Consider the following 288,358-nt stretch of genomic DNA (forward strand, 5'->3'; position numbering starts at 1 on the left):
GGTGATGGGAGACTTCAACTTCCCCAATATTGACTGGGACTCACTTAGTGCCAGGGGCTTAGACGGGGCGGAGTTTGTAAGGAGCATCCAGGAGGGCTTCTTAAAACAATATGTAGACAGTCCAACTAGGGAAGGGGCGGTACTGGACCTGGTATTGGGGAATGAGCCCGGCCAGGTGGTAGATGTTTCAGTAGGGGAGCATTTCGGTAACAGTGACCACAATTCAGTAAGTTTTAAAGTACTGGTGGACAAGGATAAGAGTGGTCCGAGGATGAATGTGCTAAATTGGGGGAAGGCTAATTATAACAATATTAGGCGGGAACTGAAGAACATAGATTGGGGGCGGATGTTTGAGGGCAAATCAACATCTGACATGTGGGAGGCTTTCAAGTGGCAGTTGAAAGGAATACAGCACCGGCATGTTCCTGTGAGGAAGAAAGATAAATACGGCAATTTTCGGGAACCTTGGATGACGAGTGATATTGTAGGCTTCGTCAAAAAGAAAAAGGAGGCATTTGTCAGGGCTAAAAGGCTGGGAACAGACGAAGCCTGCGTGGAATATAAGGAAAGTAGGAAGGAACTTAAGCAAGGAGCCAGGAGGGCTAGAAGGGGTCACGAAAAGTCATTGGCAAATAGGGTTAAGGAAAATCCCAAGGCTTTTTACACGTACATAAAAAGCAAGAGGGTAGCCAGGGAAAGGGTTGGCCCACTGAAGGATAGGCAAGGGAATCTATGTGTGGAGCCAGAGGAAATGGGCGAGGTACTAAATGAATACTTTGCCTCAGTATTCACCAAAGAGAAGGAATTGGTAGATGTTGAGTCTGGAGAAGGGGGTGTAGATAGTCTGGGTCACATTGTGATCCAAAAAGATGAGGTGTTGGGTGTCTTAAAAAATATTAAAGTAGTTAAGTCCCCAGGGCCTGATGGGATCTACCCCAGAATACTGAAGGAGGCTGGAGAGGAAATTGCTGAGGCCTTGACAGAAATCTTTGGATCCTCGCTGTCTTCAGGGAATGTCCCGGAGGACTGGAGAATAGCCAATGTTGTTCCTCTGTTTAAGAAGGGTAGCAAGGATAATCCCGGGAACTACAGGCCGGTGAGCCTTACTTCAGTGGTAGGGAAATTACTGGAGAGAATTCTTCGAGACAGGATCTACTACCATTTGGAAGCAAATGGACGTATTAGTGAGAGGCAGCACGGTTTTGTGAAGGGGAGGTCGTGTCTCACTAACTTGATAGAGTTTTTCGAGGAGGTCACTAAGATGATTGATGCAGGTAGGGCAGTAGATGTTGTCTATATGGACTTCAGTAAAGCCTTTGACAAGGTCCCTCATGGTAGACTATTACAAAAGGTGAAGTCACACGGGATCAGGGGTGAGCTGGCAAGGTGGATACAGAACTGGCTAGGCCATAGAAGGCAGAGAGTAGCAATGGAGGGATGCTTTTCTAATTGGAGGGCTGTGACCAGTGGTGTTCCACAGGGATCAGTGCTGGGACCTTTGCTCTTTGTAGTATATATAAATGATTTGGAGGAAAATGTAACTGGTCTGATTAGTAAGTTTGCAGACGACACAAAGGTTGGTGGAATTGCGGATAACGATGAGGACTGTCGGAGGATACAGCAGGATTTAGATTGTCTGGAGACTTGGGCGGAGAGATGGCAGATGGAGTTTAATCCGGACAAATGTGAGGTAATGCATTTTGGAAGGTCTAATGCAGGTAGGGAATATACAGTGAATGGTAGAACCCTCAAGAGTATTGAAAGTCAAAGAGGTCTAGGAGTACAGGTCCACAGGTCATTGAAAGGGGCAACACAGGTGGAGAAGGTAGTCAAGAAGGCATACGGCATGCTTACCTTCATTGGCAGGGCATTGAGTATAAGAATTGGCAAGTCATGTTGCAGCTGTATAGAACCTTAGTTAGGCCACACTTGGAGTATAGTGTTCAATTCTGGTCGCCACACTACCAGAAGGATGTGGAGGCTTTAGAGAGGCTGCAGAAGAGATTTACCCGAATGTTGCCTGGTATGGAGGGCATTAGCTATGAGGAGCGGTTGAATAAACTCGGTTTGTTCTCACTGGAACGAAGGAGGTTGAGGGGAGACCTGATAGAGGTATACAAAATTATGAGGGGCATAGACAGAGTGAATAGTCAGAGACTTTTCCCCAGGGTAGAGGGGTCAATTACTAGGGGGCACAGGTTTAAGGTGAGAGGGGCAAGGTTTAGAGTAGATGTATGAGGCAAGTTTTTTACGCAGAGGGTAGTGGGTGCCTGGAACTCGCTACCGGAGGAGGTAGTGGAAGCAGGGACGATAGGGACATTTAAGGGGCATCTTGACAAATATATGAATAGGATGGGAATAGAAGGATACGGACCCAGGAAGTGTAGAAGATTGTAGTTTAGTCGGGCAGCATGGTCGGCACGGGCTTGGAGGGCCGAAGGGCCTGTTCCTGTGCTGTACATTTCTTTGTTCTTTGTTCTTTGCTTCAATTTCATCATTAAAACATTTGATGAGCATTGTACACCGAAAAAGAATGAAACTTTTGAGTGATACATATTTAGAATGTGTATGCTGAAGACGGGTGAGTCCTTTAATAACTTTCTTACTGACCTCAAGTTAAAAGCACAAACGTGTGACTTTGCAACGTTAAAATCCTCGCTGATTCAGGATCAAACTGTCTTGGAATAAATGCTGATAAGGTGCATGAACATCTTTTATGAGAGAATGAGCTTCAGTTAGAAGACACAATTAAGATTTACCACGCTAGTGAACTAGCTGCGCAACATATAAGTACATTGAATGCACAAAGTTTTGGCGTGAAAATTGGGAGCGATGCCAACGCCATAGATGTTGTGACGCACTCAAAAATAAAATATGATCTCAGCAGCAGTGGCCATTTTAAACGTTTGCCAGAAGCAGCCATTACATGCAAAAGATGTGGAAACAGGCACCTACCAAGGTAATGTAAATAAGGCAAAATTTGCACAGATTGTAAAGGAAAAAATCATTTTGTGAAACAATGTTTCAAAACCAAAAAATTTAATATAGGGAAGTCAATCAATACAATTGAGGACATTAACTTGGAAGGCACATTTTTTATTGATGCAGACTCGGATGAAGACAGGACAAACACAGCCAAAAAGAATAAAATGTCGGCAACAGAAACAAAAAGTGATAATGCAACAGTGACAGAGGAAAATGGACAGTTTCTTTGTTAATAAATAAATTGCTTATAACTGTTAAGTTCGACACAGGAGCAAGATCAAACCTTACAAGCATCAGTGATATCAAGGCCATGCAATTAAAACCGAGAATATTGAACAAATCAGTCTTCTTGAAGGACTATAATGGTCAAAAAATTGACTCATTGAGAATGTGTGAACTGGATGTCCAAGTAAAAGATAAAAGAGATTGGAGATCACAAGAGAAATGTATGGTGCGAAATATTTCAGCAAACTTCTTGCTTCACAAGAATTCTGGCAGCTCAAGCTAGTTGAAGAAAGTACCAAGTGTTGTACGTTCAATACTCCATTTGGTAGATATTGGGCGGGATTCTCTCACCCCGGGGCAGGGCCAGAGAATCGCCAGGACCGGCGTGAATCGCACCACAACGCCCTGACGCCGGTCTGCCGATTCGCGGCCCGGGATGGGCCGAGCGGCCACGCTAAGAAAGCCGAGTCTCGCCAGCGCCGTCCACATCTGCTCTTACCCAGCGGGGCCTCAGCGTGGATGCATCAGGGGTGGCCTGGTGGGGGGGTGGGAGGTTCGACCCCGGGAGGGGCCTCCGCTGTGGTCTGGCCCGCGATCGAGGCCTACCGATTGACTGGCCGGCCTCTCGGGATGGAGGCCTCTTTAGTTCCGTGCCGGCCCCTGTAGCCCTATGCCATGTTACATCGGGGCCGGCGCGGAGAAGGGAGCCACTGCGCATGCGCGCATTGGCGCCGGTCCCACTGTGCATGCGCAGACCCGCGGCACCCATCTGATGCCGGGGATCGGCAGCTGGAGTGGCGTGGGTCGCTCCAGTGCCATGCTGGCCCCTTGTAGGGATCAAAATTGCTGCTCCTTAGGCCATGTTGACGCCATTGTGAAACGCAATGGCGTTTACGACGGCGTCAACACTTAGCTTCAGGATCAGAGAATCCCGCCCATTGCTTTCTTCATATGCCCTTTGGCATAATCTTAGCATCAGAAATATTCCACAGAGCAATGGAACACATTGTTGAAGGCATTCAGAGTGTTCGAGTATACATTGATGACATCATATTTTGGGGTTCCACCCAAGAAGAACACAATGGCAGGCTAATTTGGTTATTACAACATGTCAGAAAAAGTGAGCTACTACTCAACAAGGCCAAATGTCAGTTTGGTGTAAAGAAAATAACGTTCCTAAGAGACAGATTACCTATTCAAGGAATAGTACTGGTTTCCAAGCACTACCATTTTCCTGTTGAGCAATACTGCACCTAGACCATTCTTCGATGCATCTGTTCAAATCTTGGTATTTCATGCATATGTTCATTGTTGAGACATATCATAGACCATTGGTTGCAATAGTGAAGAAGAATTTCAATGAAATGTCGCCACGCAATCAATGTCTAATGATGAAACTTCAGAGAAATGAATTTGAATTAATCTATACACCTGGCAAACACATTGTAGTAGTGGATGCTTTGTCCAGAGCTATAACAGCGCAAGATGGCAATTCCATGGGAGAGCATGTGCAGGTTCATGTAGACATGATGACTGAAACACTACCAATGTGGGATGTAAAGTCAAAACTGATTGTTGAAGAAACAGAGAAAGGTGAAGTACTACAAATTGTAATCTCAACAATCAATGGCCAAAAGGTTCATGTTCTAAGTACCATCACATACGATCAGAGCTAAGTGTAGCACATGGTTTATTATTGAGGCAAGAGAAAATCGTAATTCCACTGTCTCTGCGCAAGGAGTTACTGCAAAAGATTCATGAGGGTCACCTTGGAATCTAAAAATGCAAGCAAAGAGTTTGAGGTACTGCATATTGGCTGGGAATAAACACAGACATACAGAACATGGTGGAAGAGTGTCCCACTTGTCAATTATATCTATACCGACAAGTTAAGGAACCGATGGAAATAGGTGAAATTGTGTCAGTTCCTTGGCAAAAGGTTGGGATAGGCTTATTCTACCTTGAAGGTAAAAATTATTTGCTAGTAGTGGACTATTATTCAAATTATCCAGAAGTAGCACACTTATCTAGCTCGTCAGCAAATTGTGTAATCATGCACACAAAAACAATGTTGCACAACACGGAATACCTGAGGTAGCAATGAATGACAATCAACCATGCTTCAGCAGGAAAGAATGGAAGGAATTTGCACAGCAATATGATTTTAAACATGTAACGTCAAGTCCATTATACCTGCAATCAAATGGCAAAGCAGAAAAAGGAGTTCTAATAGTCAAGCAGTTACTGAAGAAGGCTAAGGATGGTAAAGATGATCCATATTTAGCACTGCTAAGTTATCGAACATCTCCATTAAGTTATGGTTTATTGCCAGCAGAAATGTTGATGAATCGGAAACTACAAACAACTCTGCCAAGCCATACCAAGCAAAGCTGAATGAGAAGATGAGAGATCAAATGCAATCTCAGAAGAAGAAACAAAAGGAATGTTATGACAAGTCTACCAGGAGTCTGTAACCTTTGCAACCAAATGACATGGTGAGAGTGGAGGATCCTGATGGCTGTTCAAAATGAGCTAAGATACTGCAGAAAACAGGTCCAAGGTCCTATTTTGTGATAACTGAGCAGAAATCCCATGCAAGAGCTTTCAGAAAATAGTCTGCAACACTCAACATTCTGCCTATTGTAATACCCCGCACGGGGTGGGAATGTTTTTGTTCCCCCTGCCCCTGGTGGAGTACATGCCCCCCCGCTGGGGGCTGGATATCTCAATTAACCTATGTGTATAAGGTTGGCCAGTAAGGCACTGACAGAGCTGGAACCCGGTAGGGCTCTCCCATGTAGCGTACATATCATTTGTGTGAATAAAACTTTGTTTCTTTCTTACATTACTCAGTGTGGACTCCCCATGTCCTTATTAAACTGATAAGAGGTAGGAGCTGGTTTACCTCAATTGGCGGGACAGCTGGTTTATGATGCAGAGGAAGGCCAACAGCATGGGTTCAATTCCCGTACCAGTTTAGATTATTTATGAAGGCCCCACTTTCTCAACCTTTCCCATTGTCTGAGGTGTGGTGGTCCTCAGGTTAAATCACCACCTGTCAGCTCTCCCCCTCAAAGGGTCATCTTGGACCAAGGTAACTTAACTTTATACTTTGTAACATAAAAACATGTCGCAGGGCATCTCTTGAAATGGTAAACTGCATAAATCCAGTCCTTGCAATAATTCAAATTAGTACCACTGGCAAACTTGGATCCCGGGGGGGGGGGGCCCCTACGGTGGCCTGGCCTGCGATCGAGGCCGACCTATCGGTGGGGAGGCTGGTTCCGTGGGGGCCTACTTTACTCCACGCCAGGCCCCTGTAGGGCTCTGCCATATTGCCGGGGGGCTGGCACGGAGAAAGGAACCCCCACGCATATGCGGAAATACGCCGGCCATTCCGCGTATTCGCGAGACCACGCCAGCCGTTCCGCGCTTGCACGGACTAGCACGGTCCATTCCCCGCCGGCTGGAGCTGCGGGGACGACTCCAACGGCAACCTATTCGCTAGAAAGGTGAGAATTCTTCACTTTCATGGGCCATTGACGCCAGAGTCATTGGCGCCGGTTTTCCCACCGGCGTGGGGACATAGCCCCATTTTTAGAGAATCCCGCCCCATGGTGTCAGGAGTTGTCAGTATTGCACAACGACTTGCTACATCGACCCATTTATGTTCAAGAAATCATTGGTGACAATTGGGCCCCAAAAGGTGTAGTGTATATATTTCTGGATTATAGGACAAATCAAAAAAGGTACAAGCTTACACCTTACTGAATTTAGCAGGCCCCGAGGTCATCAAGAAGTTTGAATAATTTGTCTTTCAAATGGAGGAGGAGAAAGAGGACCCCAAAATAATCTTCAAAAGGTTTGAAAACATTCAGGGCAGCATGGTAGTGCAGTGGTTTGCACTGCTGCCTCATGGCACCGAGGCCCTGGGTTAGATCCTGGCACCAGGTCACTGTTCGTGTGGAGTTTGCACATTCTCCCCATGTCTGCAAGGGTCTGACCTCCACAACTCTAAAAGATGTGCAGGGTAGGTGAATTGGTTTGATTCCTGGCTTGAGTCACTATCTGTGCGGAGTCTGCACATTCATCCTGTGTCTGCACGGGTTTCCTCCAGATGCTCCGGTTTCCTCCCACACGTCCCGAAAGATTAGGGGCGAAATTCTCCGTTATCGGCGGAAAGTCCGCCGAATGGCGCAAAAAACGGCACAAATCCGACTTGCGTCACGTCAGAAAATTGGGTCGATAGTCTCCGGCCCGAAATGGGCTAGCAGCGACGTAACGGGATCCGCGCTTGCGCAGTGGTTACGCCGTGCAGCGTCATACGATGTCATACAGCGTCACCGCAACACCCGACTGGATGGCTGGCCGTCGCTCAGCCCCGAGGTTCGAGTCACGCGATGTGGAGGCGCTCCTGGACGCGGTGGAGCAGAGGAGGGACGCCCTGTATCCCGGGCACGGCCGCAGAGTTGCCCCACGCCACAGCCGGCGCCTGTGGAGGGAAGTGGCAGAGGCCGTCACCGCTGTGGCCCTGACACCACGGACAGGCATCCAGTGCCACAAGAAGGTGAACGACCTCGTCAGAGCAGGCAGGGTGAGCCTCCCCCATATCCCCCCTCCCCATATCCCCCTCCCCCATATCCCCCCTCCTCCATATCCCCCCTCCCCCATATCCCCCCTCCCCCATATCCCCCCTCCCCCATATCCCCCCTCCCCCATATCCCCCTCCTCCATATCCCCCATATCCCCCCTCCCCCATATCCCCCCTCCGCCATATCCCCCCCGCCACCATATCCCCCTCCACATATCCCCGTTTCCCCATATCCCATACCCCCCCTCGCCCATATCCCCCATAGCCCCCCTCCCCATATCCCCCATATGCCCCTCCCCCATATCCCCCTCCCCCATATCCCCCCTCCCCCATATCCCCCCTCCCCATATCCCCCCTCCCCCATATCCCCCATATCCCCCCTCCCCCATATCCCCCATATCTCCCCTCCCCCATATCCCCCCTCCCCCAAATCCCCGCCTCCCCCATATCCCCCCTCCCTCATATCCCCCCTCCCCCATATCCCCCCTCCCCCATATCCCCCTCCCCCATATCCCCCATATCCCCCCTCCCCATATCCCCCTCCCCCATATCCCCCTCCCCCAAATCCCCATATCCCCCCTCCCCATATTCCCCCTCCCCCATATCCCCCCTCCCCCATATCCTCCTCCCCCATATCCCCCATATCCCCCTTCCCCATATCCCCCCCTGCCCCATATCCCCCCTCCCCATATCCCCCCTCGCCATATCCCCCTCCCCCATATCCCCCTCCCCCATATCCCCCATATCCCCCCTCCCTCATATCCCCCATATCCTACATATCCCCCCTCCCCATATCCCCCCCTATATCCCCCATATCCCCCTCCCCATATCCCCCCTCCCCCATATCCCCCCTCCCCCATATCCCCCATATCCCCCATATCCCCCCTCCCCATATCCCCCCTCTCCCATATCCCCCATATCCCCCCTCCCCCATATCCCCCCTCCCCCATATCCCCCCTCCCCCATATCCCCCCTCCCCATATCCCCCCTCCCCCATATCCCCCCTCCCCGATATCCCCCATACCCCCCTCCCCCATATCCCCCATATCCCCCTCCCCCATATCCCCCCTCCCCCATATCACCCCTCCCCAAAACCCCCCTCCTCCATATCCCCCATATCCCCCCTCCCCCATATCCCCCATTTCCCCCAGATCCCCCCTCCCCATATCCCCCCTCCCCCATATCCCCCATATCCCCCCTCCCCATATCTCCCTCCACCATATCCCCCATAACCCCCCTCCCCATATCCCCCCTCCCCCATATCCCCCATATCCCCCCTCCCCCATATCCCCCTCCCCCATATCCCCCTCCCCCATATCCCCCATATCCCCCCTCCCCCATATCCCCCCTCCCCATATCCCCCATATCCCCCCTCCCCCATATCCCCCCTCCCCATATCCCCCATATCCCCCCTCCCCCATATCCCCCCTCCCCCATATCCCCCCTCCCCCATATCCCCCCACCCCCATATCCCCATATCCCCCATATCCCCCCTCCCCCATATCCCCCCTCCCCCATATCCCCCCTCCCCCATATCCCCCTCCCCCATATCCCCCCTCCCCCATATCCCCCCTCCCCCATATCCCCCATATCCCCCATATGCCCCCTCCCCCATATCCCCCCTCCCCCATATCCCCCATATCCCCCATATCCCCCCTCCCCCATATCCCCCATATCCCCCCTATCCCCCCTCCCCCATACCCCCCCTCCCCCATATCCCCCCTCCCCCATATCCCCATATCCCCAAGTGAATCCAGCCCTAACCTTAACCTCTGCAATGCACGCGCAACCGATGGCGTGCATTCATATACCTGCCTAACACTGTTGCCTTTTACCCCGCCCCCCCCCCCCACAGGAGAAGCGCGCACACAACAATAGGGAGCATGTGAGGACTGGAGGAGGGCCCGCTGATGAGAGGCCACTGACCATACACGAGGAAAGGGCCCTGGAACTGGCTGGCGGACCTGAGGACCGGGAGGTTGCTGATGCAGAGGTCGGGGGCATACTAGCGAGTGAGCCACCGACAGCCCGTCCCCATATCCCCCCTCCCCTATATCCCCCTCCCCCGTATCACCTGATCACTGCCTGATGTCTAACCATGCATGCTCCATTGTGTATCGCAGGACCAAACGTCCAGGCACCCATCCCCGCAGATGCAGACCGCCCGCAGGATGCCCCTCGGAGACCACAGGAGACGGAGAGACCCGCACCCTCCAGCATGCGACGCCCGCAGGATGCCCCTCGGAGACCACAGGAGACGGAGAGACCCGGACCCTCCAGCATGCGACGCCCGCAGGATGCCCCTCGGAGACCACGGGAGACGGAGAGACCCGCATCCTCCAGCATGCGACGCCCGCAGGATGCCCCTCGGAGACCACAGGAGACGGAGAGACCCGCACCCTCCAGCATGCGACAACAGGAGACGGAGAGACCTGGAGCAACAGGGAGATGACACCCCCGTCACGTGCGGGAGCGGCCACCCAGCGACGAGGGGGGCAGCCACAGGCCCCCGTCACATCCGAGCCAGGACACCACTACCCAGGACACCACTACCCAGGACCCCACTACCCAGGACACCACTACCCAGGACACCCCTACCCGGGACAGCACTACCCAGGACACCCCTACCCGGGACAGCACTACCCAGGAAGACGAAATACCGGACAGTGACTCAGATGGGTGGAGACGAACCCCCACCCCAAAGTGCCATGGACTCAGAGTGGGACGAAGAGCACGATACAACGCCACTGCTGTCACCAACACCCTCCACCATCGCAGAAACACTCACCACGGTTGGGCACTTTAGTGATGAGGCGTCTGGTACACTCACTGGTGCGCACAACACAGCCGTCCCGGTACAGCAGGTGGAGGTAGGAGCAGCAGAGGGACCGGGCGGTCGGAGGGCAGCCCAGGCCAAGCGAACATCTGCCGCCCAGATGGATCCCGGGTTCCTGCAGTTACCACACCCACACATAGATCCGATGCAACCACCGACACGGAGACGAGCGAAGAGGGTGACTGGCGGCTTGCGGCGGCTGCGGTCGCAGGTGGAGGAGTCCACCCGCGTCCAGGAGATGGGAGTGGTGCCAGTCATGCGTGCCACACAGGCTGACACCGCACGGGTAGCGTCCGCGGTGGAGGCAATGGGTGCGACGGTGTCAGACATGGGGAACGGTTTGCGAGGCCTGGGGCCTTCCGTGCAGGCGACGTCTGTGGCCCAGGAAATGGCTGCCCTCTCACAGGAGGCCATGAGCCAGTGCCAGCGCCAGATGGCAGAGGCGCTCAACGCCATAGCCCAGTCTCTGCAGGCCATGGCCCAGTCTCAGCAGGCCATGGCCCAGTCTCTGCAGGCCATCGCTGAGGGCATCGGCGCCAGTGGCCATGTGCGAGCCGGCGTTGCACTGTCACAGACAGGGTTTACCAACCCCCTGGGCTCCATGGCTGCAAACCTGCAGACCCCTGTCGATACCAGCACGGGCCTCCAGGACTGGCAGCGCCAGATGTCGGGGGGACGTCGGATGGCCAGTCCGTTCGCATCCCCCACCCATGTAGAGGCCTGGGGGCCATCGGGCACCCCGAGGGAGGAGGAGGTGGTGTGGTCCGTCCCGGCTCCCTCTGTAGGGGAGGTCCCGGTACACCGCGACACCTCGGACTCCCCCCCTTCCGTCCCAGGTGCATCGGGTGGGCAACGGGCAGGACAGGCTGGCAGCTCGCCATCCCAGTCGCCCGGGCCGCAGCCTGGCCCATCTAGGCCAGGACGCCCCAGGAAACGGCCGCCAAAGGGATCCCGTGTCAGAGGGCAGGAATCACAGGAGTCCACCTCCAGTTCTGCTGTACCGTCTGGGGAACCACGTAGACGTAGTCAAAGGGCCCGTAAGGCCAAACAATTAGACACTGAGTAAGTTGGCACGGGTGCAGGGCACAGATGAGCTTTAGGGGCTAGGGCACGTGCATGAACTCCTTTGGTTATTAAAGTCAATGTTACACCTACCGAAGCTGCCTTTGTGCTCTGTCCAAAGTGTGCGGGGGTGTCATGTATGTTGAGCGCAAGTGTGTGTGTGAGGGGTGGTCTTACCTCAGCCCCAGGTGAGTCTGCCCCCTTCCCCCTGGGCCGCCATCAACATCCCCCGGGCAGAGGACGGGACCGTGCGCTGCAGTGTCACAGCCGCATGCAGGGATGGTCCGGGTGGATGGTGGTACTGTTGCCATGGGTCAGACATAGTCCAACGATGTAGAGCCACGAGCTCATCGCAGGGCGGGTTGTCATCATCCTCCATGGCCTGCGATAGACACGCGTCCACCCGCAACTGTGTGAGCCCGGCCCGTTGTGCCGCAGGTGGATCGTCAATGGGGGGGGGGGGTTGGTGTGCATGCGGGTGCGGTGGGTGGGGTTGGGGAGGGGGGTGAGGGTGCTGGGTGGGTGGATGGGTGGGGGGTGTGGGTGGTCGGCTGTTGCCATGGTGTGCGGCCTGTGGCCATACTACCCGATTCCCACGCCCATCTAGTCAGTGAAGCGGGCGTCTATCAGTCTGTCCCATGCCCGCTGGGCCAGCCGGTAACGGTGGATAGCCACCCGCCTGTGTCTACCCCGTCTGCCCTGACCATTGCCCCCATCCCCCTCATCTGGGGAGGACTGGGCCTCTTCCTGCTGCTCCTCCACTCCGCCCTCCTCTGCCTGCGGCACATCGCCCCTCTGCTGGGCTATGTTGTGCAGGACGCAGCACACCACAATGATGCGGCCGACCCTATCTGACCGATACTGGAGGGCGCCCCCAGAGAGGTCCAGGCACCTGAAACGCATCTTCAGCACGCCAAAGCACCTCTCGATCACTCCCCTTGTCGCTACATGGGCATCATTGTAGCGGTTCTCCGCCTCATTGCGTGGCCTCCGTATAGGCGTCATCAGCCACGATTGCAATGGGTAGCCCCTGTCGCCCAGCAACCAGCCCCTCAGCCGGGGATGGCGTCCCTCGTACATGCCGGGGATGGATGACCGCGACAACACGAATGAGTCGTGTACACTGCCTGGGTGACGGGCGCAGACGTGCAGGATCATCATGCGGTGGTCGCAGACCACCTGTACGTTCATCGAATAGGTCCCCTTCCTATTAGTGAACACGGCCCTGTTATCTGCAGGTGGCCGCACGGCGACGTGCATCCCATCGATCGCGCCCTGGACCATGGGGAACCCGGCCACGGCAGAGAAGCCCACGGCCCGGGCATCTTGGCTGGCCCGGTCCACGGGGAAGCGGATGTAGCGGTGCGCCATGGCATATAGGGCATCTGTCACTGCCCGGATGCACCGGTGCACCGATGTCTGCAATACGCCGGACAGGTCCCCACTCGGTGCCTGGAATGACCCCGTTGCATAAAAGTTCAGGGCCACCGTAACCTTGACGGACACGGGGAGAGGGTGTCCCCCGCCAGTGCCACGCGGTGACAGGTGTGCCAGCAGGTGGCTGATGTGTGCCACGGTTTCCCGGCTCATCCGGAGTCTCCTCCTGCATTCCCGGTCCGTGAGGTCCTGGTATGACTGCCGGGGCCGGTACACACGGGGCGCCCTCGGGTGCCTCCGTTGCCGTGGGGCCGCGACGTCCTCCTCCCCCTCCTCGTCCTGTCGGTCAGGTGTCCCTCCAGCCTGGGCGGCTGCCGCCTGCCCCTCTGCGGCAGCCTGCGCCGCCTCTCTGGCACGCTCCTCCTCCTCCTCCTCCTCCTCATCCAGGGCAACATAGACATGAGCGGCTGCCACCACGGCGGCCAACATCGCTGGATGATCTGAAAACATGACGGCCTGGTGGGGGGGAGGGGAACGACGACATGTCATCATTGCCCCTATCCCCTCCTCCCCCCAGCCAGGTGGCATGGACCGCATGGGTCCAACTGTTGGAGGCTGGCACCTGGCCAGGTGGACCAACTCACTTGCCCTCCCATCCCCCTCCTCGGCACGGACCCCCCCCCCAACCCCCAACCTCCACCCCGGCACGGCACGGACCCCCCCCCAACCTCCACCCCAGCACAGGCCCCACCCCCAACCTCCACCCCAGCACGGACCACCCCCCAACCCCCAACCTCCACCCCAGCACGGACCCGCCCCCAACCTCCACCCCAGCACGGACCCCCCCCAACCTCCACCCCAGCACGGATCCCCCCAACCCCCAACCTCCACCCCGGCACGGCACGGACCCCACCCAACCTCCACCCCGGCACGGCACGGACCCCCCCCCCCCAACCTCCACCCCAGCACGGACCCCCCCCAACCCCCAACCTCCACCCCGGCACGGCACGGACCCCCCCCAACCTCCACCCCAGCACGGACCCCCCCCCCAACCCCCAACGTCCACCCCAGCACGGACCCCCCACCCAACCTCCACCCCAGCACGGACACCCCCCCCCAACCTCCACCCCAGCACGGACCCCACCCAACCCCCAACCTCCACCCCAGCACAGACCCCCCCAACTTCCACCCCAGCACGGACCCCCCCCAACTTCCACCCCAGCACGGACCCCCCCAACCCCCAACCTCCACCCCAGCACGGCACGGACCCCCCCAACCCCCAACCTCCACCCCCGCACGGCACGGACCCCCCCCAACCTCCACCCCAGCACGGACCCCCCCCAAACCTCCACCCCAGCACAGACCCCCCCAACTTCCACCCCAGCACGGACCCCCCCCAACCTCCACCCCAGCACGGACCCCCCCAACCCCCAACCTCCACCCCAGCACGGCACGGACCCCCCCAACCCCCAACCTCCACCCCCGCACGGCACGGACCCCCCCCAACCTCCACCCCAGCACGGACCCCCCCTAAACCCCCACCCCAGCACGGACCCCCCCCCAACCTCCACCCCAGCACGGACCCCCCCCCCAACCTTCACCCCAGCACGGACCCCCCCCCCAACCCCCAACCTCCACCCCAGCACGGACCCCCCCCAACCTCCACCCCAGCACGGACCCCCCCCAACCTCCACCCCAGCACGGACCCCCCCCAACCCCCAACCTCCACCCCAGCACGGACCCCCCCCCCAACCTCCACCCCAGCACGGACCCCCCCCAACCTCCACCCCAGCACGGACCCCCCCCAACCCCCAACCTCCACCCCGGCACGGCACGGACCCCCCCCCAACCCCCAACCTCCACACCGGCACGGCACGGACCCCCCCCCCAACCTCCACCCCAGCACGGACCCCCCCCCCCCCAACCTCCACCCCAGCTGGAAGCAACTACATACAGGGCCAAGGAATCACTATACTGGCCCTCTGTGTATTCTGGCGTGGAGAATGAAGTCCCCAGACGTGCACCATGCAATGAACTCAAACCGCATCAAACAAAAGAATCACTACACCTACATGAGGTCCCAGACCTTCATGACAGCTGATATTTTTGAATGGAATGGTAAACAACATTTGGCCTTAGTTGACATGTATTCCATGTAGTTTGAACGTTATCTGTCAAACATGATGAGTTCCACATGATCTTAAAGCTTAAGAGACACTGAGCTCACACGGCTCAGAGATTCATGACAGACAAAGTTCGCCAATTTGTCACTGAATTTCAAAACTTTGCACACACATGAGACTTTGAGCACATCACGAGCAGCCCCTATACCCACAAGACAATGGCCTGGCGGGACAGCGTTATGCTCAGCTAAGCGTATTCTGGAGAGATATGCCCAGGATTTCACAAATTACTATGCTGCACTCACAAATTACTATACTGGCAGATGTTAAAACTGTTGCAACAGGGTCTGCCCTCATTAGCACAGCAGCTATTCTCCAGATGCGCCAGGACCACAATTCCTATTGCTAACACTCTTTTGCAGCCCAAACTGGAAACTAAGGCAATCGCTGCCCTCACAGAATGCCAATTAAGAGGGAAAATGGACTTTGATCCCAATGCTCTAGATTCGGCCCTCTAATACCAGATCAAACAGTCAGGACCTAGACCATACAAGGCCATAACAAGTTCATGGTGAATTAAAAAACAATAATGTAGGGCAGCATGGTGGCACAGTGGTTAGCACTGCTGCCATCACGCCGCCGAGGTCCCAGGTTCAATCCCGGCTCTGGGTCACTGTCCATGTGGAGTTTGCACATTCTCCCCATGTTTGCATGGGATTTGCCCCCACAATCCAAAGATATGCAGGGTAGGTGGATTGGCCACGCTAAATTGCCCCTTAATTGGAAAAGATGAATTGGGCACTCTAAATTTATTTTTAAAAAAGGAACAATATTGTGCTGAAATGTGGGGTAATTCAGGATGAATGAGTTACAATAGGCCAAATGGCCATACCAGGAAAACGTCTTGGAAGTACTGATTTGGAGAGCTCTTGACTTGAAGACAATTAAGATAAAGCTGAGTTTCTCAGGATATGTTCACCAGGTGACTTGCTTTTTAAAGTTTTATTAGTTGATGGATGGGTAATGCAATGTACCGTAGAGACCATAGATTTGTTATCATTTCCTTTTTCTCCGGATAGTGACTTTTCAGCATGAAGAACGATGTGTGATTTATTTCTACCTAGTTCATGAAAAGGAAAATTGACTTTGGTGTCATTGCCGACTAACAAGCTTTTAGGTCTGATGATAGATCATTGAAGGTTTATTTATCCAGACTTTCTTGAAAAATTTGATCCTTGCAATCAAAATGTTCTTGCAACAAGGAATTCACCTTTGTTAGGTACAATGATTTTTAAAAAATTTAGAGTACCCAATTCATTTTTCCAATTCAGGGGCAATTTAGCATGGCCAATCCACCGACCCTGCACATCTTTGGGTTGTGGGGGCGAAACCCATGCAAACACGGGGAGAATGTGCAAACTCCACACGGACAGTGACCCAGAGCCGGGATCAAACCTGGGACCCCGGCACCGTGAGGCTGCAGTGTTACCCATGCACCACCGTGCTGCCCTGTTAGATACTATGATAAGTAGTGACTGATGGACTATGTACTTGTTAGAGTCCTTTGTTGGTATCTAGGTTTATGTACAGTGTAATTGGTGAAAACCAACTGAGGCCCATGTAGACTTCTGCCGGTCGCCAACAGTCTAATTCACTATTGTTTCAGAATATAAATGCTATCTTTTGACTGGAATTGTATTGCTCAGACAAAGGTTGAGCTTCAGAGAAAGTAGTTTTGTTGCAGTGCAGTGTATGGAAAGCAGTTTTCACATATAATGAAGATTCTACATGTCACAGAGTAAGTGATCCATTAAAAGATACAAGGCAACAATACAATAAGACAAGAAATTCCATAATATTCTGCCAAATTTTCCTGTTTTAATTGAGTGAATTATATCACTTTTCATTTGGATAGCTGCTAAATGCAATATTTACAGAAATCTCTGAAAATTCTTGACCGATGATAATAATTCTGAGCAAAATCGGAAAAAATCGGTCTACTAATGTGCAAAGTTAGAGACAAAAACAGAAAATACTGGCCAATCTCAGCAGATCTGACAGCATCTGTGGAGAGAAAAGCGAGCTAATGTTTCGAGTCTGGATGACTCTTTGTTAAAGTAGGCACATGTAAGCCAGACCAGATAACTCTTATTACCCTCAGATGATGATGTGACTTTCCTGGAACTGCTGTAATCACTGTGGAGACAATGCTCTCATAATTATATTAAACAGAAATTCCGGAATATTCATTCAGCAGCATTTGGGTGGTGTGGTGGGACGTCACTTGAAGGAGAACTTTGAAGTGACGCCATTCCTCTGTTGAACTTGTCACTCTCCACAGCTGTGTGTTACCTTAGTGGATCATGTCGATCATGCTGTCGCAGAATGCATTTTTAAAATTCATTCATGGGCTGTGGGCTGACTGGGCCAGCATTTATTGCCCATCAAAGGGCCAACCGCAATGCTGTGGATTTGGAGCACATGTAGGACAATAGATTTCCTTCCCTAAAGGGCATTAGTGAACCAGATTGGTTTTATGACACACATCATTAGAGTTTTCATTATTTTTATCAAATTCAAAATGTCACCATCTGGTGTGGTGGGATTTGAATGCTGTCGCCATTACATTACTCGGGGCTCTGGATTACTAGTCCAGTGACAATGCCACTATATCACTGCCTTCCCTGGTGATAAATCAAGTGTATACATAGTTTTATTTAAAATAAAGGACTGAACAAAGGAATTTCAACAGAATAAGTTGGTGCATTTATCTGTTAGTGCATCTGTAATTTGTTAAATTGCTGTAAATGTCACAGTGACTTTGAAGTCCATAATGTCTGTCACAGTAGCATTCTGAAGATATATGAGAGTACACAGGAGCGATAGCAGAGAGGTAATGTTACTGCACTAGTGATCCAGAGGCCGAGACTAATGCTGTGGAGACATGAGTTGAAATCAAATTTAAATTCAATGAATTAAATAAGTCTGGAATATAAAATCTAATCTCAGCAATGATGATCGTGAAACTACCAGGTTGTCACAAAAATCCATCTGGATGTCCACTGGAGGAAGAAATTTGCCATCATTACCCTCTCTGGAAGAGAGTCCATGCCTACAGCAATGTGGTACTTCCCTCTTAAATGGCCTAGTGAGTCACTCAGTCATTTCAAACCACTATGGAAAAATTGGACATGAAAAAAAACAGATGGACCACCCAACATCAACCTTGGCAATAAAAAGAAAACGCATCCCAGTTGACTTTGCAAGTACACCTTCACTGATTGTTGGGGACAAAAAACAAATTTGGAGAGCTGTCCCACAGACTAATCAAGCAACAACCTGCCACAGTCATTCTTATCATTGAATCATAGAATCCACAGTGCAGAAGGAGACCATTCGGCACATCGGGTCTGCACCAGGCGTTGGAAAGAGCACCCTACCCAAGCCCACACCTCCATCCTATCCCGTAACTCAGTAACCCCACCCAACCCAACCCTTTTGGACACTAAGGAAAATTTGGCAATTTATCAAATAATACAATACAACAAATGTCCCAGCCCCCCGCCACCCCCCCCCCCCCCCCCCCCCCACCACCATTGTTATGCCTGTCCCATGTTATATCACATTGACTGGACAGACTAAATTGAGGTGGTGGCACAGTGGTGTACAGTGGTATAAAGTTCAGCAATGGCAATATCCGTGACCATCAAGGGAAGGCGATTACCTTCACTCTTGTTGGACATCTGCTGTTGTGTGTCAGAGCTGGTGTAGTGGTGTTGTGGCTGGGCTAGTAATCCTGTCAACCATGGTAATGACCCAGGGACTTGGGTTCGGATTTGGTGGAATTTAGAATCATAGAATCCCTGCTGTGCAGAAGGAGGCCATTCTGCCCATCAAGTCTGCACCAACCCTCTCTGAAAGAGTACCCTACCTAGGCCTACTCTCCTGCCCTATACCCGTAACCCCACCTAACCTGCACAGCTTTTGACACTAGGAGGAAATTTAGCATGGCAATCCACCTAGCCTGCACATCTTTGGATTCAGTAAATAACAATAAATAATTTGAATTCAATATTAAAAATCTGGATAACAATTGTTGCGTAAGTCAATCTGGTTCACATTTAGGGAAGAAAATCAGCCTTCCTTACTTACTCTGGCCTATATGTGACTCCAGATCTACAGCAATATAGTTGACTCTTAAATGCTCTCTGAGACGGCCTAGCAACTCAGTTATATCAAACTGCTTAAAAGTCTTAATGGACTTTAAGGGAAAGATGGGCAAAATTGTGCAGTGAGGCATGATGGTAAAAAAGGCCAACATATTTTTGTGTGTGTGGAAACTGCAGCTTAAGCAGAATGACTTCTGTGAGAATCAGATGACAACATCTCGCATCACAGTGGTAACCACTGCTGCCTCACAGCGCCAAGGACCCGTGTTCAATTTCGATCTTGGGTGGCTGTCTGTGTGGAGTTTCTACATTCTCCCCATTCCCCATGTCTGTGGGTTTCCGCCGGGTGCTCCAGTTTCCTCCCACAGTTCAGGGATGTACAGGTTAGGTGAGGGTATGGGGAAGGGGTGCGTGGAGTGGGTCTAGGTAGGGTGCTTTTTCAGTGGGTTGGTGCAGACTCAATGGGCTGAATGGCCTCCTTCTGAACTGTAGACTTTCAATGATTCTATGGGATGGGATTCTCCGACCCCCCACCGGGTCGGAGAATCGCCAGGGGGCGGCATGAATCCTGTCCGGCCGCTCAGACGCAGGCCGCCATATTCTCCGGCAGTCAAGAAATCGCGCCAACAGGAGTCGCACCGCGTGACTCGCAGAATGGCGAGAATCGTCATGACGCAATGGGCCCCGGGGTAGCTCCAAATCTCTGACCCGGATGAGCTGTGGTCCCGCTGACGTGACCACAGGTCATGCTGGCGTAAATCAAACAACCTTTTTAACGGCGTCAACCAGTCGTGCTGGCTAACATCGGCGAGCGTGGAGGTAGGGGTCGGCATGTGGCGGCCGCCGTAGAGGAGACGGCATGGCCGTAGGTTGGGGGGAGGGGGAGTCGCGGGTGCCAGTGGAGGGTGCTCCCCAGGCCTGAGGGTGCTTGCCGGTGATCGTGGTCGGTGCTGGGGGTGGGGTGGGGGCTCGGGGTGGGGAGGGGATGGGGGGTGCCGTGGCTCGGGGTTGCTGGTGATGGGAGTGCTGGGGGTGGGTATGCCGGGGATGGGAATGCCGGGGAGGGGGGTGCTGGGGTGGGTGTGCCGGAGAGGGGGGGTGCCGGGGAGGGGAGTGCTGGGGCGGGGGGGGGGCTGAGGGTGGGTGTGCCGGGGAAGGGGTGCCGGGGAGGGGAATGCTGGGGAGGGGAGGGAGCTGAGGATGGGTGTGCCGGGGAGAGGGGGGGGCTGCCGGGGAGGGGAGTGCCGGAGAGGTGGGGGGCTGTGGATGGGAGTGCTGGGGAGGGGGGGGGGGCGGTGCCGGGCATGGGAGTGCCGGGGAGTGGAGGGGCTGGGGTTGGGAGTGCCGGGGAGGGGGGTGCCAGTGAGGGGAGTGCCGGGAGGGGGGGTGCCGGGGAGGGGAGTGCCGTGGCTCGGGATTGCTGGGGATGGGAGTGCCGGTGATGGGAGTGCCAGGGAGGGAGGGGAGCTGGGGATAGGGGGAAGAAGGGAAGGGGGAATTGGGGGTTGGGGGAATGGGGGAGGGGGGGAAAGGGGGCAGGCAGTGGGGGGTCTCACTTGGTGGTGCACCCCCGACCTCTGCATCTGTAACTTCCCGGTCCTCGGGACCGCCTGCAACATCCAAGGCCGCCCCCTTCATGAACGGTGAGGGGGCGCAATTCAAGTGGACCCCAGCTGGCCCTCTCACGCTCCCGGTTGTTATGAGCGCGCTTCTCCTGTGGGGGGGGGGGGGGGGGGGTGACAGGGATAAAGGGCAACAGTGTTAGGCTTGCGGACCAGCAGTTGTGCGTATGTTGGCAAAAGTTCATACCCCATCCTGCCAATGCAGCCTGCTTGGGTGGGTGCAGCCATGTCGGTTGCAGCTAGGCTGTGCCGCCCATCCGGGAGGGGGTGGGGGGGGAGATTGGGGGGGAGGGGGGACTCACCTTGGCTGCCCTGACTAGGTCGTTGACCTTCGTGTGGTACTGGATGCCTGTCCTGGCTGTTACGGCCACGGCGCTGGCGGTCTCTGCCACCTCCCTCCACAGGCGGCGGGTGAGGTGTGATGCGACCCTGTGGCCGTGTCCGGGGTACAGGGCCTACCTCCTCTGCTCCACTGCGTCCAGGAGCGCCTAGGTGTCCTGCTCCTGGAACCTCAGCGCCACGCGGCAGGCGGCCATTTTGCCGGGTCTCCGGCGGTGGCGTCTTTTGCGCTACGACGCCACGCGGTTTCCGATGTTCTGGGTGGCCCGATGCCGGAGTGGTTCGCGCCATTCTTGGCACCGGCATTGGGCCAATCTGCCAAATGCGAGAGAATCCCGCCCATGATCTTGCAACTGGGCTTTTCACTGATAAGACTTTCTTCTGGAACATTGAGAGAAAGGCGCCCTCAAGGTCGACTGATATCTATATACCATTGGATTGTTCAACTTAAACCGAATAAAAAGCAGCTTCTTTAAGTTTTCAGCAACAATAATACTGGGATCAACATTCACAAGACAAACCCTGAGTTTGGAATCTCACAGCTCACACACTCCAGAGCTAGCCTAGCCAAGTTGTCCCTAACGGGTAGTATTTTTGTTCAAGTTGTGAATCTTGAAACTTATATAACTGTTTAAGTCAGCCCATAGCTAAAGTCTGAGCTAAACTATAAAAGCTGTATAAATCAAACTTGTAGTGAGTATCAATATTTGTCTGTGTCATCAGTTGATGCCAGGAGAGGGCAGCAATAAAATGAATCTGGATGGCCCACTCAGCATTGACCTAGGAACTGGACTACAGCAAAATGAGCCCTGTCACCCTGCAATATCCTCCTTACTAACATCTAGGGGCTTGTGCCAAAATTGGGATAGCTGTCTCACAGACAAGGCAAGCTACAGCCTGACATAATCCTACCTTACAGATAATTCCCCAGACACCACCATCACCATCGTCATCCCTTGATATGCCTTGTCCCACCAGCAGGACAGACCAAGCTGAGATGGCGGCACAGTGCATACAGTTGGGAGGAGGTTCCCATGGGAGTTCTCAACATTGACTCTGGACCCCATGAAGCCTCATGGTATCAAGTAAAATATGGGCAAGGAAATCTCTTGCTAATTACCAGATAATGCCCCTCATAAGCTGATGAACCAAAGCTCCTTCATGTTGAACATCACGTGAAGGAAGTTATGAGAGTGGCAAGGGCATGGAATGTTCTCAGGATGTGGGACTTCAATGTCCATCATCAAGAGTGGCTTGGGAGCACCACCGCCGATCTAGCTGGTCGAGTCTGAAAGACAGCTAACAGACTAGGTCCGTGGCAATTGGTGAGGAAACCAACAATTATCCTCATCAACCTGCCTGCTGCAGATCCATCTGTCCATGACAGTATCGGTAGGAGTGACCACTGTACAGTCATCTGGAGATGAAACCCCATCTAAATATTGCAGATACCCTCCATTGTGTTGTGTGGCACTACCACCATGCTAAATGGGGTAGATTTTGAGCAGTTTGAGGTATACAAGATCATAAAAAGTATGCATAAAGTAGACGTGGAGCGGACACTTCCTCTTGTGGGGCAAACTAGAACGACAGATCAAGGATAAAAGGTAGTAAATCTTAAAACAGAGTTGAGGAGAAACTTATGTTTTGTAAAGGGTTGTGAATCTGTGGAATTCGCTACCCCAGAGTATGGCGGATGCTGGGACAGTGAGTAAATTTAAGGAGGAGTTAGACAGATTTTTAATTGGTAATGGGCTGAAGTGTTATGGAGGACAGGCAGGAGTGTGGAGTTAAGGCCAAGAGGATATTAGCCATGGTCAAGTGGCAGAGTGGTCTCGATGGGCCGAGTGGCCTGATTCTGCTCCTATATCTTATCTTATAAGATCTAGCAACTCAAGGCTGGGAAATCATAATATGCAATCATCAGCAGCTGCGCAATTGTACTCAATGATAATGTGTAATTTCATGTCTTAGCATATACCCCACTCTGCAACCTAACCAGGGATCAACCTTTGTTCAATGAAGAGTGGACAAGGGCATACCAGGAGCAGCACCAGCAATACCCCAAAATGAGGTATCAACCCGGTGAAGCTACACCACAGGACTACTTAATAGTGTAAGCAGCAAGTGATAGACCACTAAGCGATTCCACAGCCAATGGATCAGATGTAAGCTCTGCAGTCTTGTCACATCCAGCCGTGAATGGTGGAGGACAAATAAAAACTCACTGGAAGAATCTCCACAAATATCCCCATCCTCAATGATGGGGGGTGCTGCACATCAGTGCAGAAGATAAGGCTGAAGTCTTTGCAACAATATTCAGCTAAAAGTGCCGAGTGGATGATCCATCTCGACCTCGTCCAGACCCCCCCCCAGCATCACAGATGTCAGCCTACAGCCAATTAAATTCACTCCATGTGATATCAAGAAATGGCTGAAGGCTTGGACAGCACAGTGGTTAGCACTGCTGCCTCATGGTGCTGAGGACCCAGATTCGATCCCGGCCCCAGGTCACTGTCCATGTGGAGTTTGCGCATTCTCTCCATGTCTGCGTGGGTCTCGACCCTACAACCCAAAGATGTGCAGGGTAGGAAAATTGGCCACGCTAAGTTGCCCGTCAATTGGAAAAAAAGAATTGAGTACTTTAAAAAATTTTTTTTAACCGACTGAAGGTACTCAATACTGCACGGCTATGGACCCTGATAATATTCCCGCAATAGTGCTGAAGACATGCGCTCCAGAATTTGCCGTACCCAAGTTGTATTGCCGTTCCAATACAGCTACAACACTGGCATCTGCCCAGAAATGTGGAACATTTCCCACGTATATCCTGTACCAAAGTAGGACAAATCCAACCCAGCCTATTACCATCTCATCAGTCAACTCTTGATCATCAGGGGGCAGCACAGTGGCGCAGTGGGTTAGCCCTGCAGCCTCACGGAGCTGAGGTCCCAGGTTCGATCCCAGCTCTGGGTCACTGTCCATGTGGAGTTTGCACATTCTCCCCGTGTTTGCGTGGGTTTCGCCCCCACAACCCAAAGATGTGCCGGTGATCCATCCCTCCCACTGACCACATGTCCATTCTCCCGCAGGACCTGCTGCCGCCGGCGCTGGTCCATCAGGGGTGCCAGTCCCCTTTACCTCCCAAGAGAACACCTCAGAGGAAAGCTCCGAGGATGCCACCATTATCACAGCACAGCTGCCATCCCCACCCTCCACCAGTGTAGAGACACACCCCTCCGTGGGCGACAGTCATGGTTAGGCTTCTGGGGCACATTCTGATGAGCATCACAGAGCTGCTGATGCACATCAGGTGGAGGCAGGAACAACCAGTCGGAGGTCTGCTGGATTCCAGGACTCAGCTGAGCCTCTGGAACAGGTTTACCCGCAGCTGATGCAGGCAATAGGGTACAGCCATGGGATTCGGATAGGGATGTCAGCGACACTCCAACAGGTCCATAGCCGATTACAGGATTCCCAGAGGCTACAGGCGCAGGAGATGGCACCAGCAATGTGTGGTACCGAGGCCAACACTGCTAGGGTAGTGACCGCAGTTCATGGTAGCACGAATGAGAGGTGTCTAAGGCATGGTTCAGTTGGTGATGGCCATTGCTGAGCACCTCAACAGCATGTCCCAGGCACTGAGACATCACCCAGTACCATGTGGCACTTCCAGTGATGTCTGACTGCCCCAAGATGTAGCTGTCGTGTGTGCTTCCTGGGAAGCACGTACAGCAGTCTGGTACGTGCAAGGTGACATGTGTGCCATCTATTAGCCTCTGGCCTCGGGGAATCCCGCCAATGAATCCTGCTGCCCATGCATCTGCCCTGGTCCATGTCAAAGTTTATATAGTTCTTTGCCCGGCAAACAGGACATCCGTGACTTCAAGGGTGCACTTGTGGGCTGTAGCTTGTGAGATGCTGCACAAATCCCTGGAATGATCATGAGGTGTAGAGGTTCAGGGCTGCGGTGACCTTTACGGCCACCAGGGGTAGGTATCTTCCTCATCCACATGATGCCACTTCTGTGAGGACATGGCACAGGTACCACACCGTTCCCTTGTTGAGGCGGAGCCTCCTGTGGCACGTGCCGTCCGTCATCTGCTAAGAAGATCAGCACCTCTTGTACATCTTGCTCCGTCCCAGGCCCCCCTCTCTGGGGCCCTCCCTGGCCGGATGGGTGGCCAGGTCCTCAGGGTGTGGCAGGGTCCTGCACATGGGCCGCCGCCTTGAGCCTCTGTCTACGCTGCTGATGCTGCCTCTTCCAGCATCTGGCCACCTGGCCTGCCAGCAGCACCGCTAGGGCAGGTTCCGCAGGCTCCAAGATATTATCCATCTCGTGCATTACTGTAAGGAACTGGTGAGGGTATGAGACTGAAAATCAGCAGTGTCTTCCACCCAGGTACCCTCCAGTCTTCCCATTGGTAATCCCCCCAGCCCATCCGACATGCCCTGTCCATGCACCCTGGGTCTGAGCGGGGGTCCATGGTTAGATTTTTTGTTGTTGGAGATGGTCATTGCCGGGCACTTGTGTGGCACAAATGTTACTTGCTACTGTAAGAATCCTCCTGTTTAAACGCTGTTTGTTCCCTGTTTTTCCTTTTCTGTTACTTTACATTTTGCTCAGGGGCAGCAAGGTGGTGTAGTGGTTAGCACTGTTACTTCACGGCACCGAGGACCTAGGTTCAATCCCAGTCCCGGGCCACTGTCCATGTGGAGTTTGCACATTCTCCCCGTGTCTGTATGGGTCTCACCCCACAACCCAAAGATGTGCAGGGTAGGTGGATTGGCCACACTAAATTGCCCCTTAATTGGAAAAAAAGAATTGGGTAATTGAAATTTATTATAAAATGTATTTTTGCTATTAACACCTTGGGCATGATTTATTGGCCTCATTACAATTAAGCGAGATTGCGACAAAGCCATTCAATTGTGGGAGAGGCCAAAATCGAGAACCGCGCCATGTGCCGATCTGTTTGTGATCTAACCGGCCTGCTCCCATTGGTGAAATCAGGATCCCACCAGAGCGTGGTGAGAAACCAATAATCACCACTTAAGCTCAATCTCTATATAATTAATGGGAGTGACCCCCCATCTAACAACCCCCCCCCCCCCCCGGTGATCTAACTACATCCCCAGCAAATGGACACGCTGGCGCCGATTAGTACTCCTTTTTAAAAATGTGAACCTGGCGGAAGGGCTGCTGTGGGGAGCTGAGGAGGTGAGTAGCCATCTTTGCTCACAGGCAAAGAGCCCAGGGGCACTGAAGTTGCTATCTGACTACACAGTACACTGTAGCCCTGTTCCGGGGGCAACACCAGACCCTGGCCGCCTGCCCCACCAACCAGCCACAACCAGCCAACAGCCCCAGACACCTGCATATAACATTAGCTGATTCCCTCCCCGGTGAACACCCTCCCGCTCTGGTCACAGAGATATCCCCCGTGCTGGGGCCCAGTCCCTGAGTGTTTAGATGTTGGCCACTGCGTCCTAGGTGTCACCTGTCGTAGCATTTAGACACAGTGTCCAGGCATCATGGTTTGATTGGGATGCTAGGCAATAACTCCCACATGCTACATGGCACACCTACCCACGGGGATCCACTTGGGATGTGTGAAGTGCTCAATTAACTACGATTGACAATTCTCAATTAGCAGTAGTCTTCAGCCGCTCAGCCAGATGCAACCGCGGTCAGTGAGAGTTGTGGCTGGTTGGTGGGGCAGGCGGCCAGGGTCTGGTGTTGCCCCCGGAACAGGGCTACACTGTACTGTGTAGTCAGATAACAACTTCAGTGCCCCTGGGCTCTTTGCCTGTGAGCAAAGATGGCTACTCACCTCCTCAGCTCCCCACAGCAGCCCTTCCGCCAGGTTCACATTTTTAAAAAGGAGTACTAATCGGCGCCAGCGTGTCCATTTGCTGGGGATGTAGTTAGATCACCGGGGGGGGGGGGGGGGGGGGTTGTTAGATGGGGGGTCACTCCCATTAATTATATAGAGATTGAGCTTAAGTGGTGATTATTGGTTTCTCACCACGCTCTGGTGGGATCCTGATTTCACCAATGGGAGCAGGCCGGTTAGATCACAAACAGATCGGCACATGGCGCGGTTCTCGATTTTGGCCTCTCCCACAATTGAATGGCTTTGTCGCAATCTCGCTTAATTGTAATGAGGCCAATAAATCATGCCCAAGGTGTTAATAGCAAAAATACATTTTATAATAAATTTCAATTACCCAATTCTTTTTTTCCAATTAAGGGGCAATTTAGCGTGGCCAATCCACCTACCCTGCACATCTTTGGGTTGTGGGGTGAGACCCATACAGACACGGGGAGAATGTGCAAACTCCACATGGACAGTGGCCCGGGACTGGGATTGAACCTAGGTCCTCGGTGCCGTGAAGTAACAGTGCTAACCACTACACCACCTTGCTGCCCCTGAGCAAAAAGTAAAGTAACAGAAAAGGAAAAACAGGGAACAAACAGCGTTTAAACAGGAGGATTCTTACAGTAGCAAGTAACATTTGTGCCACACAAGTGCCCGGCAATGACCATCTCCAACAACAAAAAATCTAACCATCGCCTCTTGGCATTCAATGTCATTACCATTGTTGAATCCCCTACTGTCAACATCCTGGGAGTTAACATTGATCAGAAACTGAGCTGGACTTGCCATATTAATACTGTGGCTACAAGATCAGGTCAGATGGTAGGAATGCTGCTGCGAGTAGCTCACCTTTTGACTTGTCAAAGCCTGTCCACCTTCTATAAGTCAGGAGTGTCATGTGAGAGTACATTTAAGAAATGGGTGTTTAAGAAATGTACCTTTACGAAATGGGTGTTTATCAGTGAAGTCAGAGTGTGGGTTGAGCTGGGCTGACTGTCAGCTTTATACTTTTGTTTTAGGCTGTTTGCTGAAGGGTGTGTTTTAGTTTCGTTTTCAGAGCTGGATAGCTGCAGTCACAGCCAGAAGGTGTATGAGTCTCTCTCTCTCTGTAATCTAGAAACTGTAAATCGATCATTTGGTGATTTAAACTGCTCTCAGTAGTGACTTTAACCTGATGTGCTTCTGTTAAAAGTTATTTTTTAAGTCTTATGGATGTTAAAAGGGCAGCTTAAGGATTACTTAGTGTTGTATTCTTTGGGGTTGTATTCGAATCAATGATTGCTAAGATGTCCACTGTATGTTTTAAAAAGGTTAACTTGAGTTCATAGAATAAACATTGTTTTGCTTTAAAAAATACTTTTCCATTTCTGTTGTACCACACCTGTAGAGTGGGCGGTGTGCTCCCCATACCACAATCTATTAAAAGTTGTGGGTCAGATGAACTCCATGATACACTTTGGGGTTCTCTAAACCCTGCCCATAACAAGAGTGTGATGGACTCTCCACTTGCCTGGATCACTCAAAACACTCATGAAGCTTAACACCATCCAGGACAAAGCAGCCAGTTTGAGTGGCCCCTCAACCACCACCTCAACATTCATTGCCTCCATTACCGGTGCACAATGGCAGCAGAATGTATCATCTACCTTCCACCTTTACAAGGACATCTACGGATCGGGAACAAATGTTGGCCTTGCGAGCAACAGTCGCACCCCATGAAAGAATAAGAAAACACTGTGCAACACAACTCACAAGGAACCCTTTGACAGCACTTTCCCAACCTTTAATTTCTACTCCTGAAAAGAACAAGGGCAACATGCAAATGATAACATCACCACCTGCATTATCCACTCCAAGACACGCACACCATCTTGAATTAAAATCCTGGAATCCCTCCCTCACAGTAGCATGGGTCTAAGACTGCAGTGGTTCAATTAAACAGCTCGACACCATCGGCTCGAAGGCAATCTCACAAACAAATAAAGAAAAAGATAGTATTGACTATTTGGTCAAGTGACAGAATAAAATGTTCACTGACAGAAACGTTTAGGGTTGCAGAATTGGTTTTGTTGTGATGATATTAGGAATTAATATTAATTATGAATAAAAACTGAACATTCTTGAAATCCGAATTACGATCACTCTAAAGGTATTGTTAATTGCAGAGAACAAAAAAACTATTATATTAGTTGTGTCTGGTCCTGATATCACTTCCAGTGAATCATTTGCATTTAGACATGACTTTGGTTTTTCATACATTTATCTCACTGTATTTTAAGTAAGACAGAAAATAAAGCACTTCATTTGAAATAAATACTCAGCAATTACGTATTCAACCATTATAGTACTTAAGTGCTTTTCTGAATGTTGCATAGTGCTGTGCATGCTGTTTTGTATGCCATTGTAAGAGAATGAGCCCAGGATGTACAATTTCCTCAAAACAAGCTGAATACAGACATGATTAGATCATTCACAATCTGTCATTACCAGGGAATATAGACTGAATTGACAACTGGAGGGATGACATCCTTGAATCTACTATAATGCAGCATTGATACGGTGAGAAAGGTTGTTCATCAGTACTGAATATGTGCTGAAAAGTTCATGAATACATTTGTGCAGGAATGAAGCAGTAACAACTATGTTAACAGACAGCAAGTGTCAGTTTAACATTGCCCTATTTTACATTTCTTTGCCTCAACGTCGGTCAGTTAATGGGGTCTGCATTCCCATTTAGTATTGTCAGTTTAAATTTAATGATGTTTCACATCAGTCTGACTTAGCTCTGCGCGAACCAACTAGCACCATTTTGGAGCTGTCTCTCCCGCTTCCTGGCTCTTTCTCTCGCTGCTGACCCTCCGGCTGGTGGCCACAAAAGAGTCTGCAAGACAGAGGGTCAGCAGCAAGAGGGCGGGTTAGGGAACGGAGGAGGCTGCAAACTGGAGGTCAGCAAGAGAAAGGGTTTATAGCAACCAGGAGAGGGTCAGGGATGGGGATAAGTGGTGTGCTGAAGTTCAGGAAGCAGGGTAAGCAGTGAGCAGGAGGTAAGTAGAAAGTTCCCATGCCGAATTTACATACAAACAAGGAACCATTTAGCCATACAATTTAGAGCTGTCCTTATAGGGACAGAGATGAGAAGTTTTAACTCTCAGAGGGTCCTGCGACTTTGGAACTCTCTGCCTCAGAAGGCGGTGGAAACAAGGTCACTGAATATTTTAAAAAAAATTAAATTTAGAGTACCCAATTGATTTTTTTTCCAATTAAGGGGCAATTTAGTGTGGCCAATGCACCTACCCTGCACATCTTTGGGTTGTGGAAGCGAAACCCACGCAAACACGGGGAGAATGTGCAAACTCCACACGGACAGTGACCCAGAGCTGGAATCGAACCTGGAACCTCGGCGCCATGAGGCAGCAGTGCTAACCACTGCACCACCGTGCTGCCCGTCACTGAATATTTTTAAGGCTGAGGTAGATAGGTTCTTCTTCGGCAAGGGAATCAAAGGTGATCGGGATGGATGAGTAATGTCTTTAATAATCGTTATTGTCACAAGTAGGCTTACATTAACACTGCAATGAAGTTACTGTGAAAAGCCCCCAGTCGCCACATTCCGGCGCCTGTTCGGGTACACAGAGGGAGAATTCAGAATGTCCAAATTACCCAGTAGCACGTCTTTTGGGGCTTGTGGGAAGAAACCGAAGCACCCGGAGGAAATCCATGCAGACTCGGGGAGAACGTGCAGACTCCACACAGACAGTGACCCAAGCCGGGAATCGAACCTGGGATCCTGGCCCTGTAAAGCCATAGTGCTAACCACTATGCTACCATGCTACCCATAATGTGGATCTTTGATGAGCTGACCAGGTATGATCTTATTGAATGACGGAACAGACTCGAGGAGTCGAATGACCTACTTCTGCTCTTAATTCATATCGTTGTATGCAACTCATGGGAATTATGTCTTCTGTGAGCGAAGCTCATTTCTTGTTGGTTGGTAAAATGACGGATTCTCTTATTATCAATAGTGCAGTTAGACTTAAGTTCACATAATTTTAAATAAAATTAGATTTGTGATCTTAGAATAACAATTTTTGATTGACAGCTTGTCTATTTACTACAAACTTTGTAGCTTATTCATAGGAACATCAGTGTATTTTTCTCCAAGTTTCAAGAATTAATAAAGACCAACTTCAGAAAAGGTAATTCAACCTCTCATATCAGCCCATTTTACCTAGCTGACCTATTTATTTCAATATCTGCTCTCAAATTAAATACAACTGATTCATCAACACTCTTCATATGGAGAGTCTGGAGGTATATGGAATATGAAGTTATAAAGCCAGCATTTATGTGTAGGAATGAAATATTGTTATAGAATCACAGAAACACAGAATGGTTACAGCACATTCAGCCCATCGTGTCTGGACCAGCTCTCTGAATGAGCCTTGGCGCCAGTCTTCCCTTTTTCCCCCTGACCCTCCACATTCTCCCTTTTTAGATAACTATCTAATTCACTTCTGAATGTTTAAATTGAACCTGCCTCTAACACACTCTCAAGCAGTGCACTCTAGGACTTAATGACTCGCCTCTAGAATCATAGAAAAGTTACAGCACATCTTGTCCAAGGACACCCAGGTGGCCTTCCTAATCCCATCTTCCTGCACCCGGTCCACAGCCCTGTAGCTTAGAGCACTTAAGGCGCAGATCCTGGTACTTTTTTTAAGAGTTTCGGGTCTCTGCCTCCACCACCAACTCAGGCAGCGAATTCCAGACTCCCACCACCCTCTGCACAAAAAAGTTCTTCCTCATGTCCCCTCTATACCTTCTGCCTCTTATCTTGAATCTATGTCCCTGGTTCTAGAATTCGCCACCAAGGAAAACAAGTTTATCCTGTCTGCTTCATCTATTACCCTCATAATTTTGTACACCTCAATTAAGCCACCCCTCCGCCTTCTTTGTTCCAAGGAAAATAGCCCCAACCTATCTAATCTCTCCTCATAGCTACACTTTTCTAGCCCTGGCAACATTCTTGTAAACCTCCTCTGCACTCTCTCTCTCGAGCAATAATGTCCTTCCTGTAATGTGGTGACCAGAACTGCACACAATACTCCAGCTGTGGCCTCACCAGTGTCTTATACAATTCCAACATTATATTCTAACCTCTGCAATGAAGGAAAGCATTCCATATACCTCCTTTACAATCGTGTTTACTTGAACTGCTGTCTTTAGGGACCTATGTACTTGTACACCAAGATCTCTCACGTCATCTACCCCTCTTAGTATATTCCCATTTATTATGTACTCCCTATAACTGTTTGACCTCCCTAAATGTATGACCTCACATTTCTCTGTGCGAAATTCCATCTGCCACTTTATCGTCCAATCCATCTATATCATTCTAGAGATTGTAGATATCCTCTACAATGTCCACCATTCGGCCAACCTGTGTATCATCTGAAAATTGCCCAGTCGTGCTCCCTACATTCACATCCAAATCTTTAATATCTGACACAAACAGTAAAGGTCCCAACACCGACCCCTAGCAACACCACTTGAAACAGCTTTCCAATTGCAAGGGCAGCCATCAACCATTACCCTTTGTTTCTTTTACCAATTAAATCTATGCTCTCTCGTTCTTGATCCTTTCACGTTTTAAAATTGAAATCTTGCCTTGTGACCTTTCCAGTCAGTCATTGGAAATTCAAATATATTTTAAAAAGATGTCAGCCTCTACAGGAATCGGAACAAATTGTGGGCATCGCAAGGGCAGAAAAGCAGGGTGCAATGCTGCTAAGATAATTGGGTAGCCATTATTTCAGAAGGTTCCAGTTGGCAATGGGAGTATAACTGCCAGATTTTAGACCCAAGGTGATGGGGGGGGGAAAACTCTTCACAGGGCATCAGGAAAGTATAGGGGCATCAGGAAAGTACAGGAGAGAAAACACAAGATTGACTGCTAAAGACAGAGCTACCTGAGTATGACTGAAATCCTGTGTCACAGCTGACTGCAAGTCTCTCAGCAGATTGTCATCGACATCCATGCCCTCTTTGCCAAAAACCTCCCAACTTGCTTCATTAGTCAACCTGCCCTGCCAATGGTTCTCAAGCTCACTGTGGTCTTCAACATCTTCACTTCTGGTTCCTTCCATAGCTCAGCTGTGGATCTTAGTGGCATCTCATAAATGGCTCTGATGAACCCTTTGCCAGAGCTGGATAGTACATTAATTTAACAACAGGCATGCCTTGAAGGGACAGATGGTTTTAATATTCCAAAATTCCCTGCATGAGGGAAAGGTTTCAGTGGATTGGAAAATTTCTAATGTAATGAATGCCCTTATTGAAGTAGGGAGGCAGAAAGTAGGAAACTATAGATCAGTTAGTTTAACAACTGCCGTTGGGAAATTGGTAGAATCCATCATTAACATCACAAAGAAAGATATGTATAATGTACTAGAAGTTCTGCGAAACACATGTTTTAGAGAGGAGCTGAAGGAAATTATTATTGGTAAAGGAATGGTTTGGGGGAAATTAATGGGATCGAAGGCAAACAAATCGCCAGGGCCTGATAATCTTCATCCCAGAGTACTTAAGGAAGTGGCCCTGGAAATAGTAATAATAATAATCTTTATTTGTGTCACATGTAGGGCTTACATTAACACTGCAATGAAGTACTGTGAAAATCCCCTAGTCGCCACACTTCGGCGCCTGTTTGGGTACACTGAGGGAGAATTCAGAATGCCCGATTCACCTAACAAGCATGTCTTTTGGGACTTTGTGGGAGGAATCCGGAGCACCCGGAGGAAACCCACGCTGACACGAGGAGAACTTACCGACTCCGCACAGACAGTGACCCAAGCCGGGAATTGAACCCAGGTCCCTGATGCTGTGAAGCAACAGTGCTAACCACTGTGCTACCGCCTCTCTATTGGTGGTCATTTTCCAAAATATTTTGGACTCTGGAATGGTTCCAACAGATTGGAGAGTAGCTAATATGACCCTCTATTAAAAAAGGGCGGTAGAAAGAAAACAGAAAACTATAGACCAGTGAGCCTAACCTCGTTAGGGAAGTTGTTAGAGTCCATTAACAAGGATTTCACACCACAGCATTTGGGAAGCAGGGGTGTAATCAGACAAAGTCAGATTTCAAAAAGAAAATCATGCTTGACAAATCTACCAGAATAGAATTCTTTGAAGATGTAACCAGTAGAGTTGACCAGGGAGAACCGGTGGATGTGGTTTATTTAGACTTTCAGAAGGCTTTCAACAAAGTCTCACATATGGGGGAAAGGCAGGATGAGTGTAATGAACTTGATGATCAGCCATGATCATAATGAATGACAGAGCAGGCTCGAAGGGCCAAATGGCCTCCTCCTGCTTCTATTTTCTACGTATGTTTCTATGTATGACATTTAGAAAGTCAAAACGCATTCTATCAGAGCCAGTATGGTTTTATGAAGGGTTAACCATGTTTGACTAGTTTCCTAAAGTTCTCCAAAGATGTAACAAGCCAAGTGGATGATGGGCATTCTGTAGACGTAGTATATCTGGACTTCCAGAAGGCATTGATAAAGTGCTGCACAAAAGGTAAAACACAAGGTAAGATCACATGGGATTCGGGGTAATTTATTAGCTTGGAAAGAAGACTGGCTAACTTACAGAAGGCAGAGTCAGAATAAATGGGTCTTTTTCTGGTTGGCAAGATGTAATTAGTGGGTGCCACAGAGTTCAGTCCTCGGCCCCAACTATTTAAAATTTATATTAACGACTTGGATACAGGGATAGAATGTCTTATAGCCAAATTTGCAGGCGGCACTAAAATAGATGGGACAGTAAGTTTCAATGAGGAAAAAAGAAACGTATAAATGGACATGGATAGGTTGCATTAGATATTTTTAATACATATTCTTATTAAAGTTAGATATCTTGGGCGAAATTCTCCGGAAACTGCGCGATGTCCGTCGACTGGCGCCCAAAACGGCGCAAATCAGACGGGCATAGCGCCGCCCCAAAGGTGCGGAATCCTCCGCATCTTTGGGGGCTGAGCCCCAACCTTGAGGGGCTAGGTCGGCGCCGGACGAATTTCCGCCCCGCCAGCTGCGGGAAAGGCCTTTGGTGCCCCGCCAGCTGGCGCGGAAATGACATCTCTGTGCGGCGCATGCGCGGGACCGCCAGTGGCCGCTGACGGCATTCCCGTGCATGCGCATTGGAGTGAGTCTCTTCTGCCTCCGCCATGGTGGAGACGGTGGCGGAGGCGGAAGGGAAAGAGTGCCCCCACGGCACAGGCCCGCCTGCAGATCGGTGGGCCCCAATCGCGGGCCAGGCCACCGTGGGGGCACCACCCGGGGCCAGAACACCCCACGCCCCCCCCCCAGGACCCCGGAGCCCGCCAGCGCTGCCTTGTCCCGCCGGTAAGGTAGGTGGTTTAATTTACACCGGCAGGACAGGCATTTTAGCGGCGGGACTTCGGCCCATCCGGGCCGGAGAATCGAGCCGGGGAGCCCGCCAACCGGCGCGCCGCGATTCCCGCCCCCGCCGAATATCGGGTGCCGGAGACTTCGGCAACCGGCGGGGGCGGGATTCACGCCAGCCCCCGGCGATTCTCCGACCTGGCGGGGGGGTCGGAGAATCTCGCCCCTTTTCTTTCTTCTGTTGTTATTATTTATTATGTGTAATCTTTTAATGTACAAGCCATTACCTGAAATAAAGTTTCCTCTGGACAACAAAGAGACTTTCCACACATTAAATAATGACTTACTGACAAGCTGCCTGACAAGTTAGGACCAGCCTACTTTGAGAGTGGGAATGATGTCCATCAGAAGATCAAAGACTGGCCTGGATGACTGAGCAGATTGAAATTGTTTATGTTGTTTATGCACCTGTCCTATTGGAGTTGCCAGGACGATGGCAACATCACAGTATTTCGAGAAGGGGCCTGATAAAGACATTGTGTATAGTGATGAGAACGTTTGATCTTGCATAATCTTGAAATTTAACTTTCTGAATAACATCGTACTGAATCACACAATCACAATGCAGTATTCAGAGTCATTTACTGGCAGAGTGGTAGAGCCATTTCCCTGGCGTTTCAAGTTAATTCTCAACAACATCTTTGGTAGGGCCTGTAAGCAGAGGCATCTAATTTATAATTATCTAGCAGTCCCTGCTGGCTGGGTAGTGCTTTACTGTTTGAACACATTACTGAAAATTCGTATTTATATTTTGTCTTACATTTATTCTTGTACATATTAATGTTTTCACATCTAACTCTTCCATCTTTCAAATAATCTAATTTTAAAATATAAAAGTTATAATTCCATTGTATTAATTAGATTATCAGATTATTATGCGTGAAAAAATGTTAATCCAATTATTGTAATCCATTAGGTTTTCTATTTTGAATTACCAAATAAAAAATTACTTCACATACCCACAATGGCCTTGTAATAATAATAATCCTAATGGAAAATGTCAATGTTACTAGGACATGTGAATGTGTTGTTCCCAATTAGCACCATGACGGTAAACAAATCCAGTCACGAAGTTGGAAGATAAAAATTGCCTTAAATTAAAATGCAATCAAGTGTCATTATTATTTGATGAGTTAAAGTTATTTTATCATTTATCATTAAGTATAATTACCTACATTTCCAAATATATGAATCAGAAATATGATATCAAGATTTAAGATGGCTGCTCCTGGAATATAAAGTAAATTGTAGAAAAGCAATATTTTCATTATGTTTATTCTCCTAACATGTGCTATGCTGCTTCAGATAACACAGGCTGCTACTTGATGCAGTCTTAACTAAAGGATGCTCCAGACTCGGAAATGAGTTCAACGTGTTTATTGAACTATTAACACAGTTCTCAAATGAGTTCAACTCTCTGCTAATCTAACTGGAGTAACTCAGTCTAACTGTACCAGCTTGCGCTAAGCCATGTGCTGGGGTGTGATGCTGCTGATCAACCCTGTCTAACTTTTGATGCACGATCAATTGCACAGAGACGAGAGTTGAATACAACTGAGGCTTTATTACTCTAGGATGTCTGGCCTCCTACAGCAGCTGGCGAAATGGCTGCTGTATAGGACCACATTCACCCCCTGTTAAAATTGCGTCCAGTGGGGGTGGTGGAGAACTATATACAGAGCAGGTTTAATATACAGAAGCGAAAAAAATATTTCTTTCTGAAGTCCAGTGCAAGATGGTTTGATAGTCCCAAACCAATTAGATTTAGCTGGTCCGGGGCCTTGATGTGGTGTTGGGAGCGATGCAGAGGTGGCGGCGATTCCGGTGTTGGTCTGGACCTCGGTGCCTCTGGGAGCGTGCCGAAATCCTCTTCATCCTCGGGCGTGAGCAGGGGGAGGATGGATGGTCCTGGGGGGTTGCTGGGGGAGGGGGCTGGAGCCGGACCAGAGGGGTGTGTGTGTGTGAAACCTGCTGGTGCCAGGTCCCTGAGGGAGACAGTATCCTGGCGGCTGGCGGGGTATGCTACGTAGGCGTACTGGGGGTTAGCGTGGAGTAACTGCACCCTTTCAACCAACGGGTCCGCCTTGTGAAGTCGGACGTGCCTACGGGGGAGTACGGGTCCTGGACATGCGAGCCAAGTCGGGAGCGACACCCCGGATGTGGACTTCCTGGGAAGGCAAAGAGATGTTCATGGGGTGTGTAGTTAGTGGCGGTGCATAGACGCGACCTAATGGAGTGCAGTGCATCAGGGAGGATCCCCTGCCAGCGGGAGGCCGGGAGATTTCTGGACCCTAGGGCCAGTTGGACAGCTCTGCAGACCGTCCCTTTTTCCCTCTCCACCTTCCTGTTTCCCCGGGGGGTTATAGCTGGTCGTCCTGCTGGAAGCGATACCCCTGCTGAGCAGGAACTGACGCAGCTCATCGCTCATGAATGGATGTAGGCGGGGATGCTGAACAGAGCGAAGATGGTGTTGAGGGCTTTGATGACGATGCCAGACGTCATATCGGGGCATGGAATGACGAAGGGGAATCTGGAGTATTCATCGACCACACTGAGGAATACATGTTACGGTCGGTGGAGGGGAGGGGCCCTTTGAAATCCATGCTGAGGCGTTCAAAGGGGCGGGAGGCCTTCACCAGGCGCGCGCGCTCTGGCTGGTAGAAGTGCGGTTTACACTCTGCACAGACCTGGCAGTCTCTGGTGATTGCACTGACTTCCTCGATGGAGTAAGGCAGATTGCGGGCATTGATGAAATGGTACAACCGTGTGACTCCCGGGTGACAAAGGTTATCATGCAGGGTCCGGAGTCGGGCCACCTGTGCGCTGGCACATGTACCTGGGGATAGGGCATCTGGGGGCTCGTTGAGCTTGCCGGGGCTCTACAGAATTTCGTAGTTGTAGGTGGAGAGCTCGATCCTCCACCTCAAGATTTTATCATTTTTGATTTTACCCCGTTGTATGTTATTGAACATGAAGGCTACCGACCGTTGGTCAGTGAGGAGAGTGAATCTCCTGCCGGCCAGGTAATGCCTCCAATGCCGCACAGCTTCAACGATGGCTTGGGCCTCACTTTTCGACGGAGAAGTGCCGAATTTTGGAGGCATGAAGGGTGCGGGAAAAGAATGCCACGAGCCTGCCTGCCTGATTGAGTGTGGAGGCTAGGGCGAAGTCTGATGCGTCATTCTGCACTTGAAAGGGCAGCGTCTCGTCAACAGCATGCATCGCAGCCTTGACGATATCGGCTCTAATACGGTTGAAGGCATGTTGAGCCTCGGCCATCAGGGGGAAAATGGTGGACTGGATGAGTGGGCGGGCCTTGTCCATGTAGTTTGGGACCCACTGGGCGTAATATGAAAAAAAAAAACAGGCAGCGTTTGAGGGCCTTGGGGCAGTGGGGGAGGGGGAGCTCCATGAGGGGGCGCATGCTGTCGGGATCGGGCCCCAGAACACCGTTCTGGACCACATAGCCGAGGATGGCTAAGCGGTTCGTGCTGAATACGCACTTCTCCTTGTTATAGGTGAGGTTTAGGAGAGTGGCGGTGGAGAAATTTGGCAAGGTTGGCATTGTGGTCCTGATGATCGTGGCCGCAGATGGTGACATTGTCTAGGTACGGGAAGGTGGCCCGCAATCTGTACCGGTTGACCATTTGGTCCATCTCCCTTTGGAAGACCGAGACCCTGTTGGTGACGCCGAAGGGAACCCTGAGAAAATGGTAGAGGCAGCCATCTGCCTCGAAGGCAGTGTATGGGTGGTCCGCCTTACGGATGGGGAGCTGGTGGTAGGCAGATTTCAGGTCTACAGTTGAGAAGACCCGGTATTGTGCAATCTGATTGATTCATATCAGATATGTGTGGGATGGGGTACGCATCGAGCTGCATGTACCTATTTATGGTCTGGCTGGCGACGGGTTTGCAATCCGGGGTTAGGTTTGCGAATAGGGAAGGTGGGTCGACCTTCAGGGTCGCGAGGCCGCACTCAGTAAGGGGTGGTAGGGGCCCGCCGAATTTCAAGGTTAGGCTCTGGAGGTTACACTGGAAGTCCAGGCCGAGTAGCAGGGCAGCACAGAGGTTGGGGAGGACGTAGAGGCAGAAGCCGCTGAATTCTACGCCCTGGACCGGGAGTGTGACTATACAGTACCCCCGGATTGCCATGGCATGGGATCCGGAGGCCAAGGAGATTCTTTGATTGGCGGGGTGTACCGCAAGGGAGCAGCGCCTTACCGTATCTGGATGAATGAAGCTTTCGGTGCTCCCGGAGTCCAGCAGGCAAGAGGTCTTGTGTCCATCGATCTTCACGCTTGTCGAGGTGGTGGCTAGATTGTGCGGGCGAGACTGGTCGTTCGTGACCAAGGCGAGTCGTGGCTGGTCGTCGCTGGTGTCGAACAATGGGGTGTCCGGGGGGCATGGGTCCTGGAACAATGGTGGTGCCCATGTGCCGTGGGGAAGACAAGATGGCAGCGCCTGATGATCTTGGGGTGGACAAGATGGCGGCGCCCATGGGCCTCACGTGGTCCGAGAAGGGGAAGATGGCAGCGCCCACTGGCCGCACGTGGTCTGAGCGCGAGAAGGTGGCGGAGCCCACTGGCCGCGCATGGTCTCGGGGAGGTGAAGATGGCGGCGTCCATTGTCCGTACGCAAGGGGGGTCGGGGCAATAGCGGCGACTGGGCTGGCCTGGCACACCGCAGCGAAGTGCCCCTTCTTGCCAAAGGCCTTGCAAAGGGCGGTGCGGACCGGGCAGTGTTGGTGGGGGTGTTTCTGTTGCCCGCAGAAGTAACATCGGGAGCCCCTGGGATTGCCTGGCTGGCGCGTGGCACAGGCGCATTGACTGGGTGAGGCCCCCGGTGAGGCGATCATCTGCGGAGTCCACGATGTGAAGGAGGGGGGGGCCGCGCGGCTGGGGGTGTAGGCCTGAATATTGTGCGAGACTATCGTCATCGATAGCGCCAGTTTTTTTTGTTGCTGCGAGGTCGAGCGTGGCCCCCTCTAAAAGTCGCTGGCATATGAGGTCTGACCCTATCCCCGTAACGAAGGCGACCCGCATGAGGAGGTTCGAATGTTCCGTGGCCGAGATGGCCTGACAGTCACAGTCTCTGACCAGAGGAATTAAAGTATGCCAGAAATCTTCTACGGACTCACCAGGGAGTTGACTGCGAGTAGAGAGTACGTGTCTGGCGAAGAGCGTGTTCGGCTGCTGAGCGTAATTCTCTGTCAGTAGCGCCATGGCTTCGTCGTTGTTCGGCGCGTCCTGGATAAGAGGAAAGACGTTGGAGCTCAGCCGCGTGTAGAGGATCTGGATCTTCTGAGCTTCCGGGATTGGGTCTGGTGCAGACTGATGTAAGCTAGCCAGTGTTGAAAGTCCTTTTTGGCGTCGCTTGATTGCAGATCCAGCTGCAGGCAATCGGGCTTGATGCGGAGGTCCATCTTCTGACAATCTTAGAGTAATAAATTGATGCACGATCAATTGCACAGAGACGAGAGTTGAATACAACTGAGGCTTTATTACTCTAAGATGTGTGGCCTCCTACAGCAGCTGGCGAAATGGCTGCTGTATAGGGAGCACACATATTTATACTCTGCCTACTGGGTGGAGCCAGCAGGCAGGGACTACCCCTGTACCTGTAGTACAGGGCCTTACCACACATCTCCCAATATATACAACAGTGGTGCTTACCACAACTCTCTCGATGTCTGTCTGTGGAACGAGGCAGGGTGTGAGTGCCTCATCCCTTTTATAGTGTTTATGTCATGCCCCCTTGTGGTGATGCCACCTCTGAGTGTCCTGACTGCCAATTGGTTGTGTCCTATTCTGAGTGTTCATTGGCTGCATGTTTGCATGTCATGACATCTCCCCGTTTTTTTTCAGATGTATATACATGTGAATGTGTCTGTCTCATGTGACTGACTGAGGAATACAGAACAGAACAAACAAAACAAATGCTCATAAGTCCAGTCTCTGGGGCTTGCGTCTGATCCTTGTCGACCGCCGGAGAGGTGGTGGAGGGGATGAGGGTCTTGACAGGCAAGTGGGTTCGAGGTGCCTGGAGGTGGCAATTCGACATGTGGAAATGGAGGAGAAAGTGGTTGTGGGCAAGCAACTTTTCGCAGAGCCCTTCGATTCCTTTGCACAATGGAGCCATCAGCCATACGTATGACATAGGATCTGGGAGCGGCCTGTCGAACAGCGACAGCCGGAGCAGACCACCCACCATCCGGTATCTTGATCCTGACCGTGTCTGCCGGGGATAGCACGTCCAGATCGGTGGCATGTGCGTCATAGCCCTGCTTCTGGCTGTCGCGAAGCTGTTGCATCTTCTACAGCACCGGGAGGTGATCAAGGTTGGGCAGGTGTATGGCTGGAAGCGTCGTCCGCAGGTCCCTGTTCATCAGGAGTTGAGCTGGCGACATGCCAGTGGACAAGGGAATCGCCCGGTACGCATGTCGGAAGCGGAGGCCGAGGCCTTGCGGATGAGCTGCTTAACGATGTGCACCCCTTTTTCGACTTTGCCATTGGATAGTGCGAATAATTGTAGCTCTTGGCAAACGTGGACCATTCTCGACTGTGGAAGCACGGGCCATTGTCGCTCATGACAGTGATCGGGATGCCATGCCGTGAGAATGTCTCTTTACACGCTGTCAGACATCACCTCTTTGATGAAGGTCTGCGAGGTGAGGTCTGGCAGCTTCAGCACCTCAGGATAGTTCGAAAAGTAATTGATGATTGAGATATAGTCACGGCCATTCGCATGGAATAAGTCAATGCCAACCTTGGACCACGGAGAGGTCTCTAGGTCATGTGGTTGAAGCGTCTCCTAGCTGTGCATTGGTTGGAATCTCTGACAGGTTTCGCAGTACAAGACCTTGGGCGTCATTCTCCGACCCCCAGAGGGTCGGAGAATGGCCTTTGGCCGCCGTGAATCCCGCCCCCGCCGGTTGCCGCAGCCTCCGAAGGGAGAAAAGTCGGCGGGGCGTTAATGTCGCCGCTGCCGCGGAGAATGTCATGGGTCTGCGCAAGGCAGCCGATTTTCGGCCTGCCGATATTCTCCCTTCCGGATGGGCTGAAGTCCCGTCGACGTGATGACCGTTTACGTCAACGTAAATTAAACCTCCTTTTCATCGGCGTGACCCGGTGCTCCAGGCTCACGCCGACCAGCGTGGAGGTGAGTGACGGCCTGGGGGGTTGGCTCTGGGCAGGCAATGGCGTGGCCGCAGTCTGAATGCGTGAGGAGAGGTGTGTCTCGGCTTGTGTGTGTGTGTGTGCGGCGGGGGGGGTGGGGGGGGTGGTTAGAGCAGGCTGGGCTCCGGGGGAGTGCCGGGAGGGGGTCCGTGCCGGGGAGGTGGATGGGGGTTCCGTGCCGGGGTGGAGGTTGGGCGGGGTCCGTGCCGGGTGGAGGTTGGGGGGGGGGGGTCCGTGCCGGGGTGGAGGTTGGGGGGGGTCCGTTCCGGGGTGGAGGTTGGGGGGGGGTCCGTGCCGGGGTGGAGGTTGGGGGGGGTCCGTGCCGGGGTGGAGGTTGGGGGGGGGTCCGTGCCGGGGTGGAGGTTGGGGGGGGGTCCGTGCCGGGTGGAGGTTGGGGGGGGGGTCCGTGCCGGGGTGGAGGTTGGGGAGGGTCCGTGCCGGGATGGAGGTTGGGGGGGATCCGTGCCGGGGTGGAGGTTGGGGGAGGTCCGTGCCGGGGTGGAGGTTGGGGGGGGTCCGTGCCGGGGTGGAGGTTGGGAGGGGGTCCGTGCCGGGGTGGAGGTTGGGGGGGGGTCCGTGCCGGGGTGGAGGTTGGGGGGGGTCCGTGCCGGGGTGGAGGTTGGGGGGGGGGGGTCCGTGCCGGGGTGGAGGTTGGGGGGGGGTCCGTGCAGGGGTGGAGGTTGGGGGGGGGGTCCGTGCTGGGGTGGAGGTTGGGGGGGTGGGTCCGTGCCAGGGTGGAGGTTGGGGGGTGGGTCCGTGCCGGGGTGGAGGTTGGGGGGGGGTCCGTGCCGGGGTGGAGGTTGGGGGGGGGTCCGTTCTGGGGTGGATGTTGGGGGGGGGCCCGTGCCGGGGTGGAGGTTGGGGGGGTCCGTGCTGGGATGGAGGTTGGGGGGGGGGGGGGTCCGTGCCGGGGTGGAGGTTGGGGGGGGGGCCCGTGCCGGGGTGGAGGTTGGGGGGGGTTGGTGCCAGGGTGGAGGTTGGGGGAGGGTCCGTGCCGGGGTGGAGGTTGGGGGTGGGGGTCCGTGCCGGGTGGAGGTTGGGGGGGGGTGTCCGTGCCGTGGTGGAGGTTGGGGGGGGTCCGTGCCGGGGTGGAGGTTGGGGGGGCGGTCGGTGGCGGTGTGGAGGTTGGGGGGGGTCCGTGCCGGGGAGGAGGTTGGGGGGGTGGGTCCGTGCCGGGGTGGAGGTTGGGGGGGGTCCGTGCCGGGGTGGAGGTTGAGGGGGGTCCGTGCCGGGGTGGAGGTTGGGGGGGGGGTCCGTGCCGGGGTGGAGGTTGGGGGGGGGTCCGTGCCGGGGTGGAGGTTGGGGGGGTCCGAGCCGGGGTGGAGGTTGGGGGGGGGGTCCGTGCTGGGGTGGAGGTTGGGGGGGGTCTGTGCTGGGGTGGAGGTTGGGGGGGGGTCCGTGCCGGGGTGGAGGTTGGGGGGGGGTCCATGTTGGGGTGGAGGTTGGGGGAGGGGGTCCGTGCCGGGGTGGAGGTAGGGGGGGGGGGGGGGGTCCGTGCCGGGGTGGAGGTTGGGGGGGGGGGGGGTCCGTGCTGGGGTGGAGGTTGGGGGGGGGTCCGTGCCGAGGAGGGGGATGGGAGGGCAAGTGAGTTGGTCCACCTGGCCAGGTGCCAGCCTCCAACAGTTGGACCCATGCGGTCCATGCCATCTGGCTGGGGGGAGGAGGGGATATGGGCATTGATGACATGTCGTCGATCCTCTCCCCCCCACCAGGCCGTCATGTTTTCAGTTCATCCAGCGATGTTGGCCGCCGTGGTGGCAGCCGCTCATGTCTATGTTGCCCTGGATGAGGAGGAGGAGGAGCGTGCCAGAGTGGCGGCGAAGGCTGCCGCAGAGGGGCAGGCGGCAGCCGCCCATGCTGGAGGGACACCTGACCGACAGGACGAGGAGGGGGAGGAGGACGTCGCGGACCCACGGCAACGGAGGAACCCGAGGGCGCCCCGCGTGTACCGGCCCCGGCAGTCATACCAGGACCTCACGGACCGGGAATGCAGGAGGAGACTCCGGATGAGCCGGGAAACCGTAGCACACATCTGCCACCTGCTGGAACACCTGCCACCGCGTGGCACTGGCAGGGGACACCCTCTCCCCGTGTCCGTCAAGGTTACGGTGGCCCTGAACTTTTATGCAACGGGGTCATTCCAGGCACCGAGTGGGGACCTGTCCGACATATCGCAGACATCGGTGCACCGGTGCATCCGGGCAGTGACAGATGCCCTATATGCCATGGCGCACCGCTATATCCGCTTCCCCGTGGACCGGGGCCAGCCAGGATGCCCGGGCCGTGGGCTTCTCTGCCGTGGCCGGGTTCCCCATGGTCCAGGGCGCGATCGATGAGATGCACGTCGCCGTGCAGCCACCTGCAGATAACAGGGCCGTGTTCACTAATAGGAAGGGGACCTATTCGATGAACATACAGGTGGTCTGCGACCACCGCATGATGATCCTGCACGTCTGCGCCCGTCACCCAGGCAGTGTACACGACTCATTCGTGGTGTCGCGGTCATCCATCCCCGGCATGTACGAGGGACGCCATCCCCGGCTGAGGGGCTGGTTGCTGGGCGACAGGGGCTACCCATTGCGATCGTGGCTGATGACGCCTATACGGAGGCCACGCAATGAGGGCGGAGAGAACCGCTACAATGATGCCCATGTAGCGACAAGGGGAGTGATAGAGAGGTGCTTTGGCATGCTGAAGATGCGTTTCAGGTGCCTGGACCTCTCTGGGGGCGCCCTCCAGTATCGGTCAGATAGGGTCGGCCGCATCATTGTGGTGTGCTGCGTCCTGCACAACATAGCCCAGCAGAGGGGCGATGTGCCGCAGGCAGAGGAGGGCGGAGTGGAGGAGCAGCAGGAAGAGCAGCAAGTCCTCCCCAGATGAGGGGGGATGGGGGGCAATGGTCAGGGCAGACGGGGGTAGACACAGGCGGGTGGCTGTCCACCCATTACCGGCTGGCCCAGCGGGCACGGGACAGACTGATAGACGCCCGCTTCACTGACTAGATGGCCGTGGGAATCGGGTAGTATGGCCACAGACCGAACACCATGGCAACAGCCGACCACCCACACCCCCCACCCATCCACCCACCCCAGCACCCTCACCCCCCTCCCCAACCCCACCCACCCCACCCGCATGCACACCACTCCCCCCCCCCCCATTGCCGATCGACCTGCGGCACAATGGGCCGGGCGCACACAGTTTGCGGGTGGACGCGTGTCTATCGCAGGCCATGGAGGATGATGACAACCCGCCCTGCGATGAGCTCGTGGCTCTACATCGTTGGACTATGTCTGACCCATGGCCACAGTACCACCATCCACCCGGACCATCCCTGCATGCGGCTGTGACACTGCAGTGCACGGTCCCGTCCTCTGCCCGGGGGATGTTGATGGCGGCCCAGGGGGAAGAGGGCAGACTCACCTGGGGCTGAGGTAAGACAACCCCTCACACACACACTTGCGCTCAACGTACATGACACCCCCGCACACTTTGGACAGAGCACAAAGGCAGCTTCGGTAGGTGTAACATTGACTTTAATAAGCAAAGGAGTTCATGCAACGTGCCCTCGCCCCTTAAAACTCATCTGTGCCCTGCACCCGTGCCAACTTACTCAGTGTCTAATTGTTTGGCCTTACGGGCCCTTTGACTACGTCTACGTGGTTCCCCAGACGGTACAGCAGAACTGGAGGTGGACTCCTGTGATTCCTGCCCCTCTGACACTGGATCCCTTTGGCGGCCGTTTCCTGGGGCGTCCTGGCCTAGATGGGCCAGGCTGCGGCCCGGGCGACTGGGATGGCGAGCTGCCAGCCTGTCCCTGCCCGTTGCCCACCCAATGCACCTGGGACGGAAGGGGGGGAGTCCGAGGGTGTCGCGGTGTACCAGGACCTCCCCTACAGAGGGAGCCGGGACGGACCACGCCACCTCCTCCTCCCTCGGGGGTGCCCGATGGCCCCCCAGGCCTCTACATGGGTGGGGGGATGCGAACGGACTGGCCATCCGACGCCCCCCCGACATCTGGCGCTGCCAGTCCTGGAGGCCCGTGCTGGTATCGACAGGGGTCTGCAGGTTTGCAGCCATGGAGCCCCAGGGGGTTGGCAAACCCTGTCTGTGACAGTGCGACGCCGGCTCGCACATGGCCACTGGCGCCGATGCCCTCAGCGATGGCCTGCAGAGACTGGGCCATGGCCTGCAGAGGACTGGGCCATGGCCTGCTGAGACTGGGCTATGGCGGTTGAGCGCCTCTGCCATCTGGCGCTGGCACTGGCTCATGGCCTCCTGTGAGAGGGCAGCCATTTCCTGGGCCACAGACGCCGCCTGCACGGAAGGCCCCAGGCCTCGCAAACCGTTCCCCATGTCTGACACCGTCGCACCCATTGCCTCCACCGCGGAAGCCACCCATGCGGTGTCGGCCTGGGTGGCACTTATGACCGGCACCACTCCCAGCTCCTGGACGCGGGGTGGACTCCTCCACCTGCGACCGCAGCCGCCGCAAGCCGCCCGTCACCCTCTTCGCTCGTCTCCGGGTCGGTGGTTGCATCGGATCTATGTGTGGGTGTGGTAACTCCAGGAACCCGGGATCCATCTGGGGCGGCAGATGTTCGCTTGGGCTGGGCTGCCCTCCGACCGCCCGGTCCCTCTGCTGCTCCTACCTCCACCTGCTGTACCGGGACGGCTGTGTTGTGCGCACCAGTGAGTGTACCAGACTCCTCATCACTAAAGTGCCCAACCGTGGTGAGCGTTTCTGCGATGGTGGAGGGGTGTTGGTGACAGCAGTGGCGTTGTGTCGTGCTCTTCGTCCCACTCTGAGTCCACGGCACTTTGTGGTAGGGATTCGTCTCCACCCATCCACTCTGACTGACTGTCCGGTATTTCGTCTTCCTGGGTAGTGCTGTCCCGGGTAGGGGTGTCCTGGGTAGTGGTGTCCTGGGTAGTGGTGTCCTGGGTAGTGGTGTCCTGGGTAGTGGTGTCCTGGCTCGAATGTGACGGGGGCCTGTGGCTGCCCCCCTCGTCGCTGGGTGGTCGCTCCCGCACGTGACGGGGGGTGTCGTCTCCCTGTTGCTCCAGGTCTCTCCGTCTCCCGTGGTGTGCGAGGGGCATCCTGCGGGCGTCGCATGCTGGAGGGTCCGGGTCTCTCCGTCTCCCGTGGTGTGCGAGGGGCATCCTGCGGGCGTCGCATGCTGGAGGGTCCGGGTCTCTCCGTCTCCCGTGGTGTGCGAGGGGCATCCTGCGGGGCGTCGCATGCTGGAGTGTCGGGTCTCTCCGTCTCCCGTGGTCTCCGAGGGGCATCCTGCGGGCGTCGCATGCTGGAGCGTGCGGGTCTCTCCGTCTCCTGTGGTCTCCGAGGGGCATCCTGCGGGCGTCGCATGCTGGAGGGTGCGGGTCTCTCCGTCTCCTGTGGTCTCCAGAGGGGCATCCTGCGGGCGGTCTGCATCTGCGGGGATGAGTGCCTGGACGTTTTGTCCTGCGATACACAATGAAACATGCATGGTTAGACATCAGGCAGTGATCAGGTGATACGGGGGAGGGGGATATAGGGGAGGGGGGATATGGCGACGGGCTGTCGGTGGCTCACTTGCTAGTACGCCCCCGACCTCTGCATCAGCAACCTCCCGGTCCTCAGGTCCGGCAGCCAGTTCCAGGGCCCTTTCCTGGTGTTCGGTCAGTGGCCTATCATCAGCAGGCCCCTCCTCCAGTCCTCACATGCTCCCTATTGTTGTGTGCGCGCTTCTCCTGTGGGGGGGGGTGGGGGCAGGGGTAAAGGCAACAGTGTTGGGCAGGTATATGAATGCACGCCATCGGTTGCGCGTGCATTGGCAGAGGTTAAGGTTAGGGCTGGATTCACTTGGGGATATGGGGGATATGGGGGAGGGGGGATATGGGGGATATGGGGGGAGGGGGGGATATGGGGGAGGGGGGGATATGGGGGAGGGGGGGATATGGGGGAGGGGGGATATGGGGGAGGGGGGATATGGGGGAGGGGGGGATATGGGGAGGGGGGGGATATGGGGGATATGGGAGATATGGGGGAGGGGGGGATATGGGGGAGGGGGATATGGGGGGATATGGGGGAGGGGGAATATGGTGGAGGGGGGATATGGGGAGGGGGGGATATGGGGGAGGGGGGATATGGGGGATATGGGGGAGGGGGGGGGATATGTTGGAGGGGGGATATGGGGAGGGGTATATGGGGAGGGGGGGATATGGGGAGGGGGGATATGGGGGAGGGGATATGGGGGGGGATATGGGGGAGGGGGGATATAGGGGAGGGAGGGAATATGGGGGGAGGGGGGGATATGGGGAGGGGGGATATGTGGAGGCTCACCCTGCCTGCTCTGACGAGGTCGTTCACCTTCTTGTGGCACTGGGGTGCCTGTCCGTGGTGTCAGGGCCACAGCGGTGATGGCCTCTGCCACTTCCCTCCACAGACGCCGGCTGTGGCGTGGGGCAACTCTGCGACCGTGCCCGGGATACAGGGCATCCCTCCTCTGCTCCACCGCGTCCAGGAGCGCCTCCACATCGCGTGACTCGAACCTCGGGGCTGAGCGACGGCCAGCCATCCAGTCGGGTGTTGCGGTCGGGTGTTCTGGTCGGGTGGGGGGGAGCAGCGCGGCCTTATGAGCCGTCACGCCGTGCAGCGCGTATGACGCTGCACGGCGTGAACCACTGCGCAAGCGCGGATCCCGTTACGTCGCTGCTAGCCTATTTCGGGCCGGAGACTATCGACCCATTTTTCCGACGTGACGCAAGACGGATTTGTGCCGTATTTTGCGCCGATCGGCGGACTTTCCGCCGATAACGGATAATTTCGCCCCATCTCCGTGATGTCCTGGTTGATGCCGGGCCAGTAGACAGCTTGCCAGGCCCTGCGTCTGCACTTTACTACGCCCAGGTGTCCCTCATGAATCTGCCGCAGCACCGTGCTCTGGAGACGTAGCAGGATGACTATCCTGTCCAGCTTGAGCAGGATGCCGTCGATCAGCATCAGGCCGTCCTTGACGTTGTCGAATTGAGGGCATTGCCCTTTCTGCCAGCCATTGCTGAGGTTGTGGATGACTCGTTCTTCTCATTTGTTGCCGGGAGAGTGCTTGCACACAACTGTACCTGCAATTCAATGTGCTGGATGATCTCCAGTGGTTCACTGGATGAGTTGACAGAGCGGGACAATGCATCGGCGATGATGAGCTCCTTGACAGGTGTTGTACAACAAATTGAAATCATGGGTGAGATTCTCCGTCCGCCCGCCGGGTCGGAGAATCGCCGGGGGCTGGCGTGATTCCGCCCCCGCCGGTTGCCGAATTCTCCGGCATCGGAGATTCGGCGGGGGCGGGGAATCGCGCCGCGCCGGTTGGCGGCCCCCCCCCCCCCCCCCCCCCGCGATTCTCCGGCCCGGATGGCCCGAAGTCCCGCTGCTAGAATGCCTGTCCCGCTGGTGTAGATTAAATCACCTACCTTACCGGCGGGACAAGGCGGCGCGGGCGGGCTCCGGGGTCCTGGGGGGGGCGTGGGGCGATCTGACCCCGGGGGATGCCCCAATGGTGGCCTGGCCCGCGAGCGGGGCCCACCGATTCGCGGGCGGGACTGTGTCGTGGGGGGCACTCTTTTCCTTCTGCCTTCGCCACTGTCTCCACCATGGCAGAGGCAGAAGAGACTCCCTCCACAGCGCCATGCGCGGGGATGCCGTGAGCAGCCGCTTACGCTCTTGCGCATGTGCCGCCCGGAGATGTCATTTCTGCGCCAGCTGGCGGGGCACCAAACGCCTTTTCCGCCAGATGGCGGGGCGGAAATTAGTCCGGCGCGGGCCTAGCCCCTTAAGGTTGGGGCTTGGCCCCCCAAGATGGCGGAGGATTCTGCATGTTTGGGGCGGCGCGATGCCCGACTGATTTGCACCGTTTTGGGCGCCGGTCGGCGGACATCACGCCGATAGCAGAGAATTTTGCCCTAGATCTCCGGAGTTTGAGCAGAATTCTCTGCAAACGAGGTGTCATGTCATTCAGGTCCTTTTGGATGATGTAGACCAGAGGCCTGTGATCCGTCTCAACAGTAAATGTTGGCAAGCCATAGACATAATCATGAAATTTGAGGATGCCAGTGAGAAGACCTAAGCACTCCTTCTCAATCTGCACATATCTGGTCTCAGTGGGTGTCGTAACCGTGACACGTATGGTACTGGTACCCAGGATGCCTTCCCCTGGAAGTCCACCTCCGGGGTATCGCTCCCAAAATGGCTGACAGTTCCTGGACCCGTCCTCCTTCGCAAGCATGTGCGGAGCCATAAGTCGGACCCCTTGGTCAAAAGAGTCCACCTCCTACACGCAAATCTGCAGTACGCCTACGTGGCACACCCCGACGGGCACGAGGACAGTCTCCCTCTGGGACCCAGCACCCGCTGGATCCCCAGCCATGGCCCCCTACCTGACCACCCCCCCACCCCCCCCCCCCCCCCCCGGCTGCCTCATTCACCCCTGCGCCACTCACCCTCCCTCCAGCGAACCTCACCGCTGCCCCCGCCCCAGGAGGATCCGTCCTCCCACTGGTTCCACGCAGGGATGACAAAGACGAGGACAACACGCTCCCAGAGTCACAGGTGACCAAGTCGGCGCCCACATCACCACCAGGACTGAGGCAATCACAGAGGAGGGTCAAGGCCCCCGACAGACTGAACTTGTAATGTTTTTCCACCACCGCCGCCGGTCTCTTTTTTTAACAGGGGTGAATGTGGTAGTCACCACTAAGTAGTATTACATGTATTACTGTAAGGCCGTATATTAGAGGTACATGGGTAAATCCCTGCCGGCTCCGCCCAGTATGCGGCGTATAAATGTGTATGCTGGCCGGGGGCTGCAGCCATTCTGGTAGCAGCTACAGGAGGCACAACATCTTTGCTCAATAAAACCGCGATTATTCCACTATTCTCGTCTTTGTGGTAATTGATAGTGCATCACTTTATTTTACAGATTGGTTTGTTTTGTCCTTCATTTGACTAACTACGTACATTGTTCTGCCCTCTGTATCGGTCTATGATATCTCCCCTTCGTCCCCCCCCCCCCCCCCCCCCCCCCCCCATTGGTTTCAGCACCCGTCCTCTTCTCTTGTGGTTTCCCCAGTTTTCTCCCAACCCCCTCCCCCCACTCCCGGGTTGCGCAGTCCTTCGGTCATCTTTTTTTTTCCCTGGCTTACTCCTCGAACAGGTTTTGGAAGAGGCTGACGAACTGCCCCCAAGTATCCAGGAAGCCTTCCTCTGGCCCTCGGATGGTGTACTTAATCTTCTCCAGGTGGAGAAATTCCGAGAGGTCAGCGAGCCAGTCTGCAGCTGTGGGTGGTGCTGCCGATCGGCAGCCGAGCAGGATTCTCCGGCATGCGATTAGGGAAGTGAAAGCAAGGGCGTTGGCCCCCTTCCCCACTTGTAGGTCTGGCTGCTCCGATACCACGAAGATTGCCACTATTGGGCATGGCTTCACCCTCACCCCCACAACCTTGGATATTGCCTCGGAGAAGACTGTCCAGAACCCAGCAAGCCTGGGGCAAGCCCAAAACACGTGGGTGTGGTTGGCCGGGCCCCTCAGGCACCGCTCACATTTGTCCTCCACCTCCGGGAAGAACCTGCTCATTCGGGTTCTGGTCAGGTGCGCTCTGTGCACCACTTTGAGCTGCATTAGGCTTAGCATTGCGCAGGAGGAGGTGGAGTTCGCCCTGCTCAGTGCTTTGCTCCAGAGTCCCCATCCTACCTCTGTCCCCAGTTCATCCTCCCATTTTTGCCTGGTCCTGTCCAGTGGTGTTCGAGCTCTGTCCAGTAGCTGTCCGTATATTTTCCCACATAGCCCCTCCTTCTTGCTGTTTGTGCCTATCAGGTCCTCTAGTAGTGTGGTTTCTGGGGCCCCGGGGTACCCTGCTGTCTCTTTGCGGAGGAAATGTTTATTTGAAGGTGTCTCAATTCCTGTCCTCTTGCTGGTTTCCACTTCCTCATCAGTTCATCCAGTGTCGCCAGTCTGCGCCCTACGTAGAAGTCCCCGGCCGTCAATGTGCCCCCGTCCCGCCTCCATCTTTTGAAGATGGTATCTAGCATGGCTGGGGGGAATCTGTGATTGCCGGAGATGGGGCCCATAAGGGATATTTAGGTTATCCTGAAGTGCTGTCTCAAGTGGGTCCACGTTCTCAGCGTGGCCGCTACCACTGGGCTCGTTGTGTACCTTGTTGAGGAGGATGGGAGTGCTGTTGTGGCCAGGGCCCGGAGGGTCGTTCCTTTACAGGATGCCTCCTCCATTTGTACCCAATCCGTGTCGTGTTCTTGTACCCATCCCCTCACTTTTTCTGCCGTTGCTGCCCAGTGGTAGTATTGTAGGTCCGGTAGAGCCAGGCCCCCCCGACTTTCCCTCTTTGCAGTGTTGGTTTGGGAATTCTCGGGTTCTTGCCCCCCCCCCACACAAACGCCATGATTAGCCTGTCTATAATTTGGAAAAAGACCTTGGGGATCAAGATCGGGATGGATCTAAACAGGAAGAGAAACCTTGACAGTACGTTCATCTTGATTGTCTGCACTCTCCCCGCCAGGGAGAGTGGGAGTGAGCCCCACCGTTGAAGGTCCTTTCTTACTTCCTCCACCAGGCTGGTCAGGTTCCACTTGTGGATCTGTGTCCAGTCTCTGGCTATTTCGATCCCCAGGTCACGGAATCTGTTCTGGGCCATTTTGAACAGGAGCCCCTTCAGCTCTGTCCCTCCCGCTTTTGGGTTCACTGGGAATGTCTCGCTTTTGCCCAGGTTAAGTTTGTAGCCCGAGAAGGTTCCAAACTCTTTCAGTATTTGCAGCATTGCCTTCACTCCCTCCTGTGGATTCGAGACATAGAGGAGCAGGTCATCTGCACAGAGTGAGACTCTGTGCTCTGTCTCCTCTCCGGATTCCCTTCCAGCTTTTCAAGTCCCGCCAGGGGTTCGATCGCTAGCGCGAACAAGAGTGGAGACAGGGGGCAGCCCTGTCTTGTTCCACTCTATAGCTGGAAGTATTCAGAGCTGGTGGTGTTAGGTCGGACACTTGCTTTGGGAGCCTCACCCAGCGGTGAATCCCGCTCCTAGCCCAAACCGTTCCAGTACCTCGAAGAGGTAGCTCCATTCGACTCTGTCAAAGGCCTTTACTGCGTCCAGGGATACGATCACCTCTGGTGTTCTCTCCCCAGGGTGGAGGGGGAGGGGGGGGGTCATCATTACGTTCAGCAGCCACCTGATGTTCGCTGTGAGCTGCCTACCCTTGATGAAGCCCGTTTGGTCCTTTGCGACCACCTCTGGTACGCACCCTCCAACCTTTTGGCCTGGAACTTTGTGAGTATTTTCGCATCCACGTTCAGCAGTGAAATGGGTCTGTATGATCCACATTCCATCAGGTCTTTATCTTTTTTGGGTAATCGTGAGATTGTGGCCTGCGCTAGCGTTGGCGGCAGGGTGCCATCTGCCAGTGAGGGATCCTCGACTTTCTGACCTACAGATCGCAATCAGGAAGAAATAACAACAACACTTCCTCCACAATAGTCCTCAATACTGGAGCCTCGCAAGGCTGCATACTTAGCCCCCTACTATACTCCCTGCACACACATGACTGCGTGGCAAAATTTGGTTCCAACTCCATCTACAAGTTTGCTGACGATACGATCATAGTGGGCCGGATCTCGATTAACGACGAGTCAGAATACAGGAGGGAGATAGAGAACCTAGTGGAGTGGTGTAGCGACAACAATCTCTCCCTCAATCCCAGCAAAACTGAAGAGCTGGTCATTGACTTCAGAAAGCAAAGTGCTGTACACACCCCTGTCAGCATCAACAGGGCCGAGGTGGAGATGGTTAGCAGTTTCAAATTCCTAGAGGTGCATATCACCAAATATCTGTCCTGGACCACCCACGTTGATGCTACCACCAAGAAAGCACAACAGCGCCTATACTTCCTCGGGAAACTATGGAATTTTGGCATGTCCACATTAACCCTTACCAACTTTTACAGATGCACCATAGAAAGCATCCTAACTGGCTGCATCACAGCCTGGTATGGCAACTGCTCGGCCCAGGACCACAAGAAACTTCAGAGAGTTGTGAACATAGCCCAGTCCATCACACGAACCTGCCTCCCATCCATTGACTCCATCGACACCTCCCGCTGCCCTGGGGAAAGCGGGCAACATAATCAAAGACCCTTCCCACCCGGCTTACTCACTCTTCCAACTTCTTCCATCGGGCAGGAGATACAAAAGTCTGAGAACACGCACAAACAGATTCAAAAACAGCTTCTTCCCCATTGTTACCAGACTCCTAAATGACCCTCTTGTGGACTGACCTCATTAACCCTCCACCCCGTATGCTTCATCCGATGCCGGTGTTTATGTAGTTTCATTGTATACCTTGTGTTGCTCTATTATGTATTTATTTTTTCATGTACTTAAAGATCTGTTGAGCTGCTCACAGAAAACTACTTTTCATTGTACCTCGGTACACGTGACAATAAACAAAATCCAAATATATATCGTACATTTTTTTTGTGAATTTATTGAGATGGGGTACACTATCTTTAAATATTTTTTAAATTTAGAGTACCCAATTAATTTTTTTCCAATTATGGGGCAATTCAGCGTGTCCAATCTACCTGGCCTGCACATCTTTGGGTTGTGGGGGTGAGACCCATGCAAACATGGGGAGAATGTGCAAACTCCACACACAGTGGCCTGGGGCCGGGATTGAACTCTGGTCCTCAGCACCATGAGACAGCAGTGCTAACCACTGTGCCACCGTGCCGCCTGTCTTTAAGTAGTTTAAAAAAAATTTCATTGGATTAACATCAAATACTCCTAGCCCCAACATAACATTACCAGACTTCAAGGTTATTTGCCTCAATCATATGCTTTAACCCCAGCTTTAATGGCATCCCAAATGAAAGTAGTCTGAATTGATTGTAATTTAATAGACACTTCGGGCGGGATTCTCCGTCCCGCCGCAACCGTTTTCTGGTGTGACGCGTCCCCGTCGGCAGCGGGTTTCTCCGCCCCGGCAGCTGGCAAATGGGGTTTCCCATTTTGGGTACCCCGAGGCCATCGGGAAATCCATGGGCGTGAGTGCGCTATTGGCAAAACGGAGGATCCCGTCGACGGAGAATCCAGCCCATAATCTTTGTAGTGAGTGTAAGTTTGGATTTATTTGTTGTATGATATATATAATGCCAAATATATAATGCCATCTGGGGCTGGTTTAGCACAGGGCTAAATAGCTGGCTTTTAAAGCAGACCATGGCCGGCCAGCAGCACGGTTCAATTCCCGTACCAGCCTCCCCGAACAGGCGCCGGAATGTGGCGACTAGGGGCTTTTCACAGTAACTTCATTTGAAGCCTACTTGTGACGATAAGCGATCTTCATTTTCATTTTTCATTTTCAAATATATATCAATGCTTCATTAATCATATCAACCAAATGAAAATAATCCCAACCTCAGTATTCCTATTAGGTGATGGATGATAATCCATTGAGGTGGATTTGAATCTTGCACTGTGCCTTATCTTTCAATTTTTAAATATTCATAAACCCCTTTAATAATAGTTTACATGACATTTACTTGTACAATGCCCAAATTCTGACAAGTGCAGTGCATCAGTGGTCCTAAACAATACATCTATAAAGCAGATGAGTGGGGTTAAAATAAAAGATTTAAGGTGCGATCTTCCGACCTTGTTACACTCATTCTCAAGCGTGACGAGGCCGGTGAATGGGGGAGAGGGCAAAAACAGGAACAGCGCCAGGCGCCAAACAGTTTGCGATGCAACCGGCCTGCTCCCGAAGGCGAATTCGGAATCTCACCATAGCGTGGCGAGAAACCAATTATCACCACTGAAGCCCCATTTCCATACAATTAACAAGAGCCACCCGTCATCCCATGGCCTCCTGCCATTCAGTGGCCTCCAGAGGAGGTGAGTAGCTATCTTTGCTCACAGACAAAGCTGGCCCTGTGCTCGGTGGGGATGGAGGACCCTCGGTGGGGGTGGATGGGCCCTCGGGTGGGTGGGCCCTCCGCAGCGGTGGGCCGCATTGGATGGGGGGGAAACTGGGGGACAATCGCTCTCTGCACCACCACGGCAATCCCTGGATCATGCATTTCCCTTCCGGGGGCAATCCTTGCCCCTGCCCGTCTGCCCCCGGACCACCCTTAACCACCACCGGCTGCTGTGACCTTTAGACCTGTGGCCGAAGGCTATTGCCAATACGGAATTGGCAATCGTGGTTAAGTGAGCACATCGCACAACCCAAGTGTATTCCCGTGGGTGGGTGGGCCATGTAGCATGCAGGAGTCATTGCTTGGCATCCCAAACAGACCGTGATGCCTGGACAGTATACCTGAACACTGCTCCAGCGACATGTCCACGGCCAGAGGGTGGGTGAGTGCTATGGGGAGGGGGCCAGCCCTGGTCCAGGTGGTGTTGTGAGCAGGTGTCCAGGGTACAGAGTCTGGGGCCTAGAGAGGAGAGCCCCCTGTGGCCGGGGGTACGTAGGCAGGGCATTCCGGGTTGGGGGGGGGGGGGTGGATCAGTGGGGGAATTGAGGTCCCAGGGTGGGAGCAACCTCTGTTCGTCGGTCTAACACCCTCTCCCAATGCCTCACAAATATTGAACGCTATGGCAGGGATGTTGGACGCAGGTGTTTCCCTCCTGATGCTGGTGCTACGCGATGCGGCCAGATGGCGGAGAAGGTGGCAGCAGCCGCATCAGCAGATGCTCGAGGCAGCGGTCCATGTGCCGGACCCCGCCCCATACCCTGAGGACCCGGCGGAGCATCAGGCCAGGGGAGGACCCAGAGCGGGAGTCCCGCGACGGCCCAGGCTGTCCAGGCGCTGTCATGATATACATGTGGTGATGTGCATCAATGTAAATGCATGTAGGCTAGCTAGACACTAGCGGGAGCATCGGAGACATCACACACACACACTCAACCAATAAATCACAGTAGCCTTGTGGATAGCACAATTGCTTCACATCTCCAGGGTCCCAGGTTCGATTGCGGCTTGGGTCACTGTCTGTGTGGAGTCTGCACGTCCTCCGCGTGTGTGCGTGGGTTTCCTCCGGGTGCTCCGGTTTCCTCCCACAGTCCAAAGATGTGCAGGTTAGGCGGATTGGCCATGATAAATTGCCCTTAGTGTCCAAAATTGCCCTTAGTGTCCAAAATTGCCCTTAGTGTCCAAAATTGCCCTTAGTGTTGGGTGGGGTTACTGGGTTATGGGGATAGGGTAGAGGTGTGGACCTCGGATAAGGTGCTCTTTCCAAGAGCCGGTGCAGACTCGATGGGCTGAATGGCCTCCTTCTGCACTGTAAATTCTATGAAAAATCAGTTAGATAGGACATGACCAATGGACATTCACGATACACACAGAGGTGACACGACCACAAGAGGGCATTACACCAACCCATATATAAAGGACACCACACACATGATCTGCCTCTTTCCAGTGGAGACAGTCAGTGAGTAGAGACACAGGGTTTGATTCAATATTACACCCACCACGTGGATTGCAGCAACTGGTTAGTCAGTCTGGGTAGCTATAGTAGGATTAGCAGTAGTGTCGAACCCGAGTAATAGAAGTGTAAATAGTTTAATAAACGTGTTGAAGTTATCTCCACGTCTGAACCTTCCTTTGTCAAGTGCACCGTAAGGAAGCCGCTTATGTTACACCAAGAACATAACAAATCATGGTACCCCAGAACTGAACTGTTTCAATCCATATAGACATAGCTCAGCATACAGTGACAACCAGCAACGATACCCAGGCAAGTTGTTCGAGATCTGGGTTCCGCAGCAGCTCCAGTGGCAAGGCGATCTCCGCGAAAACTGGCGGGTATTCTGACAAATGTTTGAAATCTTCCTGGTGGCAGCCGAACTAGAAGACGTGGCCGATGCTGAAAAGACAGAGCTTCTCCTCACCATCACCGGTGCCAGAGCAGAAGAAATCTTTTAAAAATTCAAGTTCTCCAAGGGGCAAAACAGGAGCGACTTCTTGGCAGTCCTGGACAAATTCGGCAAATACTGTGAGGAAAACACACTCCAACCAGCAAGAAAAGGTAAGAGAAGCGCCAGTACTCACCACAGGGCCGAGATCCCGGAGCAGAGAACAATTTTGATCGGCGGCCATCTTTCTAAAGGGACTGCACTTGCGCAGTTGCGAGACGCCGCGCATGCGCACTCACGAAAACGACCGCCGGTACAGGAACAGCGATTTGCGCATGCACACACGCTTCCGACATATGACATCACATGTGTCATGACGTCAGAGGTCCCGGACCACGCCCATTTAAAGGGGAAACGTCCCAAATCAAAGAAAAAATATTTTAAAGCCGTAAAACAACCTTCCTTCACCTGGGATGACAGCACAATGCCTCAAATTAAACCAGAAAATGAAATTAACCTCTGAAAAACCCTGCAACAAGCAGTTACCTATGCCCAAACCAATGATTCCGACCTTGAATACTTTGAAACCGACCTTTACATTTTCTCTGGACCTCGCGAGCCCAATGCCAGCTCCGACGCAAACAGTGATGATATGATCCTAGAAGACAATGACTCAGATGAACCTTTCACCTTGGGAGGCTACCCCAGTACCAAATCCGAACCGCAACTAGACGTGTTGCACATTGACGACCCTGACGACGAATTCTTCGGGTTGGAGGATCTTCAGCCCAGCAGATATGACATCCCAACTCGTGAGTGCAGGATGATGCTGCAGACTGAAACCAAGAGACAGAGAGCGGTACAAGCCCACAGAGGGCGGCCTGCTGCCACACAGAGCGTGGTCCACGCACCGCTCAGGGTTCCCTATTCTACGAAAGAAGACACGCAAGACTCCACACCGCAGTCCTTGCACGAACAAGGAGTGACTCCAGTGTCACAAGCCTCCATAGCGAGCTCGTGGACAGACTCCACGATAGAAGAAATGCAAGAGTCCAGAGCGGAATCCTTGCACACACAAGACGTGACTCCAGTGTCACAAGCCTCCGCAGCGAGCTCGTGGACAGCCTCCATGATAGAAGCAACGCAAGACTCCGACGCGCAGTCGTTGCAGGAGCAAGACCATGAGGGTCTAGCAACCTCCTCTGACCAACTAGTTGCAGACGATGCAAGTCTGCCATGCTCAAGTAAATAGCAAGAAGACTATGACAGTCTACCACGCTCCAATGCACAGCAGGACGACCATGACGGTCAATCATGCGACAGTGAGGAACAAAGCGACGATGACAGTCCAAGCCCAAATGAAGGACAACAGCAAGACAATGACAGTCCACCCACATTGTTTGCACCACCAGATGAAGACTCTGACAATTTACCCAACCCAAGTGAACAACAAGCAGCTACTGAGGATCCACCCACGGCATGTGAGACGAGTGACGACAGCATCCCACTTCCCATGCAAGATGTGCAAAGTGACAGACCTCAGCTAGTGTGTACAGAGGTACACGACGATCACTGTGAGACCACTGGTGACTCTGGTGACACCATGATGCTTCCACCCTCACTCGCTCGAACCTCTCCACAAGTCAATGCATTCCTGCATGTTCCGACTCCAGATGTGCAGCTTCACGAAATCTCAGCTGACTCCAGTGAACCTGGAGACTCTGGACGGGGAGCATCAACAAACCAACACTGACTCAGTTAAAACAGACCATACTCCAGATGGGGAGCAACCAAATGCCGATTCTGATTCACGTAAGCCGGACTTTACTCCAGACAGGGAGTGCCACAACCTCAGTGATGGCATGCTCAGGGTGATAGCAGGAGACTATCCTGCTAATAACAGGCAGCAGCTACAGTCCAAGAGGAATACACCAATATTCACCACAGCTATATCCACACATTTTTTCCACACCAGCAGTGCAGCCAATGACAGCTCATGCTGGACAAACCCAGTATTCAGGCATGCAGCAGCCAGCAGTCTATGCAGCATATTCTCAAACAGGCCAGCACTACGCATTGCCCACTAATGGAATCAAGACCGAAGGAGGACTACCGCAAGTGCAATCTGCACTACAGACTGGATGCCTTAGTTACAGCCCAGGATTTGCTGCACCCCAGCCTGGCCAGACGGCATATTCCTATCAGATGCAAGGTTCTAGTTTCACACCATCACCAGGTATTTATGCGAGCAGCAATTCTGTTTCCAATTCGACAAGCTTCAACGGTTCTCAGCAGGATCATCCTTCCAGCACAGCACGTGGCCAGAACCAGTCTGGACAGTCTTATCCAACTTCAACAAATGGCACATCCATGACCTCGAATGATACTGTTGATGGTACCTCTTCAACGTCAACACCTTATCAGCTACAAGATGCCATCCGACAGCACCATCATAAACATCGAAAAAAGAAAGGGACTCCAAATCAGACAGCAAAGTGATTTGACCATTTCTTGGTTCCTGTGGCACAGGGACGTTGATGCCATTCAGAATCAAGAGAGACATTTGACCATGATGATTGATGGTTTTTGGATTCACACGAATGATTTGGTCTTATTGTTTAATCACTGTTCCCATGACTTGTATATACCTTACCTTATCTACCTGTTCTTTATTCAATTTTCTTAAAGTGTACAGAAAATAAGGAACATATAAAAAAGGGGGGATGTGGTGATGTGCATCAATGTAAATGCATGTAGGCTAGCTAGACACTAGAGGGAGCACCGGAGACATCACACACACACACACTCAACCAATAGATCAGTTAGATAGGACATGACCAATGGACATTCACGATACACACAGAGGTGACACGACCACAAGAGGGCATTACACCAACCCATATATAAAGGACACCACACACATGATCTGCCTCTTTCCAGTGGAGATAATCTGTGAGTAGAGACACAGGGTTGATTCAATATTACACCCACCATGTGGATTGCAGCAACTGGTTAGTCAGTCTGGGTAGCTATAGTAGGATTAGCAGTAGTATTGAACCCGAGTAATAGAAGTGTAAATAGTTTAATAAACGTGTTGAAGTTATCTCCATGTCTGAACCTTCCTTTGACAAGTGCACCATAAGGAAGCCGTTTATGTTACACCTAGAACATAAATCAATACAGACACACACATAATAATATACAGACAAGCAGCTAATGGACACAGAGAACAGGATATGACCAATAAGCAGGCAGGACACTCAGGGGTGGTATCTGACTATAAAAGACATGAGGCACTCACACTCCGCCTCTTTCCACTGATGAACATCTAGAGAGTCAGTCAAGAGTGTTATTACAATCTCACACCCCCACCACGTGGCTAAGAGCTAGTCTGGTTCAGTCAGACAGAGTAGCCACACTTAAGTTGGCAGAGAGTCGAACTCACAGAGAACTGTGCTAACTGTGCTATTAGTTCAATAAACCTGATTGAACTAACTTCAAGGTCTGGAGTATCTTTCTGATCTAAGCTGCATCCAGTTGCAGCCAGTGTTAGACCAGTGTACCTAACACTACATGGAAAGAGGCGGAGTGTGAGTGCCTTGTGTCTTTTATAGTCAGATCCCACCCCTGAGTGTCCTGCCTGCTTATTGGTCATGTCCTGTTCTCAGTGTCCATCAGCTGTTTGTCTGTATATCATTATGTGTGTGTCTGTATGTCATGATAGGCGCCACTGGTCATTTGAACAAATGACAGATAGCATGACCCGAAGGAAGCTCCGCCTCAACAAGGAGACGGTGCAACACCTGTGCCATACACTCATGGCCTTGGCACCACGTGGAGAAGGAGGACACCTGCTCCCGGTGGCCGTCGAGGTCACTGTAGCCCTAAACTTTTATGCCATGGGATCATTCCAGGGCTCGAGTGGGGAGCTGTGTGACATCTCACAGGCCACAGTCCACAGGTGCATCCGACAGGTCATGAATGCCCTGTATGGCCAGGAGGAAGACTACATTGATTTTAACAAGGACCTGGTCCGAAAGGATGCCTGGGCAGTAGGTTTCTGACAGTCATACTAGGGGCTGGCTGCCCCACTAGTTTGGTGTGCGATTGTCTCCTTCTCAAAGGTGTTCTTCACCCCTTTTCCTTAGATATGTATCTCATACATGCCTGGACCTGTTTGGAGAACCCTGGGCGGGATTTTCCGTTCCCAACGCCGATTTCATAATTGCCGATCGGGCAGAAAATCCCCTTTTACGACCGAATCGGGGGCGACGCCTGTTTTCAGATACTCCGCCCCCTCCAAAATGGTGTCATCGGGGAGTATGCCGACGTTGGGACGTCCTCAGGACGTGACGTGAAGGCCCATTACCGATGCTCTGCCACCAATGGGTTGAGTTCCCGATGGCGCGGGACACATATTCTCTCAGTTTTCGTGAACCTGGTGTGAGGGCTGCAGACTGTCCAGCGCCGCCACAGTAGGGGTGGGGCTGTGCTGCTGGTTGGGGGTGGCTTCGGCGAGGGCTGGGGGCGACTGGTAGGGGTTTGATCCAGGGGTGGAGAGGGGGTGTCCATGGGGGCACTGTCTGGCAGATCGGGTGCGCACGCGGCCAGCACCATTTGTACGGCGCAACCGCTGCAGATCGTCGCCGTGCGCATGCGTGGCCATGGACCCAGCAATTCTACGCCCGTTTATTTCACAAAGGTCATGTGTTTTACGTGGCACAGCTGCTATCCCCTCACCTGTCGGAGGGTCGGTGCTGGGGCCTCGCCGATTTTTTTTACCACAAATCTAGACACTTTCTCCGGACATAGCCTCAAAATTGGAGAATCCAGCCCCATGTATTTGACTCGAGATATTATGATGTCTTTTGGGGTCCAAAACCTGACCTGTCGCGCCAACACTGGCAACATGTCAAGAATGTTTGACACAAGAGCGAATCCCTGTGGTACTGGCGTATGTGGTATACTTTGGAGAGGGACGACGGCTTGAAGCATTCGCATTTGAAATGTGTGTGCCTGGCCTATGTTGAAACGTTTACTCGTAGGCTGCCAACAGTAGAGCCCAGTGTTCAACTCCATCTGAAGCTATGGGTGGGGAAACTGCCTGATCCTCCCTAAATAAGCCCAACAGGGGTTTGTAGTCGTTAACTACTATGAAATGTTGTCCATAAATGTATTGATGGAACTTTCTCACTCCGGAGATTACAGCGAGTCCCTTTTTTTCGATTTGCGAGTCCTCAGGGCATAGGTGATTGACCTTTTTGCACCATCTTCCACCTTGTGCACTAAAATCACTCTGAATCTGTAAGGAGACAGATCGCTGGTACAAATGATCGCTTTGAGGGGTCAAAATGAACCACGAGACTGGGTGACTGCTAATTTGACCTGTTCATAAAGCTTCTTTCGGATGCTCTCTCCAATGCTACTTCTTGTGCTTCTTGAGAAATATGTGTAGGGGCGCCAACATTGTAGAAAGGTCAGGAATAAATCTGCCATAATAATTCACCATTCCTCAAAAAGGATTTAAATTCTGATGTATTTTTGCTTTTATTTTCTACTCCATAGGGTGCAGCCCTTTGGCGTCTACCCTAAATCCTAAGTACATCGCTTCATGAGCTTGGAATGTACATTTTTCTCTTTTCAGCTTTATTCCAGCCTTCTTAAATCTTTTAAAAACTTCTTTGAGATTTGCTTGGTGCTCCTCTTCGGACACTCCTGTTATCAGTCCATCATCGAGAAAGACAACCACCTTAGGTAGGTCCTGTAGTAAGCTTTCTATTATGTGCTGGAAAATTGTACGCACCAATGAGACTCCGAAGGGTGCCGCGTATACTGTTGTAGGCTTTTGTTGGTATTTATAATAACAAATTCTCGATAAACCTCAATTAATTTTAATTGCTAGTATGCCTAGCTCATATCAAGTTTAGTGTAATTCAAACCTCCTGCTAATTTAGCGAATATACCTGCAATTTTTGGTATTGGGTATCTGTCCAATTTTGCCCCCTGATTCAAGGTTAGTTCGTAGTCCCTGCATACCCTAATTGTTCCATCTGACTTAACCACTGGCACGATGGGAGCTTCCTACTCCGAAAGCCTCCATTCTACTGACTTGATGATGCCCAATTCTTCTTGCCGCTTGAGATCAGACTCAACCTTCTCATGTAACAGATAGGGGAACGGGTCGATATCTGTGAAACATGGATGTGGCCTCAAGACCCACATAAATCTTTGCTTTTCGGCCTTAACTCCTCTTTGAAAATCTTCTGATTTTTTTTAACACATCATAAATGATTCTTTCATTAATTTTGAAGATTTTTCACCAATTTAATCTAACTTGACAAAGCCAAACTCTGCCTATCAGACTTTGCCCTTGGCCACCCCCCACTACTATTAGAGACAGTTGAGCTGACTAGTGCCGGTAGCTCACAGCTATTGTGGTTATTCTCAAGATCCTTGAAGCTTCCCCAGTCTACGTGGCTAGCCTGGCCAGCCTGCATCATAATTTCAGGGACTAGACCCTACTTTGTAAATAACAATGCGTTTGCTCACCTACAACCGTAGTGGAGGCCCCCGTGCCCACCTCCATTCTAAGCGGTTGACCATTTGCCATTGATACAATTGTAATTGGGGGTGTCTTGTTGTTTAAACATATTCAGTGTTATTCTCAACATTGTGTACTGGAGTCCGAGATTTTTTTTTGTTGGCCCCCGCTTTGGCTGTGCCTAGCGTGGCTCTTCCTCCTAATGTTCCCCCTCCTATTGCAGGCATAACAAGTAGCTTCCCTAAATTTACATCTCTCCTGGGGGTGATATCCCCCATACCTGTAGCATTCTTCATAGCTCTTGTTCTGTGGACCAAATTCCCAGTACAGCTACATTCTCTTTTGCTCTGAACCTCTTTGCTCGTTAATTTGTGCACCTCCATCCCTGGCCACAACTGCCAGCAGCTTCCCACCAAACCTGGTGGACCTCATCTGCTTGCACGATTTACAGTTCTGTCGCCCTCTCCCATTTTGCACTTTCCATGGCCTGGGGAACTTCCAATGCCTCATTTAAGATATCTGCCTCTGCTAACAATGGGCTGGATTCTCCGATTTTCAGACAAAGTGCTCACGCCAGCGTAGAAACAGTGGTGTTTTACAGCATCAGGCTGGGACCCAGCTAGGTCCTGGAATCCAGCAGCCCTCCGACTGCTGTCTCGCCTGCAGGTTCCTGCCTCTACCTGTTGTACATCAGCAGCAGTGTGGTGCTCACCAGATTGTGCCCCAGAAGCCTGACCACTAACATTTCCCACCGAGGTTCGTGTATCCACATTGGTGGAGGGTGGGGATGACACTGTGATGCAGTGATACGATTGTGTCTTCCTCGGAGCTCTCCTCCGAGGTGGTCTCCGAGGAGGCTTGAGAGGGGGGTCACCCGGGATGGGCCTGTGCCATTGGCTGGAGGATTTGCAGGAGAATGGATAAGCAGTCTGTGGGAGGGATGGATCAGTCAGTAAGGCAATAACAACTCACATCTGACAGGTCCTCCAGGTGGGGCCCGGTGGTTCCTCACCTCTGTGGCTTACGCCAAGCTCCACATTGGTGACCGTCTTGTCATCGGCCACTACAGTCAGCTCCCAGCGCCCGCTCCTCGAAGGAGGTTGAAGATTCTGGCCCCCCGCCACCAGTCTGTGTCCTCTCCCAACAGTTGTGCGAGACCTTATCCTAAGGAGACACAGAGAGGGCATCATTAGCCACACTTATGTTTCACAGTGGTGGGAGGGGTATGTGAAGGGAGGGTCGGTGGGGGATTAAAGAGAGAGGGGGGTTGAAAGGATGTTTGGGGGCCACATGGAGAGTTGGGGGGGTGTGGATGCTCGCTCGGGGGTGGAAAGTTCTCAGGGGCAGCGGGGAGGAGGGGTTGGCATTGGTGTCTATTCACCCGCACTGCATAGTGTAGGTTGTTGATCTTTTTACAGCACTGGTGGCCAATCCTCCAGGTCACGCTTCCAGAGTTTCCAGCCAACACCAGCTCATCCCAGGCAGCATTAGCTGCCCTGTGGCTCACCCTCCAGGACCTTTGCGGTAACAGAACATCCCTCCCAGCCTCCATCGCATCTAGGAGCCTCCCCAGGTCTGCCACCCCGAATCTTGGGGTCAGTCTTCTTGCCTCCATTGTTGTGAGCTGGCTGGGGTTGGCTGAGCAAGTGTTGTTTAAGTGCTGTTCGACCGTTTTAGCGGGGGGCTGCCGAATGTGGTGCCGCCGAATCGGCTCGCGATCCTTCATTTGCGGCAAGAAGCACGTGGGGTCTCGTTAAGTGGGCCACTTAACATTGAATAACATTGCCGGCCTAGCTGGGTCACGCTTGCTACCACACTTAGAAACCATTCATGTGAATCGCGCCCAAAGGCTATGGTACTCCACAACTCCAAACTCCTGATTAACAGTAAAACCCGACTCAGTCCCGTGATTCACACGCTTCACATGAGCCTCCGGAAACTCGCCCTCTTTAAGGGGAACGCTACAACGTAGTCCATATGAGTCGAACAGTGCATCAGTGTAGGTAACTCCTAACTGATCTCTGAAGTTGCTGAGCATAACAACGTAAGAGCATAAGAACTAGGAGCAGGAGTAGGCCATCTGGCCCCTCGAGCCTGCTCCACCATTCAATGAGATCATGGCTGATCTTTTGTGGACTCAACTCCACTTTCCGGCCCGAACACCATAACTCTTAATCCCTTTATTCTTCAAAAAACTATCTATCTTTATCTTAAAAACATTTAATGAAGGAGCCTCTACTGCTTCACTGGGCAAGGAATTCCATAGATTCACAACCCTTTGGGTGAAGAAGTGTCTCCTAAACTCAGTCCTAAATCTACTTCCCCTTATTTTGAGGCTATGCCCCATAGTTCTGCTTTCACCCGCCAGTGGGAACAACCTGCCCGCATCTATCCTGTCTATTCCCTTCATAATCTTATATGTTTCTATAAGATCCCCCCTCATCCTTCTAAATTCCAACGAGTACAGTCCCAGTCTACTCAACGTCTCCTCGTAATCCAACCCCTTCAGCTCTGGGATTAACCTAGTGAATCTCCTCTGCACACCCTCCAGTGCCAGTACGTCCTTTCTCAAGTAAGGAGACCAAAACGGAACACAATACTCCAGGTGTGGCCTCACTAACACCTTATACAATTGCAGCAGAACCTCCCTATTCTTAAACTCCATCCCTCTAGCAATGAAGGACAAAATTCAATTTGCCTTCTTAATCACCTGTTGCACCTGCAAACCAACGTTTTGCGACTCATGCACTAGCACACCCAGGTCTCCCTGCACAGCAGCATGTTTTAATATTTTATCATTTAAATAATAATCCCTTTTGCTGTTATTCCTACCAAAATGGATAACCTCACCTTTGTCAACATTGTATTCCATCTGCCAGACCCTAGCCCATTCACTTAGCCTATCCAAATCCCTCTGCAGACTTCCAGTATCCTTGGCACTTTTTTCTTTACCACTTATCTTAGTGTCGTCTGCAAACTTGGACACATTGCCCTTGGTCCCCAATTCCAAATCATCTATGTAAATTGTGAACAGTTGTGGGCCCAACACTGCTCCCTGAGGGACACCACTAGCTATTGATTGCCAACCAGAGAAACACCCATTAATCCCCACTCTTTGTTTTCTATTAATTAACCAATCGTCTATCCATGCTACTATTTTCCCTTAATGCCATGCATCTTTATCTTATGCAGCAACCTTTTGTGTGGCACCTTGTCAAAGGATTTCTGGAAACCAAGATATACCACATCCATTGGCTCCCCGTTATCTACCGCACTGTTAATGTCCTCAAAAAATTCCACTAAATTAGTTAGGCATGACCTGCCCTTTATGAACTCATGCTGCGTCTGCCCAATGGGACAATTTCCATCCAGATGCCTCGCTATTTCTTCCTTGATAATAGATTCCAGCATCTTCCCTACTACCGAAGTTAAGCTCACTGGCCTATAATTACCCGCTTTCTGCCTACCTCCTTTCTTAAACAGTGGTGTCACGTTTGCTAATTTCCAATCCGCCGGGAACACCCCAGAGTCTAGTGAATTTTGGTAAATTATCACTAGTGCATTTGCAATTTCCCTAGCCATCTCTTTTAGCACTCTGGGATGCATTCCATCAGGTCCAGGAGACTTGTCTACCTTTAGCCCCATTAGCTTGCCCATCACTACTTCCTTGGTGATAACAATCCTCTCAAGGTCCTCACCTGTCATAGCCTCATCTCCATCAGTCACTGGCATGTTATTTGTGTCTTCCACTGTGAAGACCGACCCAAAAACCCTGTTCAGTTCCTCAGCCATTTCCTCATCTCCCATTATTAAATCTCCCCTCTCATCCTCTAAAGGACCAATATTTACCTTAGCCACTCTTTTTTGTTTTATGTATTTGTAGAAACTTTTACTATCTGTTTTTATATTCTGAGCAAGTTTACTCTCATAATCTATCTTACTCTTCTTTATAGCTTTTTTAGTAGCTTTCTGTTGCCCCCTAAAGATTTCCCAGTCCTCTAGTCTCCCACTGATCTTTGCTACTTTGTATGTTTTTTCCTTCAATTTGATACTCTCCCTTATTTCCTTAGATATCCATGGTCGATTTTCCCTCTTTTTACAGTCTTTCCTTTTTGTTGGTATAAACTTTTGCTGAGCACTGTGAAAAATCACTTGGAAGGTTCTCCACTGTTCCTCAACTGTTTCACCATAAAGTCTTTGCTCCCAGTCTACCTTAGCTAGTTCTTCTCTCATCGCATTGTAATCTCCTTTATAGAAGCACAAAACACTAGTGTTTGATTTTACCTTCTCACCCTCCATCTGTATTTTAAATTCCACCGTATTGTGATCGCTCCTTCCGAGAGGATCCCTAACTATGAGATCCTGAATCAATCCTACAAGCTGAATTTAGGGAGCTAGGAGTTAAACTAAAAAGTAGGACCTCAAAGGTAGTAATCTCAGGATTGCTACCAGTGCCACGGGCTAGTCAGTGTAGAAATGTCAGGATAGAGAGGATGAATGTGTGGCTTGAGAGATGGTGCAAGAGGGAGGGATTCAAATTCCTGGGACATTGGAACCGGTTCTGGGGGAGGTGGGACCAGTACAAACCGGACGGTCTGCACCTGGGCAGGACTGGAACCGATGTCCTAGGGGGGGTGTTTGCTAGAGCTGTTGGGGAGAGTTTAAACTAATGTGGCAGGGGGATGGGAACCAATGCAGGAAGTTGGAAGGTAGTAAAACAGGGACAGAAATAAAAGGCAGTAAGGGGGAAAGTGTAAGGCAGAGAAGCCACAGTCAAAAATCAAAAAGGGCGACAGTACAAGGTACAGTGACTGAGAGGAGCTCAGTGAATAGGACCAGGAATACTAAAAGAAATAAAACGGGAAGTGAAAACATTAACGGTAAGCGATGCAGCAGGTTGTTACAGGAAGATATGGGTTCGACGACAAGGAAAATTAGGAGAAAGGTTAAGAGGAAATATAACTTAGGAGAGGTTACTGATCGAGGTGTTAAGATTAAGAACAGAGGTCAAAAAGCTAAAAAAGTGTACTTTACCTGAATGCTCGTAGTATTCGGAATAAGGTAAATGAGTTGATGGCGCAAATCATCGTGAATGATTATGATTTAGTGGCCATTACTGAAACATGGTTAAAGGATGGTCACGACTGGGAGTTAAATATCCGAGGGTATCAAACTTTTCGGAAGGACAGAGTGGATGGTAAGGGAGGTGGTGTGGCTCTGTTATTTAAGCATGACATCCGGGAAACAGTAAGGGATGACATCGGTGCTATGGAGGATGAGGTTGAATCCATTTGGGTGGAAATCAGGAATAGTAAGGCGATAAAGTCACTGATAGGAGTAATCTATAGGCCACCAAATAGTAACATTATGGTGGGGCAGGCAATAAACAAAGAAATAACAGATGCATGTAGAAATGGTACAGCAGTTATCATGGGGGATTTTAATCTACATGTTGATTGGTTTAACCAGGTCGGTCAAGGCAGCCTTGAGGAGGAGTTTATAGAATGTATCCGCGATAGTTTCCTCGAACAGTATGTAATGGAACCTACGAGGGAACAAGCGGTCCTAGATCTGGTCCTGTGTAATGAGACAGGATTGATTCAGGATCTCATAGTTAGGGATCCTCTCGGAAGGAGCGATCACAATATGGTGGAATTTAAAATACAGATGGAGGGTGAGAAGGTAAAATCAAGCACGAGTGTTTTGTGGTTAAACAAAGGAGATTACAATGGGATGAGAGAAGAACTAGCTAAGGTAGACTGGGAGCAAAGACTTTACGGTGAAACAGTTGAGGAACAGTGGAGAACCTTCCAAGTGATTTTTCACAGTGCCCAGCAAAGGTTCATACCAACAAAAAGGAAAGACGGTAAAAAGAGGGAAAATCGACCGTGGATATCTAAGGAAATAAGGGAGAGTATCAAATTGAAGGAAAAAACATACAAAGTAGCAAAGATCAGTGGGAGACTAGAGGACTGGGAAATCTTTAGGGGGCAACAGAAAGCTACTAAAAAAGCTATAAAGAAGAGTAAGATAGATTATGAGAGTAAACTTGCTCAGAATATAAAAACAGATAGTAAAACTTTCTACAAATACATAAAACAAAAAAGAGTGGCTAAGGTAAATACTGGTCCTTTAGAGGATGAGAAGGGAGATTTAATAATGGGAGATGAGGAAATGGCTGAGGAACTGAACAGGTTTTTTGGGTCGGTCTTCACAGTGGAAGACACAAATAACATGCCAGTGACTGATGGAAATGAGGCTATGACAGGTGAGGACCTTGAGAGGATTGATATCACCAAGGAGGTAGTGATGGGCAAGCTAATGGGCCTAAAGGTAGACAAGTCTCCTGGCCCTGATGGAATGCATCCCAGAGTGCTAAAAGAGATGGCTAGGGAAATTGCAAATGCACTAGTGATAATTTACCAAAATTCACTAGACTCTGGGGTGGTCCCTGCGGATTGGAAATTAGCACACGTGACACCACTGTTTAAAAAAGGAGGTAAGCAGAAAGTGGGTAATTATAGGCCAGTGAGCTTAACTTCGGTAGTAGGGAAGATGCTGGAATCTGTCATCAAGGAAGAAATAGCGAGGCATCTGGATGGAAATTGTCCCATTGGACAGACGCAGCATGGGTTCATAAAGGGCAGGTCGTGCCTAACTAATTTAGTGGAATTTTTTGAGGACATTAACAGTGCGGTAGATAACGGGGAGCCAATGGATGTGGTATATCTGGATTTCCAGAAAGCCTTTGACAAGGTGCCACACAAAAGGTTGTTGCATAAGATAAAGATGCATGGCATTAAGGGGAAAGTAGTAGCATGGATGGAGGATTGGTTAATTAATAGAAAGCAAAGAGTGGGGATTAATGGGTGTTTCTCTGGTTGGCAATCAGTAGCTAGTGATGTCCCTCAGGGATCAGCGTTGGGCCCACAACTGTTCACAATTTACATAGATGATTTGGAGTTGGGGACCAAGGGCAATGTGTCCAAGTTTGCAGACGACACTAAGATAAGTGGTAAAGCAAAAAGTGCAGACGATACTGGAAGTCTGCAGAGGGATTTGGATAGGCTAAGTGAATGGGCTAGGGTCTGGCAGATGGAATACAATGTTGACAAATGTGAGGTTATCCATTTTGGTAGGAATAACAGCAAAAGGGATTATTATTTAAATGATAAAATATTAAAACATGCTGCTGTGCAGAGAGACCTGGGTGTGCTAGTGCATGAGTCGCAGAAAGTTGGTTTTCAGGTGCAACAGGTGATTAAGAAGGCAAATGGAATTTTGTCCTTCATTGCTAGAGGGATGGAGTTTAAGGCTAGGGAGGTTATGCTGCAATTGTATAAGGTGTTAGTGAGGCCACACCTGGAGTATTGTGTTCAGTTTTGGTCTCCTTACTTGAGAAAGGACGTACTGGCACTGGAGGGTGTGCAGAGGAGATTCACTAGGTTAATCCCAGAGCTGAAGGGGTTGGATTACGAGGAGAGGTTGAGTAGACTGGGACTGTACTCGTTGGAATTTAGAAGGATGAGGGGGGATCTTATAGAAACATATAAGATTATGAAGGGAATAGATAGGATAGATGCGGGCAGGTTGTTTCCACTGGCGGGTAAAAGCAGAACTAGGGGGCATAGCCTCAAAATAAGGGGAAGTAGATTTAGGACTGAGTTTAGGAGGAACTTCTTCACCCAAAGGGTTGTGAATCTATGGAATTCCTTGCCCAGTGAAGCAGTAGAGGCTCCTTCATTAAATGTTTTTAAGATAAAGATAGATAGTTTTTTGAAGAATAAAGGGATTAAGGGTTATGGTGTTCGGGCCGGAACGTGGAGCTGAGTCCACAAAAGATCAGCCATGATCTCATTGTATGGTGGAGCAGGCTCGAGGGGCCAGATGGCCTACTCCTGCTCCTAGTTCTTATGTTCTTATGTTCTGCTCGAGGCAATGCCTTTGCTGAGCAGATACTGACGCAGTTCATCGCTCATGAACGATGTACCCCGGTCGCTGTGGATATAAGCGGGGAAACCGAACAGAGTGAAGATGCTGTGCAGTGCCTTAATCACGGTGGCTGAGGTCATGTCGGGGCACGGAATGGCGAATGGGAAACGGGAGAACGCATCGATAACGGTGAGGAAATAGGCATAACGATTGGTGGACGGGAGGGGCCCCTTGAAGTCCATGCTCAGTCACTCAAAGGGACCCGAGGCCTTCACGAGCCGAACCTTGTCTGGCCAGTAGAAGTGCGGTTTGCACACCGCACAGATCTGGCAGGCCCTGACCGTGGCCTTGACCTCCTTGGTTGAGTAAGGTAGGTTGAGGGACTTGATAAAATGGACGAGCCGGGTAACCCCCGGGTGGCAGAGGTCATTGTGGATTGCTTGCAGGCGGTCGTCCTGCGCGTTGGCACATGTGCCGCGGGACAGGGCATCAGGGGGCTCGTTGAGCTCCCCTGGACGATACTTGATATCGTACGTGTAGGTGGAGAGTTCGATCCTCCACCTCAAAATGTTATCATTTTTTATTTTGCCCCGTTGCGTGTTATCGAACATATAGGCGACTGACCGTTGGTCGGTGTCGAGGGTAAACCTACTGGTGAGGTAGTGTCTCCAGCGCCGCACAGCCTCCACAATCGCTTGTGCCTCCTTTTCGACTGCAGAGTGTCGAACCTCGGAGGCTGTGAGGGTTCGGGCGAAGAACGCTACTGGTCTGCCTGCCTGATTGAGGGTAGCAGCCAGGGCGATGTCTGATGCATCGCTCTCTACCTGGAAAGGAATGGTTTCGTCCACCGCGTGCATAGCTGCCTTGGTGATGTCGGCCTTGTTGCGGTTGAAGGCCAATTGAGCCTCAGCCGAGAGGGGAAAAATGGTGGTCTTTACGAGTGGGCGGGCTTTGTCCGCATACTTGGGGACCCACTGGGCGTAATAAGAGAAAAGCCCCAAGCACCGTTTGAGGACCTTGAGGCTGCGGGGGAGAGGGAGTTCCTTAAGGGGGCGCATGCGGTCGGGGTCGGGACCTAGGACCCCGTCTTCCACGACATAGCCGAGGATGGCTGGCCAGGTGGTGTGGAAAACGCATTTTTCCTCATTATAGGTCAGGTTAAGGGCTCGGGCGGTCTGGAGGAACTTTTCGAGGTTAGCGTCATGGTCCTGCTGGTCATGGCCGCAGATGGTGAAATTGTCTAAGTACGGGTATGTAGCCCGCAAACCGTACTGGTCCACCATTTGGTCCATCGCCCTTTGAAAGACGGAGACCCCATTTGTGACACCGAAGGGGACCCTGAGGAAGTGGAAGAGCCGGCCGGCTGCTTTGAAGGCAGTATAGGGGCGGTCTTTTGGTCGGCTGGGGAGCTGGTGGTAGGCAGATTTGAGGTTGACCGTGGAAAAGACTCGGTATTGGCAATCCGATTTACCATTTCCGCGATGCGAGGAAGGAGGTACGCATCAAGCTGCGTGAATCGGTTTATGGTCTGGCTATTCTCCACGACCATCCGTTTTTTCTCCCCGGACCGGACTACCTCCACTTGCGCTCCCCAAGGGCTGTAGCTAGCCTCGATGACCCCCTCTCCCAGTAAACGCTGGACCTCTGACTTGATAAAAGTCATATCTTGGGCACTGTAGCGCCGGCTCCTAGTGGCGAGTGGCTTACAGTCGGGAGTGAGGTTTGCGAATAGCGAGGGGGTTGTGACTTTCAGTGTCGCAAGGCAGCATACCGTGAGGGGGGGCAAGGATCGGCCGAACTTCAGTGTCAGGCTTCGGTGGCTGCACTGGAAATCCAGTCCGAGCAGCAGCGGTGTACAGAGGTGAGGGAGGATATAAAATTTGAAACGGGTGTATTTGGCGCCCTGGATCGAGAGATCCGCAATACAGTACCCCGTGATTTGTACCGAGTGGGACCCAGATGCGAGGGCTATGGTTTGGGATGCAGGATGGGTGCGTAGGGAGCAGCGCCTTACCATTTCAGGATGGATAAAGCTCTCCGTGCTCCCGGAGTTGAAGCGGCATGCAGTGTCACGCCCGTGACCTGGACCTGCATCATAGAGTTCTGCAGGTGTTTTGGCCGAGTTTGGTCGAGGGTGATTGCACCCACTCACGGGTAGTCCGATTCCTCAGCCGAGTCGGACTCGTAAAATGGCCGCCGCCGTCGGTCATACGTGTCGGGTCGAGAAGATGGCCACCGACAAGATGGCCGCTCCCATGATTCGCACGAGGCTGATGACGCGTCAGAAGGGGGCGAGTCGGGTCGGTGCGCAGCCGCATTGCGAGGCCTGCGGGCCTGAGAGCCTGATTTTCGGGCCGGCTGTTCTTTGTTTTTCTGGCCCCTGGGTCTGGCCAGGCAGACCCTCGCAAAATGCCCCTTCTTCCCGCAGTCGCTGCAGATCGCGGAGCGGGCTGGGCAGCATGGGCGTGGATGCTGGCCCTGCCCGCAGAAGTAGCACGGTGTGCCCCCATGGTGAGCGGGTCACCGCGTGGCGCAGGCCTGTAATACAGCTGAGTCTGAGGAAGTCTGGGGGGGGCTCGCAGAGTCCGGGGGGTACGTACCCAAGTTATGTCGGGCCACCTCCAGCGAGGAGGCGAGCTTTAGCGTGTCCTGGAGGTCTTTTGCCCCGTTTTCGAGCAGCCGCTGCCGGATGTAGGTCGAGCAGATGCCGGACACGAAAGCATCTCTGATGTGCAGGTTCATATGGACTTCCCCTGTGACATCCTGATGGTCACAGTCCCTAGCAAGCGCGGTGAGTTTCTCAACGAATTCGTCTAGCGATTGCCCCGAGCGCTGCCGGCAGGTAGAGAGCAGATGCCTGGCATGTACCTCGTTGATGGGTTTGACAAACCGCTTGCGGAGTAACTCAACCGCCTGTTCATAAGTCGTCGCCTTTTCGAGCGTGGCGGAGATTCTGTGACTCACCCGGGCGTGGAGTAGGCTCAGCTTCCGTGGCCCCAGGATGGGAATCTCTGCGGAGTCCAGGTAGGCCTCGAAGCACCGCAGCCAGTATTTAAAATTTCCTTTGCCTCCGGTGTCCGTGCTTCCAGATTGAGCTTCTCTGGTTTTAGGCCTGCGTCCATCCTGATCTAGTTTAGTCTATTAAATTGAGGTACCCTCAATAACGACGCTTAGAGTGTAAACGGTAAAGAAGGCTTTAATAGACTAAGAACTATGCTAGAGCCGAAACATGTGCTAACGGCTGCACAGCCCACAAGGCAGCCCCTTATATATGGCTCACAGATGGGCGGAGCCAGAGGCGGAGTCCCCAGGGCTCCAAGCCCGGTCTTAAAGGGGACATCACCTTACATGATGAAAAGGCAGTAACCGTTCATCACACTGTGCTTTATAGTGCAAAGTAGAAAATATGCACAGATGATTACACAGTTAAACTCCTTGGTTCCTGATTTAAAATGAGTTGTATTTCTTTTTTCAGACCACTCTTTAAAATACAGATAATTTGGGATACCAGGGGAATTTTCAGTTTTACATCAGATGGGTAATGATTAATATTATGACAATGGCAGAGCTATCAAGCTGTCAGACAGTGTTTAAGCTCACTATATCTCTGATCCAGCTTCTTATTTGTCTCATGTTGGATTGTGCGCCATTGGTACATGTTTGGTGAAAAATTGGAAAAAGTGACTCAAAACCTTTGTGGATGTAGCTTGGTGAAAAATCTCAGACATAGTTACCTTTTCTGGTCTCACTACATTTAAACCAAATGGTTTGCCACATTACAGTTACGTTTTATGAGCAAATCAGTCTTTTCTCACTTCGACAATTAGCACATGAAATCAAGCAGCAATTATTGTAAGTCAAACCGAATATGTTTCTCAACCATAGGTAATATTAAAAACCTACTCACAGATAAATTGGCAATTTCATTGTCTTAAGCAATTACCTCCTGACGCCTTAATGCACGAATAAAGCAGGAAAAGAAGTGCAAGTTACATGTTATTTTCATCTAATTAGTTAATTGATTCTCCAGTAAGAAGTCCCGGAATATTTTCCAAGGCATTGAGGATTCTGAAATGATTCTAAAACTCAGATGTATATTACACATGAGTACATTCCAAGTGGAAATTCTCACAGAAATTGGTTTTCAATCTATTTTTATAAACAATTGGCCTGGAGGTGCATGCATAGATGGGGGTGCGGAGGGTGTGTGTGTGTGTGTGGGGGGGGGGGGGGTGCTCAGCACTCCCGGTGAAGTTCCAAAGGCAGAATGGGAACAGCTTCCAGGGATTTCCCGAACAATCGAGGTAAAGTACAAATTTCCGGGACACAAGCACGGATGAAAAGAGTAAAAGCTGGGCTGAGACAAACCAGAAACTTGTGTTTAGGTGATACTAAGTGAGTTTTCAAAGCCGAGAGACTGTAGCGAAATACTAAAAATTAAAAGGTGTGATAAATTTGTATCTGTCGTGCCGCTGGAGCTACTAAAGAACTGAAATGGCGATACCATGGCAACACGCAGCCCTTTTCCAGCTGATGAGCTGCCCATTTTGTACATTTGGACCAGCCTGGCCCATTCAGTGAATTTACACGTCACTCACCGAAGATCAAACATCAGCTGCAGCATTGGACAAGCACTAGAGTTATGTAAAGGGCCATGCAGCACCCAACCTGCAGGGGACGTCTTTGTAAAGGCCCCCTTCGAATGAAAAATCTCAGGTAATGCTGTGGTCAGTTTCTAGGGTTGTTGAGGTGAGTTCCTGGGAAGGCAATGAAGGCAGAGGAATTGGTGGGCAGAGGTGTTGGTGAGCAGAGGTGTTGGTGGGCAGATGAGTTGGTGGGCAGAGGGATTGGTGGGTAGAGGTGTTGGTGGGCAGAGGAATTGATGGGCAATAAAGGTTGGTGTGCAGAGGGGTTGGTGGGCAGAGGAGTTGGTGGGCAGAGGTGTTGGTGAGCAGAGGTCTTGGTGGGCAGAAGTGTTGGTGGGCAGAGGAGTCGGTGGGCAGAGGTGTTGGTGGGCAGTGGGGTTGGTGGGCAGAGGAGTTGGTGCACTCTCCTAACTGTCACAAATGCATAATTATACTATTACAGATTTTAAGGACAATTGTTCTAAAGGAACATTTCTGTTTTCAAAACTAAATTGAGTTTAATATCCTTTTTTAAAATGGGCGTATGGACAACATGGCACCTATCTGTGTTTGTTCAAACTTTGTCTAACTTATATCTCTCGAGCTGGCTACGAAGAGTCATTAAAATGCACAGACTCCTCTAGGGATTTCCATTCAATCTTCTAAAAGGTGCAAAAACCCTGGCAGCACGATGGTACACTGGTTAGCACTGCTGCCTCATGGCGTTGAGGACCCGGGTTCAATCCTGGGCCCGGATCACTGTCCATGCGGAGTTTGTACATTCTCCCCGTGTCTGTGTGTGCCTCACCCCCACAACCCAAAGATGTGCAGGGTAGGTGGATTGGTCACACTAAAATTGTCCCTTAAATGGAAATAAAAAACAATTGGGTACTCTAAATTTACATTTTTAAAAAGTGCAAAAACCCTATGGTTTCTAATGGAGCAGGAGACAGGAAGGGACTTCAAAGGAACTCAACATAATTAACTTACTTGCCTGTTTGAAACAATTACTTATTAAAATTAACAGAGCAACCATCTTTGTGTTTTGAATTGTACAATATAGCCTAAGACTCTCTGGCAGTGTGTAGAGAAACCAGAAGACCTCAGGAGGTCAGTTCCAGCCCATAGCCCTCAACTGAACTAATTGTGAACAGTATGTGAGATTTGTGTTTCTCTCAGCCACTGGAACTTACAGTGTAAGGCAACCAGAAAAAATACTGCAGTTTCCAGTCAGGAAAGGAGCGTAACCTCTCTTCCAGCATTTGTTCTACCTTTAGAGTCCAACTATGAAGGAAAACTGTGACTCTACAACTTCACAAGCCATTCCCTACTAAACGAAAGTTCAAGTTTCAATCACTTCACTTTAGAAAGAAGCAATATAAAATATGGACCCATAACATGGAGACTGATTTGAAATCCCATTTATTTTCCTTTATTTGTTGTTTAATCTTTGTACCTGTATTTTAGGTAATAACTATCACTTTTACTTAACTAACTTCCAGCAGTAGTTTTGTAATAAACTAATCTTGCTAAAAGAATAAAGCTGATTGCTGTTTTCTTTTAATCAACTCGCAAAGTAATAGGGGGTCTACATATACAAACAAGTTCTTACCTTATGGGTCCCTTTGACGAAATGCCTTTTATGTGGCCATTGTCATGATATACATCAGCATATCATGGTGCAATCACACACACATTGACACACTGATGGACATGCAGTGGGACCAATCAGCATACGCAACATCGCAGCCAATCACCAGTGAGAGCACACACACTATAAAGACAGGGACACCAGAGTTCCCGCTCATTCTAGCAGCAGCCAGCTCAGAGCACAGAGCTCACAGCCTGCCTCTCAGACATTCACCATGTGCTGAGTGCCTCACCTAGATAGTGATAGGACAGGGTCCACAGATAAGCTGGTAATGCACGTACCCAAGCTTACAGTATGTTATTACAGTTGAGTTGTTAATAAAATAGAGTTACACCATCTCCAGCCGTGTTGACCTGTTTGTAGACCAGAACACCCAACACGACATGGTTCCAGGAGTGGACGTAAACTACCCACTGTGAGACCTACCTGCACCTTATCAGCAATCTGCCATCCTGCAGCACGGAGAACATCAACCCGCCGCCACCGCTCCGCATCGCTGGCAATCTCGGGGTGAATTGGAAGCTTTTTAAACAGCGCTTCCAGCTCTTCCTAGAGGCCACAGACAGGGAGAATGCATCGGACACCAGGAAGATTGCCCTTTTCTCCACGGCAGGGCAACACGCCATCCACATCTTTAACTCCCTTACATTCGCGGACGGCGAGGACAAAACCAAATACAAGACGGTATTCCTAAAATTAAAATTCCTAAAACGTCAGCGTTGAAGTTAACGAAAGCTTCGAAAGGTACCAGATCCAGCAGCGCCTGTAGGGTAAGGACGAGCCTTCCCAGTCTTATTTAATGCACCTCCGCATTCTCGCGCAGTCCTGCAGCTATGGGCCCACCTCTGACTCCATGATATGCGACCAGATAGTTTTTGGGGTCATGTCGGACACCCTGCGCCAGCAGCTCCTTAAAATCAAGCAACTCACCCTAGCGACGGCCATCGAGACCTGCGTCCTGCATGAGAACGCCACCAGCCGGTACTCACACATCCAGGCGGCTGAAACTGTGCGGCAGGGGCCCCACGAGGTGGAGCGGGTCCAGATGATCGAGTACCTCCCGGCCCGTGGCCCGGAGGAGGGCGGCCGTTTCGCGCGCTGTCTGAGGCCTCCCACGCTTGTACGCACCAAAAGAGGGAACGTTGACGCGGAGGAATGCGATGCGCAGGTGCGCATTAAGCAAGACTGCACCGTGCATGCGTGGTGGCGCAACGAACGCACTGAAGTCATGACGTGCGGCAACTGTGGCTCTGCCCATTTAAAGCGGCAATGTCCGGCCAAAGCGCGACAATCCCTACGCTGTGGCAGGCTTGGCCACTATGCTGCCTGCTGTCGAGCACCTCAGCCTGCCGACTCGCAACAGTTTAACCAGCCTCGCAGAAATGTTCGGGCAATTCTACCCACGTTCATCGAGTCCGATCCTGACATCATGCAGACCAGTGACACTGAGGCCAGGGAGCCTTTCCGCATTGCTGTCATCAACAAGAACAAGCTGTCCCCGAGTCGAACACATCAGCCGCTGTCGGTGCACAGCATTGATCCGGACGACGAGTGGTGTGTCACCCTGACGGTCAACCGATCCCAGATCACATTCCGCCTGGACACGGATGCTTCCGCAAATCTCCTCGCATGGTCAGCACTTCAAACCCTGAGGGTCAAGCCAACAATTCTTCCATCCATCTGTCAACTGGTCGACTATAATGGCAAAGTCATCCCCGCCATGGGGTCGTGCCAACTCGAAGTGACGCACAACTCGCGTAAAGCTATCCTACCCTTCGAGATCGTGGGCTCTTCAAAGGACTCTTTGCTAGGCGCGCAGATGTGTAAATTCCTCCACCTCGTGCAGCGAGTACACTCTCTCTCTCCAGAAGGCACATCTGACTTCCAAGATGCGGAATTCAGGGTGCAACTAAACTCAATCCTCTCTCACAACCAGGACCCTTTCGAGAGCATGGGTACATTGCCCTACACATACAAAGTCCTTCTCAAACAGGATGCCATCCCGGTAGTTCATGCACCTTTCAGAGTCCCAGCACACCTCCAGGACCGCCTCAAGCAGCAGCTGCAGGACCTTCAGGACCAAGGAGTGCTTTCCCGGGTGACGGAGCCAACTGCATGGGTCAGCTCCATGGTGTGCGTCAAGAAGCCTTCCGGTGAGCTCCGGATCTGTATTGACCCGAAAGACTTAAATCGCAATATAATGAGGGAACATTACCCTATACCCAAACGTGAGGAGCTCACGTGCGAGATGGCTCGGGCAAAGATATTCAGCAAGCTTGATGCCTCAAAGGGCTTCTGGCAGATTCAATTGGATCAGTCCAGCAGGAAGCTGTGTACCTTCAACACTCCATTTGGCAGATACTGCTACAATGGGATGCCATTTGGAATCATATCGGCCTCTGAAGTTTTCCATGACATCATGGAACAGATGATGGAGGGCATCGAAGGCGTGCACATCTTTGTGGACGATATCATTATTTGGTCTACCACACCGCAGGAGCATTTCAGTCGCCTCCAACGTGTCTTTCAACGGATACAGGACCAGGGCCTGCGCCTTAACAGAGCCAAATGTTCTTTTGGCCAAACCGAGCTCAAGTTCTTGGGGGACCACATCTCCCGGTTGGGTGTGCGGCCGGATGCCGATAAGGTGGCAGCCATCACGGCTATGCAGAAGCTGACAGACAAGAAGGCGGTGCTACGCTTCCTAGGAATGGTCAACTTCCTGGGAAAATTCATCCCTAACCTTGCTTCCCATACCACAGCTCTCCGGCACCTTGTCAGGAAGACAACTGAATTCCAATGGCTTCCCACCCACCAGCGCGAATGGGAGAGCTCAAGGTCAAGCTTACCACCGCCCTGGTACTGGCATTCTTCGATCCTGCAAGGGAGACAAAGATCTCAACTGACGCCAGCCAATCCGGCATTGGGGCGGTCCTCCTGCAATGAGATGACACCTCATCATGGGCCCCTGTCGCCTATGCATCACGTGCCATGACGCCCACAGAGCAGCGCTATGCGCAAATTGAGACGGAGTGCCTAGGCCTGTTGACTGGCGTTGACAAGTTCCACGACTATGTGTATGGCCTTCCCCAGTTCACTGTGGAGACCGACCATCGGCCATTGGTTCGCATCATCGAAAAGGACCTTAATGACATGACCCCTCGCCCCAGCGCATTCTGCTCAAACTCCGGAGGTACGACTTCCAACTTGTCTACACCTCGGGTAAGGACCTGATCATAGCAGACGCTCTGTCCAGGGCAGTCGACATTCCGTCCGACCCAGAGGGGTTCGTTGGCCAAGTCGACGCACATGTAGCCTTCACTTCTGCCAATCTGCCAGCCACTGACGAACGCCTTGCCCACATTCGCCGTGAGACTGCGGCTGACCCCCCTCTGCAACGTGTGATGAGCCACATGACGAACGGGTGGCTCAAGGGACAATGCCCACAGTTTTACAACATTTGGGATGACTTGGCAGTCGTGGATGGTGTCCTCCTGAAGCTGGACCGCATTGTGATCCCACACAGCATGCACCGGCTTGTCTTAGAACAGCTGCACGAAGGCCATCTCGGCATTGGGAAGTGCCGACGGAGAGCTCGAGAGGCTGTATACTGGCCGGGAATAAATGAGGACATTGCCAACACTGTGCTCAATTGCCCCACCTGTCAGCGGTTCCAGCCGGCACAACCACGTGAGACCCTTCAGCCCCATGAGTTGGTCACGTCCCCCTGGTCGAAGGTGGGCGTGGATCTGTTCCATGCGCTCGGTAGGGACTACATCATCATCATCTACTACTTTTCCAGCTATCCTGAGGTCATACGCCTGCACGACACCACGTCATCGGCTGTTATCCGGGCCTGTAAGGAGACCTTTGCTCGCCACGGCATTCCCCTCACCGTGATGTCAGACAATGGCCCCTGCTTCGCGACTCAGGAATGGTCTTCCTTCGCTAGTGCTTTGCACACGTGACATCCAGTCCCCTGCACCCTCAGTCAAATTGCAAAGCAGAGAAGGGCGTCCACATTGTAAAAAGGCTCCTCTGCAAGGCTGCTGATGCAGGATTTGACTTCTCGCCTTGCTGGCCTATCACTCGGCCCCACTGAACACGGGCCTATCGCCGGCCCAGCTGCTTATGGGTCACACCCTCAAGACCACTGTGCCGTCCATTCATGTCCCAGACCTCGACCATGCTCCAGTACTCGGCGAATGCAACAAGAGCGTGAGCAACACAAGGCAGCTCATGATGCTCGGGCGACTGATCTTCCTGCCCTGGTGTCTGGAGATCATGTCCGCATACATCTTCCGGAGGGTGGCTGGTCGGAAACCGCTGAGGTTCTTAGACAGGTGGCTCCCCGCTCGTTTCTGGTTCGTTTGCCTTATCGCTCCATTCGCCGCCGCAATCGGCGTGCCCTTCGTCTGGTTCCACGCTCGCTACGAAATTCTGCATCGGTGCCACGCCCTCCTGTTGTCCCTGACATGGACTTTGTTGAGCTTCCGGATACCCTGCCTCCTCCTCACTCGACCGTGACCCGGCCCATTCCTCAGCCGGTGGATCCTGAATGACCCTTGAGGCGGTCAACCCGAATTCGTCGCCCACCCCAAAGACTTGATTTATAAACCTTGCACTATTGGACTCACTGACTTGTTCTGCCGTACTGTTTAAGAGTTTTTCATCGTTTCTTAATAGCATTTATTTTGTTCTTGGTGTAACATAGTTTTCCTCTGCACCTGGCACCTTCCCGTGTATATAGCATAGCCACATGTACATATTGATGTAAATAATGCACACGCATGATCCGACACACTCACTACACTTTATTTATTCTCATGTAGGCACATATTCTTTGCGAAAAGGGGGGATGTCATGATATACATCAGCATATCATGGTGCAATCACACACACACTGACACACTGATGGACATACAGTAGGACCAACCAGCATACACAACATCGCAGCCAATCACCAGTGAGAGCACACACACTATAAAGACAGGGACACCAGAGTTCCCGCTCATTCTAGCAGCAGCCAGCTCAGAGCACAGAGCTCACAGCCTGCCTCTCAGACATTCACCATGTGCTGAGTGCCTCACCTAGATAGTGATAGGACAGGGTCCACAGATAAGCTGGTAATGCACGTACCCAAGCTTACAGTATGTTATTACAGTTGAGTTGTTAATAAAGTAGAGTTACACCATCTCCAGCCGTGTTGACCTGTTTGTAGACCAGAACACCCAACACGACAGCCGTGACACAGACAATGACTGTAAAACAGGGTGAAAGAGTAGAACGCTGCCCTCGGCAATGTTGGAGGCATATTGCACCATGCTCCTTGACAGTGACAAGAGGTTGTCTAGTCTAGCAGGCCAACCTGCCCAGTAATGCCCGCCAGTATACCACCCCATTGAAGTCCTCATCTGAGTCCCCTGTAGCAAAACTTGCCTGTAAATGTGAGCTGTCATATGAACTATCCTTCATCCTTGTGTGGCTGCAGCCCACTCATGCCCAGTGTCTCATCATGTGCTGATCCTAACTCTGCCCCAGACTCTAAGGTTTGTGCAGTGACAGTATCTGACCTGGTGGCTACAAGTCAGATCAAGTGATGCGGCCTCTTCATCAGTGCTGTGGTATTTCTCTCCCTCCTCCTCCTCGAGCTGCCATGTCTTGGCAGGGGGGAGTGTCAGGGGGGCTACTTGAAAGCAGAAAATGAGAAGAGGAATATCAGTGTGAGGGAAGTGGAAGGTGGAGTGAAAGAAAGAGGTCCAGTGTGACACCACCTGCAGCTTGTGCTTCATGCTAGATAACAGGAAGAAGGTGTACTGGCAGGCAAGCAGGGGCACTGAGAATGACTGGGTGCCACAGAATCTGTTGCAGACTGGCCATGGCGCTGGGAACAATCTCCTCCCTAGGCTCATGAGATGCAGGTGTCCTTGTCCCCCGTCGTCTCTGCTATGCCCCCTTCTACTGTGCGGCACTTTGCCTTACAAGGGAGTGGGAAGAATATCAGTCATTGTGCGATTGTGTGTTTGGGTGACATGTCTGCTATAGCTGAATGGTTAGAGGCATGTTATGAGGCGGGCAGCATTGCTAGTGTGAGGGTGAACTGGAATATCTGGGTGCTACGCATGAAACCTGAATGCCAGAGATGGGTACTGGGTGAGTGATAGGAGTGTGGTACATTGAGCAGTTTTAGAGGTTGGGCTAGGGTGGGAGGAAATCATCTCAGAATCCCTACGGACCCATTGAGTGCGCACCGGCCCTTGCAAAAAGCAGCCCACTTAACAGGCATCAAAGAGATGACAGACTAGTTGAACAAATATATTTGGCGGGATCTCCGTATGCCGAATCCGAAATCATGAAACACAATTGGGCGGAGAATAGGTTCTGACGCAAAATCGTGGCAGGTGCCGATTTGATGCCAAATCACGATTCTCCGTCACCTCGACAACGGCGTCAATGCGTACCAGAACGCGCGTACAGTAGACACCATTTTCATATCATTAGCGGGCCCGACCTGGTATTCTCCACGGCCTCTGCGATTCTCCTCCTCCGATAGGCCGAGTTCCCAGCAGCCCGGTTGTGGTGGTATGTATTAGGGGTAATACGGTACACCACGTGTCGACAGGCTATTGGTGGAGGGATGCCAAGTCCTGATAGGATCTGCCACCTACTGGACTCCTCCCAGAAATGCCGGTAGAAGAACCCAGCTTTTCCCTCCATTTCCCTCCTCAGCTGCATTCTGTAACCACGCTGCTGGGGATAAGGTTCTGCTTAATAAAGCCTTCAATTGACATTACCTCAACCTGCCTCGCATCATATTGACGGTGCTACATCGGTTCACTGGTGTTTTTAAAAATCATGAACCTGGCGTGGTGGCTGATGATGGGGAGAGAGAGGAGGTAGGACTGTGGGCTGCCGGGCCTGACTGAGAGGAGCGACTGTGGGCTGCCGGGCCGGACACTGGCAAGGCTGGCTGGGGTGGGGTGGCACCTGCCAGGTCTGGGGGAGGGAGGGGGGTGAATGAGGAACAGGTCGTGTGGCCGGGGTGACCCTCATGAGACTTGGGCGGACCATCCATCCAGTCCTCGGTGTGCAGGTGCACCCGCGTGTCACAAAGGCCCTAAATTCCCAGGCGGCTCAATACATCCATTTCAATGTGGACCGAGCCCACCAGGATGCCCGGGCAGCGGGCTGCGCCGCCATCGCCGGGATTCCCCGTGACCAGAGGTGATCGACAGGATGTATACCATCCAGGCATGGACCACCATAACCGCGGCCATCTTGCGGTGCACCCACCGATGACCTACCTGGTTCTGCAGAGTGACACTAGCTATATGGGTGCCCCCCGCATTCCCCCAGCCCCGCACCCCACCCTCCTCCACACATCCCCTCCCACCCGGGCGCCATCCGCCAGCGACCCACCCAGGAAAACGCCCACAGTAGCCCCTATGGGGGCCGCAGTGCATACCCCAGTATCCAACAGTATCCCTGGCATCTGGTTACAGGTGCCAGGGCCGGAGGCCCCCACAGTGCCGGTCACCGACGGGACAGGGGTGCAGGAATTGGGGGGGGGGGGGCACGCAGGGATAGAGCCTGTGGTGCCAATCGGGGCCACCATGTAGCCCGTTGGACATGGTTGGGCACAGGGGTACGCACCATGTTAAAATTTCAGCCTTTGCCCCCTTGCCAACAATGGACATTGGAATTCAGCAAGCAATGGTGACCTTCCTGCTCATCGCCATAGCCCTGGGGGACGCCCTGCGGTTTTATGAGCTGTAGCTGCTCAAGGAGGAGGAAGCTGCAGCAGTGGAGTGTGCAGCAGCGGAACGTGTCGCAGCGGAACAGATGGCAGCCACCCAGGCTGGAGGGCGAGCTGCCCAACAGGACGAGGAGGAGGAGGTGCCAAGGAGGCGCCCCATGAGGCCTCCTGTGTACCGGCACAACCTGTCATTCGAAGACCTGCTGGTACGGGTATGTCGACGAAGACACCGGCTGAACAGAGAGGCAGTGAGATATATCTGCCGGATGATGGCATACCTGGCACCGCAGGGGTATGGGAGAGGGCAACCCCTCCCGGTGGCCATCAAGGTGATGGTCACTCTGAACATTTACGCCACGGGGTCCTTCCAGGTGCCGAGCTGGGACCTGCCCGGGATCTCACAGTCCTCGGTGCGCAGGTGCATCCGCGCTGTCACGAAGGCCCTAAATGTCCAGGCGGCTCAATACATCCATTTCAAAGTGGACCGAGCCCACCAGGATGCCCGGGCAGCGGGCTTCGCCGCCATTGCCGGGATTCCCCGTGTCTAGGGGTGATCGACAGGATGCATATCCCCCGATGAGCACCTGCTGATGACAGGCTGCTCTACACAATCCGAAAGGGGTTCTACTCGTGCAGTTGATATGTGATCATCGGCTATGCATTATTCACCTCTGTGCCTGATGCCCGGGCAGTGCGCACAACACCTTTATCCTGGCACACTCAACAATTCCTGACATGTTCGCAATGTCCCCCTAGCAGGGGGACTGGCTCCTGGGCGACAGGGGCTACCCACTGCGGCTGTGGCTGGTGACACCTATTAGGAGGTCACAGGCATATGTGGAGACCTGCTACAATGATGCCCATACAGCGACCAGGAGCGTGATTAAGTGGTGCTTCAGCCTCCTGAAGGTGCGGTTCAGGTACCTGGACCGCTTTGGCGGGACCCTCCAGTATGACGCGGGGAAAGTCGGCCGCATCGTGGCAGCCTGCTGCGCCACCCATCACATCGCCCAGCAGAGGTGCAATGTGTTGGAGAAGAAGGATGAACACCAGGCCTCGTCCAATGAGGAGGATGTGGGGGAGGGAGAGGATGGGCATGACATGGGGCCCAGAGAGGCCGCACAACATGTGCACTAGGGCCAACACTCACAGACGCTCTGATCGCCTCCAGGTTCACCGACTTGGGGGGGGGGGGGGTGGAGTGAGGGACTGGCCAGGGGGACGGACACTGCATCCCAACTGCACCACCCCCCTCACTCCCCAGCACCTCCCGCCTGAAACTCCCTCGGTGATACAAAACTGCCGCACTACGGGGTGCGGGCCCTGGGTCGGCAGTAACACCGGGTCTGGTCCATGGGATGGAGGATGATGACTACCCGCTCTGCAATGAGCTCTGGTGCTTCACATCGTTTGACAATGTCTGACTCCTGCCCACCGTAGCACTTCCCACCATCCACCTGGGTGATCCCTGCATGTGAGCTTGCCATTCCATCACACAGTCCCATTGGGGTGGGGGTGGTGGGGCGGTCAGGGCTGGGGAGCCCAGCCCACCCAAACATCACAACATTCACCCATTCCCCCCACCCCGCACCATCTCCCTGGCCAGTCCAGACCAGTCCACTCCTCACACCCATCAGACAGAGCACCGAGACAGGTTGTAACAGTGGTAACAGGTGTTTAATGTGAACAAATATTTATAGGTTTGTGGCCTGTCCCAAATGACTAAACTGTGCACTGCACCCATGCCAACTTAACTAGTGTCTAACTTTCGGGCCTTATGGGCCCTAACATTACACCTAGGTGGTTCCCCAGACAGTTCAGCAGGAGTGAAGGCGGCCTGCAATGATTTCTGCCCTGCGATCTGGAGACCCGTCGGCGCGGGTCTCCTGGGGCGACCCGGCCTAGATGGGGCTGGATGCTGCTCAATGTCCCAGGTGGTGTGGTGCTGCCCCGTTCTGCTTGCTGCCCGCCAGATGCACCAGGGACAGGAGGTGGGGAGTCTGAGGTGCTGCGGTGTACTGGCACCTCCCCTGTCACCGGCACGGACCTATCACCTCCTCTTTCCTCAGGGTACCCGATGGCCCCCGGGCTATTCCATTGGATGGGGGTGTGAGTGGAGTTATCCCCTAAAGCTCCCCACCACCTCGCGCTGCCAGTTCTGGAGGCCCGCTCTGGACTCAACCAGGATCAATACGCTCACGGCCATGGAGCACAGGGAATGGACTTTCTCCATCTGGGACTGCGCCAGATCACACTGCCACTGTGCCACTACCTTCTAGGTTTGTGTCACATCAGCCAGTGACTGCACTCTCTGGAACTGGGCCACCTCCCTCTGTGACTGCACTATGTTTGCCAGCGCCTGGACAATGCCACTGACATTCCCAGCCACGGTCCACTGCGACTGGGCCACACCCAGGTGCGCCTCTGAAATGTCCAGGTGGCTCTGGGACATGGTTGCCTGTGAGGCGGCAACCCTGTCCTGGGCCTCGGCCAGCGCCCGCACAGAATGCCCCAGGCCTTGGACATGCTGATCCATAGCCGATAGCATCGCCCCCAATGTCTCCACCACAGATGCCACCCATATGGTGTTGGCCTGGGTGGCACACATTGTTGGCACCACCTCCTGCTGCTGCTCGCAGTTGGACTCCTCAGGTACTGGATGCTCGCTGACATCCTCTCATGTAGTCCCTGGCTCTGCGACTGCATTTCCATAATTGATGGGACTGTCCGTTCCAGAAGCCTGAAACCCGTCTGGACGACAGCTAGTTCATGGGATCGGCCCGCCCATCAACCACCCACCCCCTCGGGTGTTCCTACCTCCACCACAGAGTGCCCAGGAGCCTCTTCACTAAAGTGCACAACGGAGGTGAGTGTCTCTGGGATCATAGAGGGTGTAGGAGACAGCTGTGACAGAAAATCACTGTCATCTTCTGACCCGAGCTTCGGGGTGTCCTGAGTCTCGGGTGGAGGGCTGGTGTCCGAGCTGCTCACCATGTCGGTGCTCGGCTCACGGGGGGGAGGGGGGGGCACAGGCTGTGGCACTGGCTGGGGTGGGGTACACCAAATGGGCCCGCCCCATCGTCAGCAGGTCCTGCAAGACACAAGGCAAGAGGCATGATTAGACCACGGGCCATGGGGGAGTGGGGGGGGGCCGTGTGGGTGGGGTGGGGCATATTGAGGTGGTGGTGAGGGTGGTGTGAGGGTGGTGTTGGGGAGGGTGAGAGTGGTGTGGGGTGAGGTTGGTGTGAGGGTGGTGTAAGGTGGTGTTGGGGGGATTGACACATGACATGGGGAACTGCAACGAAGCAGGGTCTCACTTCCTTGCCTGCGGCCAAACTCCACCTCGGCAGCTTCCCTTTCCTCTGGTCAGCCGACCACTTCCAAGGATCTCTGCTCTGCCACAGTGAGGGGCCGCAGTTCCGGCTGTCCCCTCCTGTCTTCTCCCGCTCCCGGCGGTTATGTGCGGCCTTCGCCTGGGGGGAGTGGGGCGGCAGGGAAAATAGAAAACTACAGCTTGAGACAGTCCGACGCATGAAGCCCAGGGAGTGGGTAGTTGGTGACCTCAGTGGCCAGGGCACCCGGTCATGGCGGCCGGTATGGATGCTGACATATGGTGCAGAGTGGGGGTACAGCCACCCTCAGACTGGGAGGGGGGAGGTCGGGTTACGGGGTGTCATGTGAGAGTACCTTTAAGAAATGGGTGTTTGTAAATGGGTGTGTATATAAATATCTGTAGTGAGAGTAAGTTTAAGAAATGGGTATTTATTACTGCAGTGATGTCAGAGAGTGGGTGGAGCTGGGCTGTCTGTCAGCTTTTTACTTTCATTTTAGGCTGTTTGCTGCAGGGTGTGTTGTGGTTTCATTTTCAGAGCTGGATAGCTGCAGTCACAGCCAGAAGGTGTATGAATCTCTCTCTGTAATCTAAAGACTGTAAATCGATCCTGGTGATTTAAAACTAATAACAGCAGTGACTTCATCTGATGTGCTTATGGTGAAAGGTGTTTTAAGTCTTATGGATGTTAGAAGGAAAGCTTAAAGGATTACTGAGTGTTGTATTCTTTGGGCGTAGTATTTGAATTAATGGTTGCTAAGATGTTCACTGTATGTTTTAAAAAGGTTAACTTGAGTTCATAGAATAAACATTGTTTTGCTTTAAAAAATACTTTTCCATTTCTGCTGTACCACAGCTGTAGAGTGGGCCGTGTGCTCCCCATACCACAATCTATTAAAAGTTGTGGGTCAGGTGAACTCCATGATACACTTTGGGGTTCACGAAACCCTGGCCCATAAGAAATTGGGGGCTCCAGGGGGATAAAAGTCTATCTATTGGATTGGCTTAGTGAACTTAAAGACAGTGAGGGGTGAGCATATTGTGGTTGCTTTTCAGGTGTGGTATTCTAGTTTAAGTAGGGAGTGTGTTGTGGACAATGGCTCTTTCAGAGGCTTAGAAGTTTTTGGGGGTGGAGGCGGTCACACACAGTACCTTACGGACAGAGACTCAAAGCAGACTGTTAGATTTGGCAAAAGCATTGCAGTTAGCATTACCTGACAAAATGCGAAAAGATGAGGTCATTATGGCGGTGGCTAAGCATTTAAAGTTGCCCAAGAAACAGTTTGACTCATTGGAAATAGGAAAAATTCAGTTGCAAATTAAACAAATGGAACATGTGAAAGATTTAAAGCAGCTTGAATACGAAAGAGAGAGAGAGGAAAAAGAAAGAGAAAGAGAACGAGAGAGAGAGGAAAAAGAGAGAGAAGAAAGGATAGCCCCAGCAGAACAAAAAGAAAGAGAAAGGGAGATACAGATCAGGGAAAAAGATAAAAAGAGAGAGTTTTAACTTCAGAAAATGGCCATGAAACACGACAGTCAGTTAAAATTGGCAGACGTGAAGGGAAACGTACAGTTGGTGGATAGTGATGAGGATAGTGAGAAAGAGCGTCAAAGTCGACGGCTTGGTGGGAATCTATTTAAATATGTCCAAGCATTGGACAGAATGCTGCTCAGCTACTCCTGATTCCGAGGCAGCCAAAGGTGTGGCAGACACTTGTCTCCACACCACGATCATGTACATGAGGTGACAGCACCAAATTTATATACTGCACACTTCCATTGGAACCAACAAGGGCAGGTCACTAACCAGCATCCCTGTGGCCAAATAATGATGCAAAACCATTTTTAGCCCAAGCAAATCTACCTGTTCACTGCTCCTGGGGTGATAAACTATGTCCATACACAATGGAGAAATAGATAGGAGAAGAGCATGAATGTATATAAGGAGCTTCATGGACCAAAAGGCCTTTTCTATGTTGTAAAACTCTATGGGCGCGATTTAACGGAAACAGTTCTAAGTGTAGTACCTGGGCCGATTGGCTGGGTATTTCCTGATGGCCGCCTTGGTGGAATCGTGGCCCATATTTAACAGCACTTAATGCCAAAAAGAAGCCCCCATCAGCTTCACGCCATTATTGGCTCCGTTAGCATCTGATTCGCCAGATTCGCACCTCGGCATCTCTTCGCCAATAAAGGTGAGCTGCTTTTAAAATCTCCCTCTTTTGCAGCCAGCACGCAAGCATGGCACCACACAGAACTGCTCCCCACTTTGGTGATGCTGACCTGGGCAGGCTTCTGGGCACAGTGCATGTGAAACGGAGGTCAGAGAACCAGCAACAGGGCCGCCAATACTGCCTGAGAGGCAGTGACAGCGGCCATCAGTTCTGGCAGTGTGACCAGGAGGACCACAGTTACAGTGCAGGAAAAATACCAACCACTTCCACTGAGCTGCAAAAGTAAATTAACACCAACACCTGGCATCAATTCCATCTGCCAACACCCAGATCTCCAAACCCCCGCTGCCAACACGTCAGCGGATGTCACCTCACACTCGCCCCCACCCACACACATCCAATCACCAATCACTTCTTGTTCTTGTGACACAGCGCACCCTGGCACCCACCAGCACAACCCTTCCATGTCCAGGTGCGGTGCTCATAGGCCCCCCCACCCCCATCCCCGTTGCACCAAGCACGTGGCTCACAATGCCCCCTCTCTGTCTCCGCAGGAGAAGTTAGCCTATAATAGGCATGAAACGGCCCAGGCGGGCAGTGGAGTTCCAGACATTGGAATCCTCATCTCCTATGAGAAGCGGGCTCTGGAGAGGTGGGGTGGTCTGAAAAGAGAGCAGTCACCAACAGCAAGGTTGGAATGCACCGCAGAGGTGAAGATCCATTACCCCTTCACCCTGATGACCTGCCTAAAGTGAGACATTCATGTCAGGCAGAATGATGCCTCCCTCTCAATGACCACAAAATAATAATAATAATCTTTGTTGTCACAAATAGGCTCACATTAACACTGCAATGGAGCCATTGTGAAATGTCCCTTCTCTTGCAGGATTTCCATCTGATGAAACCAGGCGTTGGTGTCCTCCTCCTCCTCCATGGGTGCCAAGTCCATGAGGGCATGGCACAGGTGCTGCACTGTGTCTTTGCTGCAACAGAGTCTCCTGTGGCACATGCCCATCTCCTCGAACAACCAACGCCGCCTGTACACCTTCTGAGTCCCCTCTGGGTTTCTCTTCGACCTGATGGGTGACAGGGTCTTCAGGATGTGCAGTGGCTCCCTGCACATGGAGTGCTACCTCCAGCCTGCGCTGATGCTGCTGCCTTGTCCAGTGTCTGGCTGCCAGGGCTGCCACCAGCATCGTGAGGGTAGCTGCTGCGGAGTCGACAACGGCATCTATTGTGGTATCTGTAAGGAATTGGAGAAAGTGTGTGACCAACATTCAGTCATGGCTTCCACCCCGGGAGCATCAAATCCCTCAAGTCTGCCCCACCCTTGCATGTCCAGCCTTCTCTCAGAATGCGATACACCTTGCTCTGCACACTCAGCCCCAGCCACAGCAGGAGCTCCCTGCTGACCCCACACCCTGCCGTGAACATTAGGCAGACCATGCTCAGATGCCCCCGCCGATCCACGCAATCACCCTTTAGTCGCGATGATATCCACAGTACTGAAAATTAGCTCTTGGGCCAGGGCTTAGAAACTCCAAAGTATATTATGAAATCCACCTGACCTATAACCTTTATGTTGAATTTGGCTGGGATGAGCACAAGAGCCTTCCCTTCAGGTGTGATTCATCAGTCTTCCCAAACATTTTAATCAAAACAAGCTTTATTCTAAGAACGTATTTAACATTTATATAAACACACAGAATTTCTATCAATTACAAACATAAAGACATCCCAGAGCTACAGTAATCAATGTATAACACTTAATGAATTCCCCCTTAACTGTTCCAATTCAAAAACAAATTCCCATAAACCAAAAACTCCTTTTTAAGGGCGTGGCCCAGCACCCTGCATTCTCACTTGAATAAGACCTGGCTTTTCCTGTGATTGTGACTCTGCCTCACCAGCAGATTTAAATCCTTCCAGAAAGCAAACTATATCTAAAGCCACCACCAAAGGTGATTTTTACTGGAGCAGATATTTAAAATGAAAATAGAGATAGACAGGCCAAAACACTTCTGTTCTCAGTCTGAGTCCACAGCAGCCAAATCTGAAAGCAAAAGCAAAAACAAACCTCACAGCGACAGCTCAGCTCCTCCCACAAATTTACATCGCTGAAGCCATGTGATAAGACAAAAATCTGTCTTAAAGGGACACTCACATGACAGATGTTTGATTGTTGGCAGCTGCTTCTGTGCTGCTGATGCCACCAAGGTTCAGGCAAAGTGTCCAGGCCTCACAGTTTGATTGGAATGCTCAGCAATAACACTTGTCTGAGACATGGCATGTGTACGCACTGTGTTGTTCACTGCTTTACTTTACCTGGATGACTTGGATGTGTAGTGCTGAACAAAGAACAAGCTTTGTTAACAAACAAAACTATACATTTATTTACATTACCTACTATGATTTGTTCACATTCCTAAAGTAGAAGGTTTCTATATTAACTATGCTATCTCTAACTGCAGAACTCGCAAGTACACACTGCTCTCTCTGTCATGTCTCACTATCTTCTGTCTGTCAGTTCTTCTTCTTCATCATCATCTGACCCACAAGGCTTAGCCCCATTCCTTATATACTTATGGGACTAGCTCATGCTTCTCTGTATACATTTCATTAACTCTTGCATTGCCTTCATTTATGATAATACCACACCCACGAGAATGCACTTGGGAGTTGTGAAATGCTCACATAACTAACAATGCTGATTCCTTATTCACAATAGCTATCAGCTGTGAAGTTGGAGGCTGCTCACAGTCAAAGGGAGTTAGGGCGGCTCGGTAGTACGGTGGTTAGCACTATTGCTTCACAGCGCCAGGGACCCAGTTTCAATTCCCGACTTGGGTCACTATCTGTGCAGAAGCTGCACATTCTTCCCGCACCTGCATAGGTTTCCTCCGGGTGCTCCGGTTTTCTTCCACAAGTCCCAAAAGACGTGCCTGTCAGGTGAATTGGACATTCTGAATTCTCCCTCAGTGTACCACTTGATCTCTTGCTGAGGAACTGGTTAGTTCCTGGGAGGTCGTTACTTTGGACTTCCATCTCGCTAATGAGATGGAGATTGGTGCTAATTTGGTTCAATGATCTTCTCGCCACATTTGGGCAAGATCCGGAACCCGCCACTGAGAGCAGGCCAGTTAGATGGCGAACCGATTCGTGCCCAGCGCAGATCCTGATTTTGGCCTCTCCTGCTATTTAACCGGTATTCCCAGATCCACGGCAGGTGCAAAGTGCCCCATGGCTCTATAAGAAGGAAGTTCAGAAGATCAATAATCATAGCATCATTACCAAAACAAAGTTAAAGAAAAAGAGAGAATCTAGAGGACATAGCCTTTCTGCTGACAAGTTTTCTCTGCCCTCTCCACGAATATGAGCAAAATGTTTTATGCCCAAGTGAAGAAGCAACTTTGATAAATTTGGGTTTTATACGGAGCTCCTTCAAAGAACAGTTTTCCAGAAGTATGGAACCTTGATCCGCAAAAATGGGAGCCATTGGAAATTGTAAATCAGAGACACATCGCATTTTTGGAGAATTGAAATACAGTTGAAAAGATCCTTTTTCAGTTTATGAGGGAGCAACGTTATTATTTCTGCATCAGAATGCAGACAAAATCGAAAAGAGCCTGGCAGTGTCTTTCACGTTGTAAGATTGCCAAGTTGACACTAAATTAACTCCGATTGAAAAGAGGCCTGAGAGTGATGAACTGTTCTGCTGCTTTGTACGTGAAAGTCATAGGGAATTGCTGAGGAGAAAGGGATATGACCAACAGTACATAGCTTCAGTGTTCAATTGTTCAATATGTGAGATTGAAGTAAGACTAAATCCTCGCATGCCCTCCAAAAATAACAGCTGTCCAAAGGGAAAATGACCTAAATTAGGAAAGGTGGTGTTCTTTTTTAAATAGTCACCCTTGGGACAGATACAAATTTAGCAAGGCTATTATTTATTACCCAGCTCTTGTTGCCCCCTGAAGTTGTGGGGGACCTACTTATCTTTTGTGCAATTCAAAAAGAAAACTGAGACAGACTATTGTGGCTGCCTGTAGCTGGATGATGAGGTGACTCATGTTTGGAGTATATCCTCAGAGGCCCATGTCAAAGGATTCAAAAGCTGAAAGTATAAAGAAGCCACCAAAGTAAATTAATGTGTATTTAAGCATGTGATTACACAGAGGGAGCATAAGATTTTTCTACATAATAATTCAGTAGAAAAATGTTCTGCTAAGTAGATTTCTACTGAGAAATTGATTTGAGCTTTTGCAATGAGTCAGGGATAATAGAGTTCCTCAGCTTTAGTCTATATTGGGGTTGTTCAAACTTAGCGTCATAACCCATGGGTGGGTCATGTGCGGGTGTCGGGAGCGTCACGGAGCGATCAGTCGCGGCGTTCCCATTTGCGGGAGAAGCGCCCAAATGCCACGACCGGCTTTTAAGTTGAGAATATCAGCTGCAACCGGCCTTTAAATACAAACTATGGAGTCTTCCAACCAGAAGTGGCGGCAGAGAGCAGATCACGCACCCAGCACGTACACTGATGTCATGCATCCCATAAGTCTGTGCTTTGGGTGCAAAATCACAGAGGAGAGATACCTTCAATTTGTAGCTGCCAGCAAGCAAGCAACAGGACTGTGTGAAGAATTTCCTTATTTTGTAATAAGGAAGAGAGGGTCAGAGACACAAACAGGCCAGGATTTCACAACTGAATCTGCTGGAGAAAGCTTCTCAGGAGAGTCCACGGCAGAACAAAGCAGTGCTGGGGTGAGCTGTATGTAGAGCACCAGGGCCTCTAGTGAACAGTCAACAAATAAAAAACTGAAATCAGGAACAAAGCAGGATAAAAATTATTCCTTGAGGTGTAGCTTTGTTAATTGTACCAATGCAAACCAGAATGCAAAGCCCATGTGTGTTATATGCTGGCAAGTACTGACAAATGAAAGTTTAAAACCCTCAAAACATCAAAGGCATTTGAACACTAAGCATGGCTAGTTCGAGGACAAACCTTTTGATTATTTTTGAAAGCATGCATTGGGAATGTAAATCATCAGCTGAAGTCCTTCGCAGAAATATAACATTGAGTGACAACGCAAGTGAGATCGTGAGGCCCAAGCAGGCTCACCTGTCACCTTAAAGGTACAAGATATTGGTCAGTCGCAAACGTCGGCCGGCATGGATCATGAAGGTCGGCTGGCGTGGATCACAAAGGTCGGCCGGCACGGGTCATGAAGGTCAGCCGATGTGGGTTGCAAAGGTCAGCTGGTGTGGGTCACGAAGGTCAGCCATGGGTCCCGAAGGTTGGCCAGTTGATAAAAGTGGCTACTGGGAAATAAATGTTTGAAAAACACTGGTCTCGATGACGGACTACTAAAATGCACTGCAGGCTCTGGTGCTCTATTACATAGTTTGTTCTGTTTTGTATGTCATATAGCTGACAGTTAATAGTAACTTGTAGATAACATTTGAAAAATGACAATATATGTGTTCATTTAGAATTTAGTTTCACATTTTGTAAAATATATGTGAGCGTTTGTTACAGAGGGGGAAATCGATTTGCCGTAACTTTGTTTTCCCACCCTCTTCTCTGCTCCTGGTAGTTTTCCTCCCAAAAGCTCACAGGCATGCCATGCCACATGTGTGAGACCTGCCCGGGAGGCCCTGATACTTACTATGGTGGCCTTCATAAGCTTTGGTCAGCATCTGGAAGTTCTGGTTTTCCTGCGCACTGCAATATTTATGACAGAGCATTGTTCTCGGTTTTCAAACAAGTTCTCTGCTTAGATGCCAACTTGACTGGCATGCTTGGCTCACTGCCAGGAGTGTATGGAGAGATGCTCTGGAGGAGGCTGCAAGTGCTGGAACTGATAAGGGGCATACAGCTGGGTTAGAGGGAGCTTGAGGTTTGTGGTAGGGGCAGCATTTGTTGATGATTGAACGCGCAGCAAGGGCGGTGGGGATGTATGATCACTTGCTGGGAGTGTTAGTTTCTCTCTAACTTCTGTTTGTTGTGTGCAGCAAACTTGTTACACTGGAACAAACCTTTAGGACTGATGCGCAGCTACACATACAGGCATCATAAAAGGATCTTTGCTTATGTATAGCTTGTTTGACCCCTGCACAGCGCATTCACGATTGGCCTCACATTCATAAAGCTGAGGGTGTGTCTTTGGATCAAGGAATGCTTCTGATGTTGGGCAGGAATGAGGGCAAACTTGGAGGTTGGTGCTGGACTAGAAGCAATCCTGCTCCTGCTGGACCACAAGCAATGCTAGAAAGCAATGCATGCCTCCCTTTAGCTTCAGGGTTAAACCTGGAGATGTGTTAAATCTGAGGCAACAAGATTTAAATGATCAGCCCAGCTCCTGGTACTGGGTTGGTTGCTCACCAACCCCTATCCCCAAAACATGAGCTCCTTCTGGTAAAACTGAAAGTGGGCGTGTTAGAGCTCAGTTGGATGCAGTTGGAGATTTTTAAGATTTTCACATCTCATCCAACCTAAACCCAATTGCTTTTGGGGATTAAAGTTCTTTCCTCAGTGTCAGCACACAATTTTACTATCTGAGCAGTATCGCAAAGTTCCAGCACATGTGCAGTCCCGACGTGGCTTTCTAGATAGTTATTCAAAGCAGAACCTTGGCTGATTTTTTGGACTGTGGTAAACCACTGTTGAACCTGTATTAGGTATTGTACGGTAGGACCTGTACTACAGGTTCGCCGGTAATCCCTGCCTACTGGCTCCGCCCAGGAGGCAGGGTATAAATATGCGTGGCCTCCAGCTAGCAGCCATTTCGCCAGCTGCTGTGGGAGGCCACACATCTAATAGCAATAAAGCTTCAGTTGGATTCAACTATCGTCTTTGTCCAATTGATCGTGCCTCAATTTATTGCTAGCAGTTTTTAAGGACGGACCTCCGTATTAAACCGGATCGCCTGCAGCTGGATCCGCACTCAAGCGATGCCAGAAAGGACTTCCAGCACTGGCTAGCTTGCTTCGAAACGTATATCAACGCGGCACCAACCCCTGTTCTGGAGGCTCAGAAGATTCAGATTTTATATTCCAGGTTGAGCTCCAAAGTCTTTCCGTTAATCCAGGACGCGCCGAACTACGCCGACGCCATGACTCTACTCAAGGACAACTACGCACACAAAACAAACACACTCTTCACCAGGCACGCACTCACCACTCGCTCTCAACTCCCTGGTGAGTCCATAGAAGACTTCCGGCGGGCCCTAATCCCACTACTCCGGGACTGTGACTGTCAGGCCGTTACGACCAAGGAACACTCAAACCTCCTTATGCGGGATGCTTTTGTGACTGGTATTGGGTCAGATCTCATATGCCAGCGACTCCTAGAAGGGGCCACACGCGACCTCGCAGAGATTACAATGCTAGCGCTCTCCATGACGGTCACCCTGCACAATGTCCAGTCCTACACCCCCAACCGTGCGGCCCACCCCTCCTATGCTTCGTGGACCCCACAGACAGCCGCCCCAGCGGGGGCACTGGCCACCCAATACACCTGCGCTGCAAGCCAGCCAGCGAACCCCAGGGGGCCCCGATGCTATTTTTGCGGCCAACAGAAGAACCCCCACCAACGCTGCCCAGCCCGCGCTGCCCTTTGTAAAGCTTGCGGGAAGAAGAGCCACTTCGCCGCGGTGTGCCAGGCCCTCTCAGTAGCCGCTATCGCCCCCACCCACCTCGGTCACAGACAAGGCGTGCCGCTGTCCCCCCCCTCAGACCACATGTGACCAGTGGGCACCGTCATCTTCCCCTCTGCGCAACACGTGCGTTTCATGGGCGCCGCCATCTTGTTCCACCCCGCAAAGTGCGTTCCATGGGCGCCGCTATTTTGTAACCCTCAAGATCTTCGGGTGCTGCCGTCTTGTCTACCCCTCAGCACATGGGCACCACCAGCGTTCCAGGACCCGGGCTCACCAGCCGCCCCATTAACCGATGACCAACCAAGACTCTCCTCCATGTTAATCGACCAGTCTCGTCTGCATAACCTGACCAACGCATCCACCAGCGTGAAAGTCGACGGACATGTAACCTCCTGCCTGCTGGACTCCGGGAGCACCGAAAGCTTCATACACCTGGATACGGTAAGGTGCTGCTCCCTCACGATACACCCCGCCAAGCAAAAAATCTCACTGGCCTCTGGATCCCATTGTGTAGCGATCTGGGGGTACTGTCCGGTCACACTCACGGTCCAGGGCGTAGAATTCATCGGCTTCCGCCTCTACGTCCTCCCTAACCTCCGCGCTGTACTAATCCTCAGCCTGGACTTCCAGTGTAACCTCCAGAGCCTAACTCTGAAATTCAGCGGGCCCTTACCACCCCTTACTGTGAGCGGCCTCACGACCCTAAAGGTCGACCCACCTTCCCTCTTTGCCAATCTACCTCCAGATTGCAAACTCGTCGTCACCAGGAGCAGACGGTACAGCACCCTGGACAAGACCTTCATCAGGTCCAAAGTCCAGCGGCTGCTTCGGGAAGGCATCATCGAGGCCAGCAACAGCCCCTGGAGAGCTCAAGTGGTGGTGGTTAAAACTTGGGAGAAACACCAAATGGTCGTGGACTACAGCAAGACCATCAACCGGTACATGCAACTCGATGCGTACCACCTCCCATGCATATTTGACATGGTTAACCAGATTGCGCAGTACCGGGTCTTCTCAACGGTAGACCTGAAATCCACCTACCACCAGCTCCCCATCCGTAAATCGGACCGTCCATACACCGCCTTTGAGGTAGACGGCCGCCTATACCACTTCCTTCGGGTCCCCTTCGGCGTCACAAACAGGGTCTCAGTCTTCCAAAGGGAGATGGACTGAATGGTCGACTGGTACGGGTTGCGGGCCACCTTTCCGTACCTAGACAACGTCACCATCTGCGGCCATGATCAGCAGGACCATGACGCCAACCTTGCTAAATTTCTCCACACCGCTACTCTCCTAAACCTCACTTACAACAAGGAGAAGTGCGTGTTCAGCACGAACCGCTTAGCCATCCTCAGCCATGTGGTCCAGAACGGAGTTCTGGGGCCCGATCCCAACCGCATGCGCCCTCTCATGGAGCTCCCTCTCCCCCACTGCCCCATGGCCCTAAAACGCTGCCTGGGGTTCTTTTCGTACTACGCTCAGTGGGTCCCAAACTATGCGGACAAGGCCCGCCCACTCATGCAGTCCACCCAGTTTCCCCTGACGGCCGAGGCCCAACAGGTCTTCGCCCGGATCAGAGCTGATATTGCCAAAGCCACAATGCACGTTGTAGATGAGACACTGCCCTTCCAAGTAGAAAGCGACGCATCAGACGTCGCCCTTGCCGCCACACTCAGTCAGGCAGGCCCATGGCATTCTTCTCCCGCACCCTTCATGCCTCAGAAATTCGGCACTCATCCGTCGAAAAGGAGGCCCAAGCTATCATTGAAGCTGTGCAGCATTGGAGGCATTACCTGGCCAGCAGGAGATTCAGTCTCCTCACTGACCAACAGTAGGTAGCCTTCAACACACAGCTGGGCAAGATGAAAAATGATAAAATCTTGCAGTGGAGAATCAAGCTCTCCACCTATAATTATGAGATTATGTATCGTCTCGGCAAACTCAACGAACCTCCAGACGCCCTATCACGAGGTATATGTGCCAGTGCACAGGTAGACCGACTCCAGGCCCTGCACGACAACCTTTGTCACCCAGGAGTCACATGGTTGTACCACTTCATTAAGGCACAAAATCTGCCCTACTCCGTCGAGGAAGTACGGACAATCACCGGGGACTGCCAGGTCTGTGCGGAGTGCAAGCCGCACTTCTATCGGCCGGACTGCCCGCGCCTGGCGAAGGCCTCCTGCCCCTTTGAACACCTCAGCATGGACTTCAAAGGCCCCCTCCCTTCCACCGACCATCACACATTTCCTCAGTGTGATCGACGAATACTCCAGGTTCCCCTTTGCCATCCCATGGCCCGACATGACGTCTGCCACCGTCATTAAAGCCCTCAACATAATCTTCGCCTGTTCGGTTTCCCCGCCTACATCCTTAGTGACAGGGGATCCTCCTTTATGAGTAATGAGCTGCGTCAGTTCCTGCTCAGCAGGGGTATCGCCTCCAGCAGAACGACAAGCTACAACCCCCGGGGAAACGGACAGATAGAAAGGGAGAATGGGATGGTATGAAGGACCGTCCAGCTGGCCCTACGGTCCAGAAACCTCCCAGCCTCCCGCTGGCAGGAGGTCCTCCCTGATGCACTCCACTCCATTTGCTCATTACTCTGAACTGCCACTAACAATATACCCCATGAATGTCTTTTTCCCATCCCCAGGAAGTCCACATCTGGGGCGTCCCTCCCGACTTGGCTCACAGCTCCGGGAACCGTGCTTCTCCGTAAGCACGTCCGACCCCACAAGGTGGACCCGTTGGTGGAGAGGGTGCACTTGCTCCACGCAAACCCCCAGTACGCCTACGTGGCGTTCCCCGACGGCTGCGAGGATACTGTCTCCCTCAGGGACCTGGCACCAGCAGGTTCCACCCCCACACCACCCCCTTCACCAACGGCGCCACCCTCCCCTCCCCGTCGCTCACAACAGCACCCCCCCACCCCAGGACCGTCCGTCCCCCCTCGGCCCACGCCCGACGATGAAGAGGATTTTGGCACGCTCCCGGAGTTACCTTCGACCAGATCAGCACCAACATCGCCGACATCACTGCATCGCTCCCAGAGGAACATCAAGGCCCGGGACCGGCTAAACCTCTGACCGGTCCACCGGACGTCAATGGACATTTGTTTGCTCAAATCCTGTAAATATTAACTCATTGTTGTATATAGTTATCCACCACTCCCGCTGGACTCAATTTTTAATAGGGGGTGAATGTGGTAAACACTGTTGAACCTGTATTAGGTATTGTACGGTAGGACCTGTACTACAGGTTCGCAGGTAGTCCCTGCCTGCAGGCTCCGCCCAGGAGGCGGGGTACAAATATGTATGGCCTTCAGCTAACAGCCATTTCGCCAGCTGCTGTGGGAGGCCACACATCTGATAGCAATAAAGCCTCAGTTGGATTCAACTATCGTCTTTGTCCAATTGATCGTGCCTCATGAACCAAAGGGTGTTGAGATGAAATGAAACCTTTGTACTACCTCCCTAACTGTGATTGGCTAACTCAGCACAGAGCAGGAATTGAGCCTGGAACATGTCTGGTTCATATGGTTCAGCTACTTAACTGCTTCAATCAGCTGATCCTTCAACGGAGATTATATATGACTGCAGATTAGACAATAATTGGAAACATTTTTGTACAATAGCAGGCTTAACTTTCCCAGTGAATGTACTTTACATCCAGATGTAGCTAGGCAATCTGAGGCTGACCATTTTCAGGATAAGAGAGAGCATTCTTTCTTTTAATAGATTGCAAATGTAAATGCCCCTGATGCAACTGCTCCCAGACATCTGCTTTGGCAGTGTTTTCAAGAGAATGACAATAAGCTTTTCTTTGTTTCATGTTCCATTCCTTTGTTTTAGAATAGGTCTAATCTCAATTTCTGCTCAGGGAGGTTTTGAGCAACTTACGAGGGGAGAGTAACTGAAGTGGTTTTCCATTGTCATCCTCGTGATTACATCTTCAGAGTACTTTGCCCTAAGTGGACTACAACCCTGGCTAAACAGCTCCATGAACCACGTAGACTGGTAGAGTGGAGGTCGGCATTAATCAATCAGACATAGGTATCCAGGCTGCATGCCAATTCAATATTCAGAATGGACTTTCCAGTCTCGATTTGCCAGCATTTTCTGGGATGGGGCCTGAACCTAATTCTTTTGACTCTGACGTGGGAATACCACCACTGAATCAATTACCAATCTGTCCAAATGCAAGGATATAATTAGATGTCAACCCAATATTCAGGGACCACATTGTAATCTCAACTCCCCAAGAATATGTTGAGTGGGGCTCAAGTCCTTCTGACTCAGAGGGAGGAAGGCTACCATGAAGCCAATGCAGTGTGCAATCTGAGTACAGCATTAGGCTTGGACTTTTCTATTTAAATTCCTGTGCCTGAATTCAGTGAAGGTGCGAAGCAAAACTCGATGGTTAACCCCGACCGCAGAAATCATAGCCTTTCACCCACACTGTTCCCTCTCGGTGGGATTTTCTGGCCAGTGATGGGCTCTGGTTTGTGAGGGTGCCAAGCCTGCCCATATCAGCAGCTCACTCGCCAAAAAAGGCCCAAAGCCAGCAGAGCCATTGAAGGAAAACCCTCCATAGAAGTATTAATGGCCGGGGCTGTAGTCTTTCATCCCCACAGCTTTGTCAATTGTGCATAGAGCCTCCAGCTCTGATAGCCCTTTGCCCTGCTGGGATGCCAGCTTGATTGAACCAGCAGCCTGTGCCTATGACGTGGATCAAATCTGAGGTGGTAAAATATTGGCACCAGCACAAACTGGTGAGGCCTTAATTGCAGTAATTATCTGCCCACCTTCTGGAAGTGGACAGTTGACCCAGTTCCCAGCCTGCTGTCCCTGCAAATATCCCCTAGAAGTGGGAATGCATCAGGGAGTCATCCCGACATGACTTCTACCTATTTTCCTGGTCTCCTGCATCCAATGCTGTCCCACTACTCTGGGAATATTTAGCTAAAAGCCTCCGCTCAGTATCTGCCTAGATCTAATAGAGTGAGGGATCTAAGTCTTTTATACTCTGATAAGCTGGGTCTCAACATCATTTATATTTTTAAAATAAATTTAGAGTGCCCAATTTATTTTTCCAATTAAGGGACAATTTAGCGAGGCCAATCCACCAACCTGCACATCTTTTGGATTGTGGGGACAAAACCCACGCAAACACGGGGAGAATTGGCAAACTCTGCATGGACAGTGACCCAAAGCCAGGATTGAACCTGGGATCCCAGTGCCGTGAGGCAGCAGTGCTAACCACTGTGCCACCGAGCTGCCCCCTCCACATCATATGTAACGATGACCTCTAAGATCTGCTTCATTTCATTCCTTATTTTCAGTTTCTCACTGAGCCATTGTGAATGGCTGATTAATAATCTACTGAGACTATTTGCTGAGACATCATTGTTGTGAAGATGTTCCATTCTATTTCTATATTGTAATTTCTCTCTTGATCCAATGTCATTATTAAAGACTTATGCCTAGTCTGTGAACTGTTATCATCTATTTTCTGAAAATGTGAGAAGTAAAAAAAAATATATTACTTGTAAAGTTACTTGGTGATGACTTGCATTATCAAATCTCTTATGGATGCTCCAAGAACCGATTTAATAATATATTTATGACATGTCTTCTGCACCGAGACACTTGGGAAATAAATTTTGTTTGTAAATGTCAAAAAGTTTCTATGTTCAATCTTTTTTTAAAAATGCCAGTCTCTTTACTGAGCACAATGTTACAAACCTCTGAATCACCTTATACAATTGCCCGAAGACAAACATCTACAAAGGATTTAGTTGTTCTTTATCTAGTCAATGAACAAAGAGCAAAGAAAAGTACAGCACAGGTACAGACCCTTCGGCCCTCCAAGCCTGTGCCGACCATGCTGCCCATCTAAACTAAAATCTTCTGCACTTCCGGAGTCCGTATCCCTCTATTCCCATCCTATTCATGTATTTGTCAAGATGCCCCTGCTTCCACCACCTTCTCCAGCAGCGAGTTTCAGGCACCCGCTACCCTCTGTGTAAAAAACCTGCCTCGTACATCTCCTCTAAACCTTGCCCCTCGCACCTTCAACCTATGCTCCCTAGTAATTGACCCCTCTACACTGGGAAAAAGCCTCTGACGATAGGCTCTGTCTATGCCCCTCATAATTTTGTAGACCTCTATCAGGTCGCCCAAAGAACAAAAGTCAGTGAATGTATGTATTTTCCTCTGCCTTCACCAAGTTGAAAGTTAGCACATAATGTTCAAAGATCGAACACATTAAACCTTCATTTTTCAATATTACTTGTAGCTCTCTTCCATTGTTCAATCAGACCCAAACATTTGGCATTTGGCTTCCGTGTCAAAGTGTTATACTGTCAAATCAGTGTTTCCACACAATCAGAACTGCAGATGATTATGGCTACATGGCTGGTGCCACAGGAAAAGATTCACATTCCCGAGGAGAATGGAATGATTTCTGGAACAGTGGAAAACTGTCATTCTTCCAAATCATAATGACATCCATTTCCAAATGGTAGCGGCAAGAGTTTAAAGTAATGTGTTAAGGAGGTGGAAAAAATTTAAGTTTGAGATGAAACGGAGAGTAAGATTCATTGAATAGTTGAAATGGTGGAAGAATACTGCTTGAAAATGCATAGTGAGAAAACACCATTAAAGGAAAAAGGTAGAATACAAAATAGTAAGAGATGAAAATACTGTTGTGGAAAGGCAAGTGAAACTAAAGTGAAGACAAAACAGGTAAAAGGAAAAGCTTCTGACAAATTGGAACCAGCATTTGCACATGTATGCTGAAGGTTATGCATTTGAATGTACAAAGTGTTCAAATCCCATTGAGAGTTAGGAGCATTAATAACTAAGAAGAGATGTGAGTAGGAAGCAAGACTGAGATGTGACTAAGTTCTGGCAGGGTTAGGAAGCAAAATAATATAGGTGCTGCAAATCTGAAATCATTCTCGCCACTCACTGAGTAAAGACATTTTATCAAATACTCAATTTGATTTCTTGGTGGCTAACTTAAACTGGTGGCCTGTAGCTTTGATCTTTCCCACAAACAGAAATATTAGCGAGAATTTGACATTGCTTCGGCGGGTGCATGCCCAACCCAAAAGGACTTGAAATTGCACGAGAAGATGTCAGGTGGAAGTCCCGATGTCATTGCGCATTCACGCGATATTTCGGTCAGAAGCATCCCAGCCGACAATCAAGCAGACAATTTAACTCGTTAAGGGGCTATTTGAAACCAATTTTTATGTGACCCATCTACTTTTGGCAGATGGGCCAATTGTCCAGGTGGACCAGGTGGTTTTAGCTGCAACCTCAATCAAGGTCAGGTTGAAATGTCAGGGCTAAAATAAAATCTAAAAAGGTGTCTGGGGAGTGAGACTTATGTTTGAATCTGCTGCTCGAACACTGCAGCACTTTTCCATCATGATTTTCCTTGTACAGGTCTGGAGCTCACTGAGGTAGATCCGCAGTACCTATCAGCTTGAGAGGGTCTATTAGATGGCGCCTTCCCACATCCTCTCTTTTCTCAGCACGAGCTCTCTTCCCTCCCCCTGAGGCAGCGCTGAGCTTTTCCTAACACGCATTTCATGCTGGCTGCCCTTTAATTGGCCGACCAGTGTGACATCACGTTCCAAGGGCGATTAGGGCCGGAAACGCATTTCACGCCCATTTCCGGGCGCACCAAGTGTGCACACTCAAAGGATGTACATTTATAGCCATTGGGCGGAATTTTCCAGCCTTCCTGTCAGCAGGATCTTTTGGAACCACTAAAGTTGGCCCCACCATAGGTTCCCTGGCGACATTATGGGCAAGTCATGTAAATTGTCCACTGGAACCGGAAGATCCCGCTGATGGCTTAAAAGCCTGCTGTGAGGTGGAGCTGGAAATTTCCGGTCATTCCTCCTGTGTCTACTCTATCAAAATCTTTCAGAACTTTAAAGATCTCTGCCTTTCAATTATTGCTCAAAATATAAACTACCATGCATGGTTTACTTCTTTTATGACGGTATTAAACTGTTTCACTACTTTTAGTGAATCTGAAAAAAGGATAATAAAGACTACCTATATTCTTCATGCTTCTTTCAATAAGCAGGTTGTTGCTTTTCCCCTGTCCTCTACACCAAGAGCAGCAATGTTCTGGGTTGAGGTTGCTCAGTGCTGGCAGGCCTCCAGTATCTTAATAATTGGTCTTCCTCACACATGAGCCTGATTGGTGAGTTACAGTGTATTAAATTGTGTCATTCTCTCATAGATTCATAGAATTTACAGTGCAGAAGGAGGCCATTTGGCCCATCGATTCTGCACCGGCTCTTGGAAAGAGCACCCTACCCAAGGTCCACACCTCCACCCTATCCCCATAACCCAGTAACCCCACCCAACACTAAGGGCAATTTTGGACACTAAGGGCAATTTATCATGGCCAATCCACCTAACCTGCACATCTTTGGACTGTGGAAGGAAACCAGAGAACCCGGAGGAAACCCACGCACACACGGGGAGGATGTGCAGACTCCGCACAGACAGTGACCCAAGCCGGAATCGAACCTGGGACCCTGGAGCAGTGAAGCAATTGTGCTATCCACAATGCTACCATGCTGCCTCATGTATAGTGGACTGGATAAGACTATAAACCTTACAATACACCTGTGGTTTGATTTAAAAGAAAGGAATTCCACTTCAGAAATATATAAATTGTGAATGATACACTATCATGACCCTTGTCCAGACCCCCAGGATTTTGGTAAGTTTCGGCTTCGAACATAGAACATAGAATAGTACAGCGCAGTACAGGCCCTTTGGCCCACAATGTTGTGCCGGCCATTTATCCTAATCTAAGATCAACCTAACCTACATCCCTTCAATTTACTGCTGTTCATGTGCCTGTCCAAGAGTCGCTTAAATGTCCCTAATGACTCTGACTCCACCACCTCTGCTGGCAGTGCATTCCACACACCCACCACTCTCTGTGTAAAGAGCCTACCTCTGACCTTCCTCCAATCACCTTAAAATGATGTCCCCTCGTGACAGCCATTTCCGCCCTGGGGAAAGGTCACTGGCTATCCACTCTATCCATGCCTCTCATCACCTTGTACACCTCTATCAAGTCACCTCTCTTCCTTCTTCGCTCCAGTGAGAAAAGCTCTAGCTTCCTCAATCTTTCTTCATAAGACATGCCCTCCAGTCCAGGCAGCATCCTGGTAAATCTGGCTTGGGACCAGTAACTTTTTGTTTAATGCGGACAAATTTTGGGATTCAAGTCACTTGCTCAGTGAATAAAGCCATATGTTATCCACAGATTTTGAACAAACAAAACTAAACTTTACTGTACAAAGTCAGAAAGATAAAACAATTTACAATATCTACCTATATTCTAACATTCAGGGTTGATATGAGATTATTGTGAATTAAAAAGCCAGCTGTGGTTGAACACTTCGCACTACACAATAATTGACAGATGCGACCAAGGCAGAGTCCATGGGTGGGATTCTACGTTAGTTGACACCAAAATCGGTAAATGCGATTGGGCGGAGACAGCTTCCACCGCCAAAATCGCGGTTGGTGCCAATGTGACGCCAAATCACGATTCTTCATCACCGCGAAAATAGCATCAATGTGTTTCACTCTGCACGTAGAGTGGGCACAGTTTGCATATCATTAGCGGGCCCGACCCAGTCCCCTCCAGGGCCTCCGCAATTCTCTGCCTCCGATGGGCCGAGTTCCCGACGATGTGGTTCACTTATGCATTTAAAAATCGTGATACCAGCATGGCGGCTGCTGAGGGAGAGAGAGAGGGTAAGGAAGGTGTCCAACATCGCCATAGTTTTGAGACAGTTGTGCCGCTGGCCGGGGGGCGTCTGCCAGGCCTTAGGGGAATAGTGGGAGGTGGCCAGGAGGTGGGCTGTGGGATGGACGGGCACAGACACCATTGCCGCCGTCAGCAAGGCAGCCATGCAGCTACGCACACCGCGAACAGCCCACTTCGAACCTGGTGTCACAGGTCATATAGGTGTCCCCTCAGGGCATCCCTCTGGGCGCTTTCTGGCCCCAGATGACCCATCAGCTGTATGGGCACGCTCCAGCACAACCAATGCCATCTTTTTGGCTAAGTGTGAGTAGGGAGTGTAATGTCTACATGTGGCTGCAACTTGTCAGCCTCCCGGGTGTCAATCACGGACCCGGCGAATCCCGCACCATCTTTCCATGCGGCACTAGTGTTAGCACCTCAACGGTGGTGGAATCAGTCCAGGTGCAGTGCCTGTTTTTCTGCATAAAAGTCCATGGGTTCTGCATTGCCATCAACACTTAGTCTCAGAAACAGAGAATCCGGGGCAGCATGGTGGTGCAGTGGTTAGCACTGCTGCCTCACGACGCTGAGGTGCAATGTTCGATACCAGCTCTGGGTCACTGTCCGTGTGGAGTTTGTACATTCTCCCCGTGTTCCCATGGGTTTCGCCCCCACAACCCAAAGATGTGCAGGTAGGTGGATTGGCCACACTAAAATTGCCCCTTAATTGGAAAAAATTAATTGGGTACTCTAAATTTATTTTAAAAACAGAGAATCCCGCCCCATGCATTTCTCAAAAGCCCACCCAGACATTAGTAAACACTATGAGTCAATCAATCTCCCTGAAACTCTGTATCTCTCGCTGAAGGATGCTAGTCTTCACCTTCAAGGATCTCGCATTGGAATTATCTCCAAAAGTACCTCCAACTCCGATGGCTTCAACAATGGTCTACTTCGCAGAGGTTTCAATTTCACCTTCCATGATTCAGTCCCCCTGGATTCCCAAGTATACAGCCAAGCAGCAACTCCTAAGGGCAACTTCAGATCTTTGGCCGCACTGAGGAGAATACTACTGCTCCAAATGAATACCTTTGTCCAATAGCCTGCAGCATTGAGTGACCAATCTTTTGCTGCCTTCTTGGACCCTCAAGTCTTCTTCTGAGCACTAACTAGGGCTTTTTAGTGTAATACACTTAAAGTGTATTACACGCAGCCCTGTCTCAAATGTTGAGCCTATTTCACTGCTCTCTTTTTGACTGAATTGGGACACTTTTCTATCCCTGTCCCCTCTCTAGGACTCTTCTTTTGACATCTCGCTGTCCCCTCCCCCTGTCCTGGGATACTTGCCTGCAATGGTGCCCACTCCCAGTCATCTGACCTGAGATTTTGTCCCTAATACAATCCACTTCTGATTTGCACATGCACAAAAGTTCCGAGGCCCATCGGAAGTTGAAGTTCCTGACCTCCATACTCTCCAATGAAATCAATTTGGCTTTCATAACATGCATATAATAAGACTGAAAATCAAGTAAAATGTGGGAAATGATTGGTCGTGGTCTGAACTGGAGTTCCTTTTTAAAGTATATAAGATCAGTTCAGATCAGTACCAGTCATTTCCCACATTTTACTAGTTTCTGCTCTGCATAGTGCCAATTTTCTAGGAGACAGGAATAAAGAATTCATCCTGAAAAGTGTTTGCACACTGAACATGTTTGAGTGAGAAACATATATTTAAATGCATAACTCGGTCAATTAAATCATAGCTCGTAACATTGGTCTTGGCACACAAATTGTGGGTATATGGCATTATAATTAAGGCCATTAAACCACAAATTTAGCCTTGGACTGTAAATTTTAATTAAAACTGAAATAACTCGTACATCTGGTGATTTCTTCAGTATGATTCCCAAATGTCTGTTAAGTTCTTTGTTGTTTATTGTATATTGCACTGCAAAGTGAATACATTGGCTGTACATCTATAACATCTGAGAAACTTTTCATCACATTGGCAAAATTATTCTGCTGTCTGCAAGGCTTCTTGAATTATAGATAACAATTGGAATTGAAACATTTGCTCTGTGCAATTCAGTCTGTTGATGACAAATGTTTCTACTGCAGATATTTCCTCACAGTGGTCTGCAGTGCTTTCTGTATCTTCAATGTGGATCTTTCCCTCACAGTGTGCATGGTGGCCTCAACACTGATGAAATAAGTTTGAAGCTCGAATACTTGAGTTGAACATGTCCCTCGTTGACAACCAGCTACCTGCCATCTTCATTGGATCTCAGGTCAAGATATTTGGAATTTTTCACTGATTTCTCCAGAATGTATTCCATGTCTGGTAAGTATTCATATGTTGGTAATTTAATTATTTCTAAAGGTTTTACTCAACAATCCATTCAATAATAATAATAATCTTTATTGTCATAAGTAGACTTACATTAACACTGCAATGAAGTTGCTGTGAAAAGCCCCTAGTCGCCTCACTCTGGCGTCAGTTCGGGTACACTGAGCGGGAATTCAGAATGTCCAATTCACCTAACAGCACGTCTTTTGTGACTTGAAGGAGGAAACCGGAGCACCCGGAGAAAACCCACGCAGACACAGGGAGAACGTGTAGACTCCACACAGACAGTGACCCACGCAAACCTGGGACGCTGGCGCTGTGAAGCAACAGTGCTACCCACTGTGCTACCGTGCTGCCCATTCAATTTTTTCAATTTTAAATTTTGTATAAACTGTTGTTCACTTCTCAACTTTTTATTAAAATATATAACTTCTAGCATTGTAGTTAGCTTCTTTTCAGGAACTTATGAAAGTAGCCTTGGTGTTTCAGCAATTAGCAGCCTTAACACAGTTCGTCAGTTGCAGAAAACTGCATTCCTGGAGTGTTGCTGCTGGAGATAGAATCATAACATTTCCATTGCAGAAGGAGGCCATTCGGCCCATTGGATCTGCACCATCCCTTGGAAAGAGCACCCTACTTAATCCCAAGGCTCCACGCTATCCCCGTAACCCCAACTAACCTTTTGGACACTAAGGGACCACTTAGCATGGCCAATCCACCTAATCTGTACATCTTTGAACTATGGGAGAAAACCGGAGCACCCGGAAGAAACCCACGCAGACACGGGGAAAAAGTATAAACTCCACACAGATAGTCACCTGGGGCTGGAATTGAACCCAGTGCTAATCACTGTGCCACCGTGCTACCCTAGTTGTCCTACCCCAACAATGACAATGTCTCAACAATTATATTTTAATGTTTCCCACAGTAGGAAAGGTTTCAGGAATGGACAACAGATGCTTAAGCTAATCACTATTACTTACATGCATCTTTGTAGTGTATCCATCAGATTTAGGAAAAGTGTTTCCTCTCTTAGTAAGAAATCAATGCCATATGTTTTCTTTGCTTCTTCTCCCTTATGGCCAGTGCAGACGCAATGGGCTGAATGGCCTCCTTCTGTGCTATAACCTCTCTGTGGTTTCTATGACACTGATTCTGAACCCAATCTGGCTGCAGTGTTTTTAGAAATGGGCCGCTCTCATTTTATTTGACAGCACTGAAGCTTTTTAGACTGGCCCTGGCTTAGAGCTGAATTTGACTCTGCACTCTGCATTCAAGCTGGACCTTCTGTGGAATCCTCAGCTGCACAGTGGAATTCTTTTCCATCCGCCTTTCAAACTCTGCAATGGAGCTTCTTTCAGACAATCTCCCTCTGTGGCTTCACTTCAGGAGCGCTATTCTCCCCCCCCCCCCACGCCGGGTGGGAGAATCGCCGGGGCGCCGCGCGAATTGCGCCACGCCGCCTTGACCCCCGCACGCGATTCTCCCACCCCCCCCCGGAAACCAGCGGCGCCCGATTCGCACCGGGCCGCTCGGAGAACCGGTAAACGGCGATTCTCGGCCAGATGGGCCGAGCGGCCGCTACGACACAACACGCGGGAACGCTTGGGGGTGGCCTGTGGGGGAGGGGAGGGGGGCTCCTTCACTGGGGTGGCCTCCAATGGGGTCTGGCCCGCGATCGGTGGGCCCCGGTCGCGGGCTGGCCTCTCCCCCCGGGCCTACCTCCTTCCGCGCGTGGCCCCAGAACACCGACTCCATGTTGGTGAGGAGCCGGCGTGCGTAAGATGTTCCCCGCGCATGCGCAGGATGGCGTGGCCCAACTGCGCATGCGCAGGATTTGGCTGCCCCAACTGCGCATGCGCGGGTTGGCGCAGTGCACATTTGGTGCCGCATAAGGATGCTGGAGCACCGTGAACAGTTCCAGCGACGTGCTGGCCCCCTGTGGGGGCCAGAATAGGTCATGTCCGGGCCCTGTTAGCGCCGTCGGCGCGAACACTTGGCCTCAATATCGGAGAATCACCCCCCAGGTGTTTTTAATCAGGCCAGATTGCTGTTCCTTGAGTTTGTGAGCATTTTCATTTCTGCTCCAGCTTCTCTTGAGTTTCTGCGTTTCTCCATTTGTTGCCACTATGCTGTATGTTGTATGTTCAGAAAGAAGTTCTGTGTCTTGTATGCTTGAATTTTAAGAGTTTATTGATAATACATAACAATGTCCATATGTATGGAGTATAGCTCAAGCCATGAGCTAACTCCATGCTTGCTTCTACACCGGTCTTTGTCCAGTCCAAACTGACACTAACTAGTCTCAGGACATGTATCTTTTTATGTCACACTGTTTTCCAGATCCGCATTAACCCTTGCTATTGATAAAATAACTGTGTTGGGGGAGTTCATGCAAAGAGATGTCAAATTAAACTGCTCCCACACATCTCCAAATCTGCAATAGGGGAATAATCCAATTTTGTTTCCGCTGTAAGACTTCTTCCTGTTTATTTCCTTTGTTCGCATTTTCTATCTTTTTCTTTTATTATTTTTGGTCAGGGACCCATATTCGGAATGTGCCTTTAAGCTGAGGACTCAAGTTGAAGCAGCTTGCTTGTCAGACAGTGTGTTCCTAGATTTTGTATTTTGGAGAGGAGAAAACAGACTCATCGGCACCAAGTGAATCTTCGGTACCAGTTTTGGGCAACTTAGTGGGTTTGGTCCAGATCAAATTTGATATAGTCAACTGCCCGGGCATACTCGGCATCCGTGATCTCGCGGGTGCACTTGTGGGCTGTAGCTTGTGAAATGCTGCACAATTCTCACTTGAGCCCTGGAATGAACCAGTGGCATAAAATTTCAGGGCTGCCTTGACCTTCATGGCCACCAGGAGCGGATGTCCTCTCCTCCATGGGGTGCCAGGATGACGAGGGTGTGGCACAGGACGTGCCGCACAGTCTCTTTGTTGAGACCAAGTCACCTGGGCACATGCTATCCATTATCTCCTCAAAAGGCAAACAATGCCTGTACATAAGACCATAAGATATATGAGCAGAATTAGGCCACTCAGCCCATCAGGTCTGCTCCCCCATTCAATCATGGCTGATATTTTTCTCATCCCCATTCTCCTGCCTTCTCCCCATAACCTCTGATCCCCTTATTAATCAAAAACCTTCTATCTCTGTTTTAAAGACACTCAGTGAATTGGCCTCCACAGCCTTCTGCGGCAGAGTTCCACACATTCACCACTCTCTGGCTGAAGAAATTTCTCCTCATCTCTGTTTTAAAGGATCTGTCCTTTAGTCTGAGATTGTGTCCTCTGCTTCTAGTTTTTCCTACAAGTGGAAACATTCTCTCCACATCCCCTCTGTCCAGGCCTCGCAGTATCCTGTAAGTTTCAATAAGATTCCCCTCATCCTTCTAAACTCCAACGAGTACAGACCCAGAGTCCTCAACCGTTTCTCATATGACAAGTTCTTCATTCCAGGGATCAGTCTTGTGAACCTCCTCTGGACCCTTTCCAAGGCTAGCACATCCTTCCTTAGATACGGGGCCCAAAACTGCTCACAATACTCCAAATAGGGTCTGACCAGAGCCTTATTTAGCCTCAGAAGTAAATCCCTGGTCTTGTATTCTAGCCCTCTCGGCGTGAATGCTAGCATTGCATTTGCATTCCTAACTGCCGACTGAATCTGCACGTTAACCTTAAGAGAATCGTGAACAAGATCTCCCAAGTCCCTTTGTGCTTCTGATTTCCTAAGCATCTCCCCATTTAGAAAATAGTCTATGCCTCCATTTCTCCTTCCAAAGTGCATAACCTCACACTTTTCCACATTGTATTCCATCTGCCACTTCTTTGCCCACTCTCCTAGCCTGCCCAAGTCCTTCTGAAGCCCACCTGCTTCCTGAATACTACCTACCCCTCTACAGATCTTTGTATCATCTGGAAAATTAGGAACAGAGCCGTCCTCCAGATCATTAATGTATATTGTGAAAAGTTGTGGTCCCAGCACAGACCCCTGAGGCACAGTCACCGGCTGCCGAAATAGACCCCTTTATCCCCACTCTCTGCCTTGTGCCAGTCAGCCAATCCTCTATCCATGCCAGGATATTACCCTTAACACCATGGGCTCTTAACTTATCTAACAATCCCCTATGCGGCATCTTGTCAAAGGCCTTCTGGAAATCTAAATAAATCACATCCACTGGTTCTCCTTTGTCTAACTTCCTTGTTACTTCCTCAAAGAACTCTAACAAATTTGTGAGGCATGACCTCCCCTTAACGAAGCCGTGCTGACTCAGTCCTATTTTATCATGCACTTCCAAGTACCCCGCGATCTCATCTGTAATAATGGACTCTAAAATCTTACCAATGACCGAAGTCAGGCTAACTGGCCTATAATTCCCCGTCTTCTGCCTCTCTCCCTTCTTAAACAGGGGTGTTACAATCGCCACTTTCCAGTCCTCTGGGAGCCTTCCTGTCTCTGGTGATTCCTGAAAGATCATCGCCAATGCCCCCACAATTTCTTGATCTATCTCTTTTAGAACCCTGGGGTGTAGTCCATCCGGTCCAGGTGATTTATCCATCTTCAGACCTTTCAGTTTCCCCAGAACCTTCTCTTTAGTAATGGTCACTGCACTCACCTCTGCCCCTGGTTCTCGTGGAGATCTGGCATCCCACTGGTATCTTCACTGTGAAGACTGATGAAAAGTAACTATTCAGTTCGTCTGCCATTTCTTTGTTTCCTATTATTACTTCTCCAGCCACATTTTCCAGTGGTCCAATGTCTATTTTTGCCTCTCTCTTACCTTTTATATATTGAAAAAACTGTTCCTATCTTCCTTTATATTACTAGCTAGCTTGCACTCATACTTCATCTTCTCCCCCGTTATTGCTTTTTTAGTTGTCCTCTGCTCGCTTTTAAAGGCTTCCCAATCCTCTGGCTTCCCACTAATCCTCGGAATTTTGTATGCTTTTTCTTTAGCTTTGATGCTGTCCTGACATCCTTCGTCAGCCATGGATGCCTTGTCATCCCTTTAGCATGTTTCCTCCTCCTTGGGATGAATTTCTGCTGTGCCTCCCGAATAACCCCCCAAAAACTCCTGCCATTGCTGTTCCACTGTCTTCCCTGCTAGGCTCCTTTTCCAATCAACTCAGTTCCTCCCTCAGTTCACATCACCAAGTCCAGAATTGCCTGTTCCCTAGTAGGCTCTATCACAAGCTGCTCCAAAAAAACATCTCGTACACATTCCACAAATTCCTTTTCTTGATCCACAACCGACCTGATTTTCCCAGTCCACCTGCATATTGAAGTCTCCCATGATTATTGTAATATTGCCTCTTTTACGTGCCTTTTCTATCTCCTGCTTTATTTTCTGCCCCACATCCTGACTACTGTTAAGGGGCCTGTACATAACTCCCATCAGGGTCTTTTTACCTTTGCAATTCCTCAACTCTACCCACAGAGATTCTATGCCTTCTGATCCTATATCGCTCCTTGCTATCGATTTAACTTCATTCCTTATTAACAATGCAACCCCGCCTCCTTTGCCCATCTACCTGTCCTTTCGATAGGAAACATATCCTTGTATATTTAGATCCCAGCCCTGATCCCCTTGCAGCCAGGCCTCTGTGATGCCCACAACACCGTACCGGGCAATTTCAATATGCGCAACAAACTCATTTACCTTGTTCCGTATACTGCGCGCATTTAGGTACAACACCCTCAATCCTGCATTGACCACCTCCCTTTTCACACTTGTCACCTCTTTTGCCCTGCCTGAGGGTGATGTTGTTCTTTTATTTTGATTCTCTATTTCCCCTTCAGTTATTACACCTTCTAAGCTCACATTCTGGTTCCCACCTCCCTGCCATACTATTTTCAATCCTCCCGACTGAATTTAGCAAACCTCCCAGCCAGGATATCAGTGCCCCTCCAGTATACTGTGGGCCTTTGCTGGCATCCCCCTCTGGGGCCCTCCTCGGCCTGATGGGTGGCCGGGTCTTCAAGGTATGCGCCAGCCCCCTGCACAAGTGGTACTAACTCCAGCCTGCGTCGTCACTGCTGCCGTTTCTGGCTTCTGGCCACCTGGGCTGCCACCAGCACCATGAGGGCATCCTCTGTGGAATCGACACCAAGTGCACCAAATGGGCCAAATGCAGGCAAATGGGACTAGCTTAGTGATAGAAACTGGGTGGCATAGACAAGCTGGGCCGAAGGGCCTGTTCCCATGCTGTAAACATCTAGCACTCTATGACACATCCATTTTGGTATCTGGAAGGAATTGTAGAAGGAAAGAGACCGACAATCAGTTAGGGCTTCCACGCCTGGCCCCTCAAATCTCCCAAGGCTCCCCACCCTTACGTGTCCCACCTTCTCTCAGAGTGCCAGCGAGGGGGTTGTACTGTAAAACCTTGTCCTGCACACTCACCCCCAGCGACAACAGGAGCCCCAGATCCCACACACCAGACTTCTGCCGGGAACATTAGGGAGACTGTGCTGACGTGCTCTCCACTGATGCACACACTCACCCTTTGGTGATATCCCCAGTCTTGAATCCCAACTTTTGAGTGTTTGATTGTTGGCTGCTGCCTCTATAGTGCTGATGCTTCTAGGGGTCAAGCAAACTTTTCAGGCTTCAAAGTTTGATTGAAAGGCAATGCAATGATCATCATCTGAGACATGGCACGTGTGCCACGATAAGCTACTTGAGAATATTTTGTTTATTAAACGGTCAACAATAACAAAGATTTGAAAATCAACTTCACAATATTCCAATATCACACTAACAATGGAACAACAAGGAAATGTCACTGTTCCATATTGGTACCAATACAAAGCTATATAAGCTCATTTTCACAGAAAAAGCAAACACACGATATCACCCCTCATAGGTGTCTCAACAGGACCAGAGGATAAGCCGGAGATCATGCCCAGAATTTTTTTTTTAAATTTAGAGTACCCAATTCATTCTTTCTAATAAGGGACCATTTAGTGTGGCAAATCCACCAACCCTGCACATCTTTGGGTTATGGGGGCGAAACCCATGCAAACATGGGGAGAATGTGCAAACTCCACAAGGACAGTGACCCAGAGCTGGGATTGAACCTGGGACCTCGGAGCCGTGAGGCAGCAATGCTAACCACTGCGCCACCGTGCTGTCCTACCATGCCCCGACCTTGTTGTAGAAATGATCTGTCCACCAATGTGTGATTTGTTCCATGTAGTCGTTCCACGTATCAGTGCCATTCTCAGTCCAGGAGTCGCAGCTGTGCAGGCCCTCCCACATGGCCCAATCTCACCAGAACCAAATCCTGGCATCCACTTATTCGACTGGCACTCAAGGTGCAGCTGACCATCCTTGACTTCCAGTGTGCTTAACCCGCGATGAGGTGCAAGTTACATGCAGAACTCACCACACCATCAACAAAAGCATCAGCAATCTGCAAAAGCATTTCTTCAATGGTGTCATCAGGTGGCCCATTTGGATCAATATCACAGACCAGGTCCTGCAGCGTTTTCTTGCTTCAAACCGGATTGTCTTCTGGAATTATACATCCCCCTGAGCCCGGTGTTCCAGAACATAGGTATCTTGGAAAAAATTGTCCTGCTTTCTGGTAACAGAAATGGAAGGAAACAGCAGCAGTATCCTCCAGGCATCTGCAGTCATCAGCAAGAGCAAACAGCAAACACAACCTGCTGCTGTGAAGTGTTCTCACAACTAACAATGCCAATTCCTTTTTAGCAATAGCTTTCAGCTGTGAAGCTAGAGGCTGCCCACAGCCAAAGAGAGTTAAAGTTACCATCAGTATATAATCAAAAACAGGGCCCTGTCCTGGAAGTGTTTGGTATGATAGACAGGCTGTAGATGTAGTTGCCCCTGTTATGGGTCTCCACAATATTTAAAGATGGCTTGAAGGCCTCAAGAGACGAAAAGCTCCTCAACCACTTCCCCCTCTCGCCCTGGCCCAGGGACGACACCCGACTGGAACGCTTCAGCCCTCCGACCAAGCCTGACCAACCTGAGTGGTCCCCTATCCCCTTGAACACAAGGGCTACATGCCGAAAAATGGAAAAGGCTGCTCACCTCCTCAGTTCCTGCCAACAGCATTGCGCCAGCTTCACATTTTAAAAAATGAGTACTAAACAACACCCTCGTAATTTCCCGCTAGGGATTGATTGATTGATTTATTGTCACATGTATCGACGTACAGTGAAAAGTATTTTTCTGCAGCCAAGAGAACGTACACAGTACATATACAGTAGAAAACAAAAATAATATAGTTACAGTAAATGCAAAGAGGTATGCGTACATCGACAAATAAGTAATTGGTTACACTGCGGAAAAAGGGCCAAACAAGGCAAATACAACATGAGCAAGAGCAGCATAGGTGAATGGTGCCTTACAGGGAAAGATCAGTTTGATGGAGAGTCATTGAGGAGTCTAGTAGCTTTGGAGAAGAAGCTGTTCTTATGCCTGGCTCTTCAGACTTCTGTATCTTCTGCCTGATGAAAGGGTCTGGAAGAGGGCAAAGCTTGGGTGTGAGGGGTCTCTGACAATGCTGTCTGCCTTCCTGAGGCAGCGGAAGGTGTAGACAGAATCAATGGGAGGGTGGAAAGCTTGTGTGATGCGTTGGGCTGAGTTCACCACACTCTGCAGTTTCTTGCGATCTTGGGCCGAACAGTTGCCATGCCAAGCTGTAATGGAGCCAGATACGATGCTCTTTATGGCACATCTGAAGAAGTTTGTGAGAGTCGATGCAGACATGCCAAATGTCTTTAGCTTCAGTAGGAAGTAGAGACGTTGTTGGGCTTTCTTGACTGTTGCATCAACGTGAGTGGACCAGGAGGGACTGTTGGTGATGGTGACCCCCAGGAACATTAAGCAGTCGACCATCTGCACTTCAAAGCCATTGATGTAGATCGGGACATGTGTCATATTACGCTTCCTGAAGCCGATGATCAGTTCCTTGGTTTTGCTGACATTTGGAGAGAGGTTGTTTTCTGTACACCATGCAAACAAGCAATCTATCTCCCTTCTGTAATCTCTGACTCATTGTTGTTTGAGCAAGGACCCACCACGGTCGTATCATCCGCAAACTTATAAATAGAATTGGAGTTAAATCTTGCCACACAATCCTGTGTGTATAGGGAGTACAGTAGAGGACTGAGCACACATCCTTGCGGGGCTCCAATGTTGTGGACTATTGTGGAGGAGGTGCTGTTCCCTATCCTGACAGACTGCGGGCTGTTGGTGAGGAAGTCAAGGATCCAGCTGCACAGGGAGGGGTCAAGTCCAAGATTGCAGAGTTTGGTTATAAGTCTTGTCGGGATAATGGTGTTGAAGATGGAGCTAGAGTCTATGAACAGCAGTCTGATGTAGGTGTCCTTGCTGTTGAGGAGTTTGAGTGTTGATTGTAGGGCCAGGGAGATAGCATCTGCTGTGGACAGGTTGTGGCGATAGACAAACTGCAATGGATCGAGACCATCTGGGAGGCTGGCGTTGATCCGTCTCATGACTAGCCGCTCAAAGCATTTCATGATAACAGATGTCAGGGCCACCGGTCGATAGTCATTGAGGCACGCTATCTTGTTCTTCTTTGGTACTGGTATTATGGTCATCTCCTTGAAAGAGGTGGGAACCTCGGAGCGGAGAAATGAGATGTTGAAGGGGAGCCGGTTAATTTCCGGGAGACTGTTACATTCAACTTTAATCTCACTAATTAGATGGAAATTGCTACTAATTGGGGTCAATGATCTGCTCGCCATATTTTGCCGTGACCCGGAACTCGGCATCGGGAGCGGACCAATTAGATAGCAAACTGATTTGCACTTAGCCCGAATCTCGATTCTGTCCTTTTGTGCTATTTAAACAGCGTGCCCAGATCCACACCGAGTGCAACACGGTTGTTCAGCGCCCAACTTCTAATTTCACTTGTGCTGCGACTCTTGGTCAAGTGGGGCTGGAATTGACTGCGCACTAGCCCAGGGTGTCGTGACACCACCAAATCAGTCTCCTGCACAGCATTAATACTGTACCTTTAAATAACAGTACATTTTAAATGGTGGTGCAAGTGAGACTTTTGTTTCCTGATAAGTCACTACTTCACAGACCTGGCATACACCCAACTGTTCAATGTGTGCATCAGATGAAAGCCACAGTTTAGCAAGTTATTTTCTTTTGCCTTAACAGAGAAATGTGTTTACTTGTTTATACGTTCATTATAAATCCTATTAATCTTTTAAACTGTTCAAATGGTGTGTTTTAGGACTAGATCAATGTTGAGATTTTATTTCTACAAGTTTGTACAGTTAGTTTGACACTTGTTAGAGGAATTTTGCAGAATCTGACACCATATCCTTTGTTCAGAATGCCAAACAGATGGCAGATTAGTTACAAAATGAATTGAAAGCAAATCTCCATTTGTTGCTGGAAATAGTTCAAATTGCACATTCTGCATTGCTAAACTAATAACTCAGATGGCACTGTCTTCATTCACACCCCATCGACAGCCCCCTCCATGCCCCATGTCCCACCTCACGTACACAAGTACGCATAAATGCGCACACACAGACACCTTTATGTGCATATTTTGGCCAAGGGTCCATTCAAACAGATGCCAAAACAATCTGGTGGTTGACTTAAAACTTAATTGCTTGATTGCAGCAAACACATTTCCATGACTACATTGACCATTTATTTCTGTGTGAACTGCTCACCCCTGTCATTACAACAATTTTAATCCCCAGACTGAAAATAAATAAGTTTAGGCAGCGGGAATCATCCAAGGTAATCATTGTTATGTTTGCATGCATGCGGGTATACCCATGCAACAGCCAACAACAAGGGCAACAACAACTTGTATTTATGATGTAAAATATTTACAGCACAGAAATGGCCATTTGACCCAAGAGATCCATGCTCGTGTTAGACTACAAAGCCATAAGACATAGGAACAGAATTAGGCCACTCGGTCCATCGAGTCTGCTCCGCTATTCAATCATAGCTGATATGTTTCTCATCCCCATTCTCCTGCCTTCTCGCCATAACCCCTGATCCCCTTATTAATCAAGAACCTATCAATCTCTGTCTTAAAAACACACAATGATTTGGCCTCCACAGCCTTCTGCAGCAAAGAGTTCCACAGATTCGCCACCCTCTGGCTGAAGAAATTCCTCCTCATCTCTGCTTTAAAGGATCACCTCTTTAGTCTGAGATTGTGTTCTCTGCTTCTAGTTTTTCCCACAAGTGGAAACATCTTCTCCACATCCACTCTATCCAGGCCTCGCAGCATCCTGTAAGTTTCAATAAGATCCCCCCTCATCCTTCTAAACTCCATCGAGTACAGACCCAGAGTCCTCAACCGTTCCTCATACAACAGCAGTCTGATGTAGGTGTCCTTGCTGTTGAGGTGCTTGAGTGTTGATTGTAGGGCCAGGGAGATAGCATCTGCTGTGGACCGGTTGCGGCGATAGGCGAACTGGAATGGATCGAGACCGTTTGGGAGGCTGGCGTTGATCTGTCTCATGACTAGCCGCTCGAAGCATTTCATGATAACAGATGTCAGGGCCACCGGTCTATAGTCATTGAGGCACACTACCTTGTTCTTCTTTGGTACTGGTATTATGGTCGTCTCCTTGAAAGAGGTGGGAACCTCAGAGCGGAGAAGTGAGATGTTGAAGGGGAGCCGGTTAATTTCCAGGAGACTGTTACATTCAACTTTAATCTCACTAATTAGATGGAAATTGCTACTAATTGGGGTCAATGATCTGCTCGCCATATTTTGCCGTGACCTGGAACTCGGCATCGGAAGCGGGCCAATTAGATAGCAAACTGATTTGCACTTAGCCCGAATCTCGATTCTGTCCTTTTGTGCTATTTAAACAGCGTGCCCAGATCCACATCGGGTGCAACACGCTTGTTAAATCGCGCCGAACTTCTAATTTCACTTGTGCTCTTCATTCCAGGGATCATTCTTGTGAACCTCCTCTGGACCCTTTCCAAGGCCAGCACATCCTTCCTTAGATATGGGACCCAAAGCTGCTCACAATACTCCAAATGGCGTCTGACCAGAGCCTTATATAGTCTCAGAAGTACATCCCTGGTCTTGTACTCTAACCCTCTCGACATGAATGCTAATATTGCATTTGCCTTCCTAAGACTGGACCTGCACGTTAACCTGAAGAGAATCAGGAACAAGGACTCCCAAGTCCCTTTGTGCTTCTGATTTCCTAAACATCTCCCCATTTAGAAAATAGTCTATGCCTCCATATCTCCTTCCAAAGTGCATAACCTCACACTTTTCCACATTGTATTCCATCTGCCACTTCTTTGCCCATTCTCCTAGCCTGTCCTGGGTCACTGTCTGTGCGGAGTCTGCCCATTCTCCCTGTGTCTGCGTGGGATTTCTCCGGGTGCTCCGGTTTCCTCCCACAGTCCAAAGAAGTGCGGGTTAGGTGGATTGACCATGCTAAATTGCCCTTAGTGTCCAAAAAAGGTTAAGTGGGAGTTACTGGGTTACGGGGAAAGGGTAGATACGTGGGCTTGAGTAGGGTGCTCTTTGTAAGGGCCGGTGCAGACTTGATGGGCTGAATGGCCTCCTTCGCACTGTAAATTCTATGATTCTGCAGCTCGCCTGCTTCCTCAATACTACCTATCCCTCAGGGCAGCATGTGGCGCAGTGGATAGCACTGGGACTGTGGCGCTGAGGACCCAGGTTCGAATCCCGGCCCTGAGTCACTGTCCATGTGGTGTTTGCACATTCTCCCTATGTCTGCATGGGTTTCACCCCCACAACACAAAGATGTGCAGGTTAGGTGGACTGGCGATGCTAAATTGCCCCTTAATTGGAATTTAAAAAAAAAAAAAAATACTACGTATCCCTCTACAGATCTTTGTATCATCTGCAAACTTAGCGACAGTGCCTTCAGTTCCTTCTTCTAGACCATTAATGTATATTGTAAAACGTTGTGGTCCCAGCACCGACCCCTGAGGTACACCACTAGTCACCGGCTGCCATCCTGAAATAGGCCCCTTTATCCCCACTCTCTACCTTGTACCAGTCAGCCAATCCTCTATCCATGCCAGGATCTTACCCTTAACACCATGGGCTCTTAACTTATTTAACAGTCTTCTATGCGGCACCTATGTTTTTGCTCAATAAGAGCCATCTCTTAACCATTCCTCATCTACATTTTATCAACATATCCTACTATTCCTTTACTCCCTCATAAACCTATCTAGCTTAAGTGCATCTATACTGTACCCCTCTGTCTGGCAGCAGATTCTACATTCTAATCACTTTTTGGGAAACATGTTTCTGCAGAATTCATTATTGGATTTATTAGTGACTATCTCCAGTTCTGTATCAGTCACATGTGGAAATGTCTTCTCTATACTTATTTGAGCCAACTCTTCTAGAATCTGATGCTCTCGATCCAGTAGCCTGCAGCCATATTCATCTGAAAATGTGTGATCATGGAAGTTAAGCAATTTTTGAGGCCTGTTTTTTTCTTGGATGGAAGAATGTCGGATGCAGTAAGAAAATCAACTATTGCACCTGGAAGTCACTGGCCAGGAAAATGGTGACACCTCCTTTGGGCTGGCATGCACTGCCATGAAGACAAATGGCTACAGCAGCTCGACAGCAGCACCAACTAAATGCAGCAACCCATAATGTCACTTGGTAGCTCAGGGCATGAACCACACGAATAGAAACAGAGTCCCGTAACGCTCAGAGTGCTGGGAAACACCACGCTATCGAACTGCCATTTGGGTAAATTGGGAGCCTCAACAGGGAAAGCATGGCCAAGGCTGCATTTAGTCCCATTTTTTACACAGAGGAGCCCCGTTTGCCGGAACTCCTCAGTGCAAGATGAGATCGGAACTCCATTTTTAAATTTGATCGCGATGCCCAAACCCCCCCTGCCAAGCCGTAACTCACCTATAAGGGAGAGCTCAAGCCCCCTTGCACCCGCACAGGGCATCCCTGGGCCCGATTCCCGTTGTGGGGAAACTGCCAGCCTGGCACACCTTGGCAGTTTTGGCGCTGGCCAGCTTGTTTCCCCAGTTTAGATGAGATGGGGGTAGAGGTGTCTTCGGCATCCCCTCCTGCCTTGATCTCCCTGCTGACCCTGCACCAACTGAACACATGCCTATTCTCTTACAGGACTCTGCCTGGGGCATTGCAAGTGCTCACCTGGTCTCCTCTCCCCCCTGTTCCTTTCCTACTTTTCAGAGGAGGTCCCAACAGCCAAATACACTATCCCATTGGATCATATGCTTTGCAAATGAGGGATCACTCTGATCCAATCCTCAGGAAAACCTCCCAGGGAAGTCCTGAAATATGAAAGGCGGGATTCAAAGGCTTAAGAATAACTAGGAAACTCAAGGAAAACTCTATGCTCACATAACCAAGAACTCACTGTCACAGAGAAAGTTACATCTGAACCGGAGGGCACCAATATCCTGACTGGGAGATTTGCTAGAGTCACTCGGGAGGATTTAAACGAGTATGGCAGGGGGGTGCGAACCAGAGCGTTAGCTTAGAAGGTGTCATAACTGAAGGAGAAATAGAGAACAAAAATAAGAGAACAACATCACCCTGTCTGCTCAAACGCAATGGTTTGAAGTGTATTTGTTTCAACACCAGAAGTATAGCAGGTAAAGCAGATGAACCTATAGCACTTATTAATACTTGGAACTATGATGTTGTGGCTATCACAGAAACGCGTTTAAAGGAAGGGCAGGATTGGCAACTGAACATTGGACGATCTATATGCTTCAGGAGAGATAGAGGTGGGATGTAAAAGGGGTGGGGGAGTAGCATTACTGGTTAAGGAGAATATTATAGCCGTACTGCGGAAGGACTCCTCAGAGGGCTCATACAAAGAGGCAATCTGGGTAGAACTCAGAAACAGGAAGGGGGAAATCACAATGTTGGCTGTTTATTACAGGCCCCCCAACTGCAAGCGCGAGATAGAGGATCAGATAGGTAGAGAGATTTTGGATAGGTGCAAAAGTAACCGGGTTGTTGTGGTAGGTGAGTTTAACTTCCCCTATATTGAGAGGGACCCACTTAGTGCTAGGGATTTGGATAGGGCAAAATTTGTAAGGTGTAACCAGGACGGTTTCTTGATGCAATATGTAGATATTCCAACTAGGAAAGGGGCAGTACTGGACCGGGTATTGGGGAATGAGCTTGGGCAGGTTGTTGAGGTTTCAGTCGGGGAACATTTTGGGAGTAGTGACCACAATTCCGTACGTTTCAGGGTACTTTTAGATAGGGGTGAAGGTAACCCGCACGTTAAACTGGGAAAAGCAAATTACAATAACATTAGACAGGAATTGAAGAATTTGGATTGGGTGCAGCTGTTGGAGGGTAAAAGATCATCGGACATGTGGGAGTCTTTCAAACGACAGTTGATTAGGATACAGGAAAGTCACGTTCCTGATAGAACGAAGGATAAGTATGGGAAGTTTAGGGAGCCTTGGATAACAAGAGATATTGTGAACTTCGTCAAAAAGAAAAAGGAGGCTTTTGTATGGTCCAGAAGGATGGGGACAGTTGAAACCCTTGAGGAGTATAAAGAAAGTTGAAAGGTAATTAAGCTGGAAATTAGGAGGGCTAGGAGGGGGTCATGAAAAGTCCTTGGCAAGTCGGATTAAGGTGAATCCCAAAACCTTTTATTCATATGTAAAAAGCAAGAGGGTGGCCAGGAAAAGGATTGGACCACTAAAGGACAGTGGGAAAATCTATGTGTTGAGCCAGAGGAAACGTGGCTGGGGGATGGGAACCAATGCAGGAAGTCAGAGGGTAGGAAAGAGGGGACAGAAACAAAAGCTAGTAAGGAGAAACGTGGACCGCAGAGAAACAGATTGAACTGCCTAGTATGGCAGGGGTTTGGGAACCAGAGCAGTAGGTCAGTGGAAGAAATAACTGAGGGAGAGCTACAGACTAAGGCCAGTAAGATTAAGAGGAAGAGCAGACAGGGCGTGGTTAGTCAACACAGCGGGACTGGTGGGCTGAAGTGCATTAGTTTCAATGCTAGGAGTATTTCAGGTAAGACAGATGAACTTGGAGTTTGGATTAGTACGTAGAATTATGATGTTGTTGTTATTACAGAAACTTGGTTGAAAGAAGGACAGGATTGGCAACTAAACATTCCAGGATTTAGATACTTCAGGCAGGATAGAGGTGGGTGCAAAAGGGGTGGGGAGTTGCATTATTGGTTAAGGAGAATATCGAAGCTCTGCTGAGGGAGGACACCTTGAAGGGTTCAGGCAGCGAGACAATCTGGGTAGAGCTCAGGAATAGGATGTCACAATGTTGGGGGTCTACAACAGACCTCCTAACAGCCAGCAGGAGATAGAGGAGCAGATATGCAGACAGATCTTGGAAAGATGTATAAACAATAGGGTTGTCGTGGTGGGTGATTTTAACTTTCCCTATATTGACTGGGACACACTTACTGCTGGAGGCATGAATGGAGCAGAATTTGTAAGGAGCGTCCAGGAGGGTTTCTTGAAACAATACGTAAATAGCCCAACTTGGGAAGGGGCCATATTAGACCTGGTGCTGGAAAATGAGCCCGGCCAGGTGATCGAAGTTTCAGTAGGAGATCATTTCGGGAACAGTGATCATAATTCTGTAAGTTTTAAGCTGTTTATGGAAAAGGACAAGAGTGGTCCTTGGGTGATGGTGTTAGACTGGGGGAAGGCTAATTACAACAGCATTAGGCAGGATCTGGAGAGTGTTGACTGGGCGAGGCTGTTTGAGGGAAAATCAACATCCGACATGTGGGAGGCTCTCAAATGTCAGTTGATTAGAATTCAGGACCGGAATGTACCTGTGAGGACAAAAGATAAGAATGGCAAGTATAGGGAAACCTGGATAACGAGAGATATTATGAATCTTGTCAAAAAGAAAAAGGAAGCATTCGTAAGGTCTAAAAGGCTGAGGACAGATGAAGCCCTTGAAGTATATAAAGCAAGTGGTAAGGAAATTAAGGTAGGTGTTAGGAAGGCTAAAAGGGGTCACAAAAGGTCACTGGCAAGCAGGATTAAGGAAAATCCTAAGGCGTTTTATACATAAGTAAAGAGCAAGATGGTAGCCAAGGAAAGGGTTGGTCCATTCAAGGGTATTGGAGGGAATCTATGTATGGAACTAGAGGAAATGGGAGAGATACTGAATGAATACTTTGCCTCAGTATTCAACAAAGAGAAGGACTTGGTGGCTGAGGAGTATAGGATAGATTGGGTAGATATTCTGAGTCATGTTGATATTAATAAAGAGGAGGTGTTGGGCATCTTAAAAAGCATTAAAGTAGATAAGTACCCAGGGCCTGATGGGATCTACCCCAGAATACTGCGGGAGGCAAGGGAGGAAATTATTGGGCCTTGACATTAATCTTTGTATCCTCATTGGCAGAAGACTGGAGAGCGGCCAATATTTTTCCATTGTTTAAGAAGGAGCAGGGATAATCCAGGAAATTATAGGCTGGTGAGCCTTACGTCAGTGGTAGGGAAACTACTGGAAAAGATTCTTAGAGATAGGATTTACTCACATTTGGAAACAAATGGACTTATTAGAGATGGACAGCATGATTTTGTGAAGGGGAGGTCATGCCTCACTAATTTGATCGAGATTTTTGAGGAAGTGACAAAGATGATAGGTGAGGGAAAGGCAGTAGATGCTGTATACATGGACTTCAGTAAAGCCTTTGTCAAGGTACCTCATGATAGACTGGTACAAAAGATGAAGTCACATGGGATCAGAGGAGAGCTGGCAAGTTGGATACAGAACTGGCTTGGCCACAAAAGACAGAGGGTAGCAGTTGAAGGGTGTTTTCTGAATGGAAGGCTGTGACTAGCAGCGTTCCACAGGGATCATTTCTGGGACCTTTGTTGTTTGTGGTGTATATCTATGATTTGGAAGAAAATGTAGCTGGTCTGATTAGTAAGTTCGCAGATGACACAAAAATTGGTGGAGTTGCGGATAGCAAAGAGAATTGTCAGAGGATACAGCAGGATATAAACTATTTGGAGTCTTGGGCGGAGAAATGGCAGATGGAGTTTAATCCGGACAAGTCTGTGGTAATTCACTTTGGAAGGTCCAATGTATGTAGGAATGACTCAATAAATGGTAGAACTCTTGCGAGTACTGACAGGCAGAGAGATCTGGGCGTGCATGTCCACCGATCACTGAAAGTGTCAACGCATGTGGATAAAGTGGTCAAGAATGCATGCTGGCCTTCAGTGGTCGGGGCATTGAATATAAAAATTGGCAAGTCATGTTGCAGCTGTACAGGGCCTTCATTAGGCCTCATTTGAAATGTTGTGTACAATTCTGGTCGCCACACTACCAGAAGTATGTGGATGCTTTGAAGAGGGTACAGAAGCAGTTTACTAAGATGTTGCCTGTATGGAGGGCATTAGCTATGAGGAGAGGTTAGATAAACTTGGTCTGTTCTCACTGGAACGACGGAGATTGAGAGGCGAACTGATAGAGGTCTACAAGATTATGAGTGGCATGGACAGAGTGGATAGTCAGATGCTCTTTCCAAGGGTAGGAGAGTCAGGTACTCGGGGACATAGGTGGGGAAAAGTTTAGAACAGATGTGCGAGGCAAATGTTTTGCACAGAAGGTGGTAAATATATGGAACGCACTTCCTGGGGAGGTGATGGGAGCAGGTACGATAGTGGCATATAAGGGACATTTAGACAAATATATGGATAGGGTGGGAATGGAAGGATATGGACTCGTAAGTGCAGACAGTTTTAGTTCAGGCAGGTACCATGATCGGCACAGGCTTGGAGGGCTGAAGAGGCTGTTCCTGTCCTGTATTGTTCTTTGTCCTAAATGAGTACTTTGCATCAGTGTTCACCAAAGAAAATAACTTTTGTGGAAGACGATTCTTGGGTAGGGTGTTTGGAGGTATTGGATGTTTTAAAAGATATTAAGGTAGATAAGTCTCCTGGGCCGGATGGGATTTACCCCCAGGATACTGAGGGAAGCAAGGGAGGAATTTGCTAGGGCCTTGACTGACATCTTTGTGTCTTCATTGGCTACAGGTGATATCCCAGAGGACTGGAGAATAGCTAATGTGGTACCGCTGTTTAAATAAGGTAACAGGGATAATCCAGGGAACAATAGGCCAGAGAGCCTCATGTCAGTAGCAGGTAAATTATTGGAGAGAATTCTCAGGGACAGGATTAATCCCCATTTGGAAACAAATGGACTCATTAGTGATAGACAACATGGTTTTGTGAAGAGGAGGTTGTGCCTCACTAACTTGATCGAGTTTTTTGAGGTGTTGACAAAGATGATTGATGAGGGGAGAGTGGTGGATGTTGTTTACATGGACTTCAGTAAAGCCTTTGACAAGGTGCCTCATGGCAGACTGGTACAAAAGGTGAAGTCACACGGGATCAGAGGTGAGGTGGTAAGATGGATACAGAACTGGCTCGGTCACAGAAGACAAATAGTAGCAGTAGAAGGGTGTTTTTCTGAATAGAAGGTTGTGAGTGGTGGTGTTTCACAGGGATCTGTGTTGGGGCTTCTGTTGTCTGTAGTATACATAAACGATTTGGAGGAAAATGTAGCTGGTCTGATTAGTAAATTCACGGGTGACATCAAGTTTGGTGGAGTGACAGATAGTGTTGAGAGTTGCCAGAGGATACAGCAGTACATAGATAGATTGCAGACGTGGGCAGAGAAATGGAAAATGGAGTTTAATCCAGACAAATGCGAGGTAATGCATTTTGGTAGGTCTAACATAGAGGGGAAATATACAGTAAATGGCAAAATTCATAAGAATATAGAAAGTCAGAGAGATCTGGGCATGCAGATCCACAAATCTTTGAAAGTGGCAACACAAGTGGACAAGGTAGTCAAGAAAGCATATGGAATGCTTGCCTTCATTGGACAGGACATCAAGTGTAAAATCTGGCAAGTCATGCTACGGTTGTATAGAACCTTGGTAAGGCGCACTTGGAATGGTGCGCACAATTGTGGTCGCCACACTACCAGAAGGATATGGAGGCTTTGGAGAGGGTGCAGAGGAGGTTTACCAGGATGTTGCCTGGTCTGGAGGGTGTTAGCTATGCAGAGAGGCTGAATGGACTTGGACTGTTTTCGTTAGAACGACGGAGGTTGAGGGGTGACCTGATAGAGGTCTACAAGAGTATGAGTGGCATGGGTTGAGTGGATGGGCAGGCACCCTTTCCCAGGATGGAGAGGTCAGTCACCAGGGGGCGTAGTTTTATGGTCCGTGGGGCAAAGTTTAGAGGAGATGTGCAAGACAGGTTTTTTTACAGAGGGTGGTGAGTGCCTGAAATGCGTTGCCAGGGGAGGTTGTGGAAACAGATACATTAACAGCGTTCAAAAGGCATCTTGATAAACACATGGATAGGATGGGTATAGAGGGATACGGCACAAGGAAGTGCTGAGGGTTTTGGCCAAGGTTGGTATCATGACCGGTACAGGCTTGGAGGGCCGAAGGGCCTGTTCCTGTGCTGTCTTATTATTTGTTCTTTGCTACTGCTCTCGGGGCATTTTATCCTGTCGTTGGATGAGGAAATGCAAAAGGTATGATGAGCACCCACCGATTCGGCCCATGCGATGAGCTGAAAATCACATGAGTGGAGTAAAATTGCAGTCAATTAAACTTTTCATGGCCTTACTTGACCCTTTAATTGTCGGCGGGTGCTCACCTGATTCACGTGCGCATCCGGCAACCTCAAAATCACACTTGCACAACATCTTCTCACGTGATTTCACACACTTTGTCCAATCACCTGAGCAATGTCAAAGTCCAGCCATGGATACCAAGATTACAAATCTGCAAAAAGAATGTGCTGGGAAAATATTTGGTTAATAAAATTACTTGGGCATTGTATTTCTCTATTGACTGATATTCCTCAATGAATACTTTAAAGTGGTGGCATCTTGTTAATTCATTTTAATATGACTTTGCATTTCAGAGCCAAGCAGGTGTCAAGAGCTTGAATAATGTAAAGTATTAAGAATGGGATACAATAAAGATTAAAGAAGTTTGGATGAAATAAAGTTTGAAGAATGGGATGAAAGAGGAATTGCTGAGAGTGCAGCTGTCTGAAGGGATTTTGATGTGTGAATTAACCGAGAAGCAAGGTAAATCGATATTTACTTAAGGGAAGTGGGGAACAATAGAAGTATAGAATCTTAGGTGAAAAAGAGATTTGTTCAAAGTGGAGACATGAGGATCATTTCACATTCATGTGTTAAAAGACTGTCTTCTGAAGCGAGTCGTTTTGATAGGAGATCAAAAGGGAAATATGGTATGTCTAGTTCTGTAGATCTGTACTGGCAGTAGAGGTATAAAGGAGAAAGAAGAGAAGCAGCTGATTAAAGCACCTCAGAGTGCAACTTGATGTTTGTAGAAAACTTAAATACATTTGCACCAGTTGTAATGACCATTTTGAAATGTCTGTGATATTTCTTTGTTTGTACTGAAGCACCCAGTGCAACATGATAGATGGGCGGCACGGTGGTACATTGGTTAGAACAGTTGCATCACAGCACCAGGGACCCAGGTTCAATTCCCACTTTAGGTGACAGTCTGTGTGGAGTTTGCACATTCTCCCTGTGTCTGTGTGGGTTTCCTCCAGGTGCTCCACTTTCCTCCCACAGTCCGAAGATTTGCGGGTTAGGTGGATAGGCCATGTTAAATTGCCCCGAAGTGTCCATAATGTGAGGTGGGGTTACGGGGATAGAGTTGGGGCTTAGGCCTAGGTAGGGTGCTCTTTCTGAGCGTCGGTGCAGCTTCGATGGCTTGAATGCCTCCTTCTGCACTGTAAATTCTATGGAGAAACCTGAGTATTATTGCAATTTTGAAATGTGTGTCTTTTAGATATTTTATGAATAAAGAATATTTTAGCAAAAAATAATAATTACGATCACAGCCACGCCCAGCTGGAAAGTGAAACTCTCCCAGAATGCAGAATTCAAGGCTAAAAGCTGCTGATTTGAAAACCTCAGTGAAAAACTCGGTTGAACTGAAGAAGGTTACCTAAACGCAAAGATAACTTGTGAGTGGCAGCTACTTGCTGGATTGAGCTACTAGAGTTCGTGTCGGGGATGATTGTTTTGGCTGAAGGGACTTTTGCAGAGTTCAGGGATGTAGATAGATGGGAATGATATTAATTCCAGAATATAGTATGTGTGTAGCCATTATTGTAGTTTAGTGTAGTTTTGTTTTGTACTGTGGCCTTGTTGAGTTTTTCACCTGTTATTCAACCTTCTTTTATTTGAGTGGTTACAAGACAGGACCTTTCCCTCACATAGCAAATCTATCCTCAAATTATACCAAATTGAAAAACACACTGGGTGCAATTCTCCCCAATTTGACGATATTTTGGGTGAGTTGGGCGGGATGTTTCCCGCTGGCTTTTGGGTGCGATCCAGAGCTGGATTCACCCACACTTAGTCATTTTTTTGGGACTCGGAGAGTTTTTCCCTGGTCTTGTCCACATTTAGGGTGCGATTTACCAGCCGCGTCCGGCCGGAATCGCGGAAAGGATGCAGCCGGTAGATCCCAGGAGAGGCCTCCCCGGGATTCCCAATGGTTGTTACGCCTCGCAAGAGCTTACCTGATCTCGTGAGACGTCGTGATCTGGATCCCGCCCACAGTGGGTGGAGTCCAGACTCACATAGGTAAGTGAATTTAGACACTCACTTAACCGTGCTGACATCGGATCAAATGACCACCTGGCATGTGTCGGCCTCGCCGAGGAGACCCCAACCGGGTGACATTTAGCAGTGGTTTCCACAAATGGGGTCCAGGTGGAATGGCACTTGGAACTGTCTCCCCGGCAATCGGAGACCTCTGGGTGGTCGGCCTCCAGGCAGGGTGATACACTGGTACTGCTGGTTCCACCCAGGCACCTTGGCACTGCAAGTCTGGCACCCTGCCAGTGCCACCTGGGCACCATGACAGTGCCACCCTGGTGCCAGCCTGACATTTCCAGGATGCCATCTGGCACTGCCAGGCTGGCAGGGGCACTGTCATTGTGCCAGGCTGGCATTTTGCCTGTTCCGTGGGTCAGGCCCGGGGGTTCCCTGCCCATGTAAGGCGGGGTGCGGGGGCCCCCGAGGACACCCTTATAGGAGAATTGGGGTGTTGGGAGGGTCCTGGAGTCGCTTCGGGGGGTCGGTACATCGGGCACCATATAAAAATGGACCCTGATCTCTACCTACACTGAAGAGCTGTGCTTGTCGGAGCTCCTCAGTGCAGGAAATAACGCCAAGTGTGGCCTCTGGTCGGCGTTCCCTGCCAGGCTGAAATAGCAACAAAGTGGCATTAGATAGTATGTCGTTCCCAGCGCTACAAGCACTAGAAACAACCCCATTAATCCTGTCAAGAATGCACTCTGATCTTTTTCCATTAAATCGTACCCTTAGAATTTTTTCTGCAGTGCGGACCTGAACCCATGGGAGAGAAAGATCCTCAGAGATCAGGTGCCATTTTGAAAGGCTGACCCGATTTCTAAGTCAGCTTCAGGTTCTCCCCACCCAAGGAAAATGTTACCCCACCGCAAACATGGGCCTCACTCTCACCCCCCCAAGTGATCACATCCCACTATGGGGTTGTTGAGTGCCCCCATTTCAGCCGTTCCTTCAGGCCCTGCCTTCACCCCTCCAAATTTTATGATGTCCCTTCATACCCCCCTTCAACCCCACCCTTCATAGCCCTTCTTCATTCCCCTTTCATGGGCATGGCCCCCCTCAGACCCCAACTCTTGTCAGTGCATCCGGGCACTGCCTGCTTGGCACCCGATAGCTGCCAGGATGCCAGGTTGACACTACCAGGGGACGCAGGTTCGAGGAAGAGTGCCAGAGCACTGTCCTTTCCTGTACCTAAACAGCTGGGAACTTCCAATGGCTTCCAAGATCCCCAGAGTGGCCAACACACCTGGTCCTTGCTTGTGAAGATCAGTACTAATCTGCACCCAGTTGAGGCCTCACCGGTGTAGTTGGTGACTCCCTGGCACTGGGAGAATGCTGTCTCACATAGGCCGTGCAGAGATTATCTGTATCATGCCCTCATTGGGAACTGCGGGTCAGGTAACTTGTGCATGGTTTTGCCCCCGGTGTGAATCCTGCGATACTCTTGTGACTAACATCAGTGGCGTTCTTAACACAGGAAAGAGGCTAATTTAGATCTGGTAATGTTTAATGAGGCAGGATTAATTGATGGCATCTTAGGAAATGATCTTCTAAGTAAGAGTGATCATAAATGGCAAAATTCCACATTCCATATTGAGGGTGAGAAATTTGGGTCTGAAACTAGTGGCAGAGCAGAGCTCAGAGGATAATCGCCATTCTGATCATGCACCATCATATGTATCCTTCCCTGATACACATCACATACCCTTCCCTGATACACATGTGGAGGTAGTGGTCCAGTAATAATGTCACTGGTTTAGTAATCCAGAGACCAAAGCTGAAGCTCTGGGGACATGGGTTCAAATCCCACCACAGCAGCTGGATGGATTTTAATTCAATTAATAAAATCTGGAATTGAAAACCAGTCTTGATAATGGTGAACATGAAACCATTGTTGATTGTCATAAAACCCATCTGGTTCACTAATGTCCGATAGGGAAGGAAATCTACGATCTTGGCCGATCTGTGACTCCAGGAGTTCTCACTTACATATTTGAAGAGCAGAGAGAAAGAGGAGGTGTCACACAGGTTTCCCGTTGCCAATTGTGAGCCCCCTCCTCACCCCCAAGGTCAAACCCTTCTCCTTCCTACCCACTCCCTTCCTTAAACCCAGTGTTCCTGACCTCTCCCCCTCCCTAACCTACTCAAAGCCTCCTTTCTCAAGATACCGGACTTACCTGCTCTGGGGATCCAAAGCATTCGTCTTCTTTTTCTTGTGTAGTCCATAGCAGTTGCTGCACTTTTGGCACTGCCAGGACAAGGGCAGAGGCCGCAGTATCCCACTCGGTTCTTGTAAATCCACCCTGTAGTGCTTTATGTCTGATAACATGGAGCATGTTGTCCTAATGCCAACATTACTTTGTGCATGGTGTGACATCCGCATCCCACTTATATTTCACCCAATATCCCAGACACGGCCATCACCATTGCTAGGTGTGTCCTGTCCCAGAGCTAAGTGATTCCACAACCATCGGGTCAGGTCGAAGCATTGAAATCCTGCCACATCCAGTCATGAATGGTGAACTCACTGGAGGAGGTGGCCCCTCAAATATCCGCATCCTGAATGCTGGGAGCCCAGGGCATCAGTGATAAATAAGAAAGCTGAATCATTTCAGTCAGAGGTGCCGAGTGGATGATCCATCCCAGCCTCCTCCTGCAGTCCCCAGTAACACAGTGTTGTGTTATGCTTCTTCATGTAGCATAAGCTACTTCCTTGATGTATACTCTGACAAAGGAAGGTTCAGACTTGGAGATAGATTTAACACATTTATTGAACAGTTAACAATTCTCCGACTTGTGTTCGACTCTCCTGCTGATCTTGCTATCGTAACTCAATCTAACTAACCAGTCTGCTCTAATCCATGCAGTGGGTGTGATGCTTCCTGATCAGTTTGGGTTCCACCAGGGCCACTCAGCTGATCTCATTACAGCCTTGGTTCAAATATGTATAAGCTGAACCCCGGAGGTGAGGTGAGAGTGACCACATTTGACATCAGGGCACCATTTGACCCAATATATCATCAAGGAGCCCGAGCAAAATCAAAGTCAATGGGAATCAGTGGGGAAACTACCCACTGGTTGGAGTGATACCTGGCAAAAGGAAGACGGTTGTGCTTGTTGGAGGTCAATCATCCCAAGCCTGGGACATCGCTGCAGGATTTCCTCACAATCATGATCTAAGTCCAGCCATCTTCAGTTGTTAAATCAATGGCCTTTCCTCCAACATAAGGTCAGATGTAGGTATGTTCGGTGATGATTGCACAATGTTCAGCACATTCACGGTTTCTCAGATACTGAAACAGTCCATGCAAGACCTGAACAATATTCAGACTTGGCTGATAAGTGGCAAGTAACATTCATGCCACAGAAGTATCAAGCAATGACTATCTCCATCAAGAGAGAAGCCAACTATCCCCCCTTGATATTTAATGGCATTAATATTGCTCAATCACTCATTATCAACATTCTGGAGGTTATCATTGGCCAGAAACTGAGCTACCTCAATTAACGGGCAGGTTGTTCACAAGCTTTTCCATCCTGGACTTAATAGGACAGAGGCAGGAGGTCAGTGAGGTCCCCACCCCATACTCTTCCATCCATTTAAATGTTCCCTCAGCCTCTAAACCTACCATTGGGGAGGTTAACTTCCCACATGGATATTGAGACCTTCATTCTACCAATCTTTATTCCTTCTTGCCTAGATTGTGCATATCGTATGGACATCTACCAATGCCAAAAGGTATGAAAACAATTTACTCTGCTTTCATTGTGAGATAGTGACCGGAATTCTCCGGCCGTTGCGATTCACTGTTCCCGTCGGCAGTGCATCCCCGCCTACGGGTTTCCCGGTGATGTGGGGTAGCTTCAATGGGAAATCCCATTGACAAGCAGCAGGAAATAGAATCCCGGCGCAAGCGAATACATGCGGCTGAGAAACACACGGCTGGCGGACAGGAGAATCCCGCCTAGTGTTCATTTATATATAATGGTGAAGGTCCCTCTGTTTACTACATTGTAAATACAAGTATAGAAGCTTTACTACCTTTATCATATCTCATGAAATCATTTTGTCATAACTTAACATTTATGGTCAGGAATAATGACTCAGAGGAATTCTTTACAAATCACGATTTTAAAACTTCTTTTACAGGATGTGGCATTACTGGCAAGGACTGCATCCGGGCTGGTTTAGCTCAGTGGGCGAAGCAGCTGGTTTGTGTTGCAGAACAAGGCCAGCAGCGCGGGTTCAATTCCCGTACCAGCTTATCCGAACAGGTGCTGGAATGTGGCGACTAGGGGCTTTTCACAGTAACTTCATACTTGTGACAATAAAAGATTATTATTATTATTTGTTGCTCTTCGCTAATTGTCCTTGAACAGAATCGTTTGCTTGTCCATTTCAGAGGGCAGTTAAGAGTCAACCCCGTTGTGTAGCCATGTAAAATGGCTGCGTTCAGATTAATCTGGCCAAAACCCAGTTTAAAATGGCTAACCCGAAAGACTGCTGGGAAAAGCAGCCAAGAAGACACAAGCAGGCAGCTGCAGACAGGTTCGCATATTCAGCTCTGGGAACGTAGCCCAGATCGATACTCAGGGCTATCAACAGCCCTTCCACCCAGGTATCCGCAGTTTCATTCAGGGCTGTTTACACCTAATCAACTCAGACATCCACAGTTAAATCGGCTATCCCCGGGAACAATTGCAACATATTAGCAATTGAATACCGGGCCAGACCTGTCGGCGCCTGCAGTGGCCGAAACAAAGACAGGTGAGCGACCAACCCCCGATCGAGGAATCGCCTCACCATTGGACACATCGACCCCAGAGATTGGGGACAGAATCCAATCACTTGGGACTCATGGTCAAGGGCTGCCCCAGGCGACGGGAAGCCCCTGGGCCCTATAAAAGTAAAGGTCCAAGTTCAGATCTCTCTCACTCTCATCTTCGCCTGCTCGAGACCTTCGGAAGACCAGCCACCGGTAGCAGTAAGTTTGAATCCAACGATCGCTATCCGGTAGAGACACCTAGCCACCGACCTGTAGCAGCCTTTTGAATCCCGCGGGCCAGATTTGATTGGACAAGCCATTCGTTTCCCTGACCTGGTGGGCTCTTCCTAAGTTAAGTATTGGCCAGTAGTGATAGGTTTATTGTATAGAAAGTAGTATTAGGGTATTAATATTGCTTGTTGTATATAATAAATGACCGTTGTTTTAATCCTTACTAAGTGGTGTGCTGAGTTATTAATCATAACCTAAACTTGAACCACGTGGCGGTATCATAAAGATACCTGGCGACTCATGAGCAAAGGTGACCGAAACAGAGCAAATAGAATAAAGCTAGAAAGAGCAACAGTTGCTGTAGGTCTGAAGTCAAGTTCATAGGCAATGTGTTGTTCTCTGCCTTGCTCTATCCTGATGGCCTCGATGTGTGGTGTTGATCAGAGAACAAGTCTTGTAAACCAACAAAACTATTTTATTAAACACTACAAACTGGATTTGACACTTATCCCGAAGAAACAAACAGTTGATTGATCACACATAAACTATACTCACTATACTCATCTATATCTAACTCACTAATATAAACTACTCTTTTGCTCTCTCACTATCTTCAGTCCTTCGAGCCATCTCCTGCTCCTACCACCTACTCCAACCTTCTGTCCCATCACCCTTATATACTTCTGAGACTAGCTCCCTCTAGTGGCTCTCTGTGTATATTTTATTGACCCTTACTTTACTGGCATGTACAATAATACCACAGGCCAGACCACATAGAGATGGCCGATTCTTTTCCCTGAAGGGCGTTAGTGAATCGGATGGGTTTTCTCAACAATTGAAAATGGTTTCATGGTTACCATTACTGAAACTAGCTTCCAATTCCCGATTTTATTATCTGAATTTAAATTCTACCAGCTGCAATGGTGGGATTTGAACCTGTTCCCCAGTCTGGGCCCCTGAATTACTAGTCCAGGGAAATTACCACTATGCCACTGGCTCCACCAATGTTTTAAAAAATGTAAAAAAAGGAATCTGACAAAGAAACATCACACACCATTTACAGGATCCGTTGGATTTACCTTTAATTTCAATGGAAGGAAAATCTGTTATCATTGTGTGGCCCTCAATGCAAGGTTTTACTTTTTGTGCTCTGCCCAAGTGATAGTTTACACCCACCTAATAAAGGTGAAAATTTACTCCATGTTAACAAAGCTCCCATCAAAACATTCATTCTCAGTTTGAAGTAAAAGGCTGAAGGTAATCCAACTGTGAGTCTTGCTTGATACTCAGAATAGCAGATCTAATTCAGGCCGTCTGCACCAAAATGCTGCTTTAATCTGATGGAGTGCACAAGGTTTACTGGACTCGGTCTAAATGGCATTCAACACATATCAACCCCTCAGGCCTGCAGCTTAGTTTGTTGGACAACTGTTAAATCACAGATGTCATCCTGGATGAAAGGCACTTGTTTATGAACTTTTAAATGTATAAGCACCAAAGGGAATTGTGTATTATTTTTGGAATAAAGCATGTGTCAGCTTGTGGTGCAGCTGTAAGATAATCAATTTAAGAAGAAACAAGTAGATGAATTTGGAAAGATGACAGCCGAATGTAGCATTGAGAAAGATTTTACATTTTTCCTTTGCATCTATAAATTTGTGACAGATGTATGCCCCCCAGATCATGCACTTAACAGTCATGCATGATGATACTCAGAAAAACAAGGCTGGAAGAAAATATCATTGGAAAAATATTCATATTTTTCAATGCATCTGAATATTTAGGTAGATATATTTAATGCAATTTACTTTCTATTCTTTTTTGCACAGCAACAGGACAGAATGCACAGTGCACATAAAGTCATGCATAATACATAGTACCCAGAACAATGAATAAAGAAACCAAAACACCAACAGAGCGATTCAAAAAATCCCAGCTGGAAAACATACTGCTAAAAATAAGTTCTTACATGAAGTTTTTTAAACCTCCACTATTTGTTTGGTCATTTTTTACTTCTAATTTTTACATGCTCCTGTTTAAAGTCTCTTAGCTCATGTTACATCTTCAGACTTTTGCACTTGGTCAAAGGTTATAATTATGAGATGCTTGAAAGTGGCTCTGGGTGTCTCTGATCCTCTCTCCTCCCATATGGGCAATACTAATCTATACTTCTGTTTCTCCCTTTCAGCTTGAACAAGATCAATATGCATAACCATTAACACAAACCAACATTCAAACATAAAACAAACAGACTGGCAGACTGGAATTTTTACTTCAGGTTTCCGCTCAAATATTGTGATGTTGTAATGTATGAAATCACTCAGATATCATATTTATATGTTACAACTTTAAAGGTGACACAGTGGCGCAGTGGTCAGCACTACTGCCTCACAGTCATAGGAAACCAATAAATTAGATAGCAAAACCTTCTTTACATGATCCATGGCTACCTTGTATGATTTTGTTTCTATCCAGATGTTCTGTGATCTTATTTTTAGTAAGGGTCTCCATAACCGAATCCGCAATGCACAGCAAACAACCTGGGCCAGAGTTTGCTGCGTCGCTTTTACTGTATTTTCTTACAATATGAATTCTGTCTGTTTTCTCCAATCCCCAGACACACCTGCAATATTCAGTGATTTCTGAATAGTTTCTGCTTGTTCCTTAGGGATCTTTGGATGTCTCTTATCCTGCCAAGATGTATTTCCCCTGAGTTTGCACAACAGTTTAACAACCATGCCAGTAGCAATATGAATAGAAACACAGCTTATCTCCATAACAACTCTGATTTCCCTATCAAATAAATTTCAGGGAGCAACATGGGTGCAGTGGTCATGTCACTGGGCTAGTAACCCAGAGATACAGTCTAATTGTGTAGAGACTATTGGGGACACAGGTTCAAATCCGACGAGGACTGCTGGTGTAATTCTTCCGCACTGTAAATTCTATGATCAATTCTATGAATTCTTGCGCCGATGTGACATCACGAATGGGACATCCTACAAGGCTTACAGGCGACACGCAGTTCCCAACGTGCGCGCAAATACACGCTTCCCAACGCACACCGCACATGCCCAGTTCCCAATGCGCGCCGCACGTGCGCAGTTCCCAATGCGCGCCGCACGTGCACAGCATATTCCGAAATCCGAAAAATTCCAAAATGCGATACACACTCGGCCCGAAGCATTTCGATAAGGGATTTTCGACCTATACATTTAAAAGTTCATAAACAAGTACCTTTCATCCAGGAAGACATCTGTGATTTAACAGTTGTCCAACAAACTAAGCTGCAGGCCTGAAGGGATGTTATGTGTTGAATGCCATTTAGATTGAGAGTGTGCACTCCATAAGATTAAAGCAACATTTTGGTGTAGATGGCATAAATTAGATTTGATATTCTCAGTATCTAGCGAGACTCATAGTTGGATTACAATCTGCCTTTTATTTCAAACTATAAAAGAACATTTTGAGGGGAGCTTTCTTCAAGTTAATGTAGGGTAAATTTTCACCTTTACTAGGTGGGTGTTAACTATCACTTGGGCAGAGCACAAAAAGTAAAATCTGGCACAGAGGGCCACATGATGAGTGGGAGGAGGTGTTTTTTCCCTTTTGTTTTGTTTTCTCTCTTCTGGCTTTGTAACTGTTAATCTGCAGGGAAAGATCCAGAGAGCATCCTGAGAAGGTAAGTGATATAAAGACCTTTTCAAATTGTGGGGGATGAAACTGAAGTGATATCACAGTAAAACTGTGACCTGATAGGGAATCTGTTAAATTTGAAAAAAACAATGACATTGAAAAAACTAAATAAAACTAATTAATTAACTAGGTAGAGAAGTAACTAAACCTGAGGGCAGAGATTAGGATTCGGCATTTAATTTTACAGAAAAAATCTAGCGCCAGGGCCATATAATTAATTGTAACTTAATATAATATCAAGATAAGTATTTATTTTGAATTAATTAACTAGTACATAAATGTGACTCAGTGGGGTGCAGTGCTCTAACTATGAGATGTGGGAGATCGTGACGCTTCCAACGTTCCAGTTGACTACAACTACAGGAAGTATAACCAATGGCAGCGACTCACAGACCACGTGGTTCGGTTGAAGCAGCAGTTGGGGGCACTTAGGTGCATGCAGATGGCGGAAAACGTAATAAGTAGGAGTTGTACAGACATGGTCACACCCAAAATGCAGGCAGACAGATGGGTGACTGCCAGAAAGGGCAGGTAGTCAGTGCAGGAATCCCCTGTGGCTATCCTCCTCTCTAACAGGTATACCATTTTGGATACTGTTGGGGGGGATAGCGTTTCAGGGGAACAGCAGCCAGAACAGTGACACCACAACTGGCTCTGTTGCTCAGCAGGGTAGGGCAAAGTGCAGGAGAGCTATAGTTATGGGGGACTCTATAGCAAGGGGCACAGATAGGGCTTCTGTGGACATGAAAGAGACTCCAGGATGGTGTGTTGCCTCCCTGGTTCCAGGGTCAAGGATGTCTCTGAACGAACACAGGACATCCTGAAGGGGGAGGGTAAACTGCCAGAGGTCCTGGTACACATAGGTACCAACCACATAGGCAGGAAGAGTGATGAGGTCCTGCAGAAGGAGTTCAGGGAGTTAGGCAGTAAGCTAAAAAGCAGGACCTCTCGGGTTTTAATCTCAGGATTACTCCCTGTGCCACATGCCAGTGAGGCTAGAGATAGGAGGATAGTGCAGCTAAGCACATGGCGAAACTGGTGGTGTAGGAGGGAGGGTTTCAGATTTCTGGACTATTAGGACATCTTCCGGGGCAGGTGGGGCCTGTACAAGAAGCACGGGTTGCATCTAAACTGGAGGGGCACTGATATCCTGGCTGGGAGGTTTGCTAGAGTCACTCGGGAGGATTTAAACTAGTATGGCAGGGGAATGGGAACCAGAGCGTTAGCATAGAAGGTGAAATAACTGAAAGGGAAATAGAGAACAAAAATAAGAGAACAACATCACCCTCAGACAGAGCAAAAAAGGTGACAAGTGAAGGGCAGCACGGTAGCAGAAGTGGTACCACTGTGGGTTCACAGCGCCAGGGTCCAGGATTCGATTCCCTGCTGGGTCACTGTCTGTGCGGAGTCTGCATGTTCTACCCGTGTTTGCGTGGGTTTCCTTCGGGTGCTCTGGTTTCCTCCCACAGTCCAAGAACGTGCAGCTTATGTGGATTGGCCATGGTAAATTGCCCTTAATGACCAAAACGGTTAGGAGGGTTTTATTGGGTTACGGGGATAGGGTGGAAGTGAGGGCTTAAGTGGGTCGGTGCAGACTCGATGGGCCGAATAGCCTCCTTCCTCACTGTATGTTCTATGTCTATGTCTAAGTGTGAGAAGGGAGGTGGTCAATGTAGGACTGAGGGTATTGGACCTAAATGCACGCAGTATACAGAGCAAGGTAAATGAGCTTGTTGCACACATTGAAATTGGCCGGTACAATGTTGAGGGCATCACAGAGACGTGGCTGGAAGGGAATCAGGACTGGGATCTAAATATACAAGGATATGTGTCCTATCGAAAGGACAAGCAGATGGAAAAAGGAGGCGGGGTTACATTGTTAGGAAGGAATGAAGTTAAATCGCTAGTAAGGAGCGAAATAGGATCAGAAGGCATAGAATCTCTGTGGATAGAGTTGAGGAATCACAAAGGTAAAAAGACCCTGATGGGAGTTATGTACAAGCCCCTTGTAGTAGTCAGGAGGTGGGGCAGAAAATAAATCATGAGATAGAAAAGGCATGTAAAAAAGGCAATATTACAATAAACACGGGGGGACTTCAGTATGCAGACTGCCATGTGAGAGTACCTTTAAGAAATGGGGTTTAAGAAATGTATCTTTAAGAAATGGGTGATTATCAGTGATGTCAGAGTTTAGGTGGAACTGGGCTGTCTGTCACCTTTTTACTTTTATTTTAGGCTGTTTGCTGCAGGGTGTGTTTTAGTTTTGTTTTCAGTGTTGGAGCTGAAGCCAGACCAAGCAGGTGTACTGCTGTTCTTGCTGCCATCAAAAGACTATCTCTTGATCATTTGGTTAATTCAGAATTATAAATGTTTTCAGAAGTGAATGTAAACGTGATGTGCTTCTGTTAAAAGGTGTTTCTTCTGTCTTCTGGATGTTGTTTTGAAAGTTATCAAGGATTACTTAGTGTTTTATTCTTTGGGGGTTGTATTTGAATTGATGATTGCTAAGATGTTCACTGTATGTTTCAAAAAGGTTAACTTGAGTTCATAGAATAAACATTGTTTTGCTATAAAAATTACTTTTCCATTCTGCTGTACCACACCTGTAGAGTGGGCCGTGTGCTCCCCATAACACAATCTATTAAAAGTTGGGGGTCAGGTGAACTCCATGATACACTTTGGGGTTCTCTAAAGCCTGGCCCATAACAAATTGGGGGGTCGAGGGGGATAAAAGTCTATCTATTGGATTGGATTAGTGAACTTAAAGACAGTGATGGGTGAGCATAATGTGGTTGCTTTTCAGGTGTGGTATTTCAGATTAAGTGGGGAGTGTGTTGTAGACAATGACCCTTTCAGAGGCTCAGAAGCTATGGGGGTGGAGACGCAGTACCTTGCGGACAGAGACTAAAAGCCGACTGTTAGATTTGGCAAAAACATTGCAGTTAACATTACCTGACAAAATGCGAAAAGATGAAGGAATTATGGTGGTGGCTAAGCATTTAAAGTTGCCTCAGATACAGTTTGACTCATTGGAAATAGCAAAAATTTAGTTACAAATTAAACAAATGGAACATGAGAAAGAATTAAAGCAGCTTAAATATGAAAGAGAGGAAAAAGAAAGAGAGAGAGCAGAAAGAGAAAGTGAGAGAGAGGAAAAAGAAAAGGAGAGAGAAGAAAGGAGAAAAGAAAGAATATCCCTAGCAGAACAAAAAGAAATAGAATGAGAGATACAGATCAGGGAAAAAGATAAAGAAAGAGAGTTTGAACTTCAGAAAATGGCCATGAAACATGACAGTCAGTTAAAATTGTCAGACGTAAAGGGAAACGTACAGTTGGATGATAGTGATGAGGATAGTGAGAAAGAGCGTCATAGTCGAAGGCTTGGCGGGGATCTATTTAAATATGTCCAAGCATTGCCAAGGTTTCATGAGAAGGAGGTAGAAGCCTTTTTCATTTCATTTGAGAAGGTAGCTAAACAAATGAAATGGCCACAGGACATGTGGGTATTACTGATTCAAACAAAGCTGATAGGTAGGGCGAGTGAAGTATTTGCATCACTACCGGAGGAGGTATCTGGGAAGTATGAGGAGGTGAAAAAATTCATCTTAGGTGCATATGAACTAGTGCCTGAAGCTTAGAAACAAAGGTTTAGAAATTGAAGGAAAGAATTTGGTCAAACATACATGGAGTTTGAAAGGATCAAACAGAGTAATTTTGATAGGTGGATAAGGGCTTTGAAAATAGACCAAACATATGAAGCTCTCAGGGAAATTATGCTTTTGGAGGAGTTTAAAAATTCAATTCCTGATGGAGTGCGAACTTATGTGGAAAAGCAGAGGGTTAAAACTACGAGATTAGCAGCAGAAATGGCAGATGATTATGAATTCGTTCATAAATCAAAGCTTGGTTTCTGACATCAGTTTCAGCCTGTGAGGGATAGAAACTGGGGACATGAGAAATACTCAAGTGGTAAAGGCAAAGGTGATCTGATGGGAGATAATAAGGAGAGTGTACCTCAGATTAAAAAAGAAATCCAGGAGGGTGGAAAAGAAATGAAAAATTTCAAATGTTTTCACTGTAATAAACTAGGCCATGTGAAGTCACTGTGTTGGTGGTTGAAGAAAAGCAGTGGGAAGGCTGATAAACAGGATAAGACAGTGGGGTTTGTTAAAGTGGTCAAGGAAAGCCCAAGTTAAGCGAAGGAAGTGCAAAAGATTGTACTGCCTGATCAAGAGCTGATTGATAAGAAGGTGCCAGATCTCTTTAAAGAATTTACTTGTGTGGGTAAAGTTTACTCATGTGTATCAGGAGGAGCAGGTAAAGAAGTCACAATTTTAAGAGATACAGGAGCTCGTCAATCTTTAATGGTAAGAGATGAGGAGTTATGTAGTTTGGGATGAATGTTGCCAGAAAAGGTGGTCATATGTGGAATTCAGGGTGAAAGGACTAATGTTCAATTATATAAGGTAAGGTTGGAAAGTCGAGTGAAGAGTGGTGAAGTGGTACTAGGAGTAATAGAGAAACTATCTTGTCCAGGAATATAGTTTATCTTGGGTAATGATATAGCTGGATCGCAGGTGGGAGTGATGCCTACTGTGATTGATAAGCCAGTGGAAAATCAGACAACTGAAGTGTTGAAGGACGAATATCCTGGGATTTTTCCGGATTGTGTAGTAACAAGGTCGCAAAGTCACAGGTTAAGACAAGAGGAGAAATCAAAGAGTGAAGATGAGATTGAAGTGCAATTATCAGAAACGGTTTTTGATCAGATGGTTGAAAATGAACAAGAACAGGTGGAGGATGAGGCGGATATTTTTAGTTCAGGAAAATTGGCAGAGTTACAACAGAAAGATGTAGAAATAAAGCGGATGTATCAGAAAGCATATACGGAAGAGGAACCTGAGTGTATACCAGAGTGTTATTACCGTAAAAGTGATGTCTTGATGAGAAAATGGAGACCTTTACATATGCAGGCGGATGAAAAGTGGGCAGAAGTTCATCAAGTAGAATTGCCGGTAGGGTATAGAAAGGAGATGTTGCAATGTTGCAAGTTGCACATGAGTTACCAGTGGGAGGTCCTTTGGGAATAAGGAAAACTCAAGCTAAAATCCAGAAACATTTTTATTGGCCTGGACTACATAAAGATGTAGTTAAATTTTGTCAATCATGTCACACATGTCAAGTGATAGGGAAACCTCAAGCAGTGATAAAACCAGCACCCTTAATACCCATTCCAGCATTTCAGGAACCTTTTACAAGGGTGCTAATTGATTGCGTAGGACCGCTTCCGAAAACAAAAAGTGGGAATCACTATCTTTTGAATGTGTCTACTAGATTTCCAGAGGCCATTCCAGTATGTAATATTACAGCTAAAAAGATTGTGGAGGAGTTACTTAAATTCTTTACAAGATATGAACTACCCACAGAAATACAATCAGATCAAGGATCAAATTTTACCTCAAGGTTATTCAAAGAAGTTATGGATAGCTTAGGAATAAAACAATTTAAATCAACTGTGTACCATCCAGAATCACAGGGAGCATTAGAAAGGTGGCATCGGACATTAAAAACAATGTTGAGGGCTTATTGTCACAATTATCCAGAGGATTGGGATAAAGGAATTCCATTCATACTGTTTGCAATTAGGGATGCTCCTAATGAGTCAACCAAATTCAGCCCTTTTGAACTAATATTTGGTCATGAGGTAAGAGAACCATTTAAAATGATTAAGGAAAAATTGGTGAGTGAGAAATCAGCGCTTACATTATTGGATTATGTGTCAAATTTTAGGGAATGATTAAATAGAGCAGGTGAATTGGCTAGACAACATTTGAAAGTTGCACAAAATGTGATGAAACGGGTCGCGGACAAGAAATCCAAAGTTCGTAGTTTTGCCAGTGGAGATAAAGTTTTAGTGTTGTTACCAGTGGTAGGTGAGCCTTTAAAAGCTAGGTTTTGTGGACCTGATCAGATTGAAAGGAAATCAAGTGAGGTGAATTATGTGGTAAAAACACCAGATAGAAGGAAGACTCACCGAGTGTGTCATGTGAATATGCTTAAAAGGTACTTTGAAAGGGAAGGAGAGAAAAAGGAGGTGGTTTTAATGATTCTAACTCAAAGTGACAAACCAAATCCAGATGACTGTGAATTTGACATACCTCAAATTAAATTGGAAAAAGAGGATATTCTTAAAAATTGGCATAAATTGTTGAGTTACCTTCCAGAGGAAAAACGGACTGACCTAAAAGAGTTATTGATATCACATGGGCAAGTTTGTAGAGATAAATTGGGATGTACTAAAATGGCTACACATGATGTAAGTGTGGGAAATGCTGTTCCAATCAAACAACATCCATACAGACTTAACCCTTTAAAATTGGCACAGTTAACAAAGAGATTGAGAGTATGTTTTAAAAATGGTATAATTGAAGTGGGTTGCAGCCAATGGAGCTCACCCATAGTGATGGTACCAAAACCAGACAGTACCCAACGGTTGTGTGTGGACTATAGACAGGTTAATGCAGTTACAAGGACGGACTCTTACCTTATCCCACATTTGGGGGATTGCATTGAGAAAGTGGGACAATCAGCTTTTATTTGCAAACTAGATTTACTTAAAGGTTACTGGCAGGTACCTTTATCCATAAGGGCGAAGGGGATTTCAGCTTTCGTGACTCCAGATGGTATATACCAATTCAAACGCCCCAGCCACATTTCAACGGTTAACTAACAAAGTTGTTTCAGGATTACCCAATTGTGCGGTATACATAGACGATCTGGTAATTTTCAGCCAGACATGGAAAGAACATTTAAAACATCTGATGGAGTTATTTGATCGAACATTTGTGAAACATTTTTGTAGCGTGGTTGCTCCACTGATAGACTTGCTGAAGAAACATCAAAAAATTCAGGGGACAGCGGACTTTCAACAGACATTTGACTGCCTGAAAGCTGTGATAACCAATGCTCATCTGTTGGAGAATTGCAAGGGACTCTGTGGTCAGATTGAACTAAAGTATCTGACTTTAAAGAGAAATGTCGAGGCATAGAGAAATGGGTGGATCCTGCAGAGACCTTCTTGTTCAAAGAGACTGTCAAACGAGAAGGATTTCAGTTGGAGGAAGAAGAAGGGGGAAAAAAAGGACTATATTATCATACCTGTCTGCATGTGTTGTTTTTTTTAAACGATAAAGTATATTTACTGTGTGCATTTCTTAAAGGATGGTGAAAAGGTGCCCCCCCGGCGATTCTCCGGCCCGCGATGGGCCGAAGTCCCGCTGCTGGAATGCTTGTCCCGCTGGCGAGAATCAAACCACCTCTCTTACCGGCGGGTCAAGGCGGCGCGGGCGGGCTCCGGGGTCCTGGGGGGCGATCTGGCCCCGGTAGGTGCCCCCACGGTGGCCTGGCCCACGATCGGGGCCCACCGATCTGCAGGCGGGCCTGTGCCATGGGGGCACTCGTTTCCTTCCGCCTTCGCCATGGTCTCCACTATGGCGAAGGCGGAAGAGACCCCCTCCACTGCGCATGCGCGGGGATGCCGTGAGCGGCCGCTGACGCTCCCGCGCATGCACCGCACGGCAAAGTCATTTCCGCGCCAGCTGGTGGGGCACCAAAGGCATTTCCTGCCAGCTGGCGGGGCGGAAATCAGTCCGGCGCGGGCCTAGCCCCTCAAGGTGAGGGCTCGGCCCCTCAAGATGCGGAGAATTCCACACTTTTGGGACGGCGCGATGCCGGACTGATTCACGCCGTTTTTGGTGCCGGTCGGCAGACATTGGGCCGATTGCGGAGAATCCCGCCCCTGGTACAATAAAATAAGGGTAACCACAAGGACATGAGGGAGGAGCTGGCCAGAGTTGATTGGAAAAGGAGCCTAGCAGGGAAAACAGTGGAACAGCAGTGACAGAGGTTTTTAGGGGTTATTTGGGAGGCAAACAAAAATTCATCTCAAGGAGGAGGAAACATGCTAAAAGGAGAACGAGGCATCCATGGCTGATGAGGGAAGTCAAGGACAGCATAAAAGCAAAAGAAAAAGTGTTGGGAATTAGTGGGAAGCCAGAGAATTGGGAAACGTTTAAAAGCGAGCAAAGAACAGCTAAAAAAGCAATAAGGGTGGGGGGGAGGAAGATGAAATATGAGTGCAAGCTAACTAGTAATATAAAGAAGATAGGAAGAGTTTTTTTCAATATATAAAAGGTAAGAGAGAGGCAAGAATAGACATTGGACCACTGGAAAGTGTGGCTGGAGAAGTAGTAATTGGAATCAAAGAAATGGCAGAGGAACTGAATAGTTACTTTGCATTCGTCTCCATGGTGGAAGACACCAGTGGGATACCAGAACTCCAGGAGAATCAGGGGCAGAGGTGATAGTAGTGGCCATCACTGAGTAGAAAATTCTGGGGAAGCTGAAAGGTCTGAAGGTGGACCATTTGTACTACACTCCAGGGTTCTGAAGGAGATAGCTGAGGAGATTGTGGAGGCATTGGTGGTGATCTTTCAGGAATCACTGGAGGCGGGGAGGGTCCCAGAGGGCTGGAAAGTGGCTAATGTAACACCCCTGTTTAAGAAGGGAGGGAGGCAGAAGACGGGAAATTATAGGCCGATTAGCCTGACTCCGGTCATTGGTAAGATTTTCGAGTCCAGTATTAAAGATGAGATCGTGACGGAGAACCAGTGGACGTGATTTATTTAGATTTCCAGAAGGCCTTTGACAAGGTGCCTCATAGGAGACTGCTGAATAAGTTCAGGGCTTATGGTGTTAAGTATAAGATCCAGACATGGATAGAGGATTGGCTAACTGGCAGAAGGCAGAGGATGGGGATAAAGAGGTTGTATTCATGATGGCAGCCAGTGACTAGTGGTGTGCCTCAGGGGTCAGTGCTGGGAGCACAACTTTTCACAATATACATTAATGACCTGGAAGAAGGAACTGAAGGCACTGTTGCTAAGTTTGCAGATGGTACGAAGATCTGTAGAGGGACAAGTAGTATTGAGGAAGCCGGGGGGCTGCAGAAGGACTTGGACAGACTAGGAGAGTGGGCAAAGAGATGGCAGATGGAATACAATGTGGAAAAGTGTGAGGTTATGCATTTTGGAAGGAGGAATGGAGGCATAGACTATTTTCTAAATGGGGAAATGCTTCGGAAAACAGAAGCACAAAGGGACTTGGGAGTCTTTGGACGGGATTCTCCGCTCTGCGGAGAACTGGGTGCCGGCGTCGGGGAGGCGTGGCCCGTTCGCAGGGATTCTCCGGACCAGCCCAGGGCTGGGAGAATCCCACCCCTTGTTCAAGATTCTCTTCAGATTAACGTGCAGGTTCAGAATGTTAGCATTCATGTAGAGAGGGCTAGAATACAAGAGTAGGTATGTACTTCTGAGGCTGTATCAGGTCACATTTGGAGTATTATGAGCAGTTTTGGGCCCTGTATCTAAGGAAGGATGTGCTGGCCTTGGAAAGGGTCCAGAGGAGGTTCACAACAATGATTCGTGGAATGAAGAGCTTGTTGTATGAGGAACAGGGTCTGTACTCGCTGGAGTTTAGAAGGGGGGATCTTATTGAAACTTACAGGATACTGCGTGGCCTGGATAGAGTGGACGCGGAGAGATGTTTCCCTTTGTAGGAAAATCTAGAACCCAGACACACAATCTCAGACTAAAGGGACAATCTTTTAAAACAGAGATGAGGAGGAATTTCTTCAGCCAGAGGGTGGTAAATCTGTGGAACTCTTTGCCGCAGAAGGCTGTGGAGCCACATCACTGAGTGTGTTTAAGACTGAGATAGATAGGTTCTTGATCAATAAAGGGATCAGGGGTTATGGGAGGAAGGCAGGAGAATGGGGATGAAAAAAACGTCTTGAAAAATATTCAAGTCATCTTGAAAAATATTAAGGTAGATAAGTCGTCTTGAAAAATATTAAGATAGATAAGTCCCCAGGGCCTGATAGGATCTACCCCAGAATACTGAAGGAGGCTAGAGAGGAAATTGCTGAGGCCTTGACAGAAATCTTTGGATCCTCACTGTCTTCAGGTGATGTCCCGGAGGACTGGAGAATAGCCAATGTTGTTCCTTTGTTTAAGAAGGGTAGCAAGGATAATCCAAGGAACTACAGGCCGGTGAGACTTACGTCAGTGGTAGGGAAATTACTGGAGCGAATTCTTCGAGGCAGGATCTACTCCCATTTGGAAGCAAATGGACGTATGAGTGAGAGGCAGCATGGTTTTGTGAAGGGGAGGTCGTGTCTCACTAACTTGATAGAGTTTTTCGAAGAGGTCACAAAGATGGTTGATGCAGGTAGGGCAGTGGATGTTGTTTATATGGACTTCAGTAAGGCCTTTGACAAGGTCCCTCATGGTAGACTGGTACAAAAGGTGAAGTCACATGGATCAGGGGTGAGCTGGCAAGGTGGATACAGAACTGGCTAGGTCACAGAAGGCAGAGAGTAGCATTGGAAGGGTGCTTTTCTAATTGGAGGACTGTGACTAGTGGTGTTCCGCAGGGATCAGTGCTGGGACCTTTGTGTGGAAGGAGCTGCAAGTAAAGTGTTGCTGTTCTCTTTTGTAGGGAAATACTGAATTTAATGATGCAGGGATCTGGTCATGTTCCACATCTGATTTTGGGTCAGTTGCAACACGTCTGAGGACAAACATGCATTACTTGAATTTGGGGTTATAATGAAGGCCTGTTTCATGGGGGGGGGTGGGGGGGGGTGATGTTCAGAGAACCCCTACCCTTCGCTTGACACACCCATCCCTATATAATTACAGTTACAATATGCCAAATGGACAAGGATTTTCAAGCCTAATATCTTTCATAAATGTCAATGTTCCCCATGGTTTGTACAGTCTGATCTAATTGTTTGTACTTTGGCACAGAGTTGTCGGTGAATCAACTTAAAAAATTAATGCAATCAAAAGGAAATCTGGCAAAACTCAGAAATGTGAAGGTAGCAAAATCACAAATAAACTGAAATTGCTCCTGCTCAAGGGGCCTTTAAACCCACCCTTGGATGACAAATTGATAAAAGTGTAATGCCCACCTGCCCTTTTGCCCATGCAACAAGTGCAAATTTGCACAGGCAACCTCCAATCTATGTTAATAGACTTGTTATTGGCCTTAATTGGTCCTTTAATTGTCAGGAGGTGTGGCTATATTCTATGTTCTGTGTACAGAAATATATTCTTTGAAACAGAGGCTGTTAAGGCATTTGAAACCTGCAACTGATGTCCTCTCGAATCTCTCTGCCCAATTAATTAGTCCTTCAAGGCTAACAGTAAAAGTCACTTCCATATCGGAAACTTAAGGCCAGATTTTGTTGTCCCACATCAGGCCTGCATGAAGTCCGACGAGAAAAGAAATGGCAGCCAGAGAAGGTGTGAACTCGGCCAACGTTGTCTACCTCATACGCTGCAGGAAAGGATGTCCCGAAGCGTGGTATATTGGCGAGACCATGCAGACGCTGCGACAACGAATGAACGGACATCGCGCGACAATCACCAGGCAGGAATGTTCCCTTCCAGTCGGGGAACACTTCAGCAGTCAAGGGCATTCAGCCTCTGATCTCCAGGTAAGCGTTATCCAAGGCGGCCTTCAGGACGCGCGACAACGCAGAATCGCCGAGCAGAAGCTTATAGCCAAGTTCCGCACACATGAGTGCGGCCTAAACCGGGACCTGGGATTCCTGTCGCATTACATTCATCCCCCACCATCTGGCCTGCAAAATCCTACCAACTGCCCTGGCGTGACACAATTCACACCTCTTTAACCTGGGGTTACCCCATCTCTGGATCTGTAAAGATTTAATCACCTGCTAATGCTCACATTCCAAGCATTGTCTGGCATCTTTGAATCTGTCTATACATATGTTTCTGGAACATACCTCTTCATTCACCCGAGGAAGGAGCAGCGCTCCGAAAGCTAGTGACATCAAAACAAACCTGTTGGACTTTAACCTGGTGTTGTAAGACTCCTCACTGTGCTCACACCAGTCCAATGCCGGCATCTACACGTCATTCTGAAAGTGGGCATTTCAGAATGTTTACAATTTCCGTGGAGGCAGCCTTGTTTTTGGAAACTTCTTTACATCACACATGAACCATGAATTGGAAGCAGGAAGAGTCTAAAAAGTGAGTAAAAATTATATTCCCCCTTTACAATTGAGCATATTATGCTGAGGCGTATGTTATGTCTATGTTTACTAATATGAATGATGACTGGGTTGTGATTAAAAATGGTGAGTGATCCTTTAATAATGCAGTTGCCAGTTGTTAAATTTGTCAAGTCAAAGACCATCATTGTAAAAGTGGAAGAAATCTTCAAATGCACTTGAGTACATTATCCCATAGATAAAGTACAGTTCTGCATTGTACAAAATGGAAAATATAGTCCAGTGTAATCTCAATCGTTAATTATATATATTTTTTCTCTTGGCTTTAACTCATGCTTTACAGAATAGCTCAGCCATCGGTTTGTCAATTTGGAAACTTTGATAGATGTCTGAATTTCATTAATTCTTTACAGACCAGATCAGCCTTTTGAATGTTTTGACAGACATCAGGGGCGAAATTCTCCTACCCGCCCCGCCACATTTCTGCGCTGACCGGCCGGCGGGAGTCTCCGTAACACCGGCCGGTCAATGGGGTTTCCCATTGTGGGGCAGCCCCACGCCGTCGGGAAACCCCCCGGTGCCGGCAGAACGGAGACTCCCGCCGGCGGAGAATGACGCCCCAGGGGTGGGATTCTGCGGAAATCGGCGGGGGGGGGGGGCAACTTTGGCGCAAAGGAGTGGTGTGAACCACTCCAGCATTGGGCCGCCCCGAAGGTGCGGAATCCTCCGCATCTTCAGGATTGAAGCCGGCACCGGAGTGGTTTGCGCCGCGCCGGCCAGTGCGGAAGGAGCTTGGCGCCACACCAACCACCGCCGAAGGGCCTCCTCCGGCCTGCGTGAGTTGGCGCATGCGTGGGAGCACCAGCGTTTACTGGCATCATCCCAGCGCATGCGCAGGGGGGTTCTTCTCCGCATCAGCCATCGCGGACTGTTACAGCGGCTGACGCGGAGGAATAGAGTGCCCCCACGGCACAGGCCCGCCCGCAGATCGGTGGGCTCTGATCGCGGGCCGGGCTACCATGGGGGCACCCCCTGGGGCCAGATCCCCCCACACCTGCCCGAGGACCCCGGAGGCCACCCGCGGAGCCAGGACCCGCCGGTAAGTACCTGTTGTAATTTACGCCGGTGGGACCGGTCGAAAACGGGCGGGCACTCGGCCCATCGTGGGCCGGAGAATCGGTGTGGGGGCCGCTGCCAACGGCCCCCGTCCGGCGCGGTGCAATTCCCGCCCCCACCAAATACCCGGCGCCGGAGAATTCGGCAGCCAGCGGGGGTGGGATTCACGCCGTCCCCCGGCAATTCTCCGATCCGGCGGGGTCGGAGTATTCTGCCCCTGGACCTTTGACTCTTCAGAGTTTGGTAACACAGCTGCGCTGGAGAATATCAGTGTAACAGTTTGACTCCCGTCCTAATAATTAAAATAATAATAATAATAATCGCTTATTGTCCCAAGTAGGCTTCAATGAAGTTACTGTGAAAAGCCCCTAGTCGCCACATTCCGGAGCCTGTTCGATAAGGCTGGTACAGAAATTGAACCCGTGCTGCTGGCCTTGTTCTGCATTACAAGCCAGCGATATAGCCTACTGTGCTAAAAAGATTCTCTTATACAAGGTTTGTTTGTACAATTGCCCTGGTGTTAAGGTTCCAGTTGATGTTAGTCCTTGACTAGGTGGCCCCAGAATAGAACCCTAGTTCAAAACTCCGTAACTGTTTACTTTTTTTTCAGAAAATGTGAATGAACAGAGTTAAAGGCCTACCAATTAGCCAATAAGCTTTTAATAACAGATTTTCTTTAAATTAAACAGAAAGGGTTTTACTATGATGCAATACTCCTTCACTGCCATTAACATTCACAAATTTACACAGGTTTTAAGGATAACACAGGTTACAAAATATATATAAGACTATAATATTCTCAGTAAATACACAGACCTGTAAACCAATCGGCCAACTGTGGTCAGACACATCCCTCTCTGAAACCAAGTGGCAGATGCCACCCCAATTGGATATGTCCTCAACCCCACCCCACCCAGATTATTATTACACAGTGAGCCTAATGGCCTCACTGGACTCTGGCTTTTACAGGAGTGTTTCCTCAAATTCTACTCCCAGAAAGATACGCCCAAAATCTTTTTTCAAACAGCACTTTTTCTCAGATTTTTTCAGCAAGAACCCACTTACAGGATTTCCAACTCTCCTTTCAGTATTCTGCCACCTTGAATTGCCCTGTGTATTCAAGCTTCCACACAATCTCTCAGGTATTCAGCCATGCCAATAGAACACAATAGTGCTTCACAGGCTGTATTAAGACGACACCAAACTTTTGATTTACCTCAGATGCAGGTCTCCGGTCACCGACGCCAAAGTCGCGTCCGGCTATCGGCCGGGGAATCAAAGTTCCCGACCAAATTGGGGACGGTACCGCTTTTGCGTTGCTCCACACCCTCCAAAGCAGCGTACTCTCTGAGTATGGCGCACGACGTATCGACAACCTCAGGACGTTGCCTGAGGCCTGCCCCCAACCGGCCGAGTTCCCGATGGCGTGGGTCTCTCATGACCTCATCCATTGGGAACTCAGTGTGGCGGCTGCGGACTCAGTCCAGCACTGAAGCTTTATAAAGCATTAGTTAGGCCCCGTTTAGAATACTGTGAGCAATTTTGGGCCCCACACCTCAGGAAGGGCATACTGGCACTGGAGCGGATCCAGCGGAGATTCACACGGATGATCCCAGGAATGGTAGGCCTAACATACGATGAACGTTTGAGGATCCTGGGATTATATTCATTGGAGTTTAGGAGGTTGAGGGGAGATCTAATAGAAACTTACAAGATAATGAATGCCTTAGATAGGGTGGATGTAGGGAAGTTGTTTGCATTAGCAGGGGAGACTAGGACCCGGGGGCACAGCCTTAGAATAAAAGGGAGTCACTTTAGAACAGAGATGAGGAGAAATTTCTTCAGCCAGAGAGTGGTGGGTCTGTGGAATTCATTGTCACAGAGGGCGGTGGAGGCCGGGACGTTGAGTGTCTTTAAGACAGAAGTTGATAAATTCTTGATTTCTGGAAGAATTAAGGGCTATGGAGAGAGAGCGGGTAAATAGAGTTGAAATCAGCCATGAGTGAATGGTGGAGTGGACTCGATGGGCCGAATGGCCTTACTTCCGCTCCTATGTCTTATGGTCTTATGGTCTTATGAGCCGGCCAAAGGCTACTACTTCTTCGCAGGCCGGGTCCGCAAGCAGCTGGCGCCATGTTGCACAGCGCGGCTGCTGCAGGCCTCCGCTGTGCGCATGCGCGGCCATGGGCCCAACAATTCTCCAGGCAGTATCAGCAGCTAGAGCCAGGTGCTCTACACTGCCTTGATGCTAGCCCCCAGTCAAATGGAGGATCTGCGGCCATTTGGCCATTTTTTCTATTGTACAACGCCACCGTTCTGACGCTCAGAATCAGAGAATCTAGCCCACAGTTCCTCACTTTAAATCTGGTTACTGTAGCTGTCTCTTTAACTCAGAGCACTTACTCTGCCATTTACTTGAATTCCCTTGAACAGGAATAGCCGGGGGGTGGGGGGGGTGAATCGCGCCCGCTGCTCCAATGCCGACTGCCGAATGCTCTAGCGCCGGTTTTCGGGCAGAGGCGGGGATCACGCCGCGCCGGTTGGGGGCCATTGGCAGCGTCCCCTCCCTGTCAATTCTCCGATGGGCGGAGCGGCCACCTGTTTTCGGCCAGTCCCACCGGCGTGAAATGGACATGGTCCCACATGGCGGGACCTGGCTGAGAGGCCGTCTAGTGGAGTCCTCGGGGGGGGGGGGGGGGCGCTGGGGGATCCGGCCCCGGAGGGGGGGTGGGGCACGGTGGTCTGGCCCGCGACCAGGGCCCACCAATCTGCAGGCGGACCTATGCCCTGGGGGCACTCATTCCTTCCGCGCCGGCCTCTGTAGGGCTCCGCCATGGCTGCCGCAGCGAAGAAACCCCCTGGGCATGAACACGCCGGCGGTCCTGCGCATGCGTGGGACCATGGCGGCCCTTCGGCACCGGTTGGCACGGCACCAACCCCTCCGCCGCCGGCCTAGCCCCCGGAAGTGTGGCGGATTCCGCAATTTCCGGGTGGCCCGACGCCAGAGTGGCTCGCACTGTTCTTGGCGCCGGCGTCGGGCCATCGCGCCACGTGCAGGAGAATCCCACCCGTGGTTTCTCAAAGTCCTTTTCAATTAATGTTTGTTTGTTTTGACGGTTATATAACTTTCCAAAGACTTCCAAATGTTATTGCAGAGCTTGTGAGTTCTGCTTATAATGCTGATCTGGATGGTCGGTTACGGTGGGGAGGATGAAGGGGCATATAGGGGTGAAATAGAATGTAGGGGTGAGAGAATGAAGGGTGGCTGAGGGATGAAGGGGTGGTGAAAGGGGTTGAAGATGTGAAACAAGTAAGGGGATAGAATTTTTTTTTTACATAGAATTTACAATGCAGAAGGAGGCCATTCGGCCCATCGAGTCTGCACCGGCTCTTGGAAAGAGCACCCTTCCCAAGGTCCACACCTCCTTCCTATCCCCATAACCCAGTAACCCAACCAAACACGAAGGGCAATTTTGGACACGAAGGGCAATTTATCATGGCCAATCCACCTAACCCGCACATCTTTGGACTGTGGAAGGAAACCGGAGCACCCGGAGGAAACCCACGCACACACGGGGAGGATGTGCAGACTCCGCACAGACAGTGACCCAAGCCGGAATCGAACCTGGGATGATGGGAATGAAGGGAGTGAGAGGGTGAAGTGAGAGTGAGAACGGTGAGGAATTTTGCACTTGTGGTAGTCGGTATTAGGGGTATTACAGTACCCAGATTGATGCTGTAAGATCATTGGTGTGGGAGGTACCTGAGACAGCAATATCATTGGTGAAGCCTGCCTGCTGGTTCCGCCCAGTAAGGCGGAGTATAAGAGCCTGTGTCTCTCTAGCAGCTGCATTCTGTACCTGAGCCGCTGGGGAAAACATCTAGTCCAATAAAGCCTTCAATTGTCTTCCAATCTCGCTTCTGGAGTTATTGATCGAGCATCAATTTATTGGACTAGATTTTAAAGAATGGAGCTCCAAATCAAGCCGGAGTGTCTGAAACTCAGCCCCCATGCGGCAAACTCAGCGGCAACCTTCAAACACTGGCTGGCGTGCTTCAAAGGGTACCTCAGGATGGCTACGACCGAACCTACGGAGGACCAGAATCTGCAAGTTCTCCACTCGAGGGTGAGCCCAGAGATCTACACCCTCATCGAGGATGCGGACGATTTTGAGGCTGAAAGGACACTACATTCGCCCCGTAAACCAGGTCGACGCCTGATATCTGCTAGCGACGAGGCGACAAATCCCCGGGGAATCGCTGGAGGAATTCTACCGTGTGATCCTGGTGTTAGGCAGGAACCGTGACTGCCTGCAAGTTTCAGCCAGCGACCACACAGAACTTTTGATCTGGGATGCATTCATTGCAGGTATGCTGTCCTCCCAAATACGCCAGTGGCTGCTCAAAGAAGAGACACTAGGCCTCAAGGAAGCATCGGTCCTTGCTAGCTCCCTGGTTTGGGCCTCCTGAAACGTCCGCGCTTATGTACCCGACCGAGCAGCGGCCCCTTGGGCAGCATGGAAACCCTCGGGGCCGACTCCGATGCATCCCCCATCCCCCCTCTACCAGGCGACCCCGGGGGGCCCCGCTGCTAGTTTTGCGCGCAAGCCAAGCACTCCTAGCAGCGCTGCCTGGCCCGCTCCTCCACCTGCAAAGGGTGCAGCAAAAAGAGCCATTTCGTGGTGGTATGCCAGGCCCGGGCACTCGCCGTGGTCTCCAGGGGTGAACCGGGACAGCCACCCCAACCCTCTCCACAAGCCACGTGTGGGCCCTGGGCGCTGCCATCTTGTTCCCCAGGGACCACGTGCGATGGATGGGCGCCGCCATCTTGCACACCCCCAGTCATGTGCGACCAGTGGACGCCGCCATCTTGGCTGGTGTCTCAGGACCCCGGTTCAGATGACCACGCACCGCCCGAGGAAAACCTCCAACTTCTGCCGCGACTTGCCTCGGTGACCCTGGACCAGTCTCGGCCCCGAACGCTCTCGACCGCGACGACGTCCGTGCTCATCAATGGGCATGAAACATTCTGCCTGATCGACTCCGGGTGCACAGAGAGCTTCATACACCCCAACACAGTAAGGCGCTGTTCTCTTCCCATCCACCCAGTTCATCAAACAATCTCCCTGGCCTCCAGGTCTCACTCTATAGAGATCAAAGGGTTCTGCGTAGCGAACCTCACGGTCAAGGGAAGGGAATTAAAAAATTTCCACCTCTACGTCCTCCCTCACCTCTGTGCTGCCACACTCCTAGGATTAGATTTCCAATGTAACCTCCAGAGTTTAACTTTTAAATTCGGCAGCCCTATACCCCTCTCACTGTCTGCAGCATCGCGACCCTCAAGGTCGATCCGCCTTCCCTTTTTGCGAACCTCACCCCAGATTGCAAACCCGTCGCCACCAGGAGCAGACGGTACAGTGCCCAGAACCGGACCTTCATTAGGTTGGAAGTCCAGCGGTTACTGAAGGAAGGTATTATTGAGGCTAGCAACAGACCCTGGAGAGCTCCAGTAGTGGTTGTAAAGACCGGGGAGAAGCATAGGATGGTCATCGATTATAGTCAGACCATCAACAGGTATACGCAGCTCGACGTGTACCCTCTCCCCCGCATATCTGATCTGGTCAATCAGATTGCACAATACAAGGTCTTTTCCACGGTGGATCTAAAATCCGCCTACCACCAGCTCCCCATCCGCCCTAGCGACCGCAAATACACTGCATTCGAAGCAGATGGGCGGCTCTACCACTTCCTAAGGGTTCCCTTCGGTGTCACAAATGGAGTCTCGATCTTCCAACGGGTGATGGACCGAATGGTTGACCGGTACGGTTTGCGGGCCACGTTTCTGTACCTCGAAAACGTCACCATCTGCGGCCACGACCAGCAGGACCACGCCACCAACCTCCGAAAATTCCTCCATACCGCAAAAATCCTTAATCTAACACGTAACAAGGACAAATGCATGTTCAGCACCGACCGTCTAGCCATCCTCAGCTACGTAGTGCATGATGGAGTTATAGTCCCAGATCCTGAACGCATGCGCCCCCTCATGGAGTTTCCGCTCCCCCACTGCTCCAAAGCCTGAAATGCTGCCTGGGATTTTTTTCAAATTATGCCCAGTGGGTCCCCAACTATGCGGACAAGGCCCACCCACTAATTCAATCCACGGTCTTTCCCCTGTTGGCAGAGGCTCGCCAGGGCTTCAGCCGCATCAAAGCGGACATTGCAAAGGCCACGATGCACTCAATCGATGAATCCCTTCCCTTCCAAGCCTAGAGCAATGCATCCGACGTAGCTCTGGCGGCCACCCTCAACCAAGCGGGCAGACCCGTGGCCTTCTTCCCCCGGACCCTCCACGCCTCAGAAATCCGCCATTCCTCAGTTGAAAAGGAGGCCCAGGCCATAGTAGAAGCTGTGCGGCACTGGAGGCATTACCTGGCCGGCAGGAGATTCACTCTCCTCACTGACCAACGGTCGGTTGCTTTCATATTCGATAATGCACAGCGGGGCAAGATAAAGAACGATAAGATCTTACGGTGTAGGACCGAGCTCTCCACCTACAACTACGAGATCTTGTATCGTCCCGGGAAGCTAAACTAGCCTCCTGATGCCCTATCCCGCGGCACATGTGCCAACGCACAAGTGGACCGACTCAGGGCCCTCCACGAGGACCTCTGCCACCCGGGGGTCACTCGATTCTTCCATTTCATTAAGACCCGCAATCTGCCCTATTCCATCAAGGAGGTCAAGACCGCCACCAGGAACTTCCAAACCTGCGCGGAGTGCAAGCCGCACTTCTACAGGCCAGAGAAAGCGCACCTGATAAAGGCTTCCCGTCCCTTTGAACGCCTCAGTATGGACTTCAAAGGGCCCCTCCCCTCCACCGACCGCAACACGTACTTCCTGAATGTGATTGACGAATACTCCCGGTCCCCATTCGCCATGCCCTGCCCCGACATAACCGCAGCCACCGTCATAAAAGCCCTCCACAGTATCTTTACACTGTTTGGTTTCCCCACCTACATACAAAGCGATAGGGGGTCCTCCTTTATGAGCGACGAACTGCATCAATTCCTGCTCAGCAAGGGCTCGATCAGGATGACCAGTTACAACCCCTGGGGAAACGGACAGGTAGAGAGAGAGAACGGAACGGTCTGGAAGACCGTCCTACTGGCCCTACGGTCCAGGAATCTCCCAGTCTCCCGCTGGCAGGAGGTCCTCCCGGATGCTCTCCACTCCATCCAATCACTGCTATGTACCATGACCAACCAGACACCTCACGAACGTCGCCTTGCCTTCCCTAGGAGGTCCTCCTCTGGGACCTCGCTCCCAACCTGGCTGGCAGCTCCTGGACCCATCCTGCTCCTCAAACACGTGCAGGCGCACAAGTCGGACCCATTGGCCGAGAGGGTCCACCTCCTTCACGCTAACCCTCAATACACCTACGTGGCGTACCCCGACAGCCGACAGGACACAGTCTCCCTACGAGACCTGGTGTCCGCTGGGTCCCCATCCACACCTCCACCACCAACCCCACCCTCCCTCCCACCGGCGCACCCCACAGCCGCCCCCTTCCCAGGTGGATCGGTTCTCCCACTGGTCCCATCTAGGGGTGATGAAGCTGCCGAAGAACCGAAGCCACGTTCCCGGAGACATGGATGCCCAAGCCGGTGCCTGCATCACCGCCGAGACTGCGACGATCGCAGAGAACGACCAGGGCCCCCGATCGACTAATTGCTTAATTTTGAATGTAAATAAATACAGTAAATAGTTGCGACATGTAACGAGGCAAAACACTGTACTAATGTATACCGGGTACCACCATAACCTCAACCTCTACCACTGTATAACGCGAGACCACCACCCCAGCCGGACTCTTTTTTCTAACAGGGGATGAATGTGGTAGTCGGTATTAGGGGTATTACGGTACCCAGGTTGATGCTGTAATACCATTGGTGTGGGAGGTACCTGAGACAGCAATATCATTGGTGAAGCCTGCCTGCTGGTTCCACCCAGTAAGGCGGAGTATAAGAGCATGTGTCTCCCTAGCAGCCGCATTCTGTACCTGCGCTGCTGGGGGAAGCATCTCGTCCAATAAAGCCTTCAATTGTCTTCCGATCTCGCTTCTGGAGTTATTGATCGAGCATCAGCACTAATCTGAGACACTGACCCAGTATCTCTGGAAACTGAGGCTGGTCTTTTAACTTGACTGCTTCAGCATTGGCCTACCTCCATGGAGTAGTGTGAAGTGCGGAGTAGCAAGATCGAATGAGTGTGGGGACGCTGAAGGCAGATTGGTCTTTACTGGTTTTTAAAATGCTTTTTATTTCAGATTTCCAGCATCTACAGTACTTTGCTTTTATATCTTCAAATAAACCCACATTGTTTTCCCCTAACCATAGGTTTGCATTTTAAAATACTTGAAACAGGCAAGTATTCTGGCCACCCAGGGGTAGGCCTTTTCAGGTTGGCAATGGATAGGTTGGGAATGAGACTGGTGTGGTGAGTTTTTGCCATGGTTCATGATATGCTACAACTCCTTTTCCATGTAGTGGAGCATGTGAGAATCTACCCCCACTGTATCCATTTTGTATGAGGTGGGAAATCAAGAGAATAGCACCACATGGAGCCAGCTTAATTTTAAAGAGAGGTTGCATTTATTCTTTAGATTCTTGGTTCTGAGAGAAATGACTTTGCCTGGAAGATCAATGACAAAAGCACTTTCACTGAAGAAAGCTTGGAGTCCCAGGAAAGCAATAACGACACCACACATCTTCCATTCAGTTACTATATGACCATGACCCTGCAGCAAAGATTAACTTCACCTCACATATCTTGTGCATTTTCCTTACTTGATCAATGTGTCTTTTAAATTATTTTAATGTTTTATCCTTATTCTTTAACCTCAGGTAGAATGTAGGTTGCATTTTAATCATTTTTTTGTGCATTTTAGGGAGAAGACAGCACAACATGAGGAATACGATGCCAATTGATGGTAGACCAGTTAAACAGTGAAGTCTCAATTGCGACAAGGAGCATACCTCACAAGCTGTTGGAGTGGAGGTCACAGGTGGTTGGAGATGAAGTGCTCAGTGGCTTCATGCCAGTGCAACGAGGAAGTCATTACTTCAATCTTTCCTTCTTTGTAGCTCTTTCATCTAAATCAGTGAACAACAGGCAGACCTTGCAGTGGAGCATGTGATTTCTGTAGAATTGTCACATGGATTTGAAATGGGAACTCTCTTTCTTTCTCCACAGATGTTGTCAGACCTGTGCAGTTTATCCAGCATTTTCTGTTTTTAATCGAAGGTGTAGTTGACTAGGCTTGAAAAGAATGTGTAAACTGAAATTTGTGAGCCCTGGAGCATAAATGCGTTTGTCTGAGCTCCAGAAGAATAATCTGGGCAGCTGCCGATCTGGCTTCATCCCCAGACCAACGGTTTTGCTGGCCACATCAGCTTGGAGCTGCCCAATAATCTGCTGGCTCTAACCCAATTTACTGCAATATGTCAAGAGTTTAGTGCTCAAGCAGCACCATCATAATTGTAAGGGAATGCAACCCTCCCACTAGCACTAGCACTACAGAGCAGTGGGTTGGAGTGCTCTGATGGTCTATCCCAGTTTTCCCTAAATACTAAGTAGACATTCATGAGTTCACTGTGTTAATTCGCTGTGTCTTTCAAGTTGTGCGAATGCATTTGGGAGAGTCGAGGGCTGAAGTACATTTATGGATGGTCCAATTGGCTTTCATGTCACACATTATCATCAAATAGACAACCCAATTCAAATATGTTGAATCTTCTGATAAATTATGTGATAAACCAGCCAACCAAGTAAATATTTCACACATAAATGGGAAGAATTTCTATTGTTTTAAAAAAAAAATCTCTTGGTCATTTTAATTAGAAAATGATTAAAAGCATGTCACAATAAAAGCACACTTTATTGGTTTTACTAAACATATAAGGTATTGACTGAGGTGTGGATTTGGATTATGACAAGTAATGGTTGAAAAATCCAGAAGCATGGATTTTCCTGACTGCTGTGGAATTTTAACTCGATGGTGCGCTTTAATTAGTTCCTTTAGGGATCTTTCCTGACAGCCCACTTCATTGAAACACTGGCTGCATGTCAGATGGGAAATCTGCCTCAGCTGCTGTGGTGTTTGGGAGCAGGGATGGTGGCAGGGGGCAGGGGACCTAAGAAATTGTTGGGGAGGTGGGCGGATGGGGCAGAAATTCTGGGAGAAGAATAGAGAGCTTGGAGAGCAGAGAGATTTGGAGAACATAGAGATTGCAGGAGGAAGCACAGTTTGTATGGGAAGGTAACATGGGACAATGGTGATTTTGGGATGATGCCTAGAGGTTGAGCAAACCCCAGGATTAGGAGTGTATTGGGTTAACATGTTGTACCTTTGCTCCTCCTTCCCCACAAGCAATGCTGTGAAGGCACTTCCCGTACAGACCCAGTCCTACTCACCTCCTTTTATTTGCCATATTTCCCACGTTCAGAGAAATATAATCAATTGCAATTAAATTTTAAAACCCTGTTAAATTGGAGGGACATAGGAAATAGAAGCAGGAGTAGGCCATTTGGCCCCTCAAGCCTGCTCCACCACTCAACGACATCATGGCTGATCATCAACCTCAATGTTATTTCCCTGCACTATCCCATATCCCTTTGTTGCTCTCTTTGGTTGTCTCTGAATATGGCGGTCAATATGGTTGCCTTCCTTAATCCTAATTACATTTGCTCTAGAGTCGCCAGGTATTTTTCGATACCGCCACAAGATTCAAAACCAAATACTGATCAAAGACTCGATTCACCAGTTAGTTAGTTCAAAGTCAATGCTTATTTATTTATACACACAGTTAAATATATTCATGCACAAAACTCTACAGACTAAACTATCACTACTGCTAAAGCCTATACTTAGCTTCGGGCGCCCACTCAGTCAGAGGAACAATGGCCGTTGTTCGGTTCTGAGGCTGCTGGGGTCGAACTGGTACAGGGGAACAGCTAAGGTTGTCTGTCTGGTAGTGTGCATTGACCTTGGACTTACTTACTTCTGGTGCAGCTGGTGGACGGGTCTCTCCTCGGTGAGAGCCGAGTCCAAGAGAACGATTCTCTCTTGGGGGCTCCTTCTTATACCCAAAGGGGCTTCGCACTCTTTTGGGCGGGCCTTGAACTTGGCCCCAATCAATTGGGCCATTTCTTGATCATTCCTATTGATCTCGTCCAATAAAGGGGTGGGTGCCCTGATGGCTGGGCATGTCCTAGGTGGCCATTGGCCTGCTTTGTTTCAGTCTCCTCTGGCGCCGGGGTGTTTGCCTTAGTATCGGTTACTCAAATGTTACTCTTTTGTTCCCGGAGATGGGCCATTAGTATGCTAATGGCCCTACAGTTTTGGCCTTGTCTGGGAGCTGCGGCTCCAATATACAGACAAGCTCTGAACCTGCTTGTTTTCTCAGCATTGTCCATTTTCCCTGCAATCTTTGCAAAGTGTCCATTTTGCAATCGGGAAGTGGCCATCCCAGATGTCTACACACCCTCCTTGTGATCCTCAATGCAAAGCATGAAGGATCACATTACCGCGTCGTCTTCGTTCTCTGACCAAGCTGGGCACCCACAAGCACTTCATAGGCTCTACACTGCTCTGTCCTATGAATTGCAACTTTACCTAAGTTATTTTATATACATACACCATTGTAAAATTCTACGGGGCGCTATGACATTCAGGCATGCATTAAAAAATTTAAAAACTGTAACCTCTAGCTATCCTAAATAAACTATCCTCACTTAAACAATCAAAAATAACCTACAACATTTTAAACTGTACAAATAGCAGCAACGCAAGTCTCTCTGGCTTGGCAGTCAAGCACAGAGTTTTACATTTCTTTTTTAAACGAACAAAACACACACAAAAAAAAGGATGCACTTTAATTCACTGAAAGGGGTTGGGGGGTTTGTTGGAGTCCGAAGATAGGGGATCTGAATGTGTATACCGGAGGGCAGTTGCGCGAGGCTCTCCTCCACCATTTTCTGAGTCTAAGTATCTGCACGACACTGCAGAGTATCGCCAGTATTAAGAGTGCTTCTACGATGTAAGATAGTGAATACCAGGTGATAAACGTGTCACACCTGGTTGGGGTGTCGGTAACTATCTCGGGGTCAACTATCTCGTGGTTAACTATCTCGGGGTACAGTGTATGGCAGGGGTGGGAATCATTCGCGGCCTGTGTGGCAGGGGTCAGAGGGGTAGCGACCGTGTGCAACTGAAGGGATCCCGCTAAGATCCAGGTGAAAAACATGAATGTTGTCTTCATCTTTCCTTTTGTCGGTCTTCTTCTTTTTCTTCCTCTGGGGTTCCTGAGGTTCCGGAGTTCTATGGCCACAAGCATAATATCTGTTATTATCTTGCTTAAGATCTCGTATGCCTGTCTATCTGTCGTTTGTTGCCAATTACCCATTATAATTGGTCACCAACTGTGACTCACTCATTTTTTTTTTAGACCGAATATTTGGATAAGACATCCAAGAAAAATACTGACACAGTACGAGCCGTCTCGCAGCCTGTGCGATCTACCATCCTAATGTTTGAGGATGTAAATATTATACGGAAGCAACCTAAGGATCGCCAGAGTGCCAGAAATGGGGTGCGTATGGGCCGCGGCGGGTAAGAAATGGGTGGAAACCCCTGGTAGGACGGTGACCAGTGCCGTATGTGCTCTACCCGAGCGTAGCTGACCAGAGGGGGGTCCTCAGGCAGGGCGGGGACCAGTGCCGTTTCTCCACTGCCTGAGCGACCGGCAAGAACGGGTAAGAATGTGGTCATCGTGGGGGCTGCCTCTCGTGATTACCTTCAAATCAGGAGAGTAGTTATCATTGGTGTCTGCCGACAAACTAGTTCCTCTGAACGGTTGTCTGTCGACAAACCTGTTCCATTAACTGCCAGTGGGCGTTAAAAGAGTGGTGGCGTGGGGTCATGAACATTTTTAAATTCACAAACAACATTTAACATGTGCATTAAACGAACAAACATACGACAAACATGGCGCAGGTTCCATCAGAAAGGATACCGTATCTCTCCATCGGTTCCTTTTTGCCATCATGTGGACACCTTATTGCTCAGTAGCGAACAGGGTCGCAAAGGGATTTGTTTGGTGGGAGTCAGACTCTATGTCATCATCTTCTCCCAGCTGCCATACTCTTGACTGGAGTAGTTTGGCTAAAGCTGCTTGGGGAGAATTGGGGTCCATCTCATCATTCCGGATGAGCCTGAACGAATTGTCTCGGTGCCAGAAACGTGTGTCGAGGTTGGAGCTACTAGGTTTTAATCCATAATCGTCGGGCGGTGGGTCTGGGTCAGGAGCTTTGATGTACATGATTTTGAAGGGGTCACTGGAATCATGCTCGGATTCGCTGGGAGTGGGGCCTGGTGCAGGGGTGTAATCATAACGTGGTGTGCTGTGGCTGTCACCATTGCTGTCACTATGACTGTCGCTGTCGTTGCTGGTTGAAGGAAGGGAAAGGCGGAGTCGTGCCCCTGGGGGTGGAGTTGAAGATGTGTCTGAGGACAGGCTGGACTGGCTGGGCGAGGGTAGGAATGCGTCATCTGTGGGTGGTGTGTGCTCATCTGCTGCTGCAAGCGAGATGTGGTGTGCATGGTTGTTCTGCGCAACATAAGCCGTAAGCTGGTTTATGTGAAACCATGCAGACTTGCCATTGGGATATGTGACCTTGTATACTGAGGGTCTGACTTTGTCCGAAATGGAGTACGGTCCAGAAAATTTGGGGGAAAGGAATGAACTGGGGTTGTATAGTGAAAGCATCATTTGCTGCCCTATAATAAACTCGGTGGCATGTACCGTTTTATCGAAACAAGCTTTGCTTTGTTTCCTCCTGGTCCCAAGTCTCACAGCTGCTGCGAGCTGGGCTGCCTTTATATTCTCAATAAGCTGCTGTACAGCATTTTCATGCGTGAGGGCTGTGACCGCGGGGCTGGCCAAATCCAGTCCTAATCAATACTCTGTCCCTTTCATGGGGCGTCCGGTCATGAGGGTGTGGGGGGTGTATCCTGTAGATGTGGATACCGTGTTTTGTAAGAACATTAAAGCAAATGGGAGAACTGAATCCCAGGTGCTGTTGTTCTGTTGCACCATTTTCCTGAGGGTGGCTTTTAGAGTTCTGTTCATCCTCTCCACAATGCTGCTTGACTGGGGGTGGTATGCTATGTGAAACTTCTGCCTAATTCCGAAATTTGTGAGGACGTTTTTTATTACTCGTCCTGTAAAATGGGCGCCTTGATCGGACTCTATACTGCATGGGAGGCCCCTCTTGTAAAGATATGCTGTGTTAGGACTTTAGCTGTTTTGGCCGTATTCGTTCTGGATGGAAAAGCTTCCACCCATTTTGTGAAGGTGTCGATGATCACCAACACATACCTAAAACCACTTCTGCAGGGGGTAGGGGTCCTATGTAATCTACCTGCAAATTCGTCCAGGGGCGATTACCGGGGCGGGTGTGACTAAGCTGAGCCTTTCTTGCATATCTGTCCGGATTGTTCTGGAACAGATCACGCAATTTTCAATGTAATGGGTTACATCGGCTTTTAAATCAGGCCACCAGCAGAGAGGTCTGAGGTGGGTTAGGGTGGGTTCAATGCCTTGGTGTCCATGATTGTCATGGAACTGACAAATAATATGGTTCCTGTCCTGGCTGAGAACTACATAAATGCCAAATTTCAAAATCACACCGTGATGTGTTATTGCGTTCTTAAACCTATCGTACGGGGCTGGGCAGGTTCCTTTTAAAACTTCCCTGAGCTTTTCATCTTCCTTTTTGGCTTTCGCTAGATCCTGAATGTTGGTCTGTGAGACCTGAACCACGTGTACTGGGGTGCTCTCGAGGGCAGGGAGGGGGGGGGTCCAAAAGTAACCATGTCTTGAACCTGCCTTCGCTAGGGCGTCTGCTTTAACGTTACCAGGGGGGGAAGAACGGTGATGACTGCAAACGTTACTGATACCATATTTCCTATCTTTAGCTGTCTCTAGGATATGCCGGAGTAATGGGGCTGAGGGTAGGGGCTTTCGCTCTGCGGCAACGAATCCTCTAGTTTCCCACAGGGGTAGGAATTCTGTTAAACTATTGCAGATATATAAGCTGTCCGAATATATGTCCCCTGGGGCCGGAAACGAGTCGGGGTGGTCAACAATGTAAGCTATGGCTGCTTGTTCTGCTGCCTGCGAGCCTAGATGTCCTGGCAACTTTAATGAAATCTCTTCAAGGGTGCGTCCCTGCGCAGCCTCTACATAAATGCCGCAACCGGTAATTCTATTTCCATGCAAAACAGTCGAGGAGCCATCCACATAAATTTTCAGGGGTGCGCATATGTCTGTGGGCTGGGGTCTCTGGGGTGTATTACCTGCTTTCCTGGGAGCTGACATAGGTATAAATGGGCCTGAATTACGGTTTGTGGTGATGATCTCACACTCACGTGGGGTGAGTGTGAGATCATATTGCAAATTGTCGGCTAGGAAAGTGTGGGTCTTGGTTCTTTTAACTGTAATGTCCCGTCCCTGTAAAAGAAGGGTCCAACGGGCTGCGTGGATTTGGCTGACTTTGGCATCTTTAAGTTGACCATCTAATAATAGCTGTCCTGGGGTGTGTTCAGTGAGAATGGTGATGGGGTTGAGTCCTGTAATGTGGGCAAAGTACTGTACTGCCCAAAAAACTGCGAGCAGGTGCCTTTCGCAGGCAGAAAATCCTTGCTCGACAGGATCTAACACGCATGAGGCGTATGCCATGGGGCCTAATCGGTCATGGCGTTCCTGGAGGAGCACGGCCGAAAGGGTTCGATCGGTGCTTGCTACTTCGATTGCATACGGGGAAAGTGGATCTGCGACCTGTAATGCGGGGGCTGTGCTGAGGGCTCTTTAAAGCATCCACGGCATCCGTGTGCTGTGGAAGCCATTCCCAAGGTGCCTGTTTCTTGAGAAGGTCGGACAGGGGCGCTGCTTTTGTGGCAAAACCGTCGATATGGTTTCTGCAGTAGCCAACCAATCCTAGAAATGACCGGAGGGCTGAGACATTATGGGGAAGGAGCAATTTGACGATCAAGTGTATTCTCTTTTGCTCGATCTCGCGTTTACCATGAGTGATTACTGTACCCAAGTAAATCACTTTTTCCTGCAAAATCTGGGCCTTCTTGGTGTTGACTTTACATCCAATCTGTTTTACGAGTCCTAGGAATTCGGCGAGAAGCGAAATGTGCTCTCCCTTTGTGTCTGTCTGTAGTAGCAAGTCATCTACATACTGGACCAGACAATCGGGTCGGGAAAATTTTGCTAATCCATTTGTCAGCTGTCGGTGGAAAATGGAGGGGGAGTTGTGGAAGCCTTGTGGAACGCATGTCCACGTATATTGTTGTCCTTGGAATGTAAAGGCAAATTTGTATTGGCATGCTTTATCCAATGGAATGGAACAAAAGCCTTTGCTAATGTCCAAAACCAAATTTTTTTTTGACTGGAGTCCCTGTTTGAGCATGGTCTCGGGACTCGTGGCTACGGTGGGGGCTGCTACTGGGGTTACTTTGTTCAGTTCCCGGTAATCAATGGTCAGTCACCATGATCCATCGGGTTTCCTGACGGGCCAAATTGGTGCTTAATTTGTGGAGGCTAATGATCGGAGTACGCGTTGATCAAGCAGACTCTGAGATTTCTCCCTCTGCTTCTTGGGGAAAACCGTACTGCTTTTGGGGGTCTGGGGTCAGGACCTGTAATATTCACCAAGCCAGCGATCTTGCCACAGTCGTGCTTGTGCTGTGCAAATGCTGCTTTGTGTTGCTGCAGGACTTCCCTAACCTGTTTGTCCTGTCTAATGGCTCGAGGGTCGAACCAGAAGTCTCCTACTGAACTAATTCTGTTTGCATACTCACCAACTGTGAGCGTGGCGAGGGCTCGTGCTGCCTTTGCCATTCTCCAGACACATTTATTTACCGGATCAAATGAGAGGTTGTGGGAGCTCATAAAGTCGATTCCTAGGAAGTGTTCAGCTGTGTGGGGTAGATCGACCAAAACTAGTGTTTAGTCGTAATGTTCCCTATTTGTATCGCTACAGGGGTTGTGTCCCAAAGAAATTCTACGTGGTGTCCCCGGACTTTGCCTGCTACTATCGGTCTACCGGATTTGTCCCAAAGGGTGTCGCAGACCCAAGTTGGGGAGCCTGAATAGCGTCAGTCGGTGCCGTTCATGTCTGTGTTCTCTGAACGGGCGCTAACACTATGGATTGGCTTTGCCCTATTCTTATTTAGGGTGCCTGTCTGTTGGTTTCTCTGCTGCTTTTGGGGCACGTTGCACTCTTGTGCATAGTGACCTAATTGTCCACAGTTGTAGCATTCCTGGGATTTAGGCTGCGGTGGGCTGTTCCTGCCTTCATTTACCCATGCGGGGTTCTGGTGCGCCCTAACTGGATGCATGTCTGCCTGCTCTTCCTCTGGTTTTGCAAATGCGGTTTTGCCTTGGTCGGATTGTTCCCAAGAGCGGGACAATCTTGTCAAAACCCATTTCCCGTTGTGGGCCTCGTCTGAGGGGTCGTAATTTGCGGAAGCTCTCTGTCCTGCCTCTGTCGCATGAGAGATGAGGATTCAAGTCCAGTTGGCCATATTATCCACGGACAAATGGGTGCTGACTAACTCTCCAAATACTGCTGTGAAATGTATCCACAAGCGTCCAGCAAACGCTGTGGGGTGCTCTGTTTTATTTTGCCTACACTTGTTTAGGACTTCTACAGGGTCTCCTCTGTTATAGCCGATCTCATCCAGGATCGCTGTGTGCATTTCTTGGAGTGTGCCTCCTCCTACATTCTGTGGGTCGGGAAGGGCTGCCACGACTGAAGGATCGAGGCTTAAAACTGTGAGCTTCACTTGCTCCTTTTCGTCCAGGCCGTACATTGTAGCCTGCTGTTTAACTCGAGCGAAAAACTGGTGGGGGTCTGCTGTGGGAAGGAGCGGTGTTATTTTTCCACACACGTCCTGTAATTGGGTCACGGTTAACGGGGTTGTATATAGGAAATCTGCGTTTCCTTCTGCTGCGGTCCTGCGGTGTGTGGTTACAGGGTTCGTTGAGGTGTGTTCTGCCTGTTCAGTCGGGGGTTGGGGTGCTTTCCTTTTCTGGAGTTTTCTAGCGTACATGTCCCATGTACGTATCTATGGGCAGTTTCATTTAACTCCTGCCAATCGGGGCCGTTTTCCTGGTCTAACTGGGGTCCAAATGTTCTTTGAAACCCATTCTGGACAGAAAGCAGAGATTGCAATTCTGCAATTTGCTTCCGGCACTTTGCGTGATCTACTGAGCTCTGCCTTTGTTCCGTCGTGGAAGTGCGGAGTGCTTGTAGGGCTGCTTTCAAATCATTGCACTGTTTCTGCAATTGCTCTACCTGTTGCTCGGTTTCTTGTCTTACCATGACCGCGCGTTGCATATCCTGGTAGGCCTTATCGTACTGTGTTTGAAAACTACTCAAATGGATGAGACAAGACTGGTGTGCCCACTTGGCATCATCCACCTCTCTGTCCCTCGCTGCTAACTGTTCTCTTAACTCCTTATTCTCCTTCTCAAATTCGCTCACATCTCCCTCACTATTTCTGTCTCTCTCCTCAATCTCTCTATGGAGCGTCCTAACGACCTCGTCTGTGCCTCACAATTGTGCCAAGCAGGACACGATTGCCATCGGCTTGCGAGCTTTCCCCAAGCTCTTCTTATGAATCTCTGACAGGTTCTCCCACCAAGTATGTCCTATACTTCCGGGACCTGTTTTGTCATTGGCACAGAATTCACTCCATAGGGGCCATCCTTTCCCTTCGAGATATTTTCTGATCTTTTCTTCCCATACGGGACAATGTCCTACTCTACTGGTCGCTGCAACCTCAAATACTTGGGGGTTCATAAGGCATTCCATTGCCTTCATTGCCATTTTCTCTCTATCTCTGGGTTCTCTACTGAATTTGGAACAGGGGGTGATAAAGTGGTGATGTAAACACGGGTACGGCCTACGCTAATTTCCGGCCTACAAAACTCCCAACAGTTTTACGTAACAAAATCTCTCACGTTTACCTTATATCCCTGTTAGTACGCATGCATTAACACACTTCAAAATCTCGGAGGTTTGATCAGTATCGTTCTCACACTTGTGGTTTTTCTGTTTCCAATTGGATTCCAATTCAAATTTGGGTTCTCTCGGAGTGACTAAGCCACTTCTAGGTCGAATCCTGTCAGAGGTCGCCAGTAAATGTTGTTCTCTTTGGTTGGCTCTGAATATGGCGGTCAATATGGTCGCCTTCCTTAATTCATAGATCATAGAATTTACAGTGCAGAAGGAGGCCATTCGGCCCATCGGGTCTGCACCGGCTCTTGGAAAGAACACCCTACCCAAGGTCCACATCTCCACCATATCCCCATAACCCAGTAACCCCACCCAACACTAAGGGCAATTTTGGACACTAAGGGCAATTTATCATGGCCAATCCACTTAACCTGCACATCTTTGGACTGTGGGAGGAAACCGGAGCACCCGGAGGAAACCCACGCACACACGGGGAGGATGTGCAGACTCCGCACAGACAGTGACCCAAGCCGGAATCGAACCTGGGACCCTGGAGCTGTGAAGCAATTGTGCTATCCACAATGCTACCGTGCTGCCCGTAAATTCTAATTATGTTTGCTCTAGAGTCGCCAGGTATCTTTCATTACCGCCACAAGGTTCAAAACCGAATACTGATCAAAGACCCGATACACAAGTTAGTTAGTTCAAAGTCAATGCTTATTTATTTATACACACAGTTAACTATATTCATGCACGAAACTCTACAGACTAAACTATCACTACTGCTAAAGCCTATACTTAGCTTCGGGCGCCCACTCAGTCAGAGGAACAATGACCGTTGTTCGGTTCTGAGGCTGTTGTGGTCGAACTGGTACAGGGGAACAGCCAAGGTCGTCTGCCTGGCAGCGAGCGTTAACCTTGGACTTACTTGCTTCTGGTGCAGCTGGTGGACAGGTCTCTCCTCAGTGAGAGCCGGGTCCAAGAGAGCGATTCTCTCTTGGGGGCTCCTTCTTATACCCAAAGGGGCTTCGCGCTCTTTTCGGCGGGCCTTGAACTTGGCCCCAATCAATTGGGCCGTTTCTTGATCATTCCTATTGATCTCGTCCAATAAAGGGGTGGGTGCCCTGTTGGCTGGACATGTCCTAGGTGGGCGTTGGCCTGCTTTGTTTCGGTTTCCTCTGGCGCCGGGGTGTCTGTCTTAGTATCGGTTACTCAAATGTTACTCTTTTGTTCCCGGAGATTTGCCATTAGTATACTAATGGGCCTACAGTTTTGGTCTTGTCTCGGAGCTGCGGCTGCAATATACAGACACGCTCTGAACTTGCTTGTTTTCTCAGCATTGCCCATTTTCCCTGCAATCTTTGCAAAGTGTCCATTTTGTAATCGGGAAGTGGCCATCCAGATGGCTACACCTTGATATCTTTAATATCTAAAAATATATTAATTTCTGTCTTGAACATACTCAGTGACCGAGCCCCCATTGGCTGTTGGCACTGAAATTTCCAAAAAGTCACAGCCCTCTGAGTGAAGAAATCCCTCCTCAGGACGTGCCTGGAGACCCCCGCTTTAAATATTTTACTGACCAACGCACTGCCTGAGATTCTATGATTCTCATGTAAAATAATGCGCATTAACTGAGGTACTGACCGTGTATAATACAGTACACGTATCTTCAATACAGTTGGTCAAGTGAATCTTAAGAAATTCTAATATTACTTTGCAAACTGTGCAACTTTGTGAAAAAGCTGAACACAATGAAATTGTTGTTTTGTTGTAAATTCTTGAGAGAATGGCAAGTATAATGAAAAATTGGCAGCTATTATTTTTTTCAGAGAAAGAATTTTAATCATTGTTGATTACTGTATCATCTTGTAATGAAAATGTCATTATCAAGCTGAACTGACAAATTGTAAATGACATATCCATTCAAACTACACTTCCTGGCAGAAAGTATGTGGGGAAGCAGTCCAGACTGACACGCATCCGAAATATTTCATATTCTTTCTCAGTTGTTGGTTTCTATCAGATGCTGATTAAATAGCACTCTTTAATGTGGAGTGTTACTACACCCAGAAGCTTTGCGGTCGATGGTTGAAGGCTGAGGCTAGTACCGGATGTAGTGCGCAATAGTTTTTTGGAAGAGTATAACACTTTTATTACCCAACAATATGTTTTCCATTGCTCTCACTCTAGTTGACTGGTGCACATTTCCAGCAGGGGAGGAATTCCTGCAACTTCAAAGATGCTAGCTCCGCCCATGTTTCCAGTTCTAGGGTCATTTACATACAGCAAAGGCAAAGACTAACTGCAGTAGGCCTCCAATAGCCACCTGTTCAAAACGTTATCTCCAAGAGTATTACACTGGGATGATGCATGCCTGTAATCGGAGAACAGTTCATGGTCAAATTTTCCCATCATTTTGCCTGATTTTGCCTCCTCCACTGAGGTCTAGTAAATATCCCCTGTGACCAGCATTCAGAGTGCAAATGGTGAGAGATAGGGCGGAGGGCGTATTTCTCTAATTTGCATGCAGCTATCATTTGCTTGCCCAGAAATGTGGATGGGAGAGGAACATATTAGGGTTCAGACTGCCTTTCTGTCTTTACCTACCTCAGATCTGCCAAAATACCAGTAGAGAGAAACCCAAAGACTCGACTAATATGGTTCATCTGTGTATTTGATAACAATGTCTGAGAAATTAACCTTGGATGCAGAATGCCAAAGGTATAATGTTCGAGTAGCAAACCTTTTAGGTTACTTACTGTTGTGTTTGGTCTTCTTTGCCTTGCTAAGGAATCCACCGCCTTGGGCTGGATTCTCCAAAAATGGGGCTATGTCACCATACCAGTGTCAAAACACTTGCATTTCACTCTGGACTTTCCTTAAGAAAGTCCAGAGTGATTTGCCTACCTGCAGGGGGCTTGCAGGGCCCCAGAGTGCTTTTCGCAGCTCTGGCTGCGGATACGGGACCCTGCACTTCTGGCTGGGAGACCGCGCATGCACCCTGTGGCGGCTGCCCCGTGTGACATGGCGGACTCGCACCGCGGACCGTGATGGAAGACATAGGTCCCCCCGAGATCGCGCACACCCGTGGATCGGCGCCGCCCGATCGCTTGCCTGCCCGCCCATGAGCCCCCCCCCCCCAAGCCCCCCCCCCCGATGTAGGATCCCCCCGCTCCCCACCAGGGAGGCCGTGGACTGAGTCCGCAGCCACCACCCGAGGTTCCTGACGGCCAATAGGTGATTAGGATCACGCCGTCGGGAACTCGGCCAGTTACCCTCGGTAAATCGCGGGCGGCTCTGTGAATGGCCCCCTACCCGCGCCGAGCAGACCGCCCACGCACGATTCGCGAGCAATTGTCCGGTGACCGGAGAATCACTTCAGCGGCGCCGGCCATGATTCCCACGCGAATACCCAATCTCCGCCCGCGTGCCGAACGCTATTTCGGCACGGGGGCTCGGAGAATCCAGCCCCCTGATTTCAGGGGAAAAAAGTATTTTCTTTCTTCATGGAATTTAGTTCTATAGGAAAGAGGTTTGAATGAATGGCAAATAGAATTTTAGTGTGAAAAGTTGGAAACTATGGCCTATTTTCCCATACATTTATCAAAAGAAAGATGGGATTTCACCTCTTCATTTACTTTTTCTTTACATTAAAAGTAAAGCCACTAATGGAAAGCAGATTGAAGCAGGATAAACAAGATGCAGCCAGTGAATGCACTAGCACTCATTTTGTGCCATGCCCACGTTGAATTTGATTCAACTGTTTGATAAATGTCTACAACTTGCAACCTTAAAATCCAAATGTCTTTCTCAAACGGAGACGAGAGTATTCAGAAGTGGAAATGTTGTAGAAATTTGTAATCATTTCCCTAACGCCTCTGCTAATTAATTTAAATTAAGCAACAACTGACTTGGTTTGAAGGATGCCATTAAAATAATTACATCCATCACCTCTTTGTTTTACTTCAAAATGATTGAAGAAGAAGCATCAAAGGCATTAATTTACTCAGTGCATTGAAGCTGGTGGCCATGCTAAGGAGTAATCATTTTTTGTATTAACGGTATGAAGCATTTTTGGCCCTGCTCCTCAACTTGTTCCTGTGAGTAAATATTTCTTTTTTAAAAATAAATTTAGAGTACCTAATTCATTTGTTCCAATTAAGGGGCAATTTAGCATGTTCAGTCCACCTACCTTGCACATCTTTGGGTTGTGGGGGCGAAACCCATGCAAACACGGGGAGGATGTGCAAACTCCACACGGACAGTGACCCAGAGCCGGGATCGAACCTGGGACCTCGGCGCCGTGAGACTGCAGTGCTACAACTGCGTCACCGTGCTGCCTGAGTAACTATTTCTAATGCATGTCAATGAATGGAATCAGTGTTAGCAATTTTTCTTTGCTTGTTAACAGTGTGTTAAATAGCAATTAACAAAGAACATGCAAATTTGTTCAATCTAAGTTCCCACATTCTATTAATTGCCCCCATCTCAAGCTAATAGAATGCATCTGATAAAACACCAGTGGTAAGGGATGTGGAAGTGCACCACTCACTGTCCTCCCACCCAATTCTGCACCCCACCATTCACTTCCTATCACACTCCCTGGGGCCCTGTAAAATTCCAACCCACATCAGCAGTTACTTTTAGACATCCTGATACCTTTTTAAAATCTTAAATCAGTGATGTGGGTGTTGCTGCCTGGGCCAGCATTTATTGCCCATCCCTAATTGCTGTGATCCAGATGCAGTGTATCTTGTAGATGGTGCACATGGCTGCCACTGTGTGTCGTTGGTGGAGGGAGTGAATGTTTGTGGAAGGGGTGCCAATCAAGAGGGCTGCTTTGTCCTCGACGCTGTTGAGTTTCTTGAGTGTTGTTGGAACTGCACTCATCCAGGCAAGTGGCGAGTATTCCATTACACTCCTGATTTGTGCCTTGTAGATGGTGGACAGGATTTGGGGAGTCAGAAGTCGAATTACTCGCTGTAAGATTCCTAGCCTCTAATCTGCTCTTGTAGCCACATTATTTATTTGGCTGCTCCAGTCTAGTTTGTGGTCAGTGGTCACCTCCAGGGTGTTGATCAACTCTTTCCAAGACTCAGTGTCAACCTTACATGAAAATGCTCCTGTGAAGCACTTTGAGATGTTGCAAGTGATTTGACGGCCGCATCGCGCTAGACTTGGTTTTGCAACAAGGTCGTTGAATCTTGCGAGATGCCTCTCGCAAGATTCGTGACACTTGAAACATCTCAAGGGATTCAATGGGATCTGCGGTGCGGAGCAATCTGGATCTCACTCTTGCATTCGGCTCATTTGAACATGAGCTCGTCAAATTCACCCGGAGCCCAGGATTCACTGGCCTCGCCAGCAAAGCCCCAACCGGGTGCCATTTGGTACTGGTTCACAAAGTCGTAAACCAGTGATGATGGCACCTCAGGGGGATCTCCCTGGGAGTAGAGCACCCTGGGTGGTCAGGGATAGAGCAGGGTGTTACATTAACACTCTCCTTGCCACCTAGGCCCCTTAGCACTGCCAGCCTGGAGCTTTGACACTGCCACCCAGGCACCCTGGCAGTGCCACCTTGGCAGTGCCACCCTGGCAGGGGCACAGGCAGGGTGCCAGACTGGCAGTGCCAAGGTGCCCAGGTGCCAGATTGCCCATGCCAGGAGTCAGGACCAGGGAGCCTTACCTATAAGAGGTGGAGTGAGGGGAGGGCTTGAGGACCCCGGAAGAGGTAAGTTGTGTGAAGTGGGTGCGGTTCCTGAGGCGGCGGTGGTCCTGAGGAGGGTTTGAAAGATCGGGGCTGCCGCAAATAGGCTTCCTGCACTGGCAACTTAAAGAGTGGCCTCAAAGGGGAGTTCCTCGCCGGGGCCCCAAAAAAAGGCAAAATGACGTTGAATGGTGGGGTCTTTCTTGGCACTGCAGGTGCCGATAAACATCCCGCTAAACGTGCCATTCAGCGGACTTTACCTTGAGTCCACTGAATCATGTGTATTGTTGGTAAAGGAGCTATATAAGCTCAAATTGTTGTTGCAATTGTCGATAATGGACAGATCTCTCAACAGAAGTAAAGGTGCATTCCACTTCTAAACCATAGGTGGCTTTCAGTATCCAATAGGAGCTATCTAAACCATTGGTGGCTTTCAGTCTCCAATAGGAGCTATCACAAAGATTAGCCAGTATGCAGATCACTGCTATATAACTGAGGTAATAGTTTCCCTCCCATTCTGCACATGAAATTGAGTAACATCCTGGGCTGTATTGAATTGAGGTGACAGGGTCTCGTCTGTCAACTGGAGTGTTAGTGAGAGTCAGGATCTCTTCTTTTCATGTAGGAATGCCAAATGAAGTGCCACTCAGGCACATGACAGGCCAGTGGCTGGCCTTCCCTGGGATCAAGGACCTAGCGCTGAAGTTACACCTGCCAATAGGTGCCAGCCAGTCAGAGAACAACAAATCTTCTGTATTCAATCGCACAAATGGGGAGTTAATTGTTGCTACTGGTGCTACTCCCAGTAAAAGCCTTGGATCGAGGAGGAAGTCAGTCGCAGGGGAGTGATGCACGGGGGTCATGAAATTGAATCTGCGGGGAAGAGTTTAAAGAGCAAAGATCTGGCTTTCAGTACTCACCCCCTCCAGATGTGGGGTCCTTCAATCAGGAACTAAGTGCGTTTGAATGAGGGACCCCCAGAGATTCTGCAGGAAAATGTACCAGGGTTTGTTTGTCATGCCCCCCACAAGAGCCCCTGCCCACTGCTCTGTTAATACCAGGGGTGGTGATCATTAACTGATCATTAATTGTACACTTAAGGGCCTCAATTGGTAGTGGGGGAGGATAAGAGCATCCAAAAACCATCCTGCCATGGACTTAATTGCAGTGGAGGTGGAAAGATGGCGGAGTCTGCACACATCAGCCTCCAACCTGATTAAATGCACCCACCACCAATGCAGGTCAAAGCAGACCATTTGATTGACAGCCATCACAAACATTTGCGTCTTCCACTCGCGATGGATAGTATCAGTGTGTACCATCTAGAAGATGCACTGCAAGAACTCACCATGGCTCCTTAGGCAGGACCTTATAACCACTACCATCAAGAAGGTCAAGGGCGACTTCCGGTTGTGGCGATGACCAGCTAAGCCGCACGTTTCAACGGCTCCAGCTTAAACGGACCTTCGGGTTCTTTTAAGAGCCCCAACGGGAAATTCCTTTTTGACGAAACCCGGTGTGGGGTGAGGCAACAGGGAGTCCCCCGCAGTGAGAAAGAAAAATATCGGCGGCGGTGGCCAGATCTCGGAGAATCCTCGAGGGCAGCGGCAGAAGAAAGAAAGGGGCAAGATGGCGTCGGAGGGAGCCCAGCCAACATGGGGACCGGACCAAGACAAATTTTTAAGACGGTGTGTGGAGCTGCTTAAAAAGGAGGTGCTGGCCCCGATGCTACAGGCAATCGAGGGACTTAAAGAGACACAAAAGGCCCAGGAGATAGAGCTCCGTGTGGTGGAGCAGAAGGTAACGGACAACGAGGACGAGATCCTGGGCCTAGCGGTCAAACTGCAGACGCACGAGGCGCTCCAGAAGAAGTGCATCGAAAGGATTGAAGTCCTGGAAAATAGATCAAGGAGAAAGAACCTCCGGATCCTGGGTCTCCCCGAGGGAGTGGAAGGAGCTAACGGCGGTGCTTACGCGAGCAGGATGCTACGCTCGCTAATGGGAGCTGAGGCCCCCTCGGGCCCCTTGGAAGTGGAAGGGGCCCACCGGAACCCTGCGAGGAGACCAAAGGCTGGAGAACCACCTAGGGCGATGATCGTGCAATTTCACCGCTTCAATGACAGAGAGGTGGTTCTGAGATGGGCCAAGAAGGTACGAAGTAACAGATGGGAGAATGCGGTGATACGAGTGTATCAGGATTGGAGTGCGGAGGTGGCGAGAAGGAGGGCGAGTTTCAATCGAGCCAAGGAGGTGCTGCACAAGAAGAAAGTGAAGTTCGGGATGTTGCAGCCGGCGCGATTGTGGGTCACGCACCAGGATAGACATTACTATTTTGAGACGTCGGAAGAAGCATGGATGTTCATTCAAAAAGAGAAACTGGACCAGAACTGAGGGACTGATGTTGGAGGGGAAACGACAATGCTGATGTATAGAGGTGTAAATTGGGGAGGGGGGGACACTGAGAAATGTGGGTGCCGGTGGGGGGGAAGAAGAGACACAGGCGGGGGATGGGGAATGGGAACGGGGCGGTAGGGGGAGCTGCGCCATGGGGGGCGGGATGGTTCTAGAAAACGCGGGGTTTCTTTTTATTTTCCCGCGCCAGAGAGGTGATGGCGGGAAGATAGGCGCAAGGAGGATGGGAGTTCCTCACACGGGGGGGGTCAAGGAGAGAGCGGGAGAAGCCGGGGTCAGTTGAAGTCAGCTGACTTTCGGAAGCAATATGGGGGGAGTAACCATGCTAGATGGGGATCTAGCGGGGGGGGGGGGGGGGGGTTGGGGGGGAAGGGAGGGGGGGAAAACTGGGTTGCTGCTGCGGAGATCGAAAGGGAGCTGGTAAGAGAAAAGGTGGTTGAGGTGGGAATGCGCCGCCTGGGGGACGGGTGGGTGCGCGGAACTGGGATGTGGGACTGGCCCAGAGAGGGTGATGGCTAGTCGACAGGGGAGGGGGGCGGGCAGCCCCCCAGTCCGGCTGATCACGTGGAACGTGAGAGGCCTAAATGGGCCGATTAAGAGGGCCCGAGTGTTCGCGCACTTAAAGGGACTGAAGGCAGACAAGAGACAATGCTTCAAGAGACGCATCTGAAGGTGGCGGACCAGGTTAGGTTAAGGAAAGGATGGGTGGGACAGGTGTTCCACTCAGGGCTGGACGCAAAGAATAGAGGGGTGGCCATATTTGTGGGGAAACGGGTGTCATTCGAGGCTAGGAACATCGTAGCGGACAGCGGGGGCAGATATGTGATGGTGAGTGGCAGACTGCAGGGAATGGAGGCCGTGCTGGTCAACGTATATGCCCCGAACTGGGATGATGCGGGATTTATGAAGCGGATGCTGGGACGCATCCCGGACCTGGAGGTAGGAAACCTGGTAATGGGGGGGGGACTTCAACACCGTGCTAGACCCAGGGTTAGATAGATCTAGATCCAGGACCGGAAGAAGGCCGGCAGCGGCCAAGGTGCTTAGGGGGTTTATGGACCAAATGGGGGGAGTGGATCCGTGGAGATTTGCTAGGCCGCTGGCCAAAGAGTTCTCCTTTTTCTCCCATGTCCATAAGGTATACTCCCGGATAGATTTCTTCGTTTTGGGAAGGTCACTGATTTAGAGGGTGGAAGGAATGGAGTACTCGGCCATAGCTGTTTCAGACCATGCCTCACATTGGGTGGATCTGGAACTAGGAGAGGAGAGGGAGCAGCGTCCACTCTGGCGACTGGATGTGGGATTATTGGCGGATGAGGGAGTCTGTGGAAGAGTGCGGGGATGTATCGAAAGGTACCTGGAGGCCAACGATGATGGGGAGGTCCGAGTGGGGGTAGTATTGGAAGCGCTGAAGGCGGTGGTCAGGGGAGAGTTGATCTCCATCAGGGCTCACAAGGGGAAAACAGAGGCCAAAGAAAGGTAAAGATTACTGGGGGTGATTTTGAGTGTGGATAAAAAATATGCGGAGGCCCCGGACAAAGGACTATATAGGGAGAGGCGACGACTCCAGACGGAGTTCGACCTGCTGACCACAGGGAGGGCAGAGGCACAGTGGAGGAAGGCACAGGGGATGAGATATGAATATGGGGAAAAGGCGAGTCGCCTGTTGGCCCACCAGCTTCGAAAGAGGACAGCGGCGAGGGAAATAGGGGGAGTTAGGGAATGAACGGGAACCACGGTGCGGAGAGCAGGGAAGGTAAATGAGGTGTTCAAGACCTTTTATGAGAGGTTATATAGGTCCCAACCCCCGGAGGGAAAAGAGGGGATGCAGCAGTTTCTGGACCAACTAAGGTTCCCGAGGGTGGAGGAGCAGGAGGTGGCAGGCCTGGGGGCGCCAATTGGGGTGGACGAGGTGACCAAAGGGCTGGGGAACATGCAGGCAGGGAAGGCCCCGGGGCCTGACGGGTTCCCGGTGGAATTTTATAGGAAATATGTGGATTTGTTGGCCTCGCTACTGGTAAGAACCTTTAACGAGGCCAGAGAAGGGGGGACCCTACCCCCTACCCCCGGAGGCGACGATATCACTAATCCTGAAGCGAGATAAAGACCCGCTGCAATGCGGGTCTTATAGGCCTATCTCACTCCTAAACGTGGATGCCAAGTTGCTGGCAAAAGTGCTGACAATGAGGATAGAGGATTGTGTCCCGGGGTTGGTGCACGAAGATCAGACAGGGTTCGTAAAGGGGAGACAATTGAATGTCAACGTGCGACGGCTATTGGGGGTGATAATGATGCCCCCAGCAGAGGGGGAGGCAGAGATAGTGGCGGCAATGGATGCAGAGAAGGCATTTGATAGGGTAGAGTGGGAGTATCTATGGGAGGTGCTGAGGAGGTTCGGGTTCGGGGAGGGGTTTGTCAGCTGGGTTAAACTCCTCTATGGGGCCCCAATGGCAAGTGTAGTCACAAATCGGCAAAGGTCGGAGTATTTTCGACTACATAGGGGAACAAGACAGGGATGCCCGCTGTCCCATTACTGTTCGCGCTGGCAATTGAACCACTGGCCATAGCGCTGAGAGACTCCAGGAAATGGAGAGGGGTGGTTAGAGGGGGAGAGGAACACCGAGTGTCACTCTACGCAGATGACCTACTGCTATATGTGGTGGATCCAGTGGGGGGATGATAGAGGTTATGCAGATATTGAGGGAGTTTGGAGATTTCTCGGGATATAGGCTAAACATGGGGAATAGTGAGCTTTTCGTGATACACCCTGGGGACCAGAGTAGAGGGATAGATGGCCTGCCGCTAAGGAGAGTGGAAAGAAACTTCCGATACCTGGGGATTCAGATAGCCAGGAGCTGGGGAACCTTACACAGACTCAATCTGACTCGGCTGGTGGAGCAAATGGATGAGGATTTCAAAAGGTGGGATATGCAGCCGCTGACACTGCCGGGCAGAGTGCAGGTAATTAAGATGATGGTCCTCCCGAGGTTCCTATTTGTGTTTCAATGTCTCCCTATATTGATCACTAAGGCCTTTTTCAATAAAATAGATTGGAGCATCATGAGCTTCGTGTGGGCAGTTAAGGCCCCGAGGGTAAGGAGGAGGTTCCTGCAACATAGCAGGGACAGAGGGGGACTGGCGTTGCCGAATTTGGGCGACTACTACTGGGCCGCCAACGTGGCGATGATCCGTAAGTGGATGATAGAGGGAGAGGGGGCGGCATGGAAAAGGCTGGAGATGGCGTCCTGTAAAGGAACGAGCTTAAAAGCGCTGGTGACGGCGCCACTACCGCTCTCCCCGAAAAAGTTTACCACAAACCCAGTGGTGGCGGCAACATTAAGTATCTGGGGGCAATGGAGGTGACAGAGGGGTGTGCTGGGAGCCTCGGTGTGGTCCCCGATCAGGAACAACCATAGGTTTGCCCCAGGGAAGTTGGATGGAGGGTTCCAGAGCTGGCACCAGGCAGGAATTAGGAGAGTGGGAGACTTATTTATAGATGGGACGTTTGCGAGCTTGGGAGGGCTGGAGGAAAAGGATGAGCTGCCCCCGGGGAATATCTTTCGGTATATGCAGGTGAGGGCATTTACGAGACAACAGGTGAGGGAATTTCCGCTGCTCCCGACACAAGGGATCCAGGATAGAGTGCTTTCGGGGGTGTGGGTCGGGGAGGGCAAAGTGTCCGAAATATACCGGGAGATGAGAGAAGAGGGGGAGGAGCTGGTAGAAGAACTGAAGGGAAAATGGGAAGAAGAGCTCGGGGAGGAGATTGAGGAGGGTTTGTGGGCTGATGCCCTAAGTAGGGTAAATTCCTCTTCCTCGTGTGCCAGGCTTAGCCTGGTCCAATTTAAGGTGCTACATAGAGCACACATAACGGGAGCGAGGTTGAGCAGGTTCTTCGGAGTGGAGGAAAAGTGCGGGAGGTGCGGGGGAAGCCCGGCGAACCACACACATATGTTTTGGTCCTGTCCGGCACTGGAGGGGTATTGGAGGGGAGTGGCGGGAGTGATCTCGAAGGTGGTGAATGTCCGGGTCAAGCCAAGCTGGGGGTTAGCTATATTTGGGGTAGCGGATGAGCCGGGAGTGCAGGTGGCGAAAGAGCCGATATTGTGGCCTTTGCGTCCCTAGTAGCCCGGCGTAGGATTTTACTCATGTGGAAGGAAGCGAAACCCCCCAGACTGGAGGCCTGGGTAAACGATATGGCAGGGTTCATAAAACTGGAGCGGATGAAGTTTGCGCTGAGAGGATAGGCTCAGAGGTTCACCAGGCGGTGGCAACCGTTCCTCGACTATCTAGCGGAACGTTAGGGGGAAAATAGTTAGCCAGCAGCAGCAGCCCAGAGGGGGGGTAAATTGTTTGTGTTCTAGATGCGGTGAGGGGGCGGGGGGGCATTATTTTGTGTTATTTTGTTTGTTCACTATTTTATTTAAACAATGTTATCTATCAGTTATCATGTTACCGTTTTTGTTGATTTGTAAGGGGGAAAAATTGTGTTTGAAAACTTTAATAAAATATATATTTTTTTAAAAAGAAGGTCAAGGGCAACAGATACATGGAAACGCCACCACCTGGAAGTTCCCCTCCACGCCACTTACTATCCTGACTTGGAAATATATTGCCGTTCCTCCACTGTCACTGGCTCACAATCCTTAACTCCCTCCCTAACAGCAAGGTGAATGTTGTGGTATTTTCACAAATTTAAGAACTGCAAGGGTTAATGAAATTCTAGGTCAGCCACTAGAGGGAGCTAGAGTTATAAGTATATAAGACAGTGTGCTAAGCCTTGTGGGGGAGAGAAGTGAAGGAGTTAGCTAGAGTACAGACTGGAGGAAAGATAGTGTGAGTGAGAGCAGATCACAGTTTATAATAGTGTGGAGATTAGTTGTAGATGAGTGTAGATTATATGTTAATTATCAACTGTGTATTATTTAGGAGTAAGTGTCAAATCCAAATTAGTTTTAATAAATTTATAGCTTTGTTCAAGTTAAAGCTTTGTGAACACTATGTCAACCATTTTGAACTTAGCAACAAAAAGAACACCACAGATATATCTATACTACATGTACAGCCAAGGTTTCAAGAAGGCAGCTCACCACCATCTTCTTAAGGGCAAATAGGAGTGGGCAATAAATGCTGGCCAAGCCAGTGATGCCCACAACCCATGAACGTATTTTTAAAAAACAGGCCATGGTGAGTGCACTAGGTTCCAGCACGGGGCAGCATGGTAGCATTGTGGGTAGCACAATTGCTTCACAGCTCCAGGGTCCCAGGTTCAATTCCGGCTTGGGTCACTGTCTGTGCGGAGTCTGCACATTCTCCCCGTGTGTGCGTGGGTTTCCTCCGGGTGCTCCGGTTTCCTCCCACAGTCCAAAGATGTGCGGTTAGGTGGATTGGCCATTATAAATTGCCCTTAGTGTCCATAATTGCCCTTAGTGTCCAAAATTGCCCTTAGTGTCCAAAACTGCCATTAGTGTTGGGTGGGGTTGCTGGGTTGTGGGGATGGGGTGGAGGTGTTGACCTTGGGTAGGGTGCCCTTTCCATGAGCCGGTGCAGACTCGATGGGCTGAATGGCCTCCTTCTGCACTGTAAATTCTATGATAAACAGCCCAGTAACGAGAAATTCGGACCAAATGTTATCAGTGAAGTGATCGCTAAATGCAAGACATCAGTGATTACACTCATGACACCATATTTCTCCTGCAGACCGAACCCTCCCCCTTATCAACTCAAAGGATTGCTGCTCAGCAGACGTGAATTAAAAATAGAAAGACCTAAAATGAAGGCAGTCGGCTTCATTATAACATTTAATATTTTCAATATTAAGTGTCCTTCGGTTTAACTTTTCAATACAAGCCGGAGAGAGTTTGGAAAATGATTTTCGTGTACGACAGGCTATCAATCCTGAAAGAGACATATACGTGTGTGTTATACAAAGCATGTCTCAGGTGGAGAGTCAACAAGTGGATCTCCTGAAAAACATGAAGGATTGTTGCTGCAAAGTCCCAGAGTCCCATGTCTGTGTATCCACACACTCTATAGCATGCAATTCTTGCCATAATGCCTCCACATAGCTCTTTCTCGAAACAGCATAGAATGAATTTTTACCTAAATTTTAACTATAAATTTGCCTGGCATTTTTGTGAGTCATTGAATTCGGTGCCTTTTATCCTATTACCTTTGATCCAATTACTCTAGTTAAATACTGATGTCAGATTAATTTTATCTTAAGAAATCCTGACTGCTAACTTTACAGTTTTGAATCTTTACTCTCATTGATATAACATGTGTATTATGATAAGTTGCTTTGCTGTATATTTGTGCTTCAGCTGATATCTGGCAACATTTCGCGAGGACTTTGTTGTGAATATAAATCGGCAGACTTCTGCCTCTGCTTTGGTTGTGTCAGCATCACAAACTAATATCCGTATTTCACCAACATTTATACGGTTAGCGGCAGTTAAGCAGCCATGACCTGCTGAGATGGTATTCCTGATAATGATAACTTTTAAATGGAAATAATCTGGGGATCGGACTTGAAGATTTCAAGTGATGGAACTGTGGCCGCTTGTTCCACTGTGGTATTATCCTTGGGAAGAAAGATTGTTGATAAACTGTTTTGGAAACAAATAGGCCAGAAATTCACACTTCTCCGCCAGCAGGGCGGAGTGAGTGTGACATTGAAGGAATGGGATTCTCTCCAGGTTTTTGCGCACGCCAACCATGCAGCAATTTTACACTGGGACAGGCAAGGCCTCGGACAGGATTCCTGACCTTACTTAATTGAGGCCCTTAAATGGCCAATTTTTCGGCTAGCTGAAGGATTGACCTTACACTGGGGAAGCCCGAAAATGAACACTCAGATCTTGAGTGGGAAAGAGAGGGACAGCTCCATCAGAAACCCCCTTCTGAAATCAAGCCCCCGCCCTTTAGATCCTGTGGTCTCTGGATCTCTCCCTCCCTCCCTACCCCTGCTATGGCTTCTCCCCTAAGTCATTGAATGTCCATAACCATACTCTCTCAGCTCTGGGACCCCTTGAACATACCTTGGCCTCAGTGGTCGGACTTAGTCTCAGGCATCCTCATGCAATTCCTCTTCAGTCAGCTCTTGCCATTGCAGGGACTGGAGAGCTTCTAGCCAATTAGATTGGCTGGCAGCTCTCTAAGGTGGGAAAGACTTCCGAGTGAGTGGCAAAAGTCCCTGCTGCAGCCAATTATTGATTATTCAATCACAAAAAGAAAAGTCTTTGGGGCACTCATAGCCAGCATGGATGGGTTCGTCGCCAACTCTTCGGATGACAAAAAGCGGGACCCCACCACCCGAAATGTTCAGGTCATGATCTTTGTAGTTTGTGTGGATGACTATCTTGCGTTTTGTCATTGCCAGAGGGAACCAAGTTTGTGCCATTCCTACCAATACATTCCATATTTTACAGAACATGGTCATTCAATTTTTCTCCCTCCTTTGTGGTACTATTTCCCATTCCATATCTTTCACCAAGGATGTGACAATGGTGTACTTCCCATACTGATTCATGCAATCATGCAACACATCTTTGGATCGCTTCAATTTTATTTATATCTCCTGCCCTATAAGAATCCCACGCACAACTTGCATACTCCAGGATTTGATGAACAAAAGTTTAGTATTGATATTTAGTATTGAAATTTTTTGTTGCAAGACCAAAGATTTTTCTTCAGAAAACCAAGGTCACTGTTCAATTTGGGTGATATCTGCTGACTGTGGCACCCCCATTAAAGATTGTTTTTCAGATCAACCGTTGGGTATGGTTGTGTATACCTGTGGCTGTGTTGGTTTTTTGTTGTTATATGGCTGTGTTACCTGTTGCAAAATTTGATTGAAGAACTTAAAGCTTGGAGGACCCTTTTTCTAGGTAATGCACATGACACAACATGTTTTTGGCATTGGCCCACCAAATGTCAGAAGCAGAATCCACGGCCTTACAGATGAGCTGTTTCACAATGTGCACCCCTTTTTCAACATTCCCATTGGACTGTGGACAGTGTGGGCTGGAAGTGACATGTTTGAAATGGTATGACGTGGCAAACATAGACCACTCGTGGCTGTTGTACGGGCCATTGTCACTCATGGCAGTAAGTGGGACACCATGCCTGGAGAACGTCTCCTTACAGGCCTTGATGACGGTCCAAGATGTGAGGTCTGAGAGCTTCACGACCTCAGGGTAATTAGAGAAATAGTTAATAATCAACACGTAGTCTCGACCATTCGTACAAAAGAGGTCGATGCCAACCTTGGACCACGGGGAGGTCTCAATTTCATGGAGCGTCTCCTTGCTCTGTGCTGGCTGGAAGCATTGACAGGTCACACAGTTGAGGACCATGTTCGAGATGTCCTGGCTAATACCGGGCCAGTAGACAGCCTGGCTGGCTCTGCGTCTGCACTTCTCAACACCCAGGTTTCCCTCATGGATTTGGCGGAGCACCAAACTCTGGAGACTGAGTGGAATGACATTCCGGTCCAACATGAGGAGGATACCATCAATCACCGTCAGGTTGTCCTTTACATTGTAAAATTGAGGGCACTGCCCTTTCTGCCAGCCATTGGCTAGGTAGTGCATGACACGCTGCAAGAGGGGGGTCTTTGGCTGTCTCCTCGCGAATACGAACCACCTTCTCATCAGACGCCGGGAGGGTGCTAGCACACAGCTTCACTTTGTGATTCAATCGGCCGGATGATTCCCAGCGGTTCACTAGGCAATGTGATGGAGCGGGACAATGCATCAGCGATGATGAGCTCCTTGCCAGGCGTGTACAGTAAGTCAAAGTCGTACCTTCTGAGTTTGAGGAGGATGCGCTGCAACCGGGGCGTCATGTCGTTCAGGTCCTTGTGGATAATATGGACCAGAGGCCTATGATCCATCCCGACAGTGAATGTCGGCAGGCCGTAGACATAGTCGTGAAACTTGAGAATGCCAGTGAGAAGACCCAGGCATTCCTTCTCTATTTGCGCATACCTTGTTTCAGTGGGCGTCATGGCCCTCGATGCGTAGGCTACCGGTGCCCAGGATGAAGTGTCATCGCGTTGAAGCAGCACCGCACCGATGCCATCCTGGCTCGCATCTGTCGAGATCTTTGTTTCCCTGTCGGGGTCAGAAAATGGCAAGACGGGTGCAGTGGTGAGCTTGGCTTTGAGCTCCAACCACTCTGCCTGATGTGCTGCCTTCCACTCAAAGGCAGTGGACGTTTTAACCAAATTCCGTAGGGTCGTGGTGTGTGAGGCCAGGTTGGGATGAACTTGCCCAGAAAATTGACCATGCCCAGGATGCGCAGCACCGCCTTCTTGTCTTCAGGGACCTTCATGGTTTTGACGGCCTTGACCTTGTCTATGTCTGGGCGCACACTCTGCTGAGAGATCTGGTCACCTAGGAACTTGAGTGTTGACATGCCAAAGCAACATTTGGACCTGTTCAGCTTCAGGCCATTGGCATGGACACGGCGGAATACCTACTGGAGACGGGAAACATGCTCTTCAGGGGTCGTGGACCATATGATGATGTCGTCCATGTACACACAAACCCCTTCAATGCCCTCCATCATCTGCTCCATGATGCGATGGAAGATCTCTGATGCCGAGAGAATGCCAAACGGCATGAGATTATAGCAGTATCTGCCAAACGGTGTGTTGAAGGTGCAGAGCCTTCTGCTCGACTCATCCAGCTGGATTTGCCAAAATCCATGTGACGCATCTAACTTGGTGAAAAAACGTGCGTGTGCCATCTCACTCGTGAGTTCCTCCCGCTTCGGGATGGGGTAGTGTTCACGGATTATATTCTTATTGAGATCCTTGGGATCAATGCTGATGTGCAGGTCTCCTGAAGGATTTCTAACACATACCATCGAGCTGACCCAGTCAGTCGGTTCGGTTCCCTTGGAAATGATGCCCTGTTGCTGAAGATCCTTGGGCTGTGCCTTCAGGCGCTCCCTCAGCGGAGCCGGGACCCGGCGTGGTGCGTGGACCACTGGCTTGGCATCAGGTCGTAGCAGAATCTTGTATCGATATGGCAGCGTGCCCATCCCGTCGAACACATCCGGATACTGAGCAAGACTGTTGTTGAATAAACCCGCTGCACGAGGTTCAGCTGCTTGCAGGCTTGCGCGCCAAGTAGGGAGGCCCTGTCTGGCTTGACAATTTCAAAACGTAACCGTGCATGGATGCTCCGGTTGGAGAAGAGTAGATCGCAGGATCCCAGTGCCATGATGGCATTTCCGTTGTAGTCCAGGAACCTGCAGGCTGCTAGAAAGACCTTGGGGGGCTTCTTGATGCGCTTAAAATCTGCCTGTGAGAGGAGGTTGGCAGAAGCACCTGTGTCCAGCTTAAACTGGATGGAGCAGTGGTTGACCTGCATCACCGCACGCCATTCGTCCGCAGAATCCACAGCGAAGATGGATTGAATTTGTGATGAGTTGGATGTGGCATATTCACATTTGGTAATGATGCCCACACAGTAGGCGGAGTCCAGGCATTCTTCCCCTGCATCCGTTGTGCTGCCAGGATCAGAATCCTGTAATCGTTGTTGCACACTCTGAATGCGCCGTTGTCGGAATTGGGTGCGCTGGCCACGGACTGGTGGTGCAGACCTGCACAAGGCTGCATAGTGTCCAGGCTTCCCGCAGTTCAAACATCGCCTGCCTCTTGCAGGGCAGTGTTTCTTTAAGTGGGCGTTGCCGCAGTTCGAGCACATCATGACGTCGGCGCCCTGACGCACCGTGCGTCGTCGCACATACGCAGTGCGGGTGTCGGCCGCTTCGTTATCCCGTTTGCATCGCGCATACGTGGGGGCTCGGGGAAAGCACGCGAAATGGCCGCTTTCATCAATGCTGAGGCGTTGCATCCGGGAGATGACCTGCACACTCTCTGCCTCGTGGGAGGCAAGTTTCTCATTTTCAGACGATTTGTACTGGCCATAGCGATTTTTGGCATGCTCATGCACTGTGCATGTTTCAATCGCGACTGGCAGGGTCATATGCTTGATTTTCAGTAGCTGCTCTCTCAGAGGATCAGAGTGAATTCCAAAAATGATTTGGTCTCTGATCATGGAGTCAGCAATATCACCAAAGTTGCAGGACAGCGCTAGTAGGCGGAGGTTAGTTAACAAGGAGTTGAAAGATTCATCTTTACCTTGTAGACGCTGTTTGAATATGTAGCGCTCGAAGATTTCATTGTGTCCACTTCACAGTGACTGTCAAACTTGTCCAGAATGGTCTAAAACTTTGTCTTGTCCTGGCCTTCGGTGAAGTGAAATGAGTTGAAGAGTTTGATGGCTTGATCACCCGCTGTTGAGAGGAGAAGCGCAATCTTCCTTGCATCAGACGCACCCACGAGGTCTGAAGCTTCAAAGTACAGCAGAAACTTTTGCTTGAATGTCCGCCCGTTGGCACTTAGATTGACGGAGATCCTCAGCTGGTGAGGAGCCTGAATCTTCTCCATGGTGCCGGGATACATTCGCTGGTCATCACAGAACAGACTGAGGTAAACCACCTAGGTTAAGTCTCCTGGTAGCATGTCGTGTTATGCACTCTGGGATAACACAGGCTGCAACTGGATGCAGCTTTAACCAAAAGATAATCCAGACCTTGAAGTTAGTTCAGTATGATTTATTGAGCCACTAGCACAGTTAGCACAGTTCTCTATGAGTTCGACTCTCTGCTAACCTAAATGTGGTTATTCCGACTGAACCAGACTAGCTCTTAGCCACGTGCTGGAGGTGTGATACTGTAAATACACCCTGACTCACTCTGTAGATGTTCATCAGTGGAAAGAGGCGGGGTGTGAGTGCCTCGTGCCTTTTATAGTGAGATACCACCCCTGAGTGTCCTGCCTGCTCATTGGTCATATCCTGTTCTCTGTGCTCATTAGCTGCCTGTCTGTGCCTGTCTGCATATCATTATCTGCATGACTGCATATCATGACAGCGGCTAAGTTCCGACGCCGGAGTAAAATCGGGAGTGTTTTACTCCGGTGTCCGCGCCCATTTCGGGACCCATTCTGCGGCCCACAGGGGGCCAGGACAGCGCTGGAGTGGCCTACGCCCCTCCAGCTGCCGATCCCGCCCTGAACCCGGCGCCGCGGGGTCCGCGCATGCGCAGTTGGGCCGGCGCCAACCGTCATACGCAGTGGCCTTTTTCCCCACGCCGGCCCCAACGCCAAGTTGCACAGGGCTACAGGAGCCAGCGTGGAGGAATGGAGGCCGGGGGCAGAGAGGCCGGCCCGCCGATCGGTGGGCCCCGATCGCGAGCCAGGCCACTACGGAAGCCCCCCTCCAGGGTCGGATGCCCCCTCCTCCCCCACAGGCCGCCCCGGACCCTTCAACGCCGAGGTCCTGCCGGCTCAGAGGATGTTAGAAGGCGCCAGCGGGACTCGGCTTTTTGTTGCCGGCTGCTCGGCCCATCCGGGCCAGAGAATCGGTGCGCCGGCCCCTTGCCGGCCCAGGCCGGAGAGTCGCCGCATACCCCGACCTGCCCCCTTGCGCTGATTCTTCGCAGTGCGGAGAATTGCATCCCGTCATCGGGGAGGCGTGGCGCAATTCGCGTGGCGCCGTGCCGATTCACCGACTCGGTGGGGGGGCGGAGAATTCCGCCCATATTTTTGGACACCCTGACAAATTATTTGAACTGCAACAGCAGGTGGCAGTGTGGAGCCAGCAGGTGGCAGTGTGGAGCAAGCAGCTGTCTGTGAATGAAGGAAAGCTATCTCATGTAGTCCAAAATGCACAGACCGTGAAAAATAAAAATAAAATAAGGTTGGATAATCTTTGTATCAAATCTGAATTGGGAGAGTTAAACACAAAGTGACAATGGACTAGAGATTCTGAACAGTACAGAACTAAAGTTATCAAACTTATATAAGAGTTCAGCATGACAACTCTGAAACAACTCAACTTGCCAGAGTAGTCGATGAGCTGGATGAAAAGATCCATAAGCTCAAAGAAAATCTGGAAAAGAAGAAAGCACAGTAAATCCCCTTTTAAAGAGGTTTCATTTTAAAGGGCTTTATAGTTTATGTCTGGGTTCCATTTACAATGCAGTATTCCTAGTTTTGAAGTGTGTGAGCAGTGTTATGACATCATCATGTCCAGAATCTGGCTTGTAATGAGTGCCGTTTTCTCCTTTCTGTGCATTCGAACGGCATTGTTTTTTTTGCTGTATTTTCAGATACTCTCCTGTACCAAACTAAACTTCTTGTTTAATTTATTTTCCACCGTACTCTGTGCTGATTGAGGAACTCTGTAGATGTTGTTTTTTGAAATAATTCTTCACTGTACTGCACCTCACAGTGCAGATACTGTACTGTCAACTTTATTTACAAATTTCTTTGCTGCTGCTGCAGTATGTATCTGAGGAGCTGCAGTGGACTTCTGTTTTTAAAACAATACTTTACTATACAATGGCATTGCTCTGTACTGCACCTGTGTTTGTGGGACCTGTCGTAAACTTGCTATTTTAAAGAGATCTCTGTAGGGTTGAATCCTGCAGGAAAGGCAGAAATTTACAAGTCACCTAGTGTCCTGCTCAGTATTTCATAGAATCCATACAGTGCAGAAGGAAGCCATTTGGCCCATCAGGTCTGCACCGGCCCGACCTAGGCCCATACCCCCACACTGTCCCCATAACCCTACCTAACCTTTTGGACACTAAGGGTCAATATATCATGTCCAATCCACCTAACCTGCACATCTATAGATTGTGGGAGGAAACCGGAGCACCCGGAGAAACCCACACAGGCACGGGAAGAAAGTGCAAACTCCACACAGACAGTCACCCAAGGCCAGAAATAAACCCGGGTCTTTGGCGCTGTGAGGCAGCTGTGCCACCGTGCCACCCCTGAATGATATGGTACAGACTGTATGGTACAATGTTTCAACTTCCACGTTGATTTTACCAGGAAAGGAATTATCCTCAGGAACTTAACTCTGGTGCTAACATTGATTCTTATGATAAACCATGCTTCACTTAAAGGGATTTCACTGAGGGTGGCGATTTTCAGGAGTGCAATCGCTACTTTAAATGTGGAACCCTGTACTCAAACATTTGGGTAAAATTATGAAGAAATAGAACAAGGGCTCCATTTTGAAATGTAAATTTCCACATATGTTGCAACAAGCCACACGATGACAGAAGAAGTGGAAAAAGCGACAAGGAGACGAGCACAATGTTCATTTCACCCCACAAGTAATAGGTTTTAGTAGCAGCCACTGATCAGTGCAACAGCTGGACCTGTCATGATATTCAGGTAAACATCATGGTGTAAACATACATACATACTGATGGACAGATCAACGGACCAATCAATACACACAACACCACAGCCAATCACAGGCAAGAGCATACACACTATAAAACGGGGAACATGACACTTCCCGCTCAGTCCAGCAGGAGACAGCTCAGGGCACAGAGCTCACAGCAAGCCACTCAGACATCCACCATGTGCTGAGTGCCACTCCAAGATAGTGTTAGGAATAGGTCCACAGATTCAAGGGTTATGATCAAACCTCAGTAACCAGTTTACCATTGTAAATATATGTTAGTAATAAAACTGAGTTGTACCATCCGCAACCGTGTTGGTTCGTCTGTGTAGCAGAGCACCCAACACATCAGGACCGATCAAGAGCGGTTCAATATGAAACAATGGAAGACAAGTATGAAAGATACTCAGAGGTCAGAACAACCTCCAAACCAACTGAGAGGACCAGCAGTGACAGAGCCTTCCACTCCTCTGACAGTAGTGTGAATGCGATATCGATGGGTTCTAAGGCCTCCAGACCTCGTGATTCTTTGATTTCAAGGACCTGTCGGTGGAGATGTAGTCGTGCCAACGTAATAATAACAGTGTAAGGTACAAGGTGAACTATAATCAATTAAAATACATTGGATGAAGACTTGGAGGGAGATATAGTGTACGAGTCTGGCACATATAAGATTACTGTTGGACTTAGGACAGTAAGTGGTATAAGAGACCATATGACCCACAGTCGAGTATTGAACAAAGCCGTATGTACTAGTGAGCATGGACACTGATCCCAGCTTGTACCCTTCACTGAATATTTGTAAATAGTTCGAAGAGTCAATAAAGACGTTTAGGAAACATATGTATGACTACAAAGACTTCTCCAGACCTAACGAACTGTGACACCTACAACAACCATTACTGAATTATTTCAAGTAGCAGGAGGGAATATATTTCAAGCATCAATCAGCAGCGCACTTGATGCTTAAAACAGGTGACAGGTATCATTACCAAAACAGATTCTTCCAACATTTTCTCCATGGAAAGCTGCCAACAGCATAAGGAGGAATTGTATCTTTTCCATGTGGAAGGTTTCCATAAAGTGACGGCTGCATATGTAGCAATTTGGGTTGTTATCCTCAACGATATAAACTTCAGACATGGAAGAGTGTTTAATTCCATTCCGGGATGATGAACTATTTGCATGAAATTATACATGTGGATGCCAGTGATCCAGTTGCATTTCTTCTTCTTATTGAATCTATGGTGCCATCGTTATTTGAAAGGTCAGCAGGACTGGACAGAGAGATTTGTGGAAAACCAAAGGGTTTCTCGGCAGGATTGTTTTCTGATACTTTACACAAACATAAATAAGGGTAAAACTGAGACATAATGAGGTGCATGTAGCCACGAGAATCATGCCATCAGCATATTGAATCTCAGGTGCCAATATTTGGACATAACAGGGTTGGTGTTGCTGTTTAATCCAGTTAATGCATCAAAGATCAGAACAGTCAGTTGTACGACCTTGTAATTCAGGCTAGTATTACTGTAGAACAGGTGGTGCAGAAAGCCCAGCTGCAATCAATAACAGAACATTGAGAGATAGCCTGAGGACAGACATGACAACCACAGCTGCAAACTGGAAGAGTCTTAAGGGAGACTCTAAGCAATAAGGCTGTAACAATCAAGACCAGTCTGATCAATTGCAGAGAGATTTCGATAGATTAGAGAGCTGGGCTGAAAAATGGCAAATGAAATTCAATATTAACAAAGTTTTTATTCACTCATGGGATGTGGGTGTCGTTGGCTGGGCCAATATTTGTTGTCCATCCCTGGTGGTGAGCTGCCTTCTTGAACCACTGTAGTCTATGTGGTGTAGGTACATACACAGGGAGGTGTGTGTGCATGTGTGCAGGAGGGGGGGGTGAATCCTGGATTTTGACCCAAGTATAAAGGAATGAGACTGGGGAAAAACAATAAGCCTTGGAACTAGAAAATGAATTGTGTTCGTCCAGAAAACAGCAAAACAAGAGATTGAGGGTATTAGTGAGCGAATCATTGGAAATATTTGCAAAGTTTCCAGCAATAGTAAGTGACACAAATATGAGATGGAAAGACAGAAAACATTTTTTTAAAAATATAATCTCGGGATGTGAGTGCTGCTGCAAGGTTGGCATGATTACCCCTCCTTAGTTCCTGTAAGAAGGTGGTGATGTAACTGAATGGCTTTCCAGACGACTTCTGAAGACCATTAACAGTCAACCATGTTGGTGTGGGATGGAGCCACATGAGGGTCAGACTGGCAGATTTTCCTTGCATAAAATACATTTGTGAATTGATGTGTATTTATAACAATCCAGCAGTTTCTTTGTCACATTTCCTGTTATCAGTTTATTTCCAGTTATTCGAAAACTAAATTCAAATTTTCAAAAAGTTAGGGTCTCAGACCTCTCTCGAGCTGGCTTTAGAATGTGGAGATTGCAAGAACACAAGAACTCATGAAATAGGAGCAGGAGCAGGCCTTTGGCGCCTGGAGCCTACTCTGCCATGCAACAAGATAATGGCTTATCATGGTTATGGCTTTAACTCCACTCTCCAGCCTCACCTCCACTGCCCTCGTAGATCAAAAATCTGTCTAACCCAGCATTGAATATATTCAATGAGCCAGTCTCCATCACTGTCTGGGGTAGAGAATTCCGAAGACTAAGGACACGGTGGCACAGTGATTAGCACAGCTGCCTCACAGCGCCAGAAACCCGGGTTCAATTCCGGCCTCGGGTGACTGTCTGTGTGGAGTTTGCACTTTCTCCCCGTGTCTGCGTGGGTTTCCTCCGGGTGCTCCAGTTTCCTCCCACAGTCCAAAGATGTGCAGGTTAGGTGGATTGGCCATTCTGAATTACCCCTTAGTGTCCAAAAGGTTAGGTGGGGTTGCTGGGTTATGGAACAGGTAGGGTGCTCTTTCGGAGGGGTCAGTGCAGATTTGATGGGCCAAAAGGCCTCCTTCTGTACCGGAGTGACTCTGTAATTGTACTCTGAGAGAAGAAATTCCTCTGCACCTCCATCTCAAATGGGAGAAGACCCTTTATTTTGAAATAGTGTCTCCTGGTTCTAGATTGCTCCATGAGTGGAAACATCCCCTCAGCATTTACCGTCAAGCACCCTCAGAATCCTTTTCTTCTCAGTAAGATCACCTCTCATTCTTGTAAACTCCAGTGAGTACAGACCTAATCTGCTCAACCTTTCCTTTCCTCTGGGAACCATTGGATGGCAGTCAGAGCGTGTCTTGGATTGGCTATCGGATTCTACATTCCCCCCCCCCCCACCAAGCACACACCCACCACCTACAGCATCCTTGCTATTTTAGCCCTTTCTCATAAGCAGATGTAAATTGCACGTAAAGAAAAGCAAAACTATTGTGAATGTTGGAAATCTGAAAGAAAAACATTGGGTGGGAGGAGCAGTAAAATCTTAGCCATGGTCTCCACAGCAACAGAGAGGATGAATAAGCCAGTTCTCTCAAAGAACAGGACTGGTGTTATAGGTAATTGCAAATGTCTGACACAAAGTGGGTGGGGCTTCAAGCACAGTCCTTAAACAAGTCCATGCAGAGCATGACCATGGAAATCGCTTCCCCTTAAACAAGATGACAGATATCTTGGGCGGGATTCTCTCACCCCGGGGACGGGCCGGAGAATCACCGGGACCTGCGCAAATCGCGTCACGCTGGGACCGGCGAGAATCGCGTCATGCCGGGACCGGCGCGAATCGCGTCACGCTGGGGCCGGCAAGAATCACGTCATGCCGGGACCGGCGCAAATCGCGTCACGCCGCCTCGATGTGGTCCACCGATTCTCCAGACAGCGGAGAATCGGCGCCATTGGCACCAGCGCGCTCAGCACAGCGCCGGTCGGGGCCGCTCTACGGGGCCTCCCCCCCCCGGCGAATCTCGGCCTGGGATGGGCCGAGCGGCCACGCTAAAAAAGTTGAATCCCGCCGGCGCCGTTCACACCTGCTCTTACCCAGCAGAACCTCAGCATGGATGCATCTGGGGGCGGCCTGGTGGGGGGGGCGGGGGGGGGGGGGGGGGCTCCGCTGTGGCCTGGCCCGCGATCGGGGCCTACCGATCGCCGGGTCAGCCTCTCGGGCTGGGGGCCTCTTTTGTTCCGCGCTGGCCCCTGTAGCCCTACGCCATGTTGTGTCGGGGCCAGCATGGAGAAGGGAGCCACTGTGCATGCGCGGATTGGTACCGGTCCCACTCCGCATCCACAGACCCGCAGCACCTATCTGACGCCGGGGATCGGCAGCTGGAGCGGCGTGGGTCGCTCCAGTGCCGTGCTGGCCCCCTGTAGTGGTCAGAATTTCTGCTCCTGAGGGCATGTTGACGCCGTCGAGAACGCGATGGCGTTTACAACGGCGTCAACACTTAGCCTCAGGATCAGATAATCCCGCCCCTTATTCAGGGCCTTACAACTTCTCATTGATCGCCATCAAGCTGGTCTGCAGCAGAGTGCTTGGAATATATAGCCCAGGATAGGGATAATGGCGAAAGGGAACATGTAAGTAGAGACTCCATCAAAATGCTATCATTTCACATCAATTGCTCCACATCCTCAGTCAGTAGCCAACATGCCTCTCTCCCAATTACCAAGTCTGCCCTTGCATATATACAGATGCATCAGTCTTTGAGTCCCTGTAGGGTTCCAAAACTTAGAGAGTGTAAGTCATAAACCTCTCAGCTGGGACGGCATGGTGGCAGCGTGGTAGTACTGCTGTCTCACGTGCGCGGGTTCGATCTCAGCCCTTCGTCACTGTCCATGTGGAGTTTGTAAATTCTCCCCGTGTCTCCATGCATCTCATCCCCACAACACAAACATGTGCAGGGTAGGTGAATTGGCCATGATAAATTTCCTCTTAATTGGAAAAAAAAACTTCTCTGGAGCCAAGGCAGGGATCTGAGCAGCTTGTTTCTATTTTTGCTGAAGTGACATTGGATGCCTCATTAGAAGTGGTCGGAAGTGTAGGCTGAAGAAATTGCATCGCAACAAAGATATAAAAACAGAAAATGCTGGAAACACACAGCGGAATAGAATTCTGTCAAAAGTTTGTCAACTGAGAATGTTAATTCTGTTTCTCTCTCTCCACAGATTCTGAATGCTTCCAGTATTTTCTGTTATTGATTCAGTTTCCAGCTTCCACTATTTTTACTTTATTTACAATATTTTAACAAATGTTTAACTAAGATCTTGTACAAAGACAAAATTATATGTTTTGTTTTGCAATGAATTTTGTCATGTGAATACAACCTAGAGATTCATTTGCTTCATGGAGAGCCTCACTGCATTGTTCATGAGTCCTTAGAGCAGTGATTCACAACCAGTGTGCCACAGCTCACTGTTGTGCTGTGAAGAACCCCCAAGTGTGCCCTGGAAAGAGATTCAACATAATTACAAATTCATGAAATTAAGCTGAAATTAACCTTTGCTTTCAGCTCTGTCTTGGCATCTGTCATGTGGGAGTACCTTTAAGAAATAGGTGTTTATAAATGGGTGTGTATATAAATATCTGTAGTGAGAGTACCTTTAAGAAATGGGTGTTTATTAGTGCAGTGATGTCAGAGAGTGGGTGAAGCTGGGCTGTCTGTCAGCTTTTTACTGTCACTTTAGGCTGTTTGCTGCAGGGTGTGTTTTAGTTTCGTTTTCAGAGCTGGATAGCTACAGTCACAGCCAGAAGGTGTATGAGTCTCTCTCTCTGTAATCTAAAGACTGTAAATCGATCCTTGTTACTTGTGATAGGGAAACCGGTTATAAAACCAGCACCCCTAATACCCATTCCAGCATTTGAGGAACCTTTTAAACGGGTCCTAATTGATTGCGTAGGACCGCTTCCTAAAACAAAAAGTGGGAATCAATATCTTTTGACTACAATGGATGTGTCTACTAGGTTTCCAGAGGCCACTCCAGTACGTAATATTACAGCTAAAAAGATTGTGGAGGAATTACTTAAATTCTTTACTCGATACGGACTCCCTACAGAAATACAATCGGATCAAGGATCAAATTTTACCTCAAGGTTATTCAAAGAAGTTATGGATAGCTTAGGAATAAAACAATTTAAATCAACTGCGTACCATCCAGAATCGAAGGGAGTGTTAGAAAGGTGGCATCAGACATTAAAGACAATGTTGAGGGCTTATTGTCACGATTATCCAGAGGATTGGGATAATGGAATTGCATTCGTACTGTTTGCAATTAGGGATGCACCAAATGAGTCAACCAAATTCAGTCCTTTTGAACTAATTTTTGGTCATGAGGTAAGAGGACCACTTAAATTGATTAAGGAAAAACTGGTGAGTGAGAAATCAGAACTTAAATTATTGGATTACTATTCAAATTTTAGGGAACGATTAAATAGAGCAGGTGAATTGGCTGACAAAGTTTGAAAGTTGCACAAAATGTGATGAAACGGGTCGCAGACAAGAAATCCAAAGTTCATTGTTTTGCCAGTGGAGTTTTTGTGTTGTTACTTGTGGTAGGTGAGCCTTTAAATGCTAGGTTTTGTGGACCTTATCAGATTGAAAGGAAATTAAGTGAGGTGAATTATGTGGTAAAAACACCAGATAGAAGGAAGACTCACCGAGTGTGTCATGTGAATATGCTTAAAAGGTACTTTGAAAGGGAAGGAGAGAAAAAGGAGGTTTTAATGATTCTAACTCAAAGTGACGAACCAAATCCAGATGACTGTGAATTTGATATACCTCAAATTAAATTGGAAAGCGAGGATGTTCTTAAAAATTGGGATAAATTGTTGAGTTACATTCCAGAGGAAAAACGAACTGACCTGAAAGAGTTATTGATATCACATGGGCAAGTTTGTGGAGATAAATTGGGAAGTACTAAAATGGCTATACATGATGTAGATTTTGGAAAGGCTGTTCCAATCAAACAACATCCATACAGACTCAACCCTTTAAAATTGTCTGAGGTTAACAAAGAGATTGAGAGTGTGCTTAAAAATGGCATTATTGATGTGGGTTGCAGCCAATGGAGCTCACCCATAGTGACGGTACCTAAACCAGACAGTACCCAACGGTTGTGTGTGGACTATAGAAAGGTTAATGCAGTTACAAGAACGGACTCTAATCCTATCCCACATTTGGAGGATTGCATTGAGAAAGTGGGACAATCAGCTTTTATTTCCAAACTGGATTTACTTAAAGGTTACTGTCAGGTACCATTATCCAAAATAGCGAAGGAGATTTCAGGTTTTGTGACTCCAGATGGTACATACCATTCAAAGTTATGCTGTTTGGCATGAAAATCGCCCCAGCCACATTTCAACGGTTAACTAACAAAGTTGTTTCAGGATTACGCAATTGTGCGGTTTACATCGACGATCTGGTAATTTTCAGCCAGACATGGAAAGAACATTTAAAACATCTGATAGAGTTACTCGATCGACTTCAGGAGGCGGGTTTGGTGATAAACCTTGCCAAAAGTGAATTTGGAAAAGCCCAAGTCACTTTCCTTGGCCACACAATCGGACAGGGTTGAATGGTTTATTGAGGAGTTTCCGATACCCTCAAGACGAAGGGAAATAATGCGATTTCTTGGCATGAGTGAATTTGATCAAACATTTGTGCAAAAGTTTTGTTGCGTGATTGCTCCACTGATGAACTTGCTGAAGAAGTGTCAAAAATTCCAGTGGACAGCGGAGTTTCAACAGGCATTTGACTGCCTGAAAGCTGTGATAACCAATGCTCCTGTGTTGGAATATTACAAGGGACTCTATGATCAGATTGAACTAAAATATTTGACTTTAAAGAGAAATGTGGAGGCGTAGAGAAATGAACGGAAGCAGGTTCAGTTGGAGGGACAAGAACAAAAATGGATTATATTATTATACGTTTTAGCGTGTTGTGTTTTTTGAAATGAAAATGTATATCTACTGTGTTCATTTCTTAAAGGATAGTGAAAAGGTGAAAAATGAAACCATCTTGACGTTGATAGTTTATTTTATTTTCTTGGGGGGAGGTGTCATGTGAGAGTACCTTTAAGAAATGGGTGTTTATAAATGGTGTTTCTATAAATATCTGTAGTGAGAGTACCTTTAAGGAATGAATGTTTATTACTGCAGTGATGTCAGAGAGTGGGTGGAGCTGGTCTGTCTGCCATCTTTTTACTTTCGTTTTAGGCTGTTTGTTGCAGGGTGTGTTTTAGTTTAGTTTTCAGAACTGGATAGCTGCAGTTACAGCCAGAAGGTGTATGAGTCTCTCTCTCTGTAATCTAAAGACTGAAAATCGATCCTTTGGTGATTTAAAATGAATACCTGCTCTCAGTAGTGACTTTAACCTGATGTGCTTCTGTTTAAAGTTTTTTTTTAAAGTCTTATGGATGTTAAAAGGACAGCTTAAGGATTACTTAGTGTTGTATTCTTTGGGGGTATATTTGAATTGATAGTTGCTAAGATGTTTACTGTATGTTTTAAAAAGGTTAACTTGAGTTCATAGAATAAACATTGTTTTGCTTTAAAAATTCTTTTCCATTTCTACTGTACCAAACCTGCAGAGTGGGCCATGTGCTCCCCATACCACAATCTATTAAAGGTTGTGGGTCAGGTGAACTTCAAGATACACTTTGGGGTTCTCTAAACCCTGGCCCATAACACATCTCCCAGACCTGCCAAAGTTTGGGCCTCCCACACATGCGGCAGCTGTGAATAAGTCGCCCATGCATGGTTTAGATTTTTTATGCTGGTCAGGCCCATGCGCATGACTAACGAGACTTGGAACTGAAGACAAAGGTTCCCGTGCGCATGCACAAAAAGCGAAAACCCCAAATTGGAAAAAAAAATCTTGTGAGAAGCGAGAGGTACAAAAAAAGAGGACAGGGAGAAGTTAAAACTGAAGACAGAGAAAATAGAAGGTGTGCATCAAAGTTTTTTAATTGTATGGAGAGGTGTGCAATGACATATAAAAGGTTGGGAACCATTACTTTATAATGTGATGCACGCTAACACTGAAATCTCTGTCAATATTGGCTTCAATCCTGATCCCTCTATGTATTTCACATATATATTAGACTTAGCTTTAGAACTGCATATTAACATATGGAAGTAATTTGGGACGGGATTCTCTGTTGGCCCACGCCGAAATCGCGAAGCACGATTGGGCGGAGAATAGGCTCCGACGCCAAAATCACGGCAGGCCACGATTTGACGCCAAATCTTGAATCCCCATCACCTTGATAGCGGCGTCAATGCGTACAGGAATGCACATACAGTATTCACGGTTTGCATATCATTCGTGGACCCGACCTGGTCTTCTCCGGGGATTCCGCGATTCTCCTCCTCTGACGGCCCGAGTTCCCGATGGAGTAGTTCACTGTGCTTTTACAAATCGTGAAACCTTTGTCGTGGCTGATGAAGGAACGAGAGGAGGGAGGACATGGAGAGGCGCCAATGGCAGTCTCCACCCCCGCACCCCACCCTCTGCTGCACACCTCCGTCATACCCCTCGACGCCACTTGCCAGCGGCCCACCCTGGGCAATAGCCACAGTAGCCGCTACAGGAGCCACGGAGCATATCGCTGGCGAGGACAGTTCCAGCCAATGGTACCTCTGGTATCAGAGATGAGCTCCAGGGCCAGAGGTGCCAGCCACCGCTAGGGACAGGGGCACAGTGATGGGCGGGGGACCCACAGGGGACACACCGGGGAAGGAACCGCCATGCAAACCGGTGCCACCATGTAACCACTGAACCTGGTTGGGCACAGGTGTACGGGTGTACATGCTAACAGGTCAGTCTTTCACCCCACGCAGACAATGGATATTGGAATTCAGCCAGCAATGGTGGTCTTCCTGCTAATCGCCGCAGCCCTGGGGGATGCCCTGTGGCTCTACGAGTGGGAACTACTCGAGGAGGAAGCTGCGCAGCGGAGTATGCAGCAGCGGAGCATGCAACAGCACAGCGTGCTGCAGAGGAAGAGGTGGCAGCCGCCCAGGATGGAGAGCGTGCCGCCCAACAGGCCGAGGATGAGGAGGTGCCAAGGACATGCATGAGGCCTCCTGTGTACCGGCATCACCTGTCATTCGAGGACCTGCTGGACTGGGCATGCCATCGAAGGCTTGGGCTGAGCAGAGAGACAGTGCGATATATCTGCCAGATGATAGCACAGCTGGCTCGGGGGGCTATGAGGGAGCACACCCACTCCCTGTGGGCATCAAGGTGATGGTTGCCTTGAATGTTTAGGCAACGGAGTCCTTCCAAGAACTGAGTGGAGACCTGTCCGGGATCTCACAGACCTTGGTGAACAGGTGCATCCGTGCCATTACGGAGGCCCTTTATTCCCAGCTGGATCAATACATCCACTTCAATGTGGACCGAGCCCACTAGGATGCCCGAGCAGCGGGATCCACCACCATCTATGGGAAGCCCAGTTCCAGGGGTTGACCGACGGGATGCATGCCCCCCGACAAGCACCTGCAGATGACATGCCGCTCTACACCAACCAAAAGGGGTATCACTCGATAAAGATGCAGCTGATCAGTGAGCAGCACATGCTTATTATTCACCTCTGCGCCCAATACCCGGGCAGTGTGCACAATGCCGTTATCTTGGCCCACCCGACGATTACTGACATGTTCGAGACGCCTCCCTGGCAAGGGGTGTTGGCTCCTGGGTGACAGGCGTTAACCACTGCGATCGTGGCTGATGACACCTATCCAGAGGCCAGACTGACGCGGAGACCTGCTACAACAACGCCCATACTGTGACCAGGAGTGTGATCGAGCGGTGCTTTGGCCTCCTGATGATGCAGTTCAGGTGCTGGATCGCTCTAGATGGGCCTGCTAGTATGGCGCTTGGAGGGTCGCCCAACTTGTGGTGGCCTGCTGTATCCTCCACAACATTACGCAGCAGAGGGGTGACGTGCTGGAGGAGGAAGATGAACACCACACCTCGTCCACCGAGGAGGTTGCGGTGGAGGGGGACGATGGGCAGGACACGGGGCCCAGGGAGGCACCGAAGGCCACACGATGTGTGCGCCATGACCAACGTGCACGGAAAGCTCTGATCACCTCCAGGTTCACTGGCTAGTGTGGGGGGGGGGGGGGGACTGACCAGGGTCATGGACACTGCATCCCAACCCACTCCCCCTCACCCCCTACCAACACCCCCCTGCAACTCCCTCCATGATACATACCTGCCGCACTACGGGGTGGGGACCCTGGGTTGGCAGTAACACAGGGTCTGGCCCATGGGATGGAGGGTGATGACAACCTGCTTTGCGATGAGCTCTGCTGCTCTGCTGCACTACATCACATGTCAACGCCTGACCCCTGCTCAGGGTCCAGTGGGTGATCCTTGCATGCAAGCTGGCCATTCCATTGTACGGTCCCTGATGGAGGGTGTTGGAGATAGCTGTGACGGACAATTACAGTCATTCTCCGACCCGAGCTTCGGTATCTCCTAATAATAATCTTCTTTATTGGTGTCACAAGTAGGCTTACATTAACCCCGCAATAAAGTTACTATGAAAAGCCCCAAATTGCCACACTCCTGTTCGGCCCCTGTTCAGGTACACTGAGGGAGAATTCAGAATTTCAAATTCACCTAACACTAGGACTTGAGGGAGGAAACTGGAGCAACTGATGGAAACCCACACAGACACGGGGAGAACTGAGTCTCCCGCCCCATCCCTAGCAGGTCCTATAAGACACTAGACGCTATGATTAGACCGTGGGCTGCGGGGGGGGGGGGGGGGGGGGGGGGCGTGTGGGTGGTGATGGGAGGTGGTGGTGTGGGGGTGAGGGTGGTGTTGATGTGAGGGTGGTGTGGGGGTGAGGGTATTGTGAAGGGGAGGGTGTGGGGGGGTTGGAAAGGGTTGGAACACGTGTCATGGGGAACTGCAACTCAGCAGGGTCTCATTCCTCGCCCACAGCCGAGCTCCACCGCGGCGACCTCCAATTCCTCTGGGTCGTCGACCATGTCCAGGGCCCTCTGCTCAGCCACAGAGAGGGGCCGCAGATCCGGCGGTCTCCTTCCTGTCCTCTACCACACCCGGTGGTTGTGTGTGGCCTTCTCCTGGGCGGGGGGGGGGAAACAGAAAACGACAGTCCAACTCATGCAGGAGGTGGGTAGCTGATAGCCTCAGTGGCCAGGGCACCCAGCCATTGCAGCTGGTATGGGTATGGGTATGTGGGGCGGGGTGGGGTTTGGCCGCTCTCCGGGTTTTGGGGAGCAGGGTTAGGGATGTGGGTTAGTGCCAGGGGCACAGTGCTGCCTACTCACCCTGGCCACCCGGAGGAGGTTGTGCAGCTTTATTCCAGCACTGCTGGCAGGTCCGAATGATGCTGCTGTTGGCACTGACCGCATCTGCCACCTGCGCCCAGGCACAACAAACAGCAGCAGCTGGCAGCCTCCTTCCTGGGCCTGGGTACAGGGTCATCTGCCTCTCCTCCACCACGTCCAGGAGTGTCTCCAACATGGTGTCGGTGAAGTGTAAAGCTGTTCTCCTTGCTGCCATCTTGTTGGCCGGGATGGTGTGTGTGGGAGTGAGGTGTGTATATGTGGCTGCAGCTTGTCAGCCTCCTGAGTGTCAATTGTGGAAATCCAGCACCGTTTCTCATTAGAATCGATTGTGTTCCACATTACGCCGGTGTTCGCCCCTTGACAGTAGCGGAATCGGTCCAGGTGTGGCGGCAGTTTTGCTGTCGTGAAAGTCCACAAATTTTGGGATAGCGTCAACACTTAGGGCAGGATTCTCCACTTGCCGACACCGATTTTGTAATCGGCGATTGGGCGGAGAATCACTTTTTATGACAGCATCGTGGGCGGCGCCTGTTTTCGGGTGCTCCACCCCCTCCAAAACAGCGTCATCGAGGAGTACGCAGCAGGCCGTTGGGATGGCCTCAGGATGTTACTTGAAGGCCCTCCCTGATGCTGCGTCCCCGATGGGCCGAGTTCCCAATGGCATGGGGGACGTGTGATCTCAGTGGTCAGGAACTCGGTGTGGCGGCTGCGGACTGTGTCCGGTGCCGCCACAGTCAGTGGGAGCCGTGCTGCTGGCTGGAGGGCTCTCGGCCACGGCTGGGGGGACTGATGGGGGGTGTCCAGGGATGGCAAGGGGGTGTCCAGGGAGGCACTATCTGGCAGGCCGGGTCCGTGCATGGTGGGTGCCATGTTGTATGGCGTCACCGCTGCAGGTCGACACCCATGCGCATGCGCGGCCACGGACCCGGCAAATCTCCGGCCGTTTATATCGGGAAGGCCGTGCATTTTACGTTGCATAGCTGCTAGCCCCTCACCGGTCAGAAGATCAATACTGGGGCTTCGCCGATTTTTCCCACGGATCCACTGGTCACAGCCCCAAAATCGGAAAATCCCGCCGTCTGTTCTCCCCAGGAGCTGAATTGCACGTGATTTGCGCTACCGCTCGGAAGTGATTCCCAAATCTTAACCTTGCAATTTCCGCATGGCGAGGATTGCAAGGGATTCCCAAGAGAATCCTGCTTTCGGATTGCTATTTTGAGCGGGTGTCCAAATAGTGAGGTCCTGCGGCTGGCCAACCCCCCCCCCCCCCAAACTATTCAGCACCCCACCCCCTGATTTTCTGTGTTCTCCCCCTCCAATACAGGGATGATCCGACCCCCCCACTCCACAGAGACCCCCTAAATAAGAGACACCCCAGAGACCATCCAGACGAGAGGCCCCTGTCAGGAAGCCGCCCAGAAGAGAGACCTATGTCCAGAAGCTAGAGAGCAGTCCAGGCAGAGACAGTGAAAAGAAATCACTGCTTTAACACTTACCTTGGCAATACACCTGCTGGCTCAGACACAGGATGCTGCACCTGTCAATTCCAGGAAAGAGAAAACGAGTCAGCTGGGTTTAAACCCCCTCAGATCTTTGATCTGCAAGCCACTAAATAATTTCTCTTTGAAATTGGTTTTACTAGGCTGTGATTGACAGCTTCCACACATTCCCCCAGCTGTCAGCATTGTTCCATTCATCTTCCTCCACGGTGATGTAACTTTGAAGTGGTCTAACCGCAATGCTTAAAAACATTAAGATTTGATCGACAGCTCCTGGATCACATCAAACAGAGTTAAGTGCTGTAAATTTTTAGCTGACCACTTCAAAGTCACTCAACCATGATGGGAGGTGATTGGAAAGCACCACTTGATCCTATTGAAGTGGTCCAGGAGCTGTCAATCAAAGAATGATTTTCATAAATATTGCGTCAACCGTGTCAGGACCACTTGTGTCAGGACCATTAGTAATACTCGCAGACATGATTCCCAGCCCAGCGGATGGGAGACATTTGGGCCAGGAGAATATGGCGCCCGGCCCGTTAAATGGATGCCATGAGTCTTAATATTTCATTTGTCTTCTCCAGCTGCCGCGGGAGCGAACCTTGATCCCGAAGTCAATGGGGAACCAGGAGGGGTCAGCAGTGGGCCGCAGCATCGTAAACGGATTGGTGTAGCGCTGATCCCATTTTCTTCCAGATGCTGGATTCGCTACTTCATCGGTAGATCCACTGCCGGCGGCATGAGGCAGAGAATTCAGTCCAAGAAGTTGTTTTTTTAGCAAATGTATATTTCTTCCAATTGAGGGGCAATTTAGCGTAGCCAATCCACCTAGCCTGCATATCTTTGGGTTGTGGGGGCGAAACCCACACAAACACGGGGAGAATGTGCAAACTTCACACGGACAGTGACCGGGGGCCGGGATCAAACCTGGGTCCTCGGCGCTGTGAGGCAGCAGCGCTAATCATTGCGGTACCGTTCCGTCCTAGCCCAAGATAATTTTTGTCGAAGGAAGCATTCCAGCCATTGAAAAATAAGGCCAAAAATGATTTATCCCCAAAATATCTGTCGACTGGAAATGGAATAGAAAATATGCACCAACGTGAAAATAACAACCCTAGAGCACATTAAGTAAATGGAGTAAAATATAACGGGAACACCGTTAATATTATGTCATTTTCAGCAAACCAGATTATTTTGCTAACAAACTGCTAATCTTTCACTTCCTACAATTTCTACATGTTCCTAGCAATCTGATTTCCATAGAAAACGTTCCTTAGATTACATTAAAACCTCCTCCATATATCCGGAGGATGAGAAATTCTGACAAAACAACGAAGCTTTGAACCATAGCTTTTAAATTCAAAAAGCAATAATTGTTTCCAGATGAAATTTATGATTACTGATTAAGGGTATTTACACTTCCAAAGAATTGCCCGTCACCATGGTAACTTATTTTCTAAATTAGTAACTCTTTTGCTACATGTATTTTCTGACAAGTTTGCTTCTCATTAAAATGAAGTCTGTACAGCTGAAGGTAGGTTCATGTGGGACTGCAAATTCTCCCAGAGAGTTTCTATTTAATTATTCTTCTGAATGTCAGCATTGTACACTGTATCCTTATTAGAGATCCAAACTGCCACAAGAGAAATGCTAACATTTCTACGATATACTTCAGCCACACACAGAGAATGACCCTGTAAAGGTAAAACTGACAAGTAGGAGTTTGTACTCTTAACAGCTGCACTGTCAGTCACAGCTTAGTGAACCATATAATAAGCTTGTGAGTCTAAGGAACAATTGCACCAGTGAGTGCTGTGAAGAAACAGAGAATCAGAGCATATGGCATCGTAGGAGGCACTTCCAAGCATCATAGGACCATAAGAACTAGGAACAGGCTCTGACATTCAATAGAATCATGGCTGTCATAATATACACACAGGTATATGATGGTGCACAGACAGGCAGTGATTGACACACAGAGTGACCAGTGAACACACAGAACACAGCAGCCAATCACCAGACAGGACACAACCACTATAAAGTCAGAGGGCACTAGTTTTCACGCTCTCTTGGGATCCAGCCTCTGAGACAGTCAGAGCCCGTGAGCAGCAACTAGAACATACACCATGTGGTAGTAAGATAGCCTGGTCAGGTTAGCCTCAGGTCTCCAGTCAAGTCAGCAAAGTGTCAACCCACAGTTAAAGTATGTATGATAGTTATGAGTTCAATAAAATCGAGTTGCATTTCTTCAAGCGTTGGAAGCCTGTCTCTCTCACTGCTGCAGTAAACGCAGTCCTCGCAGACCCAGCATATCCAACACATGAATGGCTGATCACTTTTCTACCCTTTCTCCATAACCCTTGATTCATTTACTGATCAAGAATCTATCTATCTCAGTCTTAAATATACAGTACGAAGTCTTACAACACCAGGTTAAAGTCCAACAGGTTTGTTTCGATGTCACTAGCTTTTGGAGCGCTGCTCCTTCCTCAGGTGAATGAAGAGGTCTGTTCCAGAAACACATATATAGACAAATTCAAAGATGCCAAACAATGCTAGGAATGCGAGCATTAGCAGGTGATTAAATCTTTACAGATCCAGAGATGGGGTAACCCCAGGTTAAAGAGGTGTGAATTGTACCAAGCCAGGACAGTTGGTAGGATTTCGCAGGCCAGATGGTGGGGGATGAATGTAATGCGACATGAATCCCAGGTCCCGGTTGAGGCCGCACTCATGTGTGCGGGACTTGGCTATAAGTTTCTGCTCGGCGATTCTGCGTTGTCGCGGGTCCTGAAGGCCGCCTTGGAGAACGCTTACCCGGAGATCAGAGGTTGAATGCCCTTGACTGCTGAAGTGTTCCCCGACTGGAAGGGAACATTCCTGCCTGGTGATTGTTGCGCGATGTCCGTTCATTCGTTGTCGCAGCGTCTGCATGGTCTCGCCAATGTACCACGCTTCGGGACATCCTTTCCTGCAGCGTATGAGGTAGACAACGTTGGCCGAGTCGCACGAGTATGTACCGCGTATCTGGTGGGTGGTGTTCTCACGTGTAATAGTGGTATCCATGTCGATGATCTGGCACGTCTTGCAGAGATTGCCATGACAGGGTTGTGTGGTGTCGTGGTCACTGTTCTGAAGACTGGGTAGTTTGCTGCAAACAATGGTTCGTTTGAGGTTGCGCGGTTGTTTGAAGGCAAGTAGTGGGGGTGTGGGGATGACCTTGGCAAGATGTTCATCGTCATCAATGACGTGTTGAAGGCTGTGAAGAAGATGACGTAGTTTCTCCGCTCCGGGGAAGTACTGGACGACGAAGAGTATTCTGTCGGTTGTGTCCCATGTTTGTCTTCTGAGGCGGTCGGTCCGGTTTTTCGCTGTGGCGCGTTGGAACTGTCGATCGATGAGTCGAGTGCCATATCCCGTTCGTACGAGGGCATCTTTCAACGTCTGTAGATGTCTGTTACGCTCCTCCTCGTCTGAGCAGATCCTGTGTATATGGAGCGCTTGTCCATAGGGGATGGCTTCTTTAATGTGTTTAGGGTGGAAGCTGGAAAAGTGGAGCATCCTGAGGTTATCCGTGGGTTTGCGGTAAAGCGAAGTGCTGAGGTGACCGTCCTTGATGGAGACGGGTGTGTCCAAGAATGCAACTGATTTTGGAGAGTAGTCCATGGTGAGTCTGATGGTTGGATGGAACTTATTAATGTCATCGTGTAGTCGTTTCAGTGATTCTTCGCCGTGGGTCCGAAGGAAAAAAATGTCATGGATGTATCTGGTGTATAACGTCGGTTGAAGGTCCTGTGCGGTGAGTAGGTCCTGTTCAAACTTGTGCATGAAGATGTTGGCGTATTGGGGTGCGAACCTGGTCCCCATGGCTGTTCCGTGCGTCTGGATGAAGAACTTGTTGTCGAAGGTGAAGACGTGTGATCCAGAATGAAGCGGATGAGTTGCAGAATTGCGTCTGGAGATTGGCAGTTGTCGGTGTTGAGTACTGAGGCTGTTGCAGCAATGCCGTCGTCATGGGGGATGCTGGTGTAGAGTGCCGAGACGTCCATTGTGACGAGGAATGTTCCTGGTTCAACTGGTCCATGGGTGCTGAGTTTCTGTAGGAAGTCCGTCGTGTCGCGACAGAAGCTGGGTGTACCTTGTACGATGGGTTTCAAGATGCCCTCGATGTAGCCAGAGAGGTTCTCACACAGGGTCCCATTGCCTGAAACGATAGGGCGGCCTGGTGTGTTGGCCTTATGTATTTTCGGGAGGCAGTAGAGATCTCCAATGCGGGGAGTACGTGGGATGAGAGCACGTAGGGTGCTCTGAAGATCTGGATCCAAGGTCTTGATCAGTCTGTTAAGTTGGCGGATGTGTTCCTTGGTCGGATCTGCGGGTAACTGTCTGTAGTGTTCTTGGTTGTTCAGTTGTCGGTATACTTCTTTGCAGTAGTCCGTTCTGTTCAGTACGACAGTGGCCCCCCCTTTGTCTGCTGGTTTGATGACGATGCTGTGGTTGGTCTTGAGAGCGCGGATGGCATTGCGTTGTGCTTGGGTGACATTCGGGGCTGTCTTGTGAATGCGACTGATGAATCTGGCATTGACGCGACTCCTGACGGCTTGAGCATACATGTCGAGTCTAAGGCAGCGGCCTTCCGGAGGGGTCCAATTCGACTCTTTCCTCTTCGGTTGCCGTACCGCAGATCTCTCGGTCTGCTGTTCCGGTTCATTGGTAGTCTGCTTGGGTTCGCTGTTGGCCTCTTGGGGTCTGTGGAAGAATTCCCGGAGCCTCATTCGCCTGATGAATTCCTCCGTGTCTGCCGCGAGACTGATGGGTTCCATTTTGGTGGTGGTGCAGAAATTAAGCCCTCTGCTGACGACTTTGATTTCATCTGGTTGAAGGGTGTAGTATGACAGGTTGACAAGTTGAGAATATGGCCTCTATCTTGGTTTCCAGGTTGCGTCGTCTGCTGTAGAGCTGGCGGACGAGGTGGTTGAGGAGTGAGAGAGAGGTGCGACGGCACCTCAACTTGCGCTCAGGATGCAGCAGACCAGCTGTGGAACACCGCCAAACAGATGAGACAACAATACTATGCCACCTATATGCATACCAAGAACAGAAAGCTTGAGAAACTTGGCATCACCACCGGCAGCAACCAAGCCACCCCCGGTGTCACAGTAGAAAACAATACAAGGAAATCTATTGTCAACTTGTCAGACAATTTACCCAACCCAAGTGAACAACAAGCAGCTACTGAGGCTCTACCCACAGTATGTGAGATGAGTGACGACAGCATCCCACTTCCCATGCAAGATGTGCAAAGTGACAGACCTCAGCTAATGTGTACAGAGGCACTTGACGATCACTGTCAGATCACTGGTGACTCTGGTGACCACGATACTTCCACCCTGATTCGCTCAAACCTCTCCACAAGTCAATGCATTCCTGCATGTTCCGACTCCAGACGTGCAGCTTCAAGAAATCTCAGCTGACTCCAGTGAACCTGCTAAGACTCCGGATGGGGAGCATCAACAAACCAACACTGGCTCAGTTAAAACAGACCAGACTCCAGATGGGGAGCAACCAAACGCCGACTCTGATTCACGTAAGCCGGACTTTACTCCAGACAGGGAGTGCCGCAACCTCAGTGATGGCACGCTCAGGGTGACAGCAGATGCCACAATGACAGGAGATGGATCACCTAACAATTACACTGGGTCAGTAATAACAAGCAGCGGCTGCAGTCCAAGAGGAATACACCAATATTCACCACAGCTATATCCACACATTTTTTCCACACCAGCAGTGCAGCCAATGACAGCTCATGCTGGACAAACCCAGTATTCAGGCATGCAGCAGCCAGCAGTCTATGCAGCATATTCTCAAACAGGCCAGCACTACGGATTGCCCACTAATGGAATTAAGACCGAAGGAGGACTACCGCAAGCGCAATCTGCACTACAGTCTGGATGCCTTAGTTACAGCCCTGGATTTGCTGCACCCCAGCCTGGCCAGACGGCCGATTCCTATCAGATGCAAGGTTCTAGTTTCACACCATCACCAGGTATTGATGCGAGCAGCAATTCTGTTTCAAATTCAACAAGCTTCAACGGTTCTCAGCAGGATCACCCTTCCAGCACAGCACGAGGCCAGAACCAGTATGTACAGTCTTATCCAACTTCAACATTAGGCACATCCATGACTTTGAATGATACTATTGATGGTACCTCTTCAACGTCAACATCTTATCAGCTACAAGATGCCATTCGACAGCACCATCACAAACATCAAAAAATCAAGGGACTCCAAATCAGACAGCGAAGTGATTTGACCATTTCTTGGTTCCTGTGGCACCGGGACATTGATGGCGTTCATAACCAAGAGAGACATTTGACCATGATGATTGATGGTTTGTGGACTCACCCGAATGATTTGGACTTATTGTTTAATCACCGTTCCCATGACTTGTATATACCTTACCTCATCAACCTGTTCTTTGTTCAATTTTCTTAAAGTGTACAGAAAATATGAGCATATAAAAAAGGGGGGATGTGGTGATGTGCATCGATGTAAATGCATGTAGGCTAGCTAGACACTAGAGGGAGCACCAGAAACATCACACACACACTCAACCAATAGATCAGTTAGATAGGAGACGACCAATGGACATTCACGATACACAAGGAGGTGACACGACCACGGGGGGGCGGGGGGGGGGGTGCATTACACCAACTCATATATAAAGGACACCACACACATGATCTGCCTCTTTCCAGTGGAGACAGTCAGTGAGGACAGACACAGTGTTGATTCAATATTAGACCCACCACGTGGATTGCAGAAGCTGGTTAGTCAGTCTGGGTAGCTATAGTAGGATTAGCAGTAGTGTCGAACCCGAGTAATAGAAGTGTAAATAGTTTAATAAACATGTTCAAGTTATCTCCACGTCTGAAATTTCCAGTGTCAAGTGCACCACAAGGAAGCCGCTTATGTTACACATACAATATAACAAATCACCAAGTACCCATCTCCTCACTGCACAATTATCTGGGCCTCTGCCCTCACCCCCCCCCCCCCCCAACATCACAACCTCAACAGCATTATCAGTGCCGCTACCTCCTCAATGCCTGCTGCTCCATCACTGCAAGGCACCTCCAAAGCCCACTCCCCTCCCCAAAGCAAGTTTAACCCATCCCATGGTCACTCCACCAATCACTGCCAAGTCCCACCTTCAACGTCCTCAGCACTCTTCCTCACCCCTTCACCACACATCGGGGAACACCCCTGCTTTGTCATGCTCTTGACGTAGCATAAGCTGCTTCCTTGATGTATACTCTGACAAAGGAAGGTTCAGACATGGAGATAGCTTTAACACATTTATGAAACTGTTAACAATTCTCCTACTTGGATTCGACTCTCCTGTTAATCCTGCAATAGTTACTCAGACTAACTAACCAGTCTGCTACAATCCACAAGGTGGGTGTGATGTGTTTCAATCAACCCTGTCTGTACTCACTAAGTATCTCCACTGGGAAGAGAAAGATCATATGTGCTGTGTCCTTATATATGGGTTGGTGTAATGCCCCCCTGTGGTAGTGTCACGTCTGGGTGTGTCGTGACTGCCCATTGGTCATGTCCTATCTTACTGACCTATTGGTTGAATATCTGTGTGTCATGTCTCTGGTGCTCCCTCTGGTGTCTAGCTAGGTGTAGTGTGTTCATATTAACCCCTTGTGTATTTACAGTGATGCATATCACCACATCCCCCCTTTTTTCATGTTACATATTTTCTGTACAGTGTTGAAGAAAATTGAACAAAATAGGTAGATAAGTGATGGAATGTACAAATCATGATGAGTGATGATTACACAATAAGTCCAAATCATATGTACGAGTCCAAAGTTCAGTAATTATTATGGTCGAGTGGCTTTCTTGTTTGGTTGGTGAGTTGGTGATGGCATGTCCTTGTGAACGCCGTCAGTGTCCCTGTGCGTAAGGAACCAAGAAGTGGTCAAATCACTTTGTTGTCTGATTTGGACTCTTGTTTTCTTTCGATGCTTGTGGTAGCGATGTATGCAATCTGTGTCGTCCTACCATGGTGTGTCATTGCACTGAGCTGAGCAGTAACAGTGTTTGCAGAGTTGTACCATGTCGTACCAGTCCTAGTTCCATTGTTGTTGTCTTTGTCGTGCTTGTTGTCGGTATTGTTGCCTTTGGTACGCTTCTTGCTATTGTCTTTGATGTTGTTGTTGTGTTGGTTGGTTTTGTTGCCGTGTTTGCTGTGCTCAAGGACCACACTCTGTGTTTAATCCGAGTCCTTCACACAGTCACTCATGTCAGCGTCCTTTGTGGCATCTGCTGTTTCCTTGAGCGTGCCGCCACTGAGTTTGCGGCGCTCCCCGTCTGGAGTCATGTCCAGCTTACTGTAATCAGCTTTGGCTTGTCGATGCTCCCCGTCTGGAGTCTGGTCTGTTTCACCTGAGTCAGTTTTGGCTTGTTGATGCTCCCCGTCTGGAGCCCTTTTTGGTTCACCTGAATCAGCTTTGGTTTCTTGACGCTCCCCGTCCGGAGTCATTGCAGGTTCACGTGAGTCAGCTGAGGTTTCTTGATGCTCCCCGTCCGGAGTCATTTCAGGTTCACTTGAATCTTCGGAGGTTTTGTGATGCTCCCCGTCCGGAGTCAAAACATTCAGGAATGCATTTGCTTGTGGAGAGGCTCGAGCGAATGAGGTTTGAAGTAACGTGGTGTCACCGGAGTCACCAGTAGTCTCACTGTGATTGTCGAGTGCCTCTGTACATTCTAGCTGAGGTTGCACATCTGGTTTTGGAAGTGGGATGCCGCCGTAACTTGTCGCACATACAGTGGGTAGAGCCTCAATGTATTATTGTCGTTCACTTAAGCTGGGTAGACTGTCAGAGTCTTCTTCTGGTGGCTCAAACAATCTGGGTGGACTGTCATAGCCCCTTTGTTGTTCACGTGAGCGTGGTAGACTGTCATCGGCTGCTTGCTGTACACTTGAGCGTGGCAGACTGTCATAGTCTTTCTGTTGTTCACTTGAGCGTGGCAGACTTGCATCGTCTGCTGCTGGTTGCTCAGAGGAGGTTGCTAGACCCTCATGGTCGTGTTCCTGCAAGGACTGCACTCTGGAGTCTTGCGTTGCTTCTATCGTGGAGGCTGTCCACGAGCTCCCTGTGGAGGCTTGTGACTCTGGAGTCACTTCTTGTTCATGCAAGGACTGCGCTCTGGAGTCTTGCGTTGCTTCTATCGTGGAGGCTGTCCACGAGCTCGCTATGGAGGCTTGTGTCACTCCCTCTGTGGAGTCTTGCAGCGTTCCCTGTGTGGAATCGTGCATTGGTCTCGCTGTGGAGACTGTCATCACTTCTTGTTCATGCAAGGACTGCGCTCTGGAGTCTTGCGTTGCTTCTATCGTGGAGGCTGTCCACGGGCTCGCTGTGGAGGCTTGTGTCACTCAAGTCACTTCTTGTTCATGCAGGTGCTGCGCTTTGGAGTCTTGCGTTGCTTCTATCGTGGAGGCTGTCCACGAGCTCGCTGTGGAGGCTTGTGTCACTCCTTCTGTGGAGTCTTGCAGCGTTCCCTGTGTAGAATCGTGCATTGGTCTCGCTGTGGAGACTGTCATCACTTCTTGTTCATGCAAGGACTGCCCTCTGGAGTCTTGCATTGCTTCTATCGTGGAGTCTGTCCACGAGCTCGCTGCGGAGGCTTGTGTCACTGGAGTCACTTTCTGTGTGGAGACGTGCAGTTGTCTCGCTGTGGAGTCTGTAGCCATCTGGGACGGCCACTTCCAGAGTACAAAATGGACATTTGCAAAGATTGCAGGGAAAAATGGACAATGTTAAGAAAGCAAGCAGGCACAGAGCTTGTCTGCATATTGGAGCCGCAGCTCCCAGACAAGACTGAAACTGTAGGCCCATTAGCATATGAATGGCCCATCTCTGGGACCAAAGGGAAATACTTAAGTAACCGATCTGGCTCCAGACCTCCAGTTCCCCAAAACGGAAAGCAGAAAACAAAGCAGGCCAACGGCCACCTAGGACACGCCCAGCCATCAGGGCACCCACCCCTTTATTGGTCAGGATCAATGCGGATGATCAAGATGTGCTCCAATTGATTGGGACCAAGGTCAAGGCCCGCCCAAAAGCGCACGATGCCGCTTCGGGTATAAGAAGAAGGCCCTAAGAGAGAATCACTTTCTTAGACTTGGCTCTCACAGCGGAGAGACCCGTCCACCAGCTGCACCAGAAGCAAGTAAGTCCAAGGTCAACGCTTGCTACCAGACGGACGACCTTAGCTGTTTCCCCTCTACCACTTCGACCCCAGCAGTCTAATGAACCGAACAACGGCCATTGTTCCTCTGACTGAGTGGGCGCCCGAAGCTAAGTATAGGCTTTAGCAGTAGTGATGGTGTAGTCTGTAGTATTTCGTGCATGAGTAGATATTGCTGTGCGTGTAAATAAATAGTATTGACTTTGAACTAACTAACTGGTGTATTGGCTCTTTGATCGGTATTCGGGTTTGAACCTTGTGGCGGTATCGAAAGATACCTGGCGACTCTAGAGCAAACATAATTAGGAGTAAGGATGGCTACCATATTGACCACCATATTCAGAGCCAACAAAGAGAGCAACATTTACCGGCGGCTCTGGTGGGACTCGACCTAGAAGTGGCCTAGTCACTCCGAGAGAACCCAAATTTGAATTGGAATCCAATTGGAAACAGAAAAACCACAAGTGTAAGAATGATACTGATCAAATCTCCAAGATTTGGAAGTGTGTTAATGCATGCGTACTAACAGGGATATAAGGTAAACCGGAGAGATTTGGTTGCGTAAAACTGTCGGTAGTTTTGTCGGTCGGAAATTTGCGTAAGCTGTGCCCGTGTTTACATCACCACTTTATCACCCCCCCGTTCCAAATTCGGTAGAAACCCAAAGATAGAGAAAATGGCAATGAAGGCAATGGAATGCCTTATGAACCCCCAGGAATTTGAGGTTGCAGCGACCAGTAGAGTAGGACAGTGTCCCGTATGCGAAGAAGAGATCAGAAAATATCTCAAAGGGAAAGGATGGCCCCTTTGGAGTGAATTCTGTGCCAATGATGAAACAGGTCCCGGAGTTATAAGGCACACTTGGTGGGAGAACCTGACAGAGATCCATAAGAAGAGCTTAGGGAAAGCTCGCAAGCCGATGGTAATCGTGTCCTGCATGGCACAATTGTGAGACACAGAGGAGGTCGTTAGGACGCTCCGTAGAGAGATTGAAGAGAGAGACAGGAATAGTGAAGGAGATGTGAGCGAATTTGAGAAGGAGAACAGGGAATTGAGAGAGCAGTTAGCGACGAGGGACAAGGAGGTGGCTGATGCCAAGCTGGCACACCAGTTTTGTCTCGCCCATTTGAGTAGTTTTCAGACCCAATATGATAAGGCCTACCAAGATACGCAACGCGCGGTCTTGGTAAGACAGGAAACCGAACAACAGGTTGAGCAGTTGCAGAAACAGTGCAACGATTTAAAGGCAGCCCTACAAGCGCTTCACACTTCCACGACGGAACAAAGGCAGAACTCAGTAGATCACGCAAAGTGCCGGAAGCAAATTGCAGAATTGCAATCTCTGCTTTCCGTTCAGAATGGGTTTCAGAGCACATTTGGACCCCAGTTCGACCAGGAAAACGGCCCCGATTGGCAGGAGTTAAATGGGACTGCCCATAGATATGTACATGGAACATGAACACAGGACAAACCACAAAAACAAAAAGCATCCCACCCCCGACTGCACAGGCAGAAAACAATCCCATGAACACTGTAACCACACAGCGCAGGGCCACAACAGAAGGAGACCCAGATTTTCTATACACCACCCCATTAACAGTTACTCAATTACGGGACGCGTGTGATAAGATTACACCATTCCTACCCACATCGGACCCCCACCTATACTTTGCAAGCGTAAAACAGCAGGCGACCATGTACGGCCTGGATGAAAAAGAGCAAGTTAAGCTCACAGTTTTAAGCCTCGACCCTTCAGTCGTGGCATACCTTCCCGACCCACGGAATGTAGGAGGAGGCACACTCCAAGAAATGCACACAGCGATCCTAGAGGCGATCGGCTATAACAAAGGAGACCCCGTAGAAGGCCTAAACAAATGTAGACAGAAAAAGACAGAACACCCCACAGCGTTTGCTGGACGCTTATGGATTCATTTTACAGCGGTATTTGGGGAATTAGCCCGCGCCCATTTGTCCCCAGATAATAGGGCCAAATGGACTCGCATCCTAGTCTCTCATGAGACAGAGGCAGGACAGAGAGCTTGCGCAAATTACAACCCCACAGACGAGGCCCACAACGAGAAATGGGTTTTGAAAAGGTTGTCCCACACTTGGGAACAGTCCATCCAAGGCAAAACAGCATTTGGTAGAGCAGAGGAAGAACAGGCAGACATGCATCCAGTTAGGATGCACCAGAACCCCGCATGGGTAAATGAAGGCAGGAACAACCCACAGCAACCCAAATCCCAGGAGTGTTACAATTGTGGACAATTAGGACACTACGCACGAGAGTGCAATGCGCCCCAGAAGCAGCAGAGAAACCAACAGACAGGCACCCTAAATAAGAATAGGGCAAAGCCAATCCACAGCGTTAGCGCCCGTTCTGAGAACACAGATATGAACGGCACCGACTGATGGTTTTCGGGCTCCCCAACTTGGGTCTGCGACAACCTTTGGGACAAGTCCGGTAGACCGGTAGTGGCAGGCACAGTCCGGGGACGCCCCGTAGAATTCCTTTGGGACACAGGAGGGTCCCGCACCACACTCAATTCCTCCACGATGTTTCAGCGAGACACGTGGCCCATGACAGACACCATTACACTCAGCGGTTTTACAGGTCATTTACAGCAGGGGCACATCACAACCCCTGTAGCAATCGAGATAGGGAACATTAAAACAAAACACCCCGTAGTTTTGGTCAATCTACCCCAGACAGCTGAACACATCCTAGGAATCGACTTTATGAGCTCCCACAACCTCTCATTTGATCCGGTAAATAAATGTGTCTGGAGAATGGCAAAGGCAGCACGAGCCCCCGCCACACTCATAGTTGGAGAGTATGCAAACAGAATTAGTTCAGTAGGAGACTTCTGGTTCGACCCTCGAGCCATTAGACAGGACAAACAAGTTAGGGAAGTCCTGCAGCAACACAAAGCAGCATTTGCACAGCACACGCACGACTGTGGCAAGATAGCTGGCTTCGTGAATATTACAGGTCCTGACCCCAGACCCCCAAAGCAGTACGGTTTTCCCCAAGAAGCAGAGGGAGAAATCTCAAAGGTGATACAGAGTTTGCTTGATCAAGGTGTACTCCGATCAGTAGCCTCCACAAATAACGCACCAATTTGGCCCGTCAGGAAACCCGATGGATCATGGTGACTGACCATTGATTACCAGGAACTGAATAAAGTAACCCCAGTAGCAGCCCCCACCGTAGCCACGGGTCCCGAGATCATGCTCAAACAGGGACTACAGTCAAAAGAAATTTCGGTTTTGGACATTAGTAACGACTTTTGTTCCATTCCATTGGATAAAGCATGCCAATATAAATTCGCATTCACATTCCAGGGACAACAATATACATGGACATGCGTTCCACAAGGCTTCCACAACTCCCCCTCCATTTTCCACCGACAGCTGGCAAATGGACTAGCAAAATTTTCCCGCCCCGATTGTCTGGTCCAGTATGTAGATGACTTGCTACTATAGACAGACACAAAGGGAGAGCACATTTCGCTTCTCGCCGAACTTTTAGGACACCTACAACAGATTGGATATAAAGTGAACCCCAAGAAGGCCCAGATTTTACAGGAAAAAGTGATTTACTTGGGTACAGTAATCACGCATGGTAAACGCGAGATCGAGCAAAAGAGAATAGACTCGATCGTCAAATTGCCCCTTCCCCATAACGTAACAGCCCTCCGGTAATTTCTAGGATTGGTTGGCTACTGCCGAAACCATATCGACGGTTTCACCACAAAAGCAGCGCCCCTATCCGAACTTCTCAAGAAACAGGCACCTTGGGAATGGCTTCCACAGCACACGGATGCCGTGGATGCTTTAAAAAGAGCCCTCAGCACAGCCCCGCATTACAGGTCCCAGATCCACTTTCCCCGTACGCAATTGAAGTTGCAAGCACCGACCGAACCCTTTCGACCGTGCTCCTCCAAGAACGACATGATCGGTTAGGCCCCGTGGCATATGCCTCACGCGTATTAGATCCTGTCGAGCAAGGATTTTCTGCCTGCGAAAGGCACCTGCTCACAGTTTTTTGGGCAGTACAATACTTTGCCTACATTACAGGACTCAACCCCATCACCATTCTCACTGAACACACCCCAACACAGCTACTACTAGATGGTTGACTTAAGGATGGCACAGTCAGCCAAATCCGCACAGCCCGTTGGACCCTTCTTTTACAGGGATGGGACATAACAGTTAAGAGAAACGAGACCCACACTTTCCTAGCCGATAATTTACAATATGCAGGTATCCCACATGAGTGTGAGATCATCTCCACTAAATGTAATACAGGACCCTTTATACCTAAGTCAGCTCCCAGGAAAGCACCCAGAGACTACACCCCAAAGACCCTAGCCCACAGACACGTGTGCACCCCTTAGAATTTATGGGGATGGCTCCTCCACAGTTTTAAATGGGAAAAGAATTACCGGTTGCGGTATTTATGTAGAGGATGTGCAGGGACGCGCCCTAGAAGAGATTTCGTTAAAATTGCCAGGACCCTTAGGCTCGCAGGCAGCAGAACTGGCAGCCATAGCATACATTGAAGATCACCCCGGCTCATTTCCAACCCCAGCCGACATATATTCGGATAGTTTATATGTCTGCAAAACAGTTTAAACTAATTCTTACCCCTGTGGGAAACGAGAGGATTTGTTTCCGCAGACAGAAATCCCCTACCCTCAGCCGCATTACTCCGGCATATCCTGGAGACAGCTAAAGGTAGGAAATATGGCATTATCAAAGGTCGTAGTCATCATCGTTCTTCCACCCCTGGTAACGTTAATGCAGATGCCCGAGCGAAGGCAGGTTCCAGACATGGTCACTTTTGAAACCCCCCCGAAAGCACCCCAGTACACACGGTTCAGGTCTCACAGACCAACATTCAAGTATTGGCAAAGGCTCAAAAAGAAGATGAGAAGCTCAGGGAAGTTTTAAAAGGCAACTTCGCAGCCCCTTCTGATAAGTTTAAAAACGCGATAACCACACATGACGGTGTGATTTTAAAAGACGGCATTTATGTAGTCCCCAGTCAGGACAGGAATCAAATTATTTGTCAGTTCCATGACAATCATAGACACCAGGGCATTGAACCCACCCTAGCCCACCTCAGACCTCTCTGCTGGTGGCCTGATTTAAAAGCCAATGTTACACATTACATTGAGAATTGCTTAGTCTGTGCCCAGAACAATCCGGACAGATATGCAAGAAAGGCTCAGCTTAGTCACACCCGTCCCGTTAACGGCCCCTGGACGAATTTGCAAATTTATTATATAGGACCCCTAACCCCTGCAGAAATGGTTTTAAGTATGTGTTGGTGGTCATCGACACCTTCACAAAATGGGTGGCAGCTTTTCCATCCAGAACAAACACGGCCAAAACAATAGCTAAAATCCTAACACGGCACATCTTTACAAGATGGGGCCTCCCAAGCAGCATGGAGTCCGATCAAGGCTCCCATTTTACAGGACGAGTGATGAAAAACATCCTCACAATTTTCGGAATAAAGCAAAAGTTTCATATTGCATACCACCCCCAATCAAGCGGCATTGTAGAAAGGATGAACAGAACTCTAAAAGCCACCCTCAGAAAAATGGTACAACAGCACAATAGCACCTGGGATACGGTTCTCCCATTTGCTTTAATGTTCATATGAAACACAGTATCCACGTCCACAGGATACACCCCCTACACACTCATGATCGGACACCCTATGAAAGGGACAGAATATTTATTAGGACTGGATTTGGCCAGCCCCACAGTCACCGCCCTCTCGCATGAAAAAGCAGTGCTGCAGATTATTGATAATGTAAAGGCAGCCCAGCTCGCAGCAGTTGTCAGACTTGGGACCCGCAAGAAGCAAAGCAAGGCTTGCTTTGATAAAACGGTACACGCCACGGAGTTTGCAGTAGGGCAGCAAGTGATGCTATCCCTATACAACCCCAGTTCATTCCTTTCCCCCAAACTTTCTGGACTGTATTCCATCTCTGACGAAGTCAGCCCCTCTGTATAGAAGATCACATTTCCCAATGGTAAGTCTGCATGGTTTCACATAAACCAGCTTAAGGCTTATGGCTCGCAGAACAACCATGCACACCACATCTCGCTTGCAGCAACAGATGAGAACGCCAAGCCCACGAATGACATATTCCTACCCTCCTCCAACCCGTCCACAGACACAACTTCGACTCCACCCCCAGAGGCACGACTCCGCCTCTCCCTTCCTTCAACCTGCAGTGACAGCGACAGCGATAGCGACAGCCCCAGCACACCACGTTATGATTACACCCCTGCACCAGGCCCCACTCCCAGAGATTCCGAACATGATTCCAGCGACCTCTTCAAGATAAAGTACATTAAAGCCCCTGACCCAGACCCACCGCCCGACGATTATGGATTAACCCCTAGCAGCTCCAACCTCGACACAAGATTCTGGCACCGAGACAATTCATTCAGGCTCATCCGGAATGATGAGATGGACCCCAATTCACCCCAAGCAGCTTTAGCGCACCAGTCAAGAGTATGGCAGCCGGGAGAAGAGGATGACATAGAGTCTGACTCCCACCAAACAAATCCCTTTGCGACTCTGTTCACTACTGAGCAATGAGGTGTCCAGATGATGGTAAAAAGGAACCGATGGAGAGTTACGGTGTCCTTTCTGATGGAACCTGCACCATGTTTGTAATGTATGTTTGTTTGTTCTTGTGAATGTTAAATGTTCTTTGTTCATTTAAAGTTTTTCATGGCCCCACGCCACCATTCTTTTAACGCACACTGGCAGTTAATGGAACAAGTTTGTCCGCGGACAACCAATCATAACTACTCTCCTGATTTGAAGGTAATCACGAGATGCAGCCCCCACGACGACCACATTCTTACCCATTCTTGCCGGTCGCTCAGGCAGTGGAGAAACAGCACTGGTCCCCGCCCTGCCTGAGGACCCCCCTCTGGTCAGCTATGCTCGAGTAGAGCACACACGGCACTGATCACAGTCCTACCCGGGGATTCCACCCATTTCTTACCCGCCGCGGCCCATACGCACCCCATTTTGGCTCTTTAAGTTCCAAACTCTTTTGTTTGTTTATGGCAACCCTTAGGTTGCTTCCAAATACTATTTACATCCTCTAACACTGGGATGGTAGATCGCACAGGCTGCGAGACGGCTCACACTGTGTCAGTTTTTCTCGGATGTCTTGTCCAAAATATTTGGTTTAAAAAAAAATGAGTGAGTCACAGATGGTGACCAATTATAATGGGTGATTGGCAATAAGAGGACAGACAGACAGACATACGAGATCTTAAGCAAGATAATAATAGATATTATGCTTGTGTCCATAGAACTTCGGAACCTCAGGAACCTCAGAAGGAGAAAAGAAGGAAAAATGAAGACAACCATCATGCTCTACAGTTGGATCTTAGCGGGATCCCTCCAGTTGTGCGCGGACGCTACACCCTGACCCCTACCACGCAGGCCGTGAATGTTTCCCACCCCTGCCATACACTAAACCCTGAGATAGTTACCAGTACACCGACCTGGTGTGACCGGTTCATCATCTGGTATTCCCAATCCGCGTTGTGGAATCACCATTAGTACTTGCGATACTCTGCAGTGTCGTTCAGACTCTAAGACTGAGGAAATGGCAGAGGAAGGCCTCCCGCACTCGCACTATGATATACACCCTCAGATCCCCTATTTTCGGAACCCCCAACCCCTTTAAGTGAATTAAAGTGCATCCTTTTTTTTTGTGTGAGTTTTGTTCGTTCCAATAAAAAGGAATGTAAAACTCTGTGCTTGACTGCCAAGCCAGAGAGACCTGTGTTGCTGCTATTGTCCAGTTTAAAATGTTGTAAATTCTTTTGATTGTTTGAGTAAGGATAGTTTAGTTAAGGATAGTGAGAGGTTCCAGTTATTTTATTTTGTAATGCACGCCTGAATGTCATAGTGCCCCGTATAATGATATATGTACGTAAATAATTTAGGTAAAAGTTGCAATTCATAGGACAGAGCAGTGTAGAGCCTATGAAGTGCTTACGGGAGCCCAACTTGGGAGGAGAACGAAGACAATGTGGTTATTTGATCCTTCACGCTTTGCGTTGAGGATCACAAGGAGGGTGTGTAGCCATCTGGGATGGCCACTTCCAGAATACAAAATGGACATTTGCAAAGATTGCAGGGAAAAATGAACAATGTTAAGAAAGCAAGCAGGCACAGAGCCTGTCTGCATATTGGAGCCGCACCTCCCAGACAAGACTAAAACTGTAGGCCCATTAGCATATGGATGGCCCATCTCCAGGAACAAAGGGAGATACTTAAGTAATCGATCTGGCTCCAGACATCGCGGCGCCAGTTCCCCAAACCGAAAGCAGAAAACAAAGCAGGCCAACGGCCACCTAGGACACGCCCAGCCATCAGGGCACCCACCACTTTTTGGTCAGAATCAATGTGGATGATCAGGATGTGGTCCAATTTATTGGGGCCACGGTCAAGGCCCGCCCAAAAGCACGCAAAACCCCTTCGGGTATAAGAAGAAGGCCCCAAGAGAAAATCGCTCTCTTAGACTTGGCTCTCACAGGGGAGAGACCCGTCCACCAGCTGCACCAGAAGCAAGTAAGTCCAGGGTCAACGCTCGCTACCAGACAGACGACCTTAGCTGTTTACCCTCTACCGCTTCGACCCCAGCAGCCTCAGAACCGAACAACGGCCATTGTTCCTCTGACTGAGTGGGTGCCCGAAGGTAAGTATAGGCTTTAGCAGTCGTGATAGTTTAGTCTGTAGTATTTTGTGCATGAGTAGATATTGCTGTGTGTGTAAATAAATAGTATTGACTTTGAACTAACTAACTGGTGTATTGGCTCTTTGATCAGTATTCGGGTTTGAAACTTGTGGCGGTATCGAAAGATACCTGGCGACTCTAGAGCAAATGTAATTAGGATTAAGGAAGGCGACCATATTGACCGCCATATGAATCGTGCATTGGTCTCGCTGTGGAGACTGTCATCACTTCTTGTTCATGCAAGGACTGCGCTCTGGAGTCTTACGTTGCTTCTATCGTGGGGGCTGTCCACGAGCTCGCTGTGGAGACTTGTGTCACTCCCTCTGTGGAGTCTTGCAGCGTTCCCTGTGTGGAATCGTGCATTGGTCTCACTCTGGAGACTGTCATCACTTCTTGTTCATGCAAGGACTGCGCTCTGGAGTCCTTGCATGAACCACCATGCGGTGGTTAGTATTGGCGCCGCTTTTACAGTTTTCTGTTGGTTTGTTTGTGTTTTCCTCGCAGTATTGTTCGAATTTGTCCAGGATTGTCTGGAAGTCACTCTTCTCTTGGCCTTTGGAGAACTTAAATGTTTTGAAGATTTCTTCTGCACTTGCACCCGCAATTGTGAGCAGAAGCTCTGTATTTTCAGCATCAGCCACGTCTTGTAGGTTGGCTGCTACCAGGAAGATCGCAAACCTTTGCCTGAATGCACGCCAGTTTGCACTGAGATTGCCGTCGCACCTGAGCCGCTGTGGAACCGGAATCTCGAACATCTTGCCTGGGTGCTGCTGCTGGTTGTCACGGTTTGCTGAGTAGAAACTATATGTGTGGTGTTGGGTGCTCTGGTGCACAGATGAGCCAACACAGTTGTATGTGGTACAACTCTATTTTATTTTAACTCTTATAATACAGTTCGTTCTGGATACTCTGCACGTGCTGTCTCCCTGAGTGTGTTTGGTAGCAGATCTGTCCTGGTCCTCCTCTGCAGCTAATACTGACCACCGGGGGTCGTGTCTGTGCTTTTATATCTTTCTGTCATTGGTTGTGGTGTTGTGTGTTCTGATTTGTCTGTTGGTGTGTCTATCATGATGTGTGTGTTTGAATATCATGACATCCCCCTTCTTTACAAAGATATGTGCCTGCGTGGTTATAAATATAATTGTGTCGTGAGTGCATCTAAGAGTGTGTGTGTGCGTTGTGTACAGCGTGTGTATGTGACGTAACTATTTACATGGGGCGATGTCGGGTGCGTCACACTAACAAGGTTGTACCATAACAAAACATGGATGCGAGAGAGAAAAAAAACTTGAACAGTGGTCCGGTCAGACGATATCTGGAACAATAAACAACAACAGGTTATAATACAGAAGTGTTTGACTTTTTGAACGTATGAACAGCGTTATAAGTCCAGTCTAATGGGTGACCGCCTCAAGAATGGGCTGGTCCTCAAGCCGGTTCAGCTGTGGAGATTTGGGGTCACACTGGTTCACCTTGGACTGTTGGAGGTGATGCTGTTGCCGAAGTCTCTACTTTACCATTTGTTGTACTTCGTGCAGTGCTTGGTTTTTTCATTCGTGCAAATATAACATTCAACATCTTTGTTAGTGTTGCCTTGGCTGTGGTTTGGTTCTGGTGGCGATGGAAGGGGCATGATCCGTGGCATCTCCACGAAGTCATCCTTGGGAACCAGTGGAGGATCCGGCGTGTGCGTACGGTTCAGTTGCAAGCGTGGAAGGCGGCGCAAAGCTCGCTGATTGCGCCTACGCACCAATCCATCCGCCCTGCATGCCAGGAACAAGGTGGAGTCTTTTTTCTTTTTATGTTTGTGGTGGACGGCATCTTGTAGCCGATGGGTCGTTGCCATCGAAGTAGCACCATCACTAATATCATGCAAGGCGATGACTGTGCCAGATGTGGAAGTTGGCCGAGACCGTGCACGCTGGTTCCGGCCACCTGCTGTGCCGGAAGGGCGACTCCGCAGAGAAACGTCGAAGCATGTCGCCTTGGAGAGAGAATTGTTGCTCGCATCAACGTCTGGCGATGGCGCAAATTGGTGTGTCCATCTTGGACCGCCGGTGCTGGTTGCCACTGCCGACCCAGTGGGACTGCCACGCGATCCATTCCCTGTCGCCGTGGCATCCGCCGTCACCCTGAGCGTGCCATCACCGAGGCCGCGACACCGCCCGTCCGGAGCAAGGTCTGGCGTGCGCGAATCAGAGTCGGCGCTTGGCTGCTCCCCATCTGGAGTCCGGTCTGCCTTCCGTCGATGCCCCCCGTCCGGAGTCCCAACAGGTTCACTGGAGGCAGCCGAGATTCCCTGAAGCTGCACTTCTGGAGTCGGAACATGCAGGAATGCACCAACCAGTGGAGAGGCTCGAGCCATCGAGGGTGGAAGCGGTGCGCCGCCACCGCAGTCGTCAGTGGTCCCACCGTGATCGTCGAGTGCCTCGGTACGCACTAGGCGAGGTCTGTCACCTTGCACCTTTTGCATGGGAAGTGGGATGCTGTCGTCACTCGTCTCACATCCCGTGGATAGATCCTCATTAGCAGCTTGCTGTTCACTAGGGTTGGGTAAATTGTCAGAGTTTTCATCTGGTGGTGCACACCATGTCGGTGGACTGTCATTGTCTTGCCGTTGTCCTTCATTTGGGCTTTTCTTCTTTGGAATTTTAAATCTTCCCCCAGACATTGCAGAACCTTGTTTATTATCCCCAAATTCTCCCATATGTATGGTCTCGAAAATAGGATCCAATGTTTCTATCGACATTGTACTATTTTCCAAAGAACATTCCGTTTCACTTTTCTTCTCAGGTACCTCATATGTATCTTCGTCTAATGTACATGCCTTCATGGTCTCTGGGTCTGATTTTGCTGGGACTGGCATGGTCACAGTCTCTCTTTTACTGTTCTCAATTGCCCACATTATACTCCCCATACATAACTGCTTAATCACTGGGGTTAGTGTGGTACAATGGATAATCGGGTCGACCTTATCTGCATCTTCACCATTAGTGGAAAGCACACTTGGTTCACTTGAAACTGCTGTGGGTTTTAAATTCGTTATCTGGCTACTCGATGTCGGTGTCCTCAGGATTCTTGCTCCAATGTTCTGCTCATTTATCAGTGGAGTGTGTATAGGTTCAATGCAATTAATGTTCCCCTCAAGGTTTGAAGAGTCATTACTGACTAACTGCTGGTCTTCGAAGTTGGGACTTTGCGGCGTTGTGTTGAAGGGAGACATTTGTCCCTGCTGTAGATATGATTCAGGTTGTGTTATCTCCATTAACTGAGGATCAATGTCTTGTCCATTTTTTCGATCCGTACTAAAACACTGGCAATTCTCAGTCTGCTCCTTGCAAGTTAAACATTCAATTAATTTCTTTAGCAAATCCTCAGCATCCTTCTGTGGCCGTGCAGCATTATTCATCTCTGTTCGGCTATAATGATCCTGAAGGTCAGCGCATAAACCTTTTTTCTTCGGGCTTGGACGAGGCGATTCCTTTGGCTTGTCTTCAGTTGGGCTTGAACAGTCTTCAGCGCTGTGCCCTTCATTGTAGCATGAGAGACCGTCATGGTCATGCTGCTGTGTAGTGGAGCATGGTAGGCTGTTATAGCCTTCTTGCTGTTCACGTGAGCATGGCAGACTTGCATCGTCTGCCGCTGGTTGGTCAGGAGAGGTTGCTAGACCCTCATGGTCGTGTTCCTGCAAGGACTGCACTCTGGAGTCTTGCGTTGCTTCTATCGTGGAGGCTGTCCACGAGCTCCCTGTGGAGGCTTGTGACTCTGGAGTCACTTCTTGTTCATGCAAGGACTGCGCTCTGGAGTCTTGCGTTGCTTCTATCGTGGAGGCTGTCCACGAGCTCTCTGTGGAGGCTTGTGACACTGGAGTCACTTCTTGTTCGTGCAAGGACTGCGCTCTGGAGTCTTGCGTTTCTGCAATTGTGGAGTCTGTCCACGAGCTTGCTGTGGAGGCTTGTGACACTGGAGTCACTTCTGGTTCATGCGAGGACTGCGCTCTGGAGTCTTGCATGTCTTCTTTCATAGAGTCGGGAACGTTGAGCGGGACGTGGACCACGCTCTGTGTGGCAGCAGGGCACTCTCCGTGTGCTTGCAGCGCTCCCTGTCTGTTAATGTCAGGCTGCAGCATCATCCGGTACTGATAAGTTGGGACGTCATATCTGCTGGATTGAAGATCCTCAAATCCGAAAAATGAATCCGCATCTGCGTCGGATTCAATGTGGGGGCCGCCAATGTGCAACACGAAAGGTTCGTCCGAGTCATAGTCGTATAGGACCACAGAGCTATCATTGGGTTCGCGAGGTCCGGAAACACTGTAAAGATCATCATCGAAGTATTCGAGGTCGGAATCATCGGCTTGTGCGTAGGTAACTGCTTGTCGGAGGGTTCTTCGGAGGTCAAATTCATCTCCTGGGTCAATTTGCGGCAATGTGCTGTCATTCCAGGTGAGGGAAGGTTGTTTTACAGCTTTAACAGATTTTTGTTTTTTTGATTTGGGACGTTTCCCTTTTAAATTGGATTTGGGACGTTTCCCCTTTAAATTGGTGCAGTCTGGGGCCTCTGACATCCTGACGCTCGGTATGTAGCACGTAGGAGGCGACTGCGCATGCTCAGATCGCTGTTCCTTTACCGATGGCCGTTGTCTTGACTGCGCATGCGCAGCATCTCACGCGTGCGCAAACAAAACTTCCGGTTCTGCGCACTGCTCGCGCAACTGTGCTAGCGTGATACCTTTAGCAAGATGGCCGCCGACCTCGACCCAGCCCTCCCTCAGGCCCGGGATTTCGGCCTCTGGGAATTCGGGCTCCGGGATCCCAGCCACGAGGTGAGTACTGCAGCTTTTCTTACCTTTACTTGCCGATTGGATTGCGTTTTCTTCACAGTACTTGGAGAATTTGTCCAGGACTGCCTGGTAATCGTACCTTTGCTGCCTCCTGAAGAACCTGAACCTTGTGAATAGGCGATGGTGAGGAGAAATTCAATTTTTTCACTATCATCCAGGTCTTGGAGTTCAGCTGCCACCAGGAACAATTCGAACCATTGCCGGAATCGCCGCCAGTTTTCGCGGAGATCGCCGTAGCACTGGAGCGGCTGCGGAACCAGGAGCTCTATCATTTTGCCTGGGCACTGCTGGTTGTCTCTGTACACTGAGGTATGCCGGCAGGTATCGATCCACTCCTGTACCATGTGGTGTTGGGTGCTCTGGTGCACAGATGAGCCAACACAGTTGTATGTGGTACAACTCTATTTTATTTTAACTCTTATAATACAGTTCGTTCTGGATACTCTGCACGTGCTGTCTCCCTGAGTGTGTTTGGTAGCAGATCTGTCCTGGTCCTCCTCTGCAGCTAATACTGACCACCGGGGGTCGTGTCTGTGCTTTTATATCTTTCTGTCATTGGTTGTGGTGTTGTGTGTTCTGATTTGTCTGTTGGTGTGTCTATCATGATGTGTGTGTTTGAATACCATGACAATATGGATTTAAACAGTCACTCACTGGTACCATGTTTTGTTATGCTCTTGACGTAGCATAAGCTACTTCCTTGATGTACACTCTGACAAAGGAAGGTTCAGACTTGGAGATAGCTTTAACACATTTATGAAACTGTTAACAATTCTCCTACTTGGATTCGACTCTCCTGTTAATCCTGCTACAGCTACTCAGACTAACTAACCAGTCTGCTACAATCCACATGGTGGGTGTGATGTGTTTCAATCAACCCTGTCTGTACTCACTACATGTCTCCACTGGAAAGAGGAAGATCATGTGTGCTGTGTCCTTATATATGGATTGGTGCAATGCCCCCCTGTGGTAGTGTCACGTCTGGGTGTGTCGTGACTGCCCATTGGTCGTGTCCTATCTTACTGACCTATTGGTTGAATGTCTGTGGGTCATGTCTCTGGTGCTCCGTCTGGTGTCTAGCTAGGTGTAGTGTGTTCACATTAACCCTTGTGTATTGACAGTGATGCATATCACCACAGTCCCCACCCCAATTGGGCTTTCCGGGGGGCAGTGCCCAGGCATGCCCCTTTCCCCCAGATGGCAGTATTGACTTTGGCTTCCTTGGTGGGAACTCCCTGACTGTTTGCCATCTTTGCAAAGCTGTTGTGAACCTCGCCGACGTTTGAATATTCAGTGAGAGGAGGATCATGTGGTGTGTAGGCCCTTTAATAATATGTTAATTCATTAAAATGTATTTAAATGTGTTCCCGCCCTTTATGGGTGGGAAGCCCACTTTACCACTAGTGAGGGGCAAGAATAATTTTGCTGGCAAGAATCTCTTTTCCGACTCGCAAGAGTTTGCGCCTGCATCGCCTTTCTCACGGACGGCAAACGTGAGCGCAAAATCGCCTCCCATTAAATGTTTCAATTCTCAAGGAAACAGTGAAATATAATTTTGTGCACAACATATATTGGTGGAGTGGCAGATAGTGTTGAGGATTGTCAGAGGATACAGCTGAACATAGGTTGGAGAACTTGGGCAGAGAAATGTCAAATGGAGTTTAATCCGGACAAATGTGAGGTAATGCATTTTGGTAGGTCCAACATAGAGGGGAAATGTACCGTAAATGGCAAAACTCTTAGGAATATAGAAATTCAGAGAGATCAGGGCGTGCAGGTCCATAGATCTTTGAAAGTGACAACACAAGTGGACAAGGTAGTCAAAAAAGTATATGGAATGCTTGCCTTCATTGGACGGGGCATTGAGCATAAAAACGGGCAAGTCATGCTACAGTTGTATAGAACCTTAGTAAGGCATACTTGGAATATTGCGCACAATTCTGGTCACCACATTACCAGAAGGACGTGAAGGCTTTGGAGAGGGCGCAGAGGAGGTTTACCAGGATGTTGCCTGGTCTGGAGGGTGTTAGCTATGCAGAGAGGCTGATCGGACTCGGACTGTTTTCATTAGAATGATGGAGGTTGAGGGGTGACCTGATAGAGGTCTACAAAATAATGAGAGGCATGGATAGAGTGGATGGGCAGGCACTCTTTCCCAGGGTAGAGGGGTCATTCACTAGGAGGCATAGATTTAAGGTCTGTGGGGCAAAGTTTAGAGGCGATGTGCGAGGCAGGTTTTTTACACAGAGGGTGGTGAGTCCCTGGAACGCGTGGCCAGGGGAGGTTGTGGAAGCAGATACATTAACAGCGTTCAAAAGGCATCTTGATAAACACATGGATAGGATGGGTATAGAAGGATACAGCACTAGGAAGTGTGGAGGGTTTTGGCCAAGGGTGCTATCATGACCAGTATGGGCTTGGAAGACTGATGGGCCTCTTCCTGTGCTGTATTGTTGTTTGTTCTTTGAAACCCACGCAGACACAGGGAGAACGTGCAGACTATGCACAGACAGAGACCCAAGCCGGGAATCGCTGTGAAGCAATAATGCTAACCAGTGTGCTACCACTTTCCCCTGCTGCCCCCGGTCTCAACATCGGTGGTGGCCCCCAACTGCCCAGGGAATCCTGGCCCGTGTCCCCCTCCAATGCCCACACCCCACACCAATGACCCCACCCCTTTCACCGGGCATGCTCTCTGCTCCCAACCCAGCCCTTTCCTCACACCCTTCAGACCGGGGACTGAGGCAGGTCGGAGCATTGGTGAACAGGTGTTTACTGTAATATGTACAAGTATTGTGCCCCAAGCCCCAATTGCTAGCCTATGTGCTTCACCAGTATCAACTTAACTGGAGTCTATCGCCCGAGCCTTACCCAGGCAGTACATCAGAAGTGGAGGCAGCCTGGCAGCGCGGTGGTGCAGTGGTTAGCACTGCTGCCTCACGGCGCCAAGGTCCCAGATTCGATCCCGGCTCTGGGCCACTGTCCGTGTGGAGTTTGCACATTCTCCCCGTGTTTGCGTGGGTTTCGCTCCCACAACCTAAAGATGTGCAGGGTAGGTGGATTGGCCACACTAAATTGCCCCTTAATTGGAAAAAATGAATTGGATACTCTAAATTTAAAAAAAAAAGTGAAGGCGGCCTGCTGTGATTCTCAGCCTGTGACCTGGGCCCCTTTGGCGGCTGTCCTCTGGAATGAACGGGCCCATCCATCTTCTGGGTGTCACAGGTGGCATGGTACCACCCTGTTCTGCCTGCTGCCCATCGGATGCACCAGGGTCAGTTGAGGGGGAGGAATCAGAGGCACTGCGGTGTTCTGGCACCTTCCCTGCGGGAGTCAATGGCATGGGCCCCATGACCTCATCCCGCGGGACAGGCGTGCAACCGGAGTGAGCTGCCAGTCCTGGAGGCCTGCTCTTGTCTCGATCAGGGTCTCGATGCTCGTGGTCGTGGAGCACACGGACTATGTCACATCCCTCTGGGACTGTGCCACATCACTCAGCAACCGTGTCACATCACCCAGTGACCATGCCAGGTCCCTCTGTGTCTGGTTCAGGTCAGCCGGAGCCAGGCCAATGCTGACGACGCCCGCAGCCATGACCTGTTGTGACTGGGCCAAGCCCTGGAGCGCCGCTGCAGTGTTCAGGTGCCCCTGGTATATGCCTGCCTGTGGCCTAGCCGCCCTGTCCTGTGCATTGGCCACCACCTGCAGAGTGTCCCAGGCCTTGGACATCCTGAACCATGGCTGATCCCGTCGCACTCCACCATGGACGCCACACATGCGGTGTTGGCCTGGGTAGCATAGTCGGCACCGTTTCCAGCCCCTGCAGGCGGTTGGACTTCTTCAACTGCAGCTCCAGGCACTGGATGGTTGCTGACACCCCCTCATGTAGGCCCTGAATCGGCCGCTGCATCTCTAGCATTCATGGGACCATCCTTTCCAGAAGCCTGAGAACTGCCTGAATGGCAGCTAGTCCCTGGGATGGGCTGCCCTCTGACTGCCGGCCCCTTGGGGGTTTCTACCTTCACTTGATGTACTGCTGCATGTGTATGGTGTGCACCAGATAGTGTCCCAGGAGCCTCTTGACTCACATGCCCAACCAAGGTGAGTGTCTCTGGAATGGTGGAGGGTGTTGGAGACACCACATCTGGAATATTGTGTCCAGTTTTGGTCTCCATATTTAAGGAAGGATGTGGTGGCATTGGACATTAGATTACATTCACCAAATTGTTTCTGGGGAAGAAGGGGTTGACGTATGAGGAGAGATTAAATAGTTTATACTCGCTGGGAGTTTAGAAAGATGAGAGGGGATCTGGTTGAGGTATATAAAATATTAATAGGATTAATAAAGTAAAGATATACTTTGTGGGGCAATCTAGAATGAGAGGTCACGGATAAAGTGTGTGAGGCGGTAGATTTATAACTGAGATGAGGAGGAGCTACTTCTCGCAGAGGGTGATGAATTTGTCGAACTCGCTGTCCCATGTGTGGTGGAATCTGAGTCATTAAATTATTTCAAGAAGTGGATTGATTTCTTATTTAAAAATGGGTGAAAGGGATATGGGCAACAGGGTAAGAGGTGGGATTTGAGACCAAGAAGAGATCAGCCATGATCTGATTGAATGGCGCAGCAGGCTCAGTGGGTTGAATTGCCTACTTCTGCTTCTAATTCTTAAATTCCTATGTTCCTAATATCGCTATAGTCTGCTGACTCCTGTGCCGCTGGCTGGGGGGCTTCTGCCATGGCCAGGGGAAGTAGCGAGCAGGTGGCCAGGAGGTGGGCCGTGTGGTCGGGGTGAACGGGCACGGACCACCATTGCCGCAGCCTGCAAGGCACCCATGTGACTGCGCATGCCGCTGACTGCCCACTGTGATTTTAGGGCCACGGGTCATATGGGTGCCTCCCCAGGCCACCCACCTAGGTACCGTCTGGCCCCAACCGATCCATCAATGGGATGGGATTGTTCCAGCGCAACCAATGCCATCATCTTGGCTGGGATGAGGGTATGTGGGGAGTGGATTGGCTATATGCAGCTCCAGCTTGTCAGGCTCTCCAGTGCCATCCCAACCTCAGCGAATCGCATTCCAGCATTCATTGGAATTGCGCTAGTTCCACATGGCGCCTGTGTTAGTCCATTAGGATGCCCTGAGTCGCTCTGCGACCACCGCCACGTTCGGGGCCGTAGAACCCATACGATTCAATGCCAGCATCAGCCCTTAGTCTCTGAAACTAAGTATCTTCCCCTATATGTAACAAAGATTTTTTATTCATTTACAGAGTGTGAGCATTGCTGGTTAGGCCAGCATTTATTGCCCATCCCTAGTTTCTCTTCAGAAGGTGGTGGTGAGCTGGCTTCCTGAATGGCTGAAGTCCCTGAGGTGTATGTAGTACACCCACAATACTGCTGGGGAGTGAGTTCCAGAATTTTAAGACAGTGACAGTCAAGGAGCAGTGACACATTTCCAAGTCAGGGTGGCAAGTGACTTGGAGGGGAACACAGTCATCTGCTGCTCTGGTCCTTCCAGATGGCAGTCACCGTAGGTTTGGAAGATGTTGCCTAAGGTTGTGATTGAGGAAAACTTGGTCGTTGTTGTTGACCTGAACTTTCAGAAAGTCATTGATAAGGTAACACATAATACATTTCTCTATACAAATAAATATGTTTTTGTCGAATTAATGATAAGTCACTTTGGTGGATTAAGCATTGGCCATAGTTAGTGGATGGGAATCTATTTGCAGATTGATCACCAGTGACTATCCACAGAGACTGGTGTTAGGAACCTTGCTATTTACCATCTCCTTTAGTGACATGGATGTAGAGTTAGAAGACTGATCTATGTAGCTATATACAAGTGATAGGATATAGAGGATGTCAAAATATTGCTAGCCAATCTCAACATATTGGAGGAATAAGTCTGTGTATAGCAAATAAAGTTCAACCTGGAAAAGGTCAGTGGTAGACTCATCAGCAGATTTGATACGATATATTACTATATATATATATACACCTCACAGGAATAGTATTGAGGTTAGTAGTACAAGAAATTGACATTTTAGTGCATCGCTCAATGCCGTAAAGCTATATGTAAAGCAAACATGATGGTTCACAAGAGCAATGTAAAATAACCAATGACACAGAGCCATGTAAGGAGATATTAAGGTTAGATTTGCCGTTAAAGATTCTAATTGCTCCTGCCAGTGGAGAATCGGGAAAGTGTACCGCTGGCCCTAGGAGCGTCACTGGGGTGGGATTTTCATGGCTTGACTGTGTAAAAATACGCATAATGCCCAACATGCTGATTTCCCTGAGGTCAGGCTGTCATTTTGAATGGTGCCACATTCCCAACATCCAAGGACAGAACGCCCTCCCCCCACAATTCAAATGTTAACTCTTTGCTGACAAGGGGAGCACCCACAATTCCTCCTCCCCCCCCCCCCCCCCATTAAGTAGGGGCATTCTCCCCCCACCATGGGAATGATGGGTGTGTGGGGGTTGAAGCATTATGGGTGGCGGGGTAGGGATGGGCTCCTTTATTACATTCTGATAAGTGAAAATCAGCCGTTTGCATGTTCGCACCAGTGTGAGGCGGGAAGCCCATTGTGGCAGCAGGGCGGGAGCGGTGATTGGGGGTGGATCTGCCGCCCTGCGCCAATCCCGTTTTTGGTCCAAAACAGGATTCTCTGCCTGATTGGGATTCCCGATCTCAGCAGAGGGAAGCGGAGAATCGCAGCCTTCATCAGATGATCAAAAGCTTGATCATAGAAGTAGGTATAATGAATGTATTAAAGGAGGAAAGCGAAGAAGGGAGATGGAGATGTGTAGAGAGAGGGTGTCCCAGAGCTTGGGGCCTAGGCAACTGAAGGCACAGCCACCAATGGTGAGACATTAAAATTGGGGGTGCACAAGAGGCCAGAATTTCAGGAGCATATATAGCCCAAAGTGTTGTGAGGCTAGAAGGGACTACAGAGGTAGGGTGGAACAAGGCCACCGGGGAGGGAAGGTTTACCTATGGTCACAGTCACACAGGATGTTATTTTTGACTTTATGTGAGCTGCTTCAGAATCATGGCATACGCAGAAACCCATCAGGAGCAATTCAAACATGGTGTTCCGGGTAAAACGGGAATCGATTTTGGAGACAACACATTCAAGGACATTCCAGAGATTAGAAATGGGGCAGTAGTGTTAAATCCTGCACGGCACTTACAGGGTAAGAATGATTATCTTGCCCTTGGTTCTTGCAGAGTACAAGCTCCCCAGCTGAGGGGCGGAGCTACCCCATTAAGCTATGTATAAAGGGTCAGCCCGTAAGCTACCGACCATGGAGAGACCCGGTAGGGATCTACCAGGAATTGTACATAACATAACTGTAAATAAACCAAAGTTCTTGATTCTTACTAAGTGTGGACTCCTTGTGTCCTTATTTAAAATAGTTTGTCAGGAGTGTTTTTCTTAAAGAAATGGGTGATGGCCAGACATTTAAAGGAGAGCGGGACAACCTCTGAAGAGAGAACTGTTTGCAACATTGACCAACATGGGACCAAGAGAGGAAATCAAGTGATCAGCAGTTTAGTGGGAAGAGTTGGGTCTCCAGACAGGCCAATTCAAGACAAAACAAAACTGGGTTTCATAGCAAAAGTAATTTTGGTGCTATGCGCCTCGAAGTGTCTATAAATGGCAGCGGATCCACTTCCAGCCATTATTTCCAGGAGGATGTGCAGATTGCCATGCTGAAAAGTATAACAGCATTGATGTTCCTAATATACATCAGTAGCATGTAGAGTTGGCAGATAGTGAAGTTCGTCTTCATCTGACGCTGATTGGATGCCCGACATTTTGGACTGTTAATGATCCGTCTTAAGCACTCGCTGCTGAACACACAGAGCTGAACATGTATATAGAGACATGCAATACCCCCTCACTCGTGCTATTTACAGGCATCAATACGGGACTCTCCGCTGAGATGCTTTTGACTTTCTGCTGCAGCGTTTGGAAGTGTTGCATAACTTTTTGTTGAAAGAGCTCCCAACAAGGGGGACAGGGGCGGATATCTGGCAGGCCTGGGGAGATGCCCTGATGGGAGGCTGGAAAGGGGGAGTTCTTAACAGAGGGTCACACCTATCTAGGGTACTCAGAGACCATTTCCTCTCCTTCCACCTCAACTAGGAACAGTATCTGAGGCAGCCAGGATTCACTAAGAAGGTGGTAATTTCATCCATCTGGACCTGCAATCACAGTGCAGGGTCAGGATGACATTGATAGTGGCCGTCAAGGTCACTGTGACACTCAATTGCTACACCTCAGCTTCCTCCCAGGCTGCAGCTGGTGATATTGTCAAATTATCTAAGTTCAATGCACTGCTGCATCAGAGAGGTCACAGTGTACGCAAGTGAAGGAAAATTCATTGGACGGAATTTTCCGTTTTTCATGCAGTGTCACAACAGGCGGGAAAGCGGTATTGAGGCTTTCTCCACCAAACTGCAAGGGACGTTGAAAATAAAATCCAAAGGATTGGTCCCACGACATCACACTGGCTCTGACGGAGGCCACCCCACCATCAATCGGGGTTTTGTTTTTGAATGCTACCCCAATGCAAAAATGTAAATCGAGAACACCACTGCTCCCATCCACCCCCCCTCCCCCACCCATCACTCACCGCCCGCCAAGGGTACACCCCCCCCCCACTCCTCCAGCACTACCCTCAACTTTGCCCAGGCACTGCACCCTGCCACCGTCTAGGTCTGGCAGTACCCGGGCAGAGCTTGGGGAAGTGCCCAGGCAGTGCCAGGGGTCATGTCTATGCAGTGCCAGGGAAGTGAGTGGGCAATGCTGCGGCAGTGCTAGGGGGTGTGCCAAGAAGCAGTGCGGGCTAGTGTAGGGGAAAGTGCGGGGGGGTCAATGCCAAGAAGCAGTGCCAAGGTACTGCCCGACCATGACCCTCTCCCTCCTCAGCAATGCACTCACCTGTGCTCCTACAATGGATCTGCCCACCAGGTGCCTGCCATGAGAGACAGGTCATAATTCACGTCGACCTGCCCTCCTGCCAACATGAATGGCTATTTTATAGTGCGGGGTCGGGCATCTGTGGCATAGAGGCCTGATAATCAGATGCACATTTATTGTAATTGCATTCCTGAAGTTGAACATCGGTATTCCTGTTACATCACTGGCGGGGGGGGGGGCAGGGACAAACACTTCATGCCTTTATGCCAGGGTAAAACACAATATGTGCCTCTCGCAGGTTTCCATCACCGCCCCCCTCCCTCCCCCATTGTCTTCTCTAAGATTCTCCAATTTTTCCTCATGGCTAAAATCTCTGATAATAGGAATCAGCATAAACTAAGACCCTACACTTCAGTTTGTATTTTGAATTGGATCTTCTATACAAGTGCATTAAATACTCATACTTTTGCACCTAAAGTTTCCCGAGTTACTGTCAAGAGTGCGATTGCTTGTTTGACATTGGTATTGCCAACAAAAAGACTCTACAATATCTGCTTTTTAAAAATAATTTTCATGATCTGGTATCAGATAAAATATACTTTTGATTTCAAACACGAACGGTTTTTATATCTTGATAGATTTGTACTGAAAAAACTCATTAATTCAATTCTTTTAAGTTGCTCGAATCACTAAACATAGATTGCAGACAATAAATTAGCAGCAATCAACCATAACTGTTAATCCTTCAATGTGAATATCATGCATCATGTTCATATTACCTGGAGGAGGTTTATCTCGGCATCACCAACAGCAACAAACAAAAACATGACAAGAAGTTGAATAAAACTGCCCCTTACCAAGATTATTCCTTAAAAATAAAAAAGGTTTCAAGATTATTTCATCTCAGGGTTTGGATGATAGCTGTGAAGTGTGAAATCTTCACTTTTCTTGTCTGTTTTGGCTAAACGCTCATGTCATTATTTCTCGAATGTAACCCTTGATTGTCACCTTTCTCTTGATGCATTCCCAATTATTTTGATCTGCTGATTAATGTTATTTATTTCCAATTGCTCAAATTATTACAAATGCAAGGCGTTATATGTTTTACACTGTCTCTTTTAATTTAAAGTAAAATAGAATTTCCTGAAATGGAAGCTGATGAGTACTTACTAAAGTCTGCCCAGAGACAGACCCATGTGATTTGGTTGTCATGGGGAGGGAGGCCCAGACTACAACCTATAGAGGATCAAATGCCAGTTTTCACACCTTGACACAAAAAGGGAGTAGCTGGTCTTTCTGGACACAGACTCCCAGCTCAGTGACCTGAAGACAGAGAGAGAGAGAGAGAAGTGCTGCTGAATGAGGAAACAGGGAAGTTACAACTTTGGGTGCAGGATGTTTGTAAGAGTCTGTTTTCTGTTCAGGAAGAAGAATCTTGGAAATATAAGAATCATAGAGTCGCTAAGTATACCTTGCAGCTGGAAGTCAATTCAATGATACTCATAAGACTAAATGAAGGTACTTTTAAAGACACAGGAAAACTTACCATGCATTAGCAGGGAGAAGGGAATCTGCCAGAAAGCCAGGATGAGTATTGGACTTAATCTAGAATGCTGCTTATCTTTTGAGAGTGTGTGACATACAATCAGGCCATGAAGTATTTTCAGTTGAATCAATTATTTAATGGGGAGTACATTTTCTGTGGTTTATTATATTAGTTGCCCAGAGGGGCAGCATGGTGGCGCAGTGGGTTAGCACTGCGGCCTCACGGCGCCGAGGTCCCAAGTTCGATCCCGGCTCTGGGTCACTGTCCGTGTGGAGTTTGCACATTCTCCCCGTGTTTGCGTGGGTTTCACCCCCAGAACCCAAAAATGTGCAAACTAGGTGGATTGGACATGCTAAATTGCCCCTTAATTGGAAAAACTGAATTGGGTACTCTAAATTTTTTTTTTAAATATTAGTTGCCTATTAAGTAATGTTAATTCTTATTGATTTTCACTTGTTTGTTACAGTGAAAGTTTTAATTTCTGTCATGTAATTCTTTCCATAGGTTGCTGGGAAACTCATTTTTTCACGTTATTGGTCTCTAGAGGGATCATAACAAAATCTAACTATTTTTGACCATCTTGACATGTGTGTGTCCAGGCCCGGGAGCACTGGTTTGCCCTCAGCAGGACAAAGCCACAGCAAAAAGGAGAGGATAACTGAATACAGCTTCATGCATGCCTAATGGTCCAGAGCATTGGAACTCTGCTTGCGCAGCCAAATGGCTCTAAATAGCAAGATGTCACAGTCCCATTGGTACAAGCAATACTGAAGTCCTGACCTGAAAGGAATTTCGCCAGAACACTTACACCATCGACAATGTGAGCTGACTGAGACCGATTGGCGTTTTTGGATAAGGCTATCGAGACATATATCGCAAATGCAGTAAATGAAGTCAAGTTATTGGTCAGCCATGATCGAATAAAATGATAGAATAGGCTTCAGGGACTAAATGGTAGGGCTTCAGTCCTTTTACCTTTGAACTCAGAACAAATTCAGGAAGAGTAACCCAGCGTCTGAATGTAAAGTTTGTAATCAGGTTCTAAAACTCTATGAGGGTACAATTTGATCTTGTTGCACCTATGATTGTAATATTTTTACTCTCTGGGATAAAAGCTGGGAGGAAGATGTAGACTAAAGGGTTAACATCAGAAGCACCTGATTCTGTATCTAATGATGTAACTGTAATGCAATGTCACATGACTAACAGCCTGAGATCTGGTGGGAAGCAGAAGAATAACCCCACATGGAGTATTGAGCTGTATATCGGTATGTAACAAAACAGGAATGTTTTTACGAATAACAGTTCATGGTAGCATTATTAAGGTAATGAGCAAACCCTAAAGTAACCCCAACTATTCCTGAACACAAGAAAAAATTTCTATGTCATGGATCTTGCCACCTTTCAAAGGCTCCCTTTGTGCATATTCTGTGTAGGCTTCTTGCTCTGACACAAAGCCTGGAAGAGGCCTTTCTTTCTGCATAAATGGCATTTGGCTTCTTTGGCAGAGCAGTTTTCATGTCTGTGTTTTTCTCTGCCACACTAATTGCAGTTAGCTGGTGTTGCTGATGCATGCTCTTCCTGTCGCCCCTTCTCTTTAACAACAGCTTCTGTTTTAAAATTTGACATGCTCTACTGAATCATCTGCTGTTGATATAGGGGACTGGATTCTCTATTATTGGGACTATGACCTCACGCCAGCGTCAAAACGGTAGAGTTTTATGCCAGAAAAACTGGCATCAAAGGGACACGAATTCCCAGCCCTGCAGGAGGCTAGCAGGGACCCGGAGTAGATCTCGCAGCTTTTGCTGCAGATATGTGGCCCCGCACCTCCTGGTCAGAGGCCGCACATGCGCATGGCGGCAGCCTCCAGCGGCCGTGCCGTGCTCCATGATGGACTTCGACCGCGAAGCTGGACCCAAAAAAGAAACCCTCGATCGGGTGCCCGCTCGACCCTCAACTCCCGTACAAGCATTTACCGGCCGCCTATAAGGCGGACTGAGTCCACAGCCGCCACACGAGTATCCTGACTGGCTGGAGCACATTAGTTCCATGCAATCGGGACTTTGGCTGATTGGGGGTGGAGAATGGTGGAGCGGGCCTCTGGCAATGGCCCAGGTAGGTCCCAGGCGGCGCGGCATACTCCCCGAGTACGCCACTTTTCGGGGCCCGCAGAATCGGGGAACCGGCACCGGTCCCGATTTCTTGCAGGGACATGGATTCTTCACCCCCACGCCGGCCGCGATTTCGACGTCGGAGTGCAGAGAATCCAGCCCAGGGTTTTTACGACAACTCCAATCACACTACCAGATGTTGAGTCTGGAGAAGGGTGTGTAGATAGCCTGGGTCACATTGAGATCCAAAAAGATGAGGCGTTGGGTGTCTTAAAAAATATTAAGGTAGATAAGTCCCCAGGGCCTGATGGGATCTACCCCAGAATACTGAAGGAGGCTGGAGAGGAAATTGCTGAGGCCTTGACAGAAATCTTTGGATCCTCACTGTCTTCAGGGGATGTCCCGGAGGACTGGAGAATAGCCAATGTTGTTCCTCTGTTTCAGAAGGGTAGCAAGGATAATCCAGGGAACTACAGGCCGGTGAGCCTTACTTCAGTGGTAGGGAAATGACTGGAGAGAATTCTTCGAGACAGGATCTACTCCCATTTGGAAGCAAATGGACGTATTAGTGAGAGGCAGCATGGTTTTGTGAAGGGGAGGTCGTGTCTCACTAACTTGAGTTTTTCGAGGAGGTCACTAAGATGATTGATGCAGGTAGGGCAGTGGATGTTGTCTATATGGACTTCAGTAAGGCCTTTGACAAGGTCCCTCATGGTAGACTAGTACAAAAGGTGAAGTCACACGGGATCAGGGGTGAGCTGGCAAGGTGGATACAGAACTGGCTAGGTCATAGAAGGCAGAGAGTAGCAATGGAAGGATGCTTTTCTAATTGGAGGGCTGTGACCAGTGGTGTTCCACAGGGATCAGTGCTGGCACCTTTGCTGTTTGTAGTATATATAAATGATTTGGAGGAAAATGTAACTGGTCTGATTAGTAAGTCTGCAGACGACACAAAGGTTGGTGGAATTGCGGATAGCGATGAGGACTGTCAGAGGATACAGCAGGACTTAGATTGTTTGGAGACTTGGGTGGAGAGATGGCAGATGGAGTTTAATCCGGACAAATGTGAGGTAATGCATTTTGGAAGGTCTAATGCAGGTAGGGAATATACAGTGAATGGTAGAACCCTCAAGAGTATTGAAAGTCAAAGAGATCTAGGAGTACAGGTCCACAGGTCACTGAAAGGGGCAACACAGGTGGAGATGGTAGTCAAGACGGCATACGGCATGCTTGCCTTCATTGGCCGGGGCATTGAGTATAAGAATTGGCAAGTCATGTTGCAGCTGTATAGAACCTTAGTTAGGCCACACTTGGAGTATAGTGTTCAATTCCGGTCGCCACACTACCAGAACGATGTGGAGGCTTTAGAGAGGGTGCAGAAGAGATTTACCAGAATGTTGCCTGGTATGGAGGGCATTAGCTATGAGGAGCGGTTGAATAAACTCGGTTTGTTCTCACTGGAACGAAGGAGGTTGAGGGGAGACCTGATAGAGGTATACAAAATTATAAGGGGCATAGACAGAGTGGATAGTCAGAGGCTTTTCCCCAGGGTAGAGGGGTCAATTACTAGGGGGCATAGGTTTAAGGTGAGAGGGGCAAGGTTTAGAGTAGATGTACGAGGCAAGTTTTTTACGCAGAGGGTAGTGGGTGCCTGGAACTCACTACCGGAGGAGGTGGTGGAAGCAGGGACGATAGTGACATTTAAGGGGCATCTTGACAAATACATGAATAGGATGGGAATAGAGGGATACGGACCCAGGAAGTGTAGAAGATTGTAGTTTAGTCGGGCAGCATGGTCGGCACGGGCTTGGAGGGCCGAAGGGCCTGTTCCTGTGCTGTACATTTCTTTGTTCTTTGTTCTTTGTTCACAGGTCAATTTACTTCCCGACCTCAGTTTGTCTGCACATTTGGATTGCCTTTGTTACAGTTAGATGATCTCTCAACTACAAGTGGTTAGCCAAGGTAACATCCAGCACTCCCATGATAATTCTATCTCTGAGAAGCCCATTTTTGTAGGGTGCCATACATACACTTCTCTGCAAGGCTAAAAGATTGGAGTATGCATCATATGATTACTTCAACATATGTAGCTTTTTCCTCATCAATACCCTGGTTGCTGGGGATATTATCTGCACACTTACCCATCGCATGTAATAGCATACTGACCTGCTCACTGTTCCTGTACCAGCCTCCCTGAACAGGCGCCGGAATGTGGCGACTAGGGGCTTTTCACAGTAACTTCATTTTTGAAGCCTACTTGTGACAATAAGCGATTTTCATTTTTCATTTCATTCATTTTCCAAGCAAGGCCAAATCTGGTTTGATAATTAGCAGGTCTCCAATATCATTTCTGTTTGGTTGGGGCCTGTGAGTTTCTCAAAGCTTTCTGGTAATGGTAGAGATTTTTTCCAAACTGTTCTTTCACTCACTGCCATTATATAATATTCTTGGTATTATTGGACTAATACAGAATACTTATTGATTCTGCACAGATCTGTAAAAGAGAAGCTTGACTGACACACAACTTACAGTACTAGCTACATTTTCCACACAGCTGTATAAGAGTGAAACAATAAGATACTGCAACACTTTCTGTTATGACACACACGGTCTGATTAGTATATTAACCAGTTGGAATTAATCCTATATACGTCAATGATCTGGGTAGAAAATTATTACATTGAATCCAACCTTCTGTGGTTTATGTTAGATTTTTGGATGGCATCCCAGCTGATTAACTTGCTTATCTTTGTGACCATGCATAACTGCTATAGCTCACCAATGCTATACTGGTGAGTCTGGCAGACCTGGTTGCCATGGTCCTGCCACAGACCTCATTAGGTGCAAGCAAAATGTGCCCCAATTTAGACCTAACACAATTTCTAGGCTATTGTATATTGATAGGACCTGTAATTAATAAGGAGGGGTTAAGGGTACCAATTTATATTACTACTGCAATACTTGATTTATGAAGAGAGAATTCTCCAGAGACAATCCAAAATTTGTACAAACATTGCTGACATTTTGTGGTTGCCTTCCACAAAATAATATATATGGGAAAGCAGAAAAGTTTGTGGTTACCAGTGTAACGATCCTGTTTAAACCCTGATTGTTCCCTGTTTTTCCCTTTCTTTTCTTTTGTTTTGCTATTACAATTTTTGTCCATGGATGATTAATGGGCATGTGCCTTTAAAGTGGCCTATGCCTTTAATTCAGGCAGGGGTGATCAGTGATGACTCAGTTTGACTGATTTGGCAGGCAGCCAATGAACTGGCTCAAAATGCTGGGCTTTGCTGATAGCCAGTCGTGTTTGGATATTTTTCTTCGGAAGTGCTTTGAGTCACAAGGCTGGTTTTCCTCTCATATTGGATCTTGAAGCCTGGATGAAGGAGCTCTAACTCTCCCTCAAAGATCTGAAGAATTCTCTCTCAAAAGTCCAGTGTAAGAACACTTTTCTTCCCTCAGTAAGGCTGGATGTTATTTTAATGAAACTGCAATGGATTGAGATTAAAACTCAGGCTGCAAAAAAATTAGATTTTAAGTTTCCCTTAACGTTTTGTCTTTTGTTACCCCTTGAAGGGGCTGTTAATTAGTGATTGAGTTTCTCAATTTTATTTGTTTTAAACGAATATGAAAGAATAAGTGATTGAGTTTCTCAATTTTATTTGTTTTAAAAGAATATGAAAGAATAATGATTCATTATTTTTTCATGCTAAAATTGATGCAAAACCAAAAATCTTATGAGATAAGTAGTCAAAAATGGGCCTTTGAATTGAAGGCTCAGTTTAATAAAGGCTAAACTGTCACTCTAGAGGAAATCCTACTGCCTGTGAGCACTGAATGAATGTTGCTACCCGAAGACCATCACCAACTGTACATGAGTGGCTTTGATTACTCAGCGCGCTGGGCGGAAAGCCTACTGCAAAGAATTCAATACCAAAAACAAGGATTCATCCATTTTTACTTTAATCCTTATTGATTTTACCCCTTTTCGACCCTCTGTATTTGGCTGTCTTGTGTGTATGAGTAGAGGGTGGGAAAGTAAAAGGAGGGGTAGTAGATTAGCTTGTTCTTATTCCGTAGTAATTACTGCATATTTCAGCTTTATTTTGGTTATAAATAAACAGTAATTGTGTTTCAACTTACAAACCTGGTGATTGTAAATTATTGGGCAGGCAAGGGCCAAAGATTTTGGGAATTTTATATGAATTATTTATTAATAGGGGGTACAGTGAATCAGTGGTTAGCACCGCTGCCTCATGGCGCTGAGGAACAGGGTTCAATCCCGGCCCTGGGTCACTGTCCGTGTGGAGTTTGTACATTCTCCCCATATCTGCGTGGGTCTCACCCCCACAACCCAAAGATGTGCAAGGTAGTTGGAAGGCCATGCTAAATTGCGAAATGCTTAATTGGAAAAAAAGAAATGCATACACAGCATTTTAAAAAAAAGATTTATTGGTTAATTCACTTATGTTGGGACTCCAGGGCCTGTGGGGCTGGAATCGACCATGCACCAGCCCAGGTGTCATGCCACTTGTGTGTTAATACTGTTATGTTTACATGAATAGAGTTATGTTATGATATTCAGGTTAATTTCCCATACAATGGACCAAAACATTATAATAGATATCTACTGTTTGTATTGTGGAGTTTCCTGTCTTATTTTCTGATCGTATTTTCTGGAACAGCGACAATTTTAGGAAGTAACAAATCTTTACAAACTTTGAGAAGAAAATGAATTAATTTAGATATGTTTTGTTTGGCTTAGTATTCACTGTTAAAATGTGATTGTGCAGGAGAGGAACATTTTGTACTGCACCCTGCAACACATATCTCCAACAGTTCTGCATCTCAACAAAGGCAACATATGATACAAGTTCTCAGGCTAAGCAGCTAATAGAAATAGCAAAGTAAATCAAACATTAGTGAAAAATTGAAAATGTTCTTTTTGAAAATATGTCAACAGATTGGAGCCTTGTAATTATCTAGTCAGCTTTAGAAATATGTAGTGTGGTCCTTTCTTCAAATATATATAAATATCATTTCCTTCAAGTTATTAATAACAAATATAATAAACATTAATAAATACACAAAAGCAGATCAATAAAATGTAAAAATCTGCAAATGCTGAAAAATCGCAAATGTGATTCACCAAAATGATTTCTTCGTGTGATTTTGAGTTTGGTGGAGAATTTCACGTTGTTTTTTTTCTGGTGAAATCGCGACCTGGCTTCACCCACTGTTCGTCATTTATTTGGGCCTTTGGGAGTTTCTCCGCAGTCTTGCCCACACTTAAAAATTCTTTCAGCAGTGGGGAGCTAAACTCACCGGTGAGAACGGCTCCTCAAAGATTGGTGTGCAGTTTTGAAAGGATGCCCCGGGGCGTGATTCAACGGACTCGGCTCAGCGCCTGGTATGCAGCCGAATTTGGGCGTCTCCCACGATTCACCCATTGTGCCCGATTCTGCGCCAGGTGCAACGCGGTAGCTAAATTGTGCCTGAGGTGTCAACCTTATGAAGCTACAATGCAAGACTACTTGCATGCCAAACACCATAAGGAGCAATTGACAGACAGAGCTAAGCGATCCCACAACCAGTGGATCAGATCTGAGTTCTGCAGTCCTGTCACATCCAGCCGTGAATGGTGGTTGACAATTAGACAACTGACTGAACGAGGAGGCTCCACAATTATCCCCATCCTCAATGGTGGAGCCCAAGACATCAGTGCAGAAGACAAGGCTGAAGCATTTGCAATAATCTTCAGTCAGAAGTGCCAAGTGGATGATCCATCTCGGTCTCATCCAGAGGTGCCCAGCATCACAGATACCAGTCTTCAGCTAATTTGGTTCATCCCACATGATATCAAAAAATGGCTGAAGGCAATGGATACTGTAAAGACCTTGGCAATATTCTGGCAATGGTACTGAAGTCTTGTGCTGCAGAACTTGCCGTGTCCTTAGCAAAGCTGTTCCAGTACAGCTAAAACACTGGCATCTATCCAGCAATGTGGAAAACTGGCCAGGTCACAAAAGGCAGGACAAATCCAACCTGGCCAATTACCCCCTCTCTCAGTCTACTCTCAATTATCAGCAAAGTGATAGAATGGGTCATCAACAGCGTTATCAAACGACACTTACTTTAGCATTAACCTGTTCACTGATGCTTAGTTTGGATTCTGCCAGGGTCACTCAGCTCCTGACCTTGTTACAACCTTGGTTCAAACACGGACAAAAGAGCTGAACTTCAGAGGTGAGGAGAGAGTAACTGCCCTTGACATCAAGGCAAAATTTAATTGAGTATGTGATCGAGGAACCATAACAAAACTTGAGTAATTTGAAATCCGGGGTAAAGGTCTCTGCTGATTCGAGTCATACCTAGCACAAAGGAAAATGGTTATGGTTGTTGGAGGTCGTCATCTCAGTCCTGGGACATCACTGCAGGTATTCCTCCGGGTTGTGTCCTAGGCCCAACCATCTTCAGCTGCTTCATCAATGATCTTCCTTCCAACATAAGGTCAGATGTGGAGATTTTGGGCACGACTCATGGCTGCTCCAACACTGCAGGTGCCCATGTGCAAATGCAACAAGACCTGGACAAGTGGGGAGTGTCATGAAGCACGTTGAAGTTATCTGTGAGAGTATCGCAATTAAGAACACTGGTTCGTGGGGATCTATAATTTTATTTTGTTTTGGTGTGAGGAGACAAGTGAAACCCCAGTAAGAATAAATAGTCCAGTCGTAATGTAACAATTATTAAAGACTTTTTTTAAAGTAACAAAATGACAAATACATACAAATATGACTACTCTACTCTCACACAATTAAGAAGTCTGAATTTCTAAACATAGACAGTTTATATAAAACATACCCCTTGTTATAAAATATATTTGTATGTAAGATACCTGAACTCTATAAATTTCCTCTGTTCCTGAAACAACATCCAAATTGAATAACTAGCTATTGTTAGCACACTGCACAGAGATGATACTCATATCCAGGAACCATCTTTTTCCTGGTCCAACAAAGATATTTTAAAACTGCTGTTACGAAGGTTTTATGCACTGCCTTGGATCTAACACTCAGATGCTTGTTTGGTGTCAACTTGGCCTTCAGCCTTGGCATCTGGAACCTGCTTGTCTTATTTCTGAGGCTGCTAGATGTTAACTCCCTCTCCTGGCTTCTCAGGTTCTGTTTAATTATATCTCCTTCATTATGCCTTCTGTGTATTCAGCTGTCTGCACCTATCAACCTCCTTGACTATACATTAACACATGTATACTGTATGGACATTCCCAATCATCCATGTGCTGTTTCTCTTCCATAAGCCATTCACTTGATTATTATCTAAACTGTTGCTCTAAACTCGTTACCGAGAGAGACACATTCCAATTGTGGCCCTTTGAGTAATGTCTACTGCTGTCTCCAGACAGCTTCATGACATCATTTACATTCACTCCACAAAAGTGCTGGCAATGACCATCTGCAATAATAGAGAATCAAACCAAAGCCCCTGGACATTCAATGGCACTACCATCACCGAAGACCCCACTAACAACATCCTGGGGTTACTATTGACCATAAACTGAGCTGGACTAGCCATATAAATACTTTGGCTACAAGAGCACAACGGAGGCTAGGAATCCTGTGGCAAGTGACTCACCTCATGATTCCACAAAGTCTGTCCATATCTATACTTGTAAGTTCCTGTTTATTCCTCTTATTTCCCCTTTTTTATTTTGCCATTCTAATTTTGATCCATGGATGATTAATGGACATGTCTCTTTAAGGAAAACAGCTGGTATATTTAATTTGAGCAGAAAAATCCAGAAATTACAGAAGAAAACAGACCCGCCACCACCAGTGGGAGTGATGTATTGGGACTCGGTTTGATTGATTGGCTGCTGGCCAACGAATTTCTCCAAAGGCCTACTCTACCTGGTAACGGGTGGTGAATCGATCCTATCTTATTGAGATGCTTTTCAGAGTCCTGAGATGTTTGGGGTTTAGTTCTGGCAGCGCAGAGGGTGAACCGACTAGATCTCTCACCAGAAACCGCCTGTGAGTGCTGTACCTTTCCAGAAAGATTGTGTTGTATTTGTACAGAAAACCGGAGTGCCATCTCCCTCCAGAAAACTTGTGAATGATTTATTTTTAAACTACAGAGAGCCCAGATGAATGAATCTACAGAGAAGACCATTCCAGGCTGCAAACAAAGACTTTAACCTGCAAGCTTGTGGTGAAGAAAAGGTGTGCTAAAAACCATCATCTGAAACAAAGACTCTTATTTCTTTCACTTATTTTGTTTAACCCTTTCCATCCCTCTGTGTTTGTCTGCCTTGTGGGTGTGTGTAGAGGATGGGGGAAAGTTGAAGTGGGAATTAGGAATTAGATAATAGTTAACCAGCTGTATTTCTGCATGGTTAATTATAGCTCTTGTTATAAATAAACAGTAAGTGTGTTTAAACTTACAAACTGGTGACTGTGATTATTAGGCAGCCAAGGGCCAAATTGGGAATTTTTATAAGAATTATTGGTTAATTCACTTGTGCTGTGACTCCAGGCTGCAATTGACTGTGCCTTTGCCCAGGGTGTCATAACACAAGGAACAAGTCAGGAGTGTGATGGAATACTCCCCACTTGCTTGGATTAGTGCAGCTCCAACAACACGTAAGAAGCTCAATACCATCCAAGGCAAAGCAGCTCACTTGATTGACACCCCTTCCACAAACATTCACTCTCTCCATCACCAACTCACAGTAACAGCCATGTGTACCATCTACAAGATGCATTGCAGGAACTACACTTTTAAAGACTTATTACAAGGAAAGCATCTTCCAAACCCATGACCACTACCATCTAGAAAGTCAAGGGCTGCAGATATATGGGAACACCACCAGCTGGAAGTTCCCCTCCAAGTCACTCACCATCCAGATTTGAAAATATATCACTGTTCCTTCACTGTCGCTGGGTCAAAATCCTAGAACTATCTCCCTAATAGCATAGTGGGTTTACCTACACCACATGGACTGCAGCAGTTCAAGGATACAGCTCACCACCACCTTCTCAAGGGAAATTAAGGATGGGCAATTTATGCTGACCTAGCCAGCGATACCCATAGCCCATCATAATTAATTAAAACCAACCGAAAAGACCCATTTATGCTTACTGTCTGTTACCTGTTACCTAGCATATCTTCTATCCATGCCCCCTATCACAATGAGGTATTACTTTCCACAATAACCTTTGATGAGGAATCTTATCAAATGCCTTCTGGAAATCTAAGTACAGCACATCCACAGGCTCTTTTTTATCCAAAGCACATGTGACTCCTTCATAGAACGCCAATAAATTGGTTACACATGATTTTCCTTTCGCAAACCATGTTTACTCTGCCTGAATGCCTTAAATTTTTTGAAATGCCTTGCTACAACATAATTAACAATAGATTGCAGCTATTTGATCCTCCATGACAAATCCAAAGGCGGATAACACAGGTTCAGGCAGCAAGGGCACGATTACAATGTACCTAGAAATGGTTACGTGCTCCAAAATAGATTATAGAGTGGAAAGATATTAAGATATTTGGCAGGCCTTCCATCACCTCATGTAACCACTGGTGTTGGCAAGTATTTTTTTCTATGGCTATGTCCCATGAGTCCCCATCTCCATCCCACACAGCAGAACTGGATGAGGACATTGCTCTTTGGCAAGTCATCTCTTCAGCCCAGCCATCACTACCTGTTCTTGCTTATGTGCTCTGTGTTTCATCGTATACAGGTTCATTTAAATTGCTACCTTACGCACTGCTGCCTCACGGCGCCAAGGGCCTGGGTTTGATCCCAGCCCCGGGTCACTGTCCATGTAGAGTTTGCACATTCTCCCCCTGTCTGTGTGGGTCTCACCCCCACAACCCAAAAAAATGTGACGGGTAGTTGGTTGGCCACGCTAAATTACCCCTTAATTGGAAGAAAATGAATTGGGTACTCTAAATTTATTTATTTTTTAAATTGCTATCTTAATTTGCTGCTGAAACATTTCTTATGTTAACATTTTTCATTTTGTTGGAAACAAAAATGTTAAATATTTTAGTGTTTAGAGCATAATACTCAACAGCTTCATGCTTATTATCCATATTATAATAAAGAGGGGCTGGTTTAGCTCACTGGGCTACATCGCGGGCTTTTAAAGCAGACCAAGGCAGGCCAGCAGCACGGTTCAATTCCCGTACCAGCCTCCACGAACAGGAGCCGGAATGTGGCGACTAGGGGCTTTTCACAGTAACTTCATTTGAAGCCTACTTGTGACAATAAGCGATTTTCATTTCATTTCATTTTCATTTCAAGTAACAACATCTGTCTTGGGCGATTCGTTTAGACTGCATCAATTTTCTTTTCCATTGAAACAATCGGAAAGAATTACCGATTCACTAGCATCCAGTTTGCAATACCACATAAGACAGATTTCTACCTCTTTGTTTGTTGACTCTCAAGCGTCTAAAATCACAGAGGCTGTCATGTTTGGTGAATTGTTGAAAAAGACAGATAAAGTGCTTTGGATCAGACCTAATAGGCACCCAAAAGATATATGACAGATTTAACTACCAGTCAGGTGTTGCAGTTTAGAGCAAAGCAATGGCCTGCGGAGGATACATTTTGCATTGAAATTCATTTCAGTGTGTGAAGAGTGTTTACTATCTTGCAATACTGACAGGGAAATGTTCATAGTTACATACTTTATGCACCATTACAAGTCAGAAAGCAGCTTTTTATTTTCAAAACACTCTCCTGAGAAAGCTGATTTATGGCCAATGTCGCACTTTGTACTGCAGCCAATAAAAATGTTTAGCAGCTCTGCACCAAAGAGTAGACAACTAATCTTCACACACATGATTAGGAAAGAAAAAATCTTGTCGATTCCAATTTAGAAGATGCTAAGTAAGGGCCTATGAAACACACAGCCCACTTCATTATGCAACTTGCCTCATGCTGCTGGTATTTATTAATTAGCTTGAAATGTCACTCATTAAACATATTGCCGCTACTAAAACTTTTATATTGAATTCTCGTTGGATTTTTTGCTGTGTAATAAAGTTTGGCTTTTACTTTTGGACATATGTGTCTGCAGTAAAGATTTTTAAAAAAAGATATGGGGCATGATTCTCCGCCGGCGGGGTTCTCCATTTAGCCGGCGCCCTGGGGTTTCCCGATGGCGTGGGTCTGCCCCACAATGGGAAACCCCATTGACTGGCCTGCGTAACGGAGAATCCTGCCGGCGGGCCGGGGCAGAAATGTGGCAGGGCAGAGAATCCAGGCCACAAAATCCGTAGATTGATTCACGCATTTTACATAGGTTAAATGTTATTCCTAAGTGCTTGAAAATTGAATTGTGTTTGCTGCAATCCACATTTCACTGTGATAAAAGGGAAGTACTCTGTTCTGGATCTGAATTTCTGCATGCGCTTGCTCCAATACAATTCGCATTTATTATTTGAAAAAGAGATGTGAATAGATGTTTGACTACCTGATAACAGAAAACAAATTGCTATAATATGGTGAGGCTAACTATGGATCTATACATTGTGTGCAATTAAATTAAGAGATAGCAGAATTCAATGTACAGCAACAGTTTGCTCCCCATCGTGTGAAAATAGTTTTAAAATATAAAATTATCACATTTTGGACAGGCAAACAAAGTTTGATTTTAACAGACAATTTCCCCCAAAAAATTCAAAAATAGCTACCCTGTAAATAAATAATTTAAAAAGGCAATCCTGTAGGACAACTGATTGAACATTCATTGTATTAGCAGGATTTTGTATGTTTGAATCTATAGGCTGCATCCTCCTGCAGTCTGAACCCTCAACTGAATGAACTTCATTCTCATGAAGAATATGTTCAGCTCAGCGCAACTTGTGTTATTCATGATGTGGAGATGCCGGCGTTGGACTGGGGTGAGCATGGTAAGAAGTCTTACAACACCAGGTTAAAGTCCAACAGGTTTGTTTCGATATCACTAGCTTTCGGAGCACTGCTCCTTCACCTGAGGAAGAAGCAGCGCTCCAAAAGCTAGTGATATCGAAACAAACCTGTTGGACTTTAACCTGGTGTTGTAAGACTTCTTACTGTGTTATTCATGTTCCTGAGCTTGGTTTCCAAGTCCCACGATGGAGCCAAGCATACTATCTAGACGGACACTTCAACACAGTATTGTTGAGTATTGTGTGTTTAAGATGTCTGTTCAGATGGCTTCCATGACACAATGAAAAGATAAGTAATGTTTCCCATGTGTCTGAACCAATATTACCAAAAACAGATTAACCGGTCACTTGTCCTATTTCTGAGACTGCGTAGCTGCCATGGCTTTCTGCAGAACATCAGTGAAAAATGACTGTTCTTCTCTGCTTGTTTGGAATGTTCTAAGGATGTGAAAAACATTAACATGAATGTAATTTTTTTAATAGATGGAAATGACTTGTAATTAACATTTCTATCTTCCTTCACTGTACTCATAACTAATTAAGAATGGTGAAACTGTAGATAACTCAAAGTGTCCCACGCTTGAAAGATCCAAACCTTAAATATTTATAAAAATGGAAGAGGTCATGCTTTCTTTTGATTACAGTTATGATTTCATACCATTGAGCAAACCACAAAGTGATTAGCCAGGTACTTACCATTGGATCACAAGGAAATATAGGTGTATCTGCCACTCAGTCAGCGAGAATTATATCCATTCGTCACTGTTCCAAGTTTTAGAAATTCTATCATATGCAGTGATGTACCTTAGGTTTCACTACATAGATGCTGCCTGATGTGATGAGTATTTCCAGCATTTTCTGTTTTATTTCAGATTCCCAGCATTTGCTGTATTTTGCTTTTATATCAGATCGAGTGATGATGGTCAATTCCATAAATGGTCCAAGTGCCTTATATTCAGCCTGTGTAAATATGCAAAAGATTAATCAAGGGGTGTAAAAATAAGACTACCTTATGATCAGAAGTGATTATCACTGCCTGACATTTTATTGGCATTCTCCAGGTTTCCTACCAAAACCTTGATGGAAGGTGAGTGGAAACCCTGGAAAAATGGCATGCCTTGTTTTTTTGTGCCACTTCTGAAGGATTCCACTGATATTCTGTTGAATTTATGATGGGAAGTCAGGGGAACTGGCTGAAATTCAATATCTATGGGTGAGGTTTTACTTTCCCACCCACCTCAAGACTGGAGATTGTCTCCCGAGATCAACGGCCTTTTCAATAGTCCATCAAATTGTCTGTCCACGCAGTAGGCAGGACCGGAGAATATAATTCATGCATGTACTCTCATCTTTCTGAAGGTGTATTAAAGCACTTTAATAAAACCGGGATATAAGAATGGATGGTTAAGTTCCTTCATTTTACACACAGGAATGTAAAGATTAATGGTCAAATGAAATTAAATTTTCATCAGCCAATCTCACTTCCCTCATTTAATAAGGAGAAAATTAATAAGAGTTAATGCACTCCCTTCCTTTTGTGGGCTGGCTTACATGTTTTGTACTAATAAAGAATAATTTGTCAGTTGAGGTAATAGTGATATGACCAAATGGTCAAAATGCAACAATGGTTTTCTCTTATCCTTGCTGTTTCTTGTGGTCCGACCTGCAAGGTTGTCACATACGTTCCAAGCTAAAAGGAAGGATTGGTGTTAACAAAATTCCTCAAAACTACTTGGTCTTCAGGTGCCGCAAAAACTCCAAATCAAATCATTATGCCATTGATCTAATTTCTTCCAAGCAGTTCTTATAATATTTCTTGTATTCTTAGATTGCAAGTTGTTAATTCTGAAGTCATCACCATATCTTTTATACCTCTGATCGCCATGTTTAATGTTTCTACATTAGCCATCCGTTTAGTGCATTACTGAAAACAAGCAGCATCTTGGGTCATAACCTACAGTGAACAGATTGCAATGTGTTTACAGCTGAATGTGCTCAGTAGGTACAAACACTTGGCGAAGCAGCAAACTGGTCATTTCTGTTTTATGGATTGGTCCGATAAAAGTGCAGTCATTAAAAATCCATCATTTTTGACATCCTGTTGTCCATGCCTTAAATATTCAGCAATATAACACAAATTGAATCATGTAACCGACACACATAGGTGCTTATGACAGCTATACCCAAGGTCATCTAACTTATATTCAAGCCAGACACTTTTCTGCAGTCTTAATCAGGATCTGCTTTCAGCATGCCTCAGCCTCCTCAATTTATTCAGGTGTCTGTCCTTACATTTAGGAATAAACATACAACAATCTGAAAGGCTTATCGATGCAAACTCAGTAGACCAATGTGGAGATCCCATGTTAATGGTCAGAATACAATAGGGGACGTCATGCAAAAATATTTGGGGGTGATTCTCCGGCCGTATTACGCCCAGGGGAAATCACGTTATGTCAGGAGAATTGAAGGACAGCCCCAACAAACAATTTGGGCCATGCGCAAAACTGTTTCCAATTCTCCCATCCCACTCCAGTTGGCATCATCATGATCTCGCCCAGAATCACAACTATTTTGCATTCATTTTAATCTCATTAATAGGATTAAAGTGGAATGCTGCTGCCTCCCGGTATTCTCCCCACCCCTACCTTTGGCGGGAAGTCACCCGGCACGAATCACTACTGCTCCTTAAAAGTGTGGACCAGGCACCATGGGCACAGAAGGGAACCAAGGAGGTGAGTACCACTTACCTCTAGCAAGCAATAGGGCATAGCAGCAGCTGGTCAGATGCTGTGAGGGGGTCCTTCAATAGGTCTGGGGATTGTGGGGTTGGGATTGGGCTGCAGGGAACCAGGTCAAGGGTCTCCCCCACGCTGGGGGTCGCGTTGGCTCTCTGAAGTCTTGAAGCCTACTTTCATTCCTGTTTAACACCCCATGACAGGGCAAAGCACAGCTGCAGCTTGTCTGTTCTAAAATGCTTTCACAGGACAGAGCCATTCTATTTCTTGGAGAAGCATTTCACTTCCTTTGAAGTTTCAATAGGCTCTGTGATTTCAATGTTGCAGTATACCTTATTTTATCCCTTTGCATTTTGTTGTTTACATTCAATTTCACACCCCATTGACTTTTATAAGCCTCTTGACTGACAGTGGAAGGCTATCACAAAGGAGGGTACAGCTTTGTTTGTTTTTATAGCACTTCACGGTCCATTAACTGTGAAGTGCTTCCTCTTTTGAGCAGGTACCTGGCTGACCTCATTTTCTTCTATTGTGGATTTGTTTCTATTCAGAAGGGTTTCCTAGAAAGACAGGTGCTTTGTCTGAGTGCTTTTTTACAGTGGTTTTTTTTCCTAATTGGAGGCACTTCCTAGAAACAGCAGGTGCTCAGTCTGATGGGACTTTTTTTAGACTGGATCTTTTTCAACCTCTGATGCTGAACAGCATGTATTTTCACTAGAGGTCCTTTTCCACCGTAGAAGCAGCTAGCACCATTCAGACATTAAAATATAAGGGTTCCTCAATGAGGACTTTCTCGCAGCCACTGTTGAATTTTTTGGATAGATGTGCTGATCATGCCGAGAGGGCTCGGAGGCTGTTGTGGCCCCCACGTGGTCAGGAAATTGGCTGGCCAGTACCTTGACAGTGCCCCTGGCACCCTGACACTCTGGCAATGCAGACCTGGCAGTGCCAACATGGCAGTGTCAAGTTAGCACTGCCAGGGTGCAAGGAGACAGTGCCAGGTTGACATTGCCAAGAGGCAGAGCCTAAAGTGAGGACTGATATTGGGGGGTGCCTGAAAGGTGGGTCTTTGGCGACTTATTGTGAAAATCCCCTAGTCGCCACATCCCGGCGCCTGTTCGGGTGCACAGAGGGGGAACTCAGAATGCCCAAATTATCTAACAGCACGTCAAATCCTACAGGAATGCCATATTTAACTCAGTGACAGATCATATGAGTTTCTTGATATTTAGTTCAATAGTAACATCTTAGAATGCTGTGAGGGCCAGCTACCATGAAATTCACATGTGAATTTTTTGTAAAGGGTTAGTCCTGACATTTATTTGCAAGATACATATTTTCTTCTCCCTCGCATGTTCAGCTAGACTCTTTTCAAATGCATCTACACTATACACCTTAACTGCTCCCTGTGGTAGAGAATTCCACCTACTCACCCTGCTCTAGGTAAAAAGGCTTCTTCTGAATTCCCTATTTCATTTATTAAGAATGTTTCGTGTCCTTATTCCTTTTGCTCTTCGCTATATGTGGAAACATTAGCTCTCGGCAGAATATTCCGAATTGAGAGTAAGTCCGAACGCTCGGATCAAATTTGGGCCACACAGCAGTGAGTGACATCCTTTCATATTTTCCCACTGGCAGTCAATTACTGTCTGGTAGATGGGGGAGCCGGCAATAACTGTTGGTGAATGGGACAAAGTTCCGGCATGTGAAAGGAAGATGCCATTTTTGAAGCTCAGGCTTCAAAACAGGCCTTCATACAGGCTGCATACATAGGTTGGAATTTAATACCCTGCGCTGCCTGAAATTAGTGTGGAAATTGGCACTTAATCAGGTGGAAGGGTGCTGACTGAGGAATCCACAACATTCCCACCTTTGTCCTGATTAGGTCTAGGGCAGGAAGGCTCTTGTTTAGCCTCCTCACCCCAATGTTAATTGAGGGGTTTAAGTGGACAATCACACCAAAATTTAAAAATGATGGGCTAGGGTGTGGGGTGCAAATAGCATGGCTGGATCAGAAGTCAGGCCTGCCACCGCTGGAATAAGTGTGGAAGCTGCTGGTTGCAAAGATGCGAACTGGGCGGAAAGCCTGCCTCTATGCTTTGGTACTTCACTGAACTAAATTTAAAAATATCCCTCCAGCCCTCACACCCCCATACAGTTCCTATGCCCCATCCATGGTACCACGTGCCCCTTCATGCCACAAATTGCCCCGCATTGTTCCCTCATTCCCATTATGCCAAGCCATGGCCCACTGCCCACCCCCAAGGCCTCTTATCCCTAATAGCCTCTTATACTCTCTATGTCTCCAACATCCCCATGGTCCTTTATTTGCCAACTAATGCCAACCCATGCTTTGCACACACCATCTCTTATTCTTATCCCTCCATGCCAACACACCTAGTATTATTTGACAGCTGCTTAACTGCTTTGAAATGAAAATGAAAATTGCTTATTGTCACAAGTAGGCTTCAAATGAAGTTACTGTGAAAAGCCCTTAGTCGCCACATTCCGGTGCCTGTTCGGGGAGGCTGTTTCAGGAATCAAACCGTGCTGCTGGCCTGCCTTGGTCTGCTTTTAAAGCCAGCGATTTAGCCCTGTGCTAAACAGCCCCGGGCAGCACGGTAGCCTTGTGGATAGCACAATTGCTTCACAGCTCCAGGGTCCCAGGTTCGATTCTGGCTTGGGTCACTGTCTGTGCGGAGTCTGCACATCCTCCCCGTGTGTGCGTGGGTTTCCTCCGGGTGCTCCGGTTTCCTCCCACAGTCCAAAGATGTGCGGGTTAGGTGGATTGGCCATGATAAATTGCCCTTAGTGTCCAAAATTGCCCTTAGTGTTGGGTGGGGTTACTGGGTTATGGGGATAGGGTGGCGGTGTTGACCTTGGGTAGGGTGCACTTTCCAAGAGCCGGTGCAGACTCGATGGGCCGAATGGCCTCCTTCTGCACTGTAAATTCTATAATTCCTTGACAAGTGGACAATTTTTTTGACAATTCTTTCACAGCAGGACAGTTCTTTTTATTGTTCCTTGAAAGCTAGGAAGTTTTTGACAGTTCTTTAATAGCTTTTCCAGTTCCTTGAGAGCTTCACAGCTTTTTGACAGCTGGACAGTTTTTTGACAGCTTGACAGTTCTTCAGCGGGTGGACAGTTCTTTGAGAGCTCTTTGACAATTTGGCTGTTTTTTGACAGTTCCTTGATAGCTTGGATAGCTTGACAATTCTTTGAAAATTGGCCAATTATTTGACAACTGGTCAGCTCTTTGACAGCTGGACAGTTCTTTGACAGTTATTTGACTGATGGATAGTTCTTTGACTGCTCCTTGACAACGTGACAGTTCTTCGAAAGATTATCAGTTCTTTGAGAGCTGGACGATTCTTTGACAGCTTGACAGATACATTGTTGTGTGTAAAAAAAAATGCAGAGTCATGTTCACTTTTTAAAAAATATATATTTTTATTCTCCTTTTTCACATTTTCTCCCGCATTTACGCCCATCAACAATAAACAATAATCAGCAACAGATATGTCAATCCCCATAACAGTAACAATGCTCCCATCCTCCCACCAACCCCCAAATATCAGCCCGCATGTTTACATAAACAAATGACAAAAAGGAATCAGGGATTACCCATGTTCACTTTTAGCAATCAAAAAGGAGTACCTCTCCAAAAGGATACTCTGGCTATCTAAATTAACCCACCAAGTTCAGACCTGCTCAAATATGTACATATTGGGTTTCACACTCCTGGCCTACCTAAATCCCACTTCAGTGGTGACAAATGGTGAATTACATGTCCAGCTGTCTCTGTAAACCACACCCGGGTGAAACCTGGCCTGATTCTACTCCTGCCTTTAAGGGAATAGAACATGTTTGGGGGTGGGGCTTCTAATTTTTGGCCATTTCCAGGATTTCCACCATGACGGAGAGCCTCTCCATTATGGTGAAAATCTGGGCTTGTGAGTCAACGAATCTCATTGAAACTCTGTCTGTCGCACCAGGGATCCCAAGCCTCACCGTCGAAAATCTCGCCTTGAAATTCTCTCCAAAAGTCACTCCAACTGGAAAGGTCTTAACGACACCCACCTTGCATCTTCCAGCATTCTGTTACCCTGGATTCCCAAGTCTGCATTCCAGCACCAACTCACAAGCACAACTTCAGCTCTTTGGCCACACCACGCAGAACACTACTGCTCCAAAGGGTTACCTTTGCCCCAACGACCAACAGCACAGAGTCACCAACCTCCTGTTGCCTTCTTCGATTGTCAGGACTTCCTTTGAGCCCTCACCACTTAAAGTCTTCCAACTGCAGCCCTTTTTCTGCATTAAGTGTTTTTCTCTGCTCCTCTTTCTTCCTAACTGGGACTGGACCTCTCCCTGCCCCTCTCTGGGATCTTTCCTGATTACTGCCCTCTGTTCCTGGTCACAGGATGGGGTTTTTTGCACCATTTTCTTTTTGTACAGGCGCACTGGGCCCGTTCTCAGCCCAAAGAACTACAGAAACACTGTAGTGCACATGTTCCACCTTCTCCCAGGTCACGCTTGCCCAGAAAAACCCAAGGACGGATCGGAGTTTGAGTTTCCCACTCGCCAATATGGTAAGTTTGGATTTGTAATAAGTTTTAAAAAGTATTTTTCCTATTCTCCATATGGTTTCAATTTACTAAAGTATATATTATAGACTAAAAAATGATATTAATGCCAAATGCTGGCAAATCAGAAGTGTTCCTTTATCCACTTCACTGGTCTTAATTCCCTTAAGGGACGCGCAGTCCTTTTTGAAATGACAATACATTGAAGGGGGTTAAAATGAATCAATTTGTTGAAATTACTCCTTACTCCCAAGCCTCAAGTAATTTCTTGCCAACATCTTGAAACTATTGTAACTCATAATTATCCCCATAGGACTGTACAGGTTACTGAAAGTAATACCACCGCTAATGTTAAGTCTATTGTGCCTATCGAAGAAAAATAAATTCAAGGGAATAAAATAAGGAGGCAAAAAGCAGAGATGCACTGAGAATAGTTCAGACCAAAGTGTGGACAAATTGCCCAAATTATCAGTAGTTATTGGGAAAATGTCAAGATTTTTTGCCACCACTGTCTTTCTTTATCTGCAGGGCTGTCACTTTCAGACACCTGTCAATATTAAACTCTTATTTTTCCCCCAAAATTAGTTTTGAGACAGAGTTCCCAATCGTGCAGGCTTGAGACTGTGTGGCAAAATCTTGAATGTGTCACTGATTGTGAATGATAAAATAATGAATTTTGATAAATTTTGATGGATTGGCCAGGAACGAACTCCCTCCCTTACTCGAATCTGTTGAATGGAATTGTGTCAACCAAATATGTATATTGCCAAATGTTCCAACTCTTTCCCATAGGAATCTTAATGTTATGAATTGTATTTAGTTTTCATATATTTAAATAAATAGGGCAGCACGGTAGCATAGTGGTTAGCACAATTGCTTCACAGCTCCAGGGTCCCAGGTTCGATTCCCGGCCTGGGTCACTGTCTGTGTGGAGTCTGCACATTCTTCCTGTGTGTGCATAGGTTTCCCCCGGGTGCTCCGGTTTCCTCCCACAGTCCAAAAATGTGTGGTTAGGTGGATTGGCCATGATAAATTGCCCTCAGTGTCCAAAATTGCCCTTAGTGTTGGGTGGGGTTACTGGGTTATGGGGATAGGGTTGAGGTGTGGGCTTGGGAGGGGTGCTCTTTCCAAGGGCCGGTGCAGACTCGATGAGCCAAATGGCCTCCTTCTGCACTGTAAATTCTATGATTCTATGAAAAGGACCACGACGCAAACATCCAAAAATTCCTCCATACCGCCAAACTCCTTAACCTCACCTACAATAAGGAGAAATGCGTGTTCCGCACCAACCGCTTAGCCATCCTTGGCTACGTAGTGGAAAATGGAGTCCTAGGGCCCGACCCCGACCTCCTGGAATCTCTGGGCACAGGAGGCCAAAACACTCCTGCCCCTTCCACCCCTGCAAGGAAAGTATAAACTTAGCTCAATTGAGTTTTTTTGGTCCCGATATTCTTCTCACTGTCTTCACCTGACAGGAAAGCCACAACAGATTCCCAGTTCAGATTAGGGTTAAAACTGCATCACAGCCCGATAACTTCACCAAACCGTGATCTGCATCTTGAAAGAAGGACCGCACGAGTTTCTGGCAGTACCCTTGTCACCTGCTCAAGGCGAACTGGTCAAAAGACAACATGATTTAGGCAGGATTTTAACTGTCCGCTTATCGAGTTTCCCCACATAGGAAGAGTTGGAATAATGCCTGTAGAGGGTCAATTTCCACAAGGTTTTCCCACTTGCCCAGTGGGAGAAGCATTTTTCTAAAGGCATTTTATTGCATAACAATGAATTTTTAAAGATTTATTATTTCAATTGTTTTTTAATATGGCTACAAACAAGCTTAAAATGAACTGTGGCGCAATGGCAGTTTATTTTTCAGTGAGATTATAAGACACAGAGATGTTCAAATACTCTAGAGCGACTGTTATCTCCCACTAGGCATCTGAGGAATAGCAATAAGCGGAGCATAATTGATGCACCATCAATAACCACAAGACGAGAATGGTGCAACAATCGAGGCTTTATTGCACAAGATATTGTGCCTCCTGCAGCTGGAACCAGAATGGGAGCAGCGCAGGAGAGCATACACTTTTATACGTCGCCTGCTGGGAGGAGCCAGCAGGCTGGGATTTACTGTGGTACCTATAAAACAGTGGCTGTACCATAATACATGTAGTGTGTTACCAGTGGTGTTTACCACATTCACCCCCTGTTTTAAAAAAATCCGGCAGGGGTGAAGAACAACATTACAGATTGAGTCTGTCGGGGGCTTTGGCCCTCCGCTGCGATTGCCTCAGTCCTGGTGGTGGTGTGGGCGCTGATGTGGTCACCTGTGACTCCGGGAGCATGTTGTCCTCTCCTTCATCACCCCTTAGTGGATCCAGTGAGGGGACGGATACTGCTGGGGTGGGGGCTGCGGTAAGGTTCGCTGGTGGGAGGGTGGGCGGCGCAGGGGTGAACGAGGCAACCGGAGGGGTAGAAGCAGCATCAGGTCGGGGGTTGTGGGTGGGGACCCAGCGGGTGCCAGGTCCCGGAGGGAGACTGGGTCCTGTCGCCCGTCGGGGTGTGCCACATAGGCGTACTGTGGGTTCGCATGGAGGAGGTGGACTTTCTCAACCAAGGGATCCGATTTATGGCTCTGCACATGCTTCCGGAGGGGGACGGGTCCAGGAACTGTCAGCCATGTTGGGAGTGAGACCCCGGAGGTGGACTTCCTAGGGAAGGCAAACGCACGTTCGTGATGGGTCTCATTAGTAGCGGTGCACAGGAGCGACCGGATGGAGTGGAGCGCGTTAGGGAGGACCTCTTGCCAGCAGGAGACCGGGAGATTCCTAGACCGAAGGGCCAGCAGGACGGCCTTCCAGACAGTCCCATTCTCCCTCTCCACCTTTCCGTTTCCCTGGAGGTTGTAGCTGGTCGTCCTGCTCAAGGCGATGTCCTTGCTGAGCAGGAACTGATGCAGCTCATCACTCATGAAGGAGGATCCCCGATCGCTGTGGATGTAGGTGGGGAAACCGAACAGGGTGAAGATGCTGTGCAGAGCCTTGATGACCGTGGCAGAAGTCATGTTGGGGCATGGGGTGGTGAAATGGAAACGGGAGTACTCATCAATTACATTGAGGAAGTACACATTGCAGTCGGTGGAGGGGAGGGGCCCTTTGAAGTCCATGCTGAGGCGCTCAAAGGGGCGGGAGGCCTTTACCAGATGCGCTCTATCTGGCCGGTAGAAGTGCGGCTTGCACTCCGCGCAGACTTGGCAATCTCTGGTCACGGTCCTGACCTCCTCGATCGAGTGGGGTAGGTTGTGGGCCTTGATAAAATGGAAGAACCGGGTGACCTCCGGGTGACAGAGGTCATTATGGAGAACCCGGGGTTGGTCCACTTGTGCGCTGGCACGTGTACCGCGGGATAGGGCATCTGGGTGCTCATTGAGATTCCCCGGGTGATACAAGATCTCATAGTTATAGGTGGAGAGCTCGATTCTCCACCTCAAGATCTTACAATTTTTGATCTTGCCCCGCTGCATATTTTTAAACATGAAGGCAACCGACCATTGGTCAGTGAGGAGAGTGAATCTCCTGCCGGCCAGTTAATGCCTCCAATATCGCACAGCTTCCACAATGGCTTGGGCCTCCTTTTCGACAGAGGAGTGCCGAATTCCGGAGGCATTGAGGGTGCGGGAAAAGAAAGCCACGAGTCTGCCCGCCTGGTTAAGGGTGGCGGCCAGAGCTACGTCCGATGCATAGCTCTCCACCTGAAAGGGGAGGATCTCGTCGACTGCGTGCATCGGGGCCTTGGCGATGTCCGCCTTGATGTGGTTGAAGGCCCTGCGCGCCTCAGCCGTCAGGGGAAAACCTGTGGACTTAATGAGTGGGCAGGCCTTGTCCGCATAATTAGGGACACACTGGGCGAAATATGAGAAAAACCCCAGGCATCGTTTCAGGGCCCTGAGGCACTGGGGGAAAGGGAGTTCCAGGAGGTCGGGGTCGGGCCCTAGGACTCCATTTTCCACTACGTAGCCAAGGATGGCTAAGCGGTTGGTGCGGAACACGCATTTCTCCTTATTGTAGGTGAGGTTAAGGAGTTTGGCGGTATGGAGGAATTTTTGGATGTTTGCGTCGTGGTCCTGCTGATCGTGGCCGCAGATGGTGACGTTTTCTCGGTACGGGAAGGTGGCCCGCATCCTGTACTGGTCAACCATCTCTTGCTGGAAGACCGAGACCCCATTGGTGACGCCGAAGGAAACTCTAAGGAAATGATAGAGGTGGCCATCTGCTTTGAACGCAGTGTATTGGCGATCCTCCGGGCGGATGGGGAGCTGGTGGTAGGAGGACTTCAAGTCAACTGTGGAGAAGACTCGATACTGCGCAATCTGATTGACCATGTCAGATATGCGTGGGAGGGGGTACGCGTCGAGCTGCGTGTACCAGTTGATGGTCTGACTGTAGTCAATGACCATCCTGTGCTTCTCCCCAGTCTTCACTACCACCATTTGAGCTCTCGAAGGGTTGTTACTAGCCTCAATGATCCCCTCCCGCAGAAGCCGTTGGACCTCCGACTTGATAAAGGTCCTGTCCTGCGCACTGTACCGTCTGCTCCTAGTGGTGCCGGGTTTACAGTCCGGGGTGAGGTTTGCAAAAAGTGAAGGCGGATCGACCTTAAGGGTCGTGAGGCCACAGACGGTGAGGGGGGGCAGGTGTCTGCCGAATTTCAGAGTAAGGCTTTGGAGGTGGCATTGAAAATCAAGACCTAGCATCAGGACAGCGCAGAGATGGGGGAGGACGTAGAGCCTGACGTTGCTGTACTCTACAACCTGAACGGTGAGGGTCGCGACGCAATACCCCCGGATTTGCACGGAATGGGTTCCGGAGGCCAGGGACATTTTCTGGGTGACGGGGAGTACCGGGAGGGAGCAGCGCCTTACCATAGCAGGGTGGATGAAACTCTGTGCTCCCGGCGTCAAAGAGGCAGGTCATCTCGTGCCCGTTGATCTTTACCGTCGTCGTAGCGGTCGCGAGGTTGTGGGACCGAGACTGATCAAGGGTGATGGAGGCGCGCTGCAGAAGATGTTGGGAGGTGCCGGGCTGAGCAGCGGTAAGGAGGCATCGGCGGTTCGCGAACTGCCAGGTGAGCAGGGCATCTGAGGCGCGGTCGAAGATGGCGCCGAAGATGGCGGCGCCCACGGGCCACACGTGGCTTGTGGTGGGGAAGGTGGCGGTGCCCCTGGATCACACGTGGGGGGTGTAGCGATGCTGGGCCTGGAAACAGCGGCGACCGACCGGGCCTGGCAAACGGAAACAAAGTAGCCCTTCTTCCCGCACCCGCAGGTCACACTCCAAGCCAGGCAGCGCTGCCTGGGATGTTTGCTCTGGCCACAAAAATAACATTTGGGCCCTCCGGAGTTGGTCGGCTGCCGCGCGGCGCAGTCTTGCGGTGTACTCGAGTCGGCAGCTGGTGGGGCCCACGATGCCCACGAGGGTGCCGCGCGGTCGGAGGTGTAGGCCTCCAGATTACGGGAGGCCACTTCTAGGGAATTCGCAAGCTGCACAGTGTCTGCAAGGTCAAGCGTACCCCCTTCCAATAGCTGCTGGCGAACGTAAGTAAACTTAATGCCCGTGACATAAGCGTCTCTGATTAGTAGTTGGGTGTGTTGGACTGCCGAAACTGTCTGGCAGTTACAGTTCCTACCGAGAATCCATAGAGCCCGCAAGAAATCATCCTGAGTCTCCCCCGTCTCGTGGCCAGGAGGTGCCGGGCGCAAAACTTGATGGGCGAAATTCTCCGGAAACGGCGCGATGTCTGCCGACTGGCGCCCAAAACGGCGCCAATCAGACGGGCATCGCGCCGCCTCAAAGGTGCGGAATGCTCCGCATCTTTGGGGGCCGAGCCCCAACATTGAGGGGCTAGGCCGACGCCGGAGGAATTTCCGCCCCGCCAACTGGCGGAAACGGCCTTTGTTGCCCCGCCAGCTGGCGCGTAAATGACATCCCTGGGCGGTGCATGTGCGGGAGCGTCAGCGGCCGCTGACAGCTTCCCACGCATGCGCAGTGGAGGGAGTCTCTTCCACCTCCGCCATGGTGGAGCCGGAAGGGAAAGAGTACCCCCACGGCACAGGCCCGCCCGCGGATTGGTGGGCCCCGATCGCGGGCCAGGCCACCGTGGGGGCACTCCCCGGGCCAGATTGCCCCGCGCCCCCCCCCCCCCAGGACCCCGGAGCCCGCCCACGCCGCCTTGTCCCGCCGTTCAAAAGGTGGTTTAATCCACGCCGGCGGGACAGGCAATTTATCGGCAGGACTTCGGCCCATTCGGGCCGGAGAATCCAGCAGGGGGGCCCGCCAACCGGCGCGGCCCGATTCCCACCCCAGCCGAATATCCGGTACTGGAGACTTCGGCAACCGGCGGGGGCGGGATTCACGGCAGCCCCCGGCGATTCTCCAACCCGGCGGTGGGTCGGAGAATGACGCCCGATGTACTGTCCCTTTAGTAGCACCATTGCTTCTGTGTAGGTGGGCGCATCCCGGATGAGGGGAAAAGCTTGTGGGCTCACCCGTGAGTAGAGGACCTGGAGCTTCTGTGGGTCTGAGAGTTCTTCAGTGGCTGCTCCGAGATATCCTTCAAAGCAGGTTAGCCAGTGCTCGAAGGTGGCTGTGGCGTCGGCTGCGTGAGGGTTCAGCTCCAGGCGATCAGGCTTGATAAGACTGTTCACCTTTTTAAAATCTTGTGCAATAAATTGATGCACCATCAATAACCACAAGATGAAAATGATTAAACTATTGAGGCTTTATTGCACAACATGTTGAGCCTCCTTCAGCTGGAACCAGAATGGGAGCAGCGCAGGAGAGCATACACTTTTATACATTGCCTGCTGGGAGGAGCCAGCAGGCTGGGATTTACTGTGGTACCTGTAATACAGTGGCAGTACCGTAATACATGTAGTGTGTTACCAGTGGTGTTTACCACAAGAATAAAATTAGAATTCCATGCAGTTAAGTTGTAAAGGGGGCAGTCAGTGGCTGTCCTGGTGGTGATGTCCCTAATTAATAAGAGAAGGAAGAAAGCCAAGGAGCAGCCTCGTCTAACTCCACTTAGATTTAAGAAAATGTCATTGTCTGAGACCTTCAACTTGACTGAGGCCTGAAAGCATTTTCCCTTCTCATTGTCAAGGATGTCTGCACCTATAAATCCCTGGCTCCCTATTTTGGTGCTGCAACATGGATTGGTGCTGCTCCACAGCCGGGGAGTGCAAAATTCTGCCAAAGGTTCCCATGGATGAAGCCTGGGTGTGTGCACTTGTGAAATTACCCCTGTTACTCTTAAGGTGCATTTTCCTACATCTACTGACTTTCCATTTCTTTACTCAGCTTGTTTCCTCAGTTTGTCACATGCAGGCAAAGAAATGTGTTTGAATCCCGCCAGCTATATCTATGCAAAAAGGCACTGTTTTGAATCGTATGTATCGGTATTCATTCAATGTTATTACGAGAGAGGCATTTAATACCCTTTTACTGCAGTATATCTCCCAATGATTTTGAACAGAATATCTGAGGATAACTTACTCCCATCAACAATCGGTGTGTAGCTGACCACAGTGCAGGAAAAGAACATAATTGTTTTGGAATAATCTTTCTTCGCGTCACAAGTAACTTACATTAACAATGCAATGATGTTACTGTGAAAATCCCCGAGTCGCCACACTACAGCACCTGTACACTGAGGGAGAATTCAGAATTTCCAAATCACCTAACAGCACGTCTTTTGGGACTTGTGGGAGGAAACCGGAGCACCCGGAGGAAACCCACACAGACAGGGAGAACGTGTAGACTCTGCACAGACAGTGACCCAAGCCAGGAATCGAACCCGGGTCCCTCCTGCTGTGAAGCAACAATGCTAGCCACTGTACTACCGAGAATCTCACATGACATAGTCACACATCTGGATATTGTTGTTGAGCAAATGTGGTAATGTGATTAGAAAGTGCAGTTCACGTAGGAAACATATCTGGGACCGTTCTATATTTAGCATATGGCTGCACTACAATATTATAGAGGGATCTCATGGTCAGAGTAAAGAGCACCAGGAAGCATGAATATAGAACTGACCAAAGCTTATTGAACGTACAAGAACCAATATCTTTTATCCGCAGACCATGCATAACATTCTCTTTCATTTTTCTTTTCAATTTAACTAATTGGTTAAGGGAATGTTTTTGCTTGTCTGCTTGCCAAAGGTAATCAAGACAAATTCTAGAATATCCATCTGGTCTGACATCCATCATTATTTCTCCCTCACCAGCAGACTTCTGCGGCACAGCATTTCACCACCCCATACGCTCGGAGGTCATTGTGGTAGAAAAAGCATATTGTCTAGGGTAGAGGGGTCAATTACTAGGGGGCAGAGGTTTAAGGTGAGAGGGGCAAGGTTTAGAGGAGATGTACGAGGCAAGTTTTTTACGCAGAGGGTAGTGGGTGCCTGGAACTCGCTACCGGAGGAGGTAGTGGAAGCAGGGACGATAGGAACATTTAAGGGGCATCTTGACAAATATATGAATAGGATGGGAATAGAAGGATACGGACCCAGGAAGTGTAGAAGATTGCAGTTTAGTCGGGCAGCATGGTCGGCACGGGCTTGGAGGGCCGAAGGGCCTGTTCATGTGCTGTACATTTCTTTGTTCTTTGTTCTTTGTTTGTTCTTTGTTGTTTGATGGATGGATCCCATCAACCATTCCCAGGACTGACTGACTGGATGGATGGTTGGATGGATGGATGGATGGATCCCATCAACCATTCCCAGGACTGACTGACTGGATGGATGAATGGATGGATGGATGGATGGATCCCGTCAACCATTCCCAGGACTGACTGACTGGATGGATGGTTGGATGGATGGATGGATGGATCCCATCAACCATTCTCAGGACTGACTGACTGGATGGATGAATGGATGGATGGATGGATGGATCCCATCAACCATTCCCAGGACTGATTGACTGGATGGCTGGATGGATGGATGGATCCCATCAACCATTCCCAGGACTGACTAACTGGATGGATGGATGGATGGATGGATGGATGGATGGATGGATCCCATCAACCATTCCCAGGACTGACTGACTGGATGGATGGATGGATCGATGGATCCCATCAACCATTCCCAGGACTGACTGACTGGATGGATGGATGGATGGATCCCATCAACCATTCCCAGGACTGGCTGACAGGATGGATGGATGGATGGATGGATGGATGGATGGATTCCCATCAACCATTCCCAGGACTGACTAACTGACTGGATGAATGGATGGATGGATCCCATCAACCATTCCCAGGACTGACTGACTGGATGGATGGATGGATGGATCCCATCAACCATTCCCAGGACTGACTGACTGGATGGATGGATGGATGGATCCCATCAACCATTCCCAGGACTGACTGACTGGATGGATGGATGGATGGATCCCATCAACCATTCCCAGGACTGACTGACTGGATGGATGGATGGATGGATGGATCCCATCAACCATTCCCAGGACTGACTGACTGGTTGGATGGATGGATGGATGGATGGATTCCCATCAACCATTCCCAGGACTGACTAACTGACTGGATGAATGGATGGATGGATCCCATCAACCATTCCCAGGACTGACTGACTGGATGGATGGATGGATGGATGGATGGACCCCATCAACCATTCCCAGGACTGACTGACTGGATGGATGGATGGATGGATGGATGGATCCCATCAACCATTCCCAGGACTGATTGACTGGATGGATGGATCCCATCAACCATTCCCAGGACTGACTGACTGGATGGATGGATGGATGGATGGATGGATGGATGGATGGGTCCCATCAACCATTCCCAGGACTGACTGACTGGATGGATGGATGGATGGATGGATGGATGGATGGATGGATCCCATCAACCATTCCCAGGACTGACTGACTGGATGGATGGATGGATCCCATCAACCATTCCCAGGACTGACTGACTGACTGGGTGGATGGATGGATGGATGGATCCCATCAACCATTCCTAGGACTGACTGACTGGATGGATGGATGGATGGATGGATCCCATCAACCATTCCCAGGACTGACTGACTGGATGGATGGATGGATGGATGGATCCCATCAACCATTCCCAGGACTGACTGACTGGATGGATGGATGGATGGATGGATCCCATCATGATGGGTTGATGGGAAATGTTCAGAATGGAGTTCAGTCACAAGTGGAGTACCACAAGGATCTGTTCTGGGGCCGTTGCTGTTTGTTTATCAATGACCTAGAGGAAGGCGCAGAAGGGTGGGTGAGTAAATTTGCAGACGATACTAAAGTCGGTGGTGTCGTCGATAGTGTGGAAGGATGTAGCAGGTTACAGAGGGATATAGATAAGCTGCAGAGCTAGGCTGAGAGGTGGCAAATGGAGTTTAATGTAGAGAAGTGTGAGGTGATTCACTTTGGAAGGAATAACAGGAATGCGGAATATTTGGCGAATGGTAAAGTTCTTGAAAGTGTGGATGAGCAGAGTGATCTAGGTGTCCATGTACATAGATCCCTGAAAGTTGCCACCCAGGTTGATAGGGTTATGAAGAAGGCCTATGGAGTGTTGGCCTTTATTGGTAGAGGGATTGAGCTCCGGAGTCAGGAGGTCATGTTTCAGCTGTACAGAACTCTGGTTCGGCCGCATTTGGAGTATTGCGTACAGTTCTGGTCACCGCATTATAGGAAGGACGTGGAGGCTTTGGAGCGGGTGCAGAGGAGATTTACGAGGATGTTGCCTGGTATGGAGGGAAAATCTTATGAGGAAAGGCTGATGGACTTGAGGTTGATTTCGTTGGAGAGAAGAAGGTTGAGAGGAGACTTAATAGAGGCATACAAAATGATCAGGGGGTTGGATAGGGTGGACAGTGAGAGCCTTCTCCCGCGGATGGAAATGGCTGGCACGAGGGGACATAACTTTAAACTGAGGGGTAATAGATATAGGACAGAGGTCAGAGGTAGGTTCTTTACGCAAAGAGTAGTGAGGCCGTGTAATGCCCTACCTGCTACAGTAGTGAACTCGCCAACATTGAGGGCATTTAAAAGTTTATTGGATAAACATATGGATGATAATGGCATAGTGTAGGTTAGATGGCTTTTGTTTCGGTGCAACATCATGGGCCGAAGGGCCTGTACTGCGCTGTATTGTTCTATGTTCTATGTTCTATGTCTACACTTAATTAATTCTGCAGTGAAACAACGAACCACTTTTGAAAAATGTTATTCGATACAACATTAAAGATTCCAGCAATTTGCTGAAAAGTATGTAAGGGCCTTGTGACTACCTCTAACCTGGAAGCAGTAAAGAAAATGGGTAATTTCTTTAAAATGTCTGTGGAATCTGTCACTGTTTTTAATAATATTTGAAAAGGGCTTTTAAGGGTCTGCGTCAATTGTAAAAGGATCAATTGTGATTTTAGTGAATCGTAAGACATACTGGGCCATGTGACCTAGCAGACGAAAAAATCTGTTCGGACCAGTGTTCTTAGTTCCCCGTTTAACTTCTGTTCCATTTTTAAGTTTACAAGACCAATTCAGACCAATATTCTTATTCCCTCCCTTTACTATTTTCTCCTTCTGTGTGCCTTCATCCTCTTGTTCAACAGCTTATAGCTCACCTTTGAGTCTGCAGCTCTCCTTTGTGTCTCTGGCCTTCTGACCTTAACTTTGTTCCTATTAGTGCTGCTTCCAGGTCAAGGGTCACCACACCAAAAACTGTAAAACAGGGAAATAAGAAAACTGGTCTGAACTGGTGTGGTATGATCAGAAGGCTAGAGATGCAAAGGAGAGCTGCAGACTCAAAGGTGAGTTAAAAGCCGGTGAGCAAGAGGATGAGAGCAATAAGAATACTGGTCCGAACTGTTTTCTTCTTTCTGGATGATCAAGCCACAGCTGCAGAGACAAAGAGAAAGCAAACTGGGGCAGAAGGGTTAACACAGTGGCCGGGATTCTCCGTGATGCACGATCAATTACACTCAAGGCGAAGTGATTTCATAACTGAAGGCTTTAATCTACTAGAACTTGTTCCCCAGCAGCTTCAGTACAGAAAGTGAAGGCTGCTGGGATGGCACCGGTTCTTATACTCCGCCTGTCAGGGCGGAGCTACGTATCAACAGCCAATGGTAAACTCCTAGCTTTAACCAATGGTCATCAGCCTCTTAGGTACTGCAATACCTAATACCACATTCACCCCCTGTTAAAAAAGAGTCCGGCGGGAGTGGTGGCCAGTGGTAACAGTCGCCTTTAACACGGTATGATCAGATATGGACGTGCCATGATACCTCCTTACAGGGCTGTCGAGAATATTTACAAAGTGTTCGTTCACGGTTAAAGTCACAGCGATGCAATCAGTCGATCGGGTGGCTTGGTCGTCCTTCTGGATAGTCTGGGCTTCGATGGTGATTCTGGTGGGGGTCCAGGTGGTTGCGACTCCGGGAGCGTGGTTTCGGCCTCCCTGGCAGCTTCGTCACCCCTAGGCAACACTGTTAGGGCAAATGGTTGACACGGGTGGGGGGGGGGGGGGTGCCTGTAGGGGGAGTCGGTGGGTGGGCTGGCCTAGGCAGGAGCGGCGGGAGTACTGACCCTCCAGTGAGGTGCTGTGGGGGGGGGGGGGTAATGGTTCAGGTGCACGTGGGGTTCCGGCGGGCGCCAGGTCCCGTAGGGAGACCGTACCTTGCCGGCCGTCAGGGAACGCCACGTAGGCGCACTGGGGGTTAGCGTGCAGCAGGTCGACCCTCTCGACCAACAGGTCCGACTTGTGCGCCCGCACATGCTTCCGAAGCAGGATGGGTCCGGGTGTCGCTAGCCAGGTTGGGAGCGAGGTCCCGGAGGAGGACATGGGGAAAACAAGGAGACGTTCATGAGGTGTCTGATTGGTAGTTGTACAGAGCAGCGACCGGATGGTGTGGAGGGCCACCGGGAGGACTTATTGCCAGCGGGAGACTGGGAGATTCCTGGACCGTAGGGCCAGTAGAACAGTCTTCCAGACCGTTCCGTTCTCCCTCTCCACCTGTCCGTTTCCCCGGGGGTTGTAACAGGTCGTCCTGCTTGAGGCAATGCCCCTGCTGAGCAGGAATTGACGCAGTTTGTCACTCATAAAGGAGGACCCCCTATCACTGTGTATGTACGCGGGGAAACGGAACAGTGTAAAGATACCCTGGAGGGCCTTGATGAGGGTGGTTGCGGTCATGTCTGGGCAGGGGATGGCGAATGGGAACCGGTAGTACTCGTCAATCACGTTCAGGAAATATGTGTTGCGGTCGGTGGAGGGGAGGGGGCCTTTGAAATCCATGCTGAGGCGTTCAAAGAGTCGGGAAGCCTTTATCAGGTGCGCCCTCTCTGGCCGATAAAAGTGCGGTTTGCACTCCGCGCAGATTTGGCAGTCCCTGGTGGCTGTCCTGACCTCCTCGATGGAGTAGGGCAGGTTGCGGGTCTTGATGAAGTGGAAGAAACGAGTGACCCTCGGGTGGCAGAGGTCCTCGTGGAGGGCTCGGAGGCGGTCCACTTGTGCAGTGGCACAAGTGCCACGGGACAGGGCATCAGGAGGCTCGTTTAGCTTCCCCGGATGGTACAAAATCTCGTAGTTGAAGGTGGAGAGTTCTATCCTCCACCGGAAGATCATGTCATTTTTATGAACATGAACATGAAAGCAACCAACCGTTGGTCCGTGAGGAGAGTGAATCTCCTGCCAGCCAGGTAATGCCTCCAATGTCTCACAGCTTCAACTATGGCTTGTGCCTCTTTTTCGACCGAGGAATGGCAAATTTCGGAACCATGGAGGATACGGGAGAAGAAGGCCACGGGCCTGCCCGCTTGGTTGAGGGTGGCCGCCAGAGCTACGTCGGACACATCGCTCTCGACCTGGAAGGGGAGGGACTCATTGATGGCGCGCATCGTAGCCTTTGCAATGTCTGCTTTGATGCGGCTGAAGGCCTGGCGGGCCTCCGTCGACAGGGGGAAGGTTGTGGACTGGATTAGGGGTCGGGCTTTGTCTGCGTAGTTGGGGACCCACTCTGCGTAATAACTGAAAAACCCGAGGCAGCGCTTCAGGGCCTTGGGGCAGTGAGGGAGGGGCAACTCCATGAGGGAGCACATGCGCTCAGGGTCAGGGCCTAGAACTCCATTTCGCACTACGTAGCCTAGAATGGCTAGACGGTCGGTGCTAAATACGCATTTATCCTTATTGTACGTTAAATTAAGGATTTTCGCGGTCTGGAGAAATTTGCGGAGGTTGGTGTCGTGGTCCTGCTGGTCATGGCCGCAGATGGTGACGTTATCCAGATACGGGAACGTTGCGCGTAAGCCGTACCGGTCAACCATTCGGCCCATCTCTCGCTGGAAGACCGAGACCCCATTAGTGACATCAAAGGGAACTCTTAAAAATTGATAGAGCCGCCCATCTGCTTTGAAGGCAGTGTACTTGCGGTCACTATTACGGAGGGGTAACTGGTGTTAGGCGGACTTGAGATCCACCGTGGAAAAGACCTTGTATTGCGCGATCCTGTTTACCAAGGGTCGCGAGGCCGCAGACAGTAAGGGGGGGTATAGGGCTGTCGAACTTAAAGATCAGGCTTTGTAACTTACATTGGAAGTCCAACCCCAGGAGGGTAGCCGCACAGAGGTGCGGCAGGACATAAAGGCGGAAATTGTTGAATCTCATGCCTTGGACAGTGAGGTTTGCTAGGCAGAACCCCTTTATCTCCACCGAGTGTTACCCGGAGGCAAGGGAGATCCTTTGGTTTACAGGGTGGGTAACAGGTGAACAGCGCCTTACCGTGTCGGGGTGAACAAAGCTTTCCGTGCTCCTAGAGTCAATCAGGCAAGACGTCTCGTGGACGTTGATGAAGACCGTCGTTGTTGCTGTTGCGAGTGTCCGAGGTTGACTTTGGTCCAGTGTCACCGAGGCCAGATGAAGCAGTTGCGAGTTCTGATCGGGCAGCGTGTAGTTGGCCGTGCTGGGGGCCTGGGGCCCCATCCAAGATGGTGCATTCCATGGGTCGCACATGGTGGCCGGGGATGGACAAGATGGCGGCGGGGATGGACAAAATGGCGGTGCCCACCCGCCCAGCGTGGTGTCCGGGGGGCAAGATGGCCGCGCCCATGGGTCGCACGTGGCCCTAGGATAGGGGGGTGGCGGTGAGCGCTGGCCGGTCGGGGCCTGAAGGGGGTTGCCGCGGTGGTCCGGAGTCGCTGGAGACCGCGGCCACGGAGCGGGCCTGGCAGACCCCCACAAAGTGGCCCTTCTTGCCGCACCCTTTGCAGGTGGCGGTGCGGGCTGGGCAGCGCGGGCGGGGATGATTCGGCTGCCCGCAGAAGAAACAGCGGGGCCCGGCGGCGTTAGCGGCTGTCTCGCCATGCATGCCTGCGGGTTCAGGGGTAAGATCTGTGGGGCCGCCGCTGCGGGGTGTCATGCAGCCCAGGGGGCCGCCGCACGGTCGGGTGCATAGGACTGCGCGTTTTGGGAGGCTACGTCCATAGACCCTGCCAAGGCGCGTGCCTCTCTAAGTCCCAGGGTGTCCTTTTCTAGGAGTCTTTGGCGGATCACTGAGGAGCTCATATCTGCTATGAAGGCATCCCTGATTAAAAGTTCCATGTGCTCGCTCCCCGAAACTTGCGGGCAGCCACAGTTTCTGCCCAGCACCAGTAGCGCCTGGTAGAAATCCTCCAATGATCCCCTGGGGCTTTGCCGTCTAGTTGCAAGCAGGTGACGTGCGTAGACCTGATTTACAGGGCGGATATAATGTCCTTTTCACAGTTCGATCGTGGCATCATAGTCCTCCGCCTCCTCGATAAGGGTGTAGATCCCAGGGCTGACCCTTGAATGCAGGAGATGCATTTTCTGTTCTCCTGAGGGGGTGCCTCCGGCCGTCTAGAGGTAGTCTTTGAAGCACGCCAGCCAGTGTTTAAATATTGCAACCGAGTTCTCCGCGTTCGGGCTGAGTTGTAGGCACTCCGGTTTGATTCGGAGATCCATCCTTCCAGCTTAAGTCTAGTCCATTTAATTGATGCACGATCAATTACATTCAAGACAAAGTGATTTCATAACTGAAGGCTTTAATCGATTAGAACTTGTTCCCCAGCAGCTTCGGTACAGAAAGTGAAGGCTGCTGGGACTGCACCGGTTCTTATACTCCGCCTGTCAGGGCGGAGCTACGTATCAACAGCCAATGGTAAACTCCTAGGTTTAACCAATGGTCATCAGCCTCTTAGATACCGCAATACCTGATAATACCACACTCCAAAAATCGGGCTCTGTCCCCACTCCCACCGGAAAACAGGCGCGAATCACTCCAGACATTTTTCAAAAAGTCCAGAGTGATTCTCCGGTTTTAAGAGGGATAGCAGGGCCCCGACGTGCGATGCCCAGCTCCTGCTGCCGATACGGGGCCGTGCACTTCCGGCCTCGAGTCCGCGCATGCGCATGCCGGCTGTTTCCGCGCCAGCCCCCGTGCAACATGGCGGAGTCACACAGCAGGCCAGCGCGGAAGAAGATATCCCCCCCCACACGGATCGCCCGTGCCCACCGATCGGTAGCCCCCGGTCCATCGTGGAGGGCCCCCCTCCGGAATCAGCGCGGCCATCGCGGCCGCGAGTCCGAGCTCTCGCCAGGTGTAACCAGGTTGGAACCACGCCGGCGGAACTCAGCGGGAACTTGGCTGGTCGATCGCGGAGAATCACCGCCTGGGCCTCTTTTAATGTCCCCCGACCGGCACCGCTCCGGTCCGCGGTCAATCGGGTCCCGGTGCCACTGGTCTGAGACCCCATTCTCCGCCCCCACGCCGAGCACGTTTCGGCGCAGAGGCTCGGAGAATCCCAGCTAGTATTCCTGTGAGGAGAGGAAGCAAATCACTCTCAGGAAAAAGTTAATTTTCCTGTTCGACAGAAAAGGAAATAGGTGTTTTTGGAGGTATGGTGAAAGCTGGCTAAAAATAGCTAAAACCTGGAAAGGTGTCCGAATAGCTCAGAGACTGGGTGTTTTCTAAGTTGTGGCCAAACTGAACTGGGGCGTCATGGTTTGGTCGGTTGAAAACAAACTCTGAAAAGTTACACCATTAGCACTATTGTATTGTATAATATTGACTGGAAACGCTATAGTTCGAGTACTTTAGATGGGTCCGTTTTTGTCCAATGTGTGCAGGAGGGTTTCCTGACACAGTATGTAGATAGGCCAACGAGAGGCGAGGCCGTATTGGATTTGGTACTGGGTATTGAACCAGGACAGGTGTTAGATTTGGAGGTAGGTGAGCACTTTGGTGATAGTGACCACAATTCGATTACGTTTACTTTAGTGATGGAAAGGGATAGGTATATACCGAAGGGCAAGAGTTATATCTGGGGGAAAGGCAATTATGATGCGATGAGGCAAGACTTAGGATGCATCGGATGGAGAGGAAAACTGCAGGGGATGGGCACAATGGAAATGTGGAGCTTGTTCAAGGAACAGCTACTGCGTGTCCTTGATAAGTATGTGCCTGTCAGGCAGGGAGGAAGTGGTCGAGCAAGGGAACCGTGGTTTACTAAGGCAGTCAAAACACTTGTCAAGAGGAAGAAGGAGGCTTATGTAAAGATGAGACATGAAGGTTCAGTAAGGGCGCTCGAGAGTTACAAGTTAGCTAGGAAGGACCTAAAGAGAGAGCCAAGAAGAGCCAGGAGGGGACATGAGAAGTCTTTGGCAGGTAGGATCAAGGATAACCCTAAAGCTTCCTATAGATATGTCAGGAATAAAAGAATGACGAAGGTAAGATTAGGGCCAGTCAAGGACAGTAGTGGGAAGTTGTGCTTGGAGTCCGAGGAGATAGGAGGTGTGCTAAATGAATATTTGTCGTCAGTATTCACACAGGAAAAAGTCAATGTTGTCGAGGAGAATACTGAGATTCAGGCTACTAGACTAGAAGGGCTTGAGGTTCATAAGGAGGAGGTGTTAACAATTCTGGAAAGGGTGAAAATAGATAAGTCCCCTGGGCCGGATGGGATTTATCCTAGGATTCTTTGGGAAGCTAGGGAGGAGATTGCTGAGCCTTTGGCTTTGATCTTTAAGTCATCTTTGTCAACAGGAATAGTGCCAGAAGACTGGAGGATAGCAAATGTTGTCCCCTTGTTCAAGAAGGGGAGCAGAGACAACCCCGGTAACTATAGACCAGTGAGCCTTACTTCTGTTGTGGGCAAAATCTTGGAAAGGTTTATAAGAGATAGGGTGTATAATCATCTGGAAAGGAATAATTTGATTAGACATAGTCAACACGGTTTCGTGAAGGGTAGATCGTGCCTCACAAACCTTATTGAATTCTTTGAGAAGGTGACCAAACAGATGGATGAGTGTAAAGCAGTTGATGTGGTCTATATGGATTTCAGTAAAGTGTTTGATAAGGTTCCCCACGGTAGACTACTGCAGAAAATGCGGAAGCATGGGATTCAGGGAGATTTAGCAGTTTGGATCAGAAATTGGCTAGCTGGAAGAAGACAAAGGGTGGTGGTTGATGGGAAGTGTTCAGACTGGAGTCCAGTTACTAGTGGTGTACCACAAGGATCTGTTTTGGGGCCACTGCTGTTTGTCATTTTTATAAATGACCTGGAGGAGGGCGTAGAAGGATGGGTGAGTAAATTTGCAGATGACACAAAAGTCGGTGGAGTTGTGGACAGTGCGGAAGGGTGTTACAAGTTACAGAGGGACATAGATAAGCTGCAGCGCTGGGCTGAGAGGTGGCAAATGGAGTTTAATGCAGAAAAGTGTGAGGTGATTCATTTTGGAAGGAATAACAGGAAGACAGAATACTGGGCTAATGGTAAGCTTCTTGGCAGTGTGGATGAGCAGAGAGATCTCGGTGTCCATGTACATAAATCTCTGAAAGTTGCCACTCAGGTTGAGAGGGTTGTTAAGAAGGCGCACGGTGTGTTAGCTTTTATTGGTAGAGGGATTGAGTTTCGGAGCCATGAAGTCATGTTGCAGCTGTACAAAACTCTGGTGCGGCCGCATTTAGAGTATTGCATGTAATTCTGGTCACCGCATTATAGGAAGGATGTGGAAGCATTGGAAAGGGTGCAGAGGAGATTTACCAGAATGTTGCCTGGTATGGAGGGAAGATCTTATGAGGAAAGGCTGAGGGACTTAAGGCTGTTTTCGTTAGAGAGAAGAAGGTTAAGAGGTGACTTAATTGAGGCATACAAGATGATCAGAGGATTGGCTAGGGTGGACAGTGAGAGCCTTTTTCCTCGGATGGTGATGTCTAGCACGAGGGGACATAGCTTTAAATTGAGGGGAGATAGATATAAGACAGACGTCAGAGGTAGGTTCTTTACTCAGAGAGTAGTAAGGGCGTGGAATGCCCTGCCTGCAACAGTAGTGGACTCGCCAACACTAAGGGCATTCAAATGGTCATTGGATAAACATATGGATGATAATGGAATAGTGTAGATGGGCTTTCGAGTGGTTTCACAGGTCGGCGCAACATCGAGGGCTGAAGGGCCTGTACTGCGCTATAATGTTCTATGTTCTATGTTCTATTGTGACACAAGCACACAGGTGAGGAGAAATGTCTTCATAGAATCATAAAAATGTTACAGCACAGAAAGAGGCCATTCGGCCCATCTTGTCCATGCCAGCCCTAGGACACACAGGTGCCCTTTCTAATCCCACCTTCCTGCCCCTGATCCATAGCTCTGTAGCTTCTTCATTCTCTGAACGAACACAGGACATCCTGAAGGGGGAGGGTGAACAGCCAGAGGTCGTAGTACACATAGGTACCAACAACATAGGCAGGAAGAGCGATGAGGTCCTGCAGAAGGAGTTCAGGGAATTAGGCAGCAAGCTAAAAAGCAGCACCTCTAGGGTTGTAATCTCAGGATTACTTCCTGGCCACATGCCAGTGAGGCTATAAATAGGAGGATAGTGCAGCTAAACACGTGGCTAAACTGGTGGTGTAGGAGAGAGTGTTTCAGATTTCTGGACCATTAAGATCACTTCCGGGGCAGTTGGACCTGTACAAGAAGGATGGGTTGCATCTAAACTGGAGGGCACCAATATCCTGGCTGGGAGGTTTGTTGGAGTCACCCGGGAGAGTT

Source organism: Scyliorhinus torazame, chromosome 9 (genome assembly GCF_047496885.1).
Source record: "Scyliorhinus torazame isolate Kashiwa2021f chromosome 9, sScyTor2.1, whole genome shotgun sequence".
In the NCBI taxonomy this organism is placed as follows: Eukaryota; Metazoa; Chordata; class Chondrichthyes; order Carcharhiniformes; family Scyliorhinidae; genus Scyliorhinus; species Scyliorhinus torazame.